A 288358-nucleotide genomic window follows, 5' to 3' on the forward strand; every position below is an offset into this window, starting at 1 on the left:
ATTGTGTCGTCCACGTTAGCCACGTAGTGAAGATTTTAAATTAAGATAGTGGATGACTCATAATGAGTACCGTAAGCACATCCCATTTAAAAATAGACACGGGACTGCCAAGGTGTCAATCAGCTGGGATCAGGGACAGGGGCCTATCTCACTCCCTGGCCCAGCAGCAACGGCAGGGCTGGGGAGGGGTCAGCAAATTATGAAGAAGGCGCTGGTGGATCATTTGGGTTTTTGGTTTGTTTGTTTTTTTTTAAGAATTCCCATCCAAGTCCTAAATAAACCTAAAAGCCTCAAAGTGTCACACCATTTAGGTCAGAAACAGCGGTTGAGTTACAACAGCGACAAGAGGAAGACCACTGGAAGCGTGGAGGGGGACTAAATAGTTTCGCCGCTTGGAAAGACGCCGTAAGAGCTGTGAGGCTCTGTAGCTCCGCCCCCTCGAACACGACACATTCCTCGCGCCCGGACGCAAAGGATTCTCGTCCCCGCGCGTTCTAAGGAGTCGTTTCCGTTGGTCGCGCCTGCGCATTTGAGGCCGGGAACGAGAGCCGTCGGCGGAGGGAAGCGACGCACGCTCCCTGCGACGCCATTTGCTAGTTCCAGAGCGTGGGACGAGAGAGGTCGCGCGAGAGAGACTCGCATACATACTGAGTAACTAGGGATTTTCTGCGCACGCGACATCTCTCCTGTCCGGCCCCCCGCAATTTCACCTCACCACACACTCCGTGCCTTCCGGAGTTTCCAACTCGCGACCTAGCGCTCGTTCTCTCCGCCCCCTACGAAAGGGGTTTTTCTTCTACCTCGCCCAGACAGGCGAAGCCCGCCCGCGCGTCCTTTGGAAGAGCCACCGCCCGAGAGGGAGACGGAGACCCCGCAGAGGCCGCCGCAGCCATGCCCAAGAATAAAGGTAACGCCTCCCGATCGTGATCAACCCGCCTTGGGCCTGGTGACGCCGGGTCGCGGCCTAGGCCGCTCCTGGACGCCGTGGCGACCTTCCATGCCCCTAGTTCTAGGCGTCCCCGCGGATCCTGTGTGCCCCGGGAAGAGGGAAGGAGGGAGGAAGTTACGGTCCCACCTCCGAGTTCGGTCACGAATAGGCAGAGTGCCGACGCCATGTTGGTAGGGCCTATGGGGGAACAAACTTGGGAGGGGGGGTTCTCTTCGCCCCTCCCCACCGTGAGGTGAAACCGAGGCTCGCAGAAGTGCTGGGCGGACTACAGCCTGCGGGACTGACTCCGACCAGCGCATGGGGTTTAAAAGGGCAAAGCCCCTGAACCCAAGGCCCGTCTCTAACCACGCCGACGCGGATCCTGTGCCCGCTTGTCGGCATTTGCGCTCTCCAACTTTCTAAGAGTGTAAACTCTAAGGCCATTAAAACTCTAGACCCTGTAGTGGAAAATGCTGTACTCTCCAATGTTTATCCTGGCTTTCTCTATGTGCTTTCTCAAGTTCATCATCTGGTCTGATCTCTCCTCATCTTCTACAATCCTCTCCCCCTTTAAAAAAATCTAATTCTTATCCTCACCCCTCCTTTACTTTTCCTGATTATGTGTTTAAAGTTTCTCTTCAAACGAGTAGAGTACTTCAAATAGTGTCGCATTTTATGGTATTAAAAGTAGTCTTTAATTGTTCCAAAGTAATACGTGTAATACACGAAATGGAATGTCAAGTCAGCAAAGCATATATTAAATGACTATTAAGTGCAAAGCACCATGTTAAGCCCAAGAGATTGGCAAAGGAAGGCTCTAAGAGATTGCTTTCTAGGAGCCCCACTGTTTAATGCAAACAACCACGTGGGTACAAAAATAGAGATAATCAATAGAAAAAAGACCAGTAATTTTTTTTTTAAAGACTAGTAAAGGCTTCTAGTGGAAGATATTTTATTTAGGATCATGTAAAACGTTGCTTGTAATAATTAGAAAGATTGTTTCAGTATCCAGTTGATTAAGAGGGAAAAGTGATTTCCGGATTCAGTGGGGGTGATAAGATAGTGGAAGAGATCTCATTTGAGAGAAGATTTGAGGAAAGAATTCTCTGTAGACTTGATTTTCCTTTGAGTCTTGGTTTCTTACCAGTTGTGGATATCCTTTCTTATGCAGGAGGAGAATTTAGACTGAAATTCTGTTTGACTTTAGCTCTCATAATCTGAAAAATCTGTTACTTTGTCAACGTGGACTTTTTTTCGTTTTGTGCGATTCTTGAGTATATGTGTATCCTGTATGTTGGACAATTCAACTTGTCCCTTGCCTTTCGTTCTCTCTAGTGTAATGTTCCCCTATTAACTTTTTAAAATATATGTGTGCGTTTATATGGCAGTAAAGTAACAAAGCTGTGTCAGATATAGTGAACTCATTTTAAAGGATCACTTTAGAGTTTTGTTAATTTTATTCCAAAGTACCTTTAAGAATGGTATTCAAGATTTTGTTTTTGAGGAGAAATTCCCATGTGAATTGGATGTTTTAATCTTCTTTAACTTGACAATCCAAAAACTTTGTTGGTATAGTTTTGTTGATACTTAACATGGTGAATATGAATCTGAGGTAGTTGAGGTAGGTAAGTCACAGTCAGGATATTCTCAAATAGGCGAGTACAATCGAGGAGCCCCTAGATGGCGCAGTGGCTCCGACCCTGGAATAGGGAAGACCTGAATTCAAATTTGGTCTCTGATACTGAACACTTCCTCTTAGGTTTGTGATCCTGAACAAGTCACTTAACAATTTTTGGGGGGGAGGTGTTAAGTAAATAAGAGAGTACAGTTGATCTCTGGAAACAGATACATAGTAAATTGAAGAAGAATCAATATATATTAACCTGCTAAGAACTGAGGGCACAAAGATTTTAAATGATTTCTGCTCTCAAGGAGCTCATAATCCAGTGGGGGAAGACTTACATATAAAGAAGCTGGGGGGGTGGAAGGGTGGCAATAAGAAAACTCACTCAGCCTTGGTGGGAAATGATCTGATTAGGTATGAATTCAAAATGCATTGATTTCATTATACAGAATGAGTTTCTAGAGTTTGTGAAGTCAAGAAGAAGGGCAGTCAGATGGGAAGTGATAAGGTGAATACCCTAAACTTGCTTGCTATCCACTACATGTACTGATTCTTTCCTTCTAGTTACAGGTGCCCCGGCATTTTGAGATAGGTGTTATAAGACACTGAAAGTTCCCTTGATATCTTAGCCACCTGTGCAAGTTTATTGCTTGCTGATGTCAGAAGAACTTGGAATTTTGGCACATACTTATCTTGAATATTTGAAAACTTTAAATCGGTGAATTTTAGGCCATCCTTGTTTCCTTCCAGAAACAGAAACTCTTGAGTTTAGTTTTTACATTACAACTATAGATGTGTAACTAAAACTGTTCGCATTAACTTCTGAACACTAGACTTAGTGCAAGAGTTCTTAACCTTTTTTTTCCCCATGGATCCCTTTGAGAGTCTGGTGAAAAGCCTTTGAATTCCCCTCCTTAAAATAATGTTCTTAAATAATTGAAAGAAATTCTAAGTTTCAGCTAGAGGTTAGTAAAAATAAAAATAACAATTTTCCTATCCAAGTTAATGAATTCCAAATTAAGAATTGCTGAATTACTTAATGTTTTCCAGCCAAATGGGATCTGGTGCTTTCCTTCATTTGTTTTACCTACTTTGCTTCTTCCTGCTTCAAGGATGCCAGCATAGCTCTCTGCTTCTAGAAATAGGTTTGCCCTATTGATGATATTCAGAAGAAAATTAGATTTGGTGAGTTAACTGTTAGGCAAATTGGAAAAGCAGTCTTCGGTATAACTCATTGTTTCCAAAGGATTTGAGGGAAGGAACTGCTTAACAACTTAGCTATTCTTTGACTTACTGCATTATTTATCTCTTGGTGACCCCCTCCCCCCATCTGTCCTCATTTGTTGTCTCCTGATCGATCTACTTTGTTCCCAAGTCCTAATGCAATTTCAAAATAATTTTTAGCTTTGAAAACTTGAGTGAGTCTAGATTAAGCCTAAATTTTGCAACTTGAATTTATATCGAGAATTCCAGGGATTGTCTCATCTAAATTCAAATTAGGTTCTGTAACCCATATTTTTCTGGGTTTTTTTTTTTTTTTTTTTTTTGTTTGTTTTTACTTGTATCCTCTTTCTAAACTAAAAACTTCTTTCTATAGCCCTCTTTTTTCTCATCAATATCTCTTTTAGCAAACTCATTTCCTCTATTTTCAGCTACTGCTTGTATGTAGTTGAATTCCAAATTTGTTTCTCCAGATCCTTCCTTACCTTTGGCATCTCAAATTCAGTATGCCCAAAATTAAGTTGTTGTTGTTAACAACTACCTCCCAGGATTGATGTGAGGATAAAATAAGATTTTTATTTTTTAATTTTTTTTAATAGTTTTTATTTACATGGGCAATTTTTCAACATTGCCAATTGCCAAACCTTTTGTTCTAATTTTTCCCCTCCTTCCCCCCCCCCCCATGGCAGGTTGATCAATACATGTTAAATATGTTAAAGTATAAATTAAATATAATATATGTATACATGTCCAAACAGTTGTTTTGCTGTACAAAAAGAATTGGACTTTGAAATAGTGTACAATTAGCCTGTGAAGGAAATCCAAAATGCAGGCAGACAAAAATATAGGGATTGGGAATTCTGTGTAGTAGTTCATAGTCATCTCCCAGACTTCTTTCGCTGGGTGTAGCTGGTTCAGTTCATTACTGCTCTATTGGACTGATTTGGTTCATCTCATTGTTGAAAAGGACCTCATCCATCAGAATTGATCATCATATAGTATTATTGTTGAAGTATATAATGATCTCCTGGTCCTGCTCATTTCACTCAGCATCAGTTCATGTAAGTCTCTCCAGGCCTTTCTGAAATCATCCTGTTGGTCATTTCCTACAGAACAATAATATTCCATACTATTCATATAAAATAAGATATTTTAATAGTACTTTAAGTAGTATATAGATGATAGTAATAATGTTAATAGCAGTAACAATAATTAAGTCTTCCCACCCATCCTTTACTCTGCCAGCTTTCTATTAATAAATTATATTAACTCCCTACTTGGAAAAGTTCACCAAGTATATAAAGTTCATACTCCTTTGCCTGACATTCTAGATCTTTTGTTTTGTATTTATTAAAATATTTCCATATAAATCATTTTGGGAGAAGAAAAAACACAAAGGGAGAAAAAAAAAGGAAAGGTTGTACATATTGATTTACATGCAGTCTCCATGTTCTAAGTCTGGGTGTGAATGGCATTTTCCATTTATTTATTGGTTTGGCTTTTGGTTCATTGAATTACTGAGTAGAACCAATCTATCATAGTTTATGAAGTAATTTAGAGCATTTTTTCATATGGTATTGTAGATTTTCCATAATTTAGTGTCACCTTTCCTTCCTTCTTTCCACCAGATTTGTAATTTAATCTATATGGCAAATTTCTTGTAAGGAAGTTCCCTCCACTGATTCAGGTTGAGTTTATACAATTTGTAATCTTAGAAGAATTGCTTGGGACATTGAGATGTTAACCTTGCCCAAGGTACTAAAGCCAATGTATCCTAAGGGGGAATAGAACTAGGTTTCCTGGTTAGCTCTCTGTTCTCTTATGCCTTCTTCATCATACATTTCCAGCCCAGTACAATCCCTTCTTTGCCTTTTTTTCTGCCAAGGGCCATTTATATGTTTATAACATCATTTATAGGCCATACACAATTATCAGCTTAAGCAGTGGGAGGTTGAGCTTTTCACCAAGTTGCCTCAGTAAATGATTTCATGCTCATAAATTTCCCCACTCTTGCTCTAGACAAATTGAATTTGGTCTCTTGAATTAATCCTATTTTCTTGCCTTTGTCTTCATGTTGTTCTTTCCCTTTGCTTTACATCCCTTAAGACCCAATTCAAACTCTACCTCCTCCATGGAGTATCTTCCCTTATGCACTTTTCCTGATGATTCCCAATATGTGCATCAAGGGCTTTTCTCCCTTCCCATATATAGTTTTTTGCATGGAGTGCAAAATCCAAATGCATATCTATCATTATCATTTTGGTCTTTATTAAGCCCAAAGAAGATATTTAGTTTGATGCAGTGTTTTACAACATTTTTAGACTGTCATGATGGGGGGAAAAATACAAATTCATTTAAAATAACTGAATTCAAAATAGCTCTCTGTTGACATGTTATATTTTCTTAAGCAGTGGATCTTTATGAAGGGCTTTGAAATTCTTACACCTTGAAAAGGGTCCTTAATTCAAAGGTTGGGAACTACTTAAAGTAACAACTCTTCTCTTAACTTTTATTAAGTGCTTGCTTAATAAAAGCACTATAAAGCTTTTCAGAAAAAAATGGGATTTTACCTGGATCTGGAAGGAAGGCCAGGAAAGTATAAAAGGTGGCTATAGGAGAAAAAATATTTCAGGTATGAGGGACAGCCAGTGAAGATGGAATGCTTTATTCTAAGAAGGTGAGGTTCAGGAGGTTTTAGAATACATTGGGGGGGGGGTAGACAGGGAGTGAGTAAAGTATAAGACTTGGAAAGGCGTGTTGGGAGAGGGCAAATTATGATGGTCTTTAAATAACTAAACAGAATTTATTATTTTGTTTTGTTTTGTTTTTGCTGCTGAGGCAATGGGGTTAAGTGACTGTCCTAAGGTCACACAGCTAGTCAGTGTTAAATGTCTGAGGCCAGATTTGAATTCAGGTCCTCCTGACTTCAGGGCTGGTGCTCTATCAACTGCACTACCTAGCTGCCCCCTACTAAACAGAATTTTAATATTTGACCTGCCTTTAAGGAAGGTCACTGATCGCTAAATGGAGTGAATAATGGCAGTATATCAGCTAGCAGGATATTGCAACAGTGCAGGTGTGAAATAGCAAGGCCCTACACAAAGGTGGGAGACAGTATTGGGAAAAAAAAGTATATACAAGAGATGTTAAAAGACAAATGCAACGGAACTTGACAACTGATTAGATAAAAGATCTCTTGTATGTGACATCTGAATTGTGTTACGAAGGAAAATAGGGATTCTAAGAAGCAAAGGTAAAGGAGTGCATGTAAAGCTATCCATAAAAAGACATGGAATGCTATAATAAAGAATAGTTTAATTATGTGGAAGGCATAAAAAGGCGAAGTAATATGAAATAAGGCAGGAAAGGTATATGTGAGGACCAGATTGCAGCTGTAGTTAAATGACTATGTTCAGGCAATCAGGAGCCACTGAAATTTTTCAGTGCGATAATATCTGTTTAAATTTTTAAAGCAGAGACTGGAAACTGGTACCAGGTGAGCAGTTTTACAGAGCTAGATCCAGGTAGAGGCTATGTCAGTGAGAAAAAAAGGGGCCAGTAGAAGAGTAGCTGTGGAGATAATAAATAAAAAGATGTGGCAATTGGCTAGATATGAGGATGAGGAAGTCAGGAATGACTCAGGATCATAGAGGGTTAGAAGGGACTTTAAGCAATTCATCTAATTCAACTCTCCCTCATTTTACAGAGGAAATATAGTGATTTTTCAAGGTCATAACTTGAAAAACTATTTATATCTAGAAGCAAGTATTCTTTCCATTATCCCATACTCCCATTCCCTAAGGACTAAAAGCTAAATGCTTGGGTTTTTGTTTTGTTTTGTTTTTGTTTTTTGTTTTGTTTTTTTAAATAGGGGGATTATACACTAAATATAAAGAAACTTGGAGAAGGAATGGGATTGGAGAAAAATGAGTTGTGTTTTGGATGTATTGATTTCAAGGTAGTTATGGGACATCCAAGTAGAGATGGGAAGTAGACAGTTAGAAATAGGTCCAGTAAAACACTTTGCTCTCCTCTCTAATAAAAGTAGACATTGTGGTGTTATATTTATCTGTATATAAACTGAGGCAGAAGGGATTGCTTTTTCATCTTCAACGTGGAAAATTGAAACTAGCCCACTGAAATGGGCTCTTATCCAAAGCATTTGGCTCAGATAAACCAAGGCAGGGAACTTATAGGATTTTAGCTGACTGAGGTTTAACAAAGGTAGATTAAGGGTGGCAAGGATGCTGGGACAAGCCATAATTTCAAGAAAGGATCATAACTTAATCCTTACAGGCTAAGGGGTCAAGATAAGGGCTCGGACTGGAGAAAGTGAGGTGTGAGGGGCAATACTCAAAAGGAGGGAGAATTATTCCAGCCAGGATTGAGATAAAGCACCTGGAGTATGTGACTCAATGGTATGTAAGGGTAGTCAGAGCTCCAAGGTTTTTCCTGAGCTCTTTTTTTAAACCCAATTTACAGTCTTAATAGCAAGGAAGGGTGAGTGACTTTGTATCCTTCCTAATACATGGGTAATTAATAACTGTTTCATTGAAGTGTGGAATTGAGACAAAATAATTTGTGCATATGTGTAAAATAACCACTTTAACACAATAAGTGGTCTTTTCTCCCTCTTTAAGAGGTCTAAGGAGGGAGAATCCCGTATCTCTTAAGGCAGCTCATTTCACTTTTAAGTTTTTTGTTTTTTGTTTGTTTGTTTGTTTGTTTTGAAACCTAAATTGTCTTTTTGAAATTTTCTTTCAGTGCTTTTAAGTCTATCCCCTTGAATTCAGAGAAAACTCTGTTCTTATCTCTAAATCACAGCCTTTCAAATACTTGAAAGAGCTGTCCTCTTCCCCCAAGTATACTTTTTCTGCCTTCCCCTTCATGCCCTATCACTTTAAATGAATTTATGTATGCTGTAATCTGAAAGCCTTTCCTTAACTATTCATTGCCCTCCGTGTTCTAGTCTGTCATGGATAATTTTTATTCTAACTTTGTTATCTGATGTGTTAACTGTTGCTTTCAGTTTGGTGTGAACTACAAATGTGATTAGCATACCATCTATGCTTTTAACAAATTATTGATGAAAGTAAGTAGTACAGGACCAAACATAGATCCTTTCTGACCAATACTGATTTGTATTAGCATCAAATCCATCTTCTCAGTAAAAGTTTATAGGAGGATGCTTTTATCATAAACTTTGGTATGTAAAGCCCAAGTAAGTTGTATCTGCTTCATGTAGTAGTTTCATGATGGTTATTTTAGAATGACCTGTTCTTAATGAGGGTGTATGCTGACTCTTTTATTATCAACATGCTTTGTAATAGTCATTAATTTCTTTTTCCATTCACCAAATTACCTTCATAATAATCCATTATAGAAATTTTCTCAGTAATCAGTGAGTCAAGCTCACTTGACCTGTGGTTTACAGATAGTGTTCTCTTTTCTTTTTTGGAAGTTAGAACATTTGTCTTTAACGGATTTGGTGGTGTCTTTTCCATTTTTCCATGATCTTTCATCAATAGTGTCTTCGCCAATCAACATCTGACAGTTCTTTTAAGATTAAAATTAATGCATATGGTCTAGGTTACTAGTATTCATCAAGAACAGTACCAATTCCCTAAATGACTTAATAGTCCATTATTTACAATAAAAACTTATTTTTTATTTTTCAAAGAAAAAATAAGTTTTTAACAACTCTACTTTTATTATGCTTTATTTTTAACCCATCAATAACTTGTCTATTAGTATATTCCCTTTAATTATGTGGATTGTAATTATTCCTTTTTGTTCATCTTTATCCTTCCTTAAATTACCACTAGGGCTTCAGCCACCTTTCTGAAAACACTAAGATACCAATAGTCACTTAAGCTTTGGAGCTGGAGCACACTCTCTCTCTCTCCCTCCCTCCCCCCCCCCCCCCAGGCAGTTGGGATTAAGTGATTTTCCAGGTAGGAAGTATTATGTGTTTCAGGTCACATTTGAACTCAGGACCTCCTGACTTCAAGACTGGTGCTCTTCCACTGTGCCATCTAGCTGCCCCCTAAGCTTTATTTCTTAACATTCACCTTTTTCATATGACTGACCCAACTTATTTTTTTTTTAATTGTATATTTCTCTGATTGGTGTCCTTTACTCATGTTTGTCTTGAAGAGTCCTTATTTATAATATGCTGTAACCTGCTCACACCTACCATTAAATTTTATGATAATCATTTCTTGTATTTATATTTAGAGCTTTCTAGGAAAAGTATAGATTTCTAGAAATTATATTCATCTAGTTTTGTATACTTCTATAAATCTATAAGGTTATAGAAAAATTCTAGGTTATTGATTCAAGATTGGCCTAAGCATCCACACAAAAAACTAAGTGGATGAAGAAACCAAACTATTGATGGTTATAACAGATCTCAGTGATAAGCGATTAGTTACTGAGATTTATGACATGTACTTTTATGGACATGGATAGCCTGTAGAATTATGAGAGGAGGAGCTAGAAAGGAAAGATTTGTATATGGTTTTTATTTTCTCTGACAGTTTATAATTACCTTGAACGAAAGGACTGCCTTTATTGCTGTTAAACCTTATAGAATCAAAAAAATAGAAGTTGGTTTAAATGGAAACTTATTATTCATATTTCAAATCAAGAGTAAAGGAACTAGCAGAAAGATCTCTTACTTTCCTGATGAGGTTCTGAATGGTGAGTGTGGTGAACAGAGAGAAACTGAAGCTTTGATAATAATCAGTCCTGGGTTAGACAGGAATAAAGCTCTGGTCATTTTACTTCTGTGATTCCACCTTCGGAAGGTAATCTAGTCAGAAATTCAAGTTATGTCAAGTCTCTAAGCCTAACATTTTCTCTGTAAAACAACTTATGGCCCATGACTTTTTCACTGCTGCTCTCCTTTATGTCAGTCTGCCATGGCACTCTTTCTCCTTACCCTTTCCCCTTGCCATGTGGTTTCTTTCCTAACTACACTATGCTTCTCAACCCCACTTCTCCTTATAGCTAATTCTTTTAAAATATTAAATCCCTTTCAGGATTTAGCCTGCCAGGTTAGGGCATGCCTCAATTTCATGGATGTTTCTTTTCTCCTGGTAAATGGCAAGTTTCACGAGGGATCTTACTATTTTCATCATTAATTATTAAAACCTTTTTCTATGCTCTCCCAACTTTTATTTCTTATTTACCATTTCTGGTGTCTATTGTATCCTATCATTTTGCCTGTAACCTCTTCCCCTAAATAAATCTACCTTTTGGTAAAGATTAGAATGGCCATTGTGAATTCTTCATATAACCAAACTCTTAACATTTGGTTCCTATGTCATCTAGTGTCTACATCAGCCAGATTGCTCCCAAAATATATCTGACTCAGCATCACCAGTTAGTTAATCTTCCTGAAGATCCCCTCCATCTGCTTTCAAACCCAGAGTGATTCTCCTTTGTTTACAATACCCAGAATCTATATTCATAGCCATATATGGTATTCTCTCACTTTCTCCCCCCCTCTATCCTTGCTCAAACTAATCCTATCACCTAAAATGTATTCTTCCTTTAACCAAATCTTTATCTCAGCCCTCAAGTTGAATACTATTTAATTTGTGAAGCTTTCAGTGATTTCTGTCCTTAATGAAGAGTCATCAATTTAGCACTTAGTGCTGTGTCTCTTTTTTTCTTGAATATCATAATCTTCCTTAACTAGATTACCAAAGTTCTTAAGATTAGGCTTGTTGTATCTTAGAGTTTTACAGTGTTTCTCCTCACTTTTGCTTCCTAGGTTAAACTTGTTTTAGAGGGGGAATAAATATGGGATTGATTTTATGAAACTGATTTTTGCCCCAAGTCCAACAAGATTAGGAAAAGAGAAACCCAAAAATCACCTGAAAGAAATTCTTTGGAGACCAGAGATAAAAGAAGAATATAAGGGTGGGATAATAAATATTTATAAATTGAAAGGGAGGCATAATAGATATGGTAGCATTAACTTTTAACTTTTTCATTCTCTCAGATCCAGCTCAGGAGGACAAAACCTAGAACTTTTGCACAGGAGAATCTATGGTAGGGTTAAAAGGTAGTCTGTTAACATTGGGGTGATAAGTGTATACATTTTTCTGGCCTAAAAATTAGTTATCAAATCATTTTTTTCCCCTCTCAGAAAAAGGATGGGGCATTGATTCCTGTAGAGTCATAAACCAAACAATGGGACTACACAAAGGGAATTACCAAGGATTCTCTGAAAAACTTTGATCCTGGCCATATACAAAGTAAATATAGAATGTTTCATAATTCTTAAAAAGGTAGAGTTCAAAACAATTATCTCTGAGGCTGATGGTGTGATGTTTTTTCAAGTTATCCAAAGAATAGAGCAGAACTTAATATTTATTAAGCCCTCTTATGCATTATGCTAATTGTTAGAGAGATACAGAAAGAGGCAAAAAAAACCCAAAAACATAGTTCTTGCCCTCTGCTGAGTTTATATCCTATTGGGGGTGCCAACTTGCAAACAAAGATATACATAACAAGCCATCTAAATAAGAAATAATTAACAAAAGACACTAGAATTTTAGTTGGGTTGGGAAAAGCTTCCCATAAAACTTGAGATTTTACTTTGGACTTGAAAAGTTAGGGAGATTAGTGTTTTGCTCAGCTAACCACCAGGAGGCTACTGTCACTGGATCTAAGAGTATGTCTTAGGAAGTAGTGTTGGAAAGGTAGGAGGGACTCTCATAGAGGGCTTTGAATGCTGAACAGCAATTTGTATTTGGTTTTGTAAACAATTAGAAGTCACTGGAGGTTATTGAATAAAGGGGAAAAGGGAAGGCTAGGGTGGCATGATTAGGCCTTCCTTTGTTTAGAAATACCATTTTGGCAGCTGAATGAGAGAAGGAAGGGAACTTGGAGAGGACAGTTAATTGAGGTAGGCAAGACCCATAATGCTGTTGAGGGGCCTGCATTATAGTGGCAGTAGTGTAAAGGGAGGCATATGGTATACAAAATATTTTACAGACTTGAAATTGACAAATCTTGGCAACAGATTGCATATGAGGTATTTGGTAGTGAGGAGTTGAGAATGATTCCTAGGTTGTAGACCTGAGGGATGGGGAGAAGGAAGTATATTTGTAGTTTTCATTTAAATAGTGAGAATACTGGACTAAAAATGTGAACTACCATTTCATTTTATCAGCTGTTTGGAATAGATAGTATTGAAATTGCTGGCCCTTTCTAAAGTGGGAAAGTCCTTGAAACCACAGCAAGGGAGTATACTATGGTTGCTAGTGCCTCTTCATATTTTTCCCATTGCCAAATAATTACTTTGCATATATTTTATAGGACTTATGTTGTATATATTATTGCATTAGAAGGTAAGCTTGAGGGGAAAGATTATCATTTTTATTTTTGTATCCCTAATACTAGATTATCCCTAATAATAGAACCTATAAATAGCAGATACTTGTTGCAACATAATTGATTAATAAAGGTTTTAAAACAGCTCTGAGGATTGTTTCACATCTATCAAATTGAATAGGATGTCCAAAAAAGGAATTGACATTTGTTAGAGAGGATGGTAGGAGGATAGATACACTCATCAATTGTTTCTTGGAGTTGTAAAGTGATCTACCTGTTCTGGAAGGCAATGAAACTTTTCCAAAATAAACTGTGCATGCTCTTTGACCCATGAACTACTAGAAGTATTCTAATTTACTCTAGAGTAAAAGGCCTGATGTACAAAAATATTTACAGACCCCCCACTCCCAAGGGGACATGGGTGAGTTTCATAGGATCTATAATCTGTGAAGGAAGAAAAATTATTTTATGTTCACCAACTTCTAACTGAAAATACAGTATTTTCTTCAATTATTTAAAAAGTCATCTGAGAAAGTATTTAGTAGGCTTCACCAGATTACCAAAGGAAATCCGTGACATTTAAAAAAAAAAATTAAAAACACCATCTTGGTTTAGAACCCTTACAGTTACTCAAATGTGTTAATTTTTGCTTTTTATTTCAGAAAAAGGCAGCTTAGATGGTACAATGGGATAGAGCCTGACCTGGAGTTAGGGAAAATCAAGTTAATTCCTTTCCAACATTTAACTTGCTATGTCATTTGTGAGCAAGGAACTTAAGTCTTTATCTTTCTTCATCTGTCAAGTAGGGATAATACCTGCTTCACATAAAAGGAGGGGGTAAAATAAAATTAATTTTTGGAAACCTTCAATCACTATATATAAAGGTGCTAGCCATTAGTAGTTGTAGAAATCTTTTAATTTATTTCATCAGGACCTCTTAGAAGTCGTCTTATTTTGTTCAAGATCCAAATTTTTCCTATAGAATTATACTCGGCCTTTCAGAATAAGTTACAAGCCTTCAACTTTTTCTTCATAGAGTATAATATTCCAAGATTTTCCTTTGTAATGATTGTTTCTTAGTGTTGTGTTCCTGACTGTAATTTCTTGATAATTGAACTTGGTCTATTTTCACTGGTGTTTTGTTTTTTTTTTTTTTTTGTTTTTTTTTTTTTTTTTTTTTTTTTGTTTGTTTGTTTGTTTGTTTGTTTGTTTGTTTATGAACCTAGAAGCTCTAGAATTTTGGTTTTTACATTCCTGATAGGTTTTTTTTGTTTTGTTTTGTTTTGTTTTTCTATTTTCACTTTGATTCTAGGAAGGTTTCCCTAATGATTTCTTGAATAAAGTGTTGGGTTTCAAGCTCCCACAGATTTTCTGAGGTTGGCTTCCTGGTTTGAAGATCAAGGACTTCGTTAGATTTTTACTAGAGTTCTATTTCTTTTTCTGTAATGCAATCATTTTGCTTTTTTTCATTTTTTAAGGACTCATTAAGGTTTTTTAATCTTTTGTTCTAAGTTATTTTCCTTACAATTCTTTGTTTCAAAAGCTCTTGTTTTACTTGTAATAAGTTTGTTTTTAATCTCTTGCTTCATTTCTTCTTGTCCTTGTTACCAGACCTTTCTCAGAGGCTTTGCAATTAATCTCCTGAGTTATCCTCATAAACATTTCTCAATCCATATTTATTCACAGTGCCAGAATCTACTTTTTACTCCTCTCCGATCTTTACTTCCTGATTTGGGACTTTGTGCTAAGAACATGCTTTACTCCCTGCTGTATTTTTGAATGAGATATGTAGGATCTCCTTGGTTTTTGACCTTATTTTCTGGGTTGCTGCTTGCTTTTACCTCTCCTGGTGTGTTAAATATAGACTTCGAACAGTCAGGTTTCAAGCTCCCACAGATTTTCTGAGGTTGGCTTCCTAGTTTGAAGATCAAGGACTTCTTTTGTTAGATTTTTACTAGAGTTCTATACATTGAAGTGAATTGCTCTACAATTTTTGGCCCCTTGAAGATTAACCAGAAGTCCCATTGCCTGTTTTAGGAACTACCTGTATTCATACCCTCCACCTAGGACATGAAGAAAATTAAAGATGTGCCTGAAATAATGTTGGTTTTGGTTTTAAGATTTACACTTATTTTAGCTATGGTTACTTGACATATCTATATACATGTTTTTTAGTTTCTTTTTAATCCTTAGGTAAGGGAGGTAAAAATCGGCGCAGAGGAAAGAACGAAAATGAATCTGAAAAAAGAGAGTTGGTCTTCAAGGAAGACGGACAGGGTAAGTATACTATTTTTCTATCTTTCTAAGTTACCAAGTTTCTAACATGTAGATCATGTTTGGGACTTGTTAAAAAGATACCTTCCTTTGTCTTAGAAAGGGAAAATTTTAACTAGAAGACAAAAGAGCAAGATTAAGCAAAGAATGAAAACGTAATAATTTATAGGGGAAATGTAAAAACAAATTTCAGCTTAAAATAAAATATTTAGCTACCTCATTGTTAGAATTATTGGATAGAGGGCTAGCCCTGGACTTAAGGAGAATCTGAATACAAATCTGGCCTAAGATATTTACTAGCTCTTTGATCCTGAGCAAGTCACTTCATTCTGATTGCCTTAGTACCTCTCTTACCCTCTCCTCTCCCCCCCCCCCAAAAAAAAAAATTTTTTTTAATAACCAAGGAGTTAAAGTTGAATGAAATTTTGAATTGTGAGGCCATTTAAACTTACTAAATTGAAAAATACAATTATTAGTGATATGACTGTATGTAGCACCTTAGGCAGACAAGACAATTTAACCTCTGATTTCACTTTACTTCTGAAAAAAGTCCTGTGGGCTAGCTATATCATCAATGTCAAATTCAAATAGAAATGGGACCACTAAACATAGGAATCCTATATCCTCCTTTTTGACTTAGAAAACCACAAAATAACCTTTTTTTAATCTACTTTATATTGTTTTTTGTTTTACTGTTAAATATTTCCCCATTACATTTAAATCTGGATCTGGCTAAGTGCCTTACAGGCTGCATGTTTTGATACCTGTATTACATAATTCCTAAAATATCTTCCATTTGTTAAAAATGTGTGTATGTATGTATAAACATGCCAATATGTGCATATATTTGCACACATAAATACACGAAACTTCTCAAATTTTCCTGTGGTTAGATGGACCATTTTATTTTAAGGGAAAGCAACATAATGAATTAGAATAATATTGTATATTTGAAAAGTAATTTGATAAATCTGGTCTCGGACACTTAATACTTCCTGGCTATGTGACCCAAGTCACTTAACCCCAATTGCCTCCGCCCAAAAAAAAAAAAAAAAAAAAAGGTAACTTAGTATATTGTCCTTTATGATATGAATTTTAATAAAACCTTGTTTGGATTAATTGGGTGAGAAATCCAATTTAGTGAAAAGCCTGAATTATAAGAATTTTTTTTTTTTTTTTTTTTACAAGATTCCAGTTTTATAATTTTCAAATACACATGGCAAATCAAATGACACTTAACCAAGTAGAATTATTCACTTATTCTATGAATATGGTTTAGTATTTGAATTAAAATAATTTTAAATTATTTTATCATTTTTACTAAAAATTTCAAAACAATCTTTTAATGATCCTGTTGTTTAAAAATAATGTGGCCAGCCATGACAGCACATGGCTGTAATCCTTCTCCCAGGGAGACTTGAGACTAACAGATATCTTGAGCTCAAGAGAAATTGGTTATAGTGATGTGAATCCAATTGAATGTGGACACTACACCCATCATCAACATGGCGAGCCACCAGGTTGCTTGGCCAGCTTGACCAGCTAGCCCAGTTGGAAACAGAGAATGTCAGAATAGCCAGATCAGCAGTGGGATCAGGCCTTTAAGTAGGCCCTATACTTCCACCCTGGGTAATATAGGGATAACTAATTTAAAAAAGAAAAAGAAAATTGTACGTATTGAATGTTTTATGAAACAAATTAGTTCTTTGTAGCTGTTTTAAAGTCCTGGGGTAAGATGTCATAAATGCATTAATTTGTTCTTCAGGTGGTACCTTCTGTATTATGTGGGTATATAATAATGATCAGCAGCAAAAATCTTTTTAACATAAACCTTAGTAACAGGGATGCACTTTTAATGAGAAATTTTTGGAGAGCTTTCTTTTAATGTATGTTTTCCCCTCCTCTTATACTCTGTTTTCAGAATATGCCCAGGTGATCAAAATGTTGGGAAATGGACGATTAGAAGCAATGTGTTTTGATGGTGTGAAGAGGTTATGTCACATCAGAGGGAAATTAAGAAAAAAGGTATATGTGGGGAATGCACTGGGTATTTTTTTTTTACAATATAACTAATTATAGTTTTAACTGCATTGGAGCTCCTATACTGAAAGCTTCCAGATTTCCTTAAGACCTGCAGCATGACTGAGTAGAGTAAGAACTATATTGGTAATTAGAGAACCAGGGTTTAAATTCTAGTCACTTAGTACCAGTATGATAATTGGTATCAAATAAAACATTGCCATGTTACCCACACTGGGGAGGGGAGAGAGGAGGAGTGTGCATTAAAAAAAATAAAGAAAAAATAGGGTTTTGTGGTTTTGAGAATAAGTAGAACAAAAGAATAAATACAAGTAGGATGAACCACTTTGCTTGGACTCAAAAAAAGCACTTTATTTATTGTTTTATGTCCCAAAGTACCAGTAATGAATTAAGAAAATGTCAGGCAAAGATATCAACATAGGAATAATCAGCTTTTTAAATTGGATGTTAGATATTTGAACATTTAGGCTAATTGATATTTAAATGTTTAGAATGTAGAAAGACTGATAACTTTGAGGCAGCCAAATTTTTTTAAAAGCATTAAATTTGGAGTCAGGGCCCCTACTTCCTTGCTCAAATCATCATTATGCTTCTTGGGAATGATGTGTAAAATGAGAATATTGAATGGGATGACTTCCTAAAGTCTTGTCTAATTGCAAGTATTAAGACCCTATAAGCACTACTATGTTTTCTGTGGAATCCTTAAAGGTTTAAGATGTTATTATATAACAAATATATTATAGAAAATGTAAAAACATTGTAGATGTTACTTTTTTCTAAATTACAGCTTTTTCTTAATTCTAAATGAGTAAAGACTTCCCTAAATTGTTATAGTTATATAAATATAATACTGTAACATTTCACAATGTAGCATATATTATTTGAAATTTTAATCAGATTTATTAAAGGAACCATTTCTAAAATTTTAAGCACATCAGTTCCTGAGATAGAAATTTTGCAGTTCTCTTTTCCCTCCTGTATTTATCATTCTCTACCACCAAAGTTGCAGTAGAAATATGGTATATCATGATTTATTGTGTTTAAATTCAAGAAGTATATAGTGTTCAAAAGCACTGAACCTAAAAGTAGGGTGTGCTGCCACCAAGTATTGGTAGTAGACCTGTTGTAAGTCTATACTTGTAAAAAGCTCTCAAGATTTTTGTTAAAGAAAGGTTGTGCATCTGGGAATTTCCTAATCTAGTAAAATCAAAGGGTTTAGGACCACTACCCTGGGCAAAAGAATTGTCCGGTCTAGTACAAGTTCTGGCTGGTAAGGCTTCAAGTTTGGGTTCAGTTGTGTATAGTATATCTATTGTCTGAAAGGGAATAAATAGAATGAGCATTTATTAAATACTTCATGTCAGGTTCTTGAGCTAAACACTTTAACGTATTATCTGGCTTGGTTTACAACAATACTGTAAGGGAGATCTTGTTTACTATTCCATTTTAGATGAAGAAACAAAAGTTCTGTTACTAGGGCCAGTCAGCTAGTGAATGGCTTAGGAATAAAATTAGAACTCTGGTCTTCATGACTTCAGGACCACAACTTCTACCATTATACCATCTTAATTCTTGAGAAAATTAGCCTATCTTTGTTCAAAGATCATTGACATCTGTTGACTACAAAGTGATAATTTTGCATATGTGTGTGTATTTGTTTTAATAGTATTTTCCAAATACGTGCAAAGATAATTTTCAACATTCACCTTTGCAAAACCTTGTGTTTCAAATTGTTCTCCTTCCTCAAGATAGCAAGTGCTCTGATATAGGTTAAACACAGGCAATATTTATCATGTTCTATACCCAAAAAAATCAGATCAAAAACAAAACAAAAAAACAACAGGAAAAGGAGGGGTGGGTGAAAACATTATGCTTATGGTCCACACATTAGTTCTCTCTGGATGTGGATAGCGCTTTGCATTACAAAGTGACGAAAAGTTAACTATGTACATTGTTCTCTTAGTGTTGCACTCACTTCATTTAGCTTCAGTTCAATTAAGTCTTTTCAGGCTTTTCTGATCAGCCTACTGATCATTTCTTAAAGAACAATATTCCATAACATTCATTTACCAAAACTTATTCAGCCATCCCCCAGCTGATGGGTATCCATTCAATTTCCACTTCCTTCCCACTACAAAAAGGGCTGTTACAAACATTTGTGCACATGAGTCCTTTCCCTTTCCCTCCCCTATTGAACTATTTGGGATACAGATCCAACAGAGACACTGCTGGATCAAAGGGTAGGTACTGTTTTTATAACCATTTAGGCATAAGAACTTTTTTTTTTTTTTTTTTTTGAACATTTTTCAAGTAGATGGATTTTTTTTTTTTTTTTTCATATTACTGGGAAAATATGTTAACCAAATAGTTCCTTTCTTCTCAGGACTTTTCTGTTAAATAATCATAACTAGTGTTTTTGTCATTTCTAGTGTCTTTGGTGGCTCCAAAAAAAGAGTACATTTGATGAAGAGGAAAAATTAGTTTACAGTAATGAAGTTATTTTGTATTTATGCTTTCCTTACACAGAAAAAAAAGATTATTTTACAATGTCTGAGAATAATCTGTGTTTATAAATGTGAAGAATATTCTGAAGTCTTTACCCCAGTTTTTCCTATATTAGGAAACATTTTTAACATTGGAGGAAGAATACAGTATTACTTTATTATTTGCCACAGTTCAGTATAATAGCAGTATGTCACCCATAAAAACAAAAATGATAATCATTATACGATTTCATTCAATTTCTCCACTTTTCCATCAAAAGTATTAAACACCTTGCACATCTGGTAATCTTTGAAGATCCCATTGTAGTTTTACTTCCATCTTATGTCTTTATCAGGACAGTAATAAAATTTGAATTGAATAGATACTGTTTTTTTGGGTTTTGTTTTATTTATTTATTTATTTCAGAGCTTTGTACTTAAGTGTTATATAGACATGGTTTGATGGAACATTTCCATATCTAAGCTTGATTTTGGTCCTTTAATTGTCTGGAATTTAGAGTTTGTGAATACAATATACTCTTTACCTTTTATAGGTTTGGATAAATACATCGGACATTATATTGGTTGGTCTCCGAGACTACCAGGTAAATATTTGCTATTGTTTTACTTGTTTGCTAACATATTTGTTAACAGCTTTTTGGAAGAAACTAACATCTTTCGATACCTTGATCAGATGAATGATCTAGAAATTCTGACAATGACCTTGTGATATATTTTTCTCTCTGTTGACTAAAGTCTCTAAAGTAGTACATTTCTTTCCTTATAAAACTCCTCTAACTCACTCTCATAACATATTAGAATAACATGAATAAATACATGTTCATCTTGGTCAAGCCTTTCCTGATATAATAATGGCTTTGTCTTATTGCCCTTTAGCCTTTATCTCTTTTTGTCAATCCTTTTTAAAAAATTCCTGTTTTCAGTTGTTTCAAGACATCTGATGCACAATTATATTTTACTGTGAAGTAAAACTCTTAGACACATTTTCATGCTATTGGTACTTTTCAAGTCCTTTTGGACTTGAAGCTTTTTAAAAAATATTTGTCATTTCCAATATAGTCCACTCCAGTTGGCACAATCTATAGAACATTCTGTAGCCATGATCTTTTATTTCTTCTCAAGCTGTGTACATTAGACACCTCTTCTGGCTTCTTGGTAAATACATTTAGAAATATATAGAAAGAAGTTTTTTGGAGGGAAATGTGGGAATAGATAAATGGCACATACCAGAATGATGAAATTGAATTTACTATTAGTCTTACTCATTCAATATTCAGATTGAAAGTCATTTATAAAACTATTGGTGATATTTTGGTTTAACCAATGTTGAGTGTGTTTTGTATACATTTTAAAGGATAACAAAGCCGATGTTATACTAAAATACAATGCAGATGAAGCAAGAAGTTTAAAGGCATATGGGGAACTTCCAGAGCATGGTAAGAAAGCAGTACCTATAAATCATTCCTTTAAGTTGTTTGTTTTTGCTATTATTTAGGTCAAAAATAAATCAAAAGAATTATCACTTTTACATTTAATAATTACCAACAGAATTTACTTAAATATAATTTACCTGTGGAATTTAACACTCTAATATTTCACATACTGAGAGATAATTGCAAAACAGAAGCAATGATTCCTATACTACCACCAAGTAATTACTTGTGGGACTTCTATTCCCATGTGATATCTTTGACCTTAAGGACAATGTTGCTAAAATTAATTTGGGGCATGAATAGACTAAGACATTTAAACAGCTTTCTTCTAGCAGTAATTAGTCCATGTTTAACCTGAGCAGGAACATGAGGAAATTCACTGTTAACATTCAATTTTTAGACCTCAATTTATCCTAATACAGTGATATCCAGTAGGTTTTTTTTTTTTTTTTTATTTCTAACTAAGGGGAAAAAATGGTCTTTTGTAAGTGCTATATTATATATAGATATCATTGCCATAAACTTCAAGGAAAATGGCTGTTGTTGTATGACAATGTTACTTACATACAGCTGGCTAGAGATGTTTATGTTTTGATTGGATTGGAATTGTCTCCTAAATGTACTACATATTTTTGCTTTCAAATGGTTTATAGATGATGTTGCTTGATTTTGATGGGACTTTTATTTTTAATGATCTGTTTGATTTTTTTTCCCTCCCCTAATAGCCAAAATCAATGAAACAGACACATTTGGTCCAGGAGATGATGATGAAATCCAGTTTGATGATATCGGGGATGATGATGAAGACATTGATGATGTATGTATTCAAATGATCTCTAAAAAAACTCAATCTTCATATTTCATCTAAATGTGTTCCAAGATTTAAAACAATACACCTATAATATTTTAAAATACTGATAGAGGAATTCAGAAGTAAAGTTTCAGTAGGATGCTTTATCCATGTGTAAAGTGGTCTCAACAAAGAATTTTTTCTAAAATATAAACATTTCATGTATTTTCATATAAATATTGCATTTATATTCTATTATGTATTTGTATGTTCTCTTATTAAATATACTTAATATCTAATGCTGATAACTGGTTGATTTTTTTATTAGTGGGCAGGATCTTTTTTGGGAGGGAGATTTTATGGGGAAGTAGTTAATTTGACCTTGAAGGAATAGAATTTTAGCTTGAAAGAGTTAGGAAGCATCTTCCAAGCACAAGGACAAAGTATAATTTTACTTTAAGCATACTAAAATGTGAAGGCAGAAATAACCTTGCTGTGTGTTTGAGTGGGAAGACTATTTGACTGGGTTAGAAGCTGTTTGAGGGGAATAATTTAGGATGAATTGGGAAAGGCTATCCCAGATAGCGGTAATCCTAATTTGGATTTAGGGTAATAAATAGCAAATGAAATAGGAAAAGATGGTTTTCAAATACTTGAATATTGTGGGTTCATCTTTGAGGGTTCTTGTGTCATCTCATGCTATCATAGATCATAAATATGCTAACATTTTAGTACTGAGAGTGACTGTGAATAAGAAGTTGGGTGTTTTTTTTGTTTGTTTGTTTTTTGTTAGCCTAGTAATGAGTTTAGGTTTGGGTTTTGTTTTTAAGTTTGCAAGATGGGTGTAAAATAAATTATATAGAGAGAAAATGGAAAAGACTTGGTAATTAATTGCATTTGGGGAAATTGAGAAGAATTTTAGGATAAAGGGACTGGTTTGCAGGGTTATGATGATCTGGAAACCATTATTTGGTTATATTGTTCTCTTTAATGCTCCTGTTACCTTGTAAGTTCATTGAATTAAATGCTTTATTAAATATCCCAGTTAAGCTTATAGTTTAGTAGGAAAACACAAAGCTTGTAAAATATTAGAGGTACATAAACAGTTGTATACCTTCTAAAAATCTGCTCTTCAAAGTCTGACAGGACTATACCCAATCTTTGTTGCTGGTTGGCCTCAGATTGAGTACAAGAAAGAATTCTGTTAGAGCTGAGAAAAGCATCCTAAAATATTCAGATCTGGGTCTAATATCTATACATAGATATTATAATATTTTTTACATATGTATTGTATTATATACAATATGTTTATTTTTAAAATATCAGGGATGACTTAGAGAAATTCTTCTTAGATATGCTTTTACATTCCAGCAAATTGTTAAATGTCAAATAATATCTTTTTTGTTAGACGATAACAATCATGATTTTATTAAAAATGAAATCTTGTTTTTACTCTATTTTACAGATCTAAATCGAACTCAACATTTACATTCCGATTTTTCTGAGGATTGTTCAACTTTGATAATTTCATTTGGATTTTTGGCCAAGTCCCATCCTGTTAAGAAGAATGAAAGTTCATTAGCATGAGTGCAGCTTGTTAAACCAGACTGATTTATTTTCGATGTTTGTTTTAAAATATTTATATTTCTTTAAAAACTGATAATGCTGAATTACCTTAAGCGAAATGTTAAGCCCATTTTGTCTCTTTGGTGAATTAGATCTTCAACGTTTGGGTAAAGAACCATAACATATCCATTTGGTTTTTTGTTTGGGGTTTTTTTTTTTTTTTCTTTTTTTTTGTTGTTTTTTAAAATGCATTACTGCCTTTCCTATTTTGACCACCTTACTTCCAGTAAATTGATGTTTTGAATAAATTGTTTGCCCTATGATTATCATGGATTATAATTAAATCCCTAGTTTGAATTTGCCTTTTCACTGTACAGAGTCTTTCTGTATGTTCCAGTTGCCTATAACTTCATTTGAGTTTTTGATAAAATTTAAGGGAGGCAGAAATCTGCATTTAAAGTCATAATGCATGTCTTTTTTCATATTTTAATAGCTTATGGCTATTTTTATACTGATTTTGATACTACACACATTTTCTCAGTAATCTCATCTGTTGCCACCATAAAAAAAAGTCAAATCTAAAAAGAGCATTTCAAAAATGCAGGTGTTTTTAAAAACTATTTTGAATCTGTAAGATTAGTAGTTGCAGAAATTGAACACTGGGTGGCACCCAATTACCTAACATCAGATATAGTCATATATTATTTGCAGAATTTTTTTGTATTAAACATGCAAAGAAAGTTTCCCAAACAATAAAAATAAATGAATAATTATCTTTTGAAGGTAAACATGTAGAATGTTTTTAGTTCAAAGGGTTATGTCTTAAATGTCATTTTATCTTAACCTTCAAAAGTTATGTACCTTGCAAGATAAAATTTTGGATAGTTTATGTACATTTAAATTACGGTGTATAAATGAAAATTTGATGTCAACGTCTGAAAATTAAGTTTTTGTCCAAAATTAACCTGAAGGGGTGGAAAAAACAATGGGAAAGATAGTCTCCAGTTTCTGAATGGAAAAACTACCCCTAAAAAAGTCTAATAAAGACTAAATTATTATGTGGAGATTAACATATTTTAGCCTTACTTTGTGTTTTAGGATGTGTTTTGTTACATACATATTTTTGTACCTTACTGGATTTTATTTTATTTTTTGGTCTGCACCTGTGATTCAATTGGTGTATGAAACTTCCTCTACCATTACAGATGGGCAGCTGTTACATAGTTTACAAAATTGGAAAATTGTCTAGTTCATTAAGAAGTTAAGTGACTTGACCTGTTAGAGGCAGAATTTGAACTCAAGTCTACCTAATGTCAAGATTGGCACTCTACTATATCACTCTGCCTCTAGCTTATCTGTATTTTATTTGATCTTATTTCCCTCCAACATGATTTTTTTTAGATTGTCAATAATGATAAAAAATCATTTGTACAGTATTTTGTCATTTACAAAGTGCTTTCCTCACTACAATTCTGTGAGGTAAGTAAGTAGTGCAGCTATTATTCCTACTTTGTAAATGAGCTAACTAAGGCTCAAGGCTCAGAAGTTTGCAATTTTGCTATGGTCATAAAGTTAAGTGTTAGAGCCAGGATTTGAACTTGGGTCTCTATTCTACATCCAGTGTTCTTTCCACACCATGCTGCCTCTCAACTAATAGTTATGAAGTCATGTCAAGGGCTGGATTATATAAGGATACAATAAGCCACATTCTTATCCTATGCAATACTGAGGAAGAAAATTGAACTTGTAGTTTGGTCCCCTGTGAATCTTATAAATGAGAAAAAAATACAATGAATAGAGAGAAAGCTTTCTCCTTTAAAAAAAAAAATTGTCCTTCACTAATATGAAACCTTGGTAATATGTGAGGCAAAGAGTTATAGCCGTAAAATGTAGTGTTTTTTTTTTTGTATCTAAGGGAAGGAGAGCATAGAAACAACTGTTTTTCTTTAACATTTATCTAAGTATCACTAGTTAATAGGTAAGTGACCCGAGATAGGTAATTGATTGGACATATGGAAAAGGGACTTTCATTTTCCTTACTAATACTTGTAGGAAATGGTGCTAAAGGCTCTTTTTGTATTGATGATTTACTTGTGTGATAAGGATTCTCTCAAGGTAGCCATACTGCCTATGGAGAATTTTATCCAAATAACTTAGATGAGTTGCTAGAAGGCATAATGTTAATGCCTTACTAACAGTGTATGTATATATATGTATATATACATATAGATAGATACAAATAAGTCCTCCTGATAGGGGAAGTATTAATATCAGATTTGTTTATTATTGTCCAAATTAAACAATTATCTTAGAACTCCAGATAGCACCTTTATGTGAATGACATAATGCCTATGAATTACATCAGGTATTTTTTAATTCTCTGCATTTTACATTTCACACATCAGTGCATTTTCTGCAAGTTCCTATAATGAAGACTTACTCTACCAAAAAAAAAAAAAAAAAGTCTTAAATAGACTAAGTAAGACTTAGGAATTTTCCTATGGCTAATTAATCCATGCATAACAAATATCTAAAACTTTGCTATGCTTAGACTAATAATATCCTGGTTTTAGGGTTGAATCTATTTGATCTAAGATTGAAGTGACTAGGGTTTAAGGTTTGGTTGATAGGCAACTCATGTTAGAAAACTCTGGTTGTGGGATTTTCATAATTTTTTTTTTCTGATTACCTTTTTTTTTTAATAAGAAATGGGAGTGTTCAGAAGAATTCACTATCACATTCTTTGATTCTTGCAACAATATTTACATGATACGGTATGCACAGAGAAAATTTTAAAATCTAGAACATTTTTGGTAGTATGTATGGTGCTGAAGAATTTGAGAAATGGTCATATTGTCTTTGTTATTGATAATGCATTTGTTTAGAGTGCATCTTTCAATGCACTTTTTTGCACTATTGATCTTTCTCCTTCGCCTCCCATTAAGAGTATAGATATACTATATCACTTAAGTGACTGGATGGCCAAATTAATATGTAAAGACTGTGCCAACATTTAATACTTTAACTGTTAAATGCTGTGAGATCTTAATGATTTTCTGAAGAGATCTACTCATTTATGGAATCTGTAAACACTGCATGTTTAGAAATACTTGTACTTTAGTCATGAATTTGCCTTTGGTTCACCCTACCACTATGTCTCTGACATTGTGGTGATAAATATACTTGCTTTTAAAATAATTGTGATTGGTAGTTTAACTTAATTTACTGTATTACACAAAAATATTACATTATATGATGTTGAGTAACATCAATAAGAATAAGCTAGAGGTGCTGACTTAACAGCAACCCTATTAGGTTAGTAATCAGACTTTTGAATAATAATACCTAGTTTTTGTGTTTTTAAGTAGATAGATAATATATTGGTTAATTAGTTCTTTTTATGTAGTTAGAAGCTTTAAATAGCATCTAATTTTGAAAATGAAATACTTTTTTTTTTTGAGTGATTTAAGGAGGTTGCTTTTATTTTTCGAAATACTTATTTTTTAGGATTTTATTTTGTGTGAAATGAACTACTCAGAAAGGTTGTATTAATCCATGTAGTCTTTAAAGAGCCTTCCTGATTAGTACTATGGTATACTATAGTGGAGGCCATTAAATTCATATAGTAGTTTTTAGCCTTCAATATGGATTATAGACTGAAATTTATTGAATCTTAAGTTTTATATGTTTTTAAAATTATATGTGATTGCCATAGAGATTGAAAGAAACCTTTAGTTATGCAAAAAATATATTGTTTATCTTTAACCTGGTTAGTAAAAGGTAAGTTAATGACTAATCTATTCTGGTGGAGTTTTTACTCACTGTCTTATTCACTTAAGTTATTTGAAGAAATATGAGATTGGGGTCTCCTTATCAATACAAAATTGCCCTTATTTCACCTAATTAGGTTATTTAAAACCATGATGTTTTAATTATGTTCACACTTCAATGTGAACAAAGGAAGATTTAAATGGCATTTAAGTCAACCAACACTCAATTTATGTGTTACCTCATGCAATTGTAACGGTTGAGAAAAATTTGGTGGACCCACCTGCACCTTTTTTTTTTTTTTTTTTTTTTTTTTTTTTTTAAACTATGGAGGAACTGTGACTTTCTCCAAATCATGTAAGTCCATTAAGCCTTCCCTCAACTCTCCTCTCCTCCCATCATTAAAAGGTCATTTTTCAGAGCTTTTCTTTGTATTTATCTTCATTATATATAAATCCAGTTGATGACCATTGCATAGACATATTCTAATCTGAGATTGACTCTCATAACTACCCACAACCTCTATGAAGACTTAGATTGGGATTTTTTTTTTTTTTAAACTGATCTTTATTCTGATCTCAAACATCATCCAAAATGAATTTGCCCATATGAAGTAGACCTTGAAAAGATTTTATGTAAAATTGTAGCTATTAAATATTCTTAGTTACATATTCAATGTTTCAAATCTGTTGTGCTATTTCTTTCTGAATTTTTGTTCTGTGAATTTAAAAACCTGTGACAGACATTTTAAGCTTGAATCCTCCAACTCACCACATAAACTCATCACATCCTTCTTTGAATTCTTAGAAAATTCCCCTTTAAAAAATTGGAACAGGAAGTTTTGCAAGAGTCAATGTGGGAAAATTACCTATGCATATATCTTGTAAATAAATACCCCTTTATTTACCAAAGCTTTAACCATATCACTCAGCCCATTTCCTCCTGGCTCTTACCAAGAAGTTGATTTAGTTGTTTTTGACTTTATACCAAGAAGTTGATTTAGTTGTTTTTGACTTTAAACTAAAATATTTGCTACTTGTCTTCAACTTCTCCCTCTAAAGAGGGACTAAAGTAACTCTTTTCTCTATGCTTATAAACACAGTCAAGTATATCTTTTCAAAACAAAAGTAGAAGAGCCTTCCCTTGATCTGGTAATTCCTTCAAGCTATTATCCTGTATCTGTGAAGCTGAAAGTCTGTATTCCAAGTATTTATGTTCATGTATCTTTAACCCCATGCAGCCTAGTTTTTGTGCCCATCACTTTGATTACATTCTAAAATCTGACAGCTTCTTAGCCCCTGATCAGTTTTTACAGTGTTTGACACTTAATTACCTCTTCCATAATCTCACTTATTGGCTTCGAGGTACTGACAAGTACTGACACTTTTTTTGATTAAATTTTCATCTCTGGATTCCTTCTCTCCCAACCATCTCTTTCCCCTTATTTAGGAAACAAGGGGGAAAAAAAAAAACATTACACATGTGTGTAGGCAAAACATTCCCTATGTAAAAATGTGTGTATGTATATGTAGATATATACACATCTCGCTGCACTTGAATTCATCTCTCTGAAGGTGAGTAGCATGTTTCATGAATCCTGATCATTGTATTGTTCAAAGTTCCTCAATCTTTCAAAGTTAGTTGTCTAAATTATGCTGTTATTTTTTATAAGTTCTGGTTCTTTTCATCTCACTATTGCTTCAGAGGTTCATGTGAGTTTTCCCAGGTTTGTTTTTCAACATTTCTTAGAATAATATTCTATCACAGAAACAAATGGTTACTCAGTGGAGTCAAAAAGACTTGAATTCAGATCTTAGTAGTTATATGTGACCCTTTGAATCCATTTTCTCAGCTATAAAATGGCAATAAATCTATCTCCCAAAATTGTTGTTGGTGTGAGGATCAAGAAAGATAATATTTCTTAAAGATAAAATGTGTTTTAACAGTCTTAGCACATAATAGGTACCATTTAAATGCTAATTACTAACCTTTCATATCACATGTACAGTCACTTACTCAGCCATTCACCAACTGATAGGTATCCCTCCTCAGTATCCAATTCTTTGGCACTATGAAAAGAATTGTTAAATTTTTGTAAGTGTGGATCATTTTCCTTTTTTTTTTTAAATAATCTTTTAAGTGTAGACATAGGAACAGTATCTTTAAAGAATACATAGTTTTAATAGGTTTGGGAGCCTACCACCAAAATGTATTCCAGAACAGCTATACCAGGTCACTTAAGCCAACAGTGTTATTTTAATTTCTCACAGCATCTCTTTTTTTTTTTTTTTTTTTTTTTTTTTTTGGTCAATTTTATCAATTTGATAATAGTAAAGTTAGACTCATCTCCATCTTCCTAATCTATTTTATATACATCTCTGCCTCATTCCCCCAATATTCCTGTCTAGTCATTTTGAAAAGCTCAGGGACTGCCTATATATAACCTGTAAGGTAAAGTAAAAAACTCTGGGTTTATATGCAGATAACAATTGAAGCAACTTTCCGACCCACATACTACTACTTTACACTGTATGAGTTAGACATTGTGTTTACATATGCTCATGCAAGTCATTTCTCTGTAGAAATCTATTGAAAACTTAATTCCTTCTCAACAACCCTTATCCACTTCATCTGAGAGTTCTAAAGGTTCCTTAAAGCATTTTGTTCTATTTAATCACATTTTATCTCATCCCTTGTATCTGTTCAATTTTTAAACTCTTGTAGATTGAAACAAGTTTCATTCCATCTCCATTTTTCAACTTTTTGCCCTTCTAGACAAACTCATTTGGATTGAATTGCTTTTAACTAGAGCTACCTGTATAAAGTCTTAATCCCCTTCATGGCAGATTAGTACCCCGAGGACAGAAATACTGGATAATTTTTCAACATTGACCCTTGCAAAACTTTCTGTTCCAAATTTTCCCTTCCTTCCCCCCAACCCTGTCCCCTATATGGCAGGTAGTCCAATACATGTTAAATCCAATAATATATACATATTTATAGAGTTACCTTGTTGCACAAGAAAAATCGGATCAAGAACGGTTAAAAAAAAAAAAAACCTGAAAAAAACAAAATGCAAGCAAAGTGAGAATGCCATGTTGTGGTTCACACTGTTCTCACTGTCCTCTGTGGGTATATATATATGGCTCTCTTCACCACTGAACAATTGGAACTGGTTTGAATCATCTCATTGTTGAAGAGAGCCACATCCTTCAGAATTGATCAAGAAATGCTTTCATTTTTGTGCCCACTTCCAAAAATAAAATGTAGTGTTGGCTGAAATATAAAACTAGCTTATGTTCATAAATTTTAACTGATTTCTTTTAATCTAAGGAAAACATCTTTTTGATCAAACTTAATTATATTAGCCTCTTAAATTTAGGATTTTCTAATTGTTGCCAAGTAGTTAAAGTATCTCCCAAAGTTTTAAGATCTTTATCTTTATTGAGACTTTAATTCATGCCAAACTTACCAGGCTATACATTTCTTTGTTAAATTTTGCAAAGGTCTTTCTACAAAAATATAATGGTATTTTTGAAAGTGGCAATTTAAGGAATAATGGTTGTGTTAAAACTCTAAAAAGGGACCTCCCTCTATTGCAAAAAATAAATGAATGAGGAGGGAAAATGAAGTGTATAACCTAACAGGCAAATTCATTATGTTTCCCCCATCCCCAATTCATTTTTTAAAATTTCTGCATCTTTATGGGCTTAGTACAATTATATTGAGCAATAATAATAGAGTAGTATTGAGTATGTAGGCACTATTAGTGATTTAAGCTAAGAATTTGATATGAATTGTGTTGTTGCTTTCCCTTTCAGGAACTTTAATGGAAGTTTTTTCCTCCTGGTTTCTGGAGAAGATCTAAAAGAACTGGGCCACTATAAATAAACCCCAGATAATATGTCAACATAACCAAAAACATGAGCAAGTCATATGTATCTAGTTTATAGTTTTCACTCTTGTAATGACAAAATTTCAATGATCCATTTGCAAATTTGCCTTATATTGTGAAGGAAGCATGTAATAACTAAATTACTAGTTTTTTCAAGTGAAGCATTAAGCACAAGGTATTGGGGGGGTTGGTAGAGCAGGAGAATATTTTGTTCTCACTTAGTAATCCTAACAATACAGAATACAAAGATATCTTAGTGGTCATAAACCCCCTTTTTGTATATCTATAAATGAGGAAACGAAGGTCCAAAGTTACTTCGATTTAAGGATACCAACAGTCACTTAAATAGGGACAGAATCAGGAGTAGAACTTATTTATTCTATTAGAGCAAATGTATTAATCACCTATGTACTACGTGCCAGGTGTTCAAATTATAAATGTATACTTTCCGAAGACTTGAATTCCAATCATAGCATCAGAATAGGTATTGTAAACTATTAAAAGAATAATCTGTTAATATGTGAGCTATTGGGAAATGTCTTTTTGGCCCAGACAAATTCCTACAAACAGATTAAGCAACTAATTTAAAGAATAGCCTAGAGGCACTAAGATCAGGTGACTGTAGATGGTCTCTGCTGGAGTGTATCTGAGGCAGGACTTGAACCCAGGTCTAACTGATTCAGATCACCTATTTAGCCATTATTTCTGTTACTGAGTTTATATAGTCCTCTTTAGAGTTCAGTATATGTTTGAATATTGTTTATAGAGTTAGAAGAGAGAAAATTGTAAATCAAATTCAGCAAATAACACCTAATATATATAAAATAAGGTTTTAGAGGTGCTGGGGCAGAAACAAAGATATGAAACTTAAATCTAGTTGGAAAAAACAATTGTATATCTTACTGTAATTGTAGAATATATAGAACAGAAATTCAACATGAGAGCTGCAAAGAATTGGGTATCTGCATATACTACATCAATATCTTCTATATAGTTGAGTAAATATAATAAGTTTATTCTGGACTTTGCCTTATCCCTACTTTAGGGACTAAGAGAATTAGTAGAGAAGGTGGTACATAGAGAATTAGCTAAAGGATTTTGGAATAGGCTGTTCTGTCCATTTTTTCCTCAAAAATTCCAAATTAAGTGTCTATTAAGATTGTAAACTCTGACAGCAGAACTGTTTTGCATCTGTGTATTCCCAATACCTTTCACAGTGCCTGTGGCACACGATAGCTGCTTAATAAAGGTTGATTGAATTAAATTGCATTGTTGAACACTACTTTTTGAATTTTTTTTTTTTTTTTTTTTTTTTTTTTTTACTCCAGCCTAGTAGTTTAGTCTGTTTCCTTCCTTTTGGAAATACACTGTTCAGTACTGAAGTTAATGACATCCAAACCTAGTATAGTTTGTATACATGTTATTTAAAATGAAGTATTCTAAGTGTGCCATCTGAATGGAGAAACTGACAGCTTTTTTATTGAGTGAGTTTAGGAAGTCATTAGTACTTAAGCAGATTGGCTGCTGGTTGCTTGCCAGTTTATAGAGAATTTGTACAAGTCACTGAGAAGTTAAGAAATTTAACCCAGTCACAAAGCCCATGTGTCATAGTTAAGCACTTAATTGTTGGAGTTGTCCTAACTTACAAAGCCAATCTACTTCAACATACTATCTATCCATATTAATTTATCTCATTGAATATGAACTTGTGAATATTAAACCAAATAGTAATTTAAAGAGGAAAAGTCAGAGATAATCAGGATATTTGGTACTTTGTTTTTGCACGCCTACTAGAAAGAATTGTAAAAGTTAATATGTAAATGAGGGTGAAATCAATTTTTTCTCATTTCAAAAGATGTATCCACCTCAGTAATTGTATTCTATCCCAAGACTAATCTCATTTGTTGTGCTCCTGAGATATTTTACATATTTAAAATTAGCTTTGCCATCAAGTCCTAAAAAATAGACATGTATTCCACCTTTTCTTATCCCCACAATTTTTGAGATCCTAAAAACTTTGCGTAAAAATAAAAATACTACCATTCTATTTTGGTATAAATTTCTTCCATGAAAGTACCTAACTTCAAATCTAAGCGTTTTTAAACAGCAATATGTTGTGTTTGTATAATCTTCAGCTGTAAAAGAGTAAGTACTCTTTTGATTAGCACATGATGTCTCCATGCTAATAGCCACATCAAATATATAAACACTTGATAAACCCTGGCTTATATTTAACTTTAAATGAAAATTATCAGTGCCCATCAATTGGCAATTTGCTGAACTAAATAGGGAGTTTAATAGCTTTGTCTGGACATGACGCTTTGTGGCAGTGGGTGTGAGCCATATGGGATTCATAATCGATTAGTCAGCTACTTTTGTTCTTTATCATTGAATCCATCCACCTCTGAAAAGATCAGTATGATATAATCTCATATTGTCTTGACCTTTCTCTAACTGGCAGATATGCTTCATGATATTGTATGTAGGAGAAATTGAGGCAAGATAGAGATTAGGGTTTTTAACATTTTATTAGTGGAGAGTCTGGACTGGCAGCCAGACAGGATCTACAGATGTACTCTCAGCTGGGTAGAAGAGACTCTTGTCTCAAAGCATCCAACGATGAGCAAGGGATTCCAGAGACTCTTATAGAGAATCTCCTATAAGCCATCAGGGAAACAAAGGCAAGGAAAGGACCATAAATTCAGTTCTGACAGGTTGGGGATAAGGAGCAAGGATCATAACTTCTGGTAAGTTGGAAGAAGCTAGGAGACAAGCTATCTGGGCCAGGAGATGCGGGTGCCATCTAGGTATTTGAGAGAAGTCATCTGGAGTTTTATGACTTTGGAATGCTAGTGGCCAGAGCTCAGCCCTAATTATCTCAGTCCCAATGGCCAGAAAAGAGAGGTTGCCACCAGGAAGACTGAGACAGAACAATATTGGCCCTTTTCTTAGCAAGAAGTTTGCCTTTACTGCATGTAGTTTAAACTTAACTCTGTCCACACATTACCAAAGCTATGTTTTGCTGCACAACTCCCATTTTACTACTACCACCATATGTGCTGGAATTTTCATTCTCCATACTACCCTCTGGCAGCTAGCACTGTTTAACTGGAAGGCACCCTTAAAAACAGCTTCTATATAACACCCTCAATTATCAGTGGACTGATAATGAAATAAAATATTCTACCATTAACAAAAAAAAAAAATGTTAAGGATAGAACATAAAGGCAGATAATGGTATGTTACTAAACAGTTTCACCAATAAAGCTCTGAAAGAGTATTTGAAAGTATCTATGATTACTTCTCTCTCATCTATAACTGCACAAAAAGACTACTACAATCATGCAGAAACCCTGTTTGGAGATGTCAGGGTAGTTGGAAGGTTCAGTGCAAAGTAGTTCCATAACAAGACAGAAGGGACTGGAAAAGTACCCAGACTAAAAGCTCAAGGCTTGGAAGGAGACAGGCCTAAGAAGCACCCAGTGAAGGGCAACCAAGTCCCAGCTGCAAGAGAAAACAAGCTGAACAAGTTCTGGGTGCAGTATATCCCTGCAGAGCCAGCAGGGCAGTCCCTGTTCCCTGGCAAGAGACAGGCCCCAACCAGTGTCCACACAGGAGAGTGGCAAAGGCAATAGGATGCATATCCAGAGCCATATTGAGACAGATTCATAAGAGGGAACATAGGTAATCATAAGAAGGAATAGTTAAACAGCTGCAGAAGGAGAGGCTTAATTATAGCTCTCACATTCAGGACTAATCTGCCTTCACCATCCAGGGGCACAGGAATAATATGTCCCAAACATAAGCTTCCAATCAAGAAACTGAGGCTGTGTGAACAGGTGTTCCACAAAACCTTCCTTTTAACTGGGCAAAGGAGTCTAAACCCACACACACAAAGAGCAAGGTACAGAAATATATTAAATCCTATCAAATATCACAGAAGTAGGGAGAGAGAGGGGAAAGGGGTTTAAGAAGGATGACAAAATAGGAAAACAAAAAAGGAAATAGTCTTGAGCAAAACAAATTCCAGTGGTCTGGGAAGTAGGGGTAAGGGCGATTAAGGGGAAAGAAAAAGTAAAAATCTCTAGTTGGAGGAAGCAAGAAGAAGAAAGGCAATAAAGTCGAAATGAACTAATTTATTAATCAACAGTCCTAGATGAACTATTTTGCTATATTTGAAAAGAGATGAGTGGAGACAAAGGAAAGAAAAACAGAAATGATGAATGAGATAAAACAGAAGATAGCAAAATGTATTAGAAAACATAAACAAAGCACAAATTTTAGGAGACCCCAATGTATCCTTTTCATATTTAGACAAATTTATCAGAAAAAATCAACAAAAAAAGTTAAAGACTAATAGAATTTTTTTAAAGAGATGGCATTGATTGAATGGAACTCAGAATGATTTTACATACTTGTCCCTGAGCAAGGCATCTTTATAAACATTGACTGCATACTGGGGCATGTAAACCTTACCAAAAATGCAGGAAAGCAGAAATATTATGTAAATGTAAAAATTATATTCAGTAAAGAGCCATTTAAATAATCAAAAATTAATTGGAAAAATAAGAGATACAAAATCAATAGATATTTTCTAATAAGCAAGTGGTCAAAGCATATAATCAAACATTTCTCAAAAGAATTACCAAGTATTCATAACACATAAAAAATGCTCCCCATCACTAACAAGAGAAGTGCATATCAAAACAACTCTGAGGTTTTGTCCTTTCCACCCCTGCAAAGACGATGAAAGCTGGCAAAAGTCAATGTTGGGAGGGATGTGGGAACATAGGCACTCTGATGCTTTGCTGAAGCTGTGAAGTGGAAGAAAATTTGGAATTATGCAAATAAAGTGACTGAAATTCCCATTCCCTTTGACTTTGATATGTAGTATCAGTAATAATAATGGTAGGTGCCATTAGTAGCTTCATTTTATAGATTGGAAAACTACAGATGAGGGAAACAAAATAAGTCACTTGTCTAGAGTCACATAGTAAGTGTCTGAGGCTGGATTTGATTCCATGCCCAGTGTTCTATTCTCTATACCACCTAGATGCCCTGAGAGGGGGTAAAAAGTCCAGTGCTAGTTGGGAACAGGCTGAGGTGCATGTGATTTAGCTAGGTACTCTGGCATAAAGGGGGAAAATAGTTATTTCATCCTTCCTTAAGTCACATGTTCCTCACCTAGCACAAAATGATATGACCCCTATTACTGATGTCCCCAGTATCCAACATTTCCCATCTTTAGTGTAGCTTCAGCCTAGTTTTTTAGTAGAACAGAGAACATATATCTCATGGATGCTGATGTACCTTGCATACAGTGATTGCAGTGCAAGCATTATCAAAATTCTACCATGATCCCGACCCTGAAGGGGAGAACTTGTCAATGTCCAACCCTTGTATCTCCAGGTCCTAGATCATTTATTCAGACCAATTGCCACTACCAAGGATTCAATATAGGTGAAGTTCTTGTCCAGCTATCCTTTCAAGGGTATCTCATGCTAGCCACGTGGACAGTTCAGTCTACTGGAGATTTGCCAGGACCCCAATTTGGCCAAATTATATGCTTAATTGTATTCATTTTATTTTTTCTCTTTAACATTCATTTTTATAATAACTTTTTAATTTTCTAAATACATGCAAAAATAGTTTCCAACATTCCTTTGAAAAATGCTGTGTTCCAAATTTTTCTCTCTTCTTTTTCCCTCCTCCCTCCCCTAGGCAGCAAGCAATCCAATAAAACTTAAATGTGTGCGATTCTTCTAAACATATTTCCATATTCATCATGCAATGCAAGAAAAATCAGATCATAAGGTTAAAAAACAAAACAAAGGTGGAAATACTGTGCTTGGATCCACATTCAGTCTTCATAGTTCTCTCTCTGGATGCAGATGGCTCTTTCCATCATAAGTCTATTGGAATTGCCTTGAATCACAGCATTGTTGAAAAGAGTCATATCTATCACAGCTAATTATCATATGATCTTGTTGTTGTGTACAGTGTTCTCTTACTTCTGCTCACTTCATTTATTATCGGTTCATATAAGTCTTTCCAATTTTTCTGAAATCAGCCTGCTCGTCATTTCTGATAAAATGTTAATACTTCATAACATCCGTATACCATAATTTATTCAGCCATTCCCCAACTGATGGGTGTGCACTCACTTAGTTTCTAGCTTCTTTTTTTTTTTTTAATTTTTTATTATATATATATTTTTTATAATATTATCCCTTGTATTCATTTTTCCAAATTATCCCCCCTCCCTTTATTCCCTCCCCCCGATGACAGGCAATCCCATACATTTTACATGTGTTACAATATAGTCTAGGTACAATACATGTGTGTAAATATCATTTTCTTGTTGCACAATAAACATTAGATTCCGAAGGTACATGCAACCTGGGCAGACAGATATTAGTGCTAACAATTTACATTCACTTCCCAGTGTTCCTTCTCTGGGTATAGTTATTTCTGTCCATCATTGATCAACTGGAAGTGAGTTGGATCTTCTTTATGTTGAAGATTTCCACTTCCATCAGAATACATCCTCATACAGTATTGTTGTTGAAGTGTATAGTGATCTTCTGGTTCTGCTCATTTCACTCAGCATCAGTTCATGTAAGTCTCTCCAGGCCTCTCTGTATTCCTCCTGCTGGTCATTTCTTACAGAGCAATAATATTCCATAACCTTCATATACCACAATTTACCCAACCATTCTCCAACTGATGGACATCCATTCATCTTCCAGTTTCTAGCCACAACAAAAAGAGCTGCCACAAACATTTTGGCACATACAGGTCCCTTTCCGCTCTTTAGTATTTCTTTGGGATATAATCCTAATAACAGCAATGCTGGGTCAAAGGGTATGCACAGTTTGATAACTTTTTGGGCATAATTCCAGATTGCTCTCCAGAATGGCTGGATTCTTTCGCAACTCCACCAACAATGTATTAGTGTCCCAGTTTCCCCACATCCCCTCCAACATTCATCATTATTTGTTCCTGTCATCTTAGCCAATCTGACAGGTGTGTAGTGGTATCTCAGAGTGGTCTTAATTTGCATTTCTCTGATCAATAGTGATTTGGAACACTCTTTCATGTGAGTGGATATAGTTTCAATTTCTTCCTCTGAGAATTGTCTGTTCATAGCCTTTGACCATTTATCAATTGGAGAATGGTTCGGTTTCTTATAAATTAGGGTCAGTTCTCTATATATTTTGGAAATGAGACCTTTGTCAGAACCTTTGTTTTTAAAAATATTTTCCCAATTTGTTACTTCCCTTCTAATCTTGTTTGCATTAGTATTATTTGTACAGAAACTTTTTAGTTTGATGTAATCAAAATCTTCTATTTTGTGATCAATAATGATCTCTAGTTCTCCTCTTCCTCCTCCACAAGTCTGAGAGGTAGACTATCCTCTGTTCCTCTAATCTATTTATTATCTCCCTCTTTATGCCTAAATCATGGACCCATTTTGATCTTATCTTGGTATATGGTGTTAAGTGTGGATCCATATCTAATTTCTGCCATACTAATTTCCAGTTTTCCCAACAGTTTTTTCCGAATAATGAATTTTTATCCCTAATGTTGGTATCTTTGGGTTTGTCAAAGATTATATATGTATCCTTTTTTGTCCTTTGTATCTAATCTATTCCACTGTAGTTTCTAGCTTCTACAGAAAGGACTGCCTCAAATATTTTTGCACATGTGGGTTCTTTTCCTTTTTTTATACTTTCTTCCAGATGCAGGCCCAGTAGAGACACTGCTGGATCATATGGGTATGCAGAGTTTTATATTGGACATAGTTCCAAGTTGCTCCAGAATGGTTGAATCACTTCACAGCTCCACCAACAATGTATTAGTGTCCCTATATCCCTCAAACTTATTTTTTTCTTGTCATCTTAGCCAATCTGAGAGGTGTGATGTGTACCTCAGAGTTGTTTTAATTTGTATTTCTCTAATCAATAGTGATTTAGAGCATTTTTTCATATGACTAGAAATGGTTTTAATTTCTTCATCTGAAAATTGTTCATATCATTTGATCATCTATCAATTGGGGAATGGCTTGTATTCTTATAAATTTGAGTAAATTCTCAATATATTTTAGAAATGAGGCCTTTATCAGAAACATTGGCTATAAAATTTCCCCCCCAACTTTCTGCTTCCCTTCTAATCTTAGCTATATTGGTTTTGTTTGTATAAAACCTTTCTAATTTAATATCAAAATTATCAATTTTGCATTTCACAATTTTCTCTAGTTTTTTGGCCACAAATCCCTCCCTTGTCCACAGATCTGACAAACAGACTATCTCTTGCTCTCCTAATTTGCTTTTAGTATTACTCTTTATGTCTAAATCATGAATGCATTTTGACCTTATTTTAGCGTAGGTGCTAAGTGTTGGTTAATGCCTAGTTTCTGACATACTATTTTCCAGTTTTCCCAGCAATTTTTTGTCAAGTAGTGAATTCTCATCCTAGAAGGTGAAGTCTTTGGGTTTATCAAACACTAGATTACTACAGTCATTGACTATTGTGTCTCTGTTACTTTATTTCTTAGCCAGTACCAAACAGTTTTGATGACCACTGCTTTATAATATAGTTTTAAGCCTAGTACAAGAAGGCCACCTTCATTTGCATTTTTTTCATTAATTCCCTTGAAATTCTTGACTTTTTTTTCTTCTAGATGAATTTTGGTGGGTTTTTTTTTTAAGCTGTATAAAGTAATTTCTTAGCAGTCTGATCTTAGGTAAAATTGTCATTTTATTATATTAGCTCCATAAGTATTCATATAGTTCCTGGCTTTGTTTTGGCAATTAAGTCTTCCAAATATTTTATATTATCTAGAGAGATTTTAAATGGGATTTCTTTATCTCTTGTTGCTAAACTATGTTGATAACTTATAGAAATGTAAATGATTCATATGGGTTTATTTTATATCTTGCAATTTTGCTAACTTTATTTCTAGTAGTTTGATTCATAGATTCTTTAAGTGTACCATCATATAATCTGCAACAACAACAACAAAAAAGGCAATTTGTTTCCTCTTTACCTACTCTAATTCCTTTCATTTCTTTTTCTTCTCTTACATGTATAGTACAATACTGTATATTTGCAGTGATAATAGGCAACCTTGTTTCACCCTAGATCAGACTGCGAAGATATTTTTATATCAGTGTCCCAGTGCTCATACATCTCCTCCAACATTTATCATTATCTTTTCCTGTCATCTTAGCCAATCTGAGTGCTGTTTGTGTGCATTTTTCTAATCAACAGTGACTCAAAGCATTTTTTCATATGACTAGAAATGGCTTTAATTTTCTCATCATATCCTTTGACCACTTGTTGTGAAATGCCTTGTAGTCTTATAAATTTGAGTCAATTCTCTATATATTTTGGAAATGGGTCCTTTATCAGAAATACTGGCTGTAAACATTTTCCTCTAGCTTTCTGCTTCCCTTCTAATCTTGGCTGTATTTGTTTTGTATGTGCAAAACCTTTTTTATTCATACCTCATAAAGGGGTAAAATGGCTGGATATATCTCTGCCTTTATTTTTTTTCTTTTCCTTTATGATATTTTTATTTTTTAATTCCAAATTTGAAAACACAAATAAAATGAGCATAATTAACATAATATAACATAACATAAATTGTAGAATAAAAGAAGATTGCACATGAAACTGCAAATCTTGTTTATATAGATGTTGAAAACTCTGGCCAGAAAGAATTAGAGAACATTACAAAATGCAAAAGGGATCATTTTGTTTATATTAAATTAAAGGGGTTTTGCACAGAAAAGCAACAGCTTTCTTTTTTTAATTATAGTTTTTTATTTACAAGACATATGCATGGTTAATTTTTCAACAATGACCCTTACAAAACTTTCTGCTCCAGCTTTTCCCCTCTTTACCCCCATCCCCTCCCCTAGATGGCAGGCAATCTCATACATGTTAAATACGTTAAAGTATATGTCAAATACAATATATGTATACATATTTATACAGTTATCTTGTTGCACAAGAAAAATCGGAGTAAGAAAAAGGTAAAAATAACCTGAGAAAGAAAACAAAAATGCAAGCGGAGAAAAACAGGAGTGGAAATTCTATGTTGTGGTCCACAGTCATTTCCCAGTGTTCTTTCACTGGGTGGGTGTATTTGGTTCTCTTCATTACTGAACAATTGGAACTGGTCTGAATCATTTCATTGTTGAAGAGAGCCACGTCCATCAGAATGGATCATCATATAATCTTGCTGTTACAGTGTACAATGATCTCCTGGTTCTACTCATTTCATTCAGCATCAGTTCATGTAAGTCTCTCCAGGCCTTTCTGAAATCATCCTGCTAGTCCCTTCTTACAGAACAATAATATTCTATAACATTCATATTTATTCAGCCATTCTCCAGCTGATGGCCATCCACTCAGTTTCCAGGTTCTGGCCACTACAAAGAGGGCTACCACAAACCTTCTTGCACATACAGGTTCCTTTCCCTTCTTTAAAATCTCTTTGGGATATAAACCCAGTAGTAACACCAGCAGTAATGTCTTGAATACAAAGTAGATACTTATACATTAGTAGATGATATAATGCTATTAATTATTTTATTAAGGAGTAAAGTTGGGAGCTGACATATAGCAACTCTTTGTCCTTTGGTAGGTTTCATTGCAAATCATCACCAAACTATTATGAGCTGGTATGTGTTAAATAATTAGCTAACTGGGGAGTGAGGGGTAAGAAAGAAAGAAGGGGTTAAATAATTGGCCCAAGTTCTCACAGTCAACAAGTACAACAGCTAGGATAAAAATTCAAGTTTTCTGACCCCAAATCTATTCTTCTTTGCACAATACCATGCTACCTTTTTTTTTTCTTTTTTTTTTAAGATATTGTCTTTTGCTGGTTTTATATATATATTATATAGATAGATAGATATATACATTCATTTTTTAAAAATACACATTTCTTTATGAGTCATGTTGTGAGAGAAAAATAAGAACAAAAGGGAAAAGCCAGAAGAAAAAGACAGAAAAAGGAAAAAAAGTGAACATAGCACTGTTGATTTACATTCCATAACATTTGTAAACCATAATTTATTCAGCCATTTTCCAGCTAATGGGCATCCACTCAGTTCCCAGTTTCTTACCATTACAAAAAGAGCTGCCACAAACATTTGTGTACATGTGAGTCCCTTTCCCTCTTTTAAGATCTCTTTGGGATATAAGCCCAGTAGTAGCACTGCTGGATCAAAGGGTATGCACAGTTTCATAGCTTTTTGAGCATAGTTTCAAATTGCTCTCCAGAATGGTTGGATTCATTCACAGCTTCACTAACAATGCATCAGTGTCCCAGCTTTCCCACATCCCCTCCAACATTTATCATTATCTCTTCCTGCCATCTTATATTCTTCCTTTCTTATGGCTGAAAAGGACAAATTCAGCAGCGAGGTAGTCCAGTAAATTGAGGGTCAGGTCTAGAATCAGGGACATCTGAGATCTCAGAAACTATCTGTGTGATCCTTAACCTCTAATCTGCCTTAGTTTCCCCAACTGTAAAATGAGAATAATAATAGTATCTCATAGGTTTGTGTGAGAGAATTAAATGAGATAATGTTTGTAAAATGCTTAGTACAATGCCTGGCACATTGTTAGCTATAATGATGTTCAATCAAGAAGCATTATTACAAAATTCTTTATTACTACTCATCATGTAAGATATTGGGTAATAATTTAGTACATATACAAATAATGAAAGAAAAAAAAAAGATGAAATCTTAAAATAAAACCTTTAAATTTGAATTATTTACATTTGAACTAGAAAATATCAATTTTAACTATTAATAATGTACATTTTTACATCAACTTCTAAAACACGTCTGTGCTTATTTTTACATCAACCTCTGAAACATTTCTGTGCTTAACAAAATTGTGTCTTTAACAATTATTTCCAACACATAAGTATACAAATACCTTTAGATAAGTCCCCAAACTGAACATACTGAAATCTCTGGCTTTTATGCCTTGGGATTACCAAACAAATTATCTTGTATTCACCATGATGTCTCTCCTGTGGGGTCTGTAAGCATTAGTTCATTTTAAATGAACTATCAATCATATGACTCTCTGGTGTTTTGTCGACGCCAGTTCATATCCAATTGAAACAGCAGCCTAGACATATGTTATGCTATTTTCCATGGCTAGACATCATTCAGTATGGAATTTTTGTTTTAATATTGCATTTTAAGAGTATTTTGTTTCCATGAAAATGGGTGCTTCCTTTTCATCCTGTCCAAAATAGAACTTATATTTCCCTTAAACTCTATCTTCTTCTGAACTTCCCTATTTCTGTTTGGGGTATCATCACATAGGCAGCCAGTTGGTCAACAAGCATTTGTTTAGCACTTATTATGTGCCAGATACTGCGAAAAAATGTTGGGAATTCGGAAGAAGGCAAAATAAATAAATAAATAAACAAACCCCTTTCTTTGACAAGTACATAAATGATAGAGTACCATAGGGAATAGAGCACTGAGCTTGGAATCAGGAAGACTCATTTTCATGATTCAAATGTAGCCTCAGAAATTTACTAGCTGTGGGACCCTGGACAAGTCCTTTTGTCCTGTTTGCCTCGGTTTCCTCATATGTAAAATGAGCTGGAGAATGAAAGGGAAACCACTCCAGTCCTCCTGACTTCAGGGCTGGTGCTCTGTCCACTGCTCCACCAAACATTTAATATATACCCTCAAACTGTATATCAATTTGTTTTAACACCCGTCTCCCTCAGTTTCCACATCTGTGAAATGGAAATAACAATAGCAACTATATTCCAAGCTTCTTATGAGGATAAATATTTGTAAGGATTATATTTGTAAGGTGCTTTGAAAATGTTAAAGCAGTATATGAATACTAGCAATTATATATTAGAACACTTTCTTCACAAAATATTTTACTCCAAATAAAGAGGTACTGTTACATATCCATATTACAAGTTCATTTTAATTTATCTAAAGTTACATGTATAATAGTAGAAAATCACAGTGAAGTTATAGAATGTTAAAATAGGAAAGAGCTGTGAAGATCATGTCTTTTAATTTCCTTTTACAAATAAGGAAATAGGCTTTAATAAATGACAAGTTTTTTTTCTCATTTTCTTCCTTTCTGATCTGATTTTTCTTATGAAGCAAGATAATTGTATAATTATTTATATATATATATATATATATATATATATATATATATATATATATATATATATATATATATATATATATATATATATATATATATATATATATATATATACATAAAAATGACTTAGACGAGGGATCAGGGCTTATAGAACTCAGGTAGCCATCATTTGGCTAATATTATTCCTCAGTAAAAGCAGTAGGGTAAAGACAATTCCAGTAGTCTTGGGATAGAAAATGCTTTCTGCATCCAGAGAGAGAGAAAAAGAACTGGAGACTGAGCGCTGATCAGAGCATACTATTTTCAACTTTTTGTTGTTATTGTTGTTTGCTTATTTCTCATGATTTTTCCCTTTTGTTCTGATTTTTCTTTTGTACCATGACTAATACGGAAATAACTTTAGAGGGAGCATACATGTATAATACCTATATCAGATTGCTTGCTGTCTTGGGGAAGATAAGGGAAAAAGAGAGACAAAAAATTTCGGAATTCAAAATTTTACAAAAATGAATGTGGAAAACTATCTTCACATGTAATTGGAAAAATACTATTGAAAAAATTTTAAAGTAATTAGGATACTTGAACCTTCTAACACGGCATCATTATATCAAGTAGCTGTGATTTATTATACATAAGAACTCCTTTTAACTAAAGAAAATTACAAGTGACTTGTGAATTTGTAGAAAAATCTTAGAGAAATAATGCAACTAATAATAATATCTATCACTCCCCCTATAAGCTGGAAAATAGGGGGTAAGGAAGAAAGAGAAGTAGTTTTTAAAAATGTCTCCAAAAATTAGAGGTTGGATACCTGGGAAGATGATGGCATGAGGCTGGGGTTAAGTGACTTGCCCAGAATCACCCAGCTAGGAAGTGTTAAGTGTCTGATATCAGATTTGAACTCATGTCCTCCTGAATTCAGGGATGGTGCTCTAACCACTGCGCCACCTAGCTGCCCCCAGATGATGGCATCATTAACAAGAAAAAAGCATTAGAAGATTATAATTTCTGAGCTAGAAGGAAACTCAGAAGCCATCTAGACCAACTCCCTCATTTTACTAATGAGGAAATTAAGGCCCAAAGGAGTTTAAACAGCTTGCCACAGATGGTACCAGTGTCTTACCACAGATGATCACAGAAGGAGCACCAGAGACAGAATTTAAGTCTAAGTCAACTCTGTCTCCAGAGATAATGTGCTTGCTAGTCTTCTCCACTATCACTCTCCCTAAGAACTATTCTGGAAAGCTCAGGCAGAAAATGACAAGTTGAATTTGTGATGCCTTCTGGACATTACCAATAGTCAAGAGAAGGAATTTGGGAGATGGATTAAATCCAGAGGGACAGATTCAATGGTCAAAGCCATCCACATTGATGTGACTACTGCAGTTCTGTGCATAAATGAGATCACTAGGGAGGAGAGAATAGTTTGAGAGAGGTATGGACCAAGGAGAGGATGTTATTAAAACTCCTTAATGAGAGGCTGGGGAGGAAGAATCAGTGAAGGAACTAGAAAAAAGGGGGATAAAAGAATTGGGACAGTAAAACATCACTGGATAATTCCAAGGAATTATCAGTACAGTTTACATCATTTAAAGAGTATTTCTTTACCACTTATTCTGTCTTTCTATAATTTTCTGTGGTTTTTCACCTATAAATATTCTATCTGCAGAACTATGTCTAAGAAACAAAATCTAAGGGGTTTTTTCTCTTGGCTTTATCCTTTATTTTAGCATTTTCTTTCTGATAAAAGGAGGTCATGTCTTTTATAATTCTAGTCTTTGTAAATGATGATAGTTTAACTGCTATCAGTAATGTGTTTAACAGGGTTATATTTTCTAGTTGCTGCAATGACAAAATCATCTATGACCACTTGTAAAATTTGATGGCAATGTTAAGCAAATCTACAAGAGAAACTTCTATCAAGATGAAAAGCTGGTGTCAAAGTAGTATCAAAGACCACAGAAAGATGGAGAAAGATAACTGAGAAAAAGCCCATTGGATTTGGCAATTAAGAGATCATTCAAAATGATCATAAGAGATTATTCAAAGAGACTAGAAACAAGATTGTAAGGAGTTAAGGAGAGTGAGAAGAAATGAAGTAAGAGCACTGACTGATAGCTTTCTCAAGTTTAGCCATTAAAGATAGGAAAGATAAAGGATGCGAGCTGGCACAAATGGATGAGGGACAGATGGCTATGTTTGTAGATATCAGAGAATCGTTCAGTATAATGGGAGAGATGAAGGATGAGGGAGAAAGTAGGAATGATAGAGGGGGGCAATTTGCTGGACAAGAAGAGGGAATCGGAATCAGTTGTGTTTGTAGAGTTTTGCCTTGTAAAGATAAGGGCCACTTCTTCATTTGCAATAGGAATGAAGGAGGTGACAATAACATAAGACATTTGAATGATATGAGATGAAGAGAGGCAATTATCTGGATTTTTTCAGAGAAATATGTATAAGCAAGGCAAAAATCTCAATTGATAAGGTTTGAGGAAAGGGAATGACAGGAAATTTGAAGACCTGAAAAGATCCGGAGAACTTTCTGTGCTATGTGGGATAGGGAATGGATTAGGATAGTTTAAAAGTTTAAAAACTGCAGTGAGGGTTTAATTAATATCATGTTACATAAATTAGTAATCAGCAATAAAAAGTAATTTCCAACTTTGTTCAGTATCATATAATTGGGAGCAATGGCAGAAGATGGTGAGTATCATAATTCAAAACTGAGGGTTAACATGGCAAGACTGACTATAGGCTAAGGGAGAAAGAATTTAGAGAAGACGACAACATAGAGTTCAACTGGTTTATCAAAGGGTAAAGATGGGAAAGGGAGACCAGAGTAACCAGTATAAGGATTATAGCCGGGGGGGGGGGGACCCTTGAATATTTCAATAGTAGGGGGAATTGAGAACAAAAAAAACCCAAAAAGAAAAAAAAAAACAAAATTAGGGATTAGAGGAACAGAAGTTGAAGAACATTATGATCAGATAAAGAAATTTCAAAGTTTGGAAAGATAGAAATGAAACGCCTGTGGGAGGATGGAAAGATCTCTGCTGTGTATAGTTGAAGTGGGCTGGAAGAGAAAGTCAAGCGTGTATCAACATCTATGTTGAAGTTCTCTATTAAGAGGGCAAGAATTAGGGAGAACAGACAGATTGTAAGCCAGCCATTGGATACATTGAAATTAAGGAAAGAATTTTGATCCAGCTACCAAGATTTTGATTGGGTCTGATAAATATGGATTGAAACTCAGAGGAAGAGAGGTTATTGAATGATGGTGGCAGAAGGAAAACCTCTAAATAATGGGGTATAAGGAATAATGTAACTCTCCAACCATATCCAGTGAGTTGGAAGTGCATGAGTAAAAGTGCAACCAGACTTGGAAAAAGTGCCCAGGAAAGTTGTGTCATCAGAAAGGAACTGGGTCTCAGTGAGAACAAGAAAGTGGAAGGAGTCAGCAAGGAAGAGGTTTAAAAGGAAAGCAAATTTGTTACCTAAGAAGCAGACATTCCAGGGAGCACAGTTGTAGAAGGAATGAGCAGCTTTAAAGTGGAAAGTTGAGAAGGGAAGAGGTTAAGAATAAGGTAGTAGTAGTCAGTAGGTGACTGTGTATAGACAATGACAGGTGGGGGTTCAGAATCACTAGGACTAGGAATGTAGAAAGGGGAATTGACTATGTTAACCACTGAGAACTGAATTCAAATAGTTTTGTCATGGATAATCCCAAGGGTCAAGGATAGAATTAAGTATTGTTTGAGAGGGAATGGGCAGAAGGAAACCAGTGTGGAAGTGAAGGTGGCCAGGAGCACAATAAAATCCCTTTTGGGGGGTAAAGAAACTCAGATTCAGAAATATTAGGTGTTAATGTTAAAAGTTAAGCCTAAATCCAGCTCAGAAGCCAATTCTCTTGATTTCAATGCTCCTTTTAGTAATTTATCAAGCTAAATCAGTTTCATTTCAGTACAACAACACACATTTATAAACCTATGGCTTTTCATTAATTGGTTAAATGTCTTAAGTTTCAGTAATTGATTCCACCTCAAAGTTTGTCTTTGTTTTAGGAAAGGGCTGAATCATAATGTGCATTCATTTTAGGGGACCTTTAAGGAAAGCTTTTGGGTTGTCATAGTGTCAGATACTGAATATGCTGGATGGTGGAATTAGCTATTGTGTCTTTTATTTTACTGTCTGCTTGTTAACTTTAACAGGCATCATGAGGACATTGTACAGTGCCTTTGGATTAAATTCATGACTCTTGCTCTAACTTGTCCACTTTTAAAAGTACCTGGATCCGTGTCTTTCTTAATCCCTCTTTCTGGCTTTTTTCACCACACCCCTAGTTCCTCCTCCTCCATATCTTTCTAGGTATGCCAGGAATTCACTCTTCAGATATTTTTGGAACTCAAAATGTTGTTTCCAAGTTTATAGCAAAGAATCTAGATGGTGGCGTCTGAGTGGATGTTCTATGTGCCTTTTTAATCTTGTACATCTGGGGGTGGGAATAAGAACTTCTCATTTACTGGTTTGCCCCAAGGTTTTCACTGGAAACATACCAGAGGGAAAGGAGCTTGCTTTGAATGAAATGTCAGTGGGAAAAGCAAATTCATTGGGATCATAGGATTTACAGCTGAAAGATTACTGTTCAAGAGCATCATTTTACACCAGAGGAAACAGATCCAGAAAGGTTAAATGACAGGTAGGAAATAAATAGCAAAACAGAAATTCTACTGATTCCAAACTCAATGATCTTTTCACTCACCCTGCTATATAACTGCTTGCAAACCTGCTCACCGCAGCTTCCCATTTTCACAGTCCTGGTTACTTTGTCTCAGGGGGGATATGGAAGGGCCCGAGAGAAGAGAGAAATTTTGGCGCGAGGTCTCTCCCTTCCCTCGGGCTTTCTGCAGAGAGTAAGAAGTATGTGGGATTCCCGCCGCCTCTGGCACGCTCAGAAGCGCCTTTGCTATTTTCCAGGAGGTGCTCCTGGCCCAGATCCTCTTACTACATGCGTGGCTTGCAACAAGGCTGATTCATGGGGCCAGAGGGAGACAGCTCAGTAAAAAGGAAAAACAAAAACAAAACCCAACAACAACAAAACTTAGGGGGGGAGGAAACTAAAGGGAAGGAAAATGATCAAATCTAAAGCACTCGTTTTTAGTTTAGGATCCAGAAAGGGAAAGTATCTCTCCAGAACTGGGGTTCAAAGCTGGGTCTTTTCACTCTAAATGCAACACTTTTTCTCCACACACCATGGTCCCTAAAGGATGCCCGCTTCCCCCCACCTCTTAAACCGCCCGCTATCCGGATTCATGCCCCCTTTCCGCCTGCACGGCGGCAGTCACGCCCGCCCCAGATTGTCCCGTCACCGTTTTCCCTGATGTATCTGGTGGCATCGGTTTGCGTATTGTTTCCCCAGGGGACGCCACCTTCCCTCCATCACCCCCGCCCCCCGCCGTGGTATGTTTACAATGTGTTTGCCTTGTGTATTTGCGTGGTGTATGAATGTGGATCAGGTGCCGAGGTTGCTGGTGAATGCGCCTGTGCGGTGGCCCCGCAGGGCCCAGCGGAGCCGGAGCAGCCGAGACGGCTAGGGCTGCAAAGACGGAGGCGACCGCGAAGCCGCCGCCGCAGCTCCGAGTGGCAGGGAGTGATTGCGAATCGCTAATTCCTTCTGGAAGATGGCCGAGTCCGGAGTGGCGCGGGCCTCTCCGTCACACCATCGGGCAGCAGGTAAAGGACGCGCGGCCCGGACTTCGGCGGCTCTGCCCCGGGACCTGCAGTTTCCCTTCTGGCTTCGCCGCGCACATTTTGCCCCGCGGGCAGCGGGCACAGCAGGAAGGAGATGGTGTGTGTGTGCGTGTGTTTGTATGTGTGCATGTGTGTGCGTGGGCGTGTGCGCGCTCTCTCCCAATCGGCCTGGGGAGGTAGGGGTGGGGGCAGGTGGTCTGCAGGGGCTAAGGCAATCCGAGGAATTGCCGGGGAGGATCGCTGCCCTTCCCGTCTTTTGCGCGCCCTCTTGGGTTATGGCACGTCCTTGTTCCTTCCTCGGTAGGAGAAAGGTGTTGGTGCCCCGAGTGCGCTCGCGCTCTCTCGCCGGGGTACCCGCGGCTGACCATCTGCCGGCGCTGGCCACCTGCCGGCCCGCACCATCTTCGTGCAGAACAGGGGCGGGGGCGGGGAGAACGGGCAATGACCTGCTGCCCACCGACATTGCTTCTGGGGAAGTGAAAGAGAAGAAAGAGGAAAGGAAGCGGGGGCGAGCGGGGGAGGGGGCCCCTCCGTTTTCTATCTGTGCTCGGTGCTTGGGCCCGGAGGTGTGTGCACACGCGCGCGCGCGCGCGCACACACACACACACACACACACACACACACACACACACACTCTCTCACACAGTGGGAAAGGCCATGCTTCCTCCCTCATCCCCAGCTCTCCACATACAGTGTAAGTGAAGGGTGTTAATGCTCAGTTCTGCGGGGGTTCACGGGCTGGTGCGCTAGGGTGAAGGAGAGAGCCTAGGACATCTACCAAGGAGACTTGGGATGCCCTTTCCTTTTTCACTCGGCCGGGTACCAAATCGTGCGCGTGAACAGAGGGACGGAGGGAATTTAAGATTTGCGCCTGATTTCCACTTCTCTCCGACAGATGGTCTTTTAAACACCTTTCCACTCACCCTTTCCCCTTCTTTGCCAATCACGAACCACTGACCCCTCGCCACCGCTCCTCCTAGTCCTAGTGATGACCAGGTGGAAGGGGCAGCCGCCCAGACCTCCCCCTATTGCAGACCTAGCTCCAAAAGCCGAAGTATGTGCCTATGTGTATACGTGTGTGTACATGTGTGTGTGTGCGCGCGCGCGCGGCATAAAATCCCGGGGTAAGGTAGGGTAGGGTGTAACCCACACTATGTGTGTGTTTGGGGTGGAGAGTGGGCTGCGGTTTACCTAGAGCGCAGATAAGCGCTTCGTAATTGAAAAGGTGTCCGCACCTCCCAAAGTGCAGCGGGACTGCAGAAGGGAAGCAGAGCTAGGAGAGAGAGCATTGGAATGGGGGGGAGAGGGAGGGAAGGGAGAGCGCGCGCGATTGAGAAGGGTTTGTGTTGCTTACAATAATGGTGAGAAATCGAACCTCCCTCTCTAGTTGGAAGTCAATTTTGCTCCCACAGAGAATCCAAAGCAAGCTTGAGGATGTCATGCATGTAAACCTAGGCCACAGATGTAGGTTTATAACCACGTATACACATTTAAAAACATAGTATGCCGGAATGGTGGGCTGCTTGATTTTCCAGTTTATAAATGCCTGGATGTGTGAAAATCAGGACTAACTACAGGTAGAAGCTGTTCTGGTTTAATTATTCTCAGTTCCCTGGGGTGGCAAAGCGTAATTTTGTTACAAACCAACTGCTGTGGAGCAGAGAGCCGACTATGAGTAAATGTGCTTAGACTTGAGCAGGCGAGAGGCGTGCTGTGGATTCAGTTACTCATCAGCACGTATGCCTTTACAAAGTTCTTCTGTTTGCTTTTAAATAGACTCGGGTTTTATTAGACCAAAGCTATTCGCCATGAGGCAACATTCAGGTGTTTAGACCTGCCCTAATTCTATGCGGCAGCTGTACCAAATAAGTTACCAGCCCCAGAGCAGTTGCTAGAAACTTGTTCCAAACTTCACACTCCCGCTGGAAAGAAAAGGGAATCGAATTGAAAATATGCTGAATTTCGGATAAAAATTTTGGCCTCAGTAACTCTTTGAAGTGGATTCTCGTAGTCTTGGAGGATATAAGCGGTAGGGAATCGTTTCATACTGTTTTAGGTGGGTTTTTTTTCCCCTACAATAATTTTACAAAAACCATTTATTTAAGTAGTTATGCATTTTTGTATTGCTTCTACCATAGAAGCAGGAAGGAAAGCAATCTAGAGGGATATTCATTAATCGAATGTATGGCTCTATTTGGGAACAAGCATGCATTTCTGAGACCTTATTTTCCTCACTGAAATAAGATCATTAAATGATTCCTAACCTATGATCCATCTCATTTTCTTGTGATTTTGAAAATTCTGTATTTTTCAAATATAGAATTTAAAAATAATTACAGTCTTATAAAATATATTAAAAAGTCTTCATGAATATTTCCATCCTATCTTTAAGTGCCTTCTAAGCCCAGGTATTTTACAAATATTTGAACCATCCCAGGAGGGTAGGTATTATTATTATACCTACTTTGCGGATGAGGAAACTGAGACCAAAGAAGTAACCTGCATAGCTTTTTCCACTGACATTTAGTTTTAAGCCTCCAAATTTTTCCTGAGAGAACTAAGCTGGAGTTTCCCAGGATTGTTTTGTTAACATAACCTGTCAGAGGCAGAATATCTTAATCTTTCACCATAATTGTATAACTGTCAATTTTATTGCCAAATATTTTAATTTTTTGTGGTAACAAGGATTAGCTCAAAGCTCTTTTCTTTCTTTTGAAGTGTGAAGCTGGGAAGAAGACATGTCATGAATTTTCATAAGGATGACTAGAAATCTAAATTCCAGGAACTGAGTGTACGTCGGTGTTTGTAGGAAAAGCAAGAAATAATATTGGAAACTTCAGCTTAGAGTGTCAAGTAGTCTAGTAGCAAGTGTAATAATTTTTTGTTGTTGTTGGTTTTGTACTTTAAAAACATTCACCTTTGTGGAAGAGAAATCTAATTGGTGCAGAACTTTTTGGGGAAAAGCACTAGATTTGAATTCAGTAGACCCGGACTCTCCTGATTCAGTGCTCTGCATGTAGTAAATGCTTAATAAATGATGTGACCCTTGATGTGACCTTGAGCAAATACCTTCTGTCTGGACTTCAGTGTCCTCATCTATTAAATAAGGGGACTTATAGTGATTTTTTTTTCCCCATTGCTGCTTCCAGTTCTAAATCAGTGACATTTGAGGTTTTGTTTCAGTTGGTCCTTAAGGTGATGGAAAGTTGGTCAAATGATCTTAGCTAGGCAGGGTCTAGAATGAAGTCTTGGATGAGGTGAATCTTTAAGGCAGGTAGTGGTATAGCAAAGAGTCCTCCCTTCCCTGGCTTTAGTCTCAGACACTTAACTTTAGCTGCCAAGTCACTTAACCTAGGCCTGCTTCAGTTTCCTCATGGGTAAAATGGGGATAATAATAGCACCTTACTTCCAGGTTTATTGTGACAAAGGAGATAATATTTGTAATGAATGCCTGTTTCCTTCCTTTAAAGTCCTAAAACTTGTGATCCTGGGGTGCTATTCTTTCCAAGTCATTTATTAAGTATTTCTTGAACTCTTCCTACTGAACTGTGGAAATTGATAAAGAATTGTGTAAGATATAATAGTTTCCCACAAAGATCTAAATGGGCAGACAAGATAATAGCATTTATCCTGGCCTTTGCAAATATCCTATTATAATCACAGTAATCCTGGGAGGCAAGTGCTGTTTTTGTCCCCATTTCACAGATGAGGAAACTAAACTTTACAACAGTCAAGCAACTTACTCAGGTCCATGTAGCTAATTAAGTATGTGTTCATTTATATATATGCACAAAATGTATGTATATACATATATACATTCCATCCATACATGCATATATATATGTGCATACACATGTTCATATATAATATATTCTAATTGTTTCACATAATACTCTATATAAACAATATAGTATAGTATATACAAGTATATATGAAACAATTAGAATAAAACAGACAAAAATATGAAACAATTAGAATAAAAATTATATATATAGAATATATAATATAAGGCATTTCTGGTTGGGTTTTATTTTTGTTCCTATTTTAATTTCTCTTAATATGCTGAGATTTAATTTAATAAAATAAGTGAATTCTTTCTCAAGCTTATCTTACAAATGTCTGTAGGTTTCATTTATCCAATTTTGTGTTGGGTTAAAGGATTGACCAATTTGAGTCATTAGACACTTGAAACTCTTGAAACAGGTTTATCATATTTGTTGATTGGAGGTGATTTTTCTAATTTTTGCACTGAAATTAGGTAATCTATTTGGAAAGGGTATAACCAAGTGCTATCATGCTTTACATAGATTTAGCTAAACAAATGCATATATCAGTGTTAATAATTGAGAGCCTGCTCTGTGTCAGGAATTGTACTTGTCTTGGAGATACAAGGACAAAGTAGCAAATGATCCCTATTTCCATTGAGCTTACATTCTAAGCTTGTGTAACAAAATGACAGATGCACATAAAAGCACATGGTGATGTGATGCAGCCTTTGGAAATGATGTAGTAGAAACTCCAATAATAGTAGAGACTCCAATACTTTTCTTTTTTTTTTTTTTAATTTAATTTAATTTATTTATTTTTTATTCATTTTTCCAAATTATCCCCTTCCTCCCTCCACTCCCTCCCCCCATGACAGGTAATCCCATACATTTTACATGTGTTACAATATAACCTAGATACAATATATGGGTGTAAATACCATTTTCTTGTTGCACATTAATTATTAGCTTCCGAAGGTATAAGTAACCTGGGTAGATAGACAGTAGTGCTAACAATTTACATTCGCTTCCCAGTGTTCCTTCTCTGGGTGTAGTTGTTTCTGTCCATCATTGATCAACTGGAAGTGAGTTGGCTCTTCTTTATGTTGAAGATTTCCACTTCCATCAGAATACATCCTCATACAGTATTGTTGTTGAAGTGTACAGTGATCTTCTGGTTCTGCTCATTTCACTCAGCAACAGTTGATGTAAGTCTCTCCAAGCCTCTCTGTATTCCTCCTGCTGGTCATTTCTTACAGAGCAATAATATTCCATAACCTTCATATACCATAATTTACCCAACCATTCTCCAATTAATGGACATCCATTCAACTTCCAGTTTCTAGCTACAACAAAAAGAGCTGCCACAAACATTTTGGCACATACAGGTCCCTTTCCGCTCTTTAGTATTTCTTTGGGATATAATCCCAATAACAGCAATGCTGGGTCAAAGGGTATGCACAGTTTGATAACTTTTTGGGCATAATTCCAGAATGCTCTCCAGAATGGCTGGATTCTTTCACAACTCCACCAACAATGTCTCATTGTCCCAGTTTTCCCACATCCCCTCCAACATTCATCATCACTTGTTCCTGTCATCTTAGCCAATCTGACAGGTGTGTAGTGGTATCTCAGAGTGGTCTTAATTTGCATTTCTCTGATCAGTAGTGATTTGGAACACTCTTTCATATGAGTGGAAATAGTTTCAATTTCATCATCTGAGAATTATCTGTTCATATCCCTTGACCATTTATCAATTGGAGAATGGTTTGGTTTCCTATAAATTAGGGTCGAGACTCCAATACTTTTCAAAAAACCCTAGGCCCTTGGGCCTTGGGAATGATGTGATACCCTTAGCTATTGGAATTGATGTGTCACAACCTTGGAGAATATGTGTGAAGGAAAGGGAGTTGAGCCTGATATCTTTATTTCCATTAAGCTATCCTTCAAGGATGTCTGGTTTGTCATCCAAAACTCTGAGTGGCTATCTTGCACTTGAACTCCAACACTTTTTAGCTCAAGAAAAGGAGTCATTGTTAGTCCCCATTTCAACTGCCCACCTTCATAAAAGAGATACCCATATTAGTATGTCTTGTTCCTGCATTTCCATTATGTACTTGCTGACACAGACATAATACACATGCAAGTTCCGTTCTAGACTAGGATCCTCCTAACTCCCTAAACCCCACCCTCACTTCCCTTTTCCCTCCCAGTTTTCAATTCATAAATAATGTCACCTCACTCACACTTGGGAGCTTGACCCACTTTGGGCAGCCCATTCGCCTTTCACTAAATAAAATGTACCTTTTAACTAGGAGACTGCCTTTGTGAGTTTTCCACATTCTGAACTGCTCTCCCCACCTAGTGCTTCACTATATAGTATAAATATAAAGTGAATAAGAATAACTATTTTGATCAAAGTAATTAAATATTAAGTCATTAGTATTTGAGGAAATTTGAGGGAAACAAGGAAAGACTATTCAAACCAACACCATTACCACCACCACCAACACAAATCTACAGAATTTTCTCTTTATAGCCATAAATTTGTCTTTAAATTTTGGATCTTTTTCTTTGTATTGTCAGTATTTAATGATGAGTAGAGATCTCCTGGCAGTCAGTCAATAAACATATAAAGCTCTAAAGTCCTTTATTGTTTGTTTTGTTTTACAATGGAAACAGTATTAAAAAGAGTTTGATTTTCTCAAGATCCCACAGGTATTGTAATTTTATTTCAGTCACAAACTAGATGGGCAAGTCACTTAACCTTGTTTTCTTCAATTTCCTCATCTGTAAAATGATATGGAAAAGCAAATGACCAACTACTCTAGTATCTTTGCTTAAGAAAATCCCAAATGGAATCACGAAGAGTTGGCTACAACTGGAAAACAAGTGGGCACCTAGTTGGCACTTAAAAAAATAATTGACTGGCTGACTAATGAAGCTTAAAGTGGTGGTTTTGCTTGTCAGCTCTAGAGAATTGTCCTATTTTCCCCTTATTTTCTGCCAAACATTATGATTGCTGAATGGAAGTGTTCTGGGCATTTCTACATGAAAAATGAGGTTGTGGATATTTTTGAACTAAGGAGAAGAGGAACAAGATTTTTATTCATTAAATTTGGTGTCCCTGTTTCTATCACATTTATTCTTTGGACAAAGCCGTTTTTATCTTTTTCATTTCTCACCCATCCTTTGGAGTAGGTCCATTCTGCAGTAGTTCTTTATGCCCTGCCTTTTTCTTCCCCTCTCCTCCCGACCCACCAATCTCCTTTTCACTTAATGTTCTTGGAAAGGACAAGTCAATCAAATCACCATTCCTGTGATTTGGCTGATCAAAACACTCCTCCCTACCTACTGCTTCCCTTTATGCTCTTTTGGAACAAACTTCTTAGAATCAGGGGCTCATTTACTTTTTGGATTTGTATTGCCAGTACAATTCCTGTTACATAATAAATACATAATAATTCCTTTTTCATTCATATAATTTGATGAAAACCACCAGAAAAAATTAATAATTTCTCTCTCACCTGAATCATTAAGATATGATTTGCTATCTTCATTCTTCTATCTTGTATTATTTTTGAGAATCAATTAAACAGTTAAATAGAGACCTTTCTCCAAGAAAAGCTAAAGGATGAAATCCAGAGGTATATATCAGCATGAGGTCAGAAGGCATTTGCTTTTGTCCACCAAAATTCTTGCATGCTGAATTAGTGGGCAGCTGGGTAGTGCAGTAGCTAAAGTGCCAGACCTGAAGTCAGGAAGTCTACAATTCACGCCCCATCTCAGACCTAATAGCCATGTAACTTTGGACAAGTCATTTAACTGCTGCCTCATTTCCCCATTTGTAAAATGATGATGAGAGCACCTATCCTCTACTATTGGTTTGAGGACCTAACAAGATATTTGTAAAGCTCTTCCCAAACCTTAAAGTTAAAAAAAAAAGCATAAAACAACTTAAATGCTATTATTATTAATAAGGCAATCACAAATTCAGATTGTGTATACTCTAGGGACAAACTAAGGCATCCCAATGATTCTCTAGCATTTTGTATAACTGAAGCCAGAAATTATGTGTTTACCTTATTATGATATATTGCTACATGGTTCTTTTTTTTTTCTCCTTATATCACAACTTATGTTCATTTATATTCACTAGTCTTTAAAATAGTGTTTCTGAATATAACAGGAAAAAATTTAAGGCAGAAAACAAATTATAACCTTGAATACAATATGAAGAGGAAAGAGAAAATTGGATACTGTGATGGCTATTTGGCCCCAAGCAATGACTAATAAAGACTGGAAAGATAGCACCATCCATCTTCAAGATTGAGACCTCTAGCAAAAAGAAAATTTGTTCCTACAAAACTGGAGTCCAGTTTTGTAGAAACAACGTGGGAGAGAGAGGTGGGGGAAAAGCTTTGGTACTAGCGTCAAGAAATTTGGATTTGAATGAAAGTCTTAGCTCTACCTTTTTTTTTAAGCTGCTTGTTTCTCTCTGTGTGAAGTGAATCACTTGAATGATCTGCCTTGGTTTCTATATGGGTAAAATAATCATAACACTTTGGCCTATATAACTCATAAGGTAGTTATTAGAATCAGTTGAGATAATAGATAATGAATGTAAAATTACTTTGTAAGCCAACTGTAAAATGCTATATAGTTATATGAAATTATTAACTTCCAAAGTCATTTTTTGGCCATTAATGCCTTATATCACAACACTTCATATTATAAAAGTGCAGCTTAGTTATACCTCATTGCTACAATGAGAAGAACAAAAGGACCCAAATCTGCCTCAGCCATCAAATATTTGATCTCCTTTCGAAGAGAAACCAAGTGTGAAATCATTGGCAAAATGATACTATTCTAGAGTCTAGATTATTAAATTCATTTGCAACCCCAAATGGGGGGTTATGAAATTATGATTTATTATCAGTAAGTGTTTGATTTGTATACCTGTTTTATAATACCTATCTACTCAGGGTCATGTAAAAAATTTCTCAAAGAAAAAGGGGTCACGAGTGGAAAAAAAATTTTTTCTACCCCATCCTAGAGGATAGAATTGCAACTATCACTGAGTCACGGAACATTAAATTGTAAATTTAAGGGCAAGGACTATATCTCCTTTTATATCCTTAGTGTTTAAGACACTGCCTGGCATACAGTAGGCACTTAATAAATATTTATTTAATGAATAAATGAAAGCAGAAAAGAGAATGAGAGGGAAAATGAGTCTGAAGAAATTATGACTGGAAATTCAACCCAAGAACCCAAGACTTTTTCACCTAGCTTCCTCAAAAAAAAAAATATTGAAAGATGAATGTTAATCTGGAGTAGGTAATTGTTTCCATTTTACAAATAAAGGAATAAAAACACAAAGTTGTGAATTCTTTAAAGACATCCCAGCAAAGCAATTCCAGTGTCAAAAATTACTAAAACCCCAGCTTTCTAATCTCAGGTTTTAATATTTTTTATCCCTCTCTAGTGGGCAACTAGGTGGCACAATAGATAGATTGCTGAACCTAAAGTCAGGAAGATTCATCTGTCTGAATTCAAATCTAATCTCAGATACTTACTAGCTGTGTGATCCTAGGCAAGTCACTTAACCATTTGCCTCAGTTTCCTTTCCTATAAAATGAGCTGGAGAAGAAAACGGCAAACTATACCAGTACCTTTTCCAAGAAAACCTTAAATGGCAATAGGAGGAATCAGATATGACTGAACAATAAAAATAAGCCAAACCTAACAAAGCTCATTTAGCAGCCATACATTTATGGTACAGAAAATACCACATGATTATCCAGCTTTGCATGGATTGTACTCTGGTCCTATTTTTCACACCCATCTGGTGCCACTTTTTTTTTTGTTTGTTTGTTTAAAAAAAAAGCCTACTAATGATTTTGTTTTATATTTCTATCACTATAAAACACATTTAATTAAGCAAAGCAGTTACACTATCCTTATCTGGCCATGTACCTTATTCAGCATTTGTAATCCACCCCGTTTCTACTGGAGAGAATATTTTATACCCAGTCCTCTAGTGCAAGACTGTTTACTGCATTAGCTGGGTTCGGATGTCTTTTAGTGAGTTTATTTACATTATTTTAGACATGATGTGTGTGTTCTCTTAATTCTCTTTTTTTTCTGAATATCAATTTCTAGGAGCTTTCTCAAGTACCATTATTTCTTAAAGCATCACAATATTTCAGTACATTTATAGACCGAAATTTGTTTAACCATTCCTGGTCAGTGTACACTCACTTTGCTTCTGGGTTGGTTGGTCTGTTTGTTTTTGTTTTCTTAAAGAATTAAGTCCTGTGATGTCTTCAGGATAGAGAATTTCTTATGTGGAAGCTTCTTCTACCCGTACACACAATGGCAACCTACCTGTGCTTACAAGTCTTCAAAGAGTCGCCCAGATCACTAACATTGTTAAGTGACATTTGGCCCATATCCCATAGCTTCATTAAGAGACCTGCTGTGAATACTTTATTATATATGGGAACTTGTCTTTTAATAATTGGGACATATGCTCAGTAAAATACTGTGAAAATCACTGGGGACACAAATAGAAAAGAAATTTCAATCTCTGCTGTCAAAAAGCTCAATTCCAGCAGGGGAAGACAACATATAAAGGGGAAGTTTCAGCTTTAAATCTGGTGAAAGGTCCAGCAGTAATTTATCTTCTTGAATGTCATTTCTGTGGAGTGTCTGATGTTGAGCTATCCAGTGGTGTAAGGACTTTAATGTGAATAACTTGCTTCTCTGGGTCTTTAGGAACTGTGGAGAATAGGAGACCTGTAAAGGCAGTGGTCTGGCCCACAAAGGTTGCTTCCTGGGGGCAGGCTACAAGCAGAAGTAGTAGTCCCAGGCTGACAGCTCTTAATTTTAACTTGTTTGATGGTGACATGGTGACAATTGGTCAACATTTGGTGTTGGTGTTGGGAGATGAAAGGGCCCTTTCTCCATAAGGGTTGTTCTGCTATGATGGCCATGGTATTTAAGCATTGATTCTGTTCTTGCCAAATTTTTTCTATGTAATCAAAGTTGTTTTTTATCTTTTATTATCATATCTTTTACCTCTAGTTTAGGAATTCTCTTCCTAAAAGGACTGATATACATATATATATATGTATAACAGCTCATTTTGTTATACCCCCCCAAAATGGAATCTAAGATAGGAGGTTCATATCCCTGGGGGAAATAGTTGAAGAAATTATGATTTGTAAATATAATGGAATAATATTGCACCAAAAGAAATTATAGAGGAATAGATTCAGAGAAAGATAGAAAGGTTGTTTGAACTGATGCAGAGTTAAGTGAGCAGAACCAGGAGAATAATTCATTCAGTAACTATAATATTGTAAAGAAAAATACCTTTGAAAGTCTGAAGAACTGTAATTAATAGAGTTTTCAGTCATAATCAAGAGGACAAATGATGAATATACACTTTGTGACAGACAAGTGATGGAAAAGAAGGGAGATTCTTGTCGTTATTCAGTCATTGGATAGATCCCATGGACAAGACCCACCCTTCTGATCCCCACTATTTCTTAAAGTCTGTTCATGTTTATTGTTTCCATGACACTATCCATCTTATCCTCTGCCATTCTCTTTTACTTATATCTTCATCTTTTCCAATATCAGGGTCTCTTCCAATGAGTCTTGTTTTATCATTATATGGCTATCATATTTAAGCTTCAGCTTCAATACTTATTTTTATATATACTTTAAATATATATATATGTATATATATATGTTTGATGTGTATTCATATTCATTCAGTTTCCAGTGAATAGCAAGAATAAATTTACATATTGATTCAATTTGCAATTGAAATATATTTTTGGGCATGGACAATGTATAAATTTGTTTTACTTGATTATGCTCACAAGGGAGAATTTTAAAATTTAAGTAAGAAGACGGGAATTGGAGAGAAAGGAGAAATGATGATAGTGATGATAGAAAAGAGAATAAGAAAGAAAAAAGCATCAATGCAACAATGCACAAAAGAGAACAACAGATTGGGAGAATCAGAAAAGAAGGACAACTTTAAAATTGTTGTATTTAACTTTTTAAAAAGGGAAACAAACTAGATATAGTGGAAATTGGTGATTTCTTATATAGCTGGATTTTATTTTCCCAGTTCTTTGCATATGGAAAAATTCATATTGTTGGTGGTTGTCAAGTTCAGTATTTTAAGAAATAAAAATTATCTCCCTAATCATTCAGACAGGCAATTTTCTTGGATGTATTTGTAAACTCAAGTGGCAACATCAGTCTCTGCTTTGAATACAAAGGAAGGTTAGGCAGAAATTACTTTATGGGATGTGGGGTGTGATAATATCTTGCAATAGGTCACCTCTCCCAAACCTTTCTTCATTTTCCTTACCTTTTAATGCCTGCAGCATTTGGATATTGTGAAGAGAAGATAATGGGGTGGCTGTGGACTAGGGATGGAACAGCAGAAGTACTTGGGACTGGTTCCATCTGTCTCTGGTGCCTGGCAGTGAATATCGTGAGTGGGTGGAGCTTCAAAGGCTGAGGAAAACAGGGTGTAAGAAGTCACTGGCTGTGCTAGCCTTTCTCCAGCCCCAGCCCTTCTAATTACCTGCTTCACCCTCCTGAGCATCACCTTTTCCTTCCTTCTTTATCTTTACCTTTTTTATTTCAGCTAACCATATGATAGAAATAGGGAAGGATACTCAAAATTAAGAAAAATATAAAAATTTCAGAATACAATACTTGCTTTTCAAAGTCAAATATTCAGGTTTCTTAATAATGCCACTTGTATAATATTCAGACAAATATTCAGGATTCTGAATATCCCACTGCCTATACTCAGGTCATTCAGTTGTGATCCTGCCTTCACCTGGTACAAGCCTTCTTCACCTTGTGTGAACATAGCCTTCTGTTTCATATGCCCATGACACATCTAAGATCAAATATAAAATCATCTGTTCTTCAAATAAAAAAAAACTCCATCTCTCTGCTCTGGACATTTTTCATGAGCTGTTTCTTATTCTTGAATTTCATTCATGAAATCTCTCTTTTCATCTCTCCCCCCTTGCTTTCTTCAGGTACCAGAGAAAATGAAGAAAACTTTTCTTAAAATACCCCCTAATTTTAGTGTCTTTTCCTCTGTTGATTAGCTCCAATTTATCCTGAATATAGATGGTTTGTACCTCGTTATTAACAGGTTGTCTTCTCCATTAGATTAGAAGCTGCCTTTCAGTGTCATTGCAAGTTGCAGAGACAACTTGGAGGTGGAGTTAGATGCAAATAAAATTAAAAATAAAAAAACTCAAGTCATGAATCAAGAGTATAACAGATGAATGAGTACATCTTTTTTTTTAATTAAAAAAAAAATAAACTTGTTGGCCAAAAACACTAGGCTTCCTTGATGCTACAGGTAATTGCCAATTTCTTTGTTTTGTATTTTGTCACATTTTTAGGGACATATTTAGTATTTTGTACCCCATATTTAGTTACCAAAAGTACTAGAGAAATTATAAAATAATCTCCTTATAATAAGATCAGCTAATCTTCTAAAAATTTCCTTTATTATAACGTTAATCATCATTAATTACAAATAATAATACCTAATTATAGTAGTTAATTACACTTAATTAATACAAGGAGTATCAATATCTTATCCCAAATTCTTAGCTTTTTATAATGCAGAGCCTAGTGAACTAAATTAGGAAAGAAAATACTTTTGTTCATTATTTAATTGATATAGTACTTATATTTGAAGTTCCTGAAGGGTGTGAACTATATTTATACAAAGGAAGGAGGGTCAGATGAGTTGATTAATCACTCTTAAAGAGTCAAAGTATTACACTAATTTACTTTAAACAGGTGATACTTATCTGTAGGATCAGTCAAGCAAAGATTAAATGAGGTTGGTGAGGATTAAATGGGATACTTATAAGAGCACTTAGTAACAAGTTCCTGGCACACAGTAGGCATATGAATTGGAATATTTTGTATCAACTGTCCCAGCTAAATTACTATAACACGATTGTTGTTATTGTTGTTCACTTATGTCCAACTCTTCATGTCCCTGTTTGGGGTTTTCTTGGCAGATACTGGAGTGTTTTTCCATTTCCTTCTCCAACTCATTTTACAGATGAGGAAACTGAGGCAGGTAGGGCCAGGGTCACATAAAATAGGAAGTGTCTAATGTCAACTATGAACTGAGGAAAAAAGAATTTTCCAAACTCCTACCCTGACACATAACCTCTCTTAGCTTCTCATAGGAAAAAATACCCCTTTCTGGAGCTTGTTTAGCTCCATCACCAGATATTTTCATACCCTCCTTAGAGCTACTCTAGAACCCTGAGAAGGAAATGTTGCAGTTCCTTTTGAAGACCTGACAAGCATCATATGTTCATGTAAATTTTTACAAATTTTTCTGACATCTTTTTGCTCTTTTCTTATAGCGTAATAGTATTCCAGTACATTCCTACCCCACAACTTGATCAGCCATTTCCCAATTGATGGGTATCCCCATCAATGTCCAATTCCTTGCCACCACAAAAAGAACTGTTATAAATATTTTTGCACATTTCTCTTTTTAAATGATCTCTTTGGGATACAGATCTAGTAATGGTATTGCTGAATCAAAGGGTATGTAGTGTTTTGTTGTCCATAGTTCCAAATTGCTCTCCAAATTGATTAGATCTGTTCACAACTCCACCAACAATGCATGAGTGTCCTACTTTTCCCATATCCCTTTCAACATTTATCATTTTTTTTCTTTCATTTTAGTCAATCCTGATAGGTGTAAGGTAGTTATTTTAATTTGCATTTCTCTAATTAATAATGGTTTATAGCATTTTTCATATGATTATAGATGGCTTTAATTTCTTCTTCTGAAAGTTGCCCATTCATATCCTATGATATTTATCAATTGGGGAATGACTTGTATTCTTATAATTTTGACTAAACTCTATATTTTAGAAATGAGGCCTTTATCAGAAATTGTTCCAGCTATATGCCTTACTTTAAATACATACGCACACACATTTTATACAACAGGTAATCCAAGAGTAGTTGACTTTTTCTTTTTTAAAGAAAGCATTAACAATAGTTTTCCTTTAAATAGTAGTTAAGGACATATCTGTTTTGTATATTACCTAAAATACTAAGACAGCCTGCATTTGGTATTCTATTTATATTTATTTACTTACTATTATTTGCTATTTACTTACTTTTAAAAACCATTTTGTTTGAGTAATTGTAGCTTCGTTAGTTTCTGCCTTGAAAAAATCTGGGCTTCAATTCAATTCGGAACTATCAAATTGTACATAATATGCTTTGCTCCAGCAGAGTATCTACTAGGTCTGTATTCCAAAGAGATCATAAAAAAGGGAAAAGGACTCACATGTGCAAAAATGTTTGTGGCAGCCCCTTTTCTTAGAAGTGACAAGGAATTGGAAACTGAGTGGATGCCCATCAGTTGGAGAATGGCTGAATGAGTTATGGTATATGAATGTTATGGAATACTATTGTACTGTAAGAAATGACCAGCAGGATGATTTTAGAGAACTTGGAGAGACTTACAGGAACTGATGCTGAGTGGAGTTAGCTAGACCAGGAGATCATTATACATGGCAACAACAATACTATATGATGATCAATTCTGACAGATGCGGCTCTTTTCAACATCGAGGTGATTCAGACCAGTTTCAATGTGATCAAGAGAGTCATCTGCACTCAAAGAGAGGACTTTGGGAACTGAATGTGGATCACAACATAGTATTTTCAATTTTTTTTGTTTACTTGCTTTTTGATTTTTTCTTTTTTTTTCCTTTTTGGTCTGTTTTTTCTTGAAAAGAAAAGTATATATAAAGTTGAAGTATATATAAAGAACTGCACATGTTTAACCTATAGTGAATTGCTTGCTGTCAAGGGAGGGGATGGGGGTAAGGGAAGGAGAAAAATTTGGAACACAAGGATTTTGCAAAGGTGAATGTTGAAAATTATCTTTTCATATATTTAGGGGAAAGGCTATTATTTAAAAAAAGAAAAAGGGGTTTTATAATTATCTGTTTTGTTCTTCCTCTGAAGTCTTTCATAAATGCCTCAATGTAGTATGGCTTCGCAAAGAATACTTCTGAGAGTTCAAGTTCTACCATGATGGAAAAACTCTAGTCCCCTTGATGACCACTTTCTCTGTCCACATAAAGAGTAGTCTAGCTAATGAAAGGGTTCATCCCCAGTATATTGGCCACTATGCACTTCCCAAAAGCTAAGGGATATTGTGATTCCTATCAGTTCTGTTAAGAAACTCTTGGGACCCAAAAATTTTAAAAGAGAGAGAGAGAGAGAGACCCACCCAAATACTTCATTACACAATATTTTTGGGGACATTCATGCCCTTTAACTTGACTTTGGGATAAAGATTCATGATAACATATGACGTTCTCAGCAGTTCCTTTCCTTACATGCAGTTTTTCTCAGCTTGGAATCTTATATGTTACCCAGCAGAACTGAACATCAGTCAGTTCTGACTTCTTTCAGCCAGTCAACTAGATGGTTCAGTGGATAGAACTGTGGGTCTTGAGTCAGGAAGATGGATTTCAAACCTAGCTTCAGACTCTAGGTCAGGCAAGTCAAAATGCCAGAATAGGGTTGTTGTGAGGACCAAATGAGATAAATTTATTAAATCTCTTAGTGCAATGCTTGGTGTATAGGAGGTACTATATAAATGCTTATTTCCTTCCCATTTGATTAAAAATATAGCTGATTTCATTTAGGCAAATTTCGGGCATAAAAGGTTCACTTTCAAATGATTAAATTGTAATGATAATTTTCTTATTGTGAAGAAAGTTATATTCCTCTTCTTGATATTCTCCCCAGCCTTTACTTTCTACTTGTCTTTTAGTCCAAAACATAACTATTAGGAAAACATCGCTAAAGAATAATTGTCTTTTATCATGGTCAATTAATTCTCACATATCTCTACTTCTTGATGCAGGATGTTAATTTTTTTTTTCACAACTAAGAAATGGTTTTTTTCTTCTCCCTGTTGTTTTAATTTCTTTTAGTACTATTAAGTGTGGTGCCTGAGGATTCTGTGCCTTCTTGTGAGAAATGTTCAATACACTTAGTATATTTTATGTTTCCTAATTTTTTTACTGAACATTCTTATTGGCAATGAAGGGTAATAAAGATATTATAATGTGTACTGTTTTAAAAACAGGCTAGCTTGCTGGAGATTTAGCAGGAAAAAAAATCACATATCTGGAATGAAGGTCTTATACCATATATGGAAAGTTAAGTTTAGATTTTACCAGCTATGAGAAAAGCAGAGGAGTTCATTGAAAAAAACTAGGTATATAGTCAGGGGACCTGTGTTCAAATCCTGATTCTGCTCCTTCTTAGATGTGTGATCTTGGAGAGAGGCTCCAATTGACTATAAAAAGCTGGTTGTTAAATTTTCAGTGTGGGCATTTATATGTTGTAAATCAGCAGAGGCTGTTTGATTTATTGTTTTAATTATTGTCTAGACTTCTGAAAGTGATGGAGAAAAAGGTAATTGTGTGTTGTGGCCATATTTTTTTCCTCATGAGAACTACTTGTTAAACATTTACTAGCACATCACTGGCTGGACCAGCTAATCTGTAAGAAAGGGGCCCTTTCAGCTTAATCTGTAATCCCAGTGATAAAAAAGCCCTGCAAATTGTTTTATAAGCTTCCATTCTTAGGAATTATTCATTCCCGGAATATTGAAGCTGTTTTCTTAGATCTTAATGGATTCTTGACTTTTGTATGTCATGGACTCAGTGGATGCTGGTAAATGTTTAACAATCTGCTAATCTTCGTTATTAACATTTTCTTCATCACTCTCTAAGTCTAGACAATCAGCAAAACAATTCATCAGGACCAAATCTGCTGATTTCTAAGATTTAAATTGCCCACATTGAAAGTTTAGCAACTGGCTTTTTTTTCAAGCTGACTCAAGCAATTCTTGCATGTATCCCTTTGTCAGTTTGGTGAAGCATGTGGACCTCTTCTCAGAAAAGTGTCTTTAAATGTGTAAAATAAATACAGAAGATTACAAAGGAAACCACATGTATTAGGATAAAATTATTGTGGTTTTAAAAAAATTTATATTAAAAAATTCTGTTTTAGATAAATGCATGCTACTGATGTTAGATGACTTCAAGGAATTAGCAAGTGATAGTTTACCAAGAGCAGAGTTCATTTGAACTCTTTGATCCTTAATAGGTATATAGAGCTTTTATTCCTTTTATGTAGGTAGATGGTCCCTTTTGTTCCCTTTGTTTATAGATTTGGGCCAAAGTGTACTCCTTTTTATGTGTCTGGCTTTGTGCAAAGCACTTTACAAATAATCTCATTTACTTCATTTGATTGTCTCAGAAATAAGTTTCCATCTTTTTGCTTAGAAATTGATGATGCATTCAAACAACCAGGTTAAGTTAATATGTTTTACCATCTAACACAATATGACACACAGCCTAATAAGAAATGATGAAGAGAAAGATTTCAGAAACACCTAGAAAGATCTCCCCCCCCCCCCCGCAGGGGTTAAGTGACTTGCCCAGGGTCACACAGCTAGGAAGTGTTAAGTGTCTGAGACCAGATTTGAACTTGAGTCCTCCTGAATTCAAGGCTGGAGCTCTATCCACTGCACCACCTAGCTGCCCCCCTTAGAAAGATTTTTTACAAACTGATGATAAAATGAACAGAGAACCAAGAAAGCATTATACACAATATCACAACATTCAACTATGATAGATTCAGCTCTTTTCAGTAACACAAGAATCCAAGACAAGTATTTAGGATTCATGAAGGGAAATACTGTCCATAATGAGATAAAGAATTGATGGATTCAGAATGCAGATCAGAGCATTTTTTTCACTTGCTTTATTCTCTCTCATTTTTTTTCCTTTTGATTTGTTTCTTTCACAATTGTAACTAATATGGAAATATATTTTACACGATAGCATATGTATAAACTATATCAAACTGCCTACCATCTTTAGAGGAGAGAAGGAAGCAGGGAGAAAAATTTGGAACTAAAATTTTTGTAAAATAAGTGTTAACATTTTTCTTGATGTAACTGGGGGGGGAATAAATACTATTACAATTAAAGCTAGAGAATATGACAGAATCTGAAAATATCATACATTTAAACCTGTATTATATAAAACTACATTTTAAATTTAATTTTTTGATCCTTAAAAACATTTATTTTCTCTTGCAACTATTTCTATCAAATGAAAAATAAAATAAAAAATAAAATTATAATAACAATTATTTAGTTAAGCTAAAAAAAATTTCCCACATTTATTCCCACAAATCTGTCTCATTTACTCCCATATTGGCTATTTAAAAAAAATTGTTTCGTTTTGTCCATTTCCTTTCTGGTAGCAGAGTTGGATAGCTTCTGGTATCTGACTTAATCATTCACCTGAAACCATTCTCTCCAAAGTTACTGATGATCTCTCAATTAATTGCCAGTTCAAACAGACTTCTCAGTCTCCATCCTCATTGATCTCTCTGCAGACTTGGTCATTATTGACTCCTAGGTCCTCCCACTGATTATGTTCTAAATATCCATGGCTCTCTTGGTTCTTCTGCTTTCAATCTTATTATTTTTTGTTAGTTTCCTTTGCTGTATATTCAACCAGGTCACACCAATAATTGAGGATGTCCTATTGGGTTTTGTCCTTGGGTCTTTTCTGCTTCCTGCTTGGTAATATCACCATTGGCTCCTTTGTCATCTTTAAGCAAATGAAAAAGTATGAACATTCCTTATATGTTCATACTTTCTCATTTGCATAAATGATTTGCAAATATTAAAGTCTCTATAAATATACTATTATTATCTATGAATCCAGCTCTGGTCTCTCTACTGAGCTCCAAGCTCACATCATGGATTGCCTAAATGAATAAATCAGCGCATCAGTGAAAAAACACTTCAGAAAGGTTTAAAATTCCTGCTTTAAGTAGACATTCTACCAAAATAAGGAAGAAATGCTGAAATGTTTTTTAATAAGCCTTACTATGTGCCAGGCATTGTGCCAAGCCTTGAGAAAGCAAATACAAAAAACAAAACAGGCTCTGCCTTCAAGGAACTTATGCTCTAAAAGGGGAAAACAACATATTTGGAGACTTTTGTGCTTTTTCTCCCCCTTCATTCAATAAACATTTTTCTGATGTATACTATGCCTTAGGCACTGTGTTAAATGCTGATACAGTATAAAGAGGCAAAAGACAATCTTTGCTTTCAAGGAACTTATAGTCTAATGGAGTAACATCTCCAGTGCTACAAGGATCTTAAGTGAAAGCAAAAGGAAATTGATTTGACAGCTCCTTCCAGGAATAGTACTGTTGATTTCATCATTGTTTCCAGAGCTAGAAGTGAAAAGGACCTGAACTCTTATCTTCGTTGTATATTATCTTATATGTATCTAGTTATCTACATATTGGCTCTCCCATTACAGCGGAGGTTTCTTCAGTGGCAGGGATTATTGCTGCTGTTTTCATTGTATCTAAAGAATCCAATGCAGTGCCTGCCACATAAGGCTATTTTCTTATTCATTCATTTCAGGTTGGGGGCAGCTAGGTGGTGCAGTGGATAGAACACCAGCCTTGAATTCAGGAGGACCTGAGTTCAAATGTGGTCTCAGACACTTAATACTTCCTAGCTGTGTGACCTGGGCAAGTCACTTAACCCCAGCCTCAGGGAAAAAACAAAACATTTCAAGTGAGTCTGACTCTTTGTGAGCCCATTTGGGATTTTCTTGGCAGAGACACTGGAGTGCTTTGCTATTTCTTTTTCCAGATCACTTTACAGATGAGGAAACTGAGGCAAACAAATAATTTGCTCATGATTGCACTTGTGTGCGCGCGCGCGCGCACGCGCGCACACACACACACACACACACACACACACACACAGCGTCTGACACTGGATTTCAATTCAGTAAGATGAGTCTTTCTGACTTCATATCCGGCACTCTGTCTGGTGTCCCATTTAACTATTCTTCCACTTAAATAGTAAGTCTTAATAAATGCTTATTGATTGAGGGATGATGGATTAATTTTGTGCCAGATGGGTCTGTTATTCTCATTTCTATTTTTCAGAATCCCTATTTTTTTTTTAAGGCTCAGCTCTATTGGGATTTCCCATATGAAACCTTTTCTGACTTTCTTCCACTCACCTAAATTTTTTTTCTCCCCCTTCATTCAATAAACATTTTTCCGATGTATACATACCCTCCAGGGGTTCTCAACTACAGTCTGAGGGGCAGATGTAGCCGCTTAAGAAGTTTATTCGGCCAGCTGGGTTATGGCAAATGGGCTGAGGGGCGGAGACAGAGTGTGAGCTTTTGTTTTTACTATAGTCCGGCCCTCCCACGGTCTGAGGGAAGGTGAACTGGCCCCTATTTAAAAAGTGTGAGGACCACTGCTAGGCACTGTGTTAAATGCTGAAGATACAATATAAAGAGACAAAAGACAATCTTTGCTTTCAAGGAATTTATAGTCTAATGGGGGAAACAGCATGGCAAACTAATATATATGGAGCAAGTCATACACACAGTAAACAGAAAATAATCAGAAATTAAGGGGATTGGAGAAGACTTCCTATTGAAGATAGGATTTTAGTTGGGACTTAAAGGAACTCAGGTCAGAGCAGAGTAAAGATAATATTTCAGACATGGTGAGGGCAGCCAGAGAAAATTACCTTGTACTTATGTCTTTGTATACTTGTCTTATTTTTCTTCTTCCCTCACTGACCTCCTCCCTCCACCACCCATCTGCTGGCTTAGAATGTTAGCTCCTTCAAAGCCAGGAACTATATGAACACAATTAATTGTAAAATACTTTTCACACAAGTCAGATCTAACCAATTGGAAGAATATCATTTGTTCATGGATAGGCTTAGCTAACAATTCTACCTAATTTAATCTACTTATTCAATGAGTTTCCAAGAAATTACTTTATAGAACTATAAAACTTTATAGAACTATAAAAAAATAGTATATAAAAAATAGTAACAAAATTCATCTGGAAGAACAAAAGGTCAAGAATTTCAAGGGAATTAATGGGGAAAATGAAAATGAAGGTAGCCTAATTGTGCCAGATCTAAAAGCAGTGGTCATCAAAACCTTACAGAACATTACTATAGGCTTCACCAAACTGCCCAAAGGGTCCAGAATACAAAAATAAAATAAAATTAAAACTCCTGCTCCAAGTAATGTCTACTAATGTTCTGGAGAATTCTACCAGAGTAAGAAAGAAGTGCTGAAGATACAGATCAAAGCTGGTGACTAAAGCCAGCTTTTGAAATTTCAATTTCCCAAATCTATGTGCTCATAGCTATGAAAATTGTGAACGATCCAGTTTCTTGCTCATGTATGGTGTATTTCTCAAGATTCTCTTAATTCCCTATTAGGAAATTCATGTCTGAATTCTTATTAAGGGTGTTGGTTGAAAAATGACTTCACTCTTCATGTAAATGAGAGGGGAAAATGCTGTTAAGTAATTCATGTGGGGTGTGTTTTGGGACCTAATGGAATCTTTCTTTGATTGTGTCCCTGGATCAGAAATAGCAATTCTAATGAATGGTCAATGGTTGACAAGGAATGACATGTTGAGTAAATCATACATTGGTTATATCAGAGGATGTTTGTTGCTTATGTGCATATCAAAACTTTTCTCAAAAGCAAAAGCTGCTCTGCAACTGAAGTAAGTGAAAGTCCAAATTGAACTGAATTTCACAGATATTTGTTAGGGAATGGACTTATAAAACAGAACAGGACTTTGCAGTTGAAGCACCTAAGTTTGAATGTCAATGTTATGACCCTTGTGATTTATGGCATATTACTTCAGTTTTCTCAATGTTGGTTTTTTCTTCATTTAAAGAATAAGATGGTTTGATTAAAGAGCTTTTCCCCTTCTAGCTTCAGGTTCAGGATCCTATCATTCCTTTTCAGTTTTAAATCTATGATATGATGCTTCTTCTATGACATATGGTAAGATAATAAAACAGGAAGATGGGACTAGTATGAAACAAAAGATTGAGTGCACAGTCATTTCCTTTAGGAACATTTTATTGTTCTTGATTATTTTCTTGGATCTGTTATATTTCTTCTGAGGTTTCCCTAGTATTTATCACTAACTCCACTGTCATTAAAGCTATTAGGTTTCAGAGTTCCACTCCTTACTTTTTTAAGGGTAATATTAGTCATGAATCTTGACGCTTACAAAAGTTTTTGAGGGCAGTGGTTTGTATACAGCTTTGACAGTGTGAAATCTTGTCATGTTGGGCTGATGGAAAAATTATCTTGCTGTTAGAATCGAGGTAATCTGATACTTAATCTTATATTTACTGCAATAAATTTGTTAACTTGTAATGATCATAGCTCACATTTATACATTAATCAATCTACAAGCATTTATTAAGCACCTTCTAGGTCAATTAATAAAAAAAAAAATTTAAGTGCCCACTTTGTGCCAGACACTTTGTGTCACACAGGTATTCATTATCTAAGAAAAACTCAATTTAATGAAGGGTTTACTTTTTTCCAACTAGTATGTTTTTTATTAATAAGCTTTTTATTTTCAAAATACATGCAAAAATACTTTTCAACATTCACCTTTTATGTTCCAAATTTTTCTATCTCCCTTCTCCCCACTCCCTTCTCCTAGCCAGCAAATAATTCAATATAAGTTAAACATGTGTAATTCTTCTAAACATATTTCCATATTTGTTGTGCTGCACAGGAAAAATCAGTTCAAAAAGGAGAAAAAGTGAGAAAGCAAAAACAGAAATGTGTGTTCAACAAAAGTGGATTCTGATACTTAATGAGCTTTGTGATGGGTGATGAACAAATCATTAACTTTCAGAACCTCAGTTCTTCATCTGTCAAATAGAGATAATTAGACTTATAATACCTACCTTAATAATAAGGTCAATAAAAGGCATAAGGCATAATGAATATAAAGTGTTTTTAAACCTTAGAAGTACTTTATGAAGCATTAGTTATATTTTTATATTTCTCTCTGTCATCTTCCCCTTTCCTATCCCATTATCTTTATGGCTAAGGGAAGATAGTCACTGAAAAGTGGTATTTGTGAAATAATTGGTACCTTCCAGGATTCCTCCCAGCAGTGCTCTATAAGGCTGAAGGGGACTTTGAAAGATTACTTATGAAGCTGCTTTTTAAAAAAATGTTCGTCTTTTATTTAGTTAGAAAATGACAAAATACATTAACCTTTTTTCATTAATCTTTCAATAGACTGAACTTCAGTAGGACTGAACATTCACTTTATAGGAATTGATTGGTTTCTACTTTTTCATGTCCCATAGGCAACTTTCTACTATTTTGTGATAACTTTTCTTCAGAGTAAACATCACAGATGTTATTTAAGAAATAACACTTTATAAAAACTATAATATCATGAGATCTGTGTCAGCTGTAAGACAAAACAAAAGGATACATCAGTAGCACCAAAGTACATATAATTATCTGAATGCCAGAATTTGCAATAACGCTGAAATCACAGACACTACAATGTAAAAGTCATCTATGATTGTATTTATGTTTTTAAAAATGACTTTATAGAATGTACTTTAAAAATTAGCATATAAAGTTATATTCATGAGTGAGGTGGGAAAAATCTTTAACACAGTGACTCATTAAGAATGCTAAATTTCTCATTCCTAAAAACTACCTTCAGCTTTATAACATTATACTTTGCTTCAAATTAAGTCACTTGTGACTTGATGTGCTGCAAATGATAACAGCAGAAAATGGAAAGGGGAAAAAAAAAACATATTAGAAAATCACCATAGAAGAATATGATAAAATTATTTTCCTTGTTTATAGCTAATTCAAGTGCTATGATCAGGCTGTTAATTTTATTACCTCTGTGACATGGACAGGTCACTTAATACACCTTGAACAATTAATTAGTTATTGTCAGTGCTGCTGCTACTATTGCTACTGTGTATGTTTTCACTATAGCATGGCTTAGTTTATACAGTTCTTTATGCAGCTACAAGCCAAAAGTCTTTGACAAACCTAAATATAGAGGATAGATTAATGTTATTGTAACATTTTTTTAATCTTAAAAGTTTCTAAGAATTATCTTACAATTGTGGACACCTTAGCTAACAGAATTTTTATCTTTATTATATATAATCCAGTGTTTAAGGTAGAACAGAAGAGCAAATATGAAATAAATCCAGTCAAAATGCCTACTCTACTGAAGCTGGACTAATACAGAAGTTTCTTTTAACATCCTTGTACAATATCATGGTGGAGTGGAAAAGAGCTTTGATTGGGGGGGGCGGGGAAGGGAAACCTGAGTTCACATTTACTACTTATTCCCCATGTGACTTTTTGGGCCTCAGTTTCCACAGCTGAAAAAATGAAGAAGCTGAACAAAGGTGGCTTCTAAATGCTCTTTCATCTCTAAATTCTTTGAACAGGCTAATCCCACTTCATAGAATGGACCTATTTATTTCTGTACTTATTCCTTAGAGTAAATCTCATCTCAAATACCACCTTTTATATCAAGCTCTTTTAATCTCAAGTCTTCCACTCACCTTTTCCACCAAATTATTTTGTACTTATTTTAAAATAATTTTTTAGTCTCTACTTTTAATTGTGCACATTGATTTTTCTGATAGAACATAATCTTGAGGTCAGGGACTTTTTTTTTTTTTAATATCTCAACATAGTGTTTATCACATTAGGTTCTTATAAATGCTAAATATTCATGGATTGGGACAAACCCAGATTACCTTTGATAGCCTTCTCTCCTACTTAGCTCCCCATTGAATTAGATTTAAATTCGTACTTCCCCTAAAACTGAGAGGAGATGGTGGAGGAGAGTGTGTTCCTAAGATATTAGGGGGAAATAATCTAAATTTTTGTCCTTGTTACTTCTTTAGAGTGAATAACTTTTATAAAAGATTAATTGAGGTTAAATGGTAACTATTAAATTTTTAAAAATATTAAATACTAAGTGGTAAATGGGGCTGAGATATTATTTCTTGGCACCTAAAAATAGGGGAATACATAAAAATAGGGTGCTCAAACCAATGGCATTAGAAAGCTCTCAGGGTGCCCTGAGAATTCTGGAGGACAAATGCAGCTGGCTTGCCTTTGAGAGATTAGGCCAAAGCATATCTGATACATACAAGGCCTCCCATTGTGAACATACTAGTGAGTAATGGCCCAGTTATATTTAACCACTTAACATCAATTATAGCTTTTACCCAGGTATATTTACTTAAGAGGTATAATAAAAACAAAAGTACAGTACCTCAAGAACAGTTTCTCTTCTTCCATCTTGGTCTGTGGCGATTGAATTTAGCTCAATTTCTACTTAATATTGGTTCTACAGTCTATGTCTAACTGACTGCAAAAGAATCCTTCTCTTAGGTATTACATGGTTTTCCTTAAAAATCACTCCTAGAGATTATTCCTTTCTCTTTAGCCATTGATGCATAACTGGCTGCAAAACTCCACTCTCGGGACACTGGAAAAATAGTATGCTTATTCTCCAATTACTTCAGCTAAGAAGGAAAGGAACAAATACAAAGGCTAAGGACTGAGACCTTTTTTTTTTAATGATTCATATATGGGGCTTAATAGGGAAGGCCTCTTAGAACCCACTGAATGCTGTCAGTCAAGGAAACCAACCATAAGCAGAGCAGCCAAGAGAAAATGGCCAAAGAAAATGGGCAAGGTTGACTCAGGCTTTTTTTGAATGTCAATTAAAAAACCTCCCATTCGCCAATTAGTTAGCTTACTGGAACCAGTTATTCAGTATCTTTGTACTCCCCAGGATCTCTACATGGGGAGATGATGTCAGATCTGCCCTGCCCATGTGCCATTTATAAACATGTAGTCACCAACCACAATTCCAAAGAACTTATGAACATGTTACCCACCTTCAGATAGAGAGCTTATAGTGCTTTTCTTTTTTTTAGACATGACTAATACAGAAATTTTTGTATAACTATACATGTTTTTCTTGCCTTCTCAATAGGAGGGAAGGAGAGAATTTGCATCTGAAAATAAATTTGAATTTTAAAAAATTATAAATATATGATCACATCTTCCTATCTCATTTCCTTTATTCTGTTGAGGCCACTGGTTTTACTTATTTCTTAAGATTAAACAAGCAATGTACTATGCTTTGGAGACACAAAATAGAGAACCATTCTCACTCTTAAGTAGCTTATGTTGAGAAAGATAAAGATGTTGTATTTACCAAAATGTAGAAAAAAGATTTTTGTAGCAATAAGGAGCCCATTGTTTCAGGAATGATAAAACAAATTGTGGTTTCTAAATAATTTCACTGTGATATAAGAAATGAATGCAGAGAAACATGATAAGACTGACAAAAAAAAGTAGAAGAAAGAAATTAGTATACATAAAGAGACTACAGAAATATAAACTGAAAAATCAATAGGAACAAAACTACTGAAACTGAACTAACTTCAAAATGATAATGACCAAGCTTGGCCTAAAAGAAGAAAAATGTTAAAAGAAGTTGTCTTCCCACTTCTTTGTAGAGATGGGGGGCTATGGATGTGGAACACTGTGTATAATGTCAGATTTTTTTGTTGATAAGTTTGCTGTTTTTCATTTTAAGGGATACTGATATAGAGAAATTTAACATAAAAACAAAAAATAAAAATTTGTTTAAAAAAAAGATTAAACAAGCAAGTTTTTATCTTGCATGTGATTTGTATGTAGACTATTGTGCAGCTTGAAACACTTGCAGAAAAGAAACAATTCAGAATCAACTTTTAAATGGGTAGGAAGCCAAATCATTTTCAGCAATTTAGAAAGATTAAGATCTTAATTAGGATTCTGCTGTTTTGCAGTTCATAATCTTTATATTGAATATAACATTTACAGTTTTTCATTTATTTGCCACACTTTCCTCCATGCTTTTTTTATAAGGATGCTGGGTGATAAAAATTGTCATTGCAGGAAAAATAGAACCATTTGAAGAAAAAGTAGTATCCAATGGTATGCTTTTAAAGTGAGCGTCACAAGTAAGAGTACTTGAGTGGTTGTATGTTCTTAAATTTTTTTTTTTTTATTCTTGTAGCTTTTTATTTACAAGATATATGCATGGGTAATTTTTCAGCACTGACAATTGCAAAACCTATTGCTCCAACTTTTCCCCTCCTTCTCCCCACCCCTTCCCTCAGATGGCAGATAGACCAATACATGTTAAATATGTTAAAGTATAAGTTAAATACAATATATATATACATGTCCATAGAGTTATTTTGCTGTACAAAAAGAAACAGTGGCAGCTAGGTGGTGCAGTGGATAGAGCACCAGCCTTGAATTCACGAGTTCAAATCTGGTCTTAGACACTTAACACTTCCTAGCTGTGTGACCCTGGGCAAGTCACTTAACCCCAGCCTCAGGAAAAAAACAAAAACAAAAAGAATCGGACTTTCAATAGTACAATTAGCCTGTGAAGGAAATAAAAAATGCAGGTGGAACAAAAATAGAGGGATTAGGAGTTCTATATAGTGGTTCATAGTCATCTCCCAGAGTTCTTTCGCTGTGTGTAACTGGTTCAGTTCATTACTGCTCTATTGGAACTGATTTGGTTCATCTCATTGTTGGAGAGGACCACGTCCATCAGAATTGATCATTCTATAGTATTGTTGTTGAAGTATATAATGATCTTCTGGTCCTGCTCATTTCACTCAGCATCAGTTCATGTAAGTCTCTCCAGGCCTTTCTGAAATCATCCTGCTTAAACCCTGTAATTTTTTTTTTTTTTTTTTGCATTCAGTTAAGATTCTTTTTAAACCCTGTAATTTTTAAAAATAATATTTTTTATTTTCAAAATACATGTAAAGATAGTTTTTCAACATTCCCTCTTGCAAAACCTTGTGTTCCAAATTTTTCTCCCTTCTCCCCACCTCTCCCTTAGACAGCAAGCAATCCAATATATGTTAAACATGTACAGTTCTTCTATATATATTTCAACATTTATCATGCTGCACAAGAAAACTCAGATCAAAAAAGAAAAAAGGTTGGAAAAGATAAAAAGCAAGCAACAACAAAGAAGATAAAAATACTATGTTATGATCTATATTCAGTTCATAGTCCTCTTTCTGGCTCTCCATCACAAGTCTTTTGGAATTGACCTCAATCATCTCTTTGTTGAAAAGAGTCAAGTCCATCAGAATTGATCATCATATAGTCTTGTTGTTGCTGTGTACAATGATCTCCAGGTTCTGTTCATTTCACTTAACATCAGTTCATGTAAGTCTTCCCCAGGTCTTTCTGAAATCAGGCTGTTAATCATTCCAATACATTCATTTATCATAACTTATTCAGCCATTCCCCACTGATGGTCATTAAATTCAAAGACACACATAAATTCCAGACACTTATCCTGAGCAAATATTGCATGTAGCAAAGAGCCCAGGAACCTTTCTAATGAGAAGCTTGTAGTTTTTAGCAGTAATATTCAGCTTATTTAAAGTTTTTTGAAGCAGAAATTTGGGAAGGATCTCCTGATACCTGACATATTTTAGCTACAACGAGACTTTGTCTTAATAAAAAAAATTTTTTTAGAAAGGATGATTAACCACACAAATGGGTCAAACCCCACAAATCCCCCATAGAAACTGAGATAATTCCAAAACAGACAAAATCCTTTACTTTACTGTTTCTCATATCTCCTTTGAATCTGAATTGGCAGTATTGCTTGTCCCTGAATTGAGTTCATTCACTCAGCCAGCAATTTATTAAGCTCCTACTATGTGCCAGGCACTGGAAGATAAAAATACAAAAATGAAATAGTAATTGATGGGGTATAGCCAAATGGTGAGGTCTAGATAAGGGATACCTAAATAAAGTTAGGATTAATTGAAGCCTAGTGGCAGGTTTGGGGCACAGGGAGTCAAATGGAGCTCCTCTGCAACCCCTTTGGATTCGGCACAAGGATACAAAGTTAAATTAGTTCTAGTGGCGGCATGAGAGTCCCCTGTAAATGAATTTACAGGCCCGAAAACCTAGATTGATTTTAAAAAAAAAAAAAAAAAAAAAAAAGGTTTATTGTAGGGTTTGGAAATAAGGTTAAAGTCTGGTTAGTAAAAAGTATTAGAGAGAGGAAGAAATACACCATAAGTGGCGGACAGAGAGTCTGTGATGCAAAGCATGGTGCTTACATGTTTCGACTCTCTGCCAAGAGATGATTCCAGCTTGGCTCTTTTATTTGCTTGAAAGGGGCCTATGGGTGGAGTCCTAAGTTGATTCCTGGAGGGCCAGAACCCACCAGGTGGGGGTTAGGAAACCTGAGCAGATCATTAGAATGGGGGCTGAGTATAGCCCAAATTAGCTCAGATACGGATCTCTCCCCTTGCAGTACAAAAGGGTGGTTTTGACCAGATCTTATAAGTCAAAGGTCAATCCCAAAGGGGGTTGAAGATCAGAAAGGAATCTTAAAGGGGCCTACGCCCTCATCAGTAAATTTTTTTAAAAATACTTTTAGTAATTTCTACTTTTGTTATCCTGAACTTGCCAAACCCCAGTTATGACAGACTCTTCCATATATTAAGAACAGAGAAAAAGGATTTTATGTAAAACCTCACATCCTGTTGCAAACAGCTTGTCAGTTTAAAAAATACTAGATGAATTCATTGCATTAGTTCTAAGGTTTGTCTGCTTCTATGTCTCCCTCTGAACTTTTTTTTCCCTGAGTTTTAAAAAAATGTTTAAATGACCCTTTTTTCTTTCTTTTCTTCTGAATCACCATCACTTACCCCTTTCACTCGTAAATAGTTCATTTTTGACAGGCTGAATATTACCCAGCATTTTTAGTGTCCCTTGCTTTGAATAATGATTCTTACATGGCATCCTCTTTGTGTACTCTCTTATATATATCATATTATATATATATCATGTTATTGGAGCATGGGGGTATGGAATGACAGAACCCCAAATGTTTGGGGAGTGGTAGTTTGAATCCCCAAAAATAGGGGAGTTGGGGCTGTGTCTCAAGGGGTCTAAAAGAATTATAGGCTTAGGCTTTCTCCAAATCAAGAGTTAAAGATTTTATTATGCTTTTAGTAGTGAACTTAATTTCCAAAAAGGAGTTTTAATGATTAACAGGTGAAAGAGGAGGGAGAAAATGGCATTAATATAGACTAAGTCCTAATAAACTAGCTGTAACAAAGTGGGTAGTTCTTAATGAATTTTCAAAGAAATGGGGGATTAGTAGATTCTTTTAAGAGAAAAATAACCTCAGGGGTTGACATCATAACTTGCCTTTCTGATTGGACTTGTGCATGTCAATGCAAGGAATTGGGAGAGGAATTCAACCCTGATTCAACCAAAGTTGTCTTAAAGCAATAAAAGATTTGCTTAACACTTAATGACTGCCCCCCAATAGTCTTGCCCGTGCTCCTCTCTGCTTGCCTTAAAAACTAGTTTAGACAGTAAAAATTTGGCCCTCTGTTACTATCGCCCCCCTCTCATGGTCCATACTGCTACCAAAGACCTGGAGTCTTTTTATATCATTATTATAGTTATTTATGTAAATGACATAACTGGTGACTAAATAAGTTTTATGAAAGTAGGGACAATATATTTAAACTTTGTATGTAAACTTTGTTGTTGGAATTTTTAATTAAAAATAATTTTAAAAAAGGATGATTAACCACACAAATTCCCATAGAAACTGTGAGATAATTGCAAAATATATGGAATGGTTTGTCATCTCCTTCTGCAGTGCATTTTACAGCTAAAGAAACTGAGGCAAGTGACTTGCCCAGGGTCACTCAGTAAAAGAAATCTTCCTAGCTTCAGCCCTGGAATTCTTTCCACTAAAGCACCTAGCTGCCTAATTATATTTAGTTAAGTGTTTTGCATACTAAGGATTAATAAATAATTTTGAATTGAACTTAATTGAATTGACAATGTTAGTATCCCTGTGACTGAAATTGTATTTGGCTCTTCAGACCCTAGAAATTAGTTAAATCCAGTCACCATTTATCTTTCCTTTTTTTTTTTAATTTATTTTTTAAATTTTATAATTATAAATTTTTTGACAGTATATATGCATGAGTAATTTTTTTATAACATTATCCCTTGTATTCATTTTTCCAAATTTTCCCCTCCCTCCCTCTATTCCCTCCCCTAGATGACAGGCAATACCATACATTTTACATGTGTTACAGTATAACCTAGATGTAATATATGTATGTAAATACCATTTTTTTTTTTTGTTGCACATTAAGTATTAGATTCCGAAGGTATAAGTAACCTGGGTAGATAGACAGTAGTGCTAACAATTTACATTCACTTCCCAGTGTTCCTTCTCTGGGTGTAGTTGTTTCTGTCCATCATTGATCAACTGGAAGTGAGTTGGATCTTCTTTATGTTGAAGATATCCACTTCCATCAGAATACATCTTCATACAGCATTGTTGTTGAAGTGTACAGCGATCTTCTGGTTCTGTTCATTTCACTCAGGATCAGTTCATGTAAGTCACTCCAAACCTTTCTGTATTCCTCCTGCTGGTCATTTCTTACAGAGCAATAATATTCCATAGCTTTCATATACCATAATTTACCCAACCATTCTCCAATTGATGGTCATCCATTCATCTTCTAGTTTCTAGCCACTACGAAAAGAGCTGCCACAAACATTTTGGCACATACAGGTCCCTTTCCCCTCTTTAGTATTTCTTTGGGATATAAGCCCAATAGCAGCACTGCTGGATCAAAGGGTATGCACAGTTTGATAACTTTTTGGGGATAGTTCCAAATTGCTCTCCAGAATGGTTGGATTCTTTCACAACTCCACCAACACTGTATTAGTGTCCCAGTTTTTCCACATCCCCTCCAACATTCATCATTATCTTTTTCTGTCATCTTAGCCAATCTGACAGGTGTGTAGTGGTATCTCAGAATTGTCTTAATTTGCATTTATCTGATCAGTAGTGATTTGGAACACTCTTTCATATGAGTGGATATAATTTCAATTTAATCATCTGAGAATTGTCTGTTCATATCCTTTGACCATTTATCAATTGGAAAATGGTTTGATTTCTTATAAATTAGGCTCTATATATTTTGGAAATGAGACCTTTATCAGAACCTTTAACTGTAAAAAATATTTTCCCAATTTGTTACTTCCCTTCTAATCTTGTTTGCATTAGTATTGTTTGTATAGAAACTTTTTAGTTTGATGTAATCAAAATCTTCTATTTTGTGTTCGATAATGATCTCTAGTTCTCCTCTGGTCATAAATTCCTTCCTCCTCCACAGGTCTGAGAGGTAGACTATTTTCTGTTCCTCTAATCTATTTATAATCTCATTCTTTATGCCTAAATCATGGACCCATTTTGATCTTATCTTGGTATATGGTGTTAAGTGTGGATCCATATCTAATTTCTACCATACTAATTTCCAATTTTCCCAACAGTTTTTTTCAAATAATGAATTTTTATCCCAAATGTTGCTATCTTTGGGTTTGTCAAACACTAGATTGCTATAGATGTACCCTTTTTTGTCCTTTGTACCTAATCTGTTCCATTGATTGACTGGTCTTGACTGGTCTATTTCTTAGCCAATACCAAATGGTTTTGGTGACTGCTGCTATATAATATACCTTTAGATCAGGTACCCATAGACCACCTTCATCTGACTTTTTTTTCATTAGTTCCCTTGAAATTCTCGACCTTTTATTCTTCCATATAAATTTTGTTGTTATTTTTTCTAGGTCATTGAAATAGTTTCTTGGGAGTCTGATTGGTATAGCACTAAATAAATAGATTAGTTTGGGGAGTATTGTCATCTTTATTATATTCGCTCGGCCAATCCAAGAGCACTGAATGTCTTTCCAGTTATTTAAATCTGACTTTATTTTTGTGGCAAGTGTTTTGTAATTTTGTTCATATAATTCCTGACTTTTCTTTGGTAGATGGATTCCCAAATATTTTATACTCTCAACATTTGTTTAGATTGGAATTTCTCTTTGTATCTCTTGCTGTTGCATTTTGTTGGTGATGTATAAAAATGCTGAGGATTTATATGGATTTATTTTGTATCCAGCAACTTTGCTAAAGTTGTGAATTATTTCTAATAACTTTTTATTAGAATCTCTGGGGTTTTCTAAATATACCATCATATCATCTGCAAAGAGTGACAGTTTGATTTCCTCATTACCTACTCTTATTCCTTTAATCTCTTTCTCGACTCTTATTGCCAAGGCTAGCATTTCTAATACAATATTGAATAGTAATGGTGATAGTGGGCAACCTTGTTTCACTCCTGATCTTACTGGGAAAGGTTGCAGTTTATCTCCATTACATATTATGTTTACTGACAGTCGTAAATATATGCTCCTGACTATTCTAAAGAATAGTCCATTTATTCTTGTACTCTCAAGCGTTTTTAGTAGGAATGGATGTTGGATTTTATCAAATGCTTTTTCTGCATCTACTGAGATGATCATATGGTTTTTATTAATTTGATTATTAATATGGTCAATTATATTAATAGTTTTCCTAATATTAAACCAGCCCTGCATTCCTGGTATAAATCCCACTTGGTCATAGTGTATTATCCTGGGGATGATTTTCTGAAGTCTTTTTGCTAATATCTTATTTAAGATTTTAGCATCAATATTCATTAAGGACTATTTATAATTCCAAACATATCAAGGACTCCTCTCCTTTTAGAGTGTGCTTTTCATAGCTACTAAATAAATACTTCCTGGCTTTCCAGATTCACTTACAAAGTCGCCAACCTCGCCCTAACTAAGCTGAATAATACACTACTCTATGCCATTCATGTGTATTTCATAGATACTGGGTTTTATCTTATTCCTTTGTGTATTTGCAGTCTTTTTTTTTTTTTTTTTTTTTTTTGCAGTAGAGATGGCTTTGTTACTGCTTCTGACACAAGGCCAGTTTTCTTTTATTGGGGCCTCATTGATACTGCATCTCCCTTTCAAATGCAAAAAGAGCTTAGAATGCCTTCCTACTTTCCTCCCTTCCTTTTCTGCTTTGGCACAGAGTAGTGGAAAAAGCACTGGATTTGGCAGCAAGATTTAGATACGAGTTTCTAATATCATAAATCACGGCATAATGAGAGAAGTTTAGATCATAAATCACTACAAAATGAGAGGGTTACTGTAAGGTCCTTTCCAATTGTGACATTCTATGATTTATTAATAATTTACTATTTTTAAAGCACTGTTGTGGGTAGGTAATACAAAAATAGATAAAATTGACACTCTTTCAAGAAGCTTACAATCTAGGACAGGTAGTCTTTTGTTTTATTTTTATTTTTAAATTAATTTTTAAATAAATTTGAATTTTAAAATTCTTTGGTTTTAATTTTTGAAATTCTCCTCTCTTCCCTAAGCAATATGATACCTGTTATACCTGTTACACATATGAAGTCATGGAAAACATTTATATATCAACCATGTTGCATATGCATACACACATACACACACATACATATACACAGAGAGATTTCTGAGTCAGCTGTGTTGCTGAGAAAAACAGGCAAGAAAAATTAAGTAAAAAGACACATGCTTTAGTCTGTACTCAGAATCCATCGGATCTCTCTCTGGAGGTGAAGAGGATTTTTCATTCATTCTTTGGAGTTATCATGGGTTGTATTGTTCAGAATAGCTGAGTTCTTCACAGTGGATCATGATACATTACTGCTACTATGTATAATGTTCTCCTAGTTCTTCTCTCTTCACTTTGTATCAGTTGATGTCATCTCAAATTTTTCTGAAACCATCCCCCTCATTTTTTTTAATAAAATATTGTTTCATCACAATCATATATCTCTATGTTTATTCTCTGTTTATTCTCTAATTGATGGGAATCCCCTCAATTTCCTACCAAAAAAAAGTTGCTATAAATATTTTTAATAAAAATCCATTCCCCTTTTCTCTGATTTCTTTGAGATACAAACCTCATAGTAGAACTGCAAGATCGAAAGGTTTGCAGTTTTATATCCCTTTGACCATAATAGAACAGACATTAAAAAAAAATTCAATAATATTTTATTTTTCAAGTCACATGTAAAAATAGTTTTTGATATTTATTTTTGAGTTCTCAATTTTTTTCTCCCCCCCTCTTCAAGATAGTAAGCAATCCAATGTAGGTTTTACATGTACAATCCTTTAAGCTATATTTTCATATTCATGTTGTAAAAGAAAAAGAAAAACACAAGAAAAAAGCAAACAAAAAGTGAAAATAATAGCTTCAATCTTCATTCAATCTCCATAGTTTTCTCTCTGGATAAAGATAGCATTTTCTGTCCTGTCATAGTAGATCATCATGCAATCTTGCCGTTACTGTATACAGTATTCTCTTCATTCTGCTCACTTCATTCAGCATCAAGAACAGATATTCTTTTTTTAAGCTTCTTTATTTTCAAATATATGCATAGTTTTCAATATTCATCTTTGTAAAACCTTGTATTCCAAATTTTTTTCCTCCCTCCCTTAGATGGCAAGTACTCCAATATATGTTAAATATATGCAATTCTTCTATACATATTTCCAAAATTATCATGCTGTACAAGAAAAATCAGATTATAAAAAAAGCCCTCTTTCTGGGTATAGATAGGCCTCTCCATCACAAGACCATTGGAAATGGCAATAGCATTGTTGAATCATCTCATTGTTGAAGAGAGCCCATCCATCAGAACTGATCATCATATAGTCTTATAATTGTAGTGCATAATGATCTCCTTGTTCTGCTCACTTTACTCAGCATCTGTTAATATTTCTCTCCAGGCCTCTCTGAAATCATACTGCTGATCATTTCTTATAAAACAATAATATTCCATAACATCCATGTACCAGAATTTATTAAGTCATTCTCCAGTTGACAGGCATTCATTCACTCAGTTTCCAATTCCTTACCACTACAAAAAGGGCTGTTGAAGAACAAATATTCTTAATATTTTTGTATAATAGGTCCCTTTGGCAGTCTGGTAAATTATATGGACCCCTTCTGAGAACAGTTTTTAAATGCATAAAATACAAAGATTACAAAAAAAAAAAAAAGAAATGTAGAGTATATATGTGTATATATATATGTGCATATGTGTATGTGTATAAATGTACATATATATTTTTAAGAAGTTCATGTTCCCCAGGTGATAACTCTGATCTAATACAAGAGATAAGGCATATAGTATAGGTATTTGTTGTAGATATAAAGAAGTAAGTGCATACCCAGAACAGGGTGCCAGAGAGCTGAGGGAGGTGTAAAGATGAATGATATAAATCTGTGTCTTCAAACAACTCATGATTAAATGAGGAAGATAAAACAGATAGCATAAGTAAGTATTATATAGAATAGAACATGATGAATACATGAGAGATCTGAAGGATGGTTCAGTTCATGGGGGGAGAGATAGTCTAGCCTTGAGGTTTATGAAGACTGGAAGAAGTAACATTCAAGCTTTGAAGGTTTGGGTAATATTTCAACAGGTAAAGATGGTGGGGTTTGAGTAGAAAAGGGCATTTCAATTTTTTGGGAAGGGCATTCAGATGGAAAAGATCAGGGTGTGTTTGGGAAACAGCAAGATGTCCAGTTTGTCTGGGTGCAGAGTGTAAGGCCAGAAAATTAGAAAAATTTGGAAAGGATCAAACAATATTATGCATCTATTACTGTGCTAAAAAAACTGAGAATTGAAATATTAGGCCAAAGGTTTTGAATTTATTAGCCATAGTATTGTCACTTTTTTATTATTGTTTACTTGTTTTTTTCTTCATTTTTTTCCCCCTTTTGATCAGATTTTTCTTGTGCAACAGGACAAATTGAAAATATGTTTTAAAAGAATTGCACATATTTAGCCTATATTAGATTGCTTGCTATCTTGGGTGGGGGGAAGAGGAAAGAGGGAGAAAAATTTGGAACAAAAGATTTTGCAAAGATGAATGTTGAAAACTATCTTTGTATGTATTTGGAAAAATAAATAACTATTTAAAAACAGTATGGCAAAAAAAAGTTTTTAATTTGTTTCATTAATGTGCATTTAAATAATAAAACAACAGAGAGGGTATTATGTGTCTTGGGAGAATTACAGAGAGTTTAGAGGAGACCATGTAATTATTCTGGAAGAATAAGGAAGAAGAAAACTGAAATGGCATAAATTTTGCAATAGATTTGCAAACTGGTTGCTCACATATAGGGATAAAGGAGAATTAAATAGAGACTGTGTACAGATTCTTGTTGAGTCATTTTAGTTGTGTTTAACTCTCCATAACTCCATTTGGGATTTTCTTCAGAGAGTGGTTTGCAATTTCCTTCTCCAGTTCATTTTACAAATGAGGAAACTGAGGTAAGCAGGATTGAGTGACTTTCCCAGGGTCACACAGCTAGTAAGTGTCTGAGGTAAAATTTGAACTGAGGTCTTCTTGTCTCCAGGGCTAGTGCTTTATCCACTGTACCCCTTAGTTACCTTGAGTGCAGATTATATCACACCTATTCACAAGATTCCATAAATATTTGTTAATTACCTACTTTGTACCAGGAATAATGCTAAGCACCATGAAGGATACAAAAATGAATTGAGATTTTTACCCTTTGAAAAATACACAGTGAAAATAACTGTGAAGAATCTGTATTTTCAAGATGTTTAGGACATGTTTGGGTTATTTGGGATTTAGGTTAGTACGTCTTACCAATATGCTTTTCAAATTTTAAGCATTTAAATAAATACAGAAAGCAAAGCTAAAAATAATTGAATGCTTGTACAATTTCATTAAATTTTTTTTATTGTACTTTGGATGGAAAGTAGTATTTGCTTTCATGGCTCTCTCTGATTTCATTTCCTTCTGTATATTTTTCCAGATTTTTGGTTGCTATTATAATTATTTTACATGATTGTATAATTTTCTGGTTCTCCTTTTTTCCCCTCTGTATCACTACATAAATATCTTTTTACACATTTCTTTGTATTCTTTGTAATCTTTTTTTTCTTTCTCTCTCATTTTTTGGGGGGGAAGGTGAGGATCTGAGATTTGCTGATTAGTGAGAGGCTTCCTTAAGAACATTCTCTCTACTAAAGCACATTGGCAGCCTCTGTGCAATTTATAGTCTTAGAGAATTTCCAAGGGCATTTAAAAGTTAATTGACTTGCACTCACTTAGTATGGAGATAGAAGATGTAAAAGGTAAGACTTGAACTAGTAATTCTTTGTCTTTGAATAAATTACCTATAATGTTTTTTAAATTAAGACCCTGTCTTTTCTGAGGAGAGATATGAAATAGTTATTATTTAGAAACATAGGAATCTTGACATGATGTCATGCTCGGGGTCTAGACCAAAGGAAAAGATTATGGGTAACCTATAGCATGTTCATAACAATAGTCAACATTTATATTTCACCCATTATGTAAGTACTTTATGACTATCATCTCATTTGATTCTCACAGCAACTCTGGGAAATAGATACTGTTGTTATCCCTATTTTAGAGATGAGGAAATTTTGGCAAACAAATTAAGTGACTTTTTCTGATTAACACAGCTAATAAGTATCAGAGGCTATACTTGAACTCAGGTCTTTTTGACTCTTGGCTCAGTGCTCTATCCACTCATCCACTTTGCTGCCCCCTTTTTCTTTGGATACATCTAATAGCTAAATCTCCCCTTCTGTCCATACTCCCAATATAATTTGAGATAATTTCATGGTCCATGTGTGTATGTGTTACATAATAGTCATGGTAGGGAAAAGAGAAAATGAATTTGTGTCCTGGAATTCTATTTACTGCTTTATTATAAAAGGTCTTAGGTATGATCCTGTTGTATATCAAACTGTTGGCTGAGCCTAAGTCCCTGCTGTGAATCTAAGATTTGCCAAATTCCAAAATCTCTAAGAGAAAATTCAAATGCCTTGTCACTTACTGTTAGTTACCATCTCAGAATTAAGCCAGGAAATAATTATAAATAATTAATTTTGACAAAAGTAGACAAGACCCTAACTGAAGAATTTTCTAACTTTTTTTGTGCTGTAGATATGTCTTTATGTAAACGTGTATGGTATATGTGTTAGATTAAATCTTGAACATTGATTTGATTATGACGGGTATGAACAGGTTCATCCATATTTCTCAGTCTTATAAGATAGTAAAATAGTGTATCTGTTTGAACAAGATTTGTTCTTTTTATACTGTAGATGTCTAAACATAAAACTCTAAAAAGTTCCTGATTTTTAATGAGGGTTTTTTTTTATTTATTTAAAAACAGAAAACTCCCTCCATCCTGATCTTAAAATCCTATTTACCCTTTTCCTGGGAGGGACCAGTCCCAACGAAGTTTCCCACACAGACCACATTCACCAAAAGCAAACACCAAAGCCACGTTCAGTGACCCCATCCAAACTAATGGGAACTGAGGATTCTTGGATGTTCCTGCCACATTTTTTTGAAAATAGTTGATTCATTAAGTAGACTAGATTAATATAATAGCTGGTACTTATCTAGTAGTGCTTTGAGTTTTGCAAAGAGATTTAAATATGGCATTTTATTTGAACCTTATTATGTGAAGTAACTTTGTTATTATCCTTTTTTTTTTTTTAGAGGTGAAATATAGAGGCACCTAGGGTAATCTAGCTAGTATAGTATGTATTTGAGACAAAATTTAATTCCCACTTGGAATCTATCCACTGCTTTGATGAGCAGCTTTTATGCCACCTTAACTTCATCTTTCAAAAAGAACTAACAGTATGTAGCTCAAAGGTTTGGGTAAGATGTTGATTCTTCTCCCCGCCCCCTCCACTGCCATCCTTTTTTTCCTTTAAAAACTTTGATTTTTTTTTACATCATTATCATTTCTCTAGCACCCATTCCTTCCCCTTCTCCCATGTGATTTGTCCCCTGTACCATCCAGTTTAGCAAAATAAAATAAATATGAATATTCATTCCATACCACTTGAAGCCCTCTACTTACTTCTCTACAGAATAGAGACTTGCTTTATTGTCAATTCTGGACTTTTTTTTTTTCAGAAATATTCTTAGTCTGGAAAAAAATAAGAACATTTAGAATTGTTTATTCAGAATTACTTAAACAGTAATGCATTTTATGTTGCTAAACCACCCAGATTTTTAGTACTAAATTCTCTGCTCTTTGAATGTCTCCCCAAAGTCACAGTTAGTAGGGCAGAGTGAGGCTAAATTCCACCATAATAGGAACAGCTGTGTTGTTCCTTCTGTGGCCCTTGGGGAAGAACAGCATCTGGCCCATGCTGGAACACCTGGAGTGCTTGTTCTCATGCAAAACTCAATGAATTATGTTGTTGGTTATTTCTCCTGAGTTCCAAAGTGGATTTCTAAAGATTGATGTTTTATTCCTAGCTAATGCCATAACACAGAATGAACATTATAGGGTTCAGATTGTGTCATTCATTGAAGTGGAGGTCCAATGGAAAGGTGGGGCATTATGAGGCAGTGGTGATGAAGAGAAGGGGACAGGAGCACCAAAATTGCTTATTTCTAAATAATATAGATGGGATTGTCTTACTGTTTCTATTATATCTTCAATTCTTAGCACAGTACTTGGCAACAATAATAAATTAGTAATATAGTAAGTAGTATTTATAGAGCACTTTAAGGTTTCCATTACAAATATTATCTCATTTTATTATCTCAACAACCCTCAGAGATAGGTGCTGTTATTATTCCCATTTTTCAGATGAGGAAACTAAGACAGATTATTCCTTAATAGAATATTTTTATAGTTACATAGCTGGGAAATGTATCTGAGGGAGGTAGGATTTGAACTCAGATAATCCTGACACCTCATGAAGTTTTCTGATCACTAGCATTTTTCTGCCAAGTATTTAGATGTTATTTTAATTTATTTACTTTATATAGCTAGAGTGCTGGATTTGTCAGTGGTACTTGGGGGGCTAAGCACAAGAGTCAGCCCTTGCCCTTCAAGAGCTTACATTCTCATAACATGAGAAGATACAAGTAGGAGAGTGGTGACTAGGAAGTCACAGGAATGGAGGAATGGAGGGATGCTCTTTGGGTGGCAAGATGGCCCCAAGATTTGGTCTGACACTGGATAAACATAGTGGGTCAGGTGAGTTGGCTCTTATTCACCAATAGAGACTGCTCAGGCAGAGGCCAGAAGTCCCAAAGCTGAGTAGATTAACTCTCCTACACATGTCTATACGTGTGGCTATATGGCAGAGATGCTACAAAAGGGGATACCTGCTCAGATTGATTGTGTTTATCTTATGTTTATCTCTAATTTGTAGTTATAGAATTATAGAATTTAGAGCTGGGAGAGACCCTAGTAATCATCCAACTCAATCCCCTCATTTTACAGAAAGAAACTGAACCTCAAAAGTTACTTGCCCAAGTAGTGTCAATAGAGCCAGGATTTGAACCCAGTCTTTTTCACTCCAAATCCATTGCTTTTTCCATGTTTCTATAGTCTGCTACATAGAATTTCCCTAATATCTGTATAATACTTCTGTGCAGTCTCATGCATGATACCACATTCAACTAATTGACCAGCATGATTTGGGGGCATTTGACTCTCTTGTAGATGGGGCTCTGTGAGCATACACACAAATGCATCCAAGAGAAAAGGATCCTTAACCAGATCAGAAAATTCCCTCACTCTTTTCCTCTGTTTCATTCTTTTCCAATTCATGTATTTTCTGTACAATGCCCCCATTTCTGTTTTATGTGCCCTTAGTTTTGTTTTCCCCTTTGAGGCTGAATCTCTTCTCTTATAGCTCTGTGTGGCATAATTTTTTAATATATATGTTTATGTATATAAAGCTTTTTATTTCCAAAACATATAGATAGATAGTTTTCGACATTCACCCTTGCAAAACCTTGTGTTCCAATTTTTTTTCTTTCTCCCTTTCCTCCCCCTCCCGTAGAAGGCAAGTAATCCAATATATGTTAAACATGTGCAGTTCTTCTATACAGATTTCCACAATTATCATGCTGTACTAGAAAAATCAAAACAAAAAGAAAAAAAATGAGAAAGAAAACAATTTGCAAGCAAACAACAAAAAATGAGAACACTATGTTGTGATCCACACTCAGTCCCACAGTCTCTCTCTGGGTGTAGATGGCTCTCTCCATCACAAGATCATTGGAACTGGCCTGAATGACCTCAGTATTGAAGAGAGCCATGCCCATCAGAATTAATCATCATATAATCTTGTTGCTGTGTATAATGATCTCCTGGTTCTGATCATTTCACTTAGCATCAGTTCACGAAGGTCTCTCCAAGCCTTTCTGAAATCATTCTGCTGATTGTTTCTTCCAGAATAATAATATTCCATAGCATTCATATCCCATAACTTACTCAGCCATTCTCCAATTCATGGGCATCCACTCAATTTCCAGCTTCTAGCCACAACAAAAAGGGCTGTTACATTCATTTTTGCACATGAGGGTTCCTTTTCCCCTTTTAATGATCTCTCTAGATACAGGCTCAGTAGACACTGCTAGATCAAAGGTTAAGGCATAATTTCTCCCTCTCCTTTCAATGGGTAAATGATTCTTTCTGGCTTTGAAGCAATAATTGGAGATAAGGATGAAATAATGACAGGATATATACACCAAGGACATCTGAAACAATGGGGAAAATTCCAGCTATACCAAAAAGTATTTATGGCATAACTTTTTGTTATGGCAACAAAAAACTGGAAACAAAATGGGTCTGTCCACTGAGGGAGTCACCCTAAGTATGGAGAAAGGAGGGAGGAAACAATTTAAACAATGAACACTGAGAGGTAAAAGAAAACATTAGCACTCTGGTGAGTGTAATGACTAATCTTGACTTAAAGGTTTGGATGATGAAATCTCCCTCTCTTCTTGGATTGTAAGTGGAGAAGGAGAAAAAAACACAAGACATCATCAGACATGGCCGATGTGTGTTAGTTTATTTCACTAAACTATACCTTTTCTTTATTATAAAGGAAGGTTTTCTTGGAAGGGACTGTTGGAACTTGACAAGAATGTCAAAAATGTTTGTCTGTGTAAATTAACGCCCATGTATTTTATGCATGTTACAGTTGAGTAGATTTTCTTCTTACTCCATCCCTTCTTGGTTGATTTTGTTAGTAATGTATGGAAAGGTTGATAATTTGTGGGTTTGTTTTTATATCCTGACACTTATTTAGTATTATTTATAAAAAGAATTATTTTTAATTTTTTTTCCTGCAGCTCTAGGATAAGCATACCATTTTATAGTCAGCAGAGACAATTTTGCCTTTCTTTTGCTCATTCTTGTGTTTTGACAACTAATGTTTCCTGGCCTATTTCAAATAATAGTTGTGACAGTGTAATTTGATTCTTTAATTTACTCCCGTTTTACAGGAGTAAAGCTTCTGGTATTTCTTCATTACAAATAAATGATACTTTAATTTTTGGTTTTTGATAAACTGTGCAAAGTCTATTTATTGCTTTAATTTTAAGGGAACTTTTTTTTTTTTTTAAAAACACTAATGAATGCTAATAATGGCTCACAGAACATCATCAAAGAACATGTATACCCTTGCCTTCCCCAGACTAATGAGTCTACAGAGAGACATGTTTCTCTCTAATAGATCATTCATACATATATTTCTATAAAAGACACATATATGCATACTTGTGCATATGTAGGTGAGGAACATGCATGAAGTTGGAACACGAATTGCCTCTGTCAGAAATTCTAGCTTACCACAAATAAGCAAAATTGCAAAATAGCTTCTTTTGGAAAACTCTACTTCTTAATATTCTATTCTAAAAATCTAGCTTTGCCCACTCACATAAGAAAGATTTTATTAGATTGTACTTTACCATATGTTCTAGCAAATGCTAATATGCCAGGCTTGGACATTCTAAACCACTGTTCCCAATCATAGGTCCATAGACCAGCCACAGCAAGTTTTAACTGTTACTGCCAAAGGTCCTTATTTTTGAGAACTTATTTAAAAAAAAAAAATTTATGAATTTTTCTCTTCATGCTTCTCTCAGTTTCCATCCTCATTAAGAGCCACAAATTTGAAGTTATAAAGGGTGGAGCAGTTTGTCAACAGGCAATCACAGGTTCATGAAACTCAGTGAAACTAAATTAAATGTGAAACTAGTGAAAACTAGGTTTATTATAAGAAAAATGAATTGCATTAACATGTCTACAATAAAGAATTTAAATATTTTACCCAATATTCCATATTATTTGGGTCACAATAAACTTAAATTCCTTACTTACATATATGTGATAACATAGAGCCTACTCAGTTTCTCCATCAGATTAAGATATAATTGGGAAATATTTAGCAAAATGAATAAAAATACAAAAGAACCCAGCTCATGTTGATATGTGGCTTTCCAAGTCAATTTCTTTATGTACAGTTTAATGGCCCCCATTTCATTTGAATTTGACATCACTGACCTAGACTTTGAGCACAGCCACTTAATTTTCAAGCTGTGAGAACATCAAAGTTGTTATGTAATCCCAAAAGAGAGAGAGAGAGAGAGAAAGCATACAGCTACTAAGACTACTGATTGTTGAAAAAGAAGGGAATGAAAGACTCGGCTGGGTTTGTAACTCACAGGGGAAGAGGGAAGGCAGGAGAGAATGAGAGGTAGTCAGACCAGCTGCTGATGAAATGGTTGAATGGGATTCTAGGATTTTTTTCCTTTTACCATTTTGCCTCTGGCCACACTTGAGAGTTCAGTCTGAAAAAGATCACTCTCCCCATTGTCAGCTTCCACAAGGTATATAGCCTAATGGCAAAGTCAGAAAAAAGCCTGTCTCATTTGGAATGGGAACCCTTCTCTCAGATCTAAATCATAAATACCTTTTCATACCCTTTCTGGTCTCCTTACAGATACTTCATTGGTTTTGGGGGTACAGTGAGATATGTGGTGAATTGAATTATTACTGTGATAGGGTGGAAGGCCATCAGAGATCATATAGTTCAGTCACCATATTTTACAGACTAGGATCTCAAAGCCTGGAGACATTTTTTTGTTCAAAGTCACATAATACTAGAGACAGGATTTGAAACCAAGTCCTTTGACTGGAGTTTGCTGCTCCTGAATGCTCTTAAACATGGTATAATGAAAATGCAAACACAATCCCACAGCACCAAAAGAAGTTATACAAGGGGCCCATGGCCCATGTGGCCCATGTGGTAGTTAGATGACAAAAATCTGATCTTTTTGTAATATTTTCCCTTATTCTCCATGGAAAAGGAAGAATATAAATTGTTTTTGCTCAACAAGGTTTTTTGTTGTTCACTTGATATCAATCAACATCATTTTCTTCAGTATTTCAAGGATCCATGATTTTGTTGTTGAAGGTATTTCTGGTACATAGAACTTATATTTAATAAATATATTAAATATTTTTAATTCTTTTTTTCCCTGAGGCAATTGGGGTTAAGTGACTTGCCCCAGGGTCACACAGAAAGTCTCAAGTGTCTAAGTACAGATTTGAACTCAGATCCTCCTGGATTCAGGGCCTGTGCCATCTAGCTGCCCCAAATAAATATATTTAATAAATTTCTATGGTTTCAGGATTTCCTTTGGGAATCTCAGAATTTAGTACAAGACTAGATGATTACAGAAAAGAGTCCATGCAAACATTCAGGCTAACAATATATAAAAAATATTTTACCCCACTAAAATGCAAAACACAAAGGATTCATACCTCAGGCCATATCCTGGAAACAATCAAGACAATTCTTTAGCAGATCTTTAGGACCTATTCCTCCTGTAGACTAATAGCACCACCTTATGGTTGAGATTTCTCAGAGGAAAATGTTCTCAGGGCTGCTAGAGTCCTCCATATTTGAGCACAAATGATAACAGAGGGCATGGGCCAAATTAGCGCCTCTACTTCAAAGCTTATTCTTAGATGCTCCTCATGCTCTGGTTCAAGAATTTGAATGATACTTCTTCATGAGGCTGATCCCAGGGTTCCTCTACTGAACTGTAAGAAATGGCAAAGCACTAATATCTTGGAGGAAAAAACCCAAATGGGATTGGAGAGAATTGGACATGATTGAAATGATCAAATAACAAAATCAAAGATCCCAAATATTTGGCCATTAATAATGTTTATCTTCCATTGAGAGATATTACCTTTATAGGTTTGACCAGGCCATATTCTTTATAAAATGTTTATTGAACTGAATTATTGAAGTTTGTGGGCAGACTCTATTTTAAGAATAGTTTGATTTCCAGTAGTTCTTTTGTAAGTCATTGAGTAGGTATGTGAAGCACATTTCCCCATAGAAACAAAGATACCATATAAACGATTGTTAGGTTATCAAGCCATTCTGGGTAAACCCATTTAACCACAATAGAGCTAAAAGAGTATTGTTTTAGCCTTGAACCTCAAGCCCTACTATGCCCTCCTGAACTCTCTGTCTCAAGCCCTAAATTTTATGAACTGATGACTCTTTCTTTCTATCAATCCCCTTTGAGTTCTGAATTCCAGTGAACCCTGAGCTTGAGCTTCAACAAATTGGAGAAAAAGATGCACATTAAGTGGAATTTGAGGTCTTATGGAGGTTCTGCTTGACAGTATTTAAAAGTATGACTTCTAATAAGTAAGAAAATTAAGTGAGCAAGTAGGAAACTATATTTTAAACATATTTCAATAGCCTTTATTCTCATCTTACCTTTCTGTGAATGGAAAGGATTGATTAGATTATTTGTTTTTTAAACCAAAATTGAATTTTATTATTTTTGAATAGATATTTGTGGGGCAGGGAATTAGAATAAAATCTGGAAAATTTGGGAAGGAGGAATTGTCAACTTGAAATATACCTAAGGGGTGCATCTAAGGCGGTACAATGGATAGAGCAACTTGTCCTAGAAAGAAGGGAGAACCTGAGTTCAAATATGGCTTTAGACATTTACTATCTGTGTGATCCTGAGCAAGTCACTTAACTAAGATTGCCTTGGAAGGAAGGAAAGAAGGAATAAATCTAGGGAGATAACTGTTAATTTAATTTAATTAGGGAGATAGTCTTTTAAATTTTTTCCTTCTGGAAGAGAAATTGAATTCAAAATGTTTTAACTTCTACCAGCAGGAAGTTTATTTTCAATATTTTATGTCTGTGTAGTCCTTTGTTAAAATGACCACAATGTTTAGGGGAATTTATCATAATGTTTTGGTCAGATAGTAACTATTGTGCATTCTTTCACATGAAGCCAAAGCATAGTTGTTTGAGAAATCCTGTGTTAGAGAAATTCTATTTTAAATATTTTCTCCTCTGATAATTTTAGCTGACTCCACATTGATTACAGAAGTTAGTGAAATCTCAGGTTACCTGGGAATCCATTTTTCTTTGTTACTATAAAAAGGAACTCTTAGAGCTGTTGTTAGACTGCCTTCTTCCTTTAGATGATTTTAAAGAGGCTTTAGTAGCTAGGAAGGAAGTGCCCAAAGCTGAGTGTTGTGGTTTTTATTACTTTAATTGCCACAAATGGATAAGCCTTTTAATACTTATCCAATAAGAGGCAGCTGGTCCAGCAGGTTTGAGAAAGTGCAGCTTTTTATTATTCATTTTCTCTGGGATTCCCACAGAGGTAACCACTGGATTTCCAGATGGATGAAGGGAGAGTTTGATGTGAATTAACCTCCTAGCCTCTGAATGGAATGCAAAGCACCTAAGGGAGCTCTTCATTCTACTGTTTCCCCTCACAATTATTTCCTATTTTTCCTTTATATTATTTCCTATATTTCCTTTACATATTCCTTTTTTGTTTTTTCTCTCATTAAGTTTTGAGTTCCTTGAATATAGGACTCTGTTTTGCCTTTCTAGCTCAGCTCTTAGTGCAGTGCATAGACACTTAATAAATGTTTATTGGCTGGCTGACTTCTGAGCATTTTTCTTTGGTCCACACAATATTCTCTTTCTCTCTCTTAAAAACCACTATGGAAAAACAAGTGTTGGACCATTATCAGTTCTTAGAAGTACCATTTGAGAATTATAAGCTTGTTACAAAGCTCTGTCTGACATAAAGTGAGACATCATTGGATTTAAAAATCATAGATTAAAAAAAAAAACATAATTAACATTTTAGGCTAATATTTTATGCTTTCAGGCAGGACTACTCTGATAAGTAAGGTGCTATTATGTTACTTCTTTTACAGATGAGAACACTTATTTGGAAAAAGTATGGCTGCAGCAATTGTATCTTTAGGGGTATCATAAGGAAATATGTAGACTTAAAATGATGAATGAACTATTTAAAAAATAGAAAAGTCATGGAATATGTTCACAAAATGCTCTAAATCACTATTCATCAGAGAAACACAAATTAAGATAACGCTGAGGTACCATAATACAACTCTCAAGATTGACTAAGATGACAAGAAAAGATAATGACAAATGTTGGAGGGGATATGGGAAAAATTGGTGGAAATGTGAACTCTGGAGAGCATTTTGGAACTATGCCCAAAGGTCTATCAAAAGGTTTATACCCTTTGATCCAGAAGTATTTCTACTTGGGTCTGTATCCCAAAGAGATCACAAAGGGACCCACATGTGCAAAAATGTTTGTGTCAGCTCTTTTTGTAATGGCAAAAAACTGGAAACTGGGTGGATGCTCATCAGTTGGGGAATGGCTGAATGAGTTATGGAAATGAATGTTATGGAATATTATTATTCTATAAAACAATCAGCAGGGTGATTTCAGAGAGCCCTGGAGATACTTACATGAACTGATGCTAAATGAAGTGAGAAGAACCAGGAGATCACTGTACACGGCAACAAGATGATCAGTTCTAATGGACATGGCTCTTAACAACAAGGTGATTCAGACCAGTTCCAATGGTCTTGTGGTAGGGAGAGCTGTCTGCATCCAGAGAGAGGATGTTAGGAAATGAGTGTGGATCACAATGAAGATTTTTTCAACATTTTTTATTGTTTGCTTATTTATTGTATTTTTCTCATTTTTCCCTTTTTTGATCTGATTTTTCTTGATAAATGATAAATGTGGAAGTATGTATAGAAAAATTGCACATGTTTAAACGTATACTTTGCCATCCAGGGAAGGGGTAGGGGGAAGGAAGGGAGAAAAAGGTAGAATACAAGGTTTTACAAGGGTGAATGTTGAAAACTATCTTTGCATGTATTTTGAAAATAAAAAGTGGGGCACCTAGATGGCACAGGGGATAGAGCACCAGCCCTGAAGTCAGGAGGGACCTGAATTCAAACTTGACTTCAGACACTTAATACTTCCTAACTGTAGAACCCTGGGCAAGTCACTTAACCCCCAATTCTCTCAGCAAAATAATAATAATAATAAATTTTAAAGAAAATTAAAAGCTGTTATTTTTTAAAATAAAGTATGCCATAAATATATTCAAACTATTAAAAAATGTTTTTCTCCTTCCTAGAAGAATATGTGCTCATACTTAGGTATTATATTGGGGGCAGTTCTGTAAAAAGAAGTGATCATTCTCACTGCCTGTGATTTAAGGTTGTGAGATATAAAGGAAAATATAATCAGTCAATAAACATTTATTAAGGACTTATTATATACCAGACTCTGCTAAGTACTGGAAATACAGTAAAACCAAAAGGCATACCATCCCCTCAGGGAGCTCAAAAGCTAATGGGGAAGACAATGTGTAAACAACTAAATGAGAACAAGCCACCTACATATGGAATTAAAATGATATATATTTTTTAAAATGACTAATTATTTGTTTTGGTGCTGCCAAAAATATTTTAGTGTTGTGGGTTGTTGTTCAGTTGTACCCAGCTCTTTGTGATCCTATTTGGGGTTTTCTTGGCAAAAATACTAGAGTAGTTTACCATTTCCTTCTCCAGTTCATTTTTTTAACATGTAAGTAAACGGAGGCAAACATTACAAAGTTACTTATCCAGGATCATATGGCTAGTAAAGACTTAGGCCAGATTTTAACTCAGCAAGAGGAATCTTACTGGCTCAGGCCCACTCTACTGTACCACCTACCTGCCCTACAATTTATGGGTAGTAATGTTTGAAGGCTGCAGCTGAGATAATTTTGTAACAAGGAATTGTCACTTCAGTATTTGGTAAGTCAGAATTATGATCAGATCATTGAGAATGTGTATATCCCTCATTTATAAAGATTTTTTTATTCATAAAGGGCACGTTTAAAAAATTAAAAATTTAGGCTTAAAATTCATGATAGGTTTTAAAATATTCATGTTCATTTTTATTTTCCTGTGGTGAGTAATGAAAAAAACTGACACTGAAACCACATCAGAGCCAGCAGGCTCCTGAGCTCTGTCATAATTTCAATGCGTTCAAGAGTATTTCCTAGGCTAGCATTGACCTTATAAAATTAAAAGAAAGAATGTATGTGATAAATTTGGGTCTTAACCATTTCAAGACTATGTTACTGGTACTTTTTTTTTTTTTTTTTTTTTAACACGACCTCTTTGAATCGTTTGCTTATCTAAAAGGGTTGCAATAAAACAGCCTTTCTCAGTGCTTTAATTTTATTTAAGTTATAATAGATTCAGACTGCATTGAGACTTTTGGGACACTCTGTATTTCCTAAATATATGTGAGGCTCAAATGAAATATTCCACAGGAAGCATTTTGCTAGCCTTAAAATACTGTGTGAATGTCAATTATTTTTACTGTTATTGTTAAGCATTTTTTCTGGAAATCCCAGAAACTGGAAGAAGTTGGGTTGTATAGTGGAGTTAGAAAGAAAAACTTGAGTTCAAATACATACTGTTATTAACTATTCCTGGATGCCTCAATTTCTTCATCTGTAAAATGAGAATGATAATAGCACCTAACCTACCAGGGTTGTTGTGAGGATCAAATGAGATATCTGTTAAGTGCTTTGCAAACTTCAGTGCACACAATGTTATGAATTTTAAATCCAATGATGTCCCATCTAATGTTAGAGCTCTAAGAGGTCTCTAATTCTCACATGGTATTTTAAAGAACTGACAGTGGTCCAAGATTATTCCCTCTTTGTTTCTCTATAGTGCTTTCTTATTCTATTTTTTTAAAAAATTATTGAGCTAAATACAAAAACAATAGAAAAAAGAAAAATAGAAAAGAGGAATAAAAAAAAAACCAAAATGTAGTCATGTGCTTGGCAGAACATCAGGAGGGATTCAGAATATATAAAAATAAATTTCCATTTCAAACAAGCATATGTAATAATAGAATAAATTATATTCGTGAGTGTCCATCTTTACTTTGCTTCCTTGTGGGTTATTCTCTCCATAGTGTTTTAAAAATATTTTTTGTTGAATTAAGTAAGAAATCTATGAATAAAGGAAGTCTCCTCAGAAGAGGCTTTGTCTAATTGAGATAATAACAAGGTTTATTTTGTTTTGATTTTTGACAAGGCTCAACTCTATGTGTTGGAGGGAAAGCTTGTTCTGCCTTTATTTTTAAAAATAAAACGCAAATTTTATGTATTTGTCGGCTCTTCATGTATCATGGCCTCAAAATGATCTGGCAGATATCATACAGTTTAAAAAATTGGGTTATTGTTCATTAGGAGACTCGAATCCTGTAGTCTTCTATGCAGAGTCTGATGCCAGTTAATTTCATCTTTACAAGAATTTATTTGTTTTGTCCCAGGCACAGTGTTGAGGTTACTAGACCAAAAAATGTCTGGGACATCCAGAGACTGGTCAGGGGAAGGGGGGAAAGAATATGCTACTTATAGATAAGAGAATCCACAATATATCAGAAATAAATGCAGAATTGGGGGCAGCTAGGTAACACGTTGAATAGAGCACTAGACCTGAGTTCAGATATGACCTCGGGTACTTACTAGCTGTGTGATCCTGGGCAAGTCAACCAATCCATTTGCCTCAGTTTCCCCATAAAATGAGCTGGAGAAGAAATGACAACCACTCCAGTATCTTTGCCAAGAAAATCCCAAATGGAGTGTCAGACATCACTGAAATGACTGAACAATAACAAATAGAATAATGAGAGTGGGATGAAGGGACTTAAGAAAGGAGCTAACAATTTGGGGGATATAAAGGGCATCTTACAGGAGGTCTCATTGATGTTAAGCTTTGAAGAGAGGCATGAATTTTAGGGGAAAGGCATGTTAAGTAGGAGATGGAATGTGATTTTCTTTTCCCTCAAATGGTTTTTAGTTTGATGGATAAACATGTGTTGCTTCTTTCTAGTATTCTGTGAAAATGAAAAGAGAAGCTTATCTTAGGAGTCACCTTAGAGCTTGGGGGTTGTTTGTTTGGCAAACTTCCCTCACCCACACTGTGTAACAGGATTATTCCAGGTTGCTAGTAAAGAATGTAAATTCTATTTGTTTTTTGCCTCAGGACAAGGTGGGCCAGTTAAAAATATATCTATCTGGTTTGATTTAATTTTTTTCTGACATTGAAATTTTTCCTCCCAGGTGTGCTTTAGCATTGGTTCAGTTCACCAGTTTTTCTTAAATGGCAATGATACTGTCTTCTAGGAGTTCGGAAGGACTTTAGGATTGTGAGCCCCAGTCAAACCATTTCAAAAGTACATAAGTGATTTTTAAAATTCCTTCCAGCTTTAACTGTCTAGGCATTCTGAGAATAGCACAGAGGGATGTTTGGTGACATAGTATTGTTGTGATAAAAACGCTTTGGAAACCTTCAAACACTGTATAAACTTGAACTACCGTTTGTTATTATCGGGTTTCTTGTTATAATGTTAGTGACCATAATAGAAATATTAACTGTGCTTGCATTAGTAACAATTAGAATCCCAGAATGTTAGTGATGGAAAGGACTTAGAGATCCTGTAATACCACCCCCTTATATTGCAGATTTGGAAACAGACCTTGAAAGTTGAAGTGATTTACTTGCCCAAGGACACTAAAGTCATCCCGCCGGCTCAGCCCAAATTCAAGAATAAGGATTTGCCACTGTACAGTATTAAGAACCTCCTTACACATCAAAGGTTGAAGTCTCCTAGGCTGGTGACTTAGCAAGGATTTCAGCCAGAAGGCTCCAATTCTCAGGGAGCAGGTGGCCATGCTGTATCAAAATTAGTTGCAGGATATTCATCTGAGAGACCAGATTAGGCTTTTTTGGGTTTTAAATTTCCTGATCAATAAAATGAGGAGCATTGTGCTAAGTGATTTCTAAGGTCCCTTTGCAGCTTTAACTGTCTATGATTATTAAAGGCAATGTCCAGAGCAGATGCAAGGACTGACTGAGATCAGGCAGAATGAGGATCAAGAGAAAAGAGAAACACGGTCATGATAGTCAACTGAAAGGGGGAAGGGGAGACATATATTTTTGTGGGTATTTACCTTGTCTTCCAGTTTTCTCTGAAATACAAGGGAAATGGTTCCTCTACTTAGCAAATATCCACCACTAAGTGGGGTAGACAGTCACAGGGCTCCAAAAAGAACCCACATTTTCATTGCATGTAAGAAAGGGAATTCCCCCTCCCACTGCAGTTACAGTAGTCAAGGAAAGCCCAGAATATAATTGTGAGTCCTGCATCTGTAAAAGTCCTGCAAATTGTAAAAGATATATCTTTGTCTTTCTCCCTTTGTATTTCCTCCTTGATCTAATCGAGGGAACAATCAACTGAAGAGATGAATTGACTGTGCCATTGAGGATGTTAAATAGCTAAGCCCTGGTTGAATTCAGGTGTGGGGAAGATGGCAAACTGAGAACTGCCTGTGGAAGAAAACCTTAGAGGGTTGGGCAGGGAAAAGAACTCCTTACCAGGAGAAAAATGACACTGTATCCATTAGGTAGCAGAGATACATTCTACAGAAAGGGACAGTCACTCAAGGGAGGAATCACCTTCAAGGAGCTAGCTCTGGCAATGGAGAGAGAAAGCAGACTCTGGGTCTCCAACTAAGGTAGTCCACCAGCAAAGTTATTGTATCAAACAAAGGAGAAGCTATGTGAAGATTACAAAGAAAGCCATTGGGAATTATGATTGTACCCCACTGTATACTTACACTACCTTTGCACTCAAGTTTTAATTCATGGCTACTGTGTGTATTTGTGGAAGAGGGGAATTGTTTTTGTAAAGTAATTTTAAAAAACATCTTTTTACACACTAGTGGGGTCTCACATGTAGCTTCATGGGTTCTACCAAGAGTTTTAGGTAGCAGCCACCTTTCAGTTATGGGATTCTGAGAGTGACCCAGAGAGGCTGTTATAGCATTATTTCTTTTTGAGACTCACTTTAAATGTTCACATTCTTCCTTTCCTCATTCCTTGGAAATTGAAAGTGCTTTAAATATCATCTTTACCTCCATCACAGTGTATTTTATGTTTTTTTTATTTGTTCTGTCTTTCTTCTACCCCCTTTTCCATATCAATTTTTCAAGGACAAAGATATCATTTAAAAAAAAAAAAGATTTAACAAAATTTATAAGTTACCTACTATATGCCCTGCACTATTCTGGGGAAACAAAATATGTCATTTCCTTTTATTTTTGCTTCATCAGTACCTAGTATAGAGGCTTATATGTAAATAGGTCCTTGTAAAACATCACCCTGCAAAACTACTAGAATTTTTAAAATCAAAGTATTTTAAAAATCAGGCACATTAAGGCTCTTTGCTTTTTGGCACACAATTGTATCACAATCTGTGTTTCATAAAAACTTCCAGTACATAAGCCTGGTTTTTAATGAATTCTTTTTCTAAAACCACAACATTTGTAAATTGGAAAGTTATTTTTACAACATTTTATGATTGAATGAATGACTTTAAGATGCCTGACTTACAAGCATTCCTTACATACAAATTTTCTCTGCAGTGAGGAGTCCCTATTTTAATTAGCCCTGAAGAATCTGCCAAGTACTTGCAAGAAGACCTTTCTGTTCTTAGGGATAGTTTATTACCATTGTCTAGGGAATCACAGGAACTAATGTGGAGGAGAAATAGCCCTCTCATTTCAGGGACATGAAGAAGGGGAATTTTCTAATTTTCTATTAATGAGGGGCAGATCCTTTTTCAATGGAAAGGGCCCATGAAAAAAGGAATTTCCTATTACTTATAGGGAGTAGCCAAATATAGCAGGAGGAAGATTCCTTTTTACAGTGCTTGATGAATTCCAAGCAAGATAATTCCTCCTTACTACTAATATCATGACAATTTAGTGACTTGGCAAGATGATGTTCTCATCATAGAATCATATTTGTATATATGGAAGAGACCTTAGAAGTCATTGAATTCAAACTCATTTTATGATGAGGAAACTGAGAATCCAGGTAGTTTAAGTGACTTACCCAGAAATAACAGATAGAAAATGGTAGAACCAGAATTCTAATTCTAAATACCATGCTCTTTCCATTGCAATCTACTGTCTCTTTCTGTGTCATTACTGTCAGGTTCTCATGTTGGCTCACAAATGCATATGTAAAACCAAACCAAACAAAAAAAGACTACAGTTACAGTTATTGTAGCTTTAAGAGCCAAAAAGCTCTTAACTTATTAAAAAAATTTATGAGAATTTTATGGATTAGTAATAATTTGAGAGACCTGGAAAGATAGTTTTCTTCTCATGAATGAAAAATACAGAGAGGAAGAAGTTCTTTCTAACTTTTATGATATGAAGTTGATGAGATCTGAATTTAAATCTAGCTTCAGAAATTAGCTATGTTTACTTCTGTTGGCTGAAGTTTTCTCAACTGTAAAATAAATGATAAAATACAACAGAATTGTTGTATGGATCAAATGTGATAATATTTGTAAAGGACTTGACAAAGCTCCTAGAATATAGTAAGCACACTCACTCAATAAGTGCTTATTCCTCTCCCTTCCTTTTCCTTGAAGAAACTTTATTTATATTGAATATTCCAAATGTATGGGACTGTACTTTTCAGACATGAAAAGAAGTCATCTGCTGTTATATTATTTGAAGTTATTTTATGATTTTCCTTACAAGTAAAATATTTTAAATAATGGTGCCCTTTATTGATTCCATTTTCAATAAATTATATATTTAATAACTTAAATACTTAATTCTAGATTAGGCTTTTAATATATTGGGAAATATGAATTACTTTCTATAAGAAAGGAAGTTTCTTGTGTTTATTAAATAATTAATGTGTTAGGATTACTAGGTGAATTCTCACCTTGTCACTATCCAGACAACCTGAGTTCTCACCTAGTAATCCTAACATCAAGGTCCCAATGAACCTTTTGCAGATTTTGTGGGACGTTTGCAAACTGCTGTCAAAAGAACTATTGGAGAAAATTCAGCTACAGAAATAATGACCAGACATCTGGCTAAGGAAAATGCCAATGAGATTTGCAAAAGAATTATATGGGGATTAGAAAAAGATGCTCCTTTAGAGGAGATCATAAGACGCTGTGCTACAGTGGGAACAAATGCTTTTTACACCCGGACAATGATGAACGTGGAAAGGCAGGGTCCCTCCTGGCAAGGGACTTCTAGAGAAACTCGGCGATGTTTTCAATGTGGAAAAATTGGACATCTAAGAGCTCAGTGTAGGTATGGAGATACAATGAGAAGACAGGGTGAAAGAAGACCTAAAACCCCATGTCCAAAATGCAACAGAGGACTCCATTGGGCATCAGAGTGTAGAATAATTCAGGGAAATGGGATGAGGGGCCCAGGTCCAGGGCCCCAGGCAAAAAAGACTTGGGGCATGATGGCAGCTGATGTTATACCCAAAGAGTCTTTAGAAGGTCAGGACTCTGATTTGATCAACCAGCAGAAAAGCAATCACATGGCAGAACGGGATTACCTGATAAGTGAGTCAAAAGGCAATCAGATTGCAAAAATGGATTACACTTGGGGAGAATACAGGCCTTTTCAACCAACAGGGCTGTGTCCAGTGCAAATAACTCCAATGTAATTGCCAGATGATGAGAAGAGATTTAGAAAGTGGTAAATAGAATGTAATTAGATAGGTTAACTGCCTGGGAGAGAGGGTTTGCTTGTATTTCTTCAGCAGGAGAAGGAATCAGATGGGTGCCAACGAGTCGTATTCGCCTTGTCCATCAGAGAGAGACAGAAAAAGAGAAAGATCTCAAAATAAAGGAGAAGATCTAAGAAACATCTGACACTGAAAGAGCATGGCTAATAAAAAGACTGTTAAAGAACTTTAAAACCAGCAGGAATCATTGGACTTCCTCACACAAGATGAGACTAATGGACAATGGACTTATGGACATTTATAAATTTTCAATTTATGATTATTTGATTATGTTATTTGTCATATACTTCTAGCATGTATTATGTTACTATGTTACTATGTGCTTATGTAATTTATGTAATTATGTGTAATACTTCCCATATTGATGGATTTATGTTTCAAGATCATGACTGTCCCATGTTCTAAATCAAAAGAAAGGGGGAGATGTTAGGATTACTAGGTGAGAACTCAGGTTGTCTGGATAGTGACAAGGTGAGAATTCAGGTTGGACAATTACAAGGTGAGAACTCAGGTTGACTTGATAGAAGGAGCAAGCTCATTGGCTGAAGTGGTTCTTCCCAGAAGCCCTTGCATTATCCCACGCCCATTCTCTGGGAGGATAAAAGAGACAGCATTGGGCCCAGAGAGCAGATCGGCCTGGAGAAGGATAAGAGCTGGAGGAGATTCAGAGCCAGGATTCAAGAAGAAGACTCTGCATTGCATCAGGCTTGACGGGGCTCTCTGCAGGAAGGGAAGTCACTTCTCTGGACAAGAGTTAACAGCAACTGCCTGGGGACAACGGTTCACTACAGGAAGAAGAATCTGTCGGAGAGATTTGAGTAGAAGACACAGCAGATCTCTTCCCAGAGAGTGATCCGGCAGCTTCTAGAGACGACAGCTCGCTACAATAATGAATGGGAATGGAAGCTCTGAGCTTACTTGAAAAAGATGTTGAGAGAGCTCACTTGAACCTCATAACTACCTTTGGAGATAGGGACTGTTTTTAACTTCATTTTATAGATAGTGAAGTTCAGAAGTAGAGCTGGGCTAAATGATTCACCCAAAGTTATACAGTTGTCAAATATTTGAATTCAAGACTTCAAGGTCAACAACTTTGTCCACTACACATTGTTGCTTCTAAGTTTCTATGGAAAATCTCCATTGTAGTCCTACGATGATTGTGATGGAAACATGACCCTGTGTTTTCAAAGGCTGTGTCAGCTATTAAGTAAAATTGGCTTTGGTTAGGGTCTGGTGGTAGGCTTTGTGTTTGTTGCCTGAGGCCCATTGCCAAGTCGAGCATAGGATGATGAATTATTTAGGTACCAGAATTCTTGAAGACCTGAAACTAAATTATAGAAGGGTTAAGCTATGTTGATGATCCAGTGCATAGCACAGTTCCTGGCTTAATAATAATTAATAAATATTGATTGATGGATGGATGAAGGAAATCTTTGAATCCGTGAAGTCACAGGTTTTGAAATATTAAATTTTTATGTGAAAATATTTCATGTGTTCCAGGCAAAAGCTTTAACAAATGGAAAGTTCTTAAGTTATGCATAACTATTCCATCTTATCTTAACTATATTCATTCATGCTGGGAAAACCAATTAGTCAACATTAGATCATATGTTAATAGAGTAGATTCATGTGGAAACATACTGGATTTTTTTCCTTCAAATATCAAGATTTGCTTAATTGTCTTGAGAGAAGACAGGCATTTTTTCATTGGAAAGCCAAACAACTCAACTCTATATGTACTACATCTGGAGTTCAGAGGACCTGGCCTCCTACTACCTGTTCAACTTTGGGCAAAGCACAACCTCTCTGGGTCTCAATTTCTTCAAATTTAAAATGAGATAATTGGGCTACTCCTGACTGCTGAGGTCCCTTCCATGTCTAGATGAGCCTTCATGTCGTTCCTTTTCTCATTCTGTTTTTTTTCCATTCCTACCACTTTCTTTTCATGGCCTGCTCATATTGTGGCACTTACTCTGTCTCACTAAAAATGGAAAAGGCAGGGGGAAGAGGGTGAGATCTTCCCTGGAGTACCCCCGGGGTGGGGGGGACAGTAAGTAGGAGGGAGGCCAGGAGCTTTGCTGATTCATTTGCTGCAGGAGGTTTGGTTTGTGAAGGAGATCAGTGTTTAAACACAGACATGGGAAGTCATCCCAGAGCAGGATGGGAGCAGGAGAGCAAATATTAAGGTAAAGGGTTAGGAAGATGTGCAATTGTATTAGAGATAAGCTAATGAATGACTGCCTCTTGTAAGGAGAGTAGAACTTGGCCCATCTTCCTAATCTCTGTGTGAGAAGTGTCCTGTAATTGTGTTCATATAGTTCTTGTGTTTGTCTTGGCAGATAGATCCCCAGATATTTTATTTTGTCAACAGTTATTTTAAATGGAATTTTTCTTTCTATTTCTTGCTGATGGACTTTGTCTATAATATATAGAAATGCTGATGATTCATGTGGGTTTATTTTATATCCTGCAACTTTGCTAAAGCTTTGAATTTTTTCCAGTAGGTTTTTGGATGATTTTTTAGAATTCTCTAAGTATATCATCATATCATTGGCAAAGAGTGATAGTTTTATTTCCTCATTGCCTATTCTAATTCCTTTAATTTCTTTTTCTTTTCTTATTTTCTTATTCTAAAGTCAACATTTCTAGTACTATGTTGAATAATAATGATGATAATGGGCATCCTTGTTTCACCCCTCATCTTATTGGGAATTTATCCTATTTCTCTCCATTACAAATAATCCTTGCTGTTGGTTTTAGATAAATACTGCTTATTATTTTAAGGAAAACTCTCTTTATCCTTAGGCTCTCTAGTGTTTTTAATAGGAATGGGTGCTGTATTTAGAATATAATATGATTTCTGTTGGTTTTGTTATTGATATGGTTGATTATGGTAATAGTTTTCCTCTTATTGAATTAGAACCACATGTCTCACTTGTTCATAGTTTATTATTCTGCTGATAAGTTGCTGTAATCTCTTTGCTAATATTTTATTTTCATTTTTCGCATCAGTATTCATGAATGATTTGTCTATCATTTTCTTTCTCTATTTTGGCTCTTCCTAGTTTAGGTATCAGTACCATATTTGTATCATAGAAGGAGTTTGGCAGGACTCTTCTTTACCTATTTTTCCAAATAGTTTACATGGTATTGGAATTAATTGTTCTTTTAATATTTGGTAGAATTCACTTAGGAGTCCATTTTTGGCCCTGGAGATTTTTCCTTAGGGAGTTCATTAATGGCTTGTTCATTTTCTTTTTCTAAAATGGGACAATTTAAGTAATTTATTTCCTCTTCTGTTAATTTGGGCAATTTATATTTTTGTAAATATTCATACATTTTAGTTAGATTGTTAGATTTGCTACCATACAGTTGGGCAAAATAGCTCCTGATTATTACTTTTTCATTGATTCAATCTTTTCATTTTTGATGCTAGTGATTTTTTTCTTTCCTTTTTCTAGTCAAATTAACCAGAGATTTATCTATTTTTGTTTTTTTCTTTCCTTCATAAAACCAATTCTTGGATTTATTAATTAAATAATTTTCTTAGTTTCTAGTTTAGTTTCTTAGTTTAGTTTAGTCTAGTTTAGTTTCTTAGTTTAGTTTTTAGTATTTTAGTTTTGTATTTAGTTTAGTGTTTAATATTTTACTAATCTCTTCAGAATTTCTAATTCGATATTTAATTGGGGGGATTAATTTGTTCTTTTTCTAGCTTTTTTATTTGTACTTGATCTCCTCTTTCTCAATTTTATTTATATTACTATTTAGAGATATAAAATTTCCCCTAAGAACTGGTTTGGCTGCATCCTATAAGTTTTATATGTTGCTTCATTATTGTCATTCTCTTGAATGAAATTATGGATTGTTTTTGTGATTTGATGTTTGGTCCACTCATTTATTAGAATTATATTATTTAATTTCCAATTGGCTTTTTCCCTGTCCCTTTATTGAATATATATTTTAATTGCATTGTGATCTGAAAAAGGAAGCATCTACTACTTCCATCTTCCTAATTCTCTATTCGGTTGTTCACACCTTTCTTGGTCTGAATCTCTGGGGACATGCCACCCCCACTTTGTAGTCCATGAATTATAGCATAAATTCCAGATTCTTTAGTCTGACATTGTAGGTCACAACCCTGTCCTCTCCCAAATGTCCTTTCTATTTTGCTCTATTTCTCTGAATATTGCCTCTTCTTCAGAACACTTATTAAAATCCATCTTTTCTAAAAATATTTCTCTAACTCTCCCAGCCTGAATCAATCACTCCTTTTTCTAGAGTAATTAATACCTTTACAATGCACTAAATAATTCAATTACTAAATTGGTAGCAGCTCTATTGTCATCTCAAACTCCTGTTAAAGTTTTTTGTTATTAAAATTATATTTCTGCTTTTTGTCTCCAGCTAGCCTGTATTCAGGCTTGGACCATCGCTTAGAATTCTGCAGAATACTTATTTGTGATGGGTCTTTACCAATTACCTCTCACTGCTTTTCCAACAGATACTTAAAATCCTCAAATTTGGATTTCTAGTCCTAGTTCTTCTGCATGATCTTGGACAAGCCATTTGCATACTCTGTTTCTCAGTTTCTTTATTTGTAAAATAAGCAACTTGGCCTGAAAGAGATCTTGTGAGGTCCTTTCAATTATGTTTCTATGAATCCAAATTTTTTATATTTACTTTAGAAGCCCTATACTATACTCCAGTGTACCTCCTTGCCTCCAAGACTAGTAAACTGTTTCTACCTTCTTCCCTTAGCTTAGCTGTTCCCTAACCTAGCAAGCCCCACCCATTTTCAGTTTTTTAAGATCAACGAATTAAATATTTATTGACTGTGATAATGACATCTGTTTCTTTCAAGTTTTCCACCCCTGCTTATGGGCATAATCAGACTTGCCTCATAGTTTTGTTAGGAGGAAAGTGCTTTGTATACCTTAAAAAAGGGCTGTATAGTTTGAGATTTAATTAATAATATGCTATCATACTAAGTGCTTAATCCTTCTTAAAGCTGAATAATGATGATAATCATAATAATAATAGCTAGCATTGCCTATTACTTTAAAATTTGCAAGTCAATTTACAAATGTTACTTTATTTTATCCTCACAAAAATCCTGGGAATTAAGTGCTATTATTACAGATCAGGAATAAAGCAGAGGTCAAGCAACTTATTCAGGATCTCACAGTTAAGTATTTGAGTCTAGATTTGGACTCTTTTTTTCTGACCTCAGATGTAGGGCTCTATCCATTATACCACTTAGCTTTCGTTTTCATTTTCATTTGAAAAAATGAAACATTTATCCACTCCCAAGAAACTTAAATTCTATTGGGGTAGGGAGGTACAACATCTACAAAGGTTTTCAGTTATATTTGACTCTTTATGACCTCATTTGGAGTTTTATTGGCAAAGATAATTAGATTGTTTTGCCATTTCCTTCTCCAGATTTTTTTTTTTTTAAACAGGTGAGGAAACTGAGGCAAAAGAGGTTCAAGTGACTTGCTGGGAGTCACCCACCTAAGAAATACATGAAGTCAGATTTGAACTTCAGATAATGAGTCTTCCTGATTCCAGGCCCAGTATTCTATCCACTTCACCACCTACATTTCCCCTTTTGGGGAAATTGGAACGAATTTTATCTTTCTTCTTCATTAATAGCCCCATCAGATAATTGAAGATAGGTATCCTAAGTCTCATAAGCTCTTTCTTCTCCAGTTCCATGAATAAATGAATTTATTAAACCTGTACTATGTACCAAGATCTGGGGATAAACTGCCCTATTCTCAAGGAATTCACACTCAATTTGGGGAAGATAACGTGTATGAAAGAGTAAAGCTGGTTTTCAAGGAAAGGTGTTGAAATTGTAAGGGTGTAGTAGCTGGATGGATAGAACTCAGAAATAAACTTAAAATAGATATCCTAATTAATTTAATAAATGTAATATATTTATTCCATCTAGTTTGTAAGTACAGTGACCACTTGTGAGCCTGATCTCACAACTACTGGCCAGCTAGAAGCTCCATTTCTCAAATGGGGCAGTTTGCCTCTCCTTAGGCAACCTAATGGCCCTGAACTCTCAAAAGGCTTAAGGTATTGATTTCAGCCTTAGTGTAGATTCCCCACTGACTTTACCCCATTATGCAGCTCAGAATTCCTAAATTCCAGCTACCAGCCTCAGCCACCCCTGCTGCAGGGACCATAAGGATGTTCTACTGTGCTCAGCTTCTAATTGCAATGTCCACGCAGTCTGACAGCAAAATTATGGAAGGCTGGAAGAGACCAGAGCTCCTAGTCCTGTATGCAATGGCTTGATTTCATCAACTGCAAGCTGATGCTCTGTGGGAGATACTCCTCCTCTCTATAAATGTGCTATTAAGAAAGTCTTTTCCCTCCAGGAGGTAATGCTCAACTTTTTTTTTTCCCCCCCCAGATATAGAATAGCTATTTATCTCTTCTATCACAACATAAATAACAATAATGGTAGCTAGCATTTGTATAACACTTAAAGGTTTCTAAAGGTGTTATCCCATTTAACCCTCACAATTCTTGAAGATTAACCAGAATTACTGAAAGTCCAACTTTAGCAACCCATTACCCCCTATTCAAAGAACTCCAGGGCTTACTCCTAGCTTCAAAAGCACTATTAGTGTTCAAAAGCACTATAGAACCTAGCTCTCTCCTATTTTTCCAGTCTTCTTAGATATTTTCTGATTTGGTGACAATGGCCTCCTTGACATTTTAGGAACAAGATAGTCTATCTTTCTGTTCCAGGCATTTTCTTTCATGCCCCCTCCTCTGCCATGTTTAGAATGCTTTCCTTCTTCATCTCTACCTTCTGGCTTCATAAAATCCCACCTTCTACAGGAAGCCTTTTCTCATCCCTCTTAAATCTAGTGCTTTCCCTTTTTAAAATATTTCCTGTATATTTCTTGTTGATACATGTTTATCATCCCCCCCCAAAAAATAGATTGAGATTTCCTTGAGGGCTAGCACTCTCTTTTGCCATTCTTTGTACCCCCAGTGCTTACTATAGTGCCTGGCACATAGTAGGTATTTAGCAAATACTTATCCACTGGCTGAATACCCACAAGGTACTCCAAAGCTAGAAATATCCCTTCTATCTATATATAGTTCCTAAAGCATAGTAAGTGTTGATGGATTAGTTCCCAGATTCTAGTTTCTGATTTATATTCAGAAAGGGAACCTCAAAAGCAAAGGAAAGAAGCCAGGTACTGGAAGAAAGTATCCTTTCAGGCTTACCTTGGCAAAAACATATCCTCACCATATGCTTCACCTACAAGTTGCAGTGTTACTCCTGGGAAGGAGGAAAAAGATAAGCCCTAGTGAATTCCTTATCCTTGAAAGTCTTCTGACAGACTGAATGATCACTTTTGCAGAGGTATTAAAGAGAAAATTTCTGCTCAGATAGGGGTATAATTAGGTGATCTCTAATATATCTTCTTTTTACATGCAAAAATCATTTTCATTATTCACCTTTGCAAAACTTTTATGTTAACAGATTTTTTCCCCCCCTCTCTTCCTCCTCTCCCTTTCCCAAGACAATAAACAATCTGATACAGGTTAAACATATGCAGTGCTTCTAAACATTTACATATTCGTCATGCTGTGCAAGAAAAATCAGACCAAAAGGGAAAAAAACACAAGAAAAGAAAAAAAAAATCAACAAAGATGAAAATACTATGCTTTGATCCACATTCAATCTCCATGGTTCTCTCTTTGGATTATGTTGGCACTTTCCATTCCAAGTCAATTGGAATTGCCTTGGATCACCAAGTCCATCTGAAAAACTTTCATCTTTAAGATTCCATGATTCTGTAATTAAATCATAGGACTGTTGAGGATCTATATCTCCCAAGTCCTACTTGCAAATTTAGGACCTTTCTAGCACTCCATGACATTCCTAGGCTCATGGGTAAGTCACTGGACCCAGAGTCCCCTGATACCAAAATTCCTGGTTCTCAGTCAAGTGTCTCATTCAGATAGCCTGAGGACTACTTGGAGAGCTAAGAGAAGCTTCTCTTGAGTATTAAATGCTGAAGACAAATGTCATTTGTCTTCCAAATCTACTCAGCCATCCATCAGCCTGGGGATGGGAATGTGACAAGATCTAAAGATGGTGATCAGGATGATGAAGGGACTTCCACTATGTTTGAGATTCACTTGAAGAAATAGAGATGTTTAACCTGAATGACAGAAGATTGAGACAAAAATGTTGGTAAGCATCTAATTAAGTACCTATTATGTGTTAGGCACTGGGGACACCAAAAAAAAAAAAAAAAAAAAAAAAAAAAAGTGAATTTGTCTTTACCTTCAAGGATTTCACATGGCAAACAACATAGAAAAGCTGAAAATGGGGATGGCAGGAGAGAGGATCCATTTTGGGGCATATCCAGAGGAAAATATTGAGGGAAAATCCCTCAATGAAAGATCTAATTAGAGTTCTCCATTATGAACCATCCAAACCTTCCAATCAAAAGGTGAGAAGGGCCCCAAAATGCAATGGGCCAGAACTCTGGGGAAATATACTTGAGGCAAGGATTCTTACAATAAGGCATTGATGATATAATGGTTACCTAGTTTAACATGGTGATTAATAATTCTCTAGTTCAGTATGATTAATTTAATCCTACAACAAGGTGTTAACTCAGTGGAATTGATAAGGCAATGGTTATCTAGTTTAGCATGTGAGTTCTCTAGTTCAGTATCATTGATTTAATCTTACAACAAATAATGGTTCCCTAGTGATATAATGATTGCTTTATACTCAGTATGATGAATTGATTTAATAGTAATAGAGTATTTAAGAGGGGGACCTAGAGGGGGTCCTAGAGGGGGACTCCAAGAGACTTAAAGACAGAGACCCTCATGGTGGCTGGCCTTTCCTCCTTCACTTCTCCACTGAGACCAAAGCCCGTTTGAAGGTCCTCCAGAAAGCTAGCCCAGCCTCAGGTGAAGGAGATAATAAAGACTTTGAACTTTATTCCCAACTATTCTCCTGGTGATTATTCTGCTGAGACCTCCAGAAAGCTGACCAGAACATTACACCAAAGGCCAGATGGATGGTAAGGAAGTCTGAGTGTCAGAACTGATGTGAGTTGCAGAATGATGAGATTCTGAAGACCTTGAGGAAGTCCTGAGAAGCACAGCTGGATAGGAAATAATGAGATGGCTCTACAGGGCTCTCTCCTTAAATGGAATACACTGGGAGGACCAGAAAAATGTGAGCTTTGTTTTCAAGTATTTGAAGAAGTCTCATGGGGAAAAGAAATTATAATTACAATAATTCATTTATGTGATCCTTCAAGGTTTACAAAGCTCTTTTCTCTTAATGTTCCTATGAAGTAAGAGGTACAAATACTAGTCTTCCTTTCTTTCAGATGTGGAAACCAAGGCTGAGAATACACTTGATCTATGGTCACCCAGCTAGCTAGTGTCCAAGCTGAGATTCAAACCCAGATACCCAAACTTCAGTTCTGAAGGCCTTTCCACGATGTGCTTTATTACTTGGTCTGCTTGACTTTGTAGAATCGATTAGTGGAAATAAAAAAGGAGGTTTAATTTTTTAATTAAACATTCAATATAAGGAAAGATAGGAAAGCTATCCAATTGCCTCTCCTTCCCCACATCTCCTAGTTACTGGACATCTTAAAGGGATTCAGTTTTGTGTCTCTGTGCTTAACTCACATGATCTCCGAAATTCCTTAAGGGTACAATTCTGCAACCATGGCTAATACCATACTAGCGATGGACATTGTTAAATTCTAAATTTTATCCCCTTTGTTGTGAACCTTCCTTTTAAATTAAATCTGTATTACTAAGAAGAGCTAAGTCTATCAATAGTGATTATTTGTACTGTGTTACTATTATTGTATACAATATTCTCCTGTTTCTGCTCACTTCACTTAGCAACTTTCCAGATTTTTCTGAGATTTGGCTGATCACTCCTTAAGCAAGTCGATGAGCCTGGACAAATCTCCAAACATTTATAAAGGCTCAGTTTGAGCACTGCATATATTATTTCAGAAAAAGAGGATTTTACATGAAATTTTTATTGTTATTAAATTACTTCAGTTGGGTCTGACTCTTTGTAACCCCATTTTGGGGTTCTTTTGGCAAAGATAACTAGTATGATTTGCCATTTCCTTCTCTAGCACATTTGATAAATGAATCCCTATTGATAACTGGTCAAAAGATATGAACAGACAGTTTTCAGATAATGAAATAAAAACCATCTATAGTCATATGAAAAGATGCTCTAAATCACTATTGATTAGAGAAATGCAAATTAAAACAACTTTGAGGTCCTACGTCATAGTAGTAGTTTTTAGATTGGCTAAAATGACAGGGAAAGATAATGATAAATATTGGAGGGGATGTGGGAAATGGGACACTAATGCATTGTTTGTGGAACTGTGAAATGATCCAATCATTCTGGAGAGCAGTTGGAACTATGCCCAAAGGCTATCCAATTGTGCATATCTTTTGATCCAGAAATGTAACTATTGGGTCTGTGTCCAAAGGAAATCATAAAGATGGGAAAAGGACCCACATGTGCAAAGATGTTTGTAGTAGCATTTTATAATTGAAAAACTGGAAGAAAATAGGGTGAAGCAACTTGTCAAGGGAGTGAATGAGATCGGATTTGGACTCATGAAAATAAAGAATTCCTGATTCCAAACGCTTTATTTTGTCCACTGCATGCCTAGTGCTCATTCCCCAAAGTTGCAAATCTTTATTATGTATAGCTTGTCTTTCTTTTAAAGCATATGATACATTCAGCATCTAACTCTAAAATTAGTTCTGACTTTTATATAAAAATATTTGAAGGAGAGGACTTTGATTTTAATAAGCTATTTAATAATCACTAGTGCTAACCAGTTGGAGCTATATTTGATGTGTGTGCTAATCCTTTTTAATGAGTCCAGAGTGTCTTTATTTTTCGCATGATGAAATCTTTCATTTTTGTAGAGTTCATGGTTTATTCATCATGGTCTTGGAGTGACTTTGGCAGATATGTATTTCACTTAGAAGAAAAACCATATTGCTAGACAAAAATAATCTACCACTGTTGGTGTTGAATGCTTTTTTTTTTTTTTTTTTTCCTCTTATCACACTCCAGTGCATTTAAACAGTCCCCTTAAGGTTTGGATGGATGATATACTAGGAATAGAGACTTAGCACTATCTTAAAACAATTTAAACTGAAAGCTTAGCAACCCCATATGATTTTAAATGGTTCTTAGATTTTCTTTGAAATAAATATGTCAAAATGAATATAATAGTTTCTGAATGGAAACACTGTATGTTTTAAAGATGGGGGAGAAGCACATAATTTTACTAAACAGTGTTCAGATTCCATATTCAGTGTTAAATATTTAGACCAATTTCTTCCCCCGCACAATTTCATACATTTAGTCCCCCCCCCCATCCAAAACTTTACTCACACATTTCCCCCCATTGGGAATGTTCTCACTCCTTTTATCTTGCTATCTGAGTCTCCTTAACATACTTTCTCTTCTGTGAAACGCTCCCTACATTATCCACCAGCCTTTGAAAGTTTTTGCCTCCTGCAAATGTCTGTAACATTCTATATCATAATAATATAACTAACTTGCTGCTGTTATGTTCTCTCTTTGTGAGGGTGATCTTTCTGACTAGATTAAAAGGTTCTTGTAAGTTGTATTGTGTCTGGCAAATAATAAATTCTCAGTAAAGGTTCGATGACTTATTTTATAAATATTCAATCAAACAGATCATTCTCATGTTCTATGAGAGAGAATATCTACAAAATTGATCTCCAGATATTACTCTTTCTTTCTCACACACATAAAAACATATACATACATACATTTTCTGTATATGAGAAGCAGATTTTTCTTTCTCCCTTTCCCCCATCCCCAGCAGAGTTTGTTGCTCATACGAGGCGTTGAATTTTATGATATTCTGTCAGTATGAGATATTTGCTTGACTATGAGATGTAATTGTTTCCTTTAAGGAACAATTAAAAATGATCTCATTTTTTTTTGTCTTCTGTCCAATTATTTCAAATTATTAGAATTAGTGCTTCATGGTTTGTTTACGGTATCTTGTGTTTTTTTTTAATCAGATAAAAGAAAGCATTACTTTTAATCTCCTTTTCATTATTTTTCATAATTTTTATCCATTTCCATTTATTGGGAAATAAATTTATTTGCCCCAGTGCTCTTTCATACCTTTCTACCTTTTTTATTTCATCTATACATGGGTGAGAGCTGCTAGGTGCTGCAATAGATAAGAAAAAGAAGATATATAAAAATATCGATTTTGAGATTAGCTTCCAAAGAAATCCAAGTTTGAGTTCTCAAGAGAGAGATTTCCTGACGTTTCCTCTTCTATTCCACATGGTTTTCTGGACAGTGTCTTACCGAGATTGCCAAAGTCAGTTTTAACTCTGGAATCAAAAGCTCAGCACACTGAGTGCCTACTTTATTCATCTGTGTGTATCCACTGGGTGTATTTTACTCAGTACAAATAGGCAACTTATAGATTGGCTTAAGATCATCCACTCTTCTTGGAGCTATGAAAAGCTGTCTAGACATACTCTGAGTTGTTTTCAGCTGCGTCTGACTTTTCATAGCTTTTTTGGGTTTTCTTGGCAAAAATGCTGGATTAGTTTGCCATTTCCTTCTCCAGCTGATTTTGTAGCTGGGGAAATTGAGTCAATTGTACAAACAGTACAAATCCTGGGTGTACTTGTAAGAGAGTATGCCCCATGTTTTTTTGAGAAATATATTGTGCTATTTTCTTTTACTAAATGTCTATCCTTTTGAGTTCCTTTGTATCCTCTGGTTGACTATGAAAAACAAATATGTTAAAGGAGGCTTGTGAATTTTAGGGGTTCATACCCAGAATACCTTGAACATAGAGTAGCTTATTCTGTAAATTGGGAAGGAGTGTTCCTCATGTGTTCTTCATGTTACATAACTGTTGTATGTAGAAAACACCTCAAAATAAGAAAGATCTCATACATGAAACAGAATAATAGCCTTTCTCTCCAGTCTAGGTAGAGAGAACTTTTAAAAAAGAAAAAAGTTCTCAAAATGAAAAACAATAAATCAAAAACTTCCCAGTGTTGATGTAGTTTTTAAAAAATCTAAGCAAGCTTCTTTAAAATTTTATTGATTTTTTTTAATGTTTTTACTTTGTATTTCTTGGCACTTGGCACATAGTAGACATTCAATAAATGAGTATTGACTTGACTTCCTGAATAGATCCCTCCAGATTTTTCTATTCATGGAACATCCCTTATAACAAAGATTTAAAAAAAAGAAGGGAAAAAAAAGCAGTTCAGAAACTAAACCCATATCAGTAGCTCCCTATCTCTGCAAAAAAAGAAAAAGGAAGAAAGTACATTTGCTAAATAAGCCTGTTTAAAGGTACATTTTAATTGATAAACATGACAATCCTTTTACTGTTTATATTTTGCCTTTTCCCTGAGAGGGGGAAAAAATTATCTGAAGACTGACATTCTGCATTGTATTCAATCATGGATATTTGTCAGCACCATAATTTGTCATAGATCCAACAAGAGTCAAATAGGACCTATTTAAACCTCCTGCTAGCTCTCTATGGTGCAACAATGTGATTCCCATCCTCTGAGAAATTTAAGGGAGTTTTTTTGTCTACTTTCTTTTCTTTTTAAATTTTCTTTTTTATTTTAAACAATAACAAAAAACCCCAGTCAGTCAATAAGAATTTATTAAAGCACCAACTATGTATATGAAATATACAAGATGGACTACATTAAAGGTTGTAGAAGGTTGGATTTCAATTAGTACTTGAAGGAAACCAGAAAAGCCATGAGGTGGAAATAAGTATAGAGAGAATTTCAGGCATGATGGAACAGTCAATACCTAGAGTCTGGAGATCAATCAATTGGTAAATATTTATTAAGGATCCACTATGTGCCAGGCATTAGGCATAAAATGTAATATTTTTTACAAGTAACACTGGACCATAAGGTATCTGGAGGTAGATGAGGGAAGGCTAAAAAGGTAGAAAGGGACCAGGTTATGAAGTGCTTTGACTGCCAACCAGAGTATTTTATATTTGATCCTGTAAGTCATAGGGAGCCACTGGAGTTTCTTTAAAAGAGTGACATAGTCAGACCTGTGCTATAGAAAAATCAGTTTTACAATCAAGTGGAAGTTAGACTGGAGTAGGGAGAGACTTAAGGCAAGGACATTTAACCAGACTCAGATGGTAGCCCAGATTTGAGGGATTCCAGGATCATGGCATCTAGGGAATTTGGAAATATCCAAGAGGGAACAGAGATTAGATTTTAGAGGTTAGGAGAAGGATTAAGGCTGAGAAAAAATAATATTTCCATACAGCAAAACAAAAAGAGGATTCTGTGTGAAACCATGAATCTTGATTTCATACCATTAAAAAAAACCTATAATGATTTCTACCTGAAATACTCAAAATTGTCCTCCATATCTGTACTTATATACTTTTTCTGTATATTAAAAAATCTTCAATGGCCTTCTTTTGGGGAATCACTATTGATAATTTTCACTCTCCCCCCAAGTAATCCTTTCCCTCCTCTTACCCCCAAAAGAAAGAGAAGAGAACCCTTTGTAAAAAATATGCATAATCAGGCAAAACATCCACACAGTTTATATATTTTTTTCTGGTTACACATGTACATTCATTTTTTTTTTTTGACATTTCCTTATGAAAATCAGAAAAATCAGAACAAAAGGGAAAAACCATGAAAGAAAAAAAAAAAAAACAGAAGGAAATGAAGAAAAAAAAAAAAGCCAACATAGCATGTGTTGATTTACATTCAGTCTCTTTCTTTTGCTGGATGCAGATGTTTTCATAAAACATTCATATTCCATTTCATTCATATGCCATAACTTATTCAGCCATTCCCCCATTGATTTGCCATCACAAAAAGAGCTGCTACAAACATCTTTGCACGTGTGAGCATAATTCCAGATTGCTCTCCAGAATGGATGGATCATTTTACAACTCCACCAACAATGTATCTGGTCCCAGTTTTCAACATCCTCTCCAATATTTAAGTGACTATATATATAATACTATGTATATCCTTGTGCCCGTCACTTCTCCATCAGGGAGGAGGGGTTAATATGTTTCATCTTAAGACCTCTGGAGATGTGACTGGTTGCTGCTTTGATCAGAGTTCTTAAAGTATCTTTTCCAAGCTGTTGTCCTGATTCTGCCCACTTCGCTCTGTGTCAATTCATGGTAGCCGGAATTCTCCGAAATCATTTCTTTCCTCATTTTTATGGAGGATATAATATTCTGTCCTATTCATTTATTTACCACAGATCACCCAACCATTTCCCCTTTGTCTAAGAGATATTATAAGGCACCGATTTAAATTCTAATGCTTTTCTTTTTTCTTTCCTTCCCCCATCTTTCAGTTCCCTCAGCAGGGGTTCTCAAACTATGGCCCGTGGGCCCGATGCTGAGGACGTTTATGCGGCTGGCCAGGTGATGGCAAATGGGCTGAGGGACAGAGTGTGAGCTTTTGTTTTTACTATAGTCCGGCCTCCAACAGGCTGAGGGACCGTGAAGTGGCCCACTGTGGGAAATTTTTTTGCTTGCAACTTTCCCGTCCCAGTTTCTTATTCAGTAATGTCCAGATCTTCATGACCCCATTTTATTTCACAGATGAGGAAACAGTGAGGCAAAATGGGTTAAGTCACTTGCTGGGATCATCAGCTACTAAGTATCTGAGGTCAGATTTCAATTAGGGAAAAGATGAGTCTTTGTGATTACACTCCAGCACTCTATGCACTATGGCGCCACCTAGTCGCCATTATGATAGCTCTTTCTCTCTTCTGTCTGCTGTTGTTTCCCGCAAGTAAGAGTGAAATTTACTTCCATCTCCCAAATCCCTTCCACGTTTATATCTTCACATGCACTCCAGTTATGAGAAACAGCACATTCCCCCATCACTTGTTTTTCCTCTCTTAAGTAACAATTGCCTAGTCTATGGTTCTTTGATACATTTGAACTGTTTAATTCTGGATTACATTATTTTTTCTTTGACATGGGAATTGTAAATACTTTCTATTTTTTCTTTGCCTTCTGATTCAAATAGATATGGGCAGTTTTCATATAGGAAATCCAAAAAAGTTTTTTAATCTAATAATTTTAAAATTACTTCTTAACCTGTTTTTTTATCTCATATTTTGTTTTGTTTTTCTTCTGTTTCTTCAATATTTTTTATTCTGTTTCATTTCTTATTTCATAATATTACTGATTTCTACTTGATATGATCTCGTCATGGAGTACATTTCTTTTTTTTTTCCTTTTTTTCTGAGTCTGGGGTTAAGTGACTTGTAGTATAAATAGGAAATAATTAATAAAGGGAAGACACTAGAATTAAGAGGGCTTGAGAAAGACTTCATGTAAGGCTTTATTGTACTAACTTCTGATTCCCAGAACTTCTGAACCTAGAACCCCCAGCCTTTGAGATTTGGCGCATTGGATCTCATGGCCCCTCCTTGACATTGTAGGACACTACAATGGGGGCCTCTGAGCACATTCTGAGTGGTGTTTCACATTGGTTGCTGGTTGATGCCATTCCCCAGTTCCTACCCTGGTGCTCTTTGAGTACCTTGGGGCATTTTCAGAGTTGCTGTCTGCTCTTGTTACATCTGAATAGAGAATCTTAAAGGGACTGAACCACATCTCTGACCCTAAGGATGCTTGTTTTGTTTGGGATGTGTGGGGAGGTAGGAGAGCCGTTCTATTGCCTAGGGGCTTCTGGCTAACTTTTTTGGATTGTAGAAGTTTTCATTGGATTTTAAAAAAAATCTTTATTGGATCTGGTATAAACTTCAGTTTCTTTGGAATTGCTGTGGTGGAGCTGGGCAGCCTGTCTCTTGTTCATATGATTATCTTGGCAGAAAGTCCTTTCACTTAGTTTTCAACTTTCTTTACATATCAGTCCATTCCTTATGGCCAGTGACCAAGAAGTACAATTTGAATATGATGGATGAGGGAAATCTTGGACCTAACTTGAGGCTGATGGAGAGATGCTCTCAAGATTTTAAATATGAGCATCTGTGGGTTGCGCAGTTGTTATGACATGGTAGTAGCTTAAATAAACTGTAACAGGAATAGTGATCATCATTTTTCTCTTCACATATGCTTTGTATTTGGTACCCTATAATAATAACAGAGAGGGAGAACGTCTGCCTCCAACAGCATAAGCAGTACAGAAAAGAGTTTATATGGTTATGATACTGGTTTTGTACCAAAATATCACTCTAGGAATGTTAGCAGTGTGTCCCTTAATGTCAAGATTACAAATCTCAAAGAGTCTTTATTCAAAAGAATTTGTCACAGACTGTTATAGTGCCTAATGACACATAGTGGGTATTTAATAAATGCATCTCTATTAGAGATGATCTAATCTAAGCCTCTAGAGTTATGGGTGAGGAAAACTGAGGTCTAGAAAGATCGTTCCTTATCCACAAATACCTCCCAGATCATTCTACATGTATGCCACTGAAATGTAAGGGCCTAGGGAATGCTGTGACTAACTTAATACCAGTTTCTTTGAGGGCAATGACTGTTTTGTTTCTTTGTATTCCTTGAAGCTCATATTACTATATGCTGGCCATATAGTAGGTACCTAATAGTTGCTTGCTTGATTCAAGGTAGGGGAGCAGAAGGTTTGAGGGATTGTCGATAATGTTCACAACTCTTCCAGGACTTAGCTGCCTTTATCTCTTTAGAAGTTGCCACCATTGTGACAATGTTAGTGGCCCTTTAAACATCAGCTTTTCTGAGGGAAAAAATAAACAGAAAATAAAAAAGTGAGGCTTTTGCTGTACATTTTTTAACTGCTGAAGAAAAAATCATTAATGACTAAAAATTACCTGTATCACCTCACTTCTTATTCTCCCTCTCCTGAAAGTGATTCAGTTACAAAGATGGGCAAAAAAAAAAAATGACTAAGACCTTATGTTTATGACAGGAAAGTTACTCCTTTTTCACTGAGATCCAGAAAATCTCCTTTTTAGGGAGAACAAAAGCCTTGTAAATTTCATTATTTTTGTGTCTGGTCAATAGAAGGCAAGACTGTTGGGTTTTTAATCTTACTTAGCCTCAGCACTTAGGGAATAAAGCCATGTGTCAATCAATCCACATTGGTTTCTGTCCCAGTGGCTGGAGTGATAGGATAAGAAATGATGGATTATCTCTGTTGACTTTAATAGATAGCTGAGGTCTGGCTTGTTTCCTCTGGGCTATCCCTTCTCTGTAGCCATGGCAAAAAAAAAGTCAGAGGAGGGAGTCATGATGCTTGACAGAGTGGCGGGGAAAAGTTCTAGACACAGGAAAGCCTTGTGGCTTAGTACAAAAGAGAGAATAAGAGAGCAAAGAGAACAGGGGAGCAGAAAGTTTGGGCAATTCAGGTTCAGGGATGAGTAGCTGGGCAGTGCCTGGGACAGGGAAGAAAAGGGAGCCCGAGCAGAGTGGAACAGGGCTGGGAGAGCTGGTGTTTCTGGAGACTGAATAAGCTATTGGCTCAAGCTGGATGTGGAGTCTACCTGTCTCCTTCTCTAAGGACCAGCCTCCTTAATAGGTTGCAAGACATTCTGGTTTTAGACGAGTGATTTTCCTTGGGCTTGGCTCAGGATGTATGAGTTGTCAGGCCGGAATTTTATTGAACTATAGGAATTAAATTAAATCCAACAAATATTTCTCATGTCTACTATGTCCCAGGTTGGGTCTACAAAAACACAAATGAAACAGTCCCTACCTTCAAGGATTTTACATTTGTTACCAGTGATCCAGAGGCATCCTTTCCCAGAAAGGGGATTCTAAGTTCCAATAGGTATACATTCTACTGGGAAGCAATCTGTGTTGTAGAGAGATTGAAATATATATTTTATATATAAAGCATATTATATATAAAATATATACTATATTATTATATAAATATATGTTTTTGTTATTGTTGTTGAGGTAGATAGAAATGGGTGAGGATTGGAAAGTGGTCTTGAATAGAACTTCCTAGAAATCAGAAAATTCTGAGAGGCAGATTGAGGAGGAGGACATTTCAGTCATGGGACAAAGCTTGTACAAAGCTCCATAAGCAAATGATATCATGTGTACTTACAAGGAAGAGCAAATAAATCAGTTTGGTTGGAACACAGAGCACATGAGGGAAACAAATCTGGAAAGCTAATTTGGAGCCATATTGTGAGAGGCTTTAATATAGAGGAATTTGTACTTTATTCTAGAGGTGCTAGGGAAATAATAAAATAAATAAATAAAAGTGACATGGCCCAGACATTTGCTTTCAGAGTATTAATTTAGATGGATTTGAGAGAGGAAAAAACTGAAAGCAGAAAGACCATTTGGATTACTAATGCAGTAATCTAGTTGAAGAGGTGATGACCTCCATTAGGATGGCAAAGGCTATGTGAGTGGAGAGAAGGGATTCTGTGGAGATGGAATTGATGAGACTTGAAAATTGTATATGGATGAGATGAGAGATGAGTGAAAGTAAAGAATGATGGTGAAAAAGTAGCAAACCTAGGATAACTAATAAGAGAAATAACTAACTTATAATAATTATAATTTATAATAGCATAAGTACGAGAAATAGGGGAATTAGAGAGAGAGAGGTGGGTTTGGTGAGGGAGAAGGTGATGATTTCTCTTTTGGATTTGAGATACCTATGTGAAACATGCAGGTAAAGATATCCAGCAAGTAATTGATAGTTTTGAAGTAGAATTCAGAGTCCTCAAACCATTACCACAGACAGTAAGGCAGGATATGGATAAAGGAAACTACGAAGGAGCCTCAAGATAGGAAAATGTTGGGAGTATTCAGAAACAAGGTCAGATTCTACAGGATGTCCAGGAAGGATTTTTGAGGAAAAGTAGTTGGATTTAACAATTAACAGATCATCTCTTTGGTGAAAAAAGGAGGCAGATTATAAGAGACAGAAAAGTGAGTGGAAAGTGGAGGAGTAGAAGCAAAGAGTATGTAAAGACTGCTTTTTATTTTTTTTTAAAGTAATTTAGCTACGAAAGGGTAGGGAGAGAGAGCTTGAGAATGTTACTTGAAATTTTTTTTTAAGGATGGATAAAACCTGAACATGTATATAGGCAACAGGAAAAGTTCTAGGGACGGACAGCAGCAGGTTAAAAGGGAAGGGATCAGTGGTATAAATATAAGGGATTGAAATAAGGTTCCTATCTCTGCCTTCTAGGTTTGATCGATGGCTCCTGTAATAAGCATGGGAGTTGTTTCCTACCAGCTTAATTGCACTGTGAACACTGATTTTATATGTGTGCCTTAGGGGAAGACTTTCAGCTGCTGTTCACTGAGGGTGATTGAAGATTCAGATCAGATTTGTGACCACAAGGGGGCAGGCCAGGCTCACACACTGAAACTATGTTTATTACAAGCTTTTCATCATTTATCCCTCTCCAAACCAATTTATTAACCCCACAATCCAGAAAATTTTAGTTCATGATAACATTAGAGATTCTGAGGAACCTAATTGGAGTGAGAGGAGACTTGAGATGGATGGACTCATTAATAACCAAAATGTAACATGTACAATAAAGATGGAGGACTCTTGAATTAAGGGTGGATGCCTGGCCAGGCAGATAAAATATTTTTGGACTTTATAAAAAGTCTCACACTGAAGTGTGAAGATGAGTTCCAGGCATTCTCTGTAGCTTTTTGCACAGAATTGGAAATTTTATGGACCAAAGGATCAGGATTGGAGCCCTTAAAAAGATAAAAACACTTTTTGATTGAATCAAATAGTCAGAACTGAGTTCTGAAGCAGTCCTGCACCCTTTGAATCAGTCATTGACTGAGAATAGTGGGTCACACCCTAAGCAATTTTATAAAAAGCTGGAAAGAAGTTCTGAATTTAAGAGTTTTGATGCTGCATTTCCAATACACCTTTGAGGATCAATAGGAAGACTGAACAGGCAGAGAAGGGAGCTTTCCAGGTCATTGGATCTGCAGATCTCTTAGGACAGAGGGCCCAGACTGAAGGAAGCACCCCAAAAGATTAGTTTCCTCAGTTTCCCCTTTTGATTCCTGTCTATTCATATTCACCATATTATGTTTCATTACACAAATATTTTTGATAAACTAAATTTTGCCTTAGCTACAAAAAGACTATGGGTTAATTAAAGATAAAAGTATCAGATTAGATGGAGACACCTCCCCCCCCTTTCTCCTTTCATGTGAGGAATTTTCCTAACTAGTAAATGAAGCAAATATGATTGTTCTCCATACTTTTCTTTTGAAATTAACTTTCTAGAGACTTACATGAATTGATACTAAGTGAAGGAAGTAGAACCAAAAGATCATTGTATACCACAAGATTTTGTGATGATCAATTCTGATGACTTGGTTCTTTTCAACAATGATGTATGATTCAAGATAATTCCAATAGACTTAGGTTGGAGAGAACTATCTGCCTCCAGAGAGAGAACTATGGAAACTGAATATGGATCACAACATCATATTTTCACTTTGTTGTTATTTGCTTGTTTGTTCGATTTTTCTCTCATTTTTTTTCCTTTTTGATCAGATTTTTCTTTCACAGCATAATAAATATAGAAATATATTTAGAAGAATTGCACATGTTTAATCTATATTGGATTACTTGCCGCCTAGGGGAAGGGAGAAGTTGGAAAGGAGAAAAATTTGAAACACAACAATTTGCAAGGGTGAATATTAAAAACTATCTTTGAATGTATTTTGAAAAATAATCTTCCTACAACTGAAAAGGAAGGAACAGGTCATTATATTGCCCCAGGCTTAAAATGAGCTCATTATTGTAACAGAATGTTATATTAGGTTGCCAGGGTGGGAGCTGGATGGGATTATTTTCTTTTTAATAATAATAACTATTTTCACTTTATTTTTTGTGGGGTTTTTTGGCCTGTGTCTTCTTTCACAGCGTGACTATGGAAATATGTTTTGCATGTTTGCTTATATAACATATTAAATTGACTACTACCTCAGGAATAAGAGAGAAGGCAGAAGGAATAAGAGTATTTGGAACTCAAAAATCTTATAAAATGAATGTTTTTACATGTAGTTGGGGAAAAATAAAATTCAAAAAATAAAACCATAAGCAGGGGAAAAATAACTACGTAACTTTATGGTTTGCAAAGGACTTTACAAATACTTTCTCATTTTAGTCTCATAACAATCTTGAAAGGTAGGTGTTTTAATGTTTTCCATTTTATATATAAGGAAGATGAGACAAATCAAAATTAAGTGACTTGTAAGAATCATGCTGCTAGTAAATATCTAAGGCTGGATTTGAACTCTGGTCTTCTTGACTCCCATCTCCAGAGCTACCCGATAATGCCTTTTAACCCTTATCTTCCTAACTACAAGAGTTTGCTTATGTATTATACATATGTGTGTATATATGTGTGTGTGTGTGTGTGTGTGTGTGTGTGTGTGTGTATAATTGGATTGAGTTCTGCTCTCTCAATTTCAGTTAAGTGACTTGCCTTTATTTAGGTTTTTCAACCTCAAAACAATCACCTTGACCTATAATCCCTATCTCTCAGAGGACATCAGAATCTGGCTTCCACAGGGTCCTTAGTCTCCTGCAGACACCAGACTTTGGTATCATTAATTATAAAATAAATTCATGCATTGCTGTGGTTCATTCACTTAGTTTTGTCCGATTCTTTCTGACTTCATTTGGAGTTTTCTTGGCAAAGATACTGGAGTTGCTTGATATTTTCTTTTCTGGTTCATTTTACAGATCAGGGAACTTAGGAAAATAGGGTTAAGTGATTTGTCCAGGGTCATGTAGCTTGTAAGAATCTGAAGCCAGATTTGAATTCATGAAATGTCAGCCCATATCTCAAAAGAGAACTATGAAGATTGAATATAAATCAACATAGGCTATGTTCACTTTTTTTCTCTTATGATTTTTTCCCTTTTCTTCTGATTTTTCTCCCCAACATAATTCATAAAGAAATGTGTATTTTCAAAGACTACATGCATAACCAGAAAAAAAATTAAAAATAAAGAAAAAAATGTCCACTTGATCCCAACTTCAATGCTCTATCCACTGAACCACCAAGCAATCCATTTTAAAGCATTACCAAATATCAAAATTCCTAACTCAGCCCCTCCTACTTTGTGGCCATAGCTTTGATTTTGAGTTAAAACTTACAGAAATGGAAACAATCTCAGAGGCCTTTTAATCCAAACATCTCATTTTACAAATGAGAAAACGGATCCAGGAATATCAAATGACCTTTCCAGGGTCACACAAGTAATGAGTGCTAATGGTAGAATTTGAACCCATGTTTGCCAACTCTTGGGCTCTTTACACCATATCATGTCCCATGCTTGTCAATCAATCAATTAAGTACCCTCAACATGCCAGGCATTGTTCTAAGTGTTGAAAAAGGCACAAAATAGTCCTTGCCATTGAGGAGCTCATAGCTGAATGTGGAAGACAACATGCAAACAACATATCTGTGTGAGCAACAAGATTAAAGAAAGGTATTTCCAGGCAGAACCTAGACCCAGAGCTCCAAGTCCCATTGCCTTAAATTTGATCTTTTTCATTCGGATCTGAAAGACTCCAATATTGAAAGTTCTTTTAAAAGCCACGAATGTTCCTATGACAAGATGTCACTTCAGAATAGCATTATAATTGTATGTTTCATGCATGTATTATGCATGCTCTAAGATTCATTAATCCTTACTATCCAGTTGCCCAATATGAATTACCTACTTAAAAAAAAATCATTTTTCAAATACATGCAAAGATAGTTTGCCTTTGCAAAACCTAAATATTCCCCTACTTCTACAAGCCAGTAAGGGAATGTTGTTCAGTCATGCCCCCTGGCTCTCTCTGACCCCATTTGGGGTTTTCTTCACAAAGATACTGGACTGTTTTGCTGTTTCTTTTTCCAATTCATTTTACAGATGAGGAAATTAAGGCAAATTGGATTAAGTGAGTTGCCCAGAGTCACATAGCTAATGAACATTTGAGGCCAGATTTAAACTTGGGAAGATGATTCTTCTTGATTCCAGGCCTTATGCTGTGACCTAGCTACCAAAGAAGGAAATGAAGTTTTGCAAATATGTTCTCAAATGTCAAAAGTCCAAAGAAATTAAGGTAGTTAGAAACACAGGAAGGATTTTCCCCTTTACTTGAGCATTGCTACTAGTAATCAATCTGCTAAGTACCAGTTTAACAAGTTATTTGCTTTTATAACTGCTTGGGCCAGTCATAAAATAGGCCAGATTTCACTGTCTAACTGTCACTGTCACTGTCAAGAATTGACTATTTTAATTTTTTTAAGGAGAGAATGCTTCCGTCTGTATTCAGATACAATCAGTTTTCCTTTTCTGGGAATGGATAGGATTTTTAGAACTGACTATTATTGGCTGCCTCCATACAGCTTGAAAAGGCTACAAAGGAGAAATCACTGAATCAAAGCCTGAAAGAAAAGAAGTATGACTACTAATAAAAATAATTTAAAAATTATATTTATGGTCTACATACATTTGCCTCAGTTTCCTCATCTGTAAAATGAGCTGGAGAAGGAAATGGTAAACCACTCCAGTGTCTTTACCAAGAAGATCCATGAAGAATCAGACCCTGCTGAACAACTGCTACTATTGTAGTCCACATTTCAGTTAAACTAATCTGGCAGAGTGGGTAGAATACTCACAATGAGCTCAAATTCTACCTCAGACAGTTCATAGCTGGACAAGTCATTTAACCTCTTTGGACCTAAGTTACTTCATATGTGAATAGGGGACAATAAATAGCTCCTATATTACAGAGTTCTTGTAAGGTTCAAATGAGATAATCCACGGATCATACTTTGTCAGATATATTAATGTCAAATGCTGTAATTCTCAAATCCTTAGGATTAATTGCACAATGTGGGTGTGATTGTTCAAGCCTTAATTTTCATCTGCATTAAGGTTCTTGATTCGTTTTGGATTGCCCTGCAGTGTTCTGATGAATCAGTGCTTAGCTGTTAGTCCCCCTGCCTTTGGTGTAAGCTGCAGGAACATCTGTGCTGTCATGCAGCTTAGTTTTCTGGAGTGTTGGGGACCCCAGGAGTGGTTGTGGGTATTTGTTCCTATAAATACACTTTGACTTAATGAAACCTCTATTTGCAAGGGAGTGTTCCCTGGAGTTCCTTGGTTCAGCCTTCCAGAACCCGAGAAACAAAGCCAGTCAGCTTGATTGACAGCTTGGTACAATCAGCCTACATCTGCAGAGGCAACCCCAGTCTACTTTTGCATTTGACTGAATAACGTTGGAACTCTTCTCTCTTTTTTTCAAAGACTACCATCGATCAGTAGATCCCTTAATTAACAAATCCTAGTCTTTGGCTCATAATATCACAGATTTAGATTTGGAAGGGACCTCAAAGGTTATCTTGCCTAACAAGCTCATTTTTGTTTTTGTTTTTGTTTTTTAAATTTTGTTTATTGAATATTTTCCCCAGTTACATTTGTTTTTAAAACTTTTGAGTGCAAGATTCATTCCCTTATCCCCACCCCACTCCCATTAAGAAATACATGTGAAGTTAGGCAAAATAGTTCCTAAAAGTCAAGTTGTGAAAGAAAACATACATTTTTCACCCTAATAAAAAAGAAAAATAAAAGAAAGAGAGCTTCAATTTGTATCTAATCAAAATCAGCTTTTTAGGGTATGGATAGGATTTTTCATCATAAGTCCTTCAGATGGATCATTGTACTGCTAAGTATAGCAAAGTCATTTACAGCTGAAACAACCTCATTTTTGTAAGGGAAGGAAACAAGCAGTTATTTACACAGCACCTACTGTGTGTCAGGCACTTTCTCCAAACTAACTAAATATGTATTTAGTAGGTATAGTCATTCAGTTGCATGGGATGTTCCAAGAGAACTTGCGGCTCTGGAGGGTGAGGGCTTGCTCATCCACCTAACTTTCCACCTGTCTTCCAACTCCAAGAGGCTGTAGCACACACAGTGGCCCCATCTTGGTAAAACTCCCTTGGTAGGTGGACTTAACAAGCTTCCAAACCCATTGGTAATGTAGAAGGATATCTACCACAAGCACCTGAAGACTTTCCCTGGTGGGAATGGGTGGATGAGAACAATTTGTGCCTTTGACCATGCAGATGGCTGAAACAGGTGGTGGTAGAGCTTGATCAAACTCATCCACCATATTCTGGGCCATCACCAGTCGCTTGACTTTTGCCCTGATACTGAAGTGTGCTTACTGGTCTGCCTCACTTAAATCCTATTCACAGATAGTCAAGACATCACCTGTGATGTTCTTGGCCCTTTTAGAAAATTTAGGGCAACAAAAAGTTATCAAACTGTGCATACCCTTTGACCCAGCAGTGCTACTACTGGGCTTATATCCCAAAGAAATACTAAAGAGCGGAAAGAGACATATATGTGCCAAAATGTTTGTGGCAGCTCTTTTTGTAGTAGCTAGAAACTGGAAGATGAATGGATGTCCATCAGTTGGAGAATGGTTGGGTAAATTATGGTATATGAAGGTTATGGAATATTATTGCTCTGTAAGAAATGACCAGCAGGAGGAATACAGAGAGGCTTGGAGAGACTTAAATCAACTGATGCTGAGTGAAATGAGCAGAACCAGAAGATCACTGTACACTTCAACAACAATACTGTATGAGGATGTATTCTGATGGAAGTGGAAATCTTTAACATAAAGAAAAACCACCTCACTTCCAGTTGATCAATGATGGACAGAGGTAACTACACCCAGAGAAGAAACACTGGGAAGTGAATGTAAATTGTTAGCACTAATATCTGTCTGCCCAGGTTGCATGTACCTTCGGATTCTAATGTTTATTGTGCAACAAGAAAATGATATTCACACACATGTATTGTATCTAGACTATATTGTAACACATGTAAAATGTATGGGATTGCCTGTCATCGGGGGGAGGGAATAGAGGGGGGGGGATAATTTGGAAAAATGAATACAAGGGATAATATTATAAAAATATATATATAATAAAAAATTATTAAGTAAAAAAAAAAAAAGAAAATTAAGGGCAAAAGACAACATATGGATATTTTTATACACATGTATACAGAAATCTATAGAAACATATACAGTAAATGTTTAATGCTTATTGAATGAATGGGTGAATGAATAAAAATGACTAGGTTTGAGTTCTTCTAGCCTTTAAATTCTTTGAAGGCAGAGATGCTGTCATTTCTTTCCTTGTATTCACATGTTTGACACTTAATAAACTGTCCATTGAAGAACAGCTAGGTGGCTCAGTTGATAGAGCTCCAGGGCTAAATTTAGGAAGACCTGAGTTCAAATCCAGCCTCAATCACATTCTAGCTGGAGAAGAAAATGGTAAACCACGCCAGTGTCTTTGCCCCAGAAAACCTCAAATGAGGTCACAAAGAGTCAGAGACATCTGAAACAATTGGACAACAACTTTTCATTGAATAGATAAATGAATGAAGGATAGTCTTACCTTATGGACTGTCACAACCATCTCTTCTGGTTTAACCATCAAGATTAATCACTTTTCATCCTGATCCTAGAGAATGCCAGAACTTCAGTTTCCATTTGGTATTGTGGATAGGAAATGTGTGAGACATATTGCCCCCACTTATTTCCTCCCTCTCAGTTAAAAAAACTACCATTCTCAGTAATGGCAGAAACACTGTGTGATAGATACTTCCCCATTGCAGTGTCTCACCAATGTGAATACTGGATGCCTTCTGCTCACTGCAATAATTAGTATTCATTGGAAGAAATTCTTGGAATTTTTCATAAACTTACTCATTTATCATTGATGATGGCATAAAATGGATGCGTTCCAGTTCAAAACCATATGCTAACAATTAATTGAATTACAAACCATCTTTGGTGGAGCACACAAATCCTGGTCTGTTGTAACTATACAATTAAAGAGTTAGAAGGGATCTCATAGATCATCTTAGACCAGAGCTTCTTAAACTTTTTCTACTCATGACCATTTTTTTGTCCAAGAAATTTTTCCACAACCCAGGTATATAGGTGTATAAATTAGGTATGCAAAACAAATATAACAAATAATAATTTCAAGATGCCCACATTCAGTTATAAGACCACCGTGTCGTATCTAGACCAACTTTGCCTGAAACAAAATTCCTTCTGCAATATCTTTGAGACATCAGATTTCCTCAAATATTTCATTCATCTTTTCAGACCAGGTAAACAGCTTGAAAAGAGGAAACATGTTTGTTATTTTTTAAAGGTCATCAAGGCTGGCTCTCTATCCACTGTGCCATGACTTCTCTCTTCATGAAGAGCAATAACAACAATTAATTGCCATAGCACTGACTCCCATTCTAAGGGATCTTTGACATATATTAAGCACCTACTATGCGCCAGGAACTGTTCTAAGCACTATTCTAAGGAGTTTTATTCTGTATCATTAAAAAAAGTGAAACAATCTTCCATATTCCAAGACTTACTGGTTCCTTTTGGAAGGGAGAGCAAAAGCAGTGTAGTTGAACACAGAACTCAGTCAGGAGAGAACTGGATTTGAATTCTTGTTCTAAAAGTTACTAGTTGTGGGATCTTAGAAAAGATTCTTTCTATTTCTGAGCCTGAGGTTCTTTATCCATAAAATATAAATACTAATTTCAGCCACACATACACACACACACGTGTGTGTGTGTGTGTGTGTGTGTGTGTGTGTGTGTGTGTGTGTGTATATATATATATATATATATATATATATAAATTTTGTTTGTTTGTTTGTTTTGCAAACCTTAAAAGAGCTATGTATGCATTTTTACAATGGAAATCAATTAAAGTCAATCAGTTTAATTAAATATCAGGCATTTGCTATGGTCAAAATGCTAGGTATCTGGTAAGAAGAAAAATCCCTTCTCCTCAATCAAAGAGAAGATGATAGAAGATCTTAATGTTGTTCTGTCATCCATGTCCAGGTTAGGGAAGAAAAGCCCTGTTGTTTTTCATTGATTTTAGTTACGCTTGTAAGCATTTAAGGAGTCACCAATTTAATAGAAAAGTTTAAAGAACTGTATATACAATGATAAAAATGAAAGGTCTGTTAGCTGAGACACAGTATCCCTGAGGTAAGTACATTTTCATTTAAATTTATGCTCTTAACTACTTTACCTGATTTCTCCTGAAAGATCAATGAAAGGAAGTCAATAAGTAGCTGCAGTTTTCTTTGGTTCCTTGATATTCCATTCCAACTCAGAAATTGGCACGTTTTCTTTTCAAAGCCCTAAATCAAAAGGAGATTAACTGGAATATTTGAGAATAATGCAGTTGTGTAATCTGAGAAGTCTAGTGGCCTTATATTGTTAGAAACTTTCCAAATCATCCTTTTCAGCTTTTATCTCCTTTTAGAAGTGAGGAAATATGAGCTGAGATAGATAAGATGATTTCCCTAAGGCTAATCTTAGTAAGAGTCAACTTAGTAAGATTTTTTAAATCAGTGAAAATTTGCCTTTTCTGTCTACCTTCTCCCCTCCTCCAATTAGAAGGGGGAAAAAAAAAAAACAACTATTATCAAACAACATAAATCCTTGATTGTACATCAAAAAATGTTATCACCCTCTTCACTCTTGAGTTCATCACCTCCTTCTATCAGGAGATATGCAGTATCAGAGATGAGTCCTCTGGAATCATGGTTGGTCTCAAGTTTTTCAAAGTTGCCTTTGAAATATTGTTCTTATTATCTAAGTTGTTCTTCCCAGGTTTCTCTGAAATTGTTTCTGTCAGTTTTTATAGTATGATAATATTCCATCAAATTTGTATATCATCACTTATGCTTGGAATACTTTCTCTTCTTATCTCTGCCTCCTAGATTCCTTTGCATCTCAGCTAAAATTCCACTTTTATGAGAAGCTTCTTAATGCCCTTTAATGTTGGTGCCTTCCCTCCTTGGATTATCTTCAACTTATCCTTTATCTAGCTTGTAAATAGCACAGGGGATAGAATGCCAAGCCTGGAGTCAGGAGGACTGGAGTTCAAAATCCAGCCTCAGATTCTTACTGTGAAACTGAGGCAGTTAAGGTTAAGTGACTTCCCAATTTCTTCCTCTGTAAAATGAGCTAGAGAAGAAATGACAAACTAATACGTATCTTTGCTAAGAAAGCCCTAAATGGAGTTGTGAAAAGTCAGGACAAGACTGAAACAACTGAACACAAACAGCAAAAGCTTATTTGTACATGGCTGTTTGCGCATTGTCTCACACACTTTCTTCAAATCCCCAGTGCTGACTGTAGTGTATAGGTGGCTAATATTTGTTTGTTCATTGATTGCTTAACTGATTTGTTCAGACATCCCTCAATTGATGGGCATCTGTCAGTTTCCAGTTCTCCACCAATGAACAAAGAAGGGCCAGTATTTTTTCCACTATGTTGTGCTGCATCTGCTGTGGTACTCTGAGGAATGTTCTGATTGATTAACATATAAGCCACTTGGGTAAAGAATTGGAAAGTGACGAGATGCCCATCAATTGGGGAATGGCTGAATAAGTTATGGAATATCATTGTTCTATTAAGAATGATGAAAAAGCTGATGGCCAGAAAGATTAACATAAGCTGATGGTGAACAAAGCAAGTAGAATATATTATACACAGTAACAGCAAGCTTGTGTGAGGATCATCTATGAAAGACTTGGTTTTTCTCAGCAGTTCAGTGATACAAAGCAATCCCTATATATATATATACATATACATTTATTTATTTATTTATTTGTTTGTTTGTTTATTTATTTATTTATAGTAGTTAAGTGACTTGCCCAGAGTCATACTGCAAATCAATTCCTCATGCCTATGACTGTTCAGATCAAAACTTTTTCCTTGGTAACCATTTGCCCACATAATATTGTCTTGTCCTAATAAAACATAGGTTTCTTGAGAGCAAGGATTATATTTCTTTTTGTATTTTGTTTTTTAAGAATTCAGAATATCTAGTATATGCTGATCACTTAATCCTCTTTTATTCATTCATTCTTTCATTCATACTCAAATATTGGGAGCTCTACCCAAAGGCTTAAATTGGAGCTGTGATAGATAAAAGACTGCTGATCAGCTTTCTTCCTGGTCTCACCTAATCTCCAAAGTGATTTTAGACTTGATCTGAGAGCAGTCAGTCAATCAATAGACACTGATTGTGTCAATGCCCTGTATGTGCCAGATACTGTTCATCTCTGAGGTTACAAAAAAAGGCAAAAGACAATCCTTGTGCTCAAGGAGCTCAGAATCTTATAAAGGAGACAACAAGCAAAAAATAGGTCCATACATTGTATTCAGAATAAAAAAGGAAATAATTAGCAGGGAGGACATTAAAAAGAAGTTGGCAAAAGCTTCCAAGAAAAGATGAGATGTTAATTGAGGCTTCAGGGAACCAAGACGTAGAGATTAGCAGGGGGAGCATTTCAGGCATGGACGACAGGCAAGTTCCAGGAACCCAGAAATGCTATCTTTTTCATGGAATAGCAAAGAGGCTGGGATCACTGAGTTGAAGAATACCTGGCAGGCAGTAAGGTATAGGAAAAGTGAAAAAAAATAGCGGGTGGCTAAATAATGGGGGACTTTGAAGGGCAAACTATTCAAAGTCCCTCTGACTTTAATCTTAGGAAAAGGGCTTATAACTATAAGGGGAGAAATCACGTCTCAAAGCATCAAGGACACTATGACCTTGGCAGAGAGGTAGAGCACTGCACAGCCTAGAACCTGAATAACATCCCATCTGGAGTCTATAAATGCTATGTTGATATTTTGGGTTGAGCTGGAGTCTTTCCAGTTTGCTGCTCCCCAGTGATAGTGGCAGTCTTTGGACATGGACAGAAATGCCAGATCTTGCCCACAACCATCAGAAATTATGGAATGGAGTTGCTAGTGGGACCTGTCTTGAAGCATTTCCTCAGTGCTTCCTTCAGAACTGAGATCTGTTCTCCTGTTTTTAAATTTATTTTTGCTCCCTTGTTTTGCCATTTCCCTAACAGAAAACTGAATAAAAGGGAAGCTGACTGTTCTATCCCTGCTATCTCTCTCCTCTTGCAGAGACAAACTGTGGACGCTTAAAAGAATTGTGATTTCTGAAAATGGTATTGTTTTAAGTGTTTCTCAGTATGTGTATGGCTGTGTTTTAAAAACCAGATGGCTAGTCGAATCTGTGCCAATTGTGCTTACTTGAATGTTAGCAATGAGACTGAGAATGGAATGAGAACAAACTCGGAAGGGAAGCAGATGTAAAATATTGAGGTTTCATAAACTCAATTTGGATTTGCCATTGCAAAATAGCTAGGGTTTGAGCCATGTAAGAGGATTACAAGGGGAAAGAAAATAATGTTTGGGGCTGTATTCTTCTTGAGATTAGAGCTGATAAGAAGACCTAGGCTGCAGGCTGGTAAAATGTAGGTAATAATTTTCAATTTTAATCTGCTGGCAACCTTTATCGGGGGGATATATAGGGTCTTTTAAAGAAATTCCCACCCTTGAATGAGACAAAGCCATGATTTCATTAAGGGAATGGCTCCCTCCTCTTTGGCTCCAGAATTGCCACAGTTTACCAGATTTTTACATTTGTTATGTGAAAAATATAGGAGTTAGCCAGAGAGAAAAAATCATTCTCAAGAAATCCAAATTGAAAGAACTGCTTTTATATTAGCAGAACATCACAGGAGTGGGTCAGGGGGATAACAGGTGCTGTGAGATTCTTTTTTTCACTACCTCCTCAACCTCATCTCAAGATCCTCTTTTTTTTTTTTTTTTTTTTTTTTAACATAACTTCCCACCCCTTGATCTGGTACAGTTGGGATTTAAAGAACCTTTTCCAGAGGAATGTTATGGAGCTCAAACGCTTACTTGTCCTTTGGGAAGCAGACAGGCAGAATGAAACATACTCCAGATCCAGATCAAGGGGATCATCAGCCTGCATATGGAGTGGTACAGCTTGCTCCTTAACTCCTAGAATAGAAGCAGCTTCATTAGTTTAACCTGTTGCTTTTTCTTTGGCATAAAAGACAGGGGGCTGCAATACAGCTTCTCCCACCCCAATAATCACACTGTTGATGAAAGTGAAATAATAATCTTCTATTTGCATAGTGCTTCATACTTTATATAGAAATTTTTAATTTAATTTTTTCATGTAACAAGCATTTTTTTTCTCTCCTACCCTTCCTCCCATTGAAGAGAAAAAATAAAATCTTTATAATATACATGCATAGTCAAGCAAATCAAGTTCCACATTGACCACATCCAAAAATATGACTTTACCTCTTTGTCAGGTTGGTAGCATGCCACTGATCAGGTTTTACAAAGCACTTTCATAGATGTCTTGTTTAATCTTCTGAGGTAGGTAAGGGCAAAATAGTGCCAGGTCAGCTTTAAAAATATGGTTAAGAATAACAGAAAGTGGCATACAGAATTTTTTTTTTTTTTAAGTTTTCAAGGTATAGTGATTGGGGTTTTAGGAGTTTTTAAGCTGAAAAGTATCTCTAGCTAAGCTCCTCTCATCTCCTGTTCCCTTATGTGGTCAGGGCTGCTCTTTCCCCGCTCCTTCTTTTTATATCTGATTTTCTGCTCACTGACCTCTCTTCTGGGGAGGAAGATTGGTAGAAATCTTGCCTTAAAATCTAAATAAGAATGGAACTTTAGGGAAGAAGCTATAGCTTCTCAGGAAAGGATCTCCAGTCTTCAGTCTTACATCCCTCAAATGCTTCTTTCTGCAAAGGACTTTGGAGTTCATTTTGTGTCTATGGTCCAAATTAATTTAGTATTTTCCCTGTCTTGGGAGGGGAGACCTAGAACAATAAATATCTACAAAATCTCTAATTTTTTTTTTAATTAAAGTTTTTTTATTTTCAAAATATACAATCGATAATTTTCAACATTCACTTTACAAAACCTTGTGTTCTAAATTTTTTCCTTCAACCCCTTCCCCTAAATGGCAAGTAATTCAATATATTAAACATGTGCAATTCTTCTATGCATATTTCCACAAATATCATGCTGCATGAAAAAAATCGGATCAAAAAGGAAAAAAAAAAAAGAGAGAAAACAAAAAGCAAGCAAATAACAACAAAAAGAGTGAACATATTCTGTTGTGATCCACACTCAGTTCCCACAGGCCTCTGGATGTTGATGGTTCTTCATCACAAGACCATTGGAATTGGCCTGAATCATCTCATTGTTGAAGGTCTCTGATTTTGAGTTCAACTGGTAATTCCAGATAGATTCCCCTTGATCTGTTATGGGAATCTTTGCTTAATGTTGCCAGGGCCCAAGCCTTGTTTCCACTTCCTGCCAGTTTCCTTACCATAACCCTGTGTACATCTGTCCCCATTCTTCCTTCCACTTTCCAAGACCTTTCCATGGGTTGACTGTTCCCACTAGAATGTAAGCTGATTAAAAGCTTCCTCTGTCTCTCTCTATCTGTACCATTTCTCCATCCATCTATCTAGCTACTCCATCCATCTCTCTTACCTATCTTACTTCCTTTCTATGCAATATATACCATAGCCTTCCTTTTTCCTTCTTTTGAGCAAATTAAAATACAAAATTCTAGTAATGCCTTAATTAACTACACCTTTATCTTAATAAGACTAGGTAGAAGGAAAATAGGGTTAGGGTTAGAAATGTAAAATAACTTTTGATGAAAAGAAAGATAAATTTTGGAATATATACATGCTACAAAATAGCAACAGTAATTATAACTAATATTTATGTAGTACTTTAGGGTTTGCAAAGTGCTCTGTGTGTGTGTATTTATTTAGAATATCACATTTGCAAATGAGGAAACTCATGAAGTGAAGTGATTTACCATGATCACATGTAAAGGGCTGAAACTCTGAGAGGTGCACTGGAATCAGACAACCGAGCACTTAAGGTTAATTACCTATTAGACAATACTCTATTAGCAAATGCTTGGAAAAATGGCCCTTCTCATTACTCTGTGCTGGCTGGATCTTTTGGTGTATACAAAGGAAGGATTAGGGGGTGGAGTGAGACAAGCTGACTCACTTTGGAGGAGGACAGGGACAAAGGAGGTTGGTGGAGAGTTTTTGGCAGTTTTGTCCATCCTCTTCACTTCTCCCCCTAAAGACCAAGGACTTTTGCTTATCCTGACTCTGGCTGATTCTGAGGCCTCCAGGGAGCTAACTCGGACTACACAATCAAATACCTAATTTGAATCAGAAAAAGGATTCACACTTCCTGGGAGTCAGCACGAAATTCTATCCACCTGATTACACAAGTAATAAGAGAACCGAGACCAAAACTCAGGGTTTTTGGCTCTAAATCACATAATCTTTCCACTATGGTGTGATAAAGCATTGCTTTCTGTGTGTCTCAAAAGGGGCTGGTACTTGTAATCAAGTCTTCTGCAGGGGAAGTGAGTGTGAAGCACTACATAGAATTCCCAATCCCTCTATTTTTGTCTACCTGCATTTTTTATTTCCTTCACAGGCTAATTGTACACTATTTTAAAGTCTGATTCTTGTGCAGCAAAATAACTGTTTGGACATGTATACATATATTGTATTTAACATATACTTTAACATATTGAACATGTATTGGTCTACCTGCCATCTGGGGGAGGGAATGGGAGGAAAGGGGAAAAGTTGGAATAAAAGATTCATTCAATTTCCTTGTTTGAAGGGTCAATGCTGAAAAATAACCTATGCATATATCTTGTACATAAAAAGCTATAATAATAAAAAGACCCCCAAAAAAGTCTTCTGCAGAACATATAAAGTGTTTGCTTTCTTTGAATAATTTGTCATTATGAATTCTACCTCTTGGGAACTTCCAGTGACATTTTAAAAATCAGGTCTGATTGCTATACATTAGGTTATTTTGTTCTCCATTAAGTAATAGTAACAGGCTCTGCAAAAGAATATGGCATGAGGAAGCAAAACATAGATTCAAAATATTGCATTTTCTTCTATTTTTGTAGTCGTTTACTCAATTTATTCTTATATTATTTTCTCATGAAGTCAGTGAAATGATGATATTATCATTTGTTTTTCTTCTTAATTGGTTCATTACTTAGGTAATGAACCTTACCCAAGTATTCTCCCTTCATTTTTTTTCCCTCCAGATCTTTTCTTTTAATTCTATTTTTCCTTTTTCATTTCTTGCTTTATTTCTCCCAACCATTCTTATCGTCTTGTGGTCAAGCCACTTTATTTCTCTCTCTGGTTCTTCTAGTATTTGGTATGGTATTTTTTGAGTTTACCTTCTGGGGTTTCTGTCAATCCTTAGCATTTTATTCATAGTGCCCCTTGTATTTTGTATTTATTCCTATTTTTCCTCATGTGGCCCCTTTCTCAAAGCTTTTAGGCTTTAGGTCTCTTCACCAGGGCTTGTGGTGGCTCTCCATGTTTAATTTCTCTCCTAAAAACTGCTGACCATCTTTCTCTCACTCCACCCTCACCACCCAGTTTTATAGTAGTTAGAGGTGCTTACATTAGATTTCTAGTTTGCTTATTGTTCATCTGTCATCTTCTTCAACTCTTTATTTCAGTGCATGTGGAAAAGCTGGGCTTTTCTGCACCCTTCAACACTGTCATTTAAATAGAAGTGTTATGGGAAAAGTATTCCCACTGAGTTCATGTGATAGATGACTGCTGTTGAATAATTATCACAATGCAAAGATTCTAGAGGTTAAAAGGAATGATTTTTTTAATGCTTTAAATATAGGTTTAGGGCTCAAAAAAATAACACTGAATGCCTATTAGGATTCTGATAAAATTTCTACAGAATAAAATTACATCAGAGAGTAATTTTTGATATTAAACAATCTTGTACATAGGAGCATCTAGGTGGTATAGAGAATAAAAAAAATAAGAGTATGGAGTCAAGAAGACCAGAATTCAAATTTGGCCTCAGACACTTCCTAGCTATGTGAGTCTGGGCAAGTCACTTAACCCTGTTTGTCTCAGTTTCCTCAATTGCAAAATGAGCTGGAGAAAGAAATAGACCACTCCAGTATTTTTTTTCCAAGAAAACCCCAAATGGGGTCATGAAGAGTCAAGTATGATTGAAAAACAACAAATCGTGTGTAACCTATTCTTTTAGTCCATAAAAATCACACAGACCTCCCTTTAAAAAAGGCTTAAAAATTGAAGTTTCCAAAATTCAGATTTCCAATGAGCTAATTGATAAGGGAAATAATAATAATCAATAACTACAGTGAGCCAAAGGGCATCTTTCCACAAATAAAGCAAGTTAAGTTACTTTGGGAATTCTAACCCCCTTTGGCTTATCTCAGCAATGTAATAGATTTCAGTTAACCCTATAATTTCCTAACTAGGAGAAATAGCCCTAAACCCATATAATTAAATATTCAAAAATTTTCATAATAGAAATATTCTATTCTAATAGAAATTCTATTTATATTCTATTCTAATAGAAATATTCTATAGAAAGTTCTGTTGTTCAATAACTGTGAATACTCAAAGGTCAGGATCTGAGTTTCCCAATTTTTAAAATATTCTGTTTGAAGGCAAGTCAAGAAGTTTTTAGTAGAGGGAGTGTTGAGGAAGAAGAAAAGACTGCATCAGCTTTCTTTGATCACGTATTGGTTCTTCCATGCTGGGGATGTAGGGAAGCCAGAAGAGAGAATTCCCTGGAGCCAACCCATTTTGATCTGGTTAAGAGTCAGGGGGAAAAGGACAGGAAGAGAAGTGAGGGGCAGCAGATAAACCTTCTGGGACCAACTCTTCACCAGGTCCCAGTGGTGGAAAAAAAGAAGTGGCATTGTCAAATTTATTCAGATTATTGTTGCTCAGTGGTATCCTACTCATCCTGACCTGTAAGGCATTTTCTTGGCAAAATATTGGAGTATACTTACTTCTCCAGTGGATTAAGACAACCAGAATTAAAGTTACTAGCCAAGAGTTACACAGTTATGAATGTCTGAAGCCAGATTTGAACTCAAGTCCAGTGCATTGAGCCACATAGCTGTTTTTTACATAGTTATAATTAACATCAAATTACAAAGATCAAAAGAGAATCTGGAGGGGTATAGTATTCATTGTTCTATCATAAATTAGGTTATTAAAATTGAGAGCTGTCAGGAGTCTATGAGATCTTTTATTTGAAATCCCATTTTATAAATGAGAAACCTCATTTGTTATGTACTCAAGGTCATAAAGGCAGAATTATAGGCTTTCAAGCTGTCAGAGACCTTATATTTTCAATTATCCTTTTAGTCTAAATATTTCATTTTGCAGATGAGGAAATGGGACCCACAAGGGTTAAGTGATTTGTTTGAAATTGCGCGGAATAAATTCAAATTCAGGCCCCTCTGAGTCCTAATTCTGTTTCCCTTCTATTTAAAGGCCTTCATAACCTTAACCCAAACTACCTCTGATTTATATCACTCCCCTTTTGTATATGAGTTTAGATACACTGATCTTGCTATTCATTATACCCAGCACTCTGTCTCTTTTTTGGCCTCCATACTCTGAATATATGGTTAAATCACTCCCTGCCTAGTTTACTTCACAAATTGAACCATCTGCACCTAGAGAAAGAACTATGGGAACTAAGTGTGGATCACAACATAGTATTTTCACTTTTTTGTTGTTGTTTGCTTGCATTTTGTTTTTGATCTGATTATTCTTGTGCAGCATCATAAATGTGGAAGTATGTATAGAATACGCATGTTTAACATATATTTGATTACTTGCTATGGGGGAAGGAAGGGGAAAATTTGGAACACAAAGTTTTGCAAGGGTGAATGTTGAAAATTATCTATGCATATGTTTTGTAAATAAAAAGCTTTAATAATAGTTTAAAACAAGAAATCAGCAGACATCTTCTATAGGAAATCTATATATATAGATTTCCCCATCTCCAAGTACTCCACTTTAGTTACTTTGTATCTATAATACATATACTTTTAAACATCTGTGTTTTTCTCTTCTGATAGTTCCTTAAGGGTAGGGATTGTTTTGCTTTTGTCTTAGTACACCCAGAATCTACTGTGTTTAAACAGACTGGAAAGTCTAGGAACCATTAGTGGAGGAGGTATTTTAATAGAAAGGAGTTTGATCAACATTCCATTCCATTAATAATCAGTTAGGGGAAAGATCCAAGCTTTTCCTTGTTTGAAGCACAGCCTTTGAAAGATTTACTGCTCTTTGCCAAATATTTACCTACCCTAGACCATCTTGTCTAGGTGAAATGATAGATTCTGGCCCCTTTGTGTTTTATTCAGACAGGTCTCCCTTTTGTCAGACAGGTGATATGGATACAGATAATGGGCCCAATCACTCACTAGAATATCCCCCCCCCCCCAATAATATTCACTCTTCTTATTACTTTGTTAACCAATCAGAATTGATTTTCATCTTCAGGAACACCCATTCTTCCAAGGTTATATAAGCATTAAGTGGACTCCATGAGGGGTCTTTGCTTTAAGAGAGATAGCCAGATGACCATCCTTTTATTAATAATGTACTATAATAATAATTAATAATAAAATAGATATTCATGATATTAGCTAATCATAATGATTATATTAATAACAAAGATTAATTACTCAGAAACTATGTCTTGAACTTTTTTTCATCACAGTGCACAGCAGAGAACAAAAGAAAACTTAGAAGGAAGCATAGGTTAGCTTTAAAAAAAAGTATTTGTTACATAGGTAACTGTGAAAAATGGAAATTCATGATTTTTATCTTATCTTATGCTACATACATGAAAATGTTCCTTTTTTTGCCTTTTTTGTATTTTAAGTTCAAAATGTGTAAAAAAAAAAAAAGAAAGAAAGAAAGAAAGAAGGCCATTTATCTTGAATTCAAAAAGAGAAGTACTATGTACTATAATACATAATGAGGCTGGAAAAAAGAGAATGGGACCTGGTTGTCAAGGACTTTAAAAGCCAAGCAGAGCAGTTTATATTTTATTCTAAGGACAATAGAAAGTCACTAGAATTTATTGAGAAGGGGAATTTTGTTGTTAGATGTATGCTAAAAGAAAACTATTTTGGCATCAATGAATTGCAGTAATCCTGTATATTCTGGAGGCAAGAGGATCAATTAGGTTATTTCAGTGAATTAGAAAGATGAGAAGCAATTTCTAAAGTAGAGACTATGTGAATAGAGGGAGACATGATTAGAATGAGAGAAGATGTTGTGGAAATTATAGTTTTTGACATCTTATTGGATATTGGGATGAAGGGAAAGTGAAGAATGGAAGATAAGTGCTAAAGTTATGGATTTGGGAGACTTAGAAGAGTTCTGGTGCTTTCTATAAAAAATAGGAAGTTGAGAGGAGGAATTGGGTTTTAAGGGGAAAGATTTTAAATTCAGTTTTGGACATGTTGAGTTGAAGGGTATGTCTCTAAGATATCTAGTTTAAAATGCTCAGTAGGCATGTAGTATTGAAGTTCAGGAGAGAATGGGATTGGGTACATAGATATCTGGGAATGATATACATAAAATAAAATCCTGAAAGAACTGGTGTGTGTGTATGTGTGTGTGTGTGTGTGTGTGTGTGTGTGTGTGTGTGTGTGTGTGTGTGTTTATTTGTGACAGAGAGAGACAGAGACAATCAGAGAGAAGAGTTTGCCACTTCCTTCTCCAGCTCCTTTTACAGATGAAGAAACTGAGGCAAACAGATCTAGAGGCTGGATTGAGTCACTTTAAGTCTGTCTGTCTAAGCTCCTCATTTGTAAAATAAGCTAGACAAGGAAATGCAAACTACTTCAGGGCATTTGCCAAGAAAATCCCAGATGGGATCATGAAGAGTCAAAGATGACTGAAATGATTGGACAACATATTTTCAGATATGGCATTATCAATTTTTAAACTATGACTATTTGGATAACTTTTGCGGAATACCAGTTTTTTTCCAAAAAGATTATACCAGTTTGAAATTCTACTACATGGAGTTGTTTCTCTATAGCTTCATGATTCTTGAGATTTGTTATTTTAGTGATTTCATTCCAATTTAATGGATGTTAAGTAACTCAACATTGATATAGTTTGTCTTTCTTTAGTTATTCAGTTCAGTTTTTCAAATTGTGTTTTCTTGTACTTTCTCTTTTCTAAGTTACTCAGATCTTTTGGCTATTTTATTTATTTATCCATTTGGGATTGGGTGTTGTCCCTGATTTTTTTTTTTTTTTTTTTTTTTGGAACAGTTCATCCTAAATATCAGTGTGTGTTGACAATTATCTTCAGAATGTAAAATGACCTTCAGATATATCAGCCTTAAAGTTACAGTTCTTTTTCATTGGGCAATGCAGTTATCTTAAACATTCAGTATGTATGTATGAACATTTATGTGCATGTATATGTATATGTATTCATGTGTGTTTAATGGAGTTGTTCTTATTAAACTGTTGGCTTTCCTGGAATAGCACTAGCCTGATTCTTTTTCCAGGAAAATATTTACTCCATAGTAATTCCAGATGCTCCAAGTGCTTTGGGTGGAGTCTTGTGATTCTTTTGTGCTGAAGGCCACTCAACATTTGTCAACAGCCCATACATAAGTGATTCATTAGATTAGTAGGCACTAAGTCAATCAATGGATGTAAACTTTCTTAGTAATTGTTTTAAGGGTATGTCAATCTCCAGAGCTTTTATAGTATTATAAAAACCATTGAAGCTACTTCTGTTTTTCTATGCACCCAGCATTGATTTATCTTTAAAATGCTTGCTACTTTGACATTAAGTACTTTGGAAATGGTGAAAATGTCCAGATTCCTTGAGTTTTCCTATGAGTAGTAGGTAGAGGTCCCCAGAGTTTCTCTGAAATTTGTTTGGTTGAGACATTTTCTCTTCCTTTACACATTAAGTATAATCACCCCCGTCCTGCATTTATTTGGGTTCATGCTTTAATTTTTATTTCCCTGCAATGATCTGCTTTAAAACTTCTTCCTCTTTAAAAAAAAAATAAATTTTGTCTCACCTTAGCATAAATTAGGAATTTTATAATGGCTTAAAATTCCCTAGTATTTGTGTGTTACCATGGTGAGGTGAAGTTTTTCAGGGAATGAGTCATGTGAAATGACCTTTCTGGTTGTCTCATTGTATACTTAATTGTATTATATCTTCTAGGTATGGATGGATTTTTAAAAACCAATGAAAGACAAAGATTAGCTAAGGAAAGAAGAGAGGAACGAGAGAAATCACTTGGTAAGTTGTATGTTATTTAGGCTGGATGGAGAAGAGAGACTAAGCCTAGATGGGAAAGAATCAAAAGAAAGAATCTTAGAGATGAATTTCTATGGGATCAGGAACATTTTTTTTTTCTTTTTACCTTTTTTTTTTTTTAAATCTTATTAAGTGGTATCATGTATTATTCCTATTATGAAGAATAGGAGGATATTTTTTGTGAGGAAATAGAAGAAAGCTATGTGTCAAAAGGTAAAAGAGCTAGAAGAGAAAAGAGGGAGAAATTAATCAGCAACAAGGACATGATTGGTGGAAAGGATAATATCTGCTGAGTAAGTGAATGGATTGGTGCTGAAGAAAGCTCATCAGCAGAGAGTGGAGAGTACAGGCACATATAGCAATATTTCATCAAAAAATAAATTTTACTTTAAAAATACAGTCTTTAAAAACATGATCCAAAATATAAGTTTGTTGTTTTGTTTTTGAGATATATTAGGCTTTGCTTGGACATTCTCAACACATTCTATTCATATCCCTATAAGGAAAGACAGAGAGAAATGTTTCACTATGGAGAATCACAGATGGTTAATGAGGGGAAACTTGACAAAGGAGGCTTGGATCAGATATTTTCTTCTTCCTTCCTTCCTTCCTTCCTTCCTTTCTTTCTTTCTTTCTTTCTTTTTCAATCAATGAAAATCTGTCCATTCTTCCCATTTTTTCCCCTCCCCATTAAGAAAGAAAGAAAAAAATTATATGTCACGGACTACTTATTTTCAAATATTTCTTGAAGAAATTTATGAAAAAGAAGAGATAGAAAATCCAGAATTCAAAATAAGTTGTCTTGTAGTAAGAAATAGCATTCCGGGCACCTAGAGCTCAGTGGAACAGAAGAGAATGAATTTGTAGTGGGATTGAGTGTTTCCATTCTTACTATGGCATATGTTTAGGACCGGGAAAAATTCAATTCAATTCAACTAAACAAATCTTTCTTAAATGAAAAGCAGTTGGAAGTGGGGTGGGGTGAATGGGGTAGAGTCCAGATCTTCAAGTTTCTCTTGTACTTGGAAGACATTAAGAAGTAAAAGTATCATAGTCCATTAAGAAAAGATAGTCCCAATAAAAAGGAGGGGAGAGTGCTTTGAGATGTGCTTATGCACCCCATGTATGAGGATGAGGGAAAAGTGGCTCCTTGTACTTATAAAAATTAGAATGATTTGAAAACTCCTGAGATCACAGTCAGGTCTCTTAGGTTTTGGAGAAAAAGAGGCATTGTAGTCTGAAAGAAGAGGAAGTTTGGATTTGAAGGTCTAGATTATTATTAGGAAAGACTGAGGCTATGGAATTTTTCATGGTGAAATTCAGAGTATAGCTATACCATTCTATGACACAAACTCAAATAAATTAGGATAGAGGTAGAGGACTTTTAGTCTGGAATTTAATTTCCTCACGTCCATAGAAGAAATATTCCTACAGAGGCCTATAGTTGCAAAAAAAAGGTAATGCAACTTTAAAAATGTCTAGGGTCAGTAATCCAAATAAATCACATGGTTCTGCTTACCATTATAACTTTAAACATTTAAACTTTAACGTATCTAGCCTTCATTTCCTTATCGAATAAAACTCTCTTTTGCTCTAATTTTTTCCCCCTTCACTTTTCGGTTTTTTTTTCCCCCTAACCAGCTATGACTTTTAAAAGAGTATTACAGAAGCATAGTTTTCAAATTTTTTATTTATAATTTTTATATTTTATCTTTTATCTTCACTGTTCCTAATATTACAAGTGGGGCAATCCATTCATAGTCTTTTCCCCTTAAATTAACCTCAGTTAAAGTGACTTTTTATACATGTGTCATAATTTTTTTTCTGTTACTCTGAAGCACTCTGGGGGAGGGGGATTGGTTCTCTGCTTTTGATAGAGGAGAACTTGAACTTGATGATTAGAAATATTTTGGAAATCATCCATACATAGATGTTGACGGTTTCAAGATGAGGGCAGGAGACCAGAAAGAGTAAGTCAGAAATGGAAATACTTATATGAAAGAAAGGACATAGGAGAGTGAAAAATGCAACAAAGAGGCATGTTAAATGAATTGGGGAGAAAGTGAATCATTTGGTTACTGAATCAAGAAAATATCAGACCTTTCTCCTTTTGTATTCTAGTATTCTGATTCAGTGCTGTGTTCTATATTGCATATGTCTTTGTTTGTCCTTGCCTTTATTTGGATTCCAGTGCTATTTTGGTTATTTTTATACTTGTTATGAGTATTATGGTGAATGCCTTCTTTGTTTTTATTTTTTTGTTGTTGGTGATGATTTTGTTGGTGTTTCTTCTAAGCTGCCAGAGAACAGCAGATCTTAGAGAAAGAAAGAAGAGCTAAACTCCAATATGAAAAACAAATTGAAGAGCGATGGAAAAAGTTGGAGGAACAAAGGCAGAGAGAAGACCAGAAGAGGGCTGCTGTTGAAGAGAAGAGAAAACAAAAGCTCAGGGAAGAAGAGGTAAGAAAGACCCAGTAGGAAGGCTTCTAATTTACTGGAGACTGAACAGTACTTGACTTCCTACTTCTAATTCTTCCATCTTATAACTGGAATTCCTTGGTTGTCTTATGTCTTCCATGTTTCTTATGTAGATAGAGAAGGAGAGATAGATAAGTGAAAAAGCATTTATCTAGTGCCTCCTCTTTGCCAAGCACTGTGCTAAGGAATTGGAGATACAATGAGAGACGAAGCAAACATTTCTGTCTTCAAGGAGCTTACAGTCTAATAGAGGGAGGCGATAACAAATAACTATGTATAATAAGAAATGTAAGAGTAAAATAGATTTGGGATGGAAAATGCTATCTGTCTCTGACTGAAAGACTGAAAGTGGATCATAGTATTTTCACTTTTGTTTGTCTGCTTTTTTTTTTTTTTTTTTATCTTTTTTTTTTTTTCTTTTTGGACTGGTTTTTCTTGCACAACAGGACAAATATGGAAATATGTTTTAAAGGATTATACACGTTTAACCTATAGTAGACTACTTGTTGTCTTGGGGCAAAGGGTAAGGAAAGGAGGGAGAGAAATTGGAACACAACGTCTTACAAAAATGAATGTTGAATACTACTTTTACGTGTATTTGGGAAAATAAAAGACTATTGAGGAAAAAAATGTAAGGAAAAATTGGAGGTAATTTTAAAGGGAAAGTAGTAGTATTAAGGGGGCCTGGAAAAGAGAAGATAGGAATTGAAGAAAGCCTGGGAAATTAGGAGATAAAGACAAAGAAAGAGAAGATTCCCAGTGTGGGGGACAGTAAATGAAAATGTCCAATAGTTTTGAGATGGAATGTCTGTGACAGGACTTCATAATTAGTGGATAACTTTATGACATTGAATAGGAGCTGAAAAAAATGGAATTTTCTTTTTTAATTTGCATTTGCATATGCTTAAATTTTATCATAATACTTTGTTTCATCATTCTCTATCCCCCTATTTAAAAACCTCTTTTAAAAAATTTTATGGGAATGATATTATATTTTCAGTTTGGTAACAAAGGGTTCTGTTAGAGAAAGCCCTCTATTATTGAAGTTTGAAAATATATTTAAAAAGCTTATTTAAGCTGTATATTTATTTAACAAGATCATGCAAAGGATGTACTCATAGGCTTATGTTGGGCGATAATCTTTATGCATAATGTATAATAAGTCGTCATCTTTTAGTGTGAATAATGTATGACAGTCAGCTTCATAGCATGCAAAGAAATCTTAATAAATTCAATAGTATTTAAGATCTCTGAATGTAGTTTTCATAGTCTCATCTTGCCCTTTCTTTAAAACAATGCTTAGTACAACAAAACACAAGAATATCACATACTCTAGAAACAATGTTTTTGGACAATTAAAAATCTCAAAAATTCTTTTTAAGAAATTAACCTGAGTTAATAGCTTAGTGATGATGCTTTGAACTAAGTCTTTCTTCTTCACTTGGAAGATAGATGGGTACTAAGGAACCTCCCCATGGGAAAATGGACAACAAGGCATGACCTAGAGAAAAACAGGATTTCCTATGAGAATATAAATTTCTGGGAAATTCCAGCAATTTGCTTTCTTTTTATTCTTTCTCTATGCCCTTCCTTTGGATGGTCAGAGCACAACGATCAGAGTGTCAAGAACATTAGACTTCTGTTCGATATTGAAAAGAATAAAGCACCAGGAAAGGAATCAGGAGGACTCATCATCATGAGTTCCGACATTTACTCGGTGTAACCCTAAGCAAATTACCTAATTTCCTCATCTAAACAAAAAACTGGAGAAGGAATGGCAAATCACTCTAGTATCTCTGCCAAGAAATCCCAAATGAAGTCATGAAGAGTGGAACATGACTGAACAGCAGCTACTTCTGGTTCTGAGAGTTTCCTGGTCCCTCCTTGAGTCCCTGCCCTGTAGAAAAGGGATGTTCTCTGAAGATCCTGTTAGATTTCACTAAGCCTGAGAGATGATGTCATCATGGAATAACTCCCTAGTGATGCTTCATGTCCCTGGACTTAAAAGTCCACCTCAGGGGCACGTGCTCGGTGTGAGATGCCTTTAAGAAAATGCACATGGCTTCCCAGGAGAAAGAACTGTTTAGGCCCAGGGAAGAGAAAACCTAAGGCTTCCAGACTAAGATGATTATTCTGTGTCACTAACAGGGAAGCTCTTATTCAGTTTTCTCCCTTTGCCTTTCCCCTCACACTTGATTATTCTGCATGCACAGAATTAGGAGGACTTGCTCTGGCAAACATCACAATTGTCCCATATACTCTCTAATGCCTAAATGTTTTAACCAATCTAAGTTAGGAACAAGGTGGAAACACGGACACTCCCTGGGAGAAAAAAATAGCACATTTGCTCAGGTAATTAAGCTATATTGCCTCTTTTGCTGTGCTAACAGCAATGAATTTTCTTTAAGTAATCCACTCTACCTCATCAGAAAAAGAGGATGTTTCATTTAATTCAGCAAAAATAGCAACCATTACTTAGTAATTTAAATCAAAGCTTCTTAAGCTGTGGGTTGGGATTGTGGTCTGGAAAAAATTGGTAACAGTAAAAGGTCTCTATGTCCTGCAGTATCACATATTATTTCTTCTTCTTCTTTTTTTTTTTTTTTTTTTTTTTTCTGAGGCAATTGGGGTTAAGTGACTTGCCCAGGGTCATACAGCTGGGAAATGTTAAGTGTCTGAGGCTAGACTTGAACTCAGGTCCTCCTGACTTCAGGGTTGGTGCTCTATCCACTGCGCTACCTAGCTACCTCAAATATTCTTTATGTAAAAATAAACATGCACATCTATCTCATTATGCAAATTTGCAAAGTATGCAAATTTGCCTTCATCTTTAATAAAAATGATAAATAATGATAAATATGTAACCAATTTTTTAATGATTTATTATCAGTAAATGTTTGATTTGTGTAATTGTTTCATAAACCTGCATAGAGTCATGTAAATTAAATTTAAATTAAATTAATTTTCTCAAGTGAAAAAAGGCTACAAGTAGAAAAAAAATTAAGAAGCCCTGATTTAAAGCATTCATACATTTTGATATTTGTTTTCCAGGCTCCGCATATTGACTCCTGGTGTACATAAAAGAGCATATAATCAGTGCTTCTTTTAGGAAGGGATACGGTTAAAGTCACATCAAATTTCCAAGATGCTAATGCAGCATTATATACTCTCTGGAGATATTGCCCATTGGAGTCTGATTTCTGAGTAGCTTCTTGTTTGTGGGTTTTTGTGAGTGTTTGTATTTGATTTAACAATCAAAAATCATTCTTTAGCTGCATTTTGAGAGATTTAGTAGCTTCTGATGAATTTTCTTAAGTAATCCTCTCTTATCACTGTACTCAGTCCTGCCCAGATTTTCTTAAGTATTCTGATAAAAAAAATTTCTCTCTTATCACTGTACTGTGCCCAGCCCAGATTTCGTCTGAAAGTATACAAATCAGCCATCATATTTTAGGAAAGACATTGACAAACTGGAGCTTATCTAATAGTAACAAAATAAGCATATAGTGCTTAAAGATTTGCAGTGTGCTTCACATGTTAATTCATTTAATCTACTACAACTTGGAGAGGAATAGACAGTTATTATCCTTATTTTATAAATGAGGAAGCTGAGGCACAACAAAATAAGTGATTTGCCAAGACCACTCGTTTGAGAGAGTCTGAGACAAGATTCCTGATCCCAAGTCTTATGCTCTATCCACTTTATCATTCAGCTGCCTCCTTCGCTGGACATCATGCCATAAAAGGAGTATTTAATATAGAAAAAAGATTTGGTGGGCATAAGATAGCTAAAAGAAACAAGATCTCCCAAACTACATCACTTTCACCAAAACAGAACATTTCATCAGTGATAATGCAGAGAATCAAATTGCAGTGAACCACAACGGAACAGCTTTTAATGCAGAATGAAGCACTGGCCTTTTGTGACAGTGAATGATGTAGGCAGGCCTAAGTGTTGTATAAAGGGGACACCAAAAGCTTTCCAAAAGAAATCTCTTTTCTCTGGACTTGACAAAGGTAAAATAGCTAAAGCTTATATTAGGAATATTATTAGGAACTCTGAGGTCACAGTACCACTTTAATTCAGTGACTTTAAACTTTAGGCCTCCAAAATTAAGGGAACCATGTTGGGTTCAAATCACCAGTGAGCCAACTGCCGCTGCTGTTGCTTATCGATTGGGAAAAAAGATTGGTACTGAAAGCAATGTATTGATCTTTGACTGGGTAGGTCACCCGTTTCAGTGTTTACAGTCCTCACCATTGAAGAAGGATTATTTGAAATCAAGTCCACAGCTGGGGATGGGAGATATCCATTAGGATGTTGCTCACGTCCATTTTTCCATCCCTTACCTCTACGATCTTGAACCTCCAACTACCTATTAGATATCTCCAACAGGATGTCTTGTAGATAGCTTAAACTCAGATATGTCTAAAACTGAATTTATTATCTACACCCATAATCCCTATTTTTACTATAATTATTGAGTGAACCAATACCCTCTCAGTTACCTGGCCTAATAACTTGGATGCATTCTTAAATACTTACCCCCATAAACATAAACCATCATTTACCAAGTCCTGTCATTTCTGTTTTCAGAAAATCGCTTATTTATATGCCCTCTTCTCTTTTGACATAGTAATGTTATCTTGGGTCTTTTTAAGAATGAAGTACAACAATTAAGACTGCGACCATGCTGGTATAGGCCCTCTTCACCTCACATTGGACTGTTACAATAGCTTGCCCCACTCCATTTAGTGGACCCTCTCCCAGATATCAGATATCAGATTGATCTTCTCAAAACACAGGTCTGACTAAATTTCCCTTAATAAACTCCACTTTTCCCTGTCATTTCCTGATTAAAAAAAAGATAAAATCCTTTGTGTTTGGCTTTGTTAATCTGGATCTTTCCTCCCTTTTAAGTCTTTTAAAATTCTTATTCTTCCACATCAAATACTCTATAATCCAAGGACATTGATCTCTTTGCTGTTCCTCAGACAAGACATAACATTCCCTAAAATTCCCAGCATTTTCCCTGACTGTCCACCATGCTTGGAACTTCTTCCCTCCTCATCTCTGCTTCCTGTATTTTTTTAAGCTTCAATAAAAACCTGTCCTTCTGCTAGAACTCTAGTCTTCTTTAAACCTTCTGAGATTATCTCTAATCCTGTATATTATTTGTTTAGGTAGCTAGAGGCACCATAGTGCATAGAGTGCCAGGCCTGGAGTCAAAGCTAATCTCAAGACACGTTCTAATTGTGTGACCCTGGGCAAGTCACTTAACTATATTTATCTCAGTTTCTTCTTCTATAAATAAGCTGGAGAGGGAAATTAGGAATCATTCCAGGATCTTTGCTAAGAAATCCCCACATGGAGATCACACAAGTTGTATATGACTGAAAATAATAACAAAAATAGAAATATCTAGTTATACATAATTGTTTTCATGTCATCTCCCCCATTAGACCTTAAACTGTTTTTTTTTCTTTGAATCCTGAGAGCCTGGCACAATAGTATTTAATAAAGGCTTGTTAATTTGACTGATTCAGTAACACATTGAATGCCATGAAAACCAGATCCCAGCTATGAATGGTTTTATCTTAAAATGTAAAAATCAGAGGCCAAACAAAAGTAGGGAAAAGATAGATTTGATCTGGGCTGTAGTGTATCTACCCTGCGTTAAAAAGATTCTGAATTTAACCTCATTCTCAAATCCCCTGGAGAACAAAACCCTGAACTGGGTGGCTAATATTGTTTTGGTGGCTTGTTCCATGTGTCTCCCAAAAATTCCTTCTGGATTTCTTCAGTGTCAAAGAGCTAAACAAAAATATCAATCCTGATAAAGCTGTTTGAAGCTATCATTTTGTCTGAAGAGAAATCTGAGAGTGTTCAATACTTGCAAGTATTGCATATTACTCCTTTTCCCCTCAGTATTAAGGAAATAGTGTTGATTGAGTTAGGATATTAATGATTAAATGAAATACCACATGCCACTAAGCAGATATAGATCTTTATCACCTTACTAACCATCCTGGTATGTTTAAAAAGGTTTTTGAAGGTGAGAGAATACTAAGAATTTACTTAGCAATTTTGAGCTCACAGATATCCTCCCTGCTCTCCAGACTGTTCCTTGGATTGAAGTGACATTGATGCACATTTCATTTTCTATATATTGCCTTTGGAGAAGATCATAGGTAAGGAGAATTACATAATCAATATTTACCAAAAAAGGCAAAGAAGACACTAAACATATGGTCTAGGAAGATAACAAATAAGAGGCTAAAATTGAGAAGCAAACAGATGTGTCTTCCAAGTGCTCACTTGATTCTTATGCTTTCATTATTGAAACTCTACTGGAGAAACTCTTAAGGCAAAATTGGTGAGAAAACAAACAGAAGGTCCTTGACAAATATCATGGAATAATCAACCAGAATATCAGTTAGCCTTCTGAGAAGGAAGAATTTGAGCATCCACAAAAGAAAATGGGAAAAGAAGGTCTATAACCTCATCATCATTAAACTGTGGGCCAGTCAGGGACTTGCCAGGAGGCATATTATCAGTGGGTTCCCTGGAGATGAAGCTCATGCAATCAGAGACTTCTGGAGCCACTATGGCTGAAGTTGACTAACTATATCAGAAGAGAAAGTGTTTCTTTTAAAAAATAGACTCAAATTTTTAGCCAAAGGAATTGAAAACTGAATGGATGTCCATCAATTGGGGAGTAGCTGAATAAGTTTTGGTATATGAATGTAATAGATTATTATTGTTCTATAAGAAATGATCAGCAGGATAATTTCAGAGAAGCCTGGAGAGACTTACATGAACTGATGCTAAGCGAAGTGGGTAGAAGCAAGAGAACATTGTACATGGCAACAACAAGATTATACAATGACTAATTCTGACGCACATGGCTCTTTTCAACAGTGAGGTGATTCAGGCCAGTTCCAATGGTCTTGTGATGGAGAGAGCCATCTGCACCCAGAGTGAGATCTGTGGGGACTGAATGTGGATCACAACATAGTATTTTCACCTTTTCTGTTGTTGTTTGCGTGCTTTTTTCTCATTTTTTTCCTTTTGGATCTGATTTTTCTTGTGCAGCATGATAATTGTGGAAATATGTATAGAAGAATTGCACATGTTTAACATATATTGGATTACTTGCTGTCATGGGGGGAGAAGGAAGAAAAATTTGGAGCACAAGATTTTTCTTTTTTAAAAAAAAATTGGGGGGGGCAGCTAGGTGGTGCAGTAGATAGAGCACCAACCTTGAATTCAGGAGGACTCAAGTTCAAATCTGGTCTCAGACACTTAACACTTCCTAGCTGTGTGACCCTGGACAAGTCACTTAACCCCAGCCTCAGGATAAAGAAGAAATAAAAAAATAAAAAAATAAATTTTTAAAAATTAATTTTATAATTATAACTTTTTTTTTTGACAGTACATATGCATGGGTAATTTTTTACAACATTATCCTTTACACTCACTTCTGTTCCAAATTTTCCCTCCTTCCCTCCACCCCCTCCCCTAGATGGCAGGCAGTCCCATACATGTTAAATGTTATAGTATATCCTAGATACAATATATGTGTGCAGAACCAAATTTCTTGTTGCACAGGAAGAATTGGATTCAAAAGGTAAAAATAGCCTGGGAAGAAAAAGAAAAATGCAAATAGTTTATACTCATTTTCCAGTGTTCCTGGGTGGATAGAAGCCCATCATTGATCAATTGGAACTAAATTAGCTCTTCTCTATGTTGAAGATGTCCACTCCCATCAGAATACATCCTCATACAGTATCATTGTTAAAGTGTTTAATGATCTCCTGGTTCTGCTCATTTCACTTAGCATCATTTCATGTAAGACTTTCCAAGCCTCTTTGTATTCATCTTGTTGGTTATTTCTTAAAGAACAATAATATTCATATACCACAATTTATTCAGCCATTCTCCAATTAATTGATGGGCATCCACTCAGTTTTCAGTTTCTGGCCACTACAAAGAGGGCTGCCACAAACATTTTGGCACATACAGGTCCCTTTCCCTCCTTTAGTAGTTCCTTGGGATATAAGCCCAATAGTAGCACTGCTGGGTCAAAGGGTATGCACAGTTTGATAACTTTTGGGCATAATTCCAGATTGCTCTCCAGAATGGTTGGATTCGTTCACAACTCCACTAACAATGCATCAGTGTCCCAGTTTTCCCACATCCCCTCCAACATTCATTATTTTTTCCTGTCATCTTAGCCAATCTGACAGGTGTGTAGTGGTATCTCAGAGTTGTCTTAATTTGCATTTCTCTGATCAGTAATGATTTGGAACACTCTTTCATATGAGTGGATATAGTTTCAATTTCATTATCTGAGAATTGTCTGGAACACAAGATTTTTCAAGTATGAATGTTGAAAACTATCTTTGCATATATTCTGAAAAGAGGCTATTATTTTTTTAAGTGTAGCTAAGACTGGATGCAGTAGCAATTTAGAAATCACATTTGAGGTTTTGTGTAAATTTAAAGCATTTTTGAATACTTGAATGCATGCAGAGGAAGAGAAGTGAACAGCGTTACACTTTATCAATGCTGTAAACAAGTTGAATAGTAATTCTTGCCCCAGAGAAGAAAAGTCTATTTAAAACTAGCGTAACTGGTGGAGCGGGGAAGTGTTGAAAGGTTGAAAGCAGGAAGGAAACAAGCATGTGTTATGTGACTCTGGGCAAATGATTTTACTTCTGTTTGCTTTAGTTTCTTCATTTGTAAAATGGGGATAATTACATCACCTATCTTCCAGGGTTGTTGTAAGGATCAAATGAAATAATTGTAATGAATAGTCCCTGGCATATAATAAATTCTTAATAAATGCTTCTTCTTTCCCTTCCATTAAAATACCTACTGTGTGCCGGGCAAGGGCAGGTGGTAAGTGGATAGAGTATCTGGTCTGGACTCAGGAAGTTCTTGAGTTTAAATCTGGCCTCAGAAGTTTATTAACTGTGTAACTCTGGACAAGTAACTTAACCCTGTTTACTTCACTTGCTTTATCTGTAAAAAATTGCTAAGAAAACACCAGATTAGGTCATGAAAATTTGGATATGACTGAAAAATGACTGTAAATGTGCAAGGTACCATTGTAAATGCTTTGCAACTATTGTCTCATTTGATCTTCATAATCTTCCTATTACAGAAGTGCTGTTAGTATCCTTATTTTATAGTTAGAGATTGGGACAAAGATTTAGTTTAGTGTCTGAGGCAGGATTTGAATGTGACACAGCCAAGCTTAGTGCTCTATCCACTATACCAGGCCGCTTGTTAGGAGTGGTAGGTTAGACATTACAGAGAACTAAATGTAGGTTTGTACTAAAGAACTTTATACTTAGAATTAGAACTATCCAGGGGGCAGCTAGATGGTGCAGTGGATAGAGCACCATTCTTGAATTCAGGAGGACCTGAGTTCAAATCTGGTCTCAGACACTTAACACTTCCTAGCTGTGTGACCCTGGGCAAGTCACTTAACCCCAGCCTCAAAAAAAAAAAAAAAAAAAAAAGAATTAGAACTATCCAGAAGTGGAATAGATGTGCTTTGTAGGCGATGGACTGTTTTCAACAACTGTCTTCAAGCAGTGTGAGAATATTGTTGGCCAAATAAATCAGATCTAAACAATTAGAATAATATCAAGTGCTCATGAGTAGGCCGAGCTAATACAATAAAAATGACAGTTCTACTTAAATTAATCTACTTATTCAGTGTCATGCCAAACTGCCAAGAAACTACTTTACAGAGCTAGAAAAATAATAATAATAAAGTTCATCTGAAAGAAAAAAAGGTCAAGAATTTCAATGGGATTAATGAAAAAATGTAAATGAAGGGTAACCTAGCTGTACCTGATCTAAAACTATATTATAAAGCAGCAGTCATCAAAACCATTTGGTATTGCCTAAGAAATAGACTAGTTGATCAGTGGAATGGATTAGATTCACAAGACAAAGTAGTCAATGACCATAGGAATCTAGTGTTTGATAAACCCAAACTCCCTAGCTTCTGGGATAAGAACTCACTATTTCACAAAAATTGTTGGGAAAATTGGAAACTAGTATGGCAGAAATTAGGCATTGACCAATACCAAACACCTATATCAAGATAAGGTTATGGGTTCATAATTTAGATGTAAAGAGTGATACTATAAGCAAATTAGAAGAACAAAGGAAGTTTAACTCTGATCTGTGGAGAAGGAAGGAATTTATGATCAAAAAAGAATTAGAGTACTGTATGAAATGCAAAATGGATAATTTTGCTTATATTAAATTTAAAAGATTTTGCACCATCAAAATCAATACAGACAAGATTAGAAAGGGAAGCAGAAAACTGGGAACAAATCTTTACATCTAAGGATTCTAGGCCTGATTTCTAAAATATATAGAGAATTGACTCAAATGTATAAGAATACAAGCCATTCTCCAGTTGGTAAATGGAAAGAGGATATGAATAGACAAATTTTAGACAAGAAATAATTTGTAATCATATGAAAAAATGCTCTAAATCACTATTGATCAGAGAAATGCAAATTGAGACAGCTCTTGAGTATTTACCTCTGAGATTGGCTAAGATTACAGCAAAAGATAAAGATAAATGTTGGAGGGGATGTGGGAAAACTGGGATATTAATACATTGTTGCTGGAGTTATGGACAGATAACAATCACTCTAAAGAGCAATTTGGAACTATACCCAGGCTATCAAAAAGTGCAACATATATCCCAAAGAGATCTTAAAAAAGGAAAAAGGACCCATCTGTGCAAAAATGTTTATAACAGCCTTTTTTGTAGTGGCAAGAACTGAAAATTGAATGGATGCCCATCAGTTGGGGAATGGTTGAATAGATTGAGGTATATGAGTGTTATAAAATATTATTGTCCTATAAGAAATGATCAGCAGGATGATTTCAGAAAAAGCCTGGAGAGACTTACATGAACTGATGCAGAGTGAAATGAGTAGAAATGAAATGTACATGGCAACAAGATTATGTGATGATTAATGGTGATGGTCTTGGCTCTTTTCAACTCTGAAGTGATTCAGGTCAGTTCCAATAGACTTGTGATGGAGAGGGCCTCTGCACCCAGAAGGGGGACTGTGAAGACTGAATGTAGATCACAGTGTAGTATTTTCACTCTTTTTCTTGTTTTCTTGGTTTTTTCTCATTTTTTTCCCTTTTTGATATGATTTTTTTTTGTATGCAGCATGGTAATTGTAGAAATACATAGAGAAGAATTGCATATTTAATATATATTGAATTATTTGTCGTCTAGGGAAGGGGTGGAGGGAAAGGAGGGAGAAAAATGTGAAACACAAAGTTTTGCAAGGATGAATGGTGAAAGCTATCAGCATGTATTTTGAAAATAAAATTTAAAGTATTGTTGAAAATATTGATAGGATTCTTGGTTGGGACAGGATAGTTCCAAGGTTCATGACATTCCTGAGCTTCTATGCCCTTGTGATTTGTTCCCAATTCTCTCTCTTACACAAAGGTAGGAAAAGGTGAGCTTGCTTGACAGTTTGTTTGCAAGTACAAATACAAATAAAACAGAAGCCTGTGAAGTGTTTTCACCTTTTCCTCTTACCGCCTGAAGAAGAGAATTTGAGAAATGGCTTTTCTGGTTGCATAGCAACCAAAATGAAGCACCTGTCCCCCTGAGCCACCTGTTCCCATTCCCAGAATCCCTGGAGAGATAGGTATGTAGCTGAAGTATTTTCTGCACTCTGCTGGCAAGTTAACCCTTCCCATATTTGGACCTTGCCTCATTTTTTTTTTTAATTGAGTAGAATGGAAAGATACAGCATTGCCTCCTTAGGGCATCTGGTAATGCTGCCAGTGGCTGTGCAAGTAGAGGTACCCATCTCTCTCCTTAGTTGCCTTTAGCTGTAGTTTCCTCCAGCTCTTCAGTTCTCTACCTTTCCAATCATTTTTCCTTTCATTCATATGAATTGGGTCCTTTGATTTGTACACTTTTTTGTACTTTTTGCTTTTGAGGTGAGGAGAGAGTTTTTGCAAAGATCAATCACCTGAATTACAGCTTTCCATTTGGCTTTCAAACATTTAAATCCTTTTGGATTATATTTACAGTATTGTGATAATTACTTAATCTGATTTTATTTTTGTTGTTCAGTCTTTTAAGTGATATCCAATTCTTTGTGACCCCATTTGGCAAAAATACTAGTGCCATTTCCTTCTTCAACTCATTTTGCAGATGAGACAACTGAGGTAAACAGGATTATATGACTTGCCCAGAATCATAGAGTTAATAAGTTTCTGGGGCCAGTTTTGAACTTGAGTTCCTGACTCTAGTCCATAAACTGTATTAACTGTGCCTCCTCAAAGCCCCAGTTAATCTGATAGATGCCTCTTTTCTCCCCTCAAACCACCCCAATTCCTTTACATTCTGGAGCAACTTTTGGAAATCTTTTAGTTACCTCATGGCATCCATTTTGATATTTTTATTGTAATTTGTTTTTTGTTGTTTTTTGTTTTTGTTTTTTGTTTTTCCTGAGGCTGGGGTTAAGTGACTTGCCCAGGGTCACACAGCTAGGAAGTGTTAAGTGTCTGAGATCAAATTTGAACTCGGGTCCTTCTGAATTCAGGGCTGGTGCTCTATCCACTGCGCCACCTAGCTGCCCCTTATTGTAATTTGTTAATTTTTATACCAATGGTTCTCAATCTATTTCTATTTAAAGTTTTATTCTTATTTTTCATTGTCTATTCCAGAGGTTCTTAACCTTTCTTGTGTGATTTTCTGGTGATCCTTTCTCAGAATAATGTTTTCAAATGCATAAAACAAAAGGATCACAAAGGAAGCCAATTATATTGAAATAGTTATCAAAATATTGTAAAAAACAAATTAAAGGGCCTCAGGTTAAGAATCTTTTGACTACAATTTTCCCATTTCAGATATCCCTTCCTATTGGAAACAAGAACCTCCTTGATGCTGAGTCCACATCTGACAGTGTATACAAACATTCTGTATCCATAGCCCCTACTTGTCTATGAAAAGGAGGGAAGAGTTACCTTATCTACATCCCAACATCAGATCTAGTTTTTTTGCACTTAATCTGACTTCTGATACCTATTATTATTGTTTTTATTTCCATTATTATATTAAATATATATTGGCTCTCTAATTCTACTTTCTTCATTTTGCATTTGTTCACACAATGTTTCCCATGTTTCTCTAAATTCCTCATTTTTATTATTCCATTATATTTAAATGTCATAATTTATTTAGCCATTCCTTAATTGATGGGTGCCATTTTGTTTTGCCACTAAAAAGATATCTTGGGGTCAGTGGCTAGATTTCTTTCTTAAGATCAGACCTTAAACCAAAATCAGTTTGATTCTGATTAGCCACCAAAAGGTCCTTGTTGGCCAAGCCCCATTTGGTTATTGTTTGGTTCCAATTGACTCAGATTGAATATAAATAGCAGTCATTTCTGCTTTGGTTGGAACTGCAGAGAGTCAGATTCATTAATTCCTTTAGATTTGTTTTTTTTTTTTTTCTGGACTAGGTGAAAGAGGAGATTCTTTTGTCTCAATTGCTTTTAGCCTTTATCACTGAATGGGAGCAGCCTCAGTCAAACTGAGACCAGTCAAAGACTTAATCTTAAAAAGCCCAAGGTGTCTCATTTTATCCAGGGCCATTCCCAGTCATCCTAACCTATATCTGGCCACTGGACCCTGATGGCTCTGGAGGGGAAAGGGAGGCAGGTGATCTTGCACAGCCCTCCCTCACTTAAATCCAATTTACACAACCACCACCACCACCACAAGTATTTGGTAATATATGGGACCTTCTTTCTGTTACTGCCCTTTTTTGGATATATTCTCTATTTAGCTATAAGAGGTCTGGAGACCTGAAAGTTGAGGGTGGTCTTTTCAAAGCTATGGTGGGCCTGTCCTGCTTGAGGATGAGAAGTGACCCCAGTTCCCTCTCCTGCCAGGATTCTTTCAACATTTCACTAACCTCATTTGTCGTAGTGTTGGCAAGAAGTCAGTAGGCCAGAAAAATTTAAAGTTCACACTATAATGTGGTAAGGTACTTCTGTGCCCAGGGGGTTGGAAGGAGGCTTCCATGAAGCTGCTGTGGAAAGGGGCTGTTCTGGAAGGCTGGCCTCCATTCCTCCCATGGGCTTCTGATGCATTTAATTGAGAGCGGATTGTGCAAGGTTACCTGTCTCCCCTTGTGTTCCAAATTTTTCCCCTCCCTTCCCCTAGAGAGCAAATAATCCAATATAAGTTAAACGTGTGCAGTTCTTCTATACATATTTCCATAATTATCATGCTGCACAAGAAAAATCAGATCAGAAAGGCAAAAAATGCAAGCAAACAACAAAAAGAGTGAGAATATTATGTTGTGATCCACACTCAGTTCCCATAAAAGCTTCTCTCTGAATGCAAATCTTTATCACAAGATCATTTTTTTTTCCTTTTCTTTTTCTTTTCTTTCTTTTTTTTTTTTTTCCTGAGGCTGGGGTGACTTGCCCAGGGTCATACAGCTAGGAAGTACTAAGTGCCTGAGACCAGATTTGAACTCTGGTCCTCCTGCATTCAGGGCTGGTGCTCTACCCACTGCACCACCAAGACCATTTTTCTAATGACAAAACTGAAGTGTAAGAGCTTTGCCCAAGGTCATGCAGGGAGTGTCAAAGATGGGATCTGAATCCAGATCCCCTGCAAAATAATTCCACTGTATATTGCTATATTCCTAAAGAAGAACTGGCCTTATTTTAAGAGGAAAAACCTGGTTCTGAAATGAGTTTTCTCAGTCAAAGCATGAGCTGCCCATCTGAGAGTAGTTAGTGGGTCATGGGCACACAAGGCTCCATGCTGACTCTGTGCCCAGCCTGGGCCTCTTAATTGTATTCATCCATCTGTGTATTAAGGAACTACATGATTCTGTCACTATGTTAACAAGCACTGGCTTATCATCTCATCATTATCAAAAAGCATTTATTTTAAGGGCCTAATTACATGTGTCACCCTTATCTCATATTATTCCCCTCCATTCATTCTGTTTTCCAGCCGGTCTGGATTACTCTGTCTCCCAAGTATTCCATTTGCAGACATTGTTCTTTGTGCCTAGAATGGCTCTCCTTATTCTACTCAAAATTAAGTCTTCCCTCATTCTTCCCTCCCTCCCATCAATCACTAATTTTCTTTCCTCTTAGACCTTATGTAATATCTGTAACATTTTGTTTTATATTACTTTAATACATTTTCCATATAATATTGTGAATTAGATGCACTTATATATATAATATAATTATATAATAATAATATATATAGAGAGAATATATAATATAATTATATAAGACTTCTGTTAATTTCTTAATCCCCCTTGTTCTATTGTGTCCAACTTTTGGTGACCCCAATTGGAATTTTCTTGGTAAGATACTATAGTGGGTTGCCATTTCATTTTCCATCACATTGGACAGATGAGGAAACTGAGGCAAATAGGGTTAAGTGCCTTGACCAGGGTCACACAGCTAATAGGGGTCTGAGGTCAGATTTGAACTCGGGAAGATGAGTTTTCCTGACTCTGGACCTGGCTCTCTAACCACTTTGCCATCCAAATGTCCTCATTCACCTACCAGACTATAAATTCTATGTGGTGACAGATTGGATCCTGTCTAAATAATCCTCCTCAGGGTTTTTATCACAGCACTCTGTATATAGTAGGACTTACTAAAATTCTTTCGAATTCAATTATTTTAGCATTTATGTGTGTATAAGTTCTTTCTATAATAGATATATAAAATATAAACTTCTCATGGACAGGGACTATTTAATTTTTGTCTTAGTGCCTCCAATACCTAGCCAGTTCTAGTCACATCAGTGGGTTAGCTTAGTAAAATGTCATGAGGAAACTGCTACCTGCTTGGAAAGGCATTTGGGATCATTTTCAGTCAAACTGGACACATAGTAGAAGCCTTTTGATTGATTGGTTAAACAAAGGGGATTACATGGATATGTCCTCTGGAAACTCATGATCTTAAGACAGTGCAAGAACAGATGGGAGTAGATTGACATCAGAGATAATGAAAGAACAGAAATGGGAATTAATCTTCATCAAATCTCATTCACAAGACATTTTATTTTTAAATCTACCCCTGAAAAAACTTGTCACCCCTATTCCCAGAATGTGTTGGTACACAGGTATTCAAAAATAAGTCCATATGTTTCCAGGGGAACAGACATTTTTGCCTGCTTATTAACCTTGAAAAAAATTACAAGATGATGTAGATATAGATGTAGACTGTAAAATTGCAAACGCCAATGCAAATGGATAGGTGGATAAGTTACCTAATACAAGTCGAAGAATATTCCAAAGCACTTGGGACACAGGGGTCCATCAGGATTGGATAGAGAGATATGGAAGGTCGATGTTTAGACTATAAATGATGCTGTCTTTCTTTAAGAACAAGAATAATACCCATTCTTGATCATAGTCACACAGCCAGTATGAGTTGGGAGCCAGGTCTTAGCTCTTCAGTTAGTACAAAAAACAAGTGAGGGGATAGGATAGGGTTGCCCCTTGGGTCAGATGAGACAACAAGAACAGGAGCTCTCCTCCTCTTTTACTTGCTTCTTTCTGAGGGAAAATGGTTTTCCACCTGAAAAGAGTAGGACAAAAATAGCTGAGAGAGAATTGATACACAAGAGATATGGCAAGACCATAAGAAAGAATTAAGCTATACTTCATGAATTAATTTACTTCTCACTTCAACAGCCATCGCTATTCTGGGCACTAGAGTGAAACAAAGGGGGGGACCAAGTTTTTTGCCTCATCTTACTAAGGGAAAAGATATGTACACAGATAAACATGATAGAGAATAAGAAATTGTGGGGAAGGGGAATGTGGCAAGGAAAAATATAGACAGAAGTGTAGAGTATTTGAATATTTGAGGAAGGAATGATCACTGGTATAAATCTTTTTAAAACAATTATTTGTTTATTATTTAAATTCATTTAAAAATTTTTCTCCTGCCTGCCTTTCCCCAACCCAGTAAGAAGATAAGCAACATGATAACAATTATACATATGAAATGATGCAAAACATGATTAGAAAAGAAAGAAGAATTAAGTGAAAAAGTAAAGCTTCAATCTGAATTCAGACTTCACTAGTTCTTTTTTTAGAAGCGAAGAGCATTTTTTCATCATGAGTTCCTCAAAAATGTCTCGGATTATTGTATTGATCTGAGTAGCTAAGGTATTTCACAATTGATCTTTGTAATAACATCACTGCTGTTGTGTACACTGTTCTCCTGTTTATGTCAGTTCATAAAGATCTTTCCAGATTTTTCTAAAACTGTCCCCTTCATCATTTCACATAGCACAGTAATATTCCATAGCAATCATATCACCGCAACTTTTTGAGCCATTCCCCATTTGATGGGCCTCTCTTCAATTTCTAGTTTTTCACTACCACAAAATGAACTGCTATAAAATTTTTGTACATATAGGTTTTTTTCTTTTTCTTTGATTTCTTTGGGGTATAGACCCTAATAGATTACATCTTTTTTAGTCTTTGGACATAATGAAATATTTTCTTAACTCAGATAAGCTTTTCTTTTTTAAATTGTTTTGACAACTATACAATATAATTAGTTTCCTTTACAATCCTATGTATATTTATTAATTTAAAAATATGATTCTGATGAGAGAGCATGGCTTTTGCCAATTTCCTAGGGTATAAATGGTCACATCAAAAATCTAACTTGGTTTTCAGAAATAAATAGCAACTGCCTGCAACACAAGCATCAGCACTTTTGCATGTTACTTGAACACCATTTTTTGGGATAGTTATCCCAAACAGATATAGTTATCAATATAATAATAGTACTAATATTTACCTCACACAGATATCTATGAAAATTGTGAGAAATTTTGTAAGAAAATTTCCTTCCTGAAATCCTGATATGACTTTGTCTCCAGTATTTTTTTAATATCCATCAGTCTAGAAGCTTTGTCAAAGACTCATTCCTAGTTAACTCATGACAGTTCCTAGTGCTCATTTGTTCTTTCCTAAGGTTATGAGGGAAGAGGGGATCTATGACATAAAAAAGATGTAAGAATTTCTGGTTTAGGAAATTAAGCAAAATGCTGACCTAAGACTAGAAAAATGAGGCACCCAAGAGGCAGAGATGAGGACCAAGTCGCGTATTCCAGACATGAGAAATTTATGAAACAATTAGTGATTCTCTTTAATTCAGGAACAAGCACCACAAAAAAAAATAGATGAAGATGAAATAGATAGGAGATGTAGGTTGGATCCAGAGTGGGGGCTTTAAATGCCATTTTAAGGAACTTGTAGCTTATCATTCAGGCAATGGGAAAACACCAAAAGTTTTCTTTGTTTAGGGGAGTGAGGTAGCTATATGGATCAACTGAAAGGAGAGACCAGAAGCAGGATGAGACCATCAGATGGATAAAAAGATTGCTTCATTAGCAGTCAGGGATGAGTTGAGATTAGATAAATGGATTTGTGCTGGGACCAATTCTACATTAATTGTTTTATTTATATTAACAGTATTCAACGGTTCAGGAGAAGGGGCAGAGGTATTAGATGTGGGAATAATCCAAGAAGTTTATAAATATGTATGCATCTATTGGATTTAGCATCTATTTTTTTTAAAAACATATATTGGATTACTTGCCATCTACGGATAGGGAGAAAGGGAGGGGAGAATTTGGAACACAAGATTTTGCAGGGCTCAGTGTTGAAAAATTATCCATGCATATGTTTTGAAAATAAAAAGCTTTAATAAAATTTTTTTAATTGAGGATTAACAGAATGTGAATATTGGGAGGATAAGGAAACAAGGAACCCTAGGAAAGTATGCAGTACTTTGTTCAGCTAATTCAATATAGAGGTAATATTGTAAAGAGAAGAAAGCAAGGCTGGAATAATTATATCTCAGAACACTTAGGAGATTCAGTAGTTAGAATCAAGACCTGAATTCTGCCTGGAGAGATTTAAATAAACTGATGCAAAGTGAAGTGACTAGAACTAGATCATTGTACACAGTAACCAGAAGATTATGTGATGATCAATTCTCATGGACTTGGTTCTGTTCAACAATGAGATGATTCAGGACAGTTCCAATGATCTTGTGATGAAGAGAGCCATCTACACCCAGAGAAAGGATTGTGGGAACTGATTATGGATCACAACATAGCATTTACACTTTTTTTTGTTGTTCTTTGCTTGCTTTTTAAAAAAAAATTTCCCCCTTTTTGATCTGATTTTTCTTGTGCAACGTGATAAATGTAGAAATATGTTTAGAAGAATTACACATGTTTAACATGTATTGGATTGCTTGCTGTTTAGGGGAAGAACTGGGGAAGAAGGAAGGGAGAAAAAAGGAACACAAGGTTTTGCAAGGATGAATGATGTTTTGAAAATAAAAATCTATTATTAAAAAAAAAAAAAAAGACTTCCACCTGAGTGCAAATTTGGCCTCAGACTCTTGGGTGACCCTAGTCTCAGTTTCTTTATTTGCAACTCAGCATTGATTTATTATTCTGCTGATTTTCTAGAATTTAAAAATTCTGGAGAATTTAAAAATGCTAGAGAAAATGTTGGTAATACAAGTTAAATTTTAAAATACTTTTTGGAGAACTTGGTTATTAATCATTTGCTAGCATAACTCTGGCTGGATCAGTTTTTTTGCCCTATTCTTTCTTTTTCTCTCTTGTTAATATATATATTTTCTATAAATTTTATTTTCCCCCAATTGCATGTTAAAACAATTTTTAACATTTTTTTTAGTTTTGAGTTCCAGATTCTAGTTTTCCTTCCCTTCTTCCCTTCCTTCCTTCCACTTCTACCCCCCCACTAAGCAATCAGATATAACTTATGCATATGCAATCACTGAAACTATTTCTGTATTAGTCTTTTTGTACAATAAGTCTCAAATAAAAGAAAAAGAATGAAACAAAGTAAAAAAAAAATTAGTATGCATTAGTCTATAAAACAAAACCAGTTCTTTCTCTGGAAGAGAATAGTGTGTTTCATCATTAATCCTTTGGGATTGTCTTGAATCATTATATTGCTTAAGAAGAGCTAAATTGTTCACAGTAATTTATCTTGCAGTATTGTTATTACTATGTATAACATCCTCCTGCTTCTGTTCATATCACTCTACATTAGTTCAGGTAAGTCTTTACGGAATTTTTCTAAAATCGTTATGCTTATCATTTCCTTTTTGGGGGGGTTGAAGCAATTGGGGTTCAGTGACTTTCCCAGGGTCACATAGCTAGTAAGTATTAAGTGTCAGAGGCTGGACTTGAACCTCAGGTTCTCCTGACTTAAGAACTGGTATTCTATCTACTAAACCATCTAGCTGCCCCTAAAATTGTTTCTTTGTTTTGTGAGGTGGTTGGGTAACTTGCCTAGGGTCTCATAGCTAATAAGTGTTAAGTATTTGAGGGCACATTTGAACCCAGGTCCTCTTGACTCCAAGATCAGTACTTTTATCCATTGTGCCATCTAGCTGCCCTGTCATTTCTTATAGCACAATAATATCCCATTCCAACCATATACCACAGTTTGTTTAGCCGTTCCCCAGTCGATGATCATCCCTTTGATTTCCAGTTTCCACAACAAAAAGCTGCCCTAAATATTTTTGTACAAATGGGATCTTTTCCCTTTTTTGGGTGTCTTTGGTATATAGACACCCATTCTACCTACTTCTCTTGAGAATTTCTATCAGTGATTTTCCTGAAGACAAAAGGAAAACATAACACATCATATGGTAGTAATTGGTATCCAAAAAAGATCTTGGTATGATCATAAAAAAAAATTAGACAATTCTGTTTACAAAATAATTAAAAAGCTTTTGCATAAATAAAACCATTGCAGCTAGGGTAAGAAAATAAATTAATGTCTATATCACATATCTCTGGTAAAAGTCTGAAACCTAAGAAATGTAGGGAGCGATTTGAAAGATTACTCAAAAAATAAATGCAGATTAAAATAACCCCGAGGTTTCACCTCACATCCTGTAAAATGGCAGAGATGACAAAGGACAGCAAGTCAATATTGGAAGGTTCATAGGAAGGGGAGTATTTAATTGCACCGTTGGTGGAGCTGTGAATAATTGGTCCAACCATTCTGGAAAGCAGTTCAAAATTACGTGAGAAAAATCACTAAGTTGTTCCTACCCTTTGAACCAGAAATTTTCTTGAGGCTCATGCCTTTAAGATGGTAAGAAAGCTCTCATATATATCAGAGAATTCATAGCAGTACTTTCATTGTGATAGTAAAAAACAAAAAACAAAAAAACCCTACAAAAACTAACAACCCTAGAAAAAATTTGGAGTAGCATCTATTGAGAATGGTTGACTGAATTTTAGTATGTGGATATATTGAGTGTTATTGTGCAGTAAGAAATGGTGACTTTTTGGAACACAGAGGAAAAAAAATGGAGACAAAGTATACAGAATCTCAGAAATAATGACATACTGGAAATAAAAGAGTTCAAATTCTGGTTCAGTAATTTCTTTCCTATATGATCTTGGGGTGGGGAGAGGGGAATTTATTTTACCTTTAATGGACCTCAGTTTTCTCTCCTGTAAAGTTGGGACAGATGGTGTTAGCTTTAAATCTATGACTCTATGATATAATACCTCATGATATACAATGGTGAAAAGAACACAAAAATGAAAGCAATGCTGTATATTTGGAATGGCCATTCTTGACCACTGATAAAACAATGTTTCTTCCTCTTTCTCCTTTCCTTGGAGAGGTGGAAGATTGTGATCTAGTGGGTTGCAGGCACTGTCTAATGTGGTCCCTCTTTTGATTCATTTTGCATAACTCTTTTTCTTTATTAACAAGGGAAGTCTCACTGAGAGAACAGGGTTATATTCAGAAATGTCTCTATCTTACAAATAGAAGAAATCAATAAAATGTTAATTTTTTTTAGAAGAGTAAAGGACAGTTCATGTGAAAAAAATGTAGGGGTTTTAGTGTTTTCAAATGTTTAAAGAACTGTCATATAGAAGGATTAGATTTAATCTATTTAATTCCAGAGGGAAAAACTCAGATCATTGGGTAAAGTCCTAGGAAGGTTAAAACAGAAGGTAGATTTTTAGCTTCATATAATGAAGTGTCTAAAATTTTTTACGTTTCAAGGTCTTGATTTTTATTTTTTCTTTTATACAAAGGAAAGGAGAGGGGACCAGGTAGCCAGAAATAGAAAGAGAAAAAAAAGAGCTAGAAAAAGAAAAAAGATTGAGACATATTTTTTAAAATTTTGTTTTTTATTAATTTTTATAATTATAACATTTTCTTTGACAGTACATATGCATAGGTAAATTTTTTTTATTTTTTTACAACATTATCCCTTGTACTCCCTTCTGTTCCGAGTTTTTCCCCTCCTTCCCTCCACCCCCTCCCCTGGATGGCTGGCATTCCCATACATATTAAATATCTTATAGTATATCCTAGGTACAATATATATGTGGAGAACCGAATTTTGTTGTTGTTGCTGTTGCAAAGGAAGGATTGTATTCGCAAGGTAAAAATAATCTGGGAAGAGAAACAAAACAAAACAAAACAAAACCAATGCTCAGAGTTTACACTCATTTCCCAGTGTTCCTTTTCTGGGTGTAGCTGATTCTGTCCATCATTGATCAATTGGAATTGGATTAGCTCTTCTCTATGTTGAAGATATCCACTTCCATCAGAATACATCCTCATATAGTATCATTGTTAAAGTGTATTATGATCCCCTAGTTCTGCTCGTTTCACTCAGCATCAGTTGATGTAAGTCTCTCCAAGCCTCTCTGTATTTATCCTGCTGGTCATTTCTTACAGAACAATAATATTCCATAACATTCATATACCATAATTTACCCAACCATTCTCCAATTGATGGACATCCATTCATCTTCTAGTTTCTAGCCACTACAAAAAGGGCTGCCACAAACATTTTGGCACATACAGGTCCCTTTCCCTTCTTTAGTATTTCCTTGGGATATAAGCCCAGTAGTAGCACTGCTGGGTCAACAGGTATGCACATTTTGATAACTTTTTGGGCATAATTCCAGATTGCTCTCCAGAATGGTTGGATTCTTTCACAACTCCACCAACAATGCAGCAGTGTCCCAGTTTTCCCACAGCCCCTCCAACATTCATCGTTATTTGTTCCTGTCATCTTAGCCAATCTGACAGGTGTGTAATGATGTCTCAGAGTTGTCTTAATTTGCATTTCTGAGACATATTTTTTTAAAATGGAGAGGAGAGATCAGAAGACAGGACAAGAAGAAATGTAAATAGGACTGCTTTTATAGATATAATAGTATTTTATTTTTCCAAATACTTGCAAAGTTAGTTTTCAACATTCACCTTTGTAGAACCTTATCTTCCAAATTTTTCTCCTTCTCTGCCTTCTTCTCCTCTAACATGTGCGATTTTTCTAAACATTTTCACGGATATTATAAAATAGATCCATGCATTGGGGGGGAAAAAAGTTATGTTAGATGACTGCTAAACTATCCTTCAACAGTGATAATTTGGGAGTTCCGATGTTTCTATGAAAAAAATAAATCCTAACATCCAAATGAGGGATTTAGAAATGAATCTAACATTTGGATCAAGACTATACATATTATCTGCCTTTTGTTTGACACAAACACAAACTTCAGAAATAAGCAGTCTTGGTAGAGGAAAAAAATAATCCTTATGTCAAGAGTATTTTTACTATGTATGTATAAATATATATTGACAAGAAGATTCTTTTGTACATTTTTACAGTGGGTCAGGGATGACAAACTAAGTCGATATTTATGGAGAAAAATGTTCTCTTGATATTTTACTCATATATTTTCTTTTTTGGTTTATTTTGTTTTTATTGACATATTTTGATTTAACTCAGCAGACAAACATAAATTTATAAAAACATGCTTCCTTAAAATAATAAAACAAAATAAGCATCAAGAGTAAATGATAACTGAAGGTACACACAACTGTTTGTTATAAGTCAGGAAGATTGAAGGCCTTTGCTTCTTAGTAGTTATGCCATCTGCCTAATCTATAAAAGTAAAACATACTCATGAGGTTTTGTGAGCTATGGTTTTTAACTGCTACAGATTGACAGAATAACTGGAACCTGAAGCCAGCTTTCTAGGCATCTACTCAGACTTCTTATCTTTTCCCTAAAACTCCATCTCTTTTCCATACTAACTTGTGTTTTTTCTGGGTACCACCATACTTTTAGTTATCCCATTGACAACATTTAAGTTATCCTGAAATCCTTCATCTCCAAGATCCAATTAGTGGTAAGTCTTGTCAATAATACTTCCAATTATCTCTTGAATCTGCCCTCTCATCTCCACACACAGATTGCCACCCTAGTTCCAACCTTTTGCCTGCATTATAGCCAAGTAAATGGTCTCCTGTTTCAAGTTCCTCCCTTTCTTGTCCATACAAATGCCAGTGTCATTCCAATTTGATTTGGCCATGTCACCCCAATGCTCAAGAAGCTCTAATGACTCTATTACCTCTAGGATCCAATGCAAATTCTTGTATTTAAAATCCTTCCTAACCTTATTCTAACCTACCTTCCAGCTTTATTATAAATCATTCTTCAGAATGAATTTTTGATCCAAGATTTAGTATAGGACATAGTAAGTGCTTAATAAAGTTGATTGATTGATTGATCCATCCATAATGGTGGTCTTAATGTCCCAGACATATAGAAAATAGTTCATCTTAGACTTGACTCTTTCAACAATGAGATGATCCAAGACAATTCCAAGATAATTGTAATGGAAAATGCCATTCACATCCAGAGAGAGAACTATAGAGACTGAATGTGGATCAAATAGTATTTTCACCTTTATTGTTACTTTATTGTTTGCTTCGTTTTTTCTTCTTTCTCATGTTTTCACTTTTTTCTTCCATAGAATGATGAACTATGTTTAGAAGAATTGCACATGTTTAATCTATATTGGGCTGCTTGCCATCTTGGGGAAGAGAATGGGGGAGAAAAGGGGAGAAAAATTTGCAGCACAGGGTTTTGCAAAGATGAATGTTGAAAACTCTATTTGCATGTATCTAGAAAAACAAAATGCTATTTTTAAAAAGTCCATCTTCCATTTCCATTTCTTTCTGCAAAGACTGTCCCTCATTCTTGAAATTCATTCTCTTGTTTCTGCCTCTTGGGATCCCTATTTTCCTTCAAAGCTTAAATACAGTGAGGTCTTTTCTGTTTTTTTCCTTTGCTGCTTCTCCCCGCTCTTCCCTCCCCCAATTAGTTGCTGGTGCTAGTTCTGTTACTGGCCATATAATTCAAAATCATCCTCCGTGCGGCTAATAATATCATAGGTTGCCATGCTCTGGATGAGGAATCTAACCATACCCAGCAGACAAGTGCCCCCCAGAGTTGTTGACATGGTTGAATTCCTGGCAGAAATGCCTTCTGCTCCCCTTCATTCCTGAATGCAGGTGTTATAGGCTGCAGTCGTCCTGAAGTGGGGCAGGCTTCCCACAGTGCTTTGGCTGCATCCTCCAGTTCCGCTGTACAAGGAGGATGTCTCAGGGGGAAAGGGAAAAGGAAAGGGAAGTTTCTTCATTCAATCTGAGCATTTTTACTGAGACTCTCTCAGTCAGTGGTTTCTAGTCCATGTTTTGTAATCTCCCTATGGGAAATGAGAGTCTGACTGCCAATTCTTTCTCATGAAATTTCCAGATAATAACTTCTCAAACCAAAAAGAGGATAAAGTAGTTAATTGGGTATAATAATCTACCCAAACCAGAGAATTAAAAGATGAAACATCTTTTTTTATATCCTCTGTCCCAGTCTTGAATGTCAGGGAAAAGCAACCTATAAAGAGCTGGACATGTGCAGAATGCATTGTTTTTTCCCATTGTTGATTAGTAATCCCATTTGGAGTTTTCTTGGCAAGAATCCTAGGAGTGATTTTGCCATTTCCTTCTCTAATTCATTTTGAGGAAACTGAGGCAAATGGGATTAAGTGACTTGGGCAGGGTCACACAGCTAGGTGTCTGAGGCCATAATTGAACTGAACTCTTTCTGATTCCAGGCCTAGCACTCTTTCCACTATGCCACTTTGCTGCCCTTTTTCTCCATTAGCTATCAGCTTAAAAAGACATCCAAACATATACGCATGGGCTTCACTTGCTTCCTCTGTAAAAATGAGAGTGGTTGGATTACCCCCCAAGGGTTCTTAAACTGGAGTACATAGACCTTGGAGGGGGGGAGGACATGGATAGATTTCAGGGGGATGTGAACTCAAATGAAAAATACATCTTTAGGGGGGAAATGCAGTTTTATTTTCACTAACCTCTTGCTGAAATTGAGCATTTTCTTCAATTATTTAAAAACATTCTGAGGAAGAGTCCACAGCCGTCATCACATTGCCCATGAGATCCATGATACAGAAAATGTTAAGACCTCTAGACTAAATAATCTACACTATTCCTTTCAGCTTTGCTATTTTTAGATTCTAACACCTTTATTTTGAAGAATATTATAGAAACTAATAAGGCTAAAGGGAACACATTTTCTCTCTTCCATCCTTATTAGGTTACATAGAAATAAAATAAAATAAAATCATAGAATTTTAGGATGTTCTGTTCTTTTAACTGAATAAATAATTACAACAACTAGCATTTATATGGGGGCAGCTAGGCGATGGCAGTGGATAAAGCCCTGAGCTTGTAGTTAGGAAGACTATATTCCTGAGTTCAAATCTAGTCTCAGATACTTACTAGCAAGTAACTTATTCCTGTTTGCCTCAGTTTCCTCATCTGTAATATGAACGGGAACTCCAGTGGTTCTGCCAATAAAACCCCGGATGAGGTTACAACAGCAAAAGGTTTGCAAATATTTTACATATGTTTTTACATTTACATTTTTACATTTGATCCTCACAATAACCCTGGAAGGTAAGTGCTATTATTATCCTCATTTTATACTTGAGGAAAGCAGATACAGCTTAAATGATCTTGCCCAAGGACATAGCTAGTAAGTATCGGCAGGAATTGAACAGATCTCTGTCCACCGATAGTTGTGGTTCAGCTGTATGATTGAGCTCATTTGAGGTTTCCTTGGCACAGATACTAGAATGGTTTGCCATTTCTTCTCCAGCTCATTTTACAGGTGAGGAAACCGAGGCAAGCAGGATTAAGGGACTTGTCCATAATCATATCTCCTCTTCCTAATGCTAAATCTTGCATTGTGCTGCTTAGCTGCCCTATCCACCGAAGCACCTAGCTAAAATAAGAATGATTTGAGGATTTTGTTGGCTTTTTTTCCAGTTAAGAAAATAGAAATATCATTTTTCTAGTCTGACTTGAGGAGTCATGCTTGATTTACCCATTGTGCATGGTTCCTGGAAAGCCCCAGGCTCTGGATTATCATGTCTCTGGGATGGCAGAGTAGCCAGTTAACCTTTTTTCTTGTCCCAGTCGCAAACCTGGCACTGGAAGAGAATTGAGTATTTGCAGTGTCATTTTGTGGAAGGAGGCAGGACCAGCTTGTACAATTGGGGCAGCAGCTTTTATGAGCCTCGCAGGGAAATGCTTCCAGCTACTGCGTTCTCCTCTTCCTTGGCTTTCCCAGGGTAACAGTTGCAGTGGATTCTTTTCTGGTGCATGATTGCAGAATGTAGTAGGAATAGTTGTTTTCCATTTTGATCTTTTGTAAAGCAGATTTCTCTTTTACAGAATGAATGCATTCTTCTCATATCATAAAAGTTCTTATCAAGATCATAAAAACTACTTATGTGGTAGGAATTGGAGAGAATAATGTTTTTGTTGTGTATTCTCTAAATCAAAATAGGTGGTTGTAGTTGTTGTTGTGGTGGTGGTGGTTTTGCTGGTACTAGCCAGAACTAGATTGATGTTCTAGCGACCCAAATCTCCTCTGAGTGCATCCGGGCCATTCCCCTGAACCCCCCAGCTGTGGACTGCTCCGATGCATGGCAGTGGATTCTGGTAGGCAAGAAGGAGTTAATGCTTGTCAAGCATTATTCTTAAACAAATTAGGGCCAGAGCAGCTCAGTGGCAGTTCCCCCAGAGGGACTAGATGCTCAGCATCGATACACAGCTCTGGGTTATTTACTTAGGCCTTTCTCTTGACCTCTGGGTTCTGCAGACAAAAGAAAGGGCTCTGTTTGGAGGTAGGTAGTTTTAATGCTGACGGTGTCTCTGAGTTGGTCCTTAGCCACGAATTCCTTCTGATTCAGCCCATCTGCTGCAAGAGCCTAGAAAAGACCATTTTTCTCCCTCCTGAAGCATCAAGAACAGCTACCCAAGAGCAGAAGTGTTTGATTCTTCATCTTCCTTGCCCCACAAGCGACACCGTTTCCCTCTCTCTCTCTCTCTCTCTCACACACACACACACACACACACACACACACACCTTGACTAACATATTATTACATCAACTTCTCAGCAACGCCTAGAAGCCATGATGCGACGGTCCCTGGAGCGAGCGCAGCAGCTGGAGCAGAAGCAGAAGCGGTGGTCTTGGGGAGGAGCGCTAGCTTCCAGCTCCGGCTCTTCAGAAAGGGATGGTGAGTGAAGCCGGCTGTCTTGTCTGCATTGCAGATCCTGCAGAATGGAACTGCCCCATAGCAACAGTCGACTGCATGGTTGCTGGGGTATTTTCCACCGGTGGGCCCACTCACAATGTGGAGCTTTGCAGTTATTAAACTTGCCGGAATTGCTATTGAGATTAATTCAAGGGAAAATAGGATGCTCATTCTTAAGGGCTTTATTTTTTTTTTTTTTTTAATATGGCTCAGACACCAAAGATCATAGATAATTGTTGCTAAAAGGAATAATGTTTTAAGTAATTGATTTTCCAAGCAAAGGAAGAAATCAATTTGGGCTGGTAAACATGGAGTTATGGATATTTTTAGTGATAAGGGGTCTAGTAGTATATTAGGTAACCAAAAAAAAAATTTTAAGTACCTACTATGTGCCAGATACCGTGCCATTAAAAATGCATATCAGCATTTGCCATTTATAAAGGCTTTTTTTCTCTGTCATCCTTTATTTTTATTGTTCTTTTTGTTTTGTTCCAAAGCAAAATTGTTCTTTCATTATTTAATTTGTCATTATTTATGTTAGCTTTCAAGTTTTCAAGACAGCTTTTATAAAGTTGGTCATCCTCAATAGTAGCTTTTTTATTTGCTAAATGAAACATGACTACTTTAAAATGCTTCTCTTTCAATAATGTTACTATTCTTTTATAAATAAGCTATAAATGCATTGTAAAGTTCCTTTTGGAGCAGGTAATGTTTAACTATTTGGTACAGTGTCTGGGCTATGCAGTTTTATATTATACTCCAATTGGGGGGAAAAAGTCTATTTTTTTAAATGAAAAAATAGCAATCTTTCACTTTTTCTAGTGACTCTAGTAAACTTTTTTTTAAGAACCAACAGTGATGAAATAAAAACATCAGGTTATTTTTGTCGCTTCTCTTTGATTTTCTGCTGTGTAGGTGAATCAGAAAATACCCCACCCCCTCTCCTAGGTTTAGCAGCCAGCACCCTTCCTCCAGACCCTGTGACCTCTGCCGCTGCTACTGATGACTCCAATGGTATTTCAGAGCATCACAGTACCATGGTGTTTTGTGATAACTGTTCCCAATCACTTTAATCCATCCACCAATCTTGTCTGTCTTAAACCTGCATCTTTGTCTAAGGCTGTGTAACTTTTTTACAGAGCTGTAACTCACATGTGTGTTATTCCCTATTGTTTTGTCCCAGTGAAGTCAGTGCATGGCTACAGCTTTCTTGGGTGAAATGAATACATTTCATACTTTGTTCCCACTCATTCCAGACCCAAACAACTCAGCAAATTCCTTGACTTGCTATGCATGTTGTTTGAACCCATCCTAGACAAATCCCTTGAGTAGTCTACAGAAAATGCCCGGGATGTAGCTTACATGTCATTTTTCCGTTTAGAGAACATTTCATTTGTGCAGAATGACTGGGTTCTGTCTGTGTCGCTGGGATAGATTTTGGTGGGGGACTTGGCAGAAAGGGTAGCCAGGGAGCCTCATTCACAGAAAGGTCGTCGGGAGCCACCAATTCTGGGTTTGTCCTTGATATCTGTATCTGTCTGGTAGGCATTTGTTTTAAATAAAGGGCTAACAGATTGCATTGTCTGGAACAGGGATGAGAACTGACATACCTTTGTTTCTATTTAAAGAGCATCTTTAGAAAAGATGAATATTCTTGCCACCGGTTAAAAGGGCCTTAAAAAAAAAAAAAAAGAAAGAAAGAAAAAAAAAATGGGTGCAGTAATTTCCAGCAATGCAGATGGTCATATTACATGAACAGAAATAGAAGTTTTGAGTTCTCTCTTTAAAGATAGTCATCTCCAATCTTGTTGCCTAGAAGCAACATTCATGCAAACTTAGATGGGCGGGGTTAATTGCAGCACCTGTACTTTTTCCCTTGGGCTTAGGATATATTATTGTAGAATTCCCCACTGGGACACATCCAAAACTTTTATTTCTTATTGAGTTTTAGCAGACATAGTTAAGACCCTGAGAATTAAGATTTAAGGCCCAGATGTTTAAAGAATCACTCTAGATTATCTGTTTGGGGGATGTCTGGGGATACTAGGATTCTAAAGCCTGTTCCTAAAGGATTTCTTTAAATTTTTAAACAAGTATCACAATAGAAGACAGTTCTAAATTTCTCAAGTTTGAGAGTTGTTGGATGAAGTAGTCTTTTCAGTTCCTGGGTTGAATGAAACTCATTTTATTTTACAGATTTTTTTTTTCCAGTGGCAGTTAAATTTAGAATGGAATGATAATAATTGATCCATGTGGGTTTTTGTTATCAATTATATATGTATAGTATATATATATATATATATATATATGTGTGTGCGTGTGTGTCTATGTGTGTATATATATATATATATATATATATATATATGTTTGTGTGTGTGTATATATATATATACATATATATATATATATGTATATATATTATAAAAAGCTTTTTGATCCCTTTTGGAAGGTTGGGACTTGTAATTTAACTGATGTAGGGAACTCTCTTAATGAGGAAGCTCTTTCCACCACTATAGATTACCAATTACTCAGCAAATTATAGTTTCAGAATACTCCTTGGAGAACTGAAAGGTTAAGGGACCTGCCAGGGTCACACAGCTCTTACAAATGGAGGTGTCACTATTTTCCAGGTCAGCCTTAGCTATTGGGCCACACTGCCTTTCTTAAGAAGATGAGTTGCTATGAGGATTTATTGTAACTTTAGTTTTTGTAAAAATTGAAATGTTAAAATAGAAGAAACTCCTTCACTGTGATAGTTAATTATTGAAGAAACAGGATATTTGAAATTAGGACAATTGGATTTTTAGAATATAAAATACATAGATACCTAGTTTGTTAATACAGAACTATCATTAACAAAGGCCCACAAATGAGGTAGGGAAGAAAACAGTTATTGATTTCTTGCTCTGTAGGATGAATGTTCTTTTTTCATGCATCTTTCTACAGCATGTGACAAACTTTCAGCTTCTACAATGAATCTTCCAAAGCAGTTGGAGTCACCCATCAGTAAGCGTCTGTCATCCTCCACAGCAGCAATTACTTATTCCTCTGAAAAAGGCAAGTGACTATGTCTTCTTAACCTGTCTATAGTCCTCTTCTCTTTCTGCATTTAAACATTCTCTTGGGTGGTCATAAACCTTTTTTAGAACTTTTCTCTGTTGTGAATGACTTCTTCTCCTAACCACCAACCACCAACACACATATGTCTCTGCCTTTTGCAAATAACTTATTATATTAGACCGATGTCAAATCCTTTAATACCTGGGGAAAAAAGAGATGATTGGGGAATGGGACAGCTACTTTTTATTGCACGGGAATGAAAACTGGCCTTCTCTCCTGGGTGCAGAATCCATTCTACTCTTCCTGCTATCTGCTTAACTTATTTCTGGGATTTAATTTACAAGCAGGTGGAATGTGACCAAATAACTTAAATAAATGTCATGGATTTTCCCATCTGATTTTAAAATGCTGGAATCAATGAGATGGATGTTACTCTGATAAATGTAGTCTTCTGACAAAGTAGGCCATTGCAATTTCCCATGATAATAGGCCAGGCTTCCTATTAAATGGGAAGAGAAATGATATGATCACTTAAGAAAGAACTGGTTAAAAGAAGGCAGCATTTTCAGGTGCTCTAATTGTTGGCAGTTGGTGAATTTAGCTACTGGGCTGTGTGTGACAGAATCTTCCTTTGGTGCCATTTTTAGATATGCTTTGAATCAGAGATTTAAAGGTCTTTGGCGTTTTATCTCAATCGGGTTGTCTGGCAGCTCTCTCCCAGGGGTTCAAATAAATCATAAATGTAGCCCAAAAAACCATTCACTCAGGCTATGAAGGTTAAAGGGCAGAGTGGGAGAGAGAAACCTACAATACTGTGTGATGATGATGATGATGATTTTTTTTAAAAGCCATTGCTCAAAGGGGATGATCTGCTGTACATTGCATTTCTGAAGGAATATTTTGCATTGTGAGTTGCCTTGGAGGGGAATAGAGATAATACTTGTGCCCTTTAAAGGACAAATTGCATCTTGCCAGGAATGTTCTTCCCCTAATGCTTCTTATCAGTGAATTTATAATTAAACTCGTCCCTTAGAGCCTGGCAGACCCTCTCTGTTAGATGTATTGAGTATGACACAGTACTGCTGATCTGTAGTGCAGTTTGCAAAAGGTGCCTAAAAACAGAATTATCAAAGACATGAAGATGAAAACTTTTATGAAGCATATGAAGCACATGGCAGTTTGTTGGAAATTCTGGTCTGTATGTTTGCTAAAGTTTACTTGGAGTTATAGCTTAGGGATAAACCCAAACTCTCTCTTTACTGTGAATTACTGTCAGTGTGCCCATGCTTTATCATTCACTGTCAACTCTCAGTTATCTCCCTATACCTGCTCCAAGGGATAATTTTTAATCCCAGGATAATGTACTTCTCCCTGTAATATTGCCATTATTGCATCAATCTAAAGAAATCAGTACGATTAAGAAGATAGTTTGCTATAATAAAATATGTGTTTGTGTGTTAATACACACACACGACTTTTGGACTATCTATATTTTGAATAATCAACATTGCTTCCTTCCATTAAAGCAGATAATAGGAATTGACTGTTTCTAATTTCATATGATTTTTAAAAATCTAGTTGATATGGAAAAAGTGCATGATGACAGTGTTCATTAACTACTGTCTTAAAAATAAATCAAGATGTTATTATATAATTGTTTCTCAACGATGTCTTATAAAACAATTATTTTAATTGATTATAGAAACTTATGGAATTGATATGTATTTGGTATGTTTATTAATAATTATATTTTTCTGAGAAAAACAGTTTCAATTACATTTGGGAATGTGGATCAAATGTTGTTCAGTAATAAAATTTATTCAGAAATTCTAGTGTCTCAAAAGAGTTGATATACCTTTCCAGACTGGATAGTCTTATTACTCAGGAGATCTATTTTGTGTAATGTATAATTGTTTAATTTGTAGCTAGGAAATAATATACTCTTGATATGTAATTGTAAATATCAAGAAATCTACTAAATGTCTGATCCTCAGGAAATTTCAATTATTTTGTGTTTTCAGAAACATCCCTTTGCATGATGCATATTGTGTTTTTTCAACATTGCTTTGTTTTCTTTAATTTTGCATGTGTATATGTGTATATATATATATATATATTTTTTTTTTTTTTCATTTCATTTGCTTCCATCCTTCAGCCCATCGCATGCACCTTAGTCCATTGGAAAACTTTATTGTTATGCGACTGTTGACCCCCACACAATCTTCCTTAGCCAGAACCCGAAGCACACTCATGCTTTCTGAGCAGTCCATTGATTCAGGTAAAACAGGCTGAAAAGTTTTGATTATTAAGGTGTGAAAGTTGCAATTAGCAGCTGTGGAAAATGCAGAAAAAGGATTGAAATGTTTTATTTCATGGTGAATTTTTGCTTTTCTTTTCCTCATTTCCTAAATTTGTGTGATGTCTTTAAGCTGCTAATTCCCAAATTTCTTTTCCTACAATTATTGTAACTATATTCTTGAGGACTAGGGTAAATTGAAATAATCCTGTCTTCCTAAAATGTATTCTTTATTCTCTTAAAGTGTTGCAAGTAAATGTATGCCTTTTAAGCTCACAGACAATCAAGAAGCATTTATTAAACACCTACTGGGCAAAATGGTTAGGGATACAAAGAGAAGTTAATCTAGACATGAAATTCTGCTACAGAATCTGGATTGCGATACCTACCACCATTGCTACAACCCTAATCCATTTGATCAGACTAGATAATAGAAACTGGCTTTGAAGATAAATGGTATTTACTTCACAAATACAGTTGTGAGATGATTTGTTACTTAAGAGAATCAACTCATCATAGCTCTATCCAAGCTTTATGTTTTTGTGTATGGGGGGAAGAAGGACGGGGATAATCATTCAATATATAACTATAACCCATAATTAGAGTTCTCATCAATTGTTCATGGATCACCAGTGCTATAAACAATATGAGATAATTGTCAATTCTTCTATAGAACTTTTTTTTTTCTCTGTTTACACACAGTATACATTCAATTCAATAAACTAATGCATGCAAGCTTACTTGGATAATTTCTTCAGAATTATTGAATTAACAATTTTGTTTCTTGAGTAAAATCTCCATCATGATCATAACTGATTTACCTGATTTAGCAGTGAGATGGAAACTCCTATAACAATTCTGAATATACCCAAAAGAAATCATCCTAGCACAAGGTTGAATCTATTTATCCCTGGGACTCACTTTACCACTTATATGGTATTAAGCCTTTCTTTAACTTCCTAATCAAGCTATTCTACAGATTGCTAAGATATCATATTATTTATTTACAATGAAAGAAAAAGTGAAGTCACCAAAACACTGATCCTATATGTAAACATGCTATGCTGTTGGCCATAGATAAATAAATAATTTGGAAAAGTCATGAGAATGTTATTAGTTAGTGTTTAAAAAGGGAAAAAGGAGCAGCAGGCAAGATGTATAGCTTGAATTGATCATGTTGATGTCTGGGTTAACTTTCTGAAAGGTTAGAGAAGTGTTCTGTTTGTTTACAAAGCTTGATACAGAAGAGGATGACTTTGGAGGTTTCTTATCTATGATTTTTAAAAAAGCTTCACATTTTAAAATATCTCACCAAAACCATTTAACACACTTATGATGCTATAATAGTGTAGTTACTGTCTGAGTAAAATGGAGAGATTAAATGTTACTATGTCTAAGTAATCTTGTTAATTAGTTATGCAGCTATAAAAATAGGTTGTTTTAAACTTAAAATTTAATTTCACTGCCCTGTCACAGAGTCAGATATAACTGAATGACTATACAAAAGCAAAAAAAAAAAATCCGTATTATTCTCTCTGCAGGTTATATGACTCTTGGCTATTGTGTCCCACAATAAAATTTTACTTCAATTTTCTTTATCTAGTTCCTTTGGGTTTTTTTTATCAAATTATGCTAGGTTTTTCAGAACAATGTGGAGGAACCCAACACTTTCTAGGTAGGATCCTAGAGCTGAAGCCATCTAATTCAACCCTTCTTCATATACAAATGAGGAAACTAAGACCCAATGAAGGAAAATAATTTGCTCAGCATCCACTAGCAAGTAGCAAGGCTCAGATTTGAGCCAGTATCTTTCTCACTTTGTTCTTTTCTTTAAATTTTGAATTCCAAATTTCCCCCCCCACCAAAGGTGAAAAGCAATTTGATATAGGTTATATCTGTGCAATCATATAAAACCTTATTTCTATATATCCTCACTTTCAAAACACTCTTGTTTCCAAAAAATATTTTCAGAATTTTTCCCCCACAAAATTCAATGAGGATTAAAAAAAAAAGTGAACCTTCAAAAGATTTTATTCATATATCTATTAAAAGTGGAATAATAATGATTCCCTATAAACATCTGCTATTATAGGGTTAGGGCTCCCTTGGAGTGTGAGACACCATTGTTAAAGACTGCTCTTTGCCATGTGCCCAGTTATAATGGATTTTTTCCTTCCTCCCCTCTTCTTCTGTCTGTCCTTCCTGTTGCTTTTAACTATTACACTATAACTCTGCAGTTTCCTCTATCTGTCCTCGTTTAGCCCCAGGCAGCCCTTTTAAATCTCCCCACAAAGCCTCTCCTGCCCGTATCCCAGAGAGAAGGAAGATGGTGGCCTCTGGTGCTGGGGATGCCTCAAGAGGAGCAGTTTCAACTGAACAGGTGAGTTTTAGAGCAAGCCTTGGTCACTCTATCAAGTTGTTGCACTTTAATCTGAAGCATGTGAGCTGTGAGTTTAATATTTACGATCTAGTCTAGCTCTCTTGTTTCACAGATGAAGAAGCTAAGGCCCAGAGAAGTTAAGAATTAGTAACAGATGGAGAATTAGAACTTCAAGGCTTGTGACTTCAAGTATAACATTCTTTCCCCTGCAGGAAGGTGCAAGTTGACTCCTTAATTTTCTCAGAGGCATCTAGGTAATAGAGTGGCTATAGATTGCTGAATCTGGAGTCAGTAAATTCAAATATCCTTTCCTGATTTAATGTGTGATTCTGGGCAAATAGTTTTTCAGCCTTATTTTTTTCTCTTCCACAAAATGGAGAATAACCTGTTCGTGGAGTTGTTGTTAAAAAAAAAAAGTTCACAGTACTTTGTATCTCTTTAAAATGCTATAATAATTATTGCTATTAATATCATCATTATCATTATACTACTTCTGACAGTCAGAAATATTTTATGAGAAATTTTGTATCGTTTTAAAGACACCCTTGGTAGACTTTTAGCACCAAAAAAAACCAGAGCTATTTTATTGGACCCTAGAATAGGTTCTGGGTTCTAAAAAATAAACTTATAAGAAAATTAGGGAAGAATATATACTCTCAGGTGAAAAATAAACTGAGTATTTGAAGAACTAAAACCACAAAAGGTCCCCAGACACTGAAAATGAGGATCCAAGATTCTCTGCCATCATCCTCCTTGATCCATAAGGCACCTATTGCGTGCCTACAGTGTGCAAAGTTTTTTTATCAGATACTTTTAGATGATGGAGGGAGTTGGATGGTACATTGGATAGAGCAGTAGGCCTGAAGTTAGGATGATCTGAATTTGTATCTGCCCTCTAAACACTTATTGCTGTGTAACCATCACAAAACCCCTATTTACCTCCCTTCCTTATCTGTTAAATGGGGATACATTGGAGAATGAAATACTCCAGTATCTTTGCTGAGAAAACTCCATGAACAAGTCCGTGAGGTCGCACAACTCAGTAACAGCAACAATTGTGGAGGATAATTAAGGTGGGGAGGCCATCACAGGACCTATCTTTGAGGGCTTGTGTTCTAGATGGAAATAATGCATAAAACACTGGACCCCAAAGCAAAGTTAGCTCTCGCTTCACAATTATTCCATATCTAAGCAGCCTAACAGTAGATGAGTTAGTGTGTGGTTAATGAGTTAGTCAATTTTAGTGGTTCATCGTTTGATTCATTCCCTTCTCTATCCCCATTTTCTTCACCTCTTAAGCTCAGTGCTGGTCAGTAGAATCCCAGGGGATCAGTGTTGGTGAAAGGGGAGTTAGTTCTTGCTCAAATCTTCTCTTTTGTTTTCCCATCACCTTGGTGGTGTCAGGCCCTGAATAGCAGGCCATACCCCCCATCCCTTTTTTATTTGTGCAATTAGACTTGAAAAATTAAGTTTAATAAACCTTGAGGCTCCAACTCCCCTTCACATACCATTGCAACACAATGAAGGATAGAAAAGAAAAACAATCTCCAGGTGCTTGCCTCTCTGACTGTCCCTGCCCCAAAACTACCTTGGGAATAGAATTTTTGTCAAGGACAATCTCGGGTCCTGCAGTTATAGCCCCTATCTATCCAGGAGTAGTCCTATTCTTGTCCGAAGGGCCTGAGCCACAATCCCCAAGCTGTAAATAACAATTTAACTCTTCTCTTCTGCTCTGAAGTAAAGATAACAGCAGCTGCAAGAGTAATTGCACTCTCCCTTCTGTATTTTGCTTGCTAAAAAACCTTATAAAACAGTGTGCCTCTGTTGCTCTGGACCAAATGCTTTGGAAATATATTCCCATTTGAGTCAGCTAGCTTAAACTCTCCCCATTAAAGAGTAAAAAAATTCTCTTCTCGCCTCAGTTTCTCTGGTATACCATGAGAGGGGGTGCTGAAGGGGGAAAGAAGATAAATTGCTTTGCAAACCTTAAAGCATTAAAGAAGTGCATTGACTATAACCGCTATAATCAATAGTCATTGTGCCCATAATCATTCTTTGAGTATTTTGTGGTTGTTCAGTCAGGTGGGGTTTCTTGGCAAAGTTACTGGACTAGTTTATCATTTCCTTCTCCAACTCATTTAAACAGAAATTTGCAAACAGAATTAATGACTTGCCTAGAGTCACACAGCTAGTAAATATCTGAGCCTGGATCTCTGAACTCTTCCTGAGGCCCAATGCTCAATCCACTATAACACCTAGCAACCGGAATGTTATCTAAGCACACCTTATAATATTTTTATCATTTTCATCATTATCATTTTAACAAGTAAAAGTCATAACATATAATGGATAAAGTACTGAGCTTAGAAAACCTGGGTTCACATCCCTTCATCATATAAAATCACTTAAACTCTTTGAGACTTAGTTTCCTCATCTGTAAAATTGAGATGTTTCTAATACCCATCTCACCAGATTGTGAGATTGAAGTGAGATAATATTGCTAAAGTGCTTTTGTAAACCTTAAAAAACTGAATAAATGTCAGGTAATTATTTTTGTTATCATCATTTTTATAATTATTATTTAGTTACTACAATTTGTAGTACAATGAAATTAGAATTTCTATCCAATCCCTTATGGCACCACAATGTGGTTAGTCTATATTCTTTTCCTCTGAGCCATCTATTTATTTTTTAAGCAATCTATACGTATCCATTTTTGACTCCTCTTTCTTCTTTCTTGTATAATCCAAACTTTCTTTAAATTCTCATGACACTCCATCTGCAGAGTCTCTTAAAATTTGCCCTTCTTAATCCTTGTCAGCTTGTCAAAACAAAAGGCTTAACTTGCTGGTCATGTCCCCCTTGATTCATCTGCTGTACCTTCCATCTGCCCATAATGTTTTTCCAAATCCTTCCTCTCTTGACACTGGCTGCCCTTCTTCCCAAAGTTTTTCTCCCTCTAAATGAGCTCCCTACCTCTGATGTTCCTATTGTGAGCATCTAGTGAATGCTTAATAATACAAAGTATATTCCTCCTTCATCTTCTACCCATCTCAATCTGAGCCTCTTTATTCATTTTTGGTTGACCCATTCAAGAACCTTTTGAGGTATTTATTTTTTTCTTGGCCAATGTTTGCCATCTTGCTTTTCTTTTTCTTTACCTTGACTTTTTAAATCACTTCTATGTTCTTTGTCCACATTGCATTTTGTTTCAATTCCCTGCATCATAATTATCTTTCATTCTTCACTTGCAGGGTCTCTGTGGGCAGTGAATTTGCTCCTGAATTAGAAACCAGTTGTTTTCTTTTTTTCTATTTGATAGCACGGTGCCATTGTTCTAAAAATGGAATGGGATGCTGTTAGCATAACTTTGAGACCAGCCATTTTTCAAAATCACAGTTATTCATATTTAATGTGTTGGACTAACTGCCATCTAGGGAAGGGGGTGGGAGGAAAGAGGGAAAAATTTGGAACAAAAGGTTTTGCAAGGGTCAGTGTTGAAAAATTACCCTTGTAATATACTTAGTAAATAAAAAGCCTTAATTTAAAAAAAGAAAAGAAAAGAAAAAGGAGGGGAAAACCAAAACAAAACAGTGGGATGATTCAGGCCATTTCCAATGGACTTGTGATGGAGAGAGCCATCTGCACCCAGAGAGAGCACTGTGGTGACTGAGTGTGGATCACAACAAAATACTAATTTTCACTCTTTTGGGGGTTGTTTGCTTGCATTTTGTTTCTCATGTTTTTCCTTTTTGATCTGATTTTTCTTGTGGAAATATGTATAGAAGAATTGTACATATTTAACATGTTTTGGATTACTTGACATCTAGGAGAGGGGATGGGGACTTTGGACTCCAAGGAGAAAAAATGAAACACGAAATTTTTACAAGGGTGAATGTTGAAAACTATGCATATGTTTTGAAAATAAAAGCTTTAATAATAATAAAAAAAGTATTAAAAAAGAAAAAAATCACTTTGAGGTTAGCATAAATCATAACATTGGACAACAAGCCTACCTCAAAACCAAAAAGATCTGAGTGCAAGTTCTCTCCTTGATGATACTGTCTGTGAGACATTAGGGAAGTCACTAACTAGTCTCTAATTCTATTCCTCAACTTAGTAGTAGTTGGAATGTGAGAATTGGAAAAAGGTCTTAGAGACACATATATGTACATGTATATCTATACCACACATCCACATGAACATTATGTGTGTTATATTGCTTTTTCCCAGCCATGGAAACTTTATAACCCTGTTTGGGGTTTTCCTTATAAAGATATTAAAAGTGGTTTGCCATTTTCTTCAACTTATTTTACAGATGAGGAAACTGGGTTTAATAGGGTTAAGTGACTTGCCCAGGATGGATCACACAGTAAGTGCCTGAGGCTGGATTCTCCTGATGGTGTTCTATCCACTGTGCTTCCTAAGTGCTCTTGCATATATATGAACATGTATGTGTATGTATATGTATACATATCTGCACATATACATATATATACATATATGTGATATCAATATTGCAAAGTTAATTAAATAAGCTTGGCCCCAAATAAAAGATTTCAGAAAACATTTTCCCCAACTCCTTTGCTAGGAACATGGAATTCTCATATGTGGAACATAGTATAGGTAAACTATACTAGGTAATACTAGGTAAACTATAGGTTTTTTGTCAATGTGCTGATCAATTTTGATTTTTTCTTCCTCTTTTTAATTTTACTATTATTATTATTATTATTATTTTGCTGAGGTTGACTTGCCTAGGGTCACACAATTAGGAAGTTGTTAAGTATCTGAGACTGTATTTGAACCTCCTGACTTCAGGGTTAGTGCTCAATCCACTGGGCCATCTAGCTATCCCCTCTTTTTTAAATTTTTACAAAAATTTCTTCATTTTAAGGAATGGCTATTTGGGATTGAGGATTAAGGTGGAATGCAAATAGAATGCAATAAGCAGAATCATGAAAACAGTATACACATTGTAGTAAATTAAAAAAACACAAAATTTTAAATCACATTTATATTGACAAATCTTATTTTATAAATTAGGAAACTGAAGTCTTTAGAGGCAATATGACCTTAGCAAGGTCATATAGCTAACAACCTGTATGCAGAGGTTGACACAAGTCCTAGTCCAGTGTACTTTCTTTAGCATCTCCAACTAGATATTAAATTTCCAGATTCCTTTTATGGTGGTAATGGTAGAAGGGGAGGAGGAAGGAATGGTATGATGATGGTAGTGGTTTTGTGTGTAAAAGGAAGAAAAGAAAATGATGGGGGAATGTGTTGGTGAGGGGCTAACTAGATATGGAGGTACTTTTGAAGTAAGGTAGTGACTTTATTTTTTTTTAATTTGAAGTTATCTTTAAAATTTATAATAGCTTTTTCTTTTTCAAAAATACATACAGAGATAGTTTTCAATATTCACCCCTCCAAAATCCCAAATTTTTCTTCTTCCCTGCCCCCTCCTCTAGATTATAAGCGATTTAATATAGGTTAAGCATGTGTAATTTCTTCTAAACATATTTTCACATTTATCATGTGCAAGAAAAATCAGATCAAAAAGGGGAAAGAAATGAGAAAGGGAAAAAAAGAAACATACAAACAACTCTGCACTCCATACTTCACATTCAGTTTTCATAGTTCTCTCTGGATGCGGGGATGGCTCTTCCCATCACAATCTATTGGATTGCCTTGAGTCACCTCATTTTTTAAAAGAAGGGCAGTGACTTTAAGTGGTTAGGTGGAGGAGTATGGGCTGTTTTTAAGGTCGAAGGAGTAGGTAATTATGGAACAAGGAAAAATAACACTCCTGCATCATTTTATTATATATTTTATGGAAGAATTTATGACTAACTTTCTTGAAAAGTACATTCATAGCATCTTCATCCAACTATAATTTGTCCTGGTGACTTTTTATATCTTTATATTCTATCTACTATCAGTCTTCCTGAAAATGAGTACTAAATTGACACTTGAATTAGGCTTTTGATCTCCTCTTCAGAAACCTTTCTATTGAGTCATGGGGAAATTCATGTTTTTACTAAATAAGAATCTCTTTGTGAGGGAAGATATGATTATATGATCATAAGTATAATTTATATATAAACAAACAAACAAACATTGTGTGTGTGTGTATATATATATACACACACACACAAACAAAACAATTTCAGTGCCTTGATTTCCTCATCTGAGGATTGATAGAAATGCATAGGCTCTGTCCCTACCATGATCCATATGGAAGATATGCTTTGGCCAAGGTTACATGGCTAGTAAAGGTGACTTCAACCCAGACCTATGAACTATAAACCCAGTCATGAAGATTCAAATCCAGTTTTCCTTCTTCACTATCACTCACTCACTACCTTGCGCTCTATAGACTGAGCATGAGCTCAATACTCTTTCATTGGAAGGTCCCTGTGGGGAGTGAATTTGCTCTGAAGTTTTATTTAAAACAGTTACTTTCTTTTTTTTCTGTTTTGGAACTCTGTGCCATCATTGTTCAGTGGGCTGAATTCAGTCACCTTCCTTTAAATAGCTCACGATTTGGAAAGCCATGAAGCTTGTGAAATGATCTCTTTGAAAGTAGCTTTAGAAGTGTTGTAGTTACAATATTTTTAAAGTAGCTAAAAAAAGACGGATCTCACAGTACTTGGACTTTCATGTTCTTTATTCCCACTATAGACTGAGAAAGTAAAGAAAGAAAAGCGAGCTTCAGCATCTGCTTCCTTAACTGGCCTTGGATCTCCATTAAGAAGATCTGATTCTCCATCAACCAAGAGACAATCCTCTCCTGCACTATCTAAGTAAGAATATTTTACCTCTCCTAATCCAAAAACCCAAATTGGTGGGAAAGCTTTTTTTCCAGGTGGTCAGTCAGTAAGTTTTAAGTACCTACTATGTTCTAAGTTCTAGAGATGCAAAGAAAGGTAAAAAAAAAAAATGAATCTGTTCTCAAGGAGTTCAGAGTATAATGTGCTGGACAACACACATACTTAAAGACATAATCAGTGTCCAGTGGTTGGGAAGGATCAGGAAAGACTTTCTGTAGAAAAAATGGGCTTTGAGCTGAGTCTTGAAGAAAGCCAAGGGAAGCTAAGAGATGAAGGGGTGCATCCTAGGCTTAGGAGTTGGTGGTTAGAATATTATGGGTGAGAGCAAGAAAAGTAGGCTAATGTAACTGTATTGTAGAGTACTTGGAGAGGGGTGAGGTATGATAAAGGTAGGAACAGTAAAGGTCGCAAAGAACTCTAAATGTAAAATTGATGATTTTTTTATAGGATCCTAGAAATAATAGGGAGCCAGTAGGGTTCATTATAATTATGAGGGTAACAGGGTGAAGGTGATGGGTGACATAATGTGATGTCTTGTGATGTCATAAATTACTTTGGTGGCTGCATGGAGAAACTTGAGACTGGAGAACCATGTAGAAGACTTTTGTACTGGTCCAGATAAAGTGATGTGAACAAACTAGACTGACTGGGAGCTGTGAGAGTGGACGGAAGGTGATATATATGGTTAAGTGTCCACTTTCACTGAGAAAGAATAATCAGGGAGACAAAGTGAAGAGAAAAACAAATCTGGTTAAAATATATTAATTTGATGACTGGTGTAGAAAATAGACTAGTAAAAGATGTTTACCAGCCAATAAAAGTGGGGTTCTTATTTACAAGGCTGCTTTGATCTCTCTCTGACGTGCAATTTAAATGCTTTTTTTTAAAAATTCATTACTTATATCATTTTTCTATTAAGATTTCCATTAGGATTTTTGTCCATTGCTCCTCTTCTACTGTCCTTTCTTCCTTATTTCCTTTCTTTATGGCAGAGTTCATCACATTGTTTCCTTTGTGACACTTAGCAAAGAATTATGAAAACATGGTCAACCAACACCAATAATACATTGAGCTTAGAAGACTTTAAAGTCTGAGCATCTAGGTGGTGAAGTTAATAGATTGCCAGTCCTGGAGTCAGACCTATCAGTAAATAGAAAGAAATGGCAAACCAGTCCAAAGGAAGACTGAAATTTTGTTTGAGAGTTCTAGTAATAGTCCTAGTCTCTGTAACTTACTGCCAGTTAACTAGTTTCTACTTTAAATTTGGCTTGAGCATTCCTTGTTTTATATATCTTTCCATTTTGTAAGTTGCATCTCTAGATGTTACTGATCACATCTCTAAAATTCCATTTTACTAAATTCTAAACTCATATTGGTTAGATTGCTTTGGTTGACTCCTTCCTAATTCTTATAGTAAGCTTGTAGATTGTTATAAGTATTATCATCTCCATTTTACAGTTGAAAAATGACAGCCTATACACCCAGCAAAAGAACTTCAGGAGATGAATATGAACCACTAAATAGAATTCCCAATCCCTCTATTTTTGTCCACCTGCATTTTGGGATTTCCTTCACAGGCTAATTGTACACTATTTCAAAGTCTGATTCTTTTTGTACAGCAAAACAACTGTTTGGACATGTATACATATATTGTATTTAATTTATACTTTAACATGTTTAACATGTATGGTCAACCTGCTATGGGGGGGGTAGGAGGGGAAAAATTGGAACAAGGGGTTTGGCAATTGTCAATGTTGTAAAATTACCCATGCATATATCTGGTAAATAAAAATTATTAATTTAAAAAAAAGAAAGAAAAATGACAGCCTAGAAAATTTTCAGATGGCTTGCCCAAGGTCACATAATTATTAAGTGCCGGAGCAAGTGAATTCTGTTAATTAATTTATGGAATTATTAATTTACCCTTTATTATGTTTTATAAATTGATATTAAATTGATAATTTAAACATTATGTGGTGATATAGTTATAATCTATTAATAATTTATTTAATCCCAAAAAATGAGGAAAGTCTGCTAGGAGGAGATACACAAGATTCATTGTGTCATATTTGTTCAGTAATGGCAACTATCAGCAGGGTATAGTTTTGGTCTTCCTGGTGCTCCCAGTATTTGACTAAAGGAATTGGGACCCTTTGAATTGAGGAGGGGCAGGAGCACCTTGTTCTTTGGATACTCACCAGGAAAGACTAGGATGGTGGTGAGTGGGAAATAATGCTTCAGTTACATTTTAGTAAAGCACAGACAGTATGGAAACAGAGAGAGGTAGCTTTGGGGGGAAAAATGAAGGATTGCAGCACAGAGAATCTCTAGCTACACATATATCATAACAGATGGAGGAGTGCTTGGGGAACAGATGTTTGGGGTCCCATTTTTATAGGGTTTTGGTGGGAGGGTAGGTTGTTTTTTTTGTTTGTTTGTTTTGTTTTCTGAGGCTGGGTTAAGTGACTTGTCCAGGGTCACACAGCTAGGAAGTGCTAAGTGTCTGATACCAGATTTGAACTTGAAGGGTCCTCCTGAATTCAGGGCTGGTGCTCTATCCACTATACCAACTAGCTGCCCCTGGAGGGTAGGTTTTTAACCGTGTCACATTAAGTTTAATTTATTAACAAATTCACATCATCTCAAAGTTATCGGCAATACTTAGATTACTTAGTAACTATTAAGTTACTAACTACTAATTACTTATACTTAGGGGTTAGTTCAATAATATAGTACTTTTGCTGGTGTTACTGAGCAGTTTATCTTAATCTTATAGACCAAAGGCAGTTAACTGGACCAAGGGATTGTTACATTACAGATAACTTCCCCTAATTTAGCACAGTCTCAGGATGTGGTCTTAGTTAATTTATGAGGCTGTTTGTGTGGCTCCCTGCGCCCCCCTAATTTGTGAGACAATTTATAAGTATCTTAAATTGCCTTAATTTATGGAGCAATTTGTAAGTAGCTTAAATGACTTATAAACTTATTGTACTATGTTGGGTGTGGAGGTAGGGGTAGTCAAGGGAATCAGAACAAAATACAGTTTCAACACGGCAAGGAAAAAAAGAACTCAGGGCTTTTGATTCTTAAATTTCAGCTTTTTCTACTACTATTCCACATTTTAAGATTATTATTGTAGTAAATATATTTATTTTAAAAATCTATTTGTATTTTTTCTGTGCATCTGAATGGTCATTCACATATGACATTGGTCTTTTTACCTCTTCAAATGGTTCTTGTTGGTCAAACACAGTGTTTTGACCTTTTAGTCAGGTGTTTAACTGCTACTAGAAAGGAAGCTTGATGGCACAAGTCCCCTTCCACTCATCTCTGCTCCCTCTCTTCTTTATCAGTGTTTTTTGAACACTTGAAGTATACTTGCCTGACACTTCCATGATTTTGTCTTGTTTGTTTTCTGGTTTTTTGTTTTGTTTTGTTTTGTTTTGATGGTATGATATTCCTATTTTAAATGGCTCAATCTATTTATCTTTGTTTGTTTTTTCCTGGATCCATCATTCTCTTTTCTTTTAAATTGTGACTAATCTACTCTAATCCTGCCAATGTGATCCAGAGCAAGTTACTTAACCATTCTGTTGTTTCCTCATGTGTAAAATGAGACGAATAGTTGCCATCCAAGGCTTTTGTAGGAATCAGATGAAATAATTGTTGGAAAATGTTTGCAAACTTCAAAGCATTATCTAAGTGCTGACTACATTATTATTTATTGTTATAAATTTAGAAGTCTTATTATTACCCTCAATTTTGTGTAGTACTTGGCACTAGACTGCCTTGAAAAGAATTATGCACTTACCACATCCCACAATCACATTTTGTTCCCATTTTTAAAAATGTTCTATTGATACTTTAGTCTCCCAACTTTAGTCACTTGGCAATAAACTACAGCCTTGTATTTCCTAACTCCAGTAAAAAAAAAATAATAATTTCATTTTAAAGAAAAATAAATAATTTTAAAAAGTAAAGCAACATATCGGCCCTGTGTCTCAAGAGTTATCCATAGTCAAGGGTAGGTACGTGGTATGGTAGATAGAACATCAGTCCTGGAGTCAGGTAGGCTTATTTGCAGGTGATTATTAGCTGGGGAATCCTGGGCAAGTCACTCAGTTCTGTTTGCCTCGGTTTCCCCATCTGTCAAATGAGCTGGAGAAGGAAATGACAAACCACCCCAATATCTTTGCCAAGAAAACCCCGAATAGGGTCACAAAAGTCAGACATGACTGAAGCAACTGAACAATAACAACAACACTCTGTTCCCAAGGCTTCTCTGCCAAGAGGAGAGACATCCATTTCTTAATCAGTCTTCCATTTATGCAGAATTGGAAATGTTTGCTTGCTAAAATATCCCAGACAATTCTGAAGAGCTCATCTTGTTAAGTGTCATCAAAATTTGCTCTGTCTCACTAGACACATATGTGAAGGATATGTTCCTGTAAGTTGGGAACTATTTGTGTATTAATTTCAAGGGAGTGGTGACTCACTTAAGCTTGGATACAAATTCATCACTCTCAAGCCATCCTCCTAATAACAAGCTAAGCAGATCCCCAGGCCATGTTACAATGAGGCATTTGGAGTATTGGGACTTTAAGTGGAAAGCTAGCTAATTCTCTTCACTTTAAATGTTGCAGAAAATAAAATACCTAATTCTAAAGCTTGGGTAGTTGTATGCTTTTGGAAGGAGGCAGAAAGATTGTCCTAAATTACTAATGGTACAAATTAAGATTAAAATTTTCTATTCACCTTATACCCATCAAATGGGTAAAAATGACAAAATGGACCAAATGAATGACATTTATAAAGTGATTTGTATAGTACCTTGGCATTTAGAAAGTGCTTAATAAAGTCTATTCCTGTCCTTCTCTCAAAAAACCTAAAAAAGATAGAATGGAAGCAGTGAGACTTTTAAGACATTGAATGGTAACTAAATTTAATAACCAATTTTGATTTCCCAGAAAGAAATGAGAGAAGTACCTATACCCCTTTTCAATAGAGATGGGAGGGGAAGCGGAAGGGGAAAAGGGGAGGAGACTGGATATAGAATGTTGTCCACAGAATGATATAGTCAGTCTCAGGTGGTTTTGTTCAAGTGTTTTTCTTTGTCTCAAAGGAGGGTTTATTTGGTGAGGGAATAACAAGGTATATATGGCAATAAGACTTCTTTTTATCCTTTTTATCTATGTAGTTATTGAAAGCGTAAATAGAAAATAGGAAAAAAAAGTAAAAATTTTGAGGTAGGGGAAGAAGATTTTTAAAACTGAGCCTAAATAAAGGGCCAGGCAGTTTGAGAGAGTGGGAAAAGGACTACTTCCAGAGTTTTAATCCCAACTCTGACAAATGTACCTGTGTGACATTGGGCAGGTCAATTAACTTTCTTGGGCCGGCTTCAGTTTCCTCATCTGTAAAATGAAAGTGTTGAACTCGACTCCAGTCTTTAAGAGGTCTATTCCAACCTTAGATCTACAATCCTGTAAATTAACAGCAGAAAAGTTGAATTCGGCTTTATATAATTAATGATTTGTTTTCACTTGATCTCAAAAAACTTCTTTTATTATTATTTATTGTTCTCTTTCCTGCTCTATGAGGAGTCTGCTCTTTGGACACTGAGCATGTTAAGAATATTTCTCCTATGGTTTTTCAATATTGGTTATATGTTTTCTGTCAGATACCATCTAGGTTTCAGGTACCTCAAACAAGGGAGCAAATACCTAGCTATAGCCCCTATTCGGGAGAGAAAATATAACATGTATCCACGAATAATCCTATTGCCTTTATCTTGGAGTCTCCTTATAGGATCCTATAACTGTGAAATAATGGTCCAGTGCTTTTTAAAAGAGTCGCAATCAAAAAGTCAGCTCATTTCTCTTGTATAAGCATTCCCAGATATCTCTCATGACTGACTTTAATGTTTTTATTTAATAATCTGGTTGAACGTTGCCTTTTAGTGCATTGAAAATGAAACAGAGATCCCAAGAGAGGAAAAAAAGAAAACTGAAGTTGCCTCCAGAATTTAAATGTTTTTTGTATAATTTGTATCATAGAATTATAATACGCTAGGCTCCCATAGATGACTCATTCAGAGCTGCTGAATCATTCTGGGTTTTTTAAGACTAGGGATCTTTAAGCTTTTTTTGAGTTATGAACTCAGCTGATTAACAAAGCCTATACTTCTTTTCTCAGAAAACAATATTTTTAAATGCCTAAAATGAAATATGTAGGACCATCAAGATAATCAATTATATTGAAGTAGTTAGCTCCTTCTCTTTCTGTCTCTTTCTCTTTGTCTCTTTGTTTTTTTCTTTCTCTCTCTTTGTCTCTCTGTATCTTTCTCTAAGATCACAGACTCCAGGTTAAGAACTTTTGTAGCAGGTTTTCTAGGTGACTAAAGATCATAATGTTATTGCTTTGTGATAGTATTCCAGATTGTCATGCCCTTGACTCCATCTGGCATCCATAATAATAAATTCCTGAGCTTGCTGCTCCAGATAATTGAGTGTTGTCTTCTCCACTATCATCTCAAATTGAATTTAATATGATGCTCTTATCAGAAATGTATCCTGGAAAAGAGAGTTATTATGCACTTAAAAGGAGAGTGTCAGTATCTCCTGTTCCTTCCCAATTATACACCCACACAAAAATGCCCTCCAGACAACAATCCAAGGATATTCTTTCCAGCCTGCTTGCTTCACTGTCTGAATTAATATATTGACCTAACCTTCCTTACCAGGAAGGTCTTCTTGTTATTCAATCATGTCCAATTTTTGGGATCCTATTTGGGGTTTTCTTGGCAAAGGTACTAGAGTGGTTTGCCATTTTCTTCTTCAGTTCATTTTATAAATAAGGAAACTAAAACAAACATGATTAAGTGACTTGACCAGGGTCATGCTAATGTTTGAGAACACATTTCAGTTGAGGAAAATGAATCTTCTTGACTTCAAGTTCTTTCCCCTGTACCATCTAGCAGTCCCTGATAAAATAAAACAATGCTTTTTTTTCTTCATCAGGTCCCACTTTGAGGATAGGGTATGTAAAAAGAATGTTAAAATCCTATTCCATTTTCTAGCTTCATAATAAATATGAAAGATGGGTTTAAAACAACTCTGGAAAGATTTGTCCTGATTCATGCTCCAGGTTCATCTCTTAACTAGTCATTGTTCAATGGTAACAGTAACTGACATCATATACCTTCAGAAAAAGGCATAAATTTTCTTGCCTTTAGAAACCATAGAGAAAAAAAGGCCATTTGTAGTTCTACTTGCTGATAATCTAATGTTCTAGGAAAATAAGACCATGTTTTCTTTTTCATTCATGCTCTTGGCAAGTATAAGGCACTATGGCTAGATCTCTGGGCCCAAGATCAGGGAGACCTCAGTTCAAATATGATCTCAGATGCTTGACTCTGAGCAGGTCACTTTATTTCTCACCTCAAAATAGGGATAATAAAAGCACCTATCTCCCGGAGTGTTATGAGGTTCAAATTTGATAATTTTTGCTAAATACTTAGCATATATCCTGACACATAGTAGGCTTATTCCCTCCTCTCTGTATCTCTTCCTTATAATTTTCTTCATATATAGATGGTATACTCATTTATTCATTCATTCATTTATTTATCAATCAATTATTCATTTACTTAGTTATCCTTTAAATTTTAATTTATTTATTTATTGGGGATGGGAGAAGGGAATGGGACAGTATGGAAAATCATTGACAGTCATTAGCCTTACTTCTAGATCTTTTTCTACAGTTAACTATTTAAATTTTCTAGTCTTCAGTTTCCTTATTTATGAAAATTAGTGCTAACTACCATACCTTCCTTGTAAGATTTTGTTTTAAGGAGTAAATAAGGTAATGAGCATGAGTGTAATTGGAAAAATATAAACACAAATGCTTTGTTATATGGCTTTCCTAGAAAAGGAGAGGAGAGATATGGGGGAAATTAAAGTTATTTAAAAACAAAAGATAGCAATAGTATTTTATAGTAAATAAGCAAGGACATAGGCTTTGTTGTTAGAATAGAACTTACAAATTATCTAGTTCAGTTCTTTCCCTTGAAAGATATGGAAGCCAAGTCTCAGAGAAGTCATTGCCTTCATTTAATAAGTAACAAAGCATGAGATCTCAAGACCTTTGATTCTAAGTAATTTTTATATTGTTTAAACTCCTATGTCTTTAATTGTGTAATTGGACTAGATTATTCTAGAGTTTTGGAAGAATAATCAAGGAATCATAGGCCTGTGGATATGAGTTAGAGAAATTTCAGAATCCATCTTATCTACCACCATCTCCCCCAATGTAATTGTATAAAATGACTATGGCCCAAAGAAATAACCGATTTGCCCAAGATTTCACAAGTAGTAATGACAAAACCCCAGTTTTTAATTCAGCTCTTCCGATTCCAAACCTAGCACCTCCTCCACTATAGCATAGTGTCTCCTTGGAGGAACAAACCAGTACACACTCACCCTACCACGAAGCTTAAATCATTTTATGGGACTGGAAAAAAAAAGATTGTAAAGAAATTCAAGGCAGATCAGCCACTTGTCCAAGGGAACCTCAAAGGTGAGAGCGGAATCCAGCTCCTGACTCTAATATCCTTTCTACTTCACTGTTCTACCTCCCAGAAGATGATAATATCTTTTCCTGTCCTTTTTTCTTCATTTTAAAGCTTATGCCAGGAAATTGAATCACTTCCATTTTAATTGTCTTAGGAAGATTACCTAGCAAGATACGGAGGTTCTTTTTCAAACAAAACTGCTGAGCATTCCAACTCTGTTGTAGAGAGCACAACTCCGTTGGGCTGGGCATGTTGTTCACATGTTAAATGTACACTTGCCAAAAAGATTATGTTATGGGAAAGTACTCACAAGGTGATCAGAAAAAGTGATACAAGTACACTCTCAAAATCTTAAGAACTTTAGGGGAGGGGAGTAGGAGGAAGGAAGGGAGAAAAATTTGCAAAGTAAAAGTTGAAAATTATCTTTGCATATATTTTGAAAATAAAAATCTATTATTAAAAAAATAATCTTAGAATTGATTGTATGACATATATTGTATCTAGGTTATACTGTAACATATTTAATATGTATGGGATTGCCTGTCATCTAGGGGAGGGAGTAGAGAAAGGGAGGGGAAAATTTGGAAAAATGAATACAAGGGATAATGTTGTAAAAAAAAAATTACTCATGCATATGTACTGTCAAAAAATTATAATTATAAAATTAATTTTTTAAAAAGGAGTTAAAAGTAAAAAAAAATTCAGCTTTCCAAAATTAAAAAAAAAAAGAATTGATTGTATGATGTGGGAAACACTGGTAAGACCCAGTTATGGTGTGCCCTCATCAGAGAAGGTGCTGTGCTGAAATGAATTAGCTCAGAAGAAAAGCAAGATTCACAAAGTTAGAGAATCCACCCCAAATGTTCAGAACTATTTGTGTCCCACCCTTGGCAGAGCATAACAAACTTGAGTAGCATAGTGATGTCATTTTGGTTCTTTCTCTTCAAGAACAAAAGACAACCACCATATGGTAGAAACTTAAGTTTTCTCTTTAAAAATGGGCATTTGAATTTGAAATTCTTACTCATAAGTCTATTGAGATCTGAAGGGTTTGGGGGGAGACAGCAAGTACACAGTCTGCCTCCTGAGGCCCAGGAATTCATTTTTGTGTTTTTGTTTGTAGAACATCTTCAAAAACATATCCGCAATCTCCAAAGAACAGCAAACCATACCAAGGATCCCCCATTAAATACCGCAGCCCCAATTCTCCCAGCCAAGAAACTCCAAAGAAGAAAGCAGACAAAGAGAAAGCAAACAAGGAAAAGGAAGGGGCTTTGAGTCAGAAAGCCCATGGAGCCCATGGAGATCAGATAGGTGAGAAACACCTTGCAGAAAAATACATTCCTGCGTCAGGAAAGACCGAAGTTGGTGAAGGTAAGCCTCCTTAATAAAGCCAGCACTCTGGGATTTGGAGGGCTCTCTAGTTGACCATATAATAAGGAAAACATTAGCTTCTGCTGAGAGGAGGAGGAAGAGAAGGTTTGGGGGCCCAGAGGGGCGTCATATTTAGCTTTAATGACTTTTCTAACACTACTTTTCAAATTATTTAGTTTCTCTGTTGCATTCTCTTATTCATCTCCAAGGGGAATGAATGACCAGAGCCAAATATACTTACTCTGCTAATGGCTTTGGATAGGTCCCTAGGCATAATAAAGACTTGGCCAATTTGCACTCCTCAGCAAAAAAAACAAAACAAAACAAAAAAAACCCATAAATAAATAAATGCTTTTCCCTTAATCCTCATCCTTTGTTCCTTAAATAAGAAAGCAAGCAGGAGTTGCTTTTGAAGCCTAGTTTTCTTAAAATAATAATAATATTAATTATTATTGTTTGGGATCTTTGTGATTTCATTTGGAGTTTTCTATGCATTTTAAAATTAATAATATTAATAATTATTATTGTTATTGTGTCATTTAGTCATATTTGACTCTTTGTGATCTCATTTGGGGTTTTCTAAGTATTTAAAAATATTAATAATTATTGTTGGATTGATTAGTCATGTCTGACTCTGACCACATTTGGTGTTTTATATGCATTTTTAAAATAATAAATATTATTTAAAATAATAATATTAATAATTATTGTTATTTTGTTGATTAGTCATATCTGACTCTTGTGATCCCATTTAGGGTTTTCTAGGTATTTAAAAAATATTAACAATTATTATTGGGGTGCTAGATAACATAGTGGGGCAGCTAGATAGCACAGTGGATAGAGCACAGTCCTGAAATCAGGAGGACCTGAGTTCAAATTTGACTTTAGATACTTAATACTTACTAGTTGTATACTCTGGGCAAGTCAATTGCCTCAGGGAAACAAAACAAAACAAAACAAAAAACAATTATTGTTGTATTGATTAGTCATGTCTGACTTTTTGTGGCCTCATTTGGGGTTTCCTAGGCATTTAAAAAATAATATTAATATTGTTATCGTATTGATGAGTCATGACTGACTCTGAGACCACATTTGAAGTTTTCTAGGTATTTTTAAAATAATAATTTAAATTAAATAATAATTTAAAATAATAAATAATTCTTAATTCTTTAAATAATTAAATGATTTTTTTTTAAATAATAAGTTTTTAAATAATTGATGGATCATGTCTGACTCTTTGTTATCCTGTTTGGAATTGGAACGGTTCACCATTTCCTTTTCCAGCTCATTTTACATATGAGGAAACAGAATCAAACAGGATTATGTGACTTGCCCAGGGTCACATAGCTAATAAAATCTGGGGCCAGATTTGGATTTAGGAAAAGTAGTTTTCTTTATTTGTAGCTTAGGAATGTTCTATCCACTGCATCACTTAATAATATTATGTTATCATATAATTTAGCATATAAAAATGCTATAGTTAGCATTTTTGTAGAGCTTTAAGGTTTACAAGGTGCTTTAAGATATCATCTCACTTGATTCTGACCAGGGTAGGTCCTGTTATTATCCCTGTTTAACAAATGGGGAGGGCTGAGAGAGCTTTAAGTAACTTTATCCAGAGTCATGCACCCGAAACATTTATATAAAGTAAATGTCTGAATCAAGATTCATGCTCAGGTCTTCAGGAAGATTCTTAAAATTCTAAGCTCCAAGCTATTTTCATACACTGCAATTTCTAGTTGCCTCTTCTCAGGTTTCTCCAGTGAGAAATGCTACCAGGGTCACAGAATTCATTTCCCAGAACACTTGTATGTTGTTATTAGAAAGAACAAACCAATTGCAATAGACTTGGAATGGAAAATGCCATCTAAATCCAGAGAGAGAGAACTATAAAGATTGAATATAGATCAAAACATAATATTTAATTTTTTATTTGTTTTTGTGGGGGTTTTTTCCCTTTTGGTGTGATTTTTCTTCTTTGGTGTGATTTTCTTGTAAAACATGACAAATACAGAAATGTTTCAAAGTATTGTACATGTATAACCAATTTCAGATCACTTGCTATTGGGGGAAGAGAAGAGGTAAGAAAGGGAGAGAATACAAAAATGAATCTTAAACAATATGCATATTTGAAAAAATAAAATATTATTGAGGAAAAAAATAGAAGGATGCTTTGAATGTTGGGCTGATGTGGCTCACTGAGGTTATTCTATTTACTTAACCTTGTACTCTTTAATTTTCTAACTCTTTCATGTACCATCAGGGAAGTTTATCGCTGGAACAACTGATGCAGAAGAAGCCTCCAAAATCCTGGCAGAGAAGAGGAGGCAGGTTCGTCTACAAAAAGAGCAAGAAGAACAAGAAAGGCAGGAGAGAGAAGAACGAGAGAGGTATTCTACACATTCATTGCAATGGTGGGGATAGGAGGGATGGACTGTCCATTCTGCAAAATTGACCTGGAGAGAGGGAACCTTATCCTTTTTTTTTTCTGGATGATATTTTTAATAGAAGGGGATCACTCACATTTCTCTGACACTTTTAAGTGTAAAATGGCCCTTGTAGATGTAGGCAGTCTATGTAGGATTCCTATTTTATACATAGGAGGATTACACAGGACTAGTCCACATATTTTTGGTGTCTCACCCAGGCTCTCAGACCATCTCAAGAGTGACGTGAGTTTATTAGAAGGGAAGCATAACTGGGGCAGCTAGATGGTTTAGTGGATAGAGGACTAGCCCTGGATTCAGAAGAACCTGAGTTCAAATATGACCTCAGACACTTAACACTTGCCAGCTGTATGCTCCTGAACAAGTCACAACTCCAGTTTCCTCGTTCTCCTCCCAAAAAGGGGGGGGGAAGTATTATAATGTATCCAATTTTCATGTATGTATATATATATATATATGTGTGTGTATATATATATATGTGTATATATATATATATATATATATATGCTTTTCTTGTAGAGAGAGGTACAGAAAGAAAGAAAAGAGATAAGAGGAGGAGGAGATAGAAGGAAAAAACAATGGGAGAGGGAGACAGAGAGAAAGGAGCTAGAGAGAAGGAAAAAGAAACAGAAAGAATTTAGATTCATATATCATTTTAAGAAGATTTGGAGGTGTTTTCTATAACATTTTTTAATCATACATTTTGAAAAATGTCTTAGAATTGGAATCACTTGTTTTCAAATAAAAAAATAGAGGTATCCCAGTTAGTGCCATTTTAAACTATTAAAAGCTTAATTATAAATATAAATTATTAATATAAAATAGAGTATTCCAAAAATTCCAAAAGTCTAATGCAATCCTAAGTCTATGAGGAAAGCTTGTATATTGATCATGGCTTCCAAGTATATAGCATTTTTATTTCCCAGAATGCTTTCTTTCCTACCTTTGCCCTCCTTGAAAGAATGAAATTGCAATTTGCAGATATTATTACCCTAGTTTTTATAGATAATTAAACAGAAACAATAAGGTTCAGTGGATTACTCAGAATTACACTGGCTAATAAGATGGGAATAAATCTAGGACATAATCAACATTTATGAAGTATTTACTGTGTGCCAGATACTGTGTCGATAACTTTGGATTCAGGACTTCTGATTTCATATCTAAGAAGACTCCTTTTAAGTATAAAGTTTCTCCTCCTGCTACTGTTGCTTTTCCTTTTCTTCCTCTTCCTCCTAATTTTCTCCCTTTCACCACTGCTTTATTTATGGAAAGGAGATGCTTAGATACTGCTACATTCTATTTCATCTCTCTGAGATAAAAAGCAAAATAATTGTTTTAACACTATTAAATATTAAATTAAAAATCAGTACTATTGATTTTTAAATAATTAATTCCAGAAGGGTTCTTTGAAGTTCCATTTGTCCTCTGCCTTTGAAGTTTCAATTCCAATCAAAACAAGCCCAAATAGGCTCCTCAGCTGTTCTGAAATCATTGAGTGGTGTCTATGTGACCAATGACACACTTATTGTCCCATCTAAGCTTTTTTTTTTAAAAAAAATAATTCTTATTGTTGAGATTTGTCATTAAAAAAGATTCTTTATCATTCAGGGTATTGACATTTTATATCCTGTGTTTTAACAAGCCATTATATTATCATTACTGTGCATATAACTGATAGAAAAATTAACTTTGTTTAATGTGTTTGGATTTTTTGGAATTCAGGCAGTTTAGATCCTAGACCAAGTCTTTTAAACTTTAAGCCCAATTCATAAATCTGTGTTAATAGCTATGGATATAAAATGCATATGTTTGTGAAAAGGCTGGGATGGGGGGAAGCAGTTGTCTTTATGAGCAAAGCACCAGCCTAGACTCAGAAAGAGTTGAATTCATATCCAACCTCAGATACTGACTGGCCCCATTTGCAAAATAGAGCTACCTACCTTCCATGTTTTTTTTTGTTTTGGTTTAGTTTGGTTTGGTTTTTTTGAGGTTTAAATGATAATATTTGCACAGTGATTAGCAAAGTGCCTAGCACATAAGTATCATATAAATATTAGCTATCATTATCATTAGTGTCATTATTCTGTGGACATTGTTCATTAGTTCTTCTTAAAGTTTCTCCTTTTGAATGTGTGATTTTTTTTTTAAAAGGCTAGAGAGAGAAGAACTGGAAAGAAAGGCAGAACAAGACAGGATTCTCCAAGAACAAGAAGACCGTAAGAAAGAAGAAGAAAGAAAGCAAAGAGAAGAAGAAGAAAAAAGAAAAGAAAAAGAAGAAGCCCAGAGGAAAGCTATGGAACAACAGCTTCTAAAAGAGCAACAAGAGAAAGAAAAGCAAGAAAGGGAACAGCAAGAAAGAACCAGAATTGAAAAGCAGGTATAGTATGTTTCCTCTGTAGAAGTGAAGGGAAGGGGAGGAGAAGGAACATACTGTGTGCAAGGTAGGAGCAGTTAGGTGGTACAATGAATACAGTGCAATGATGTTAGACATTTACTAGCTGGGTAATCTCAGGCCAATCACTTGCTTTAGTTTCCTCATCTGTAAAATGAGCTAGAGAAGGAAATGGCAACTCACTCCAGTTTTTTGCCAAGAAAACCCCAATGGGATCACAGAGTTGCACATGACTGAAAAGTGCCAAAAAGTGCTTTTTAAAAAAAAAATGACCTTATTTAATCTCATAGAAATCCTGGATGCTATTATAATCCCCATTTTATAGTTAAATACACAGAGTTTGGTTAGTTGACTTGCACTGACACAGAATGACACAGCTAGGGCTTGTCAAGGAACTGTTTGAACATAATTCATTTTTTCAAGAAGCATAAATAATAGAATCATAGACTTTAAAAGTTAGATGGAATCTTCAAGATCATTGTCTACACTATTCCAATGCATGAATCACTTGTATAGTATTCCCTCAAGGATGTTGAGTCAAGCTTTTTCTAGAATCCCTCCATGATAGATTCACTGCCCACCAAAGCAGCCTTTTTTAAAAATAGTAATAGCTTTTTATTTTTCAAAATACATGCAAAGATAATGTTCAATATTCACTCTTACAAAACCTTGTGTTCTAAAGTTTTCTCCCTTTCTTTCCACCTCCCCCTTGCTTAGACAGTAAGTAATTCAATATAGGTTAAGCATGTGCAGTTCTTCTAAACATTTTCACATTTATCATGAACCGCCTTTTTTAACAGCTGTAATTGTCATTTCTTTCTAAATATGTACTTAATTCACTTCTTCATCTTCCATCTATTAGTCTTAGATTTATACTATAGAGTCATGCAGAAAATGAATTCTTGACAACCCTTCTCATATTTGAATGCAGGGATACTTGGACATAGAGACAGGTCCATTTCCTTCACCATCACTTCTCTCCTTCAAGCTTAACATCTCCAACCATGAGGATAATTCTCATATTGATTAGTTTTGCCTTCTCACCAAGCTCCTCCTATGAACATGTTTTAGTTTTTCTACATCACTCTTTAAAATCTGATATATGGAAGTGAAGGACCACCACTCCTACCCCCACCACAATGTGATCTGACCATCGTGGAGAACATCATGATTAAACCATAAAAAAAGATTGATCAAAAAATAATTTATCAAGAAATTATAATTGTACATTTCCCAATGTGTCTCACCTTCAAGTATGTATTATTTCATTAGTTAAACATTAAGTATGTTTCACAAAATGTCATTCATTCATTAAAGATTTTTATATGCAAAATACTGTGCTTAGACTAATATAAAGATAAATGAGATAAAGTCCCTCAGATGAAGTACAAGCGAAGTCCAGATATGGTTTTCACTTGTCACATCTGTAGTTATACCCAGTTTGAGTCACCATGGCCATAAGAATAGAAAAAAGAATGAAAGCTCTGTGAATTCCCAGTGTTTTGACCATTAAGCACAAATAACTTGACCTATTCCACATCTTTTTCATTAGAAAGAAGAGGCAGAAGCTAAAGCACGGGAAGCAGCTGAACAGATGCGTCTAGAACGAGAACAAATCATACTTCAGATAGAGCAGGAAAGACTGGTGAGAAAGAAGGTAAGGGCAGGAGATGGGGAAGGACCAGGTGAGCCTCGGGTTAAAAGAGAAGCAGGAAGAAGCAGGCTAGCTTTCCACAGAGCACAGACTCACTTGAGGAGCTTTCCCAGGTCCTGATATAGGCTTGGCTGGTGGATTCCTAGTCTCCTTACCTGTTTTGAGGTACCTGTGCCCACTGTCCAGCTTATCTGGCTATGTCCTCCCTCAGTGGGCCGGCACTGGATACATACCAGTCTGAAGAGGTATTTTTTTAATGGCTAATCATAAATGACAAATCTTTGACACAAGGAATGGGTTAGCCGTTTCTCAGATGCTAACATTTAGAGGCAAGATGATGTAGACAGGTGATAGAGCCAGAACACTGGACTTGGAATCCTGGATTTCATTGGAATATGTACAGTTTCTGGCTGTGCTGATTAGTAACAATGTAGTCATGAACAAGCCACTCTACCCTTCTTCAGTTTTTTAACAAATAGATAATATAGATTACAAAATATTTGCTCTCCTTTTCTCACAGGGTTTTTGTGAAGAAAATGCTATGTAACTTAAAACAGATAAATCAAGTTTTACAAACTAAGAAGCTTCAGTTTTATGTACAGTTTTCTCCTGTTGTACAATGTATATGGAAAAGCTTATTTTGTTCAGAATGAAAGAAAATTAAATGGTATGCAAATGTATGAGCTTTAAAGTGTTTGGTTCTTTTCCTGTTAAAGGTTCAGATTCACATTCTGATTTGAGAGCCCTTTCCCTTCAATCTCTGAGAAAACATCCATCCTAAGAATTGTCAAGTTGCATCCTTTCTTCCTAACTTTGTATTTTTTTGATGTTGAGTTGTCTTTTAATTTATTTGCTTTGTTTTCCAGAGAATAGATGAAATCATGAAGAGGACAAGGAAGACTGATGTTTCAACAGAGGTGAAGGTGAGGGTTTCACAGTGTTATTTTTATACAGGTATCTACTAGGTTATAAGATTTTGGCTTGACTTGGAGGTCACAAGGAGAAATAAAGAGATAGATAAAGTATTGACTAAGTGCTTACTGTGTGCCCAGAGCTGTAAGGATACAATGCAGCAAGCCATGACTATCTCTTCTCTCAAAGAGTTTATATTCTGATGGAGGGGGGGAATTTGTTATTGTGTTTATTTGCTCTTTATTCTCGAACAGGAATCATGACATCAGGGAAATAATACCAAGATGTGCAAATGAATTGGATTTAAGTGAGGGAGGCTGTGCAAGGTCACTTGCCTCACTTTCTCCTCCAGAGCCATCTGGGTCCAGTGGCCAGATATAGATCAGGATGGCTAGAGATGGCCCAGGATGCAGTGGGAGATCTTGGCCTTTGTTGTCCTTCTGTTGTTAAAGACACATTTAGAGTATACTCTCCCTAACCATCTGTCTCATCAAAGCCACAGATTCCATCAGATTTCCTCACTTGAGACCTTAAATGATCTCTGCAGTTACTAACACTTTCTCCCCTCTTGAAATTACATTGTATTGCTTTAATACATCCCCTCTATACATTTTCTATACATGTTGTATCCTCCTGATAGATTTCACCTTCTTTGAGGAAAAGGACTTTTTCATTTTTGACTTAGTAATATCCTTCATTCTTGGCACACTGTGGTAGAGGCTTAATAAATGTTGGGTTTAATTAATTGGTGAATAAGATATCCAGCCAAGAACTAAATATTTTCTAAACTTTTAAAAGTCATTTCTCCCTCTGCCTCAAGTTAATCTTTTACATATTTTGTTTGTGGCAGAAGGAAGAGCCTACATTGGAGACTCAGCCCAAACAAGTAACTCAGCCAATTTTGAATGTGGAAAATAAATCAAAGCCTGTTGTACAGAGTAAAGTAGGTGAGTAAAGGAATGGGTTTATCCTTGGTGTGAGTTTATGCTTGGTATCCTGTTTTTAAAATATCTACAACTAATGATCATACATTGACCTTATCATCATATTCCTAGATCATCTTGCCCAATTCAGTGTATAAAAGATCTTTCTCTCCCTCCTCCCCAGTCACTGTGTTCATTTGGAAAATCATTGATGTCACAGCACTTACATATGTTTAAAAAAAACCTTACAAAGTATACACATTTATCCAAAACCCAAAGCAAGGAAGACATGCGAATAGGTAAAGTGAGATAAAATTATCCCGATTTGCTGATAATATGGTGGTATAACTGGAAAATATGTGTTGATACTATAATTGGAAAAGTAATTCTTGAGGCATCAACAAAGATAGTAATCAAAACAATAGCTTCAGAAAAAAGTAATTTCAATAAATAAATAAATAAATAAATAAAATACCAATGCATGGGTCATGACAATTTAAAAAGACTCAATAAAGAAAAATACTCATTTCCAGAGAGAGAGCCAATGAACTGAGTGCATATTTTTTCACTTTATTTTTCTTGCTTTTTTCCCATGACAACATGGTTAGCATGAAAGTGTTTTGCAATGAAAATGGGACAAGAAAAGATAGAATCCTACTTCTGCTTCTATTCCAAGAAAACTTGTAATTTTATTGAAGGATTGAACCAAATGACCCAATAAATATGTTTCCCCTTGAGTTACTTTATTTGTTATTTTATGATTAACCTAAAGCATTCTGTTTTTAATTGACTTTTGTGTTCCAAATTAGAAATCAATGGATTGACCCCCTACCAAGAAACTAATGGTGTGAGACACTCTGCTCCTGAAACTATCTCCCAGGATGTCTTCTCTAATGGTCTTAAGCCAGTGACAGGACTTATACATCTGGATGCCCTAGATGGGAAGCTGAGCAGTCTGGATGATTCCACAGATGAGGTTCAGTCTATGGATGTTAGGTACATGTGTTCTTTTTATACTTAACAGTCTTAACTGACTTGTCTTGAATTTATCTCCTTCTTCTACTCTGATGCCAGTGAAACAAGTCAAAGTAACTTTGGATGATGTGACCAAATTTTATGCTAATAGGTTAATATTAGCTTCCTTTATTTTCCACAAGGAGTTATATTTATTTTATTAGGCTTTCCCAAAATAAGGTAACTTATAAGGGAGAGTCAGACTGGTAAAGAACATAAGACACGGGAGAAACTCTGTGTGTCATTGCAAGGATGGCACTGGAATGGGATCAAGGGAATTGTAGCTGACAAAGGCAGCATTAGGAATAAGACAGTGTGTACAGTGTTGTTAAAGTCAAAAAGAAACAGATTCCTACAGCTATATATTGACATAAAACACCATAAATTAATGTAATCTGTATTGTATTATTTTAACTGTGAATGTGAATGGAATGAACTCTCCCATAAAACAAAAGCAGATAACGGACTGTATTAAAAGCCAGAATCCTACAATATGTTGTTTACAGGAAACACATTTAAAGCAGAGTGATACATACTGAGTAAAGGTAAAAGGCTGGAGCAGAATCTATTATGCTTCAGCTGAAGGAAAAAAATCAGGGGTAGCCAAACTGATCTGAGATCAAGCAAAAGCAAAAAATAGATCTAATTAATAGATCTAATTAAAACTACATAATCAAGTAATATCAATACTAAATATATACGCACCAAATGGTGTAGTGTTCGGGTTCCTACAGGAGGAGTTAAGAAAGCAAAGAGTTGACCTCAAGATCAAGAAGGCCCTGAGTGTCTTGCCCTGGCCCATGCTGGCTGTGTAACCTCCACATGTCACTGAGCTTCTCAATGGCCAGGGCAACCATTTAAAATTATTTGATAGAGGGTGCCAGTATGCACTGGTAGAATTTTTAAACTAAGAATTCCTCTGCCTTGAAGTCACAGATCCAATTAAAGAAGTGGGGCAGGGTCTAATTAAAGGATGGGGCAGGGACAGTATCTCTTCAGATCTTTCTCTGCCTCAATATCCTCCCCTTACCCCAGGAGGAAATCCCTGAGGCAAATATTCAGGCCTTGCCAACACATCAGATTTAGCCTCATGGCCCTTCTTTAAAAAGGGTCTTAGGAGTTGGGGCAGGCAAGACAGAGAAAATCTGCTGTCAGGCTTTAAGAGAAGATTAACAGGGGTGAGAAAATGTAATGTTTGAGGGAGACTAGGTTTCCTGCCTCTCTCTGACTTTATGTCAGCAGTTTTCACAACAACAAACTATTTCTAATCAGAAGAAAAAACCTTCTAAACTTAGTCTTAGCTATGTTTCTCCTGCCTTTTCTCTTTCCTAAGTAATAAGATTGGCAGGGTGGGCAGATTTGGTGATTTTGCCTCCCTTCTTACTGATCTTAGTGAAATAATTACTCTTCACAAAAGCTTTTCACAAAACTCAGCAGACATAACAAGAATGTTGTTTATATACAGCTGCTGTTCCAAAACTGCCTTTGGGTGATAAGGAGAGGAAATCAGGGAAGCTGAAATTTTACTTTTTAAAAGGTTACATTAAAAGGTGGGATCTTATTGTGGTGCCTGGAATCAGCCAGCTAGGTCCACTAAGCAGTACTCTTCGGCCTATCTTCCATAGGACTGTCCCTCTCTCTAATAAGATCATAGATTTAAAGCTAGAAAGAACTCCAGAGATCATTTTATACATGAGGAAATGAGCCCCAAAAATTTAAATGACCTGCTTAATGATTCCAGAGGTAGTAAGACATCATTTTAGCATAGGTCCTCCAATTCCAGGGGTAGCAAGGATGCACCATGGTGCACAGAACACTGCACGTGGAGTCAGGAAGACTAAATGAAATACAGCCTCATATACTTATTATCTGTATGACCCTGAGCAAGTCACTTAACTCCAGAAGCAGTATTCTTCCCACTGTTTCACATTGTTTCCCCAGGGAGATGAGTTAGGAAAAGAGTAATCATTAATTCAGCATATTCTGTTTACAAGTGCTAAGGAAGATACAAACTTCAGACAAGATGAGTCTACTAGGGCACTAAAGATTATAAGTTAGTTAATTATAGAGGTAATTTTTTTTTTAAGTGCTAGTTTTAATGAAATTGTTATTGACAGGGAAGAATTCAATCAGCAAGCATTTGTTTAGTACATACTTATTATATGCCAGGCGGGGGGGGGGATGGGAGGAAAAAAGAGAAAGAAAGAGGAAAGAAGGAAAGAAAACAGAAAAAAACAGAGGAAGGAAGGGAGAAAAAAAGAGAAAGTCAGGAGGAAAAGCAAAGCCATCCTTTCATGAAGGAGACATAAATAACTGGTCCATATAACACATAGACAGAGTAGATGAAGAAAATTTGAAAGGGGAGGCATTAGCAGCTGGGGGGAAAGTTCTTTTGTACAAGATGAGATTTGAGCTGTCTCCAAGGAAACCAGGGATTCCAAGAAGTAGATTTAAGGAGATAGAGTTCTAGACGTGGGGAACAGTCAGTGCAAAGGGAGATGAGAGTTTTGGGTGAAAAATAGCAAGTGATCCAGTGTATCTAGACTGTAGAATATATAGTATGTTATAAGTATAAGAAAGGTAGAAGTAGTGAGAAGGTAGAAAACAAACAGTCTGTGAAAAAATTTAATGTCAAGCAGAGGCCTTTATATTTGATTTTGGAGTTAAATAGACCACTGGAGTTTATTGGACCTATGGACCAGCATGTGAGTGAATGTGTGTCTGTATGTGAGAGAGTGAAATATTTAAAAGAAAAAAAAAAAAAAAAGCACCTGTTCAATTTGGAACACAAGGTGTTGCAAGAGTGAATGTTGAAAATTATCTATGCATATGTTTTGAAAATAAAAAGCTTTAGCAATAAAAAATCCCCTGTTCAGCTGAGTGTAGGATAGACTGGAATAGGAAGAGACTAGAGTCAGGGGGACATCGTAGAAGGCAATTGCAGCAGCTCAGGTGAGAGATGATGAGGACATGAACTCAATATTGTGGTAGTATTGAATAAAATAGGACTTAAAACTTCATGATTTGGCAGCAGATTAGAGATGTAGGGTGAGAACTCTAGGATAACCATGAGATTGTGGGCCAGGAGGACTAGACAATTATAAGACTTTTGGAAAGGGCGTGGGTTGGGGGGAAGGGAAGATAAATAACTCTATTTTGGACATGTTGAGTTTAACTCATCTTTTGCCCATCCAATATGAGATCCAAAAGACAGCAGGAAATTCACAACTGTAGCTCTACAGAGAAGTTGTCATGAGAATCACGTGCATAGAGATGATAATTGAACTTTGGGAGCTAGTAAGATAGTAAAAAATGAAAAGAGAAAGGGGCCCAGAAACTTTGGGAGCACCACAAAGTTAGTGGGAAGTTAAAAGGCCAGACTGAGAGAGTTTCAAAGAGAGAAAAGAAGGCTTTCTCAAGGAGTTTAGTGATGGAGAGGGGGAGGAAAGATAAAGGTTATTGTAGTGGTCAGAGCTAACTTTCTGGAGAAGGTATATGACAGACTTAAAAAATGAGTAAATATCCGACAGGCAAACAGGATGAAAAAGAATATTATGTGCATTCCTAATGGTGAGAACAAAGGCACAGAATCATATGAGCACAGAAAACATCCTCCAGTTTAGCTGAAATATAGAGGGAATGGCAGAGAGGGGTAGGAGAGGAGAGGAGATAAGGATTGGAAATAGAAAGTGAGGAATCTCGAATACTAGACAGATCTGTTTGGCCCATACAAAGCAGAGAATTCTAATGGGCAAGAACCAGATAAAAGAGAAAGTGATACTGAAAGATTTCCATTTTCTACTGGGCGCCAAATGGGGCAATACATATTCACTTTGCAGCTAACTTTGCTGGTTATAAAATTTTTGAAAATTTTTGCATGTTATAAATATCACTTTTAGGTGGGATGGATCTCCAGTAGTCATGGCACTATGACTCATCCCAACCAGCCCTCTAGATGGGGGGATATTATGTGCCAAGGCAATGGGCATGATGATGATCACATGTGCACAAATATCAGACTCCTTCATGAAGCTCTCTTTAGCTTTAGTTTTTTGGTTTTGCTTTCTGTTTTGGCTTTCCAGTCTGTAGGTTGGTGCGCTTGAAATGACTTGCCTCAACATAGAGTAAGTGGACCTGCTGTCTCTATTTCTTCATTCAGGCTGCATGGAAATGTGTCCGAATATAGAAAGCCTAACCCAGAGCCATGCTATGCCTTCACACAAATCCTCCCAGTCCATTTTGCTTGTTTTTCATACACAGGAACTTGATGCTTATTGATCCTATAATTTTGACTAACCTCATTTGTTTAATGATTGCGTCCTCTACAGTTCCTTCTACATGCACTTTGCTTCTAAACCCACTTTTTATAGGAGAAAATAAGCAATAAAATTGGAGAAAAAAAAATTTGAGCAGTGAAAAAAAAAATCTCTCTTTTCTTTCCAGTCCCGTTTCAAAAGAAGAACTTATCTCCATCCCAGAATTTTCACCAGTGAATGACATCATTCCCGGTGTTTCTTTGGAACAGAATGGAACCAGTAATGCTACGGCCATTGAAGATCTTTTAGATTTCACAGGCCCCCCAACTTATCCCAAGAGAAGTGAAACCCTTTCCCTGGATGACTGTAACAAAAATTTGATTGAAGGATTTAACAGTCCAGGACCAGAAAATACACTTAATACAATATGTTGATGAATACAGTATGCTATATTGTAAAGGTACAGTACTTTGATGGCTATGTGGTGGGACTGTTTTTTCTTTATTTTTCTTTCTTTTCCTTTTCTCTTTGTCCTTCCTTCCTTCCTCTCTTGTTTCTATCCTTCTTTTTTCTTCTTCCCTTATTCATTTAGGCTAGATCCCACTACTGCTCTGAATAGAAACAAATAACAAATAGTAATAGCTCAAAGTATAGCTGGTCACCTAACCACTGTAGTCAAACTTAAATAGAAATAGATCCTACTCACTTGCATATTGACTTTAAAAAAACACAAATTAACATCTATGTTATATTTTTATTTTTTAAACATTTACCAATTAAATTTTAATTTGGTTCATTTCCTTGTAACTCAGTTCCTTGTAATTTGACCTTTGTCTATAGATCTGAGACCAGAGACCCGAATCTCATGATTCCCACAGTCTAATGTTTTTAAATATAAGTCAGGGATAACAATTTAGTATAACAAATATGGGTTAATTTTAGAATTTATTAATTTAATCTTCTTTTTAAAAAAGTTGAAACTTTTTCATATTAAATCAATAAATTTAATCAAATAGTCTTTTGTTTAAAAGTAGCAACTCAAACAGAATCTCTTGATTAAAAGTTTTCAGTACTGTGTTGCCAACTGTGGAGATTTCTGTTATTCCGAGAGTTTTGAATTTTTAGTTTATTTGATTTAGGAAATTATGTTAAAAGACTATAAGAAAGGCTAAGTAATTTTATAATCAATTCCATTGTCCCTTCATTCTTCTCCTGAGCTTTGGAATACCATCCCACTCTAGCATTTCAGATTGAGATAGCAAGAATTATCAGAAAGGCTGGGCAGAGGTGAAATCTCAAAGTTTCTCTGAAAACAATAAAGCAAGAAAATTACATATGACATCCTAGTCCAAGTAGACAGTAATCTTAAACATGCATTATCATTACCAGGTCAAAACTGACTTCACTTCCTTTAAAGAATACTTTCTCCTCTTGTCAAGTTCATTCAAGCAATAGATAAAAGACGGGGATTAGAAATTGGGAATTCAGATTCCAAATGTAATGCTCTTTCCGACAGATCACACTAGCAGAAACCTTGACAAGTAGTGCATTTAGAGGAAAATACACCTGTAATTCATATCATAAGATGATTTCTCTGTTCATATGCTGTCCATTGAAGAATTAACATGTTTTCAAATTTTTATGGTTCATTTTATTGCCACGTAAGAATGCCATTCCTGAGAAAGACAGGAAAGTACTTATACTATATAGAAATTTCAAAGAGAAATAGAAGGAAAATTCTAAGTCATGATGTTTCATTTGGTTGACAATTTTTTTTTTTCATTTTTGAATTGACAGAGGAGTATATGATGAAAGAAATACAGACCTGTGATGCTGCTGGCAGTAAAATATGAATTGTTTATCATCAAAGAAGCTTCTGCAGTCCTTGACCACTGGATTCCAATAATCAGAGCTGAATATAATATTGTGTCTTCTCAAGGGTTATAAAAAAAGAAAAGGAAAAAAGAAAGAAAGAAAAATATAGAACTTGACTCTTAAGCTTTGATTGGTTTCAGGGAAGCTTCATTGAGCTGTGTATTAAAGCTTTGACCTACTAATCAAGTACTTAAGCTATGGTCTTCATCATTATCTGAAGAACATCAAAGACAGCTTCAACTTGTTAGTTCATTTTATAGTCATTCTTCATAAGTTGGGTCACATAAATATCTAGATGCTTTTCTTGTAAATACATTTAACATTTATCATGTTTACCTGAAGGTCACCTAAAATATCCTGGACTTGAGTAGCATGCCTATCCTTGTTTAAAGGGGGAAAGGCATTCAAGAGATTACTTCCTACCATTTTTCTCTTCACCCTTCCTCCCCCTTCAGTCATGCTTTCTTTCATTGAAGACTTTGAAATGAGTTTTCATTGAGGAAATATAGCATGCTTTACTATATAGTTGCTATAATTGAGAAGCCCCTCTGGCTGCTGTTAAGTTTAACCAGTTAGAAAATAGCCAATATGTTCTTTTCTTTTTTTGTTCTCTTTTTGCTTCTTTAAAAAAAAAATATTGATCCGGTGAGAAGATAATTCCTACCTTCTCATAATTACTCCCATCTGCCTTTGCAGCTGATTGTAGCAAGTTAGCTTTCACATTGTACAATGGTTTCTGTTTCTGACCACAGTGTTCCAGATTGCAATTGAAGTTTCATGTGGATTTGTCTAAATAATATATTTCTAATACAAGTAGAAAATGCATTTGTTTCTGGTAATGAATGATGGGTTTTTGTTTGTTTTTGCTTGTTTTTTCTATTTTAGGTTATTGTCTCCATCCCACCTTTAGTAAAAATTAAATCTAAAAATTTCAATGAAAACTACTACTCCAAGACACTGATGGGTCTCAAAAGGGCACAGTATTTTCACTTGCTTTAATGACATCAGTCTCTGTAATATGTTGAAACACCTGTATGGGAAAATTCCCATGAAATCTTATCATTGATAACATTTTGTGCCATATGAAATGCACTTTCTTTCGTTCATTTTATTTCTTTTGATGGAAAGTAACCTTCAGGCTATATCTTCTTTTCTTCTTTGAGGCCTTGTTAACCTAGTACTTCAAGGGACAAGGGAGACCAAGAATTTTAGCAGATGTTAACAAAAAGTGGGAACATTGATAATGTGGAGAAGTTGATAGAATGTCATGGTCTCAGTAGTAACCTTGTCCTTGTGCTTTGAAAACCAGCAATTGTTTAAGAATTAAATAGCTAATCGTTATTCTGTGTATGTGTTTGTATGTACATATAGATGTACAGTACATATATTAAATAAAATACATGTCTACTATGATGTAGTTCCATTTATCTTGGTATATGTTAGGAGAGTCCCTTTTCTAGTGAGGGAACAGATCCAATGAGGAAGATGGCACTTAGTCTTCTGAAGGAGACTTTCCCATCCTTTCCTCATTGTTTATTTTGCTGTGATATATTGTGTTTGAGAGATGCCACGGAAGATGTTTTACTTGGCTGGTCCTACTGTATACTTTGGAGAGTCTTCCTTTGCATGACATATGTAGCATGTTATAAAAGTGAAATATATGTTCATTTGATGAGTCTTAATCTGCTTGCTAGTGTTTTGTTCTGTGTTGCTGACAAGAAAAAACTCCTATTCCCTCCCCTTCCCAATGGTGTATACTTGTCATTTCTGAACTTTACCATAGAAGGAACAAGTAATTCATTCTCATTATTCTTAACCATTTAAAATTTTATGATCACTATTAGAAGAACAAATTAGGCAGATAAATTAAGCTCTCTACTGACAATAAAGAGCTCATAAATAATAGCAAACAGCTAATGTTTTATCACACTTTAAAATTTGCAAAATACTATATAAACATATATATCTCATTGGATCATCATAGCAACCCTTTGAGATAGATGCTGTTATTCTTCTTCTGTAGACTGAAATTATTGCCCTGGGGGTCATACAGCTAGTATCTGAGGGCAAGATTTAAACTTCATTTTCCAATCCAGTGTTCTCTCACCTGTAATCCCTCATATTCTTTATAAATTCAGAACTCACTAATGAAGAATTTAAGCTAGTAGTAGCATGTTTGTTAAGCAAATTAATAATATGAACAAGATCATAAAGGAGAATCTTTTGAGTAAAACAGATTTTTTTTTCTCAATCAAGTAAAAGCAATTGTGTATAGTTGAGAACCATAGGGTTTTCAATAGAAATGATGGATATGGAGTCAGGAGATCTGACATTCAATTACTCATGTGACCACGAGCAAGTTATTTAAGCTCTTTGAACCTCAATTATCTCATTTGTAAAATGGAAATACTTGAAGTACTTCATAGGATGATTATGAGACAAATTAGCATTATGGACTTAATGGATTTAAATGGATTTGAATTCTAAATCCTAAATCATCATATAAAAGTAGTATTAATATCTTGGAATCTTGGTTTTAGATCTGGAAGAGAGGTTCATTATTTGCCTGAAGTCATGTAGAAAATGAGACAGAACTAGGATTTGAATCCAGCTTCTGACTTCATCAAGATTCTTTCTAAGGTATAGATTGTCTCCTTGGTATCACAAGTAGCATTAGAGCAGTGCAGGATAGAGAAATCAGAGACAGAAAGTAGGTTAGCGTATGAGGGCTATAATCAATCAAACAAGCAACATTTCTTAAGTACTTACTATTTTCCATTGATCCAAACCCAACAAACTACACGCCAGATTGAGACATTGTGTTCAGGTTTGGTCCTGGGTCAATAAGACAATGAGAATTTAAAGAGGGTGAGCAACTGTTAGGGTAGCAGTACCACAAGAGAGTAATTATAAATTCCATGTCTCACCTGATTTGGTACCTGATTTGGTTGATTTTTGGCCCAGTGGAACAAAAATTCTGGATTTCTTTCTCAGATCTAGATTTGGACCATATGGTCCAATATGGTCACTTGCTATGAGATCCATTTTAAAGAGGACCTTTGGAAATAGGAGGGATTTGGTTATGTGTCCTTAGTGATGACCAAGAAAGGTTTTAGTGGACAGAATATGAGAGAGCAATGTTGAGGTAGGTAAAATGGCTATATAGAGAAGTCCAGGATTTATCCACACTACATCTGGAATATTGTGTACAATTCTGGACACTGAGTTAATTTAGGGAGGGTATTCACAAAATAGGGGCAAAAGAATATGACATATAAATATGATAAATGTCATGAAGATTGGTTGAAAAAAATCAGAGGCTTTTATGCCTAAAGAAAAAGATTTGGAGCTGATATATTCACTATTGATCTAATCACTATTTTCAAGTATTTGAAGAGTGGGATGTGGCAGAATGACTAGACTGATTCTTCTCAGCCCCAGAAATCAGAATTAAGAGCAATGGTCAGAACTAATTTTAGCTAAATATTTTAATTAGTGAGACTATTTTAACTACACAGTTAACAAGCATTTAGAATGTATGCTCTATGAAGTCAGCCTCTATCTTTTTTTTAGCCCTTTCTTTGTATTCCCAGAATGGCTGGCATACTGATGAGTGCTTGTTAATTGTGTGAGGAAAAAACTTCACAGTAAGAACTATCCAAAAGTGAATATTATTGTAGGAACAAGATTCCAGTTCAAAAATAGACGTCCTGTTTGAAGGCCTCCAACTCAAAGATGCTTTGGTTCATTGAGTACCTTGTATCATCTCTTCTGTACCTCCTAGGTAGTAAATAAAAACATAACATAAACTAGATTAAAATAATTTTGAATTTTCCCTTCTTGCTTTTTAGCCCATAGCCTAAGACTACATGGATTTGCAGGAAGGTATCATGTAAACATACATAAAGTTTCTCATTTCTGTTACTAAATGTCAATAGAGGCAAAGAAAGCCAGAGGTTTTCCTGAAAAATTAATTGCTCTTTCACAATTTAATCCTGCATTTAGGAACAGTAATTGGGGTAGATATTTTTTTGTGTTGGAGTTAGGAAATTTTAAAGTTTAATCTTTTCAAGTAGTATTGAAGAAAATGACCTTGGAGAGGTTCTTGTGCCTTTGTACGTTCAGGAAGAACTGACAAAAGCTATTAGCCTTCTGTACTTGAGAAAAATGATAGCAAAGCACATATTACTCTTTTTATTCCAGTAAATGCAGACATCCAGAGGGATAGAGATTTTACATAAAATTGTTATTTTTAGAACAACAGCTGGGGGCCGTGATTTAGCTGTGTTCTTTCATCACTTTGTGCTGATGGGAAATGCAGAATCACCTTTGAAAGGACAGCTTGTTCATACATATTTGATCCAGTCTTGTTAGACTTTTTCATGACCGCATCTTGGGTTTTCTTGGCAAAGAGTGATTTGCTTCTCCAGCTCATTTTACAGATGAGGAAATTGAGGGAAACAGGATTAAGTAACTTGCCCAGGATCCCACAGCCGGGACGTGTCTCAAACCAGGTTTGAACTTAGGGAGATGAATCTTCCTGACTCCAGGACCATCAAAGTCTCCACTGCACCAACTAGTTGCACAGCAGCAGCCATAGCATGGAGGTGGCTTTGAATGAATTGTGTTAGATTAGTTCTGGAAAGGGAAAAAAAGGGATAAAGCGTCAAAAGGAGGTACGATGGTTATGATAGTGCCTGATTCCTTTCAGTACCAAGAATTGGGGGACAGGTTTCCTTGGGTGCCTAAAGGCAGTAACAAGCGTAGCCACAGCCACCAACGGCTTCTGTAAGCTCTGTTCTGTCCTGAATGACATCCTCCTAGCCCCCACCCTGCCTGGATAGTGAGACCCATGTTTATAGTCCAGGGATAACATGTTTTCATCCAGTCCACCTTACATAGCATTTTTTTCCCCAACTTGGGGGGAAAATCCTGTCTCCACCATCAAGTCCCTACTAAGGTTTCATATACAAAAGCATAATTGTATGCAGCCCTTTAAGCATCATAGCTAATACTAATATAGTTGCAATTATGTATACCGTAGTTAACATGTATACAGTTCGGTATACTATATAGATACATGTGTATTGTATATATCATAGCTAACATTTATACACTTCCAACATATGCATTACCAATGCATATATCTTGTAAATAAAAAGCATTATAGTTAATATAAAATTCCTGCTGTGTGCACCATAACTAACATTTATACACTCCACACTGTGTACATCATAACTAACATTGATATTCTTCCTATTGTGTACATGTTAGCCAACATTTATACACTTCCTATTGTGTACAAATTAGCCAATGTTTATAGAGTTCCTACTATGTATACCATAGTTAACATTTATATAGTTCTTATTATGTACATCGTAGCTAACATTTATATTGTTCCTATTGTGTACATGACAGCTAACATTTATACACTTCCTACTGTGTACATATTAGCCAACGTTTATATAGTTCCCACTATATATACCCTAGTTAACATTTATATGATTCTTACTATGGACATCATAGTTAACATTTATACACTTCCTATTGTGTACATCATAGCTCTCATTTATACACTTCCCACTGTATGCATCAAAAATAACATTTATACAGTTCCCACTGTGTATATAATAGCTAACACATATACTTCCCATTGTGTACATCATATCTAACACATACATTTCTCATTCTGTTCCTCATAACTTACATTTATACACATCCCATTGTGTACATCATAGCTAACATTTATACACTTCCCATTTTGTATATCATGCCTAACATTTATACAATTCCTACTGTGTAAATTTACGTTTATATTGTTCCTGCTATGTACAGAGTTAGCATTTATACAATTCCTGCTGTGTACATCATAGCTAACATTTATACATTTCCTATTGTGTACATCATAACTTGCATTTACACAGTTCCCCTGTGTATATCATAGCTAACATTTATACAGTTCCAACTGTGTACAGAGTTAACATTTATATACTTCCCATTGTATACATCATACCTAACACATATACTTCCGATTGTGTACATTATAGCTAACATTTATACACTTCCCATTCTGTACATCATAGCTAACATTTAAACAGTTCCAACTGTGTACATCATAGTTAACCTTTATATACTTCCCACTGTGTACATCATAGCCCACATATATACAGTTCCCCCTTTGTGCAACATAACTAACATTTATACACTTCCCACTGTGTATATCAAACCTAACACATATAGTTCTCATTGTTTATATCATAGCTAACATTTATACAATTCCTCCTGTGTACATCATACATTTATATTGTTCCTGCTATGTACGTCATAGTTAAGATTTATAAAATTTCTGCTGTGTACATCATAGCTAACATTTATACATTTCCTATTGTGTACATCATAACTCACATTTATACAGTTCCCCTGTGTACACCATAGCCAACATTTGTACAATTCCCACTGTGTACATTATAGCCAACATTTATACAGTTCAAACTGTGTACAACATAACTCACATTTATACAGTTCTTACCATGTACAACATAGCTAACAATCATAAAGTTCCTATTGTATACATCACAACTAATAATTATACAATTCCTACTGTGTACATCATAGCCAACATTTATATACTTCCTACTATGTACCAGGCAGTGTACTAAGTAAGCATTTTACAAACATTATTTTATCTTAACAACACTGGGAACTAGATACTACAATTATTCCCATTTTACAAATTGTAGCAGAGGGTAAGTAACTTTAAAGTCACTCAGCTAGGAAGGCTGCATTTGAACTCAAGTCATCCTGACTCTTAAGCCTAGTGGTCTGTCCCTTGTGCCACCTTTAGTTAGAAATCACCAAGAAAGATAACTGTTGTAGATAGAGAACTAGACTCTGAGATAGCCCACTTTTTGATACACTGTTTAATCCTGGGCCATATTCTTTTCAATGCCCCATTCTACATAGTATACAGCAGTAGCCTGCATGGGCAGAAGGGATTTTCCTCATGGGAAGTTCCCTAAAACAAATGCATCATTACATTTACTACAATTATGTCCTCCACCATAGCAGTCTTCAAAAAGGTTCCCAGCAGGACCTGTAAAGAGATAGACATTAGTATAATCCTGGGCAAGTCATGTAACTTCTAAGTATGACTCATTTTCCTCACTGAAAAATAAGGATAATAATCTCCCAGAGGATCAAATGAGATAACATCTGTAAAGTCCATCTTTTGTTCTTGAAGAGGACCAATGACATCAGAAGGATGAGGTCCTGACTTGCAAGTAAATCGGATTAAAGTAAGTCAGGTCTGTGCAGAGTCATCAGCCTTATTTTTTCCTCTAGCCTCATCAGAATCCAGTGGTAAGTCGTAAGTCAGGACAAGTGGCTATGGAAGCAGTGGAAGACTGGCCCTTTTAAGCTAAGGTCTTTTCTAGGTCTCAATTTGTCTGAGATAATGTCCATTAAAAAATTGAACTGAAAGATGGCCTAATTTGCCGTTACCAAAGAATTGATCTGGGAAGAAAAGACTTTTGGAGTTTCTGGGAACAAACATTTATTAAGAGCCTACTATGTGTCAGAAACAATTTCTGAGAAAGCTCAGTGTAAATTGTTTCTGGCACATAGTAGTCTCTTAATTATGCTTGTTCCCTTCTTTAAGATTTCAGACCATTCCCAGTCTCTTTTTATAGCTATTAGTCCTAACTAGAGAACACAAAGAAATATAGTTCATTTCTCAAAGTCAAACCATCCAGCTTCAGATGCAATAGAAAATAGAAAGCACAAACTCTCTAATTTGACCAGGTGCTGGAAGTCCTGGATAGTTCCCACCTCTCAAATGCTCTTCCTTACTTTTTGCTATCCCAGTCACTGTTCTACCTGCTGTTGCTTACTTTTGCTTTCCATGTTCTCACTCAGCTTAGTGCTGCTTCTGCACCTGCTTTATCCCCAAAGGGTATATAATTTTAATATTAAAGTCTTATGGAAGAAAAAAGCCAAGGACAAAAATCCAGTCAGCTTTTTGCTGATTGCTACTCTTTTGTCATTTTTCCCCATTTTTACTGTCCTATGTTACATTTTGCTTACATGTCCCATGGGTGAGTAACTCCCACTCAGGAAAGAGATAGGGGAATTGTTTATGCTTCTGGCTCGTGTAAATGAATTGTATGGCCTTTTTAAAAAATATGCTCACTGGTGAAAGAAGGCAGGGAACTTAATTAAGGTTCTTAGATATCTAAATTATTGTGCAGGTACTGATCTGCATTAAGGAGAGAACAGAAGGGAAAAGCTTTGTAGAGCATCAATTATCTACCAGTGAGTTGGAAGGAAACATCAATCCAGAAAAAAGTAACCTTGAATAGGTATAAAAAGAAATCTTCAGCTTGGCAAGAACAGGATGAGCCTGAATTAATACTGTCTTAAAGGAAGACTGCCATTAGCCTGGAGATTCACTGCTAAATATGACATTCTTCTAACACTAGAGAAAAAACAATCTCAATGGAATATATCTGGTCTCGGGCAACTCCTAAGATGCCAAAGTTAACAAATTCTTCCTAAAATTGTCTTAACATTCTATCCCTATCCCTCAACTTCCCAAATCAGGAAAGTGGCCCAGCAATCTTACTTGATAGGCTGATTGAACTTTCCCTTTGTCTTGTAATGTCTTGCTAAGATGGTGTAAACCCCTGTACATACATGTTTATACTTCCTTTTGTTGGGGCTGTTGTTATCCACCTGGTGTATGACTCACTAACTGATGCTAACTAAACTTTTAATCTTCCAGCTTTCCCTTCTGATTTACTGACCTCCAATCCAAAAAATCATGATGGTAGGAATTAATACTCTGAGAAGATCTGAGGATTTCTAAATGGAAGAATTTCCTAATAATTACTAGAAGTTAATGATTTGTTTAAAAAAAAAGTCCTATAGCTACTAAATATGTAGGATTTTAGACAAATCACATAACTCCCTCTGAAGCACTACTAAAGAAGATGGCGAATTGTTTCCCATATGAGTGGAAAGAGAAGAGTATTCACTCATTAATTGTTAGGATTACTAGGTGAGAACTCGGGTTGTCTGGACAGTGACAAGGTGAGAATTCAGGTTGTCTGGATAATTACAAGGTGAGAACTCAGGTTGACTTGATAGAGGGGGCAAGCTCATTGGCTGGGGTGGTTCTTCCCAGAAGCCCTTGCATTACCTAATTGGCGTCCACACGTGGGGCAAGGACTTTTGCTTATCCTGACAAGAGGAGCTAGACCAGACCTTTGCAATCAACTATGAAAGATTTGGTTATTCTCAGTAGTTCAGTGATACAAAAATGCCATCTGCATCCAGAAAAAAAACTAAGGAGATTGAATATAAATCAACACATGCTATGTTCATTTCTTTTTTCTGTTTTTTTTTTATTTCTTCTATAGTTTTTCCCTTTTGCTCTGATTTTTCTCTTTCAACATGATTCATAAAGTAACGTGTATTAAGAATAAATAGGGGATAGCTAGGTGGTGCAGTGGATAGAGCACCAACCCTGAAGTCAGGAGGACTTGAGTTCAAATCTGGCTTCAGACACTTAACATTTCCTAGCTGTGTAACCCTAAGCAAGTCACTTAACTCCAATTGCCTCAGCCAAAAAAAAAAAAAAAAAAAGATAATGCAAGGGCTTCTGGGAAGAACCACCCCAGCCAATGAGCTTGCCCCCTCTATCAAGTCAACCTGAGTTCTCACCTTGTAATTATCCAGACAACCTGAATTCTCACCTTGTCACTGTCCAGACAACCCGAGTTCTCACCTAGTAATCCTAACATCTCCCCCTTTCTTTTGATTTAGAACATAGGACAGTCATGATCTTGAAACATAAATCCATCAATATGGGAAGTATTACACATAATTACATAAATTACATAAGCACATAGTAACATAGTAACATAATACATGCTAGAAGTATATGACAAATAACATAATCAAATAATCATAAATTGAAAATTTATAAATGTCCATAAGTCCATTGTCCATTAGTCTCATTCCTGTGTTAGGAAGTCCAATGATTCCTGCTGGTTTTTAAAGTTCTTTAACAGTCTTCTTATTAGCCATGCTCTTTCAGTGTCAGATGTTTCTTAGATCTTCTCCTTTATTTTGAGGTCTTTCTCTTTTATTAATAAATTCACTCATGGATTCATAAGTCCTCAACCAAATTTGGCAACTTTGAAATAATCATCCTGGGGAATTGTCAGAAACATCTTTTTTATTATTGAAGTTTTTTATTTTCAAAACATATGCAAGGATAATTTTTTTCACCATTGATCCTTGAAAAATCTTGTGTTCTAATTTTTCCCTCCCTTTCCCCCACCCCTCACCTAGATGGCATGTAATCCAATATATGTTAAACATGAAAAAATCAGATACAAAAAATGATAAAGAAAATAAAATTCAAGCAAACCCCCAAAAGAGTGAAATGCTATATTGTAATCCACCCTCAAAAAATCCCACAGTCCTCTCTTCGGGTGTAGATGGCTCTCATCATCAATAGCTCATTGGAACAGGCTTGAATCATCTCATTGTTAAAAATGGCCACGTCCATCAGAATTGATCATTGTATAATATTGTTGTTGCCATGTATAATGATTTCCTGGTTCTGCTCATTTCACTCAGCATCAGTTGATGTAAGTCTCTCCAAATCTCTCTGAAACCATCCTGTTGGTCATTTCTTACAGAATAGTATTCTATAGCATTCATATACCATAACTTAATTCAGGCATTTTCCAACTGATGGGCACCCACTCAGTTACCAGTTTCTGGCCACAAACATTTTGGCACATATAAGTCCCTTTCCCTTCTTAAAAATCTCTTTGGGATATAAGCCCAGTAGTAACACTGCTGGATCAAAGGGTATGCACAGTTTGATAACTTTTTGAGCATAGTTCCAGATTCCTCTCCACAATGGTTGAATCAGTTTTCCTACATCCCTTCTACATTCGTCATTATCTTTTCCTGTCATTTTAGCCAATCTGAGAGGTATGTGGTGGTGTCTCAGAGTTGTCTTAATTCTCATTTCTCTAATCAATAGTGATTTGGAACATCTTTTCATATGATTAGAAATGGTTTTAATTTCTTCATCTGAAAATTATTCATGTCCTTTTATCAGAAACTTCTGTAAGAAACTATCCTAAAGATTAAATTTGATCTACTCAAACAAACCTTTATTAGAGGCCAATTATATGTCAAATACGTCTTGCTATCAGGGCAATCTCCAACCATTTGGATCTGTATCTGGCCACTGCACCCAGATGGCTCTGGATGGGAAAGTGAGGCAGTGACCTTGCACAGCCTCCCTTCACTTAAAACCCTCACTTGCATGTTATGGCATCATTTCCCTGATGTCATGGTCATCTTGGAGAATGAAGGACAAAATAGAAATAATATACAAAAAGTGAAAGTACTTGTCCTCAAGTAGTTTACACTATGTTGGGTAGGAAGTAATGCCATCATATTTACCAAGCAGCTATAAGGTGTCCCCCTTTTCCTCAGCTAATGTCCCTAACTAAAAATGACAGGTGATTGATTGGGCTAGAAAACTCTTGAGATTTCAGGCATAATGCAACTTAATCCTTATTCTTGTATTTTTCCAGCTATAAGGTGTGATGATTCTCCTCTACTAGGGGAATCCACATAAAATATATATTTATCCAAAATGTAAAATGCCTAGGAGCTGGTACTGGCGTTAGGAAAATCTGGGTTCAAATCTTACCTCTGACTGGGTCCATGATTTTGGTCAAATCAACCTTTCAAGGTTCTTAGATATCTAAGTTACTGAACAGATGCTGATTTGCATTATAGAGAGAACAGAAGGAAAAAGCTTTTGTAGAGCATCTGTTACATACCAAGCACTCTGAGTGCTTTACAGATGTTATCTCATTTGATCCTTACAACAACCTCACAACACATTGTTATTTCCACTTTACATTTGAGGAAACAAAACAAACATTAAATGACTTGTCTAGGGTCACATAGCTAATAAGTGTTAGAAGCTGAATTTGAAATCAGGTTTTCAAAATCAGGCATTATTCATCATGGCGCCTTGCTGTAATGGTAAAGGAAATTTCCTCCAAAGGAGTTCCTCGTGCCAATGAAATTTCTGATATGGTCCCAAAAGGAAAGAAGGTTTCCTAGTTTTGGAATTCTTGGCCTTCTGGAGTTCATGGCCCTAATTTCAATCCTAAGGGGGTGGGGAGAGAGGAAGTGTCATTCATCAGTTTCTGGTCATAATCAAAATAGCTATAACTGCTAGAATCAAGAACTACAAAGTTCTAGAAAGAGATGAACACCTTATACAGACTTTCTGCTTGAAGAGCCAAGAGCCTTGGGGAAAAAAGCTATTTAAGTTAAGTGGTAGGAAATCTTCTTTCATATTAAACATATTTCCACATTAGTTATGTTGTGAAAAAAGAATTAGAATAAAAGGGAAAAACTATGAGAAAGAAAAAACAAAAAGTTAAAAGAGTATGTTTCAAAGTGCATTTAGACTCCATGGTTGTTTTTCTGAATGTGAATAGCATTTTCCATCATAAGTCTTTTGGAATTGTTTTTAGATCATTGTATTATTATTGCTCTGTTATACCCTGAATAAAAAAATTATGGTCACTCCCCCACTTTCCTTGCCATTGGGACTGGGAGAATTGAGTCAAAATCTTGGGGCTCTGACCACCCTTACATACCATTGAGTCATAAACTGCAGATACTTTATCTTAATCCTGGCTAGGATAATTCCCCCTCCTTTTGAGTACTGCCCCTTGCCTCAATGTTTCCAGCCCTTGACCTTCTTATCTTGACCCCCATCCTGTCAGGATTAAGTTTTGATCCTTTGCTGGAATTATGGCTTGTCCATCCTCCCAGTGTCCTCGCCCCATCCCCTTCTTATCTGCCTTTGTTAAACCCCAGATAGTTAAAACCCTATAGAAGAAGTTCCCAGCCTTGGTTTATCTGAGCTGAATGCTTTGGATAAAGAGTCCCATTTCGGTGGGCTAGCCTCAACTCTCCACATTAAAGATTAAAAACCAATCTCTTCTGCCTGTTTCTCTGATATTACAGTTGAAAAGAGTTAAGTCCGTCAAAGTTGTGGATCAGGATTTCTTAAATTTGGGTCCATGAACTTGATGTAGATATGTATGTATGTAAATATAAAATATGTGTGTGTGTGTGTGTGTGTGTGTGTGTGTGTATATATATACATATATATATATGTATATATATATATATATATATATATAGAGAGAGAGAGAGAGAGAGAGAGAGAGAGAGAGAGAGAGACAACTATAGTTCCAAATAATTAATTTCCCTTGTAATCCTATGTATTTTGTTTTGTGCATTGAAAAACATTATTCTGAGGAGTTCACAGGCTTCACCAGGCTGCTGAAGGGACTGCAAGTTGCACCATAAAGAATGTTACAAACCCAAGTCCTATACTATAGAATTTGCCAAAGTTTAAAAAAAAAAAAAATTTAGGAAGTAGGAAATAGGAAAAATACTCGAACTGAAAGTCAGAAAAAATGCATCCTTGTCTTACTTCTGCCATCCTTTTGTATCCCCACTACTTAGCATATTGCCTAGTAAATAGTAGGTGCTTAATGTTTATTGACTAACTATATGATACAAAGGTGTGATTTGGTAGCCCAAATAAATCAATTAAATGTGTATGGGCCTCAATTTACTCATCTCCAAAATAGATTTGAATGAGATAAGTTCTAAATTCCTCCCAGTTCTAAAATTCAAGAAAATTAGAGCTACTTATTAATAGGTTAACCCAAGGTGAGTCCACTTTAAGACTCCTACTTGTCTCCCTCCAAGACCACTGGGATTTTCCAAATATTGGGAGTTTTCAAAGCCTAGCCAATGAAACAGAAGAAATGGAATTATGAGGCCAATTTTTGTTTCCCAGGAGAAAAGGTTTTAAGACCTAATGATCACATTGTTTTTCCCTAGTAGAATTTAAAATCCCTTTACATGATGAAATTATTTCATTTTTGTATTTTTTATTGAAGTTTTTATTTTCAAAACATATGTATGGATAATTTTTCAACATTGATCCTTAAAAAAACCTTGTATTTCAATTTTTCCCCCTCTTCCTCTTGTCCCCTTCCCTAGAAAACAAGTAATCCAATATATGTTAAACATGGTTAAAAAAAATATATATATATATATATATGTTAAATCCAATATAGGCATACATATTTATATAATTATCTTGCTGCACAAGAAAAATCAGATCAATACGGGAAAAAATGAGAAAGAAAATAAAACTTCAAGCAAACCACAACAAAAAGTGAAAATACTATGTTGTGATCCACCCTCAGTTCCCACAGTCCTCTCTCTGGGTACAGATCATCACAAGATCATTAGAACTGGCTTGAATCATTCCATTGTTGAAAAGCCATGTCCATCAAAATTGATCATTGTATAGTCTTATTGTTGTATACAATGATCTCCTGGTTCTGCTCATTTCACTCAGCATCAGTTCATGTAAGTCTCCCCAGGCCTCTCTGAAATCATCCTGTTGGTCATTTCTTACAGAACAATAATATTCAATTACATTCATATATGATAACTTATGCCATTCTCCAACTGATGGGCATCCACTCTCACTTATGAATTTTTACCCTCACAACTGGTAAATGAATCACTTTTTCTGACCTTTATTTTTCAAAAGAATAAAAACAGAAAATTTGCCTTGTCAGTTGTCTGACTTTGCTTACTTGTGTTTAGAATAGGGGAAAAAGGCAAAGCTTGATCTGCCTTGACTTTCTAAAGACTGTGTGATCCTGAGCAAGTCATGTAATTTCTCAATGCTCTAGGCAGCTCTCTGAGACCATCAGTTGCAGAGAAGATGGCAACCTTCCTCATCTCAGAAGTTCCTGTGCCAATGAAATCATCCGTGTGTCTATGTGTGTCTGTCTATCTCTCTGTCTTGTGCAATACCCATATATACATGCACATATCAGATATATAGCGATATCTATGGATAATAGATATGGATATAGATAGATATCTATAACTATAGATAGACAGACAGACAGATAGATAGGTGCTGTCCCAAACATTTTAGGATAGTTTTAAACTTTGATAACCTAAAGAAACTGGAATAATAAAATTTCTATGAATTTGGGGAACTTTTTTCTCAGAAAAAGTAACCTGAAAGGCCAGAGAAATTGAGCTATATATAGGGATAGTATAAACAGGGACCCTCAGGCTAACAAGGCAAGTTTTGAAAGCTTTAAACTGTCTTAAGACTTTTGGGACAACCTATGTATACCTTTCTTTTCTTTTTTCTCCTTTTTTTCTTTTTGCTGAGGCAATTGGAGTTAAGTGACTTAAGGAAGTGTTAAGTGTCTGAGACCAGATTTGAACTCACATCCTCCTGACTTCAGGGATGTTACTCTAACCACTGTACCACCTAGATGCCCCTATATATATTTTATTTGGGTTTGTTAAACACTAGATTATTAAAGTTATTGATTGTTTTGTCCTTTGAACCTAACCTATTCCACTGATCAACTAGTCTATTTCTTAGCCAATACCAAATGGTTTTGGTAACTGCTGATTTATAATATAATTTTAGATCTGATACAGGTAGGCAGAAAGGTGGGCATATAATCTTAAGAGAGACATTATCACTGAACTTATCTCTGCTAAATGGAGAATAATAGTAATGAAAATAATAGCTTTAATATCAGCAATTATATAACACCTCCCAGCTATACTCCAAAACTATAATGCTAATATGTCTGTTATCAATATGATGCTGTCTACTAATGAGCACAGATTTGAACACATTACTCTCCTGCTTAGTAAACTCCTATAACTTCCTATTGCTCTATCTTAAAAGTAAGCTTCAGTGTTTGGCTCTCAGAGTCTTACTTCACAATCAGGTGACAAACTTATTATAGGTACTATGATTCTCACTTCCACATTCTGCAGCTCAGACTAATTACTCTCCTTGCTCCTCATACATGATACCTCATGTGCCTGAAATGCCTTATCTCACTTTTCTCAGACTTACTTTTTGTTTAAAGCTCTGCTCAAACAAGACCTTTTTCATTAAAACTTTCCTGAGACAAACTTGCCCCAGCTTCTAGTACTGTCCCCCCAAATTTGCCCTATACTAATTTTGTGTATTTTGAATATAGATATGTACGTGTTGTCTCCCTTGATGTGATAAATTCTTTGAGATCAGGGACTGCTTAATTTTTGTTTTTGCTTTTGTCCCCAGCACTTGTCACAGTGCCTAGCATGTTAGTACTTAATAAATATTGATTCACTGCTTGCTGATTGATAAGGATTCCATCTCTTAGGTTGGCCCAGCCCTGCCCTGATGTGAACTTTAGAACTAGAAATGATCCAGGAGCTATGTTTAAACAGCATCTTTAACTTCATAGTTAAGATTCCTGCTTAAAATCTGCATTCTAAATTAAGAGTTGCTTTCAACTCAAGGCTAATGCCTACCTTTTCCCCCAGTGGTGTTCCATCATTAGCTGAAATGAGCTTTTCCCCTCTTTCCAAGGGCTGAAGGCTTTTGGAGATGCTGCCTGTCATTAAGGAGTCTCCAACAGCCTACATGCTCTTTGTAAGATCAGCCCTCTCCTCTCAGTAACCCTCAGGTTGATTTTCTCATTCTTGCCAGCCCCAATTATGTGAGATTGCTGATGTTGTAGAGAACATGAATAATGTATTCATTATTTTGAGGAGTAACCATTTGTGTTACTGGGTTATGGGAAGCTGGGGTGATGTGGAAGACTGCTTTTCTCATTAGTGCATTTGACTTCTGTTTAGGCTTTGAGTGCAAGGTTTCATAGGTCATAAATTTTTCACTAGATTGTTTGAAGTTAGTGGTGTGAGACCTGCTATCATAGTTTGTCTTTGGTCTAATTAACTAAGTATAAACTATTTTAGATGCAGAACTTAGTAAATAGGTACAATTTAGATGTCTTCTATGGGCACCTGGAGGGTACAGTGGAAAGTCTTGAATCCTGCTTCAGACACTTTGATAAGTGATCTTACCAAATCACTTGACATTTCTGTACCTTCCTTATCTGTAAAACAGGCATAATAATAGCTCCTATCTCACAGGACTGTTGTAAGGATCAAATGAAATAACATGTACAAAGCTTTGCAAAATTTAAAGTGTTATATAATTGCTGATATTAAAGCTATTATTTTCGTTACTATTATTCTCCATTTAGCAGAGAGAAGCTCAGTGATAATGTCTCTCTTAAGATTATATGCCCACCTTTCTGCCTACCTGTATCAAATCTAAAATTATATTATAAAGCAGCAGTTACCAAAACCATTTGGTATTGGCTAAGAAATAGTCTAGTTGATCAGTGGAATAGATTAGGTTCAAAGAACAAAACAATTAATAACTTTAATAATCTAGTGTTTAACAAATCCCAAAACCCCAGCTTTTGGGATAAGAACTAAATGTGTGACAAAAATTGCTGGGGAAATTGGAAATTAGTATGGCAGAAACTAGGCATTGACCCACATTTAACATCATACACCAAGATAAGGTCAAAATGGGTTCATGATCTAGGCATAAAGAATGAGATTATTAAGTAATTAAAAGAACATAGGATAGTTTACCTCTCAGACCTGTGGAAGAAGAAGGCATTTATGACCAAAGAAGAACTAGAGCTCATTATTGATCACAAAACAGAAAATTTTGATTATATTAAGTTAAAAAGTTGTTAGGTTCTTACTAAGTGCTAAGTCGGTACTTAACAATTCTCTACTTCTGGCCTTTACTGGGAGTTTGACTTGTGAATTCCTAAGGAAGAGCTTGGGTGCTTGGGAGGAGCACAAACAAAAAAGTGTTGTTTTGTACAAACAACACTAATGCAAACAAGACTAGAAGGGAAACAAACTGGAAAAACATTTTTACAGTTAAAGGTTCTGATAAAGGCCTCATCTCCAAAATATACAGAAAATTGACTTTAATTTATAAGAAACCAAGCCATTCTCCAACTGATAAATGGTCAAAGGATATGAACAGACAATTTTCAGATGAAGAAACCGAAACTATTTCTAACCATATGAAAAGATGCTCCAAGTCATCATTAATCAGAGAAATGCAAATCTGAGAAAGACAACTCTGAGATACCACTACACACCTGTCAAACTGGCTAGAATGACAGGGAAAGATAAGGCAGTATGTTGGAGGGGATGTGGGAAAACTGGGACACTGATACATTGTTGGTGGAGTTGTGAATATATCTAGCCGTTCTGGAGAATGATTTGGAACTATGCTCAAAAAGTTATCAAACTGTGCATACCTTTTGATCCAGCAGTGTTACTACTGGGCTTATATCCCAAAGAGATCTTAAAGAAGGGAAAGGGACCTGTATGTGCCAAAATGTTTGTGGCAGCCCTCTTTGTAGTGGTCAGAAACTGGAACTGAGTGGATGTCCATCAATTGGAGATTGGCTGAATAAATTGTGGCATATGAATGTTATGGAATATTATTGTTCTGTAGGAAATGACCAACAGGATGATTTCAGAAAGGCCTGGAGAGATTTACATGAACTGATGCTGAGTGAAATGAGAGGACCAGGAGATCATTATACACTTCAACAACAATATTATATGATGATCAATTCTGCTGGACGTGGCCCTCTTCAACAATGAGATGAAATTGCTCCAATAGAACAGTAATGAACTGAACCAGCTACACCCAAGGAAAGAACTCTAGGAGATGACTATGAACCACTACATAGAATTCCCAATCCCTCTATTTTTGTCCTCCTGCATTTTTTATTTCCTTCGACAGGCTAATTGTACACTATTTCAAAACCCGATTCTTTTTGTACAGCAAAATAACTGTTTGGACATGTATACATATATTGTATTTAATTTATACTTTAATATATTTAACATGTATTGGTCAACCTGCCATCTGGGGGAGGAGGGTGGAGGAAAGGAGGGGAAAAATTAGAACAAAAGGTTTGGCAATTGTCAGTGCTGTAAAATTACCCATGCATATATCTGGTAAATAAAAAGCCATTAAAAAAAAAAAAAAAAGCCCAGGTCTCCCATTTCATCCAGGGCCATCTTCAGTCATCTTGATCTGTATCTGGCCACTGGACCCAGATGACTCTGGAGGGAAAAGTGAGACAGGTGACCTTGCATAGCCCTCCCTCACTTAAATCCAGTTTAATTGCTTATCATGGCATTACCTCTCTCATGTCATGGGTTTGTATCCATGACTTAGATAAAAAGCATAGTTGGTATGCTCATCCAATTTGTACATGACATGAAGCTACATGAGTTAGGATGCAAAAAAGTCTTGATAAACTACATGGAATCCAACCAGAGAAAACTCAAAAGAGATTTAAGTCCTTATATTTTGATTTAAAAAAAAAAAACAAAAAAAACCAGTTTTTGTTTTCTGAAAGGGAATTGAAGGAAACCATACTTTTTGATAACTACAATGTCGAATGAACTTATATAACATATACAGATACATACAGACACACACATATTTTCTGGGATTTTGGTATAATTTTTGTTTTGAATATTTTTGGTAATGTTACTAAGCATATATATAGAAAAAGTTTATTCCCCCGCCTAAAACATAGCCCACAGTTTGCCTCTCTATTCTGCTCACTGCAAGAGCTACTACTTAGTAACACAGCTTTTAAAAAGTGGAGCTCTTCAAAGCATTCTCTACTTATCAAAGCCTTTGTTTGAGGACCCCACCACTTTATGTAGTCAAGCACAGAGCCTTCTGGGAAATGTAGTCCAGTAAATTTCTACCAATCAATGATATTCTTTCATTAGTAAGCATCTTGGAAAATGAAGTTCTGGGGATTTTTCCCCCTCATCCATACCCTATGTTGTTAGTGGTGGTGACCTTTAGTTCTCTAAAAGAACTAATGTCTTCAGGAAGGTGATCTCTTGACATGCAAGTTAACTGCATTTAAGTAAAACAGGGTTGGGAAAAGCCATTGGACCTATTCTTCTCCCAAGCCATCAGAGCCCAATGGCAAGATAGAGGTCAAGAAGACTGGCAATGACCTTTACCATATCCATTATGATATAAAACAAGGTTATATTTCCTATACTCAACATGTTAATTTTTTAAAATTAATTAACTTGCTGAGGCATTTGGAGTTAAGTGACTTGCCCAGGGCCACACAGCCAGAAATATTAAGTGTCTGAGATCAAATTTGAACTCAGACCCTCCTGACTTTAGGGCTGGTGCTCTATCCACTAGGCCACCTAACTGCTCCCAAAATCTAAAGGCATTGAGGGTCATTTAGGTAGTATAGTGAATAGAGCCCTAGATCTAGAGGCAGGAAGAGTCTGCTTTCTGAGTTCAAATCCAGTCTCAGATACTTTCTATCTGTGTGAACCTGAGCATGTCATTTATCCCTGTTTGCCTCAGTTTTCTCATCTGTAAGATGAGCTGAAAAAGGAATGATAAACCACTCCAGTAACTTTGCCAAGAAAGCCTTAAATAGGGTCATGAAATGTCAAACATTACTGAAATAATGAAACAACAGCATTTTTTTCCTTTAAAATATTTCTGGGGGCAGCAAAATGGTGCAGTAGATAGCCAACTATGGAGTCAGAAGGACCTGAGTTCAAATCTGACCTCAGATACTTAATATTTCACACTTATAAGCTGTATGACTCTGAACAAGTTATTTATCCCCAATTGCCTCACCAAAAAAAAAATTAATAAAAATTTCTGAAACATCCTTTTCTTTTCTTTTATATTACTACTGAAATAATCCAGGATTTGTCACTTTAAATCTAGATTGCTACAATAGTGTTTTATCTGGCTTTTCTACTACCCTTAATTAATTGCTCTCCGAGATCAAAATGCTAGTTGGACATTTCTTCCAAGGATATTTTTGAAAAACAGTAAAAAGGGGAAAGCAGAGTCTTGACTATTTCAAGCCTGTTAGACTCATTCTCGCCTAACTAAGGCTAATCGGTCCTTTTTCCTAAAACTCTCAGAGAGAAACTGGTAAATATAATATCAATCTTACTCTGCTTTGAGGTCCCCAGAATCCTCCGGCTACTCTCATAGGGAAACAGTTTAAAGCACAACAAGTTTTGTCGAATAAGCTTAGACTTTATTCACGTGGTTCACATCTACTCTATGACCTCCTACCTATCTCAGAGGCCAAGCTAGATGGTAAAGAGAGATGGAGTTCTTCCTGCCCAGAGCTTATATAGAGTTTATGAGGTCACAGATACAAGCCAATCGATGATGAAGATTACATCCCGAACTTGACCGAGATTTCAGAGTGAGATTTAGGAGGTCTCATCCATGAAGGAGGTCCCTAAGTACTCAACTCCAATCACCTCAGAGACCATTGGCCCACTTACATCTCAACTGCAATTGCCTGACCTTCTAAGACCCTTACACAAGCCTAAGTAAATAAGGAGACTTAGGTAGAAGAGATGAGAGAAGTGAATGAAAATCACCATGGAATTGCCAGTAGACTAGTTCCCAGTTTAATATGGAATCATCATAAGATCAAAGTGAAATCAGCCAATACCCAAGAGAGCCAACTGGAGCATCTGAGTAGCCATCAGAAAATATGTATGTAGAGTGCTTGTTTGTGAAGTAAATAAATTTGGTTTTTATGAACCTGCAAGTCCCACTCCCTTACATACCAGCTGTTGGACCAGCTGTGCGAACGCCTGCACCTGTCACCAGTTTCTTTGTCCAGAAAAACTACCCTGTGGCAGACTAATCTTCCTTTGGAGCTTCCCTCTACTGTAAGGGAAATTCACTATATAGACAAAATTCAGCCAGCTGGTGATACTGCAGGGCTTCTGAACAATACACAGGTGTGAGTGAGCCTCTGAGTGTAGTGGGAAGATGAGCTGGGCAGATGGAAAAATTCTATGTCTGGGCTTTATAATGAGAGTTCAAACCAGGACAGGGTTGTAGCTGGGGGAAGTCATTTAAGGAACAAATAGACCTTTACTGGGTAGCAGATTTTGGCAGCAGAAGTTCAGAGACTGATTGGGGATGAAGTTTGTAACTATGAATAAATAGGATGGTCTACCATTGATTTGGGGGCCGGGGAGAGAGGGGTCTGTGAATTTTCCCTTTTTGATGAGATTCATATTTTGGCTGAACAAGTTTTACTAATAAAGGTTTGCCATGTTGAATAGTATATGGCTGTTCTGTAAGACAGGTAGAGGTTTGCATTTCATGTCTGCTCAAGAGATGCAGATCTACAGCAACTAAGAAAGAATCACAAGGGGCCACCAATAGATTCTAGAAGGACTGAGGAAAGTGCCTTGGTGGAGGAGCCAGGTTTGAGCATTCAGCCACCCTTTAATGAAAGGTTGTGGTTGTTCAGTTGCTTTTTTCTTGTCTCATTCTTCATGATTGCATTTGAAGGGTTTTTTTGCAAAGATACTGAATGGTTTGCCATTTCCTTCTCCACTCATTTTACAGATGAGAAAACTGAGACAAACAGAATTAAGTGACTTGCTTAGGGTCACCCTACTAAGAAATGTCTGAGGATAGATTTGAACTCAGAAGAGGAGGCTCTGCACTGTACCCACCTTGCTATGGTTAATCTGGACAAATGCATAATTACCTCCACTTGGTAATTCCTGCTCTATTGAGCCCTTTTTGTGGCTGGCTCATCAAAGAGGTCTCATTTTATATGCATATACTTGGACATGCAGCTAGAATAAGGCAAGGTAGTCTAGTTATGGCTCACAACCTCATCAAATTCTTCTTCCATTGATTATTTTCAAAGGTTTCAGAATTTAAATAAAATCTTCACTGGGCACCTCCACAATAGTATGATGTAGCTAACTGGTTATCAATTTAATCAGGAAGTCCACTGTCTAACATTCTGTAAAGAATTCAAAAGGAGGACAATATGGTATATTGGAGAGAGCACATGGTATGTGGAGTCAAAAAGTCAAAGAATCCAGTTTTATATCCTGGTTCTGATACTATGTGATTTGGGGTAACTCATTTTATCAAGTCATTTTAGAGTTCCATAGAGTTAAAACCAGGTAGAGTAGCAGATGCAAAACAGCTGAAAGTCTATTTAGACTTCCTGGGAATGTCCTGAATCCAAAATAGCCCATTTAGATTGAAGTGATATTCTCCCAGATTTTCACTTCTTAAAGTTTTCTTTCTTTTTTTATTCTACTATTTACCTAAAAGACCAATATCTAAAAGTCCAGTTTTAAAATGTCCTAAGTCAAAATAGCAAAGTGGGACTTTCCAATATAGATCTGTGAAAGAAGGGGAGAGAGAGAAGGAGAAACAGAGAAACAGAGACAGACTGACAGAGACAGAGAGAGGGAGAGGAGGGAGGGGGAAAGAGATGAGGGGGGACAGGGAGGGAGGGAGATGGAGAGAAATTAGTAAAGATCTGTGAAAGAATTTTCCAGCCAAATAATAATAAAGCAAAAACTATAGGTTAATTATCTGAGAAGTGGGAACAACAAAGGATGTCATCTTGGATCTTTTGCAAATGTTTCTCGATACAGACTTAGTTATTTGGCTGGTCCATGTGTATGGGGAATGCTATGGAAATATGGAAAGCTGAGGCAGCAGATCCTATGACTGATGATCTCTAGATAAGTAGTAGGCACTGGATATTGATCTCAGGAGCTGATCATGTAATTATATCCAAATGGATGGTCACTATGGAAACTTGATGCATCCCTTGTAAGTCAATAAGCTCCATATTTTAGGGACCTATTCATTTTTCAGGACAAAATTAGAGATTGGGAGGAAATAGAGAGAACAAAAACAATGTATTCAGCAATAATATATTTCCCAAATGAATAAATTTTATTCATTTTCTCCTTAACTTGGCTACCAATTCAATACAGAAGAAATTCTTAAAATTAAAGTAAAATGAGTATTTTATAAAATTTCAGACTGATCAATAATGGCAAAGAAACAGAAGAGTAGGCCTTTCTCTATCTTGGCCAATCTGTATATGGAATTGCCCTCTAAGATAATTTATTATAAAATTATTTTTCTTTCTCCATTTAATTAGAAGATTGTTGACTACCTAACATATATTTTACTAAAAAAAAAAAAGAAAAATATTGAATAATAGACTAAGAGTTGAGAGGTCTAATCCAATTCCTTTATTTTAATAATAATTCCCCCCCCATTTATATGTCAAGAAGATTTTTTAACATTCATTTTTATAATATAAATTTTTCTCTCTACCTTCCCTTCCTGCCCTCTTCCAAAGATGACAGGCAATTGGATGTTCAACCCCTTCATCTTACAAATGAGGAAACTGAGGGCTCAGAAATCAAAATTAATTTGTCCAAGGTCACATAGGTAGTCATAGAGGCAGAATTCCAATCTAGGTTTTCTAGCTCCAAATCTAGCATTGTTTATTTCCTCTTGTCTCATTGTACCATGAAGCTTTTTATATTATATTCTCTAAGTAGAAATCAATTTCTTTTATTTTTTTCAACCAAACTTAAGCTTTTGTCTTTTTCTTGCAACTTTGGGATTATTAAGATAACTTTTTATTTAGAACATCATCAAGTAAAATTTTTAAAATTATTACTGTTTTTTAGTATTATTAAATTCTTTTCATTCAAATTCCAGATAAACCCAAAGAAATTTTTAACCATCTCTTCCATTGAGACTTACTTGTATGGGGAGTAAGATATGGTGAAGAACTTATAGATTAAGCACATATTGATCAGAGACTGCTAGCTAACGTAAACCAGACCTATAGGCCCCAGTCACGTGAAGGCTGAGGTTGCATTCCATTGCCCAAAGAAGAAGAGGTTATAAATCACCTTGTCGGATTGCATTCCACTGACCAAATAGGGGAGGGCAGACTTGTATGACCAATCACAACCTATGGAGGGTGGGATTTTGAAGGTTCTTTGTCTGAAATGTATAAAACTTGTGAACATCTTCAAGGGAATGGCTCTCTCCTGCTGTGAATCTGGCTCACAGACCAGGATGGGGACCGCTTCTCAAGATTCTAATACATAATTCTGCTTTTCTATGAGTGATCTCTGAGTAGTCATTTTTGGATAGGATTTTCTATCCCTCACACTTATGATTATTCTGATTTTGCCTAGAATCTGTAATATCCAGTGAGGATGGCAAAGTATTGCCATAGCCTATTATAATTCTTTAGTTCAGTTTTTGGTGCTAAATCGGGAATCACAAAGCAATGAAATCATGTAGAGGTTATAGAAGTAATATTCAACCACATAAAATGTCAAAGGAATTTTAAATATAAATTATGAATTATCCTATGGTCATCTTAACAAAGGATACTATTATTTTCCTATTTTATTTTGATTTAGTTTACCTCTAATGGTATGCTCTGTTTCTATGTCCATTTCCCATCTCCTAGCCCCTCCCCTCCCTGAATTTTTTTAGACAATTTTCAAACCAGGGTTTAGGGACTTTTATTTTCACCAACGTCTTTTATCCCTTTTTCATTCTGATGAGGGTTGAGGTCCCTTTAAGATTCCTTTCTGATTTCCAACCCCCCCCCCCCCCATCCCCCTCAATGGCTGAAGAAGCTAAGGCCTTTGATTCACCAATCTTGGTCAAAAAGCACCTTTTTGAATTCCAATGATATCGGGCTTTCCCAGCCCCCACCGGATCTGAGCTAACTTGGGCTTTTCCCAGCCCCCACTACCTGCTCAGGTTCCCCAACCCCCACAGACAGCTTCTTCCTAACCTAAAAATCTGCCAGGAGCCTGGTACTCCACCCACCTTCAAGATCACCAAGAGTTCCCATTATAAAAGGGGCAACCCTGGAGTCCACGTTTTGCAGAAGTCCCAAACATGGCATCCTTACGCTGGTCATGTCAAGGATTTCTGCCCACCGGAGGCACCCTGGCTCTGGTGTTTTCCTACCTTTTAATGTTACTTCCAAACTCTACAATAAACCTTTTTTTATCAATCTAGGTTTTCGGGCCTGTAAATTCCTTTACAGGGGACTCTACGCCATCACTAGACTTCATTTAACTATGTATCCTTGTGCTGAACCAAAAGGGGTTACCCCTTACCTAACTCTCATCAATTCCAGTAAAAAAAATTTTTTTCAAGTGGTGTCAAATGCTTCTTTGCACTCGCTCGAAAGGAGACTGTATCTTCTCTTCTGTTCCAAGAAGCCTTGGTATATAGACCTTCACATAAACTGTGAATTAGGAATGCCAATGCTGCTTTCACTAAAGTCTTGCTGACCTCTGGTAAAGTCATTTCCTCCCCTCCTAGCACCAATTTCTTCATCTGTAATAGGAAAAAAATAACCATAATCTTCTCTAAAGGGTTTTTAGGTAGATTATTTATCAAAGTATTTTTTAAAAATACATTGAAGGTGGTCTTGTGATAAAGAAAGTCATCTGCACCCAGAAAGAGGATGGTGGAAACTGAATGTGGACCACAGCACAGTATTTTCAGTCTTTTTGTTGTTGTTTGTTTGCATTTTGTTTTCTTTTTCATTTTTTTCCCTTTTTAATCTGATTTTTCTTGTGTAGCATGACATTTGTGGAAATATGTGTAGAGGCATTGCACATGTTTAACATATATTGGATCACTTGCCGACTAGGGGAGGGGGGAAGGGGAAGGGAGGGAAAAAATTAGAACACAGAGTTTTGTAGGAGTGAATGTCAGAAATTATCCTTGTACATATTTTGAAAATAAAAAGCTATAAAAAAATTTTAATACATTAAAGGAAGTAATATGCAATAGTGAAGAGAGCATTTATCTCTAAGATCAGAAAATTCTGAGATCAAATCCTGATTCACACAAACACAGTAGCACAATGTTCAATAAGCCCCAAAATTTCAATAATTGGGAGAATTTATTAACTGACAAAAATTTCTAGAGTAGTTGGCAATCTGTTTTACAGAAATCAGATGCAGATCAGTCTCTTAAATTGCATACCAAGAAAAATTCCACTGGATGTGACAAGATAAATTCCAAAATTCATCCACCTTTTGCCAGCGAAGTAACAGTTTTAAATGTTGAATGATACATACATTGATAGTGACATGGTCAAAGAGAGCATTTGTTTTCCTGGTCTATATATATTTGTTAGAAAGTTGTTTTGTTTTGTTTTGTTTTTCTTCAATATTGTTCAGTGGGGAGGGGGTGGAGGGAGAGGGACAATGGGAAAGAGAGAAAACAAATGCTTGCAATAATTAGTTTTTAAAAATCCTGCTTCTAGAATTGCACATGTTTCACCTGTATTAGATTGCTTGCTGTCCTGGGGTGGGGTGGTAGGAGGGCAAGGGAGAAGAGGAGTGTTATAGGCTGGGAAAGAGAGAGAGAAGGGAGGAAGAATTTGGAGCACAAGGCTTTGCAAAGGTGAATGTCGAAAACTATCTTTGCATGTATTTGGAAAAATAAAAAGCTATTATTAAAAAAGAAAAAGAAATACCATAACTGATCAGTTCACTGACCAAAAGATGCAATTATCCAAAGCTATCTGTATCTTCCTTGGGAAGTATAATAAATGTAATGGGTGATTTTTTAAAAATCCTGCTTCTATCATTTACTATCTATGTGTCCTTGAACAAGTAATTTAAATACTCTGTGTCTCAATTTCCTCATTAGGGTAACTAGGTGGATGCAATGGATAAAGCACTGGAGCTAGTCAAAAGACCTGAATTCAAATCTAGCCTCAGACACTTAATAGCTGTGTGACCCTGGGCATGGCATTTAATCTCTGCCTACCATGTCTGTAAAATGGGATAATAATAGCACTTACTTCCTAGGGTTGTTGTTAGGATCAAATGAAATAATTGCAAAATATTTAACACCATGCCTAGCACATAGTGAAGCACTATTATTGTCATTTTAAATTATTAATAAAAAGGAACCTGGACTAAATGGCCCTTGAAGTCCTTTGAATTTCTAAATCCATGGTTCTTATAAAGTACCAAATAAGTTTATTAGCATTTGGTTTAAAGAAGATAAGTAATTTTGAAATCTTTGAACTGGCAATGCTGTAAAATACAGAATTCTAGTCTTGAAACATCCTTGTCCTAATGTACATCCATAATGCAATCAGTAAAATATAATGAAAAGAACACTGGAAATGTGGCTATAGATGATGTAATGACTAAAAATAAAAATAAAAAAAACCTAAGTTTAAATCCAAGCTCTGTCTGGCAGGAGTGAACTCACTACTAATGTGGCAGGAAACCGTGATGATGTGCTCTCTTTGGCAATTAAAAATTTACAATTTATGTTCTAGGCTTAATTAGAAAGCAGAAATCTAGAAAGGATATTTTCCTTAAAAGTCAATGAAACCGTCCTAAAGATTGATTAGTCCAATAACTTAAGATTTGAACTACTAATACAATTTCCTGGGAGCCTGAGGCATGAAAGTGCAATGTACAGGCTTGTGAAACTCTCCACTATCATGTAAATCAACATAACAGTAGGAGCAGAAACAAAGCTATGGGAAAATTAGGAGGTAAGAGAAGCTGCATTTAACTCACTCTGTGCTAAGTGGCTTTTTATGCTATTTTGGAATTCATTGACTTGGTTAACAAATACATGGTTTATTTTGTTTCTTTACTGATCCCAGACCTCTCAGACTGAATTAGATCCAGCCTAGAATAGCCATCTATTAACTGTGAAACATTGGGTAAATTCTTAACCTCTCTGAGGCTATTTTGTTTGTGAGTGCATTGCTATTTATACTATTTCAAGAATCCAAGAGTTAAAGTATGTTAAGTTAATCAATCATAAAGTGATATACAAATGTAAGTATGACGCAGATGTTGGCTGAGTGTGTGTTGGGGGTAGCCCTTTATGGTACTTGGGACAAGAAATCCATACCACCTCTTATCTCCTTTCTTAAATATATAAGAAGACAAGGTTATTTTTCATTAATAAAGCAGTAATTTGCCCACCAGGTGACACTATACTCAAGCCTGAAATGCAGAAGTCTTATTAAGACTCATCTATCCTTAACAGGTCTCTGTTTGACTGAAGGAACTCCCATTGCTCTGGAGGAGCAAGTGAAGCTGGTAACTTTGTACAGTCCTCCCTCACTTAAATCCAATTTACTTGCATGTCGGCGTCACCTCCCTGATGTCATGGTCTCAAACAACTTGAACAGGTATTCCTCCATTTCACTGCCTCACCAGGTTATAAGGCATGGATGGTCTGAAGGAAACAATCACCCTAGCCAGATTCTGAATTTTTTCTGAATAAATGGATTATTACTCAAATTATAAAGAATATAAAACCCATAGCTCTAGAATCCCCTTAGCATGTCTGTGAAACCTCCAGCCCAAGTGATCATTCCATTCATAGGACATAGGCAATCAGTTTGTTGTAATAATTCAAGTAACACAAATCTTAATATGTTATTATTGTTAATAACTAATAAATATTACTCTTTAAAATGTTAACATGTTATTCACAAATAACACAAAATGTAAGGAAAATTAAGTACTCTTTCATGGAGTGATCTTCCCAGATGTCTTTCAAAACTTTTTTTTCTTGCCATTTTACTTCCATTATGAATGCCAGAAGAACAATTATAAAGTACTTTGTGTTAAAAATTGTATCTTGTTACACTCCTCACACAGTATATAGTAAGTAAGCATATGAGTAGACAGTATTAAAAAAACTGTAATAAGAGGAAAGGTTGCAAAAAGGCAACATAGCACTTATTGCAAACTCATAAATTTGGGGAGCAAAAATCCACTTGCAATGACCTCATAAATTAATTGAGATCCCATTTTTGAGATCAGGTTCTAAATTAAGGAAGGCCAGTTAGATCCCAGTATAATGGCTCCAAGGTTCCATTTTTTGCTTTACATCCTCTAATTGCTTTTTGTTTGCATAAGTTTCAGATAAACTCCTGACATACATGGTAGCCTCAGTCGGTCCACAGCAGCTTTCTGCTTCTACAATGCCTTTTGGAAAAACAAGTCTCTCTCGATACAGAAGAGAGAAAAAACAGCTATCCTCCTTTCCTTCTACTGCTTATTTGGTTGAGAGAGAGCACCTTTTCCAATACTTCTCAAGTAGTTTCTTGCCTGCTACGAGCTTGAGTTTCTCAAAAACTAATTGAGAGAGAGGTCATGGTAGATCTCTTTCCCCCAAATAATCATCTCTGCACAGTGGGGTAAATAATTTGAAGAGAGCATGGCACATGATCTCTTCATTTTCCAAATGATTACCCCCTAGGACCCTGGAAAATATAATTTGAAGATAATAGGATGTAGCATGGGCACTAGTTATATAAGCAATCATTCTTATTATTTTTATTAACTGGAAGTTGGTGGGATTACCAATGAAGAGAGGTAATCCTTCTGCAGGCATTTATTTCAAGTTGTACTCTGAACTGTGCCAGTTTTTAAAACTTACGCGAGGACAACGAAAACACAGAGGAAGTAGGACAAATAGTTTTCTAGTCCCTTAAGAGGAATTATTTTAATGCTATCGTCCCAGATTTTATTTTACTAGGGTTTTCATATATAAATGCTATGCTCTGTTGGCTTAAGCCTGCAGGTCTCCTTAACTCTTGCTTGTCCTTGTGATAGATGCAATAGTATAGCTCAGGGCTGCCAAGCAAGGTGAACTTTTTTCTGCTAATGATAGGACTTTAGTTCAGTATCTAAATATGGTTCATGAAAACTGATTCATGATGCTTAGCTTGCTCTTCTCTCCTTCCCACCCTCTCCCAGGGCACATGCATTTTCTGTGGCTGGTGACCTTTTTCCACCTTTTGCTTTTTAATGAATTTGTTGATAGTGGAGGGCAGCCAGAAAGGATTTATGTTGACTAAAAGGAAGCTATTTTGAACAGTTCTTATGCTGCTGTTTTTTTCTTTCTTCAGTCTTATCAGTTTTCTTGCTGAAATGCAATGTAGACTCCTAAACAAAAATTGATAGGTTGGCATTTACTCTCTCCTTCCCTCCAATGATATGATTTATCCTTAATGTTTTATTATATAATATGTAAAGTTTGGCTGTTACTGAAAGTGATGCAATAACTCTCCTTTTCCAAGAAATGAAAACTATCTGTCCTAAGAAAATCCCCCTAGTAACTATTTTAATGGCTCCAGGATCTCATCCATATGGGAATTGCTATATTGGGATTAGATTGTAACCCAGTCCTACCACATCATCCTGTGGGATTCTTTTCCACATAATTCCATAAATACTCAGCATATTTAATATTCTGAGGTCTTCCTCTTGATCTGGTAGCATTTTGTGAATTTTGGTGGAATAAGATTCATATTCATTTATTCTCTCTCACTCAAGACTGGCTCAACTTAGTTTTATGTCATACATTTTCTTGTTGATAAAAGAGGAAAAAGTGATGAATTTCAAGTCAGACAATCTGAATGCAAATTCTATCTTTGCCTGCATGATCTTGGGCAAGTGAAATAGTATTTTTGGCCTAATAATCATCTATAAAATGGGGAGTTAGTCTAGATCACCTTTAAGGTCCTTTCTAGCTCTAAAACTGTTGTACCAAAATGTCTTTTATGGCATCTGGTGCATGAAGGTCATCAGTGATAATATGTTACAGTCTACTTATAACTGTCTTCATTGCCCAGAATTTTGATACATTATAGATATTGGTATAACCATAGCATCATCTAGAACAGGGATTCTTAACCTTTTTTTTCCTGTCATGGACCCCTTTGGAAATGTGATGAAGCCTGTGGACCTCTTCTCAGCAGTGCCTTTAAAGACATATGACTACATAGGATTACAAAGGAAACCAATTATCTTGAATTATATTTTACAAAAACTGAGAAAAATAAAGTTCACAAACATCAGATTAAGAATTTTGATATTACCTTATTTCTTTGTTCACCAGTTCCATATCTGTAAAATGGAATTAATAATGAATTCTTTCCCTTTCCCTTTCTCTTTAGGTTGAGTATCAAATGGTAGATGGCCCTTGAAATCAGGGAGATTTGGGTTGTAAGGCTATCATTCATAATCATTAGTATGAGGCACTTTAGTGTCACAGTTTGATAGAGCCCTGGTCCTGGAATCAGGAAGATTTGAGTTTAAATTCAGCCTTAAATGCTTACTATGTGACTTTGGAAAGCCAACTTCTATTTACTTCAGTTTCCTGATCTGTAAAATGGAGGTCATAACAGCATCTACCTTGAATGGCTGTTTTGAGGTTCAGATGAACTAATATTTGTCAGAAATCTATTATCACAATGCCTGGCATATATATATATATATATATATATATATATATATATACATATATATATATACATATATATGTATATATTAAATTAATTTTGTTACTATTAAATTTAATATATTGCATCATGATTATACATTATATATTTAATATGTTTATTTTTTAAAACTTAATTTAATTTTTTTATTTTTTTAAGCTGGGGTTAAGTGACTTGCCCAGGGTCACACAGCTAGGAAGTGTTAAGTGTTAAGGCCCCCATATCTGCCCACCCCTTCAACTATATCCTCTATAATACCTCCTATGTAATTAGAAAACTTCTTTTCACATTAGATCTCTTTCTATTAAGCTCCAATGATACTCAGATGACCTTCATGCACCAGATGGCACAAAAGACATCTTGGTACAACAGTTTTAGAGCTAGAAAGGACCATATTTGAACTCGGGTCCTCCTGAATTCAGGGCTGGTGCTCTATCCACTGCGCCACCTAGCTGCCCCTATTTAATATTTTATATAGCATATGTATAATGCTTATTCCCTTCCCTTAAAAAAAAAGAATCTCTGATATTAATGTTTAAAAAATGGATTTTGGTGACAAAGAGAAGTTGGGGATCATAGGAAAGACTATGCGATTTCTTTCCTTTTTTATTAACATTTTAATTATTATTTATGATTATTTTTATGTTTTTATCACTTCTTTTCTTATGTGTTTACTCAAAGTAGAAGTGTCCCTTGTAATGAAGAGGTATAGTTAAATAGAATAAAACAATCTGTTAGCAATTATACAATGCACATACTTCATTCTGCAATTTCATAGATATAATTCAGTATATTCACTTCCTTTTATTTAATCCTGAATGCAAGATTTTGTCCATATGCAGAGCTGTACAAGAAATATGTAACTATTGTTAATGATGAGCTTTGCTCTCGTTTCAAAATAAACTAAATTTAAAAGTAGACCTTCAAATTGCTGATTATAAAGTTTAAAAAATTATAAAAAATAATAAAACAATAAATCACATTGTTCTCACAAAAAATCATTAATAATACATTAATAATGCTTAATTATTAAATAATTTATGAAACAATTTTAGTCTGAACAAAAATTATCTTTGTAGTTAATAAATAAAATAAAAAATACTTTAAAATATTGCTTATTTAGTCTATTTCATCTTTCATGAAGTCTCAGTTGAGATGAGATGAACTCATTCAGAAGTTATATAACTTACTTCCTCCACCCTCTTCTTTCTCCAATCACAATAATACTGAATCCCTCAAAGTCCAAGAATAAATAGTCCATCTTCCAACTCCTACTCCCTACTTCCTATCTTCTTCTCCTCCTCCCATCAGCGCCAGCTCTTTAATATTCTGGCCCCCATATCTGCCCACCCCTTCAACTATATCCTCTATAATACCTCCTATGTAATTAGAAAACTTCTTTTCACATTAGATCTCTTTCTATTAAGCTCCAATGATACTCAGAGACCTACCATTCTACTTTATCAACTTGCTTAATTCCTTTCTTCTATTCCTTTATTTTACCTCAGCCACACAGGATGGTCACACTCATGGTGTTGCCATTACCTATTCAGGAACTCTGATCAGGAACTCTGAAACTCTTATCATTCCATCTTTCCCTAAGATTTAATATTCTTAAATTTATTCTTAGCAGTTATCAAAACCATGTGGTACTAGCTAAAAAAAGAGTAATGGAATATTGGTATAAGTTAGATATATATGATATAATAATTGATGACTATAGTAATCTAGTGTTTGATAAACTCCAGCTTCTGGGATAAGAACTCATTATTTGAAAAGAAAAATTACTGGGAAAACTGGAAGATAGACATATTTTCTGGCATAGACCTACATCTCACACCCCATATCAAAATAAGGTCAAAATGGGTACATGATTTTAGTATAAAGAGTGATACTTTAAGCAATTTTGGAGAGCAAGAGATAATTTACCTGTCAGATCTAAGGGAAGAATTTATGGCCAAAGAAGAACTAAAGAAAATTATGAAATGTGAAATGGACAATTTTAATTATATTAAATTTAAAAGTTTTTGCACAAACAAAACCAATGCAACCAAAATTAGAAGGGAAATAGAAAGCTGGGGGGGGGGGAGGAAATTTACATTCAATGTCTCTGATAAAGACCTTATTTAAAAAATATATAAAGAACTCTGTCAAATTTATAAAAATGCAAGTTATTCCCCAATTGATAAATGGTCAAAGAATATGAACAGATAATTTTCAGATGAAGAAATTAAAGTTAGCTATGATCATATGAAAAAAATACTCTAAAATCACTATTAATTAGAGAAATGCAAATTAAAACAACTCTGAGGTACCATCTCACACCTGTCAAATTGACTAGGATGACAGGAAAAGATAATGATAAATGTTGGAGGGGATATGGGAAAACTGAGACATTAATGCATTGTTGGTAGAGTTGTGAAATTACCTTACCATTCTAGAGAGTAATTTGGAGCAATACCCAAAATATATATATATAAAACTGTATATACCTTTTGATCTACATTACTACCACTGAGTCTGTATTCTAAGGAAATCATAAAAGAGTGAAAAGGACTCACATATGCAAAAAATATAGCAGCTCTTCTGGTTGTGGCAAAAAATTGGAAAATGAGTAGATACCCATCAATTGAGGAATAGTTGAATAGGTTATGGTATATAAAAGTAATGGAATATTATTATTCTATTAAAAATGATGAACAGGCTGGTTTTAGGAGGGCCTGAAAAGATTTACATGAATTGATACTGAGTAAAACAAGCAGAACCAGAAAAACACTGTACACAGCAATGTGTATGGTGATCAACAATGACAGACTTGATTTTTCTCAACAGTTCAGTGATCCAAAGCAATCCCAATAAACTTTTTTTTTCTTTCCTTCTTTCTTTTTTTTTTCTTTCCTTCCTTCCTTCCTTCCTTCCTTCCTTCCTTCCTTCCTTCCTTCCTTCCTTCCTTCCTTCCTTCCTTTCTTCCTTCCTTCCTTCCTTCCTTCCTTCCTTCCTTCCTTCCTTCCTTCCTTCCTTCCTTCCTTCCTTCCTTCCTTCTTTCTGTTAAGTGACTTGCCCAGGGTCACACAGAAAGGAAATGTTAAATGTCTGAGACCAAATTTGAACTCAGGTCCTCCTAACTTCAGGGCTGGTGCTCTATCTACTGCACCATCTAGCTATCCCAATCCCAATAAACTTTGATTTTTTTTTTGTTTTGTTTTGTTTTTATAATAGCTTTTTATTTTTCAAAATACATGAAAGATAGTTTTCAACATTTACCTTTGCAAAACATTATATTCTATATTTTTCTTCCTCCCTCCTCACTTCCCCCTCCCCTAGACAGCAATTAATCTAACATAGATTAAACATGTGCAATTCTTCCAAACATATTTTCATATTTATTTTGCTGCACAACAAAAATCAGATCAAAAAGGGGGAAAAATGAGAGAGAAAAAAACAAGCAAGAACACAACAATAACAAAAAAGGTGAAAATACTCTGTTATGATGTGTTATAATCAACATTCAGTCCCCACAGTCTCTTTTTGGCTGCAGATAGCTTTCTCCATCACAAGTTTATTGGAATTGGCCTGAATCATCTCATTGTTGAAAAGAGCCACATCACAGCTGATCATCACATAATCTTGTTGTTGTGTACAATATTCTTTTGCAATCCTAATAAACTTAGTATGGAAAACATCATCCATATCCAGAGAGAGAACTATGGAGACTGAATGTAAATCAACACGTACTATATTCACTTTTTTTCTTTTTCCTTTGTTTTTTTCCTCTAATGATTTTCCCCTTTTGTTCTGATTTTTCTCTCCCAACATGATTTATAAGGAAAATTTTTTTTTAAAAAGTGTTTAACCAAAAAACATATTGCTTTTTACATGTAATGTAAAATGTTTTTACATGTAAAAAAATAAATTTTTTAAAAAATAAATTTATTCTTCATTCTCATTATGACCTCAATTGTCTCCATCCCTATTCTCAATATTTGACTTTTGCTCTAGTTTCACTTTTCTCTCTTTTTCATCTCAACCTTAAAAGTTAACTAAAGTTAACCAGTCTCTTTTACGCTATCCTCAATTCTAGAATCTTTTGCTTCTCTGTCCTAATTTGCTAGATACCTCTATTAAATTACTCCTACCAAGTTGCGAAAGAATCCAGCCATTCTGGAGAGCAATCTGGAATTATGCCCAAAAAGTTATCAAACTGTGCATACCCTTTGACCCAGCAGCACTACTACTGGGATTATATCCCAAAGAAATACTAAAGAGCGGAAAGAGACATATATGTGCCAAAATGTTTGTGGCAGCTCTTTTTGTTGTAGCTAGAAACTGGAAGATGAATGGATTGTCCATCAGTTTGGAGAATGGTTGGGTAAATTATGGTATATGAAGGTTATGGAATATTATTGCTCGGTAAGAAATGACCAGCAGGAGGAATATAGAGAGGCCTGGAGAGACTTAAATCAACTGATGCTGAGTGAAATGAGCAGAACCAGAAGATCACTATACACTTCAACAACAATACTGTATGAGGATGTATTCTGATGGAAGTGGAAATCTTCAACATAAAGAAGATCCAACTCACTTCCAGTTGATCAATGATGGACAGAGGTAGCTACACCCAGAGAAGAAACACTGGGAAGCAAATGTAAATTGTTAGCACTAATATCTGTCTGCCCAGGTTGCTTGTACCTTCGGATTCTAATGTTTATTGTGTAACAAGAAAATGATATTCACACACATGTATTGTACCTAGACTATATTGTAACACATGTAAAATGTATGGGATTGCCTGTCGTCGGGGGGAGGGAATAGAGGGAGGGGGGGTAATTTGGAAAAATGAATACAAGGGATAATATTATAAATATATATATATATATATATATAATAAAAAAAAATTTAAAAAAAAACAAAAAAAAAAAACCAAATTAGCACAATAAAGTGATTATCATAATAAAGTGAGTCACATGATTTATTTTCTGGTTTCCCAGTGCATGTAAAAGTTATCTTTACACTGTACTGTAGTCTATTAAATAAAGAATAGTGCTTGTTGAATCCTTAAAAAAAAAAAAAAAAATTACTCCTACCATCTGCCTTCTCTGTTCTTAATCATCTTATACTGGATAGTAGTGCTACAGGAAGCTGAACAAATTAACTGATTTCGCTACAAATTTATGTTATTTAATCTCAACTACACTTGAATCCTTTTATTCCTCCCTAATTGATTCTCTAAACTACCCCTCATAAGGAGTACTCCAAACCTTTTCTCTTTAAGCCTCCTAAGGGAACTCTATTCCCACACTATCATCTAAAGTCGTTGACCCATACTAAGAATATTAAAGCCATTTATCTGTATCTCAAAATACATCATGTTTTACTCTCTCCTCTTTACCTTTAATGTAAGATCAAAATTCACAGGCCTTTAGGCAGAGCACTCACAAGTGAGGGTATGCTATCCTGTGTGGACAGAATGGTTTGTCCTTCATTCTCAAAGAGGACTATGACATCAGGAAAGCGATGTCATGATATGCAAGTGAATTGGACTCTCATTCTTAAATTTAAAAAAAACAATTTTTTTTTTACTAGAATCCACAGTTCCCTCAAGTTTTTGTCAAATGGAACATTCTAGTTATCCAAGTGTCTCAGGTCTGGTCAAAAATGGTGCTCAACATGCAATATTTGTTGTAAAAGCGTGTATAAATCCCTAATGCCAGGTTTAAGCTAGACCTCTCAGAGCTTTCTATGTGTGGTCCCCTCAAGCTGCTGGCAAGCTTATAGCATCATCTCATTCAAGCTATAGGGAAGGCTGGATCTTGGCTTTTCTTGAACAGAGTTAAGCTAGCTTTCCCATCCCGTTAGGGAGTTAGCCTCTGTAACCAAGCAGGCTGGTTTGCTCTGATACAGGCTGGCTAACCAGTGGACAAAGCCATGGGGTTTACATACAATTTTGGAAGGTATAATTATGTCTACATGGAGAGTTGGAGCTTAGCTGATACCTTAGGGCCAACTAAACTTATTTTTGTGAAATTTATGTCTATGAGAATGTGAGCAGTGGGTGTGATTATAGCTTCTTTATATTAAGAAAAGGAGTTATTTTGCCAAGAGGTGGGGGCAATTGCCTTGCAGTTACACTCATACATAATATGTTGGCTTTCAGAATTTAATGAAGTTGTGGAAACACTGATGTTCTCCACTCTATCCACTGCTCTGCTCCCTGTTTCCATAGTCCAGACTTTTTTCTTCCCCGCAACTGACTGTCAACTCTTTTTAATGAGGGAGGGGAGGTCATAGATTTCACATTGTCATCCTATGCCTATTCTCTCTTCTAAATTCTTTGCCGACTGGCTTCTGACCTTATTATTGTCTAAAACTTCTCTCTCCAAATTTACCAGTAATCTCTTAATTGCAAAATATTATGACTTCTTCATGATCCTTGTAAGAAGTAAAAAATCTTACCAAGAATTCCACTGACTCTGATGAATGCAGGAAAGATATATTTTACATCTTTGCAAGAATGGGCACCTAGGTGAGTACACTTTCACCTTTGAAACTCCAAAGGTTGCATTTTATTTCCTATCCTGAAGCACAAGTCCCTCCTCGATTCCTTATTAATTGGATGCTACAGAAGTTACAGTACCAGAATCTCCACCCCTCATTATATAGCCAGTCCTTGCCCCAAAAGGAACTTCCATTTTAGAAGGGGGAAGGTAACAAGGACAAAGAACAAAATATTTGTTTAAATCACAGGCCACCACCCCTGAACATAAAAGCCAGTCCTTGTCCCCTTTTTGGGGGAAGATAACTAACCTCCACCCTTGATTATTCTTTAATATCCTTGTGGATTTCAGTTTTCTAATTTCAGTTTCATTTTTCCAATTTGATTTTCATAACTGTGGAAACCAGATGTCCATCCATTTTTCACATCCTCATTTTTCTTGACCTTTAAATGATAGGGTGAATAAGAGAGCTCCTGTTACTTCCCACTTTTATTGCAGTAAGCCCTTGTTAAAATCCTTGCATTGACAAAAATTATCATTACCCCACAAGTACTGTATACAATCAGAAGGCCCAACAATAGATGTCAACCCCCAGGTTATTTTTCTCCTATAAAAGAACCTAATTATACCCCACTTCTCTGTGGGTTCTTTAGGAATTGCCCACTTTATGGCAACAAATTTTCTAGGAATTTTGGTTGACTTTTGGCATCTTTCCCCTTTTATAGTTAGTTCATTAGAAATTTAGTCCCACCTTAAGGCACCTTTCCCTCCCATGAGGGAATTTAGCCCATATCTTTCCCCTTGATAATCACTAATTCCTATTGAGAATTTTGCCTACTTATTACCCAATGGCTGGTTCATTAAGAACTGTCTGCTATCTTCCCCCTTGTTATCTTCGCTTTTATTAATGAGGAGTTCCAATAGGTAATTTAGCCCATGTTTTTCTTCTTATTAATAGCTAAAACTTTATTTTGAAACTTAGTCTGCCAGTTAGTGATATAATAATGAAATTTTTGCTTCTTGATTTGAAGATGGTTTAAGCCTGCAAGTTCTTTTGAAATACCTTGCAACACTAGCTCAGAAACCCCAATATATTTTGGAGTTCAACCTGCACCCTAACATTTGATGGCCCATAAGGGAGATTTTATTAATAATAATGTTACATTTGGAAGTTCAGTGCTTCTGTACCCTTGTATCTCAACATTTGGTGCCCCACAATGGGAGAATTCTAAAACCCTACTATGTTTGGGGGGTACAACATTTTTGTACCCCCCCTATACTATCATTAGTATCATTGAATATTATGTACCATGGTGAGTGATCACCACTTAATAAAAAGCTGGGAGCGTTCTCTAGGAACAAAATGAAAGTTTGTTATACATTCTTGCAAGAAGTGGATGACCCTCCAGTCCAGTAAGCATGGAAAGGAAGAGGCATCTTTTGGGACAAATTAGACATTTTAAATAATCCCTAATGCAAATACCCCTCCTACCACTGACCCTCATACTCATTGTCTGAGGGTCTTACATTCTAAATGTAGGAACTACCCTGGAAATTGAATTTTGACAATAGCTGTCCATATTTGAGTGAGGTAGAAAGAAAATGATGTCATGGTCTGAGAATAGCAGGAAGGGGACTTAGGTATGTCCTTGAGTCAATATCCAAGGACCTTCAGGCCCACTCCAATTCTGAGGTAGATGAAATTTTCACAACTGTCTTGAGAGATCTCACTCCATTTCATTCAACCTCAATATCCTCTTAAAAGAAACGCTGAGATTTTAGATCATTCCTCTCTCTTAGTTCTCCTTTTACTCATCTCTTCACTTCTTTTCAATTTCCTTGTTGAATCAAAATCCAAATTATATCCTAATTGAGAATGCAGTTCAAGGCTCAGTATTTAGTCTTTTTTTCTTCTTTCTTTACATTCTTTTCCCTGGTGACTTTGGGTCACCAGGAAGTCCCTACTTCCATGGGAAAGAAGGAAAAAGGAAGCATTTATTAAGTGCCTACAATATGTTATTACAAATATTATCTCATTTGTCCCTGACAAAAATGCTGGAAGATAATTGCTATTATTATCCCTATTTTATAATTGAGAAAACCAAGGCAGAAGAGATTAAATAACTTGCCAACATCACATAATTAGTAAGTGTTGACTCTGAATTTGAATTCAGGTTTTCCTGACTCCAGGCTCAGTGTTATATTCACTATATCACTATGTTATCACTATATAACTGCCAAGAATTTTTCTTCTGTCAACCAGACCAAGACTGGCTTCTAACCTGTGGGTGGCCAGAGTTGAACAAAGCAGGCTAGAAACAAAAGACACAACCAGAAGTTTAATTTCAAAGTGAAGAAAAGGTCTTTGTAAGTAAGGACACGTGTAGGAGCTTTCCCCCTAATGGCTAGTGTGAAACAATTCTGGGATTTTGCTGTGGCTCAGAACATATACAGAGTGAGTGCAAAGGAATGTTGTTATACCAAGCTCAGGACATAGTCTTCTTGCTAGCCTTAGCTCTGAAAAATAGGGTATCTCCTAATTTATTGACATTTCCCTCTTTTAGTCAAAGGGAGGGGGTCTGAAAGAATCCCTATTCTTATGACCAACAAAGGAGTAGTGGATATAAACCAAGATGCCATAAGAGTCCTTTTGGGCCATAATGAGTTGTTGCCCACTAGGTTAGTTCTTTGAAGAGACCTATCTATTAAGCAAGTGTGTTTCAGTTATCATTGGTAGCCATTGTTTGCTTGCAAGCAGAAAAGAAATGGTGGGGGCAGAGGGAGGCAAAAATGTAGAGGGAGAAAATGACAAGATATGCTTGAGCCAAAGTCTTGATAGTTGGACACATAACAAAAAGGAAGGGGAAAAAACTAGGGCAATGTCCTCAGTCCTTGTCCAGAATCTTAGACAGCTATCTGGGTGTTGGGTGTTAGCTGCTTCTAAGTCCATACTAGACAAACTTTGAGGTTTTCAGAAGATTCTCCCATTCACTCAGTAGCAGAGGCTTTCTTCAGATGATCTGGAAGTCCATATTCACAAATATGGCAGCTCTGGGAGTAGTCAGAAGGATCTGACAGGGACCCATAGAAAAACTCCTTGCATCATTCTTTGATTCTCAGCTTCTAGTCAGTATAATATAAGACCTAAATTTAGAATCTAAACAATACCTAGAGATAGTCCAATTTCCCTATCATGCAGGACTGGATTCAAATGATACAATAAAGTTTTCTTCCAATTCCCACAATTGAATAAAGTTTTCTCACAAGACTCAGATTGGTCTAGATCTATAATTGAATAGGTACAAAGTTAAGGCCAGGATTGAGTCACAAAAGAGTCAGAGTGGTTCAATCAATTCTCATTATTAGTCACTTGCTATCCTAATTCCCTCAATCCACTGTATGCCAAATCTATAATATTTTTTATAAATTAAAAATAACATTAAGTTGGGTTTCATTAATGACAAGTTACAATCAGACTACTTAGGTGGTTCACAATGAACTACTTCTGACAAGGGTGAGTTACATGTCACCAAGTTAACCAAGAAAATTTAAACATAAACATCTTAAAACAAAAGACCGAAGCAATACAGTAGTTATTATCAATATTAATTAACATCAAGTTTCCTTATATCCTAGTAAGCCATTCTCAATATTCATTTAATCAGCTCATTTTGAGTTCCAGATGTCTCATGTAATTATCTGGTCCCTAGATATTTTTTCTTGAACAATAGGCTTATTCTCTTTCTTTTTTTTCCTAAAACTTTTTTTATTTTTAAAACATATGCACAGATATTTGACAACATTGACCCTTGCATAGCCTTGTGTTTCAGATTTTCTCCTTCTTTCCCCACCCCTTCTCCTAGATGACAAGCATTAAATATGTTAAACATGTTAAAATAAAGGTTAAATCCTAGATACATATATATATGCATATATATACATATACATGTATATATTAACATATTTATACAATTCTCTTGCTACACAAGAGAAATCAGATCAAAAAAAGAAAGTAAATGAGTAAGAAAATAAAATGTAAGTGAACAACAATAAAAAAGTGAAAATGCTATGTTGTGATCCACACTCAATCCCCACAGTCCTCTCTCTGGATGTAGATGACTCTTTATCACAAGATTATTGGGACTTTCATCAATCATCTTATTGTTGGAAAGAGTCATGTTCATCAGAATTGATCGTTGTATAATATTGGTGTTGTCGTGTATAATGATCTCCTGAGTCTGCTCATTTCACTTAGCATCAGTTCACTTAAGTCTCTCTAGGCCTCTCTGAAATCATTCTGTTGATTCTTTCTTATAGAACAATAATATTCCATAACATTCATATACCATAACTTATTCAGCCATTCTCCAGCTGGTGGGCATTCACTCAGTTTCCAGTTTCTGGCCACTACAAAGAGGGCTGCCACAATATTTTTGCACATATGGGTCCTTTTCCCTACTTTAAGAAACACTGCTGGGTCAAAAAAGTATGCACAATTTGATAGCCTTTGGCCATAGTTACAAATTGCTCTCCTGATTGACTGGATCCATTCACAATTCCACCAACAATGTATTAGTGTCCCAGTTTTCCCACATCCCCTCCAACATTCATCTTTGTTTTTTCCCATCATCTTACAATAGGCTTATTCTCAAAACAGTTCTAAAAGGGACTCTGCTTCTCTGGATTCCGCATCTAGAGATTCCTAGAAAATTCTGACTTAATATATAAATTTAGTACAATCACTTAAATTTGGTTTTTCAATCTTGAAACTTAAGATAATTTCAGCTTATATATATTTTGTTATTTTTTTTATCCTTACCAAAATCCTATATTTAAGAATCTTTTTTTTTTTTTTTTTTTAAAGCTACTTTCCTATCTCATAGTTAACATCAGATAGGGTTTTTTTTTTTTTTTTATTCATTTTTCCAAATTATCCCCTCCCTCCCTCCACTCTCTCCCCCCGATGGCAGGTAATCCCATACATTTTACATGTGTTACAATATAACCTAGATACAATATATGTGTAATAAATACCATTTTCTTGTTGCACATTAATTATTAGCTTCCGAAGGTATAAGTAACCTGGGTAGATAGACAGTAGTGCTAACAATTTACATTCGCTTCCCAGTGTTCCTTCTCTGGGTGTAGTTGTTTCTGTCCATCATTGATCAACTGGAAGTGAGTTGGATCTTCTTTATGTTGAAGATTTCCACTTCCATCAGAATACATCCTCATACAGTATTGTTGTTGAAGTGTATAGTGATCTTCTGGTTCTGCTCATTTCACTCAGCAACAGTTGAACATCAGATAGTTTTGATAAATACTTCCTTATAATATAGTTTAAAACCTGATACTGCTAAACCTCCTTCCTTTACATTTTTTAAAGTTCCTTTGATACACTTAACTTTTTTTCTTCACTTTTATTATGTTGGCCTTGCCAATCCATGAATAATTTATATTTCTCTAAGTCTTCTCTGGTTCCTGGGCTTGTTTTGGCACATAGACTTCCAAGTATTTTATACATTCTAGAGTTATTTTAAATGAAGTATCTCTTATTGTTTCTTCTTGCTGGGTTTTATTGTAATATATTGAGTGCAAAAGAGATAGTTTTATTACACCATTATCTATGTTTATTCTTTTTACTTGTTTTTCTTCTTTTATTACATTGCTATGCTTTTCTTTTCTTTTTTCTTTTTTTCCCCTGAGGTTGGGGTTAAGTGACTTGTCCAGGGTCACACAGCTAGGAAGTGTTAAGTGTCTGAGACTAGATTTGAACTTGGGTCCTCCTGAATTCAAGGCTGGTGCTCTATCACTGTGCTACCTAGCTGCTCCCTCATTACTATGATTTTCAATGCAATACTGAATAATATTGATAACAATGGTCATCCTTATTACATGCATGATTTCACTAGGAAGTCTTCAAATATTAATCCTTATTATAAATAATGTTTCTTGATGATTTTAGATAAATATGGGTTTTTTTAATCAATTTAAGTAAAAAACAATTTATATTGGGTTTTATTTGTTTGTTTATTTATTTTTGTGAGATAATTGAGGTTAAATGACTTACCCAGAGTCACATAGGTAGTAATAGTAAATATTAAGTGTTTGAAACCAAATTTGAACTCAGGTCCTCCTGACTCCTGAACTGGTACTCTATCCACTGTGCCATCTAGCTCCCTCAAAACAATTTCTAATAGGAATGAGTGTTGTTCTTTATCAAAATTTTTTTCTCTATTTATTGATATAATCATAAGACTTTCCTTTATTACTGATACAATCAATTATGGTAATAATTTTGCTTATATTAAATTATTCCCACATTCCTCTTATAAATTCCATTTGGTTATATTGGTTTATATTTTATATATTTTTATATTTGGTTATATTATCTTTGTAATATATTGTTGTACTCATTTAACTAGTATTTTAGTTAGGATTTTAGCATCCACCTTCATTAATGAAATTAGTCTATAATTTTCTTTACTCTCTCTTTTTTTTTTTTTTTTTTTTTTTTACTCTTCCTGGTTTTAGGTATCAATATTACATTTGTTTCATAATATGAGCTTGGTAGGATTCCCTCTTTGTCTAATACTCCAAACAATTAATTCAATATTGGAATTAGATGATTCCTAAATGTTTGATAGAATTTATTTGTCAATCTGTCTGTTCTTAGTGCTTTCTTTCCCTAGGAAGCTCATTTAGGGCCTGTTCTTTTTTCCTTTTAAAATGATTACGCAGAAGCCAAAGCAGTAATAAGGGGAAATTTTATATCTCTAGATGCTTACTTGCATAAAATAGAGAAAGAAAAGATCAATAAATTGGGCTTGCAACTAAAAAAACTAGAAAAAGAACATATTAAAAAACCCCAATCAAATACCAAACTTGAAATTCCAAAATAAAAGGAGAGATCATTAAAATTTAAACTAAAAAAACTATTGAATTAATAAATAAAACTAAGAGTTGGTTTTATGAAAAAACCAACAAAATAGAATAAACCTTTAGTTAATTTGATTAGAAAAAGGAAAGAGGAAAATCAAATTGTTAGTATCAAAAATAAAAAGGGAAAACTATCCAACAATGAAGAGGAAACTAGAGCAATTATCATGAGCTATTTTGACCACCTTTATGCCAATAAATTTGACAACCTAAATGAAATGGAGGAATACCTACAAAAATATAGATCGTCCAGATTAACAGAAGAGGAAATATATTACTTAAATAGTCCCATTTTAGAAAAAGAAAATCAACTCCCTAAGAAAACATCCCCAGGACCAGATGGATTTACATGTGAATTCTACCAAACATTTAAAGAATAATTAACTCCAATACTGTGTAAACTATTTGAAAAAATAGGGAATGAAGGACTCCTACCAAATTCCTTTTATGACACAGACAAGGTACTGATACCTAAACTAAAGCAGAGAAAGAAAATTATAGACCAACTTCCCTAATGAATATTGATGCAAAAATCTTAAATAAAATACCAGGAAATAAATTACAGAGAATCATTCCCAGGATAATATACCATGACCAAGTAGGATTTATAGCAAAAATGCACAGCTGGTTCAATATTAGGAAAACTATTAGCATAATTAACTATATCAGTAACCAAATAAACAAAAATCAAATGATTATCTCAGGAGATGCAGAAAAAGCATTTGATAAAATCCAACACCCATTCCTGTTAAAAATACTAGAGAATATAGGAATAAATGGACTTTTCCTTAAAATAGGGAGTAGCATCTATTTAAAACCATCAGCAAGCATCATATGTAATAGGAATAAACTAGAACCTGCATTTTTTTATTTCCTTCACAGGTTAATTGTACATTATTTCAAAGTCTGATTCTTCTTGTGCCGCAAAATAACTGTATGGATATGTATACATATATTATATGTAACATATACTTTAACATATTTAACATGTATTGGTCTACCTGCCATCTGGGGGAGGGGGTGGGGAAAGGAGGAGAAAATTTGGAACAAAAGGTTTTGCAATTGTCAATGCTGAAAAATTACCCATGCATATATCTTGTAAATAAAAAGCTATAATTAAAAAAACATAAAATAAAATAACTGTTGATAATATAAAATATTTGGGAATTTATCTGCCAAGGGAAACTCAGGAACAAAACTACAAAACATTTTCCTCACAAATAAAGTCAGCTCTAATCAATTGGAAGTGGATAGGTCAAGCAAATATAATAAAGATGACAATAGTCCCTAAATTGATCTATTTATTTAGTGCTATTCCAGTCAAACTCCCAAGAAACTATCTTACTGAACTAGAAAAAATAACAATAAAATTCATCCGAAGGAACAAAATGGTCAAGAATTTCAAAGGAAGAGAAAAGCAAATGAGGGTGGCCTAGTTGTATCAGATCTAAAACTATAAAGCAGCAGTCATCAAAGCCATTTAGGACTGGTTAAGAAATAAGAGAAATTGAGCAGTGGAATAGGTTAGGTTCACAAAACAAAATAGCCAATGACTATAACAATCTAGTATTTGACAAACCCAAAGGACTCACCTTTTGGGATAAGAATTCACTATTTGACAAAAACTTCTGGGAAAATTGGAAACCAGTATGGCAGAAAGTAGTCATAGACCCACACCTAACACCATATACCAACATAAGGCCAAAATGGGTTCATGATCTCTAGGCATAAAGAATGATGCTATAAATAAATTAGAAGAACATAGGATAGTTTATCTCTCAGATTTGTGGAGAAGGAAGGAATTTGTGACCAAAGAAGAACTAGAGATAATTATTGATCATAAAATAGATCATTTTGATTATATTAAATTTAAAAGTTTTTGTACAAACAAAACTAATGCAGACAAGACTAGAAGGAAAACAATAAACTGGGAAAACGTTTTTACATACAAAGGATCTCATAAAGGCCTCATTTCTTTTCATTCTGGAAATGTTTGTGGCAGCCCTCTTTGTAGTGGCAAGAAAGTGGAAACCAAGTGGCTGCCCATCAACTGGAGAATGGCTGGATTAATTATGATATATGAATGCTATGTAATATTATTGTTATGTAGGAAACAATCAGCAGGATGATTTTAGAGAGGGTTGGAGAGACCTACATAAACTGATGCTAAGTGAAATGAGCAGAACCAGGAGATCATTATACACAGCAACAACAGGACTATACAATGATTAATTGGTTCTCTTCAGTATTGAGATGATTCAAACCATTTCCACCTGTGCAGTAATGAAGAGAGCCATCTACACCCAAAGAGAGAACCATGGGAACAGAGTGTGTAATACAACATAGCATTCTCACTCTCTCTATTATTATTTGCTTACATTGTGTTTTCTTTCTTAGTTTTTCTTTTTCTTCCTTATTGATGTGATTTTTCTTGCACAAAAAGATAATTGTATAAATATGTATACATATATTGTATCTAACATATATTTCAACGTATTTAATGTGTATTGGACTATTTGCCAGCTATGGGAGGGAGTTGGGGGAAAGGGGAAAATTTGCAACAAAAGGTTATGCAAGGGTCAATGTTGGAAAAATTATCTATGCATATGCTTTGTAAATAAAAAGCTTCAATTAAAAAAGTAAATTTTAAAAAAATTATTAGGCAGACAAGATTGGGCACATTCAGGGTGGTGTGGTCATATGAACAAAATGAATGCAGACAAGATTAGAAATGAAACAATAAACTGGGAAAACATTTTTACATTTAAAGGTTCTGACAAAGGCTTCATTTCTAAAAATATAGAGAACTGACTCAAATTCATAAGAATTCAAGCCATTCTCCAATTGATAAATGGTCAAAGGATATGAACAATTTTCAGATGAAGAAATTAAAACTATTTCTAGTCATATGAAAAGGTACTCTAAATCACTATTGATCAGAGAAATGCAAATTAAGACAAGTCTGAGATACCTATACACACCTCTAAGATGACAGGAAAAGATAATGACAAATGTTGGAAGGGATGCGGGAAAACTGGACACTGATGCATTGTTGGTAGAACTGTGAATGGATACAACTATTCTGGAGAGCAATTTGGAACTATGCTCAAAAACTTATCAAACTGTGAATACCCTTTGATCCAACAGTGCTTCTACTGGGCTTACATCCCAAAAAGATCTTAAAGGAGGGAAAGGGATACACATGTGCAAAAAAATGTTTGTGGCAGCCCTTTTTGTAGTGGCAAATACTGGAAACTTAGTGGATGCCCATCAGCTGGAGAATGGCTGAATAAGTTGTGATATATGAATGTGATGGAATATTATTGTTTTGATCAGCAGGATGATTTTAGAGAGTCCTGAAGAGACTTATATGAAGCAAGCAGAACTAGGAGAACATTGTACACAATAACATCAATGTTAAATGACAATCAATTCTGATGAATATGAGTCTTTTCAACAATGAGATGACGGAGGCCAGTTCCAATGATCTTGTGATGAAGAGAACCTTCTACACCCAGAGAGGACTGTGGGAACTGATTGTGTATCACAACATAACATTCTCATGCTTTTTGATGTTGTTCACTGGCATTTTGTTTTCTGACTCATTTCCTTTCCTTTTTGATCTGATTGCAACAAGAGAATTGTATAAGTGTTTACACATATAGGATTTAACTTTTTTTTTTTCCCTGAGGCAATTAGGGGTAAGCGACTTGCCCAGGGTCACACAGCTAGGTAATATTGAGTGTCTGAGACCAGATTTGAACTCAGGTCCTTCTGACTTCAGGGCTGGTGCTCTATCCACTGCGCCACCTAACATATATTTTAACATGTATAACATATATTCTATTGCTAGTCATCCAGGAGGGGAGGTGTGAGAAAGGAGGGGGAAATGTGAAACACAAGGCTATGCAAGAGTCAATGTTGAAAAATTATCCATGCATATATTTTGAAAATAAAAAGCTTAATAAAAAAAAATAAAACAAATTATTAGGCAGATATTCTAAGAGTGGAAAAATAATTTTATTCCCTTTACCATTATCAATATACTGTACATGGAAAAATCTTATTGCTTAATTAATAAATCCTTAGTCCAATTTTGAGAACTTGTTACCAAAACAATACTGAACCCTGAATTTCCATGATAGATACATTTTTGAAAGGCAATCATATATATCTGTATATGGTTTTTAGAGAAAACAATTCTGTTGCTTTTTCACAACATTTATTATTCTATTTAATTTAAAAACATTTACAATACATCTTTCTTATAACTTTGTATAATCATTTCCCCCTAAGGAGGATATTATCCCTATATTATAATTTGACCAGAAATATCGGTTAAAATTATAAGATGGTCATACTTGTATCCTATTATAATAATTCAGAAATTCTATTAGGATTTACTGCATTCTATTATTTAATGTAATTAGTATTATACTTACAAAATTTCTTAATCATAAAAATTTGCTATAAAAGGAAAAGGAGAGAGATAATTATAACAATATCATGTATCATAGCAGAAAAGAAAAATCCCCTTAGCTCTGTTTGATTCCAGGCACAAGTCATATCTGCCAATAAAAAAGTCACAGTATATCAAAAGTAAGATTTAGGATTAACCTAATGAAGGGAATTTTCTTTTTCAGAGAGGAAAAAGTACAATGGGGAAAGAGAGTCAGGAAAATTCTAAGTAAACTATGTCTCTGGTCAAGCCCAAAACCTTTCCCAGGCATAGACATCTACCTTTAGCAGTTCCCAGATTGTAGAACATGCCATTTTCTATTTGTTGGCCCCATGAAAACTCAGGCAACTAGCCCTGAAACCAAAACAATGATAAATAAGAGTCCCAGGAATTTTTGTCTTAAATAGCAAAATTTCATTAACAACAATTTAGGGCTGAATATCTTTTTCTGATGTTTCCCTAACAGTTAACATTCCATTAATCTTTCACTTATAAATGAAAACTACACAAGTTCTGGGACTTCACATACACAGCAAATACCTGATAGCTGACTCATCATTAATATGCTGGATCTACATCTTTATACCACCTTATATACTTTTCATAATAGGCAAGAATTTTCAAATGAAAATTTGCTATTATAGTAATTATCTTTTCTATTACTTGTTTTATTACAAGACATATCTCATTAAATATTGAACAGTTTTCAAATATCTATTTTTATCACATAGTTTTAAAGTCCTAATTCACAATCTAACAGCATCCAGATTAAAAAGCTGTTTTGTCTAACATCATTTCTGTTCTCAAATTTCACAATATATGAAATTTATTTATTTGTTTGTTTGTTTGTTTTGCTGAGGCGATTGGGGGTTAAGTGACTTGCCCAGGATCACACAAGTGTTAAGTATCTGAGGCCAGATTTGAGCTCAGGTCCCCCTGACTTCAGGGCTGGTGCTCTACCCACTTTGCCACCTAGCTGGCCCGATATATGAGAATTTAGACAAACAATAATAACACAAACAATATTGTTGAGGTTCAAAAGGAGATAGCAAAAGGAGTGGTGTTATGAGGTGTCTTAAAAGATTTTGCAGGCTTGAACCCATCTCCAAGTCGAGAGGCAAAGATATTTCACAAGGGAGTGAGCTCCCAGATTTACCCCAAAGTCTTAGGAGTTCTCTCCTGCAATCTTAAAATTATTAATCGTCAAACTTCTTAATCTACTGTGTTCTTAGTGTTTCCACAAACTTTAATTATCTTACTTTATTTATGTATTACATCATAGCCAAAGTTTATACAACAGGGGGAAAAAGTGTCACATAGTTTTTTCCTTTTTTCTTATAACTTAACCTCATACAGAAAACTAAAGTGGAGAGTCGATCCAATGGGACAATTGTTTCAAGTATAAAAGTTCACTATTCTTTCCCAGAGTTCTAAATTCTCTAGCTATTGCCCTTAGAGTTTTGTTTTGCTTTTTTTCCTGTCTGGCTGCATTTTAAATTTTTCAAGGCAACAGAATCATGCTCATGACACAAGCATGACACAGACATTTTACAAACACAGAGATGCAGATAAAGACAAAATAACAAGACAGATACAAACAGAACTGGCTCGATACACAGTTGCAATTTTACAGAAGCATGGAAAAGCCAATTATAAGAGGTGTACAGTTCAGAGAGATTTCCCTACTATAAGGATTCAGGACAAACTGAGTTATGGAAGAGACCTTGAAGTTTTCTTCACAAAAAAACAATGGGCTTAATCAAAGCAAGAACCTAGGAGATTGCAGCAGGAACAAGGGCAGAAGGATCATCAAACAAGCTGGCTCTCCAGTGGCAACTAGTCCATTCTCATAGGTATTAGGGTATCTTGATCACCTGATGCTATGTCCTATCTCACTTCTGAGACCAATTAATGTCAACTGGACTGGAACTGGTCTCCAGCCTATGGGTCGCTAAAGTTGAACAAAGCAGACTAGAGTCTGGACAGAAAAGGAAAATAACTCTTAAGTAAGGACACACGTGCTGGAGCTCTTCCACTAACAGGAAGGACTTCAGGCAATGTGGGGAGATCTCAATATTTAAGCCTATGGCAACAGAGTGAGTCATAGCCCTGACGATGAGGTATAATAACAACTTGGTCCCTCACTGGGTACTGGAAAAGAAAGAAGCAATGAATTCGCACAGATCCTAATGGAGCAAAGGGAAGTAATTAAAATTGACCATATGATGAGTTGACTGGTACCAGTTATGGGATATTTACACAGTCTCTTCAAGTACTTCTCCTTACATACCATCTCCTTAGTGTCCTCTCCATGTTGTATTAGCCAAGTGAAATGATGGGGGGGTTCTCTGTGTACATCAAACCTCTATTGTACTGGCTTATCTTGTTTAATCATGATTATTATTTCTGCTTCTTAAACTCTTACCTGAAGCACAGTAGATTCTATTCTGGCCTTTCATTTTACCTTTATATAACTTAATATTTCAGATGTGTTTCTTACAAAATACATATTTTTATATTCCATTTCCTAATACATTTTACTATTTTTATAAGTGCATTTATATAATTTACAGTTATATTTATATGATGATTGTGATTTTTAAAAAAACATATTTTTGATGTAGTTATAGACTCTCCAATACAAAATCTCTTATGCTGAGTGATCCTAATAGTCATAAAAATATTAAGAATCATAGCTACAGATAGTTTGTTCTACTCTAATGTTTTATTCTGACCTTGTGTCAAGGATAAAATAATCTCATCCTCTGGCTGTACAAAACTTCTGGCAAATTACAACATTCTGGAACTATTCCTTTCTTGCTCTTTCGACCAAAATTTCTTATTTTCTTAATTTATAAACTTCACCCAATTTCTTATTCTTATAAGGAAACACTCTCCATCTGAACCTGGCATAGATAAGTGACCCGTGAATTCCCCCATCACATCTAGGTTTTATTAGGAATGTCCTTTCCCATATCTATCATTGATTATTTGTTCTCAACCAAGCCCTTTTTTTAGGGTATAAAACTTCCTAGGTCAGGATCCTACTCTGAGCATGTAATCCCACTTGTATATTTCTCCCCTCTCCTTAGCATTGGGTGAGGTATTTTTGGTTTTGTTTTGTTTTCTTTTTTGTATCAGTAGGATTGAACCTGTTTGTCTATATTGCCATATATCCTATGTATGATTTGTTTGTTTGGGGGAGGGGGCAGGGCAGGGTTGGTTGTTGTTGCTGAGAGAGTTTTTGGTTTTGTTTTGTTTTTGCCTCTTTACTGTGCCACATAATAAATCTCAAGGGAATACCAATTTTTAGTAAGTTCACAAATCCAGGTAAATTCCTTTAATAATCCAAGCTAAGAGGTCAAATAAAGTAGTCTCCAATTAGCTCTTGTGTATTTTCCTCTTGTACTTGGTAAGTTTAAGTGATTTGACAAGTGACATGTCTACTCTACATTTTCTTCTCTTTGCCTAGACCAGTGGTCCTCAGACTTTTTAAATAGGGATCCAGTTCACTGTCCCTCAGACTGTTGCAGGGCCAGACTATAGTAAAAACAAAAACTATGAACAAATTCCTATGCACACTGCATATATCTTATTTTGAAGTGAAGAAACAAAATGGGAACAAATACAAAGTTAAATCAACAAACATCAGTATTTCAATGGGAACTATGGGCCTGCTTTTGGCTAATGAGATGGTCAATGTCTGGTTCCATATTTGTCACTGCTAGTCATAACAAGTGATGCAAGTGTGCATCCGTTAGTCTTGATCTGGTTGGAGATTTCAAATGTTTCATTCTAGAAAAAGTCTGTTCACAGTCATAATTGCTTCCAAAGATGGTTGCCATTTTGAGTGCATGGTTCCTGAGATGAGGATATGTCTCAGAGGGGAGAGATGCATAGAAATTATGAAGGCTGCTTGACTTGAATGCATCTTCAGAGAGTCACAATTCTGCTGTTCAGCCAGTTCCATTTGGTAAATTGTATCCACATTTTCAATGTCAATAGAAAATGGGTTACAGAAAAGCTGTATGTCTTGTTCATGGAAATGAAGCTCTTTAAATCTAAATTGGAATTCCTTTTGCAATTTTTCCAATGAATCCACACATATTTTGTTTGGGAATGCAATCAGCAGTTTTTCTGCTAATAGATTTTGAGTTGTGGGGAGAAGTTTTCCTCCTTCAGTTGTTTTGATGAGGAGGCCTAATTTTATTTCAAATGCTTTGACATGTGACCGCATATCACAGATGAACTTCCCCTTTCCTTGAAGTTGCATATTGAAATTGTTGATTAGCTGTTACATCTGTCAGAAAGGCAAGGTACCATTTCCATTCTGCATCATTGAGCTCTGGTACTTCTTTGTTTTTTAAAGCAGAAAAGTTGTAATCTGTGGAAGTAAGTCATAGAAACATTTCAAAACTCTCCCTCAACTCAGCCAACAGATTTCTGTGTGATATAGAACATCTTCATACTCAACATTTAGCTCAGACAGAAATTCCTGAAATTGTCTGTGATTTATTGCATTAGCTCTAATGAAGTTAACACAAAATACCACAATTTTCATAACAGAGTCCCACTTCAGTGATTTACTACACAGCCCTTGTTGGTGGATGAGGCAGTGTATGGCTATTGGATGAGAATGGTTATGTTTGTCCATCTCTTGCTTAATGCTAGCAATTACTCCTTTCTTAGACCCCACCATGCTAGGGGCACCATCAGTTGTCACACTGGCTAGTTTAGCCCAGTCCAGCTCCAAACCATTCATAGTTTGGCAAATCTTTTCATAGATATCCTCTCTTGTAGTTGTTCCTTTGATGCTTTGCAGTGCAGCAAGCTCTTCTATGACTTCAAAATAATCATTCGTCCCACAAATAAAAATTAGAAGTTGTGCAGAATCACGAACATCATTGCTTTTGTTGAGTGCCAAGGAAAAATATGAAATTTTTTTTGGTGGAGTTTTGCAAATGCTGATGCAGATTGTCTCCTATTTCTTCAATCCTCCATGTAATTGTAGGTCCAGAAATACTCAGTGTACTAAATAAATCAGCCTTCTCTGGACACATCTCTTTGGCAACAGAAAGAAGGCATTCTTTAACAAATCCTCCCTCCATGAATGGTCTGCCAGTGCGTGCTATTAGCTTGGCAAATTGAAAACTTGATCCCAGTGATGAAATATTTAGCTGCTTCTGCTTCTCAAAAATATTTGGCTGAGTTGTCAATGTATTTTTCAGTTTTAATATTTTATCTTTTCTCACTTCTCCAATCAAATGATCATATTTATCTTTATGTTGAGTTTCATAGTGTCTACACAAATTATATTCTTTGAATAGACACTATATTCTGCCATATCAGACAAACAGCTCTTTCTTTGTACTACATGAAAAAGTAATCATAAATCCACTGTTCTTTGAATATCCTACACTCCAAGTCAAATTTTTTTTCTTGACATCATTATTTCTAAGGGATTCCAAATTGCTTAATAGCAATAGCAATAGTAAAATACCAATATATATATACAGCGCTACAAAAACAATATACCAGCAATAACTTTGCCCACAGAGACATAAAGACTGCAATGCCCAACTTCCTCCAAGCTGCCTCTGCGCTGTGATGCCTCCTTTTCCCACACTCTCTCTCCCGCTTCAGACCTTCACTGCACATGAGTCACCGCTCAGGCGGCCCTCCCAAATGCCCTGGCTTCCTCTGAATCCTGGGATCAATTCTCATGATCCAGCACTGCATGATCATAGTGCTGCGCCCATAATTTACCATAATTGCAGGCAAGACTGTGCATATGTGGATATAACTGTTTGATACATTGTATGTGCAGAATGAGCTTCAGTGACAAATCGTACATTGGGGCTTCCGGGGGAGGTCATCATGTGACTTGAAGCTGTACAAGTATATGGGGACCTTAAGAATCTAGAGGGGGAGGAAGCAGTACACCAGCTCTGTACCCCCTCATACTCAGGATAAGTGGGGGGCACTAAGGTCAAACCTCCAGTGAATATAAGGTGATGACATATGTTAGCAATATTCCATCTCTTTATGAGACTACAGAGCATACACACAATGATAAAACTGATGACCACAACAGCCAGACATGAAGTCACTATGGATACAGGGCCACGGTCTGGTACCAGGAGCCTCACTCTGGGCAACAATAGCAGTTAGTACCACAACGTGAGCTAGAGAGGAAGCCGTTACACTGTCATTACAGCATAATAAGAATGATAGAGTCAAGTTGGGACTTGTAGTACTAACTGTTACTATACCCGCACACAGCCCATTATCCCCCTGCAGCGGCCGTGACATGCACAGCATGCACTGTACATCCCTCGCGCCTGTCTGTTGTGGTGGCTTCCATTATTTTACAAGGCCTTGGGCCATCAGTTCTCCATCTTCTGCATCTCTCTCCCTTCCCCACATCATACACCTGGGCCTGGGAACTCACCTCACCTCGGTATCACCTCACACTCTGTCTCCGCCACCTCATCCCAGTGCCGGAAGTGTGTGTTGCTAACATGAGTTTAAGTCGAACATCACTTTGGGCTGATTTTGCCATAACCCGGTGGGCCGCATAAACGTCCTCAGTGGGCCGCATCTGGCCTGCAGGTCGTAGTTTGAGGACCCCTGGCTTAGACTTTAAACATTGGTACTTTCACTTTCTTTCTTTTCTTATCTAGTCTCAAATGGTTAAATAAGTTATTATCTCTAAAAATAGACCTGGGGAAAACTTTAACTTAAAAAAGCCAAGGTCTTCCATTGTGTCTGGGGCCATCTCCAGTTGTCCTTTGGCCTATGCCTTGCTACTAGATGTTGTACCACAGTTCCCTTTTATTATCCTGACTCAGTTTCTCTAAATTGTTCTGCTTCAGTTTCCCTAAGTTGTTCTGCCTCAGTTTCCCCAATTGCTCCGCTTCAATTCCCCTGATTGCAATTCCCCTTTTCTGTTCATTAGAACTGAGATAATTAGGGCTGTGGAGATCTGACATTCCAGAAAATAAAACTGTAGATGTCCTACTTCAGATACCTAATTGGTATCTCTAAGTTTCAGACTTCCTCTAGTTGAACAAACTAGACTTACAAACTAGTCCTCCCAGTTTGTAAGAATTTATGGTCCTCGTATGTACCAAATGTTTGTGGGAGCTCTTTGCGTAGTGGCTAGAAACTGGAAGATGAATGGATGTCCATCAATTGGAGAATGGTTGGGTAAATTATGGTATATGAAGGTTATGGAATATTATTGCTCTGTAAGAAATGACCAGCAGGATGAATACAGAAAGGCCTGGAGAGACTTACATGAACTAATGCTGAGTGAAATGAGCAGAACCAGAAGATCGCTGTACACTTCAACAACAATACTGTATGAGGATGTATTCTGATGGAAGTGGAAATCTTCAACATAAAGAAGAGCCAACTCACTTCCAGCTGATCAATGATGGACAGAAATAACTATACCCAGAGAAGGAACACTGGGAATTGAATGTAAAATATTAGCACTACTGTCTATCTACCCAGGTTACTTATGCCTTCGAAATCTAATACTTAATGTGCAACAAGAAAATTGGATTTACACACATATATTATATCTAGGTTATACTGTAACACATGTAAAATATATGGGATTGCCTGTCATCTAGGGGAAGGAGGAAGGGAGGGGAAAATGTGGAAAAATGAATACAAGGGATAATGTTATAAAAAAAATTACTCATGCATATATACTGTCAAAAAATGTATAATTATAAAATTAATAAAAAAAAAAAAAAAAAAGAATTTATAGTCCTACCCCCAACCTGTCAGAACCAGATTGATGGTCTCCTTCTTGGAGATTCCCACTCACCAGAGTTTGGACTCCATCTCCCTTTGTCTATCCAAGCTTAGAGCCATATATATGTCATTGAGAACTCACATTCGCTGATGGATGCTTTGAGACATCAGCCCTGGGGGCAACATATCCCCAGCACAATATCTCCCTTTCAAATAAAATATTAAAAACTCTCTAATCTCTATCTTGTCTCAGCATTACATTTGGAGGCCCCAGCGAGATATGAGACCAGGATTAGAGATTAGAGACCTTTGGGTCTCCCCCTTGGACCTCGGAGTGGTTGAGGATCTGGGTTTTTTGCCTGGAGAGTCTAGCCCTCTGTATTCCACCAGAGTCCCTGGGAAGAGAGAAGTTTTCAGCTGCATTCAAGCCCAATGGTGGATGACTCCATTTCAGCCACAGGAGTGCCTTAAGGCACAATCTGATCTGTTTACCTGTTCTGTCTGTCTGTACTAGTATCTGGATTCTAAGAATAATACAATGCCAACGGCATTCTAAAAAAGGTATCATTCCAGGACCTTGGATAATACCCTCTGTCTCGTGTGTCTTCTGAGACACATCTGGTTTGAATGTCTTTTGACAATAAAATCTGAGTGTTTCTAAACACTATTTGGTTCCATGTGCCAGTGACATAACTCTGGTTTTCAATGTCTCAAGACACATATCTGGTTCTGTGTGCCAGTTGGCATAACTCTAGGTATTCTAGAGTATAAATCTGGCTGGGTGCTCTGACACCATCTGAGTCTGGTTCTGATTCTGGTTGCCTCTGGGCAAAAGCTTGGTTCTGGTTATCTCTGGGCATTCTGTGTGAAGGAAGAGAAATGCACCAAACTGGGGCTTGGGAGCTTAGAAAAGCTCTGTTTGGATTCTGGAAGGGAAGAATCTTGAGCTGAAACAAACTTCCCTTGGGGCTATTCCTGGGAAAAGCCCCAGTCTCTTTGTTAAATGTTTTGTTTAATGTTATAACTGTGTAGTCTATGTTTGTGTGATTTGTGTTCTGTGTTCTGTGTGACTTTTATGTCTGTTTTGTTGGTTAAAGAGCTCTGTTTAAGTTTTAAGAACAATGATTAATAATTGGTTATTTCAATATTGCAATTGTGCTTAGAATAAAAATTTGTTTGTGATTTTAAACTTTTTAACCAAAAAGAGGAAAAAGAAAAAAAAAAAAAAAAAAAAAAAAAAAAAAAACCTTGGCTATTTTAAGACTGGCAAAGAAGCAGCCTGCTAGGTATAGAGGAGGGAAAAAGCAATAAAATTCAAGTTTAGCCTGGGCTGAGCAATAAAAGCTCTAGAGATAAGAGAGATACTAATTTCTCTGAGAAAAAACACTCAGGTAGAAGGAAAAAAAACTTTTAAAAAACTGCATTTGGTTTGATTCAGTTTATGTAACCTTCTGAAGCATATTGGTAATTTGCAAGCATTATAAGTTATGCTTTATGGAGTTATTTAGTTATTCATTGTATTGTGAATTTTAAAAATTTTGAGGGGAAAGGAAAAGAGAATGAAGGTGATTTATGAAGGATTGATTTGTAGGAACAATTAAAGGTTTGCATGATTTTAGGAAGTAAGAGAAAGTATAGGGAAGGTATTTGGGAAAGAAAGAGAAGAGTTAAGTAGGTAAAGAAAGAAGAAAGTTTTTAATAGAAGGATTTCTATGTGGGGAAAATTGAGTGGGAAATAGGAGAAAATCTTTTGTCTAGGGGTACAGTTTAGCTTACCTTCCCTCCCTCCAGCTTCTTTGAAGGAGGAGTTGAGGAAGGACAGCCATGAGGAATTCCGCTGCACCCCTCCCTCCCACACACTAAGTGTATTCCAGCTGGGGTTTTTGGGTTTGTTTTTTGTTTTGTTTTGTTTTTTATCAAGTTATGGCCGCTTGGTTCTGGCTGAAAAGAGCAAACTGGGATTTTAAGAGACAGGCCTATTTTAAGTTAATTGACTGAATATTTGTTTCTTTAGATACATAATGTTTTTCTTGTTTAAGGAATATGGTCATAAATGTGATCTATAATTTGGTAGAATTATTTCTAAAAGTTTAATTAATATTTTTAAGAACTTCTTGGATTCTTTTATGTGGAATTAGAATATTCTGTATAGGTTTTAATTGATTATATCCTGAGGTTATACCCATCATTTTTTTATAGTTTTTATTTACCAGATATATGCATGGGTAATTTTACAGTATTGACAATTGCCAAACCTTTTGTTCTAATTTTTCCCCTCCTTCCCCCCCCCCCAGATGGCAGGTTGACCAATACATGTTAAATATGTTAAAATATAAATTAAATAATATATATATATATATATATATATATATATATATATATATATATATATATATATATATATATATATATATATATATATATATACATATATATATATATATATATATATATATACACACACACATGTCCAAGCGGTTATTTTGCTGTACAAAAAGAATCGGACTTTGAAATAGTATATATTTAGTCTGTGGAGGAAATAAAAAATGTAGGTGGGCAAAAATAGAGGGATTGGGAATTCTATGTAGTGGTTCATAGTCATCTCCCAGAATTCTTTCACTGGGTGTAGCTGGTTCAGTTCATTATTGCTCTATTGGAACTGATTTGGTTCATCTCATTGTTGAAGAGAGCCTCGTCCATCAGAATTGATCCTCATATAGTACTGCTGTTGAATTACATAATGATCTCTTGATCCTGCTCATTTCACTCAGCATCAGTTCATGTAAGTCTCTCCAGGCCTTTTTGAAATCATCCTGCTGGTCATTTCTTACAGAACAATAATATTCCATAATATTCATATACCACAATTTATTTAGCCATTCTCCAATTGAGGGGCATCTATTCAGTTTCCAGTTTCTGGGTTATGCCCATCATTTAAAGGGCTTCTGAAAATAATAGATTTTTTCCTTTGTCCTTTTGAAAATATTTCTGTTCAGGACAATAAGCAATTGGGATTTTTTTTCCTATGTACTGGGTATTTTAAAGCAAAATAATTTGTATAATGTTCAATTTATGAAACTATCTACTTAGAAATGAAAAATAAGTTGTGAACTCAATGGGACACATTTCTTACTGTTATCAATATAAGGTCTTGGTAAATACCTATTTGGGATTTATCTGAAACTTTGGTTAGTGGGATTTGTTATTGGAGGTAAAATTTCTTGAACTTGTAGTTAATACTATTTGGGAGTTTTAAAGCTCCACTCTCTGACAGTTAGTGGGACAATTAACTGGAGTAAAACTGAATTAAGGATATTTTATCTATATATTTTATGTGCTGATGGGTCAGTTTTGACAGCTTATATTATGTTATGGCCTGTCCCTGCATTTTTTTCCTCCTATGACTGATCAGAGGCAATGGTCAATAGAAATTATTAATGCAATTCAATTATATCATATCTTGCTGTTTCCCATCTGATTGTGTGTAATCATTATATCCTAAATACTTAGACAAATGAGTATTTAACCTGGTCATTAGTCTGTTACTGGATATTTGTGTCTGTGGATATTCAGGGTTTTTTTTTAAGGTTTCTAACTAATGAAAGGATAATTAGCACAGTTCACTCTGAAACCTAACTGCTGTTTTATTTATTGAGGACTACTATGTTTGCCTGTCCTGTGAGAAAAACTCATCTCTTCACATAGGAAGCTGCTGGCTCTCCACATTTTGTAGCAGTTCCAGACCGTTCGAACCTTTATTGTTAGATTTGTTTTTTGTTCTAGATTTTAGCCAAATTACAGCTATATTGATCTGCTTCTGGGACCTGGATCAGCTTTGATCATTGATCAGCATACCATCCCCATCCCCATGTTTGTTCTGAGAGCCAGTTCTCTGACCATTCTCAGCCTGACACAGCTTGGATAGAGACCAAAGCTCCTGCTCCTAGTATACTTTGGACTGGTATGGGGCACTTGGGAATGGTTGATGAATGACTGTTAAACCTTGATTGAGTTTAAGATTTGGGATGGAACTATAATTTATTATAATTGTGTAATTATTGCTGTTATGTTTGTGGGATTTTTAGGAAACCCTTCTGTACTAGTCTGTTTTACTTCACTCTCAGAATTTATATGTGGGATGGTTATTTGATAATTTACTTGGTTTTTTTTGGATGATTCCTTTTGCCTAAAGGGAAAAAAAGGGAGAGAAAGAGATATGGAGAATTAGGGAAATTGGTGGATTATTCTCAAAATACCTGAAAGAACGGGAACTTCTAGTTTTCTGTTCACTTTGCCTTAGGCACTTCTGTCCCACCCCCTATCTCACTAGTTCAGACTTCCTGGCTCTAGTTGGACACCTCCTAAGTCCTCCCAGTTTGTTAGAATTTATGGTCCTATCCCCAAACTGTCAGAACCAGATTGATGGTTCCCTTCTTGGAGATTCCAGATCACCAGAGTTTGGACTCCATCCCTCTTTGTCTATATGTCAGTGAGAACTCATATTCCTTGCTGGATACTTTGAAATTTATTCAAGCCTGGGGGCAACATGGATCCTGTTTTGCCCCCAGCACAATCTCTCCCTCTCAAATAAAATATTAAAAACTCTCTAATCTCTATCTTGCCTCAGTTTCTCTGGCATTACATAGAGTCCAATGGCTGTAGAAGAGAGTTGATGACTTTGCACATTCACACCTTACTTAAATCCATTTCACTTGTAAGTCAAGACTTCATCCTCGAGGAACCAGGTGGCTCAGTGGATAGAGCACCAACCCTGAATTCAGGAGGACCCGAGTTCAAATGTGATCTCAAACACTTAACACTTCCTAGCTGTGTGACCCTGGGCAAGTCACTTAACCCCAGCCTCAGGGAAAAAAGAAAAAAAGACTTCATCCTCTTAATGTCATTGATCCTCTTTGAAAATGAAGGATGACAAAATGTTAATATTCCCTTTATTGGTGTGAATTCTAAACCAGTTAATTCTATCCCCTTGTCAGGAAATGCTAAAATTAACCCATACTGTTCCTATCAACAATTATAATTGCACACAAAAGGAGGTCAATTTTCCTAGATTGTTTTATTAGCATATTTAAAATAGTTTCACCTGTTTCATTACACATTTGTCACTCCCTAACTCCCACCTTTATTTCCCTCTTCCTCTTTCTGAACTATTAAGTCATTCCCTCCCAAAACTGCAAAATCATTTTTGGATTTTGTCCATGATCTTTTCAAGTGAATAAAAGTAAATATCTTTTGGCAAAGAGAAGACCACTGTGATTTTGTCACATGCATGCTACAAACTATGAACTGTTCTCCTAATTTACATAATTTCTGATTTACTCTCCAAAGCTGAAGAACTTTTTAAATTTGAATTTTTGAATTGTCTATTCCTCTCTTGACTATACCTTCCCTCTTACAATTTTTTTCTATATTTTTCCTCTTAAATATTTATGTGTGTGTGTATTTGTGTTTCTGAATATTGATGCTATTTAATTGTTTGGGGGTAAAATAATCCTCTAAAGGAAAACAATTATGTCAAATTTCCCCAAGTGGAAAGGTTTAAAGGCTCTCTAAAGCCCAATGAAATAATGATTTCAACTAATGATTTAGTGGATTGCTGGTCTTTTTATATGCAAATAATATCACTCCAAGTCTGAAAAGGACAAATTCTTTTTTTTTTTTTTTGAAACTTCATTTATTTATTTTAATAATAGCTTTTTATTTTTCAAAATACATGCAATGATAGTTTTTTTACTTTTTTGTTAATTTTATAATTATAAAAAATTTTTGACAGTACATATGTATTTTTTTAATAACATTATCCATTGTATTCATTTTTCCAAATTTTCCCTTCTCTCCTTCTACTCCCTCCCCTAGATGACAGGCAATCCTATACATATTAAATGTGTTACAGTATATCCTAGATACAATATATGTGTGTAAATCCAATTTTCTTGCTCCTGTTAAGAATTGGATTCCAAAGGTATAAGTAACCTGGATAGAAAGATAGTAGTGCTAACAGTTTACATTCACTTCCCAGTGTTCCTTCTCTGAGTGTAGTTTTTTCTGTCCATCATTGATCAACTGGAAGTGAGTTGGATCTTCTTTATGTTGAAGATATCCACTTCCATCAGAATGCATCCTCATACAGTATTGTTGTTGAAGTGTATAGTGATCTTCTGGTTCTGCTCATTTCACTCAGCATCAGTTCATGTAAGTCTCTCCAAGCCTTTCTGAATTCATCCTGCTGGTCATTTCTTACAGAACAATAATATTCCATAACCTTCATATACCATAATTTACCCAACCATTCTCCAATTGATGGACATCCCTTCATTTTCCATTTTCTAGCCACTACAAAAAGAGCTGCCACAAACATTTTGGCACATACAAGTCCCTTTCTCAACATTAGTATTTCTTTGGGTAGCACTGCTGGATCAAAGGGTATGCACAGTGAAAACTTTTTGGGCATAGTTCCAAATCATGAAAAGATAGTTTTTAACATTCATCCTTGCAAAACCTCATGTTTCAAATTTTTTTTCTCCCTCTCACTATCCTCCCCTAGACAGAAGGAATTTAATATAGGTTAAACATCTGCAATTCCTCTAAACATATTTCTACATTTGTCATAGGTACATGAGAAAAAACAAATCAAAAGAGAAAAAATGCGAGAAAGAAAAAAAACTAGCAAACAAACAAAAACAACAACAAAAAAGGTGAAAATACTATGTTTTCTATCGACATCCAGTCTTCATAGTTCTCTCTCTGGATGTGAATGGTTTTTTCCATCACAAGACCATTGGAATTACCTTGAATCACCTCATTGTTGAAAAGAGCATAGTCTATCATATTTGATCATCACATCATCTTGTTACTGCTATATATAGTGTTCTCTTGGTTCTACTCACTTCACTTAGCATCAAGTCATGTAAGTCTTTCCAGGCTTTTCTGAAATCAGTTTCTTCATCATTTTATATAGAACAATATTCTTTAACATTTATATACCATAACTTATCCAGCCATTCCCCAACTGATAAGTATCCACTCAGTTTCCAGTTCCTTGCCTCCTACAAAAAGGGTGATTTAATACCCTTTTGGGCATTTCCAAATTGCATTTCCAAATTGCTCCCCAAAATGGCTGGATCAGTTCATAATTGCACCAACAATGCATCAGTGACCCAGTTTTCCCACATCCCTTCCAACATTTATCATTATCTTTTACTGTCATCTTCCCCAATCTGAGAGTTGTGAAATGGTACGTTAGTCATCCCATTTTCTCTAATCAATAGTGATTTAGTGCATTTTCATATAACTAAAAATGATTTTAATTTCTTCATCTGAAAATTGTCTGTTCATATCAAAAAGGAAAATTCTTATTTTTTATTAAAGCTTTTTATTTTTAAAACATATGCATAGATAATTTTTAACATTGTCCTTTGCAAAATTTTCCCCTCATTCCCTCCACTCTCTTCCCTATATGGCAGGCAATCCAATATATGTTAAACATGTTAAATCCAATATATGTATACATACTTATACAATTATCTTGTTGCACAATAAAAATCAGATCAAAATGGAAAAATGATAAAGAAAACAAAATGCAAGCAAACAACAACAAAAAGAGTGAAAATACTATGTTGTGATCCCCACTCAGTTCCTATATTCCTTTCTCTGGTTGTAGATGGCTCTCTTCATCACAAGATCATTGGAACTGGCCTCAATCATTGTTGGAAAGAGTCATGTCCATCAGAATTAATCATCATATAATCTTGCTGTTGCATATATAATGATCTCCTAGTTCTGTTCATTTCACTTCGTATCAGCTCATGTAAGTCTCTCCAGGCCTCTTTAAAAATATTCTGCTGAAGAATGTTGAAGGAGATGTGGGAAATCAGGGACACTGACACATTGTTGGTGGAGTTGTGAAAGAATCCAGCCATTCTGGAGAGCAATCTGGAACTATGCTCAAAAAGTTATCAAACTGTGCATACCCTTTGATCCAGCAATGTTACTAGTGGGCTTATATCCCAAAGAAATACTAAAGAAGGGAAAGGGAACTGTATGTGCAAGAATGTTTGTGGCAGCCCTCTTTGTAGTGGCCAGAAACTGGAAACTGAGTGAATGCCCATCAATTGGAGAATGGCTGAATAAATTATGATATATGAAATGGAATATTATTATTCTGTAAAAAATGACCAGCAGGATGATTTCAGAAAGGCCTGGAGAGACTTACATGAACTGATGCTGAGTGAAATGAGCAGGACCAGGAGATCATTATATACTTCAGCAACAATACAATGATCAATTCTGATGGACGTGGCCACCAATAGAGCAGTAATGAACTGAACCAGCTCCATCCAGCAAAAGAACTCTAGGAGATGACGATGAACCACTACATAGAATTCCCAATCCCTCTATTTTTGTCCACCTGCATTTTTGATTTCCTTCACAGGCTAATTGTACACTATTTCAAAGTCCGATTCTTTTTGTTCAGCAAAATAACTGTTTGGACATGTATACATATATTGTATTTAATTTATACTTTAACATAGTTAACATGCATTGGTCAACCTGCCATCTGGGGAAAGGGGGGAAGAGAAAGAGGGGAAAAGTTGGAACAAAAGATTTTGCCATTGTCAATGATGAAAAATTACCCATGCATATATCTTATAAATAAAAAGCTATAAAAATAAAATAAATGGTCATGTATAACCAAAAAAATTATCCTGTTTACCATTTTTTATAGAACAATAATATTCCATAACATTCATATACCATAATTTATTCAGCCATTCCCCAACTGATGGGCATTCACTCAGTTTCCAGTTTCTTGCCACTACAAAAAGGGCTGCCACAAACATTTTTGGGCATGTTGGTCCCTTTCAAAAGGACAAATTCTTAAAGGGACTTTGCTCTACACCCTGCTTGATGGAGACTGTTTCATGGAAATAAAATAAATGATTTTAGGATTTAAAATTATGAAGAGTGAGAAGTAAAATCTAAAGAGTAAAGGGCTTGAACTAAAAAGGAGAGAGAGAGAAATTTAAGGGTGATAGTATTTTGGAGAGAACTCTGAGAGGAGATTAAACTCAACAATTATTAAAGTGTCCATCCTGTGGACACACAGGATTCTGGGGATGCAAAGACAACACATTTCTTTTTTTTAGGAGACTTTTTTCACTTCAGGGACTATGAAATATA

General features: G+C 35.5%; 2 protein-coding genes and 1 long non-coding RNA gene across 15 annotated transcripts; 2 read left to right on the forward strand and 1 right to left on the reverse strand.

Moving 5' to 3' along the window:
* Positions 1 to 369: 369 nt before the first annotated feature.
* On the forward strand, positions 370 to 24792 carry EIF1AX (eukaryotic translation initiation factor 1A X-linked). Its single transcript, XM_074300944.1, has 7 exons — positions 370 to 907; positions 15315 to 15398; positions 17317 to 17420; positions 20473 to 20523; positions 21294 to 21375; positions 22098 to 22189; positions 23628 to 24792. The coding sequence occupies exons 1-7, from the start codon at positions 892 to 894 to the stop codon at positions 23631 to 23633; spliced, it is 435 nt and encodes a 144-aa protein (XP_074157045.1). The 5' UTR covers positions 370 to 891; the 3' UTR covers positions 23634 to 24792.
* Positions 24793 to 49113: 24321 nt separating this feature from the next.
* On the forward strand, positions 49114 to 221471 carry MAP7D2 (MAP7 domain containing 2). Of its 10 annotated transcripts, none has more exons than XM_074300961.1 (18): positions 49114 to 49266; positions 150124 to 150201; positions 152516 to 152679; positions 181156 to 181276; positions 182210 to 182308; positions 184241 to 184351; positions 186510 to 186632; positions 188888 to 189030; positions 195715 to 195836; positions 205556 to 205806; positions 208070 to 208196; positions 210408 to 210633; positions 212201 to 212305; positions 213169 to 213225; positions 214065 to 214161; positions 214947 to 215133; positions 219595 to 219867; positions 221205 to 221471. In XM_074300961.1, exons 1-17 carry the CDS (start codon positions 49260 to 49262, stop codon positions 219839 to 219841), a joined length of 2265 nt encoding a protein of 754 aa, XP_074157062.1. In that variant the 5' UTR covers positions 49114 to 49259; the 3' UTR covers positions 219842 to 219867; positions 221205 to 221471. The 10 variants fall into 10 exon arrangements, with proteins under 10 accessions (XP_074157062.1, XP_074157061.1, XP_074157067.1 ...); XM_074300960.1 differs by lacking the exon at positions 49114 to 49266 and adding an exon at positions 50035 to 50300 and having other exon boundaries at positions 188912 to 189030; XM_074300958.1 differs by lacking the exon at positions 49114 to 49266 and adding an exon at positions 50036 to 50300.
* Positions 56696 to 137376, reverse strand: LOC141561426 (uncharacterized). 4 transcript variants are annotated; one of them, XR_012488050.1, is made up of 5 exons: positions 137205 to 137376; positions 135544 to 135609; positions 99807 to 99945; positions 62478 to 62626; positions 56696 to 56872 (listed from the first exon to the last, which is right to left on the reverse strand). It is a non-coding gene; the product is annotated as an uncharacterized LOC141561426 (long non-coding RNA). The 4 variants fall into 4 exon arrangements; XR_012488049.1 differs by lacking the exons at positions 56696 to 56872; positions 99807 to 99945 and adding an exon at positions 60778 to 60865; XR_012488048.1 differs by lacking the exons at positions 56696 to 56872; positions 62478 to 62626; positions 99807 to 99945 and adding exons at positions 86227 to 88597; positions 91064 to 91132.
* Positions 221472 to 288358: the final 66887 nt, after the last annotated feature.

The sequence above is a fragment of the Sminthopsis crassicaudata genome, chromosome 3 (assembly GCF_048593235.1).
Source record: "Sminthopsis crassicaudata isolate SCR6 chromosome 3, ASM4859323v1, whole genome shotgun sequence".
NCBI lineage: Eukaryota > Metazoa > Chordata > Mammalia > Dasyuromorphia > Dasyuridae > Sminthopsis > Sminthopsis crassicaudata.

Excerpts from the sequence above, each read along its gene's own strand:
- EIF1AX (XM_074300944.1), top strand. Across the intron at positions 17,421-20,472 it reads GAGGGAAATTAAGAAAAAAG|GTTTGGATAAATACATCGGA; the intron begins GTATATGTGGGG and ends TACCTTTTATAG. Across the intron at positions 20,524-21,293 it reads TTGGTCTCCGAGACTACCAG|GATAACAAAGCCGATGTTAT; the intron begins GTAAATATTTGC and ends TACATTTTAAAG.
- MAP7D2 (XM_074300958.1), top strand. The coding sequence starts at position 50,249 with ATGGCCGAGTCCGGAGTGGCGCGGGCCTCTCCGTCACACCATCGGGCA. Across the intron at positions 208,197-210,407 it reads GAGAGAGAAGAACGAGAGAG|GCTAGAGAGAGAAGAACTGG; the intron begins GTATTCTACACA and ends TTTTTTTAAAAG. Across the intron at positions 212,306-213,168 it reads AAAGACTGGTGAGAAAGAAG|AGAATAGATGAAATCATGAA; the intron begins GTAAGGGCAGGA and ends TTTGTTTTCCAG.